Genomic DNA, 288,358 nt, shown 5'->3' with positions numbered 1-288,358 from the left:
GATGCATTACATTGAATGATTTTTACATATTGAAGCACTCTTTCGTTCCTGGTAAAAACAGCACCTGGTAATGTGTAAAATCCTCTTAGTATATTGCCATATTAGCTTAAAATTTTTAAATTAATTAATTAATTAATTTGGCTGCATCAGGTCTTAGTTGTGTCACACGGGATCTTCGTTGTGGTGCGAGGGCTCTTCTTGCGGCTCGTGGGCTTCTTTCTAGTTGTGGCGCATGGGCTCTAAAGTGCGAGGCTCAGTAGTTGTGGTGTGTGGGCTTAGTTGCCCTGCAGCATGTGGGATCTTAGGTCCCTGACCAGGGATTGAACCTGTTTTTCCTGCATTGGAAGGCGGATTCTTAACCACTAGACTTCCAGAGAAGTTCCCATTTTACTAGTATCGAGGAATTTTTCTGTCTATATTCATAAGGGATATTGTTCTGTAGTTTTCTTTCCCATGATGTCTTTGTCTAGCTTTAGCATCAGAGTAATGCTGGCCTTATCAAATGAGTTATAAAGTGATCCCTTCTCTTCTATATTTTGGAAGAACTTGAGAAGAACTGACATAAATTCTTCACATGTTTGGTAGAATTCACCAGTGAAGCCATGTGGGCCTGGGCTTTTCTTTGTGGGTAGCTTTTTGATTCTTAATTCAGTTTCCTTTATTATTTTAGATCTATTCAAATTTTCTGTTTCTTCTTCAGTCAGTTCTTGTACTTTGTGTTTTACTAAGAAATTGTCAATTTCCTCTAAGTTATCCAATTTGTTGGCATACAGTTATAGTATTCTCTTATAATCTTTTAAAAATTATTTTTGTAAGGTTGATAATAATGTCCTTCTTTCATTTCTGACTTTAGTAATTTGGGCCCTCTCTCTTCTCTCTTGTCAGTCTAGCTAAAAGTTTGTCAATTCTGTTGATCTTTTCAAAGAATCCACCCTTGGTTTTGTTGATTTTCTCTATTATTTTTCTATTCCCTATTTTATTTATGTCTGCTCTAGTCTTTATTATTTACTTTCTTTTGTTCGCTTTAGTTCTCTTTCCTTTTTCTAATTTATTAATTAGAAAGAAACTAGAAGTAGAAGTTAGGTTATTTTCAATATTTCTTTTTTAATATATACATTTACAGCTGCAAATTTCCCTTTAATCATCTTTTTCTGTCCTTTAACTTTAATCTATATGTGTGTTTGAATCTAAAGTGGGTCTCTGGTAGATAGTGTGTATGTATATACATACACACAAACGTACATATATATTTAATTTTGGCCTTTTAATTGGATGTTTAATCCACTTACATTTAATGTAATTATCAATAATGTAGGATTTACATCTGCCATTTTGTTATCGTTTTCTATTTGCTTTATGTGTTTTTTACCCTCTGTTCCTACATTAATACCTTCTTCTGTTGGTTAAATAAGTATTTTCTAGTGTATCATTTTAATTCCTTTCCTTTTTCTTTTACTATATATTCTTCATTATTTTTTAGTGCTTTTCCTGGGGATTACAATGAACATGTTAACTTAAAAGAATCTGGTTCAAATTAATACTAACTTTATGTTGGAGAGGATGTGGTGAAAAGGGAACCCTGTACGCTCTTGGTGGTAATGTAAATTGATGCAGCCACTATGGAAAACAGTATAGAAATTCCTCAAAAAATTAAGAATAGAACTACCATATGATCCAGCTATTCCACTTCTGGGTATCTATCTGGTTGAATATGGAAATGCTAATTCAAAAAGATATATGCACCACATGTTCATTGCAGCATTATTTACAATACCCAAGATATGGAAAAAACCTAAGTGCCCATTGATGGAAGAATGGGTAAAGAGATGTTATACACACATACACATACACACACACACACAGCAGAAGACAGAATACTACTTAGCCATAGAAAAGATGAAATCTTGCCTTTTGTGACAACCCAGATAGACCTGGAGGGTATTATGCTAAGTGAAATAAGTCAGACAAAGAAAGACAAATATCTCACTCATATGTGGGGAAAAAAATGAACAACAACAAAAACAACAAAAACAAACACATGGATACAGAAGGCAGATTAGTGGTTACTGGAGGGGAAGGGGGATTGGGGAAGGGCAAAATGTATGAAGGGAGTCAACTGTATGGTTACAGGTAAAAACTAAACGTTTCCTGGTGAGCACACTGTAGTGTATACAGAAGTCAAATTACAGTATTGTATACATGAAACTTATATAATGTTATAAATCAATGTCAGCTCAATAAAAAACTACCAATTTAATTTTAATAATATACAAAACTTAGTATCCACTATTGCTTTTCTCCTTACCCATTCCTTTCTGCTATGATTATCTATGCAAATTATATTGTTATATGTTATATAACATATTTTTATAATTATTGCTTACGTAGTTATCTTCTAAATCAACTAGAAGAAAAGTGTTAAAAACAAAAATATGTTTATACTGTTTTCACATATACTTGTATGGTTACTTTTACCAGTGCTTTTAATTTCTTCATATGGTTTTGAGTTTCTGTCTACAATTCTTTCATTTGAGCCCGAAGTACTCACTTTAGTATTTCTTTCAGAGGAATGTATGCTAGCCAAAAATTCTTTCAGTTTAAAAAATACCTGGTAATATCTTATTTTCTTTCTCATTTTTGAAGGATGTTTTACAGGAGATAGAATTCTTGGTTGGCATTCTTTTGGTTTCAGCACTTTAAATATGTTATCCCACTGCCTTCTGACCTCCATGGTATCTGATGAGGAGTCAGCATTTAATCTTAATTTTGGTCTCTTGTTATGATGAGTCAATTTTCTCTTGATGCTTTCAAGATTCTGTTTTAGTCTTGAGTGTTCAATAGGTTGACTATAATGTATCTAGGTGTAGATCTTTTACATTTATTCTCCTTGGAGTTCATTGATCTTGGATGTGTAGATTAATTTTTGTCATCAAATTTGATATGTTCTTGGGCATTATTTGTTCATATATTCTTCTTGTCCCTTTCTCCCTTGTTTTCTTCCAGGGTTCCCATTATGCATATGTTGGTACATTTGATAGTATCACACAGGTCTATGAGGCTCTGTTCCTTTTTCTTTATTATTTTTCTTTATATTTCTCAGACTGGGTAATCACAATTGATCTCTCCTCAAGTTACTGATTCTCACTTCTACCAGGTCAAATCTGTTGAGCCCCTCTAGTGAATTTTTGATTTCAGTTATTGTACTTTTCAAATCCAAAATTTCTACTTAGTTATTTTTTATAACTTTTATCTCTTTATTTATATTATCTATTTGATGAAACATTGTTCTCATACTTTTAATTCTTTGGGTATAGCTTCCTTTAGTTCTTAGAAAATATTTATAATAGCTGATTTAATGTCTTTGGCTTGTAAGTTCAACATTTGGTCTTCTTCAGGGATAGGTTTTGTTGACTGCTTTTTTTCCTTTGTGGGCCATACTTCCCTGGTTGTGTTCATGTGTCTTTTTTTAACTGGACAATTCAGATATAATAATGTGGCAACCTAGAAATCAGGTTCTCCTCTCTCAGCAGGGCTTGTTGGTTTTTTGTTATTACTATTTGTTTGTTTAGTGACTTTTCTTGACTAATTCTGTAGTCTGTATTCTTTGCATGTGTGGCCACTGGAATCTCTGCTGTATTAACTTAGAGGTCAGTTATTGATTGGACAGAGATTTTCTTGAATGCTTTGAACAAAAAGTCTACCACTCTTTGCTGAGGGCCTCTGTCTTGCACACACCTTCAATACATTGGCCATCAGTTTACAATTCTCCTTAAGTCTTTAGTTCCTACTTGCACAGAGCCTTGATGTTAGTTAGAAGAGAGAGTTTAGGTCTTTCTCAGATCCTTCCTGGGCATGCCTACAGATTTATATATGTGTGTGGCCTTCTAGGAATATTTTGGGACTTTCCAAAGTCCACTATGGACATAACATACCCAGATTTTCCTTTTCAGTTTTTTGACCAGCCTCTTGTTTGCCTCAACTAGTATTGCTGTCTTGCATCACTGCAGTGTTAAACCATTGCCACTGATTGTTTTTTTTTTTTTCATTTTTTTTTGCGATACGCAGGCCTCTCACTGTTGTGGCCTCTCCCGTTGCGGAGCGCAGGCTCAGCGGCCGTGGCTCATGGGCCTAGCCGCTCCACGGCATGTGGGATCTTCCTGGACCAGGGAGCGAACCTGTGTCCCCTGCACCGGCAGGTGGATTCTCAACCACTGCGCCACCAGGGAAGCCCTTTTTTTTCTTTTTTAAAATAAATTTATTTATTTATTTTTGGCTGCGTTGGGTCTTTGTTTCTGTGCGTGGGCTTTCTCTAGTTGCGGCAAGCGGGGGCTACTCTTCATTGTGGTGCGCAGGCTTCTCACTGCAGTGGCTTCTCTTGTTGTGGAGCATGGGCTCTAGGTGCTCGTGCTTCAGTAGTTGTGGCATGTGGGCTCAGCAGTTGTGGCTCGTGGGCTCTAGAGCACAGGCTCAGTAGCTGTGGCTCATGGGCTTAGTTGCTCCATGGCATGTGGGATCTTCCTGGACCAGGGCTCAAACCCATGTCCCCTGCATTAGCAGGCAGATTCTTAACCACTACACCACCAGGGAAGCCCCCACTGATTGTTATTTATTTATTTATTTATTTAACATTTTTATTGGAGTATAATTACTTTACAATAGTGTGTTAGTTTCTGCTTTATAACAAAGTGAATCAGCTATACATATACATATATCCCCACATCTCCTCACTCTTGCGTCTCCCTCCCACCCTCCCTATCCCACCCCTCTAGGTGGTCACAAAGCATGGAGCTGATCTCCCTGTGCTATGCGGCTGCTTCCCACTTGCTATCTATTTTACATTTGGTAGTATATATAAGTCCATGCCACTCCAAAAGTCTTAGGGATAGGGTTTTATTACTGATTGAGATCTGAGTCAGATCAAGCCCTGTGAATGGACCTTTTCCAGAGAGCTATCAGGTAAAATAGTGACAGTTTTCTGGAGATGTTGCTTTTTGGAGAGCTCCAACCTACCTCTGTCCCTTCTAGTGTCTACTAGGGTGCTTTTTTTCACAGATATCATGGTTTTGAGGCTGCTGGGTTTTTTAAGGGTCACCACAAAGCTGGGCAAAAGGGAATGAGAATATAGCAAGTTAAAACTCTACAAAGCTCATTTACCTGGTTTCAGCCATTTTTCTTCAATAAGTACTCCTCAGATTGTTGCAAGCCTATGGTTAATTTCCAGTTTTGAAAAAGGTGATTTGGACAGTTTTTTCAGTGTTTTGTTTCTTTTCTGAAGTAGATTTTTGAAGGTGCTTACTCCACCACTCTGGAAGTGCTTTTCCTTTTCCTAACATTTGCATGCAAACTCAGGTGGAAGAAGGTACAAATGCATGTAAATACATCATCTTGAAATGGCTAAATTGATTTTTTAATAATTGAACCTCTATATTACTATTCCTCCTATAATATACTGGCCTCAACACATCTCACACAGGCAAATTATTTTATAATCATGTCTCAAGGTTTGTGAACATAACCTTAAAATCTGGAGTTCTAGCTTAAAAGAGAACACATATCATGACTAATCTAGTGACTTTGAATTTTGGAGAGAATACAAACTGGTGGATGGCAATGCATCCATATGCCTTTTTTTTTTTTTTTTTTTTTTTTTGCGGTACGCGGGCCTCTCACTGCTGTGGCCTCTCCCGTTGCGGAGCACAGGCTCCGGACGCGCAGGCTCGGCGGCCATGGCTCACGGGACCAGCTGCTCCGCGGCATGTGGGATCCTCCCGGACCAGGGCACGAACCCGTGTCCCCCGCATCGGCAGGCGGACCCCCAACCACTGCTCCACCAGGGAAGCCCCATATGCCTTATTTTTAAAGGATACCAGGTAAAAGATACAAATATTTTACTCTCTTGACAGTTCCCTTAAATATATACAGACATTGTCCTTAATGTTCATTTTTATAAGTGGACAAACTGAAGCATTAAATTTTATGGTTCAGACCAGAATAATTTATAACCTATGGTTAGCTAAGAACCATTAATCTTTGAGCCTTTGTTCATCTTACTTAGTTTAGGTGAATGAACCAAAAAGGATTTAATGAGTAGTAAAGTTGGACCCAGAGCTTTGCTACACCTTTATAGGAATGCAAAAGATGAGACCCAGAGGCCTCTTTCTCTGCTGTCATTAAAAAATCTCCCAACACGTTGCTTTTCTTACTTCCCATACTCTGCAAAAGATTCTCTATAGGAAAAAGCTGTTTAACTCATGGAGGAAAACTCTACCTAGTATTTACAAATAAACCCTTGACTGAAAGCATAATGAAAACATCAATTTTCAGCTGGCAGACAAAATAAAAGTTCTATTTTAGACATTTTTTTCTTATTGTTTTTCAAGTGTGCAGCTGAAATTATGATGGTAGTTTCACATTTCTATAATCTATTTTTTTCTTTTTTTATATTGGGCCTGTTTAGGTCCCCAAACCCAGAACACCAATTTTATTTTCATTTGATTCTTCTTTTCTTTGAAAACTACAAATTAAGTCCCTTTATATTATTCCAAAAACAGGCTTCCTTTCTTTTCTCCATCCTGGTTTCTCAAATAATTGCTCCTTTGTGAAGAACCGAACAATAGCAAACCACTGGTAATCTGTTGTTGGTTTAAGTCCTATATTTAACCAGCAAGTTGTTTAATCAGAAACATAATCTGACCCATTGGGTAACCAAATTTTGTTTAATATATCTGAGAATAATATATCTCCATTTCTAACTGAGACATTCTCATCTAGTTTTCTGTGGACAACAGAGGCTTTTTAATACAAAACAAGATATACCAAAATTATATCATTTGATAAAATTTGAAAGTGGAAAATTAAAAGTTTAACCAATATTTTGTTTTTATTTTTATCATTCCACAGAAGGTTTTTGTGTGGTTGCTTTTGCTACTTTTTTTTTCATTTTCTTTGAGACATTATTCTCAGATGTACATTTTGGGATATGATTATGATTATACAATATTGTGTTTCAGATTTGGATACTTTGTGGGTTGTTTCTAGAGCCACTGTCTTTTAGACTAATTTCAATATAGAAATAAAAATGCTGGAGGATTGAAACTGAGATATAGGAGGCCAGTTCAATGCAGCCGGTCCTCAGTAACCTTCACATCTTAACTTCTCTGAGTCTCCCTCTTATTCTACTAGTAAGTCACTTCAGATCTTGATCAGCTGGTTGGGTCACCTTTACAGCATTTTCTGTGAGATGGTTGCTCTACACTGGATTGGGAATCAAGATCCTTAGGTCCTCATCCTGCCTTGTTATTAACCAGGGTGACCTGGGATCAAGTTATTTATTCTTTCTGAACCTCAGGTTTCTTCATCTATAGAATGAAGCAGAGTGTGTGACAGGGAAAGAGCTGGGTTCAGTGAGCTTTAAGTATATTATTCTATGACTCAAAAGAGAAATATTTCTAGTTATGCAATAAAAGCCTTAATTACCCAGTGCCTTTGACTTTTCCCAATTTCCTTGATAATCATCCTCTGTCTATATATATATGTGTGTGTGTGTGTATGTGTATTTCTGTCTTCTGTATTCTAGCTAGTTAACATTTATTGAGTGGTAACTATGAGGCAGATACTGTTGTAACTGCTTTATATTTATTAGCTCATTATTCCTCACAACAAGAATCCAAGCTCTATATCATGGAAATGGGGCTCAGAGAGATTAAATAAGTTGTTCAAGATCACTCTGATAGCAAGTAGCTTAACTCAAGTTTTAAACTCAAATAGCCAGGTACCAGAATCATGTTCTTAAATGTTGCATTGTATCACTTTTGTGTAAGAATCCTATGCTACATCTTAATACAGCTTCAAACTACTATCTTTTTATTCTTTGCCTTTCACTATAAAATTGTAGAAAATATTATTCCTCATTCAATGTTCTTTCTTTCCTCCAAATACTCATTCCTCAACACCTGGCAAGCTGACTCTTCATTCCCATTTTGAAGAGTTGTAACACCGAATTCAGTATCTCTTTCTCCTCCACATTCTGTTATCTTCTCTAACAGTACCTGGTTTTTACTTTTGCTCTGCCTGTCAACCACAAATGCCTTCCTCTCTTCTCTACTTCAGATACACGCAGGCATATTTGGGACCTTGTCATCGTTTCTTTTTGCCACTAAAATGTGGTCTGCACTTTCTGGCCTTGATATCTCTGTTGGCTTGGTTCTATCTGCCTGGAATTCCAAGTTGTATTTGTTTTCCAAGACCTTGAAAACCGCTATTTTCTCCATGAAGCCTTTGTGATCCATCCAACAGGTTGTTCTCTCTTCTAAAATCATATAACATTTGATATAACCCTCACTAATGGCATTTATTTTCTACCATGCATTATAATTCTGCTGGCATGGATTGAATTCCTACTGAGCTAGAGATACTGGGAATACAAAGATGAATAAGGCACAATATTAATTTTCAAGAGGTTTTGAGGATGGTGGAGGTGACAGTCATTTGAATATTCAACATGGAGATGTGGGAGGGGAGGGAGAAGGGACTATGCTAGGTAGGGGTACTGAAACTGACGCTTCCCTGCAAATATGCCTCTGTGGGAGGGTTTCCTGGAGAGACTAATGGACCCCAGTTAATCATCATGTTCTGTGACTGTGTAGAGGACCCTTCTTTCTTTGGGAAAATTTCTGGCAGAGACACTCAAGGCTTGGTTTAGGTGAATGTAATCATTTAGGAAAGTAACTGTTATATTTTCCAGGTGGGAGGACTTAACACTTGAGAGGGAATTAAGACACTGATGGACTTAGATCTGGGTAGGATTGAAGGAAATGGTATTTGGGAGCCTGGAGTGAGCAGAAAGACCATTAAAGGAATTGGTCAAGCTTGCATTTAAGAATGATAATTATATTATAAAGGTAATATATAATGGTATAATTATAATTGTAATAATGGCTAATACTAACTGCGGAATTCCAGCACCATTATAGATTCTTGAAGTCTTGCAGCACCAACTTATTTATACCTATTAACATTTCCACAGGATAGATACTATTAACATCCCCATTTTACAGGTAAGAAAACTGAGGCCCAGAAAATTTAGGTCATGGGTAGAATGGCTTCCTTTTAAGTTGCACAGAATCCTAGAATGAAAACTTGCCTTGCTCACTGTGAGAATTTTGGTAAAAGTCTTGCCCAAATTCTCATTGTTAATAAGTGGCAGAGAAGATAAAGGGAAATGAGTCAAGGGGAACAAAGTTTTTGTTGTGCAAGAGGTATAAGTTCTGGAGATCTAAGCTACAGTAGTATGAATATAGTTGATAATACTGTATTGTATACTTGAAACTTGCTAAAGGCTATATATCTCAAGTGTTCTTACTACACACACAGAAAATAACTATGTGAGGTGATAGATATGTTAATTAGTTTGATTGTGGTGATGCTTTCACAGTGTATGGGTATATGAAAATATCAAATTGTATACCTTAAATATGTACATTTTTTGTCAATTGTACCTTAATAAAGGTAGGGAAAAATGGTGGAACATGGATTAAAACACTGTAATTCTCAGGGACCAGCTAAGTGACCTGATGGGAGCATGCTCAGGGACTTGGCTGCAGCCACACACAACTGCACCCCTGGTGAAAGGCCTGCCAACTGCAGACTTGACTGCAGATCCAGCAACAGCTATAAGACTTGGGCCCTGCTTGACTGCAATTCTGGAGGCAGTCCCATTAATCCAGGGACCCAGCAGGGAAAGGTCTTTCAAAACCAGTCTGTAAAGACTGGAGGAGGTGTCTGCTCTTATGCATAGACACCAATGCAAGACTACATGGATCATGAAGAATGAGGCAAACAAACATAACACCATCAAAGGAAACTAATAAAGCTCAAGTAACCAACCCTAAAGAAATGAAGAGCCATGAACTGCTAACAAAGAATTCAAAATAATCATCTTAAAATCGCTAATGAGCTACAGGAGAACACGGACAAGGGAACAAAATTAGGAAAACAATACACAGACAAAATAAGAAGTTTAGCAAAGAAATAGAAACTGTTAAAAAGACCAAAAAGAAATCCTGGAGCTGAATAATACAATGACTGAACCAAAAAATTCAATAGAGAACTTCATTAACAAACTTGATCATGCAGAGGAAAGAATCAGCTAACTCAAAGACAAGTAATTTTTTTTTTTACATCTTTATTGGAGTATAATTGCTTTACAGTGGTGTGTTAGTTTCTGCTTTATAACAAAGCGAATCAGTTATACATATATATATGTTTCCATATCTCTTCCCTCTTGCATCTCCGTCCCTCCCACCCTCCCTATCCCACCCTTCCAGGCAGCCACAAAGAACCGAGCTGATATCCCTGTGCTATGCGGCTGCTTCCCACTAGCTATCTACCTTACGTTTGGTAGTGTATATATGTCTATGCCTCGCTCTCACTTTGTCACAGCTTACCCTTCCCCCTCCCCATATCCTCAAGTCCATTCTCTAGTAGGTCTGTGTCTTTATTCCTGTCTTACCCCTAGGTTCTTCATGAGAAGACAAGTAATTTGAAATGATCCAATTAGAGGAATAAAAATAATAAAAAAGAGGGAAGAATGCCTACATGACCTATGAGACAAAAGGAAAAGAACTAGTATATGCATTATGGGAGTCCCAGAAGGGGCAGAGAATAAGGAAGTGGCAGAAAGTGTATTTAAAGAAATAATATCAGAAAACTTTCCAAATCTGCAGAGGGAAATGAACATCCAGATTCATGATGCCCAAAGAACCCCAAATAGACTGGACTTCAAGAGATTTTCACTGAGACGTATTATAATCAAATTTCCAAAAGTCAAAGACAAAGAGAGAATTTTGAAAGCAGCAAGAGAAAAACAACCCATCACATAGAAAGCGGCCCCATAAGACTGACAGCAGATTTCTCAGCAGAAAGTTTGTTTGGTTTCTTGAAAAGATGAAGTTGACAATCCTTTAGCTAGACTAAGAAAAGACTCTAATAAGATAGTAAAAGAAAGAGGATACATTACAACTAATACCACAGAAATACAGAGACTACTAGGAACAATTGTATGCTAATGAATTGGATAACCTAGAAGAAACAGAAAATTTTAACAGACCAATAATGAGTAAGGTGATTGAATCAGTAATTAAAAACTTCCCAACGAAGAAAAACCCAGGACCAGGTGATGTCCCTGGTGAATTCTACCATATATTTAAAGGAGAATTAACACCAACCCTTCTCAAGCTTCCAAAAAAATAGAAAAGGAGGGTTCACTTCTGAACTTATTTTATGAAGCCAGCATTACCCTCATACCAAAGCCAAACAAGGACACTACAGGAAGAGAAAATTACATGACAATATCCCTGAAGAACATAGACACAAAAATCCTCAATAAAATACTAGCAAACCAAGTTCAATAGTACATTAGCATGATCAAGTGGGATTTATCCCTGGGATGCAGGGCTGGTTCACCATCTGCAAATCAGTAAATGTGATACACCACATTAACAGAGTGAAATTTAAAATCATATGATCACCTCAAAGGCGCAGAAAAGCTTTTGCAAAATTCAACATCCTTTCATGATAAAACCTCTCAAAACCTTAGGTATAGAAGGTATGTATCTCAACATGATAAACGTCATTAAGACAAGCCTACAGCTAACATCATATTCAACAGTGAAAAGCTGAAAGCTCTACCTCTAAAATCAGGAGCAAGATAAGAATGCTCATTCTTGCCACTTTTATTCAGTATAATGCTGGAAGTCCTAGCCAGAGAAGTTAGGCAAGAAAAAGAAATGAGGCATCCAAATTGGAAAGGAAGAAGTAAAATTGTCTGTTTGCAGATGACATGATCCTATATATAGAAAACTCCAAAGACTACCAAAAAACTGTTAGAACTAATAAATGAATTCGGTAAATTTACAAGATACACAATCAACATACAAAAATTGTTTGTGTTTCTATACACTATCAGTGAAATATCCAAAAAAGAAACAGAAAACAATCCTAGGGAATTCCCTGGTGGTCCAGTGGTTAGGACTTGGTGCTTTCACTGTGGGGGCCTGGGTTCAGTCCCTGATTGGGGAACTAAGATACCACAAGCCACATTGTGTGGAAAGAAAGAAAGAAAGAAAAGAAAGAAAGAAAGAAAAGAAAAGAAAGAAAAAGAAAAGAAAAGAAAAGAATCCCATTTAAAAGAGTCAAATAGAATAGAATACTTAGAAATGTATTTAACTGAGGAAGTGAAAAATCTGTATACTGAAAACTACAAAACATTGATGAAAGAAATTGAAAAAGACAAAAATAAATGGAAAGATACTCTGTGCTCATGAAGTGGAATAATTAATATTGTTAAAATGTCCATACTACCCAAATCAGTCTACAGGTTCAATGCAATCCATGTCAAAATTCCAATAGCATTTTTCATAGAAATAGGATAAACAATTCTAAAATTTGTATGGAGCCACAAAAGATCCTGAATAGTCAAAGCAATCTTGAGCAAAAAGAACAAAGCTGGAGGCATCACACTTCCTGATTTCAAACTATATTACAAAGCTATAGTAATCAAAACAGTATGATATTGGCAAAAGAACAGATACATAGACCAATGAAAGAGACTAGAGAGCCCAGAAATAAGCACATGCATATATGGTCAATTGATTTTAGACAAAGGTGCCAAGAATATACAGTGGGGGAAGTATAGTCTCTTCAATAAATGGTGCTGGGAAAACTGGACAGCCACATGCAAAATAATGAAACTAGATCCCCATCTTAATACCATATACAAAAATCAACTCAAAATAAAGACTTAAATGTAAGACTTGATACTGTAAAACTAGTAGGAGAAAACATAGGGGAAAAGCTATTTAATATTGGTATGGATGAGGATTTTTCGGATATGATCCCCAAAACACAGGTAATAAAAGCAAAAATAGACAAGTCTGATTGCATCACACTAAAAAGCTTCTGCACAGCAAAGGAAACAACAGAATGAAGAGACAACCTATGAAATGGGAGAAAATATTTGCAAACCATACATCTGATATCTAATTAATTTCCAATATGTATAGGAAACTAAAATACCTCAATAGCCCAAAACCAAATAACCTGATTTAAAAATGGGCAAAGGATCTGAACAGACATTTCTCAAAAGAAGATATATTAATGGCCAATAGTTATATTAAACAGTGCTTAACATCACTAATCATCAGGGAAATTCAAATCAAAACCACAGTGAGATGTCTGCTCATACCTGTTAGGATGGCTTTTATCAAAAAGTCAAGAGATGACAAGTGTTGCCCAGAATGTGAAGAAAAGGAAACCCTTGAATACTGTTGATGGGAATGTAAATTGGTACAGCTATAATGGAAAACAGCATGTAGGTTCATCAAAAAATTAAAAATAGAAGTACCATATGATCCAGCAGTCCCACCTCTGGCTATATATCCAAAGGAAATGCAATATGGAAACAACCTAAGTGTCCACTGACTGATGAATGAATAAAGAAAATGGGATACACACACACAATGGGATATTATTCAGCATTTAAGAAGAAGGAAATCCTGCTATTTGTGACAAAATGGATGAACCTGGAGGACATTATACTAAGTAAAATAAATCAGACAAAGAAACACAAATACTGCATGATCTCACTTATATGTGGACTCTAAAAAAGTTGAACTCATAGAAGCACAGAGCAGAATGGTATTTTCCAGGGACTGGATGGTGGAACAAACAAGATGGTCAAAGGGTATAAAGTTTCAATTATATAGGATAAATGAGTTCTGGGAATCTAATATATAGGATGGTGACTATAGTTAATAACTCTGTATTGTATACCTGAAATTTGCTGAGAGAATAGACCTTAAGTATTTCCATCACACACACACACACACACACACACACACACACAAGGTAACTGTGAGATGATGTAAATGTTAATTAGCTTGATTGTGGTAATCATTTGACAATGTATATGTAAATCAAAGCCTCACATGTAAACCTTAAATAAATACTGTTTTTTATTTGTCAATTATGCTTCAATAAAGCTGTTAAAAATGAGCTCTGTAATTCTGACTCTAGAACCCCTGCTCCTTACTGCTCTGTTTCCTGTACTGTTTTGGATTTTTCCTGCTGCTGGTGAAATGAGGGGACCATTGCTACATAGCCATAAGCTTTTATTCCTCCCTGGTTAGAATGCATTGGCAGGTGAGGGAGAAATGTGAAATTTTGGGATGCAGAGAAACGAGAACAAGGGTTCAGGGATAGCCCCTTTAAGGAAGTATCAGGATCGGGCTGGCCCCTAGTTTGGGTTCCCCCATCTCTATGAGTCTCATAAGGAGTGCATTTCCTAAGAACTGCTGGGATTTCAGGCTCCACTAGCAGCATGTTTTTCTTCAAGTCATTGTGACTCATCCTCCAGTGATGGAGACATAGCAGAGTGAATGATGCCTGGAATTCTTCATTCCTGAGTGAGAAAATCTTATTCTCTCCACTTAGGCAAGCATAACTTGTTTTGAGGATAAGGAACAAAGCTCATAGCTAGCCTGGACCTATACTGGGATTTTCTGAAGGGATGGAAAGACTGCCAAACCCCAAAGTCTCCACCCCATCCACATCCTGATGTCCCACTGCTCCCATACTGCCACATACATGCCCCTGCTTCATCTTTATCTTTTAACAGATTATCTTTCTCCACTATGAGGTTTAGATACCTCATGCAGCACCAGCTCATTTGGCTTATTGGAGTAAGAGCTGCCGAAAGAGCTGGGTACCCTTTTTAAAAATTTTATTTTGTTGAAGTATAGTTGATTTACAATGTTGCGTTAATTTCTGCTGTACAGCAAAGTGATTCAGTTATACATGTATATACATTCTTTTTCATACCTTTTCCGTTATGGTTTATCACAGGATATTGAATATAGTTCCCTGTGCTATACGGTAGGACTCTGTTGTCCATTCTATATATAATAGTTTGCATCTGCTAATCCCAAACTCCCAATCCATCCCTCCCCACTCCCCTTCCCCTTGGCAACCACGGATCTGTTCTTTATGCCTGTGAGTCTGTTTCTCTTTCATAGATAAGTTCATTTGTGTCATATTTTAGATTCCACATATAAGTGATATCATATGATATTTGTGCTTCTCCTGACTTAGTTCACTTTGTATGATAGTCTCTATGTCCATCCATGTTGCTACAAATGGCATTATTTCATTCTTTTTTTATGGCTAGGTATATTCCATTGTATATATGTACCACATATTCTTTATCCATTCCTCTGTTGAAGGACATTTAGGTTGTTTCCATGTCTTGGCTATTGTGAATAGTGCTGCTATGAACATAGGGGTGTATGTATCTGTTTGAATTATAATTTGTTTGGATGTATGCCCAAGAGCTGGGTACTCTTGACCCCTACCTTGTTCATTTTAGTCCTCATTCCAGAATGGCCCTGAATGCTCTAGGAGCTTTGGTGTTTATCTCTCTCCAGGTGACTCCTAGAGGTGACTTCTAGGATGGGCAAAAGATATTCTCTCTGTTTTCTTTCTGTCTTTTTTGTTTAGAACACACACATTTCCAGCTCTCTCAGTTCTTACTGTGGGCATTACTTAATTAAGTCATTCAACATTCAATAAATATTTATGAGTTCCTACTATATGCCGAGAACAATTATAGACATTTGGGAATATGGTAGTAAACAAAATAAATAGTGTTTACATTCTAGTGAATATGAAGAAGTATATAGTGTGTTAATCAGTTCTAAAATGAAAAAAAAAGAAATGGCAGATAGAAAGTATTAGGGTAAAATATTAGAAATGCTGGTCAGATTTCACTGAAAAGTGGCATTTGAGTAAAGTCCTGTAGGAAGTTAGGGAGAAATCCAGGTGACTCGGTGGGGAAGATTATTCCATGTAAAGGGAATAGCAAGTGCAAAGGCCCTGGGGCTGGTTATCTGATCTAAGGAGGCCTACTGGCATATTGGAATAGTTGAAGCAAGTTGGAGCTGCCTTAGAAAGGCCATGGTTTAGGATTAGAAACATTCTGTGGAGAGGAGTGGTGCCTGGCACACTAACCAGGTGTAGCCATTGAAAGAAGGTTCAGGTGGCACAGCAAAGACTGGCATCTAAGTAAGGAGGGCACGCGTGGGTGGCAGTTTGGACAAGACATTGGTAATGGGCGGAGAGTGCGTCCAAGTCGTGGTGATTTTGCCTGTTGTCTCTCAGCTTTAAATCCATTCTTCTATGCTCTGTTCTGTGACGCTGGAACTGGGTCTAGAGATTCCTTTACCAACAGACCTCCTTTTAGATTCTGCCAATAAGAGGCAGGAGATGAGTGCAAGCTGGGAGGAGGAGAGAAGAGAAGAGAGTCATTTCCTGTTTCTTGGTATCAGAGTTGTTACTCCAGTAGTGGCCCTTAGCTCCAGCAGTAGCATTTCATGCCATCAGGGCAGTTTGGTCCAGGTTCCAGCTTCTTTCCACACTCCCATAACCAGCCTCAACATGTCATATCAATGGTACCATAAGAAACCAGATTATGAACCATCTTAGATATGTGAGCTGTAGTTACATGGTGCCCCCTCCTTCCAGCTCCTAAGTTCTCATAGCCCAAACCCCTTTTATTCTCCCAGTGTTAGGGTGGTGGCTGCTTTCTGCACTTATTATTTCTGATTGGTCAGCCCTCCAACACCTTTGTGGCCAATTCCTTATGTAAGATCCCTTCTGTTGAAATAGCTAGTGTGGTGTGTTTTCCTGACTGGATCCTGACTGATACAGGAGAAGAACTCAGAGCACAGAACTCAAGAGGGAGATATTACTCAAGAATCCAGGCATACAAGTAGTTGGTCAACAAGTAGTTAGCCAAAAAGTTACTGGGAATGCCTAGGTGAGACTCTGAGTGGGTTTTCTTGTCAGTTATAATTGGAATAAGGACACCCACCTTCTATTCTTGTTGAGGTGTTAATTTACCAGAAGAGATGCCTGTGCAGAGGCCTAAAGGGAGTGTGATTTCAAGTTAAAGAAGCCCACTTGATGCAGTTTGAGCAACACATGTGAATGTATTATAAGGATACAGAGTGTCTTATGGGATCCAAGAGCAGGAAATGCATCCTGACCTTGGAAGGAGCTTGGGACTGGGAACTAGAAAACTGCCAGGATTCTCAGTTGCCTTTTCATTTTCTGTACATTGACTTCATTCTTTTCTCCCTGTAGACCAGCTTTCTCTGCTTCCGTGGTCCATGTGATGCAGAGACTATTACCACCTAGGGTTTCAGAGTCAAGATCTCCTCTTTCTAAGAAACTAGTTCAGACTGGAGTTGCAATCCCTTGATGCATTTTCAAACTTTATGGAATGATCTCTTGCATTTTATGAAATATAATTCAAAAGACAGCTTGGATCACTAGCTTGGGTCACACACTATTCAGAAAATAGCTTGTATATTCCTGATCCCTTCAATTATGGCCAAGGAAGCGAAGGTTATGTAATACAAGCATGGATTTTGGTAGTCCACCCCTGTAGGAGAGAGGGCAGTACTGAGGTCACTGTGGATTGAGCAGACCTACAAATATTTACTATCCTCGTCCTCAGATAAAACTTGGAATCAGGGCCATGACAAGATGTATGTCTTTAATCAAAGACAGACCAGCCATGACTGCACAGGTCCTCCTATATCAGGCTCAGTGTGATTCTAACAAGGTCGGGGGAGAAGGGGGTACAACCGAGTCTGCAGGTGAGGATCCAGGGGCCTCCATTGTAGGGAGTGGAAGGGATGCAGACTTAGGATCCATCTCTCCATTCACCTCTGCCACATCTCTCTCAAGTGTATTTAGATTTCTCATGACAAAATAATTCGACCTCTATCTAACCTTCATCCTGTTGAAGAAACTGGGGCTGCCCATGGGCAAAGCAAAGAACAAGAGATTGTAGGACTTCATCTGTGTTCTCAGAGACTGCTGACATCTCATGAGGTGATCTTCTCCAGACTCCATTCCCATCTGGCCACTCCCCTGGCCTTCACTTGGTCTACAGATGCTTTACCTATTTTTTCCTATTTATTTTGTTGGCCTTAAATATTTTAACTGTTTAAAGTAAAAAAGTATTCTGTGCAATTGCACGGTGCTTTGGAAAGGGTAATGAATAGGGACTCAAGAGATGTGAGTTCTATGCTGTGCTTTCCCCTCCTGTTTTGTGTGACCTCAGAAAAGCCACTTAACTGTGCTGGGACTCAGCTGTAAAACAAGAGCGCGAGGCTTGTTGACCTCCGAGGCTCCTTCCAGCTTACGCTGAACTGGGGTCAGCGTAGAAGAATTTGCCCTTGCTTTGTGTCGCACGGGTTTTACAACTGAAACTTGTCTTGCTAGTTGTGAGAGCTCTGTCAAAAGGCCACTGGAGAATTCTGATGGAGTCTGGCTTGGTGTAAATGGTTCCTCTCTGGGATGTGAAGGGCCCTGGAGAACGTGGATTCCATCCATAAGGCTAACATCTGAGCTTTCCCAGAAGCACACAAGGATTACATGGAATCAGAATCTGGTCTTTATCTTGAAAGGCAATTTGAGTGCTGCTGGACATTCCAAACTGGAATTGTACATGGAAAAATAACATTGGCCTATAAATTCCTTTCCGCTTTGAAATATGTTGTGTGTTAGAAACAGAAAGGTGGTGTTTACGGTGTAACTCAGGGCAATGGGATGGAGTTATGCATTGAGAGATGAATGATAGGGCGTTAAGCAAACAAAGTCTCTAACGTGAGATATTTTAGAGGATAAAATAATATTTGATAATTCTGTAGAGCCTTCCCCCCACCCCCCACAAGAACTCAGAGATATTAATCTCTCAAGCTTCTCAGTGCCCTCCATAGATACATGAGGAAAGGAGGATGAATCCCTAAAAGCAAGACTCAAATAACTAAAAGTCCTTTGATTTTTCCAAGTTTCTTGGATCCCTAACAGGACAGTCAGTGGGGATTATGTTGTTCCTCTTCCAGACGCCGGAAAAACCCCAGCCTGGACGAGAGGCAGCTGAGGGTCTTCAAATTTCATAAGGAGGGTTATCATTATGTATAAGATGATTGCTCCAAACTGGGCCTGAGCATGGAAAAATAATACTGCTGCTCAGACTCCACTCTGCTCTGAAATATGTGTGTATAAGGAGCTGGGAAATAATTTAGCTGAGGGTTATTTTCACTGAGTGCAGACAAGGAGGAGGTAACATGGTAGCAGGGGAGATTTGGGGTAGATAAAAAGCAGAACTTTTGACCCTGAGTGTTGGTAAACACGAAGGCTGTTGAGAGATCCTCTTCCCTTGGAGATATTAAAAGTAGGTTACTTTCTTATCTGACAGGGACAGTTTAGGTTTACAGACTTTAGCCCGGAGAAGGGTTACATTCCTAGGATGAGGCTGTGAAATGCATTGTTTTAAAAACTCTTTTTGTAACCCTCACTCTCCTTAGGAAATCTAAGGCAGAGCTACACTTCTGAGTTCTCCATGTCTATTTTCTCACCCCTCATCTCAGAATTTCTACCGAGGTGAGGGTTTTGTTATTCTTTCTCCACGGTGAAAAAGGAAATGGAAGAACAGTAAAACAGGGAAACCAGATAACCTAGTTAACTAGAACTGGGTGTAAGTCAAGAGGCTAGAGGCTCTCAGGTTTTTTGTTGATGCTAAATGGGCAGAAAGAGAACTGCGAAGCAGAAGAAATGGATTCAAACTCAGATTCTGCCATTTACCAGCAACAACTTCAAGTAAGTTACTACTTCCCTGAGCTTCATTTTCCTTATTTGTCAAATATCTGCAGAGTACATATTGGGGCTGTCTGAGGATCAGATGAAGTCATGTCTGTGAAAGCACTCCTTTAAACTGTGAAATATTATATGTGGCATTGTTAAAAACACAAGTGAATAAGAACATTATTTTGGCCATTAACCTCAGCTTCCTCTTTACTTGACTTTTCAACTCGTCCATGGAAGAGTCACAGACAGAATGATTTTAATTTTTAAAAAATTTCTCGGGCTTCCCTGGTGGCGCAGTTGTTGAGAGTCTGCCTGCCGATGCAGGGGACACGGGTTCGTGCCCCGGTCTGGGAGGATCCCGCATGCCGCAGAGCGGCTGGGCCCGTGAGCCATGGCCGCTGAGCCTGCGCGTCCCGAGCCTGTGCTCCGCAACGGGAGAGGCTACAACAGTGAGAGGCCCGGGTACCGCAAAAAAAAAAAAAAAAAATTCTCATTTCTTTCTCTGGTGGAAGTGCTAAGAAGCAGTGACACAAAGATGGGCTTCAGGGGAGAAAGAATGGAATGGAAAATAATGTAGATGATTCTCCACATAGATTACCAGACTCAATCCCTGAATAGCTAAGAATTGACTCTTTCCCACGCACTGTACATCTTTCCTGTTCACCCATAAACACACACACATTACTATCAACAAAGCACATATATACATACATGTGGTCTAGCTCACCAGGTATGATCCTGGGCAAGTTAGGATTTTTGTGCATTAATTTCCACATATGGACATTGGGGAAATAATAGTACGTACCCCATAAAGTTCTTTTGAGAAATGAAATGATAAATGTAAATTTCCTAGAGGAATGCCTGCGTACAGTAAGTACTCAGCAAGTGATTCTTTTCTGATCTAATTTTATTCTCACAACCCTGTGAGTTGTGCATTCATATCATCCTTCATTTTATAGATGGGAAAGTTAATGACTTGTTCAAGGTGACTCTGATCACAAGGGGTTTGGACGTGGATCATCTTCCACTAAAGTCCATCAGAGAAGAATAGCATCTAGTAGTATGTAGAGTTAAGACCCAGCCCATTGAGGGAAAGATCTCTTAGGGTTAAGATTATCTTTGAGACCGTCAACTCACTCATAAATGTAGTATTCATGCTTTTGTGGATACAACTCCATAGGATAACTATTAAGCACACTAAGATTCTTGAATCATGAGCTAAACTCAGGAAGAAACCAAATGAAAGTCTATACGCAGCTATCTGGACATTAAGACCACTCTGCTTTTAAGAAAATCAAAGTATATCTATTGCCTACAAGATTTCCTCTGTATTGATTTTTTCAAAAATTAAGCCTTTCTGACTTAATACATGTCAATGGATTTCTCTGTTATGGACAGATTAACCAATAAAAAGACATCTTATTTAAAGGATTAGGTTCTAAAGTTGGTACTTAAGTTAAATATGTACACAATATGACTTCGCTGTATTCTTTGTCCTCTTGTTTTGTTTGGTGAGGTATAATTTCTTTAAAATCCAGGGATTGCTTTTGCGCAGCAAAGGAAACCGTAAACAAGACCAAAAGACAACCCTCAGAATGGGAGAAAATATTTGCAAATGAAGCAACTGACAAAGGATTAATCTCCAAAATTTATAAGCAGCTCATGCAGCTTAATAACAAAAAAACAAACAACCCAATCCAAAAATGGGCAGAAGACCTAAATAAACATTTCTCCAAAGAAGATATACAGACTGCCAACAAACACATGAAAGGATGCTCAACATCACTAATCATTAGAGAAATGCAAATCAAAACTACAATGAGGTATCATCTCACACCAGTCAGAATGGCCATCATCAAAAAATCTAGAAACAATAAATGCTGGAGAGGGTGTGGAGAAAAGGGAACCCTCTTACACTGTTGGTGGGAATGTAAATTGATACAGCCACTATGGAGAACAGTATGGAGGTTCCTTAAAAAACTACAAATAGAACTACCATATGACCCAGCAATCCCACTACTGGGCATATACCCTGAGAAAACCAAAATTCAAAAAGAGTCATGTACCAAAATGTTCATTGCAGCTCTATTTACAATAGCCAGGACATGGAAGCAACCTAAGTGTCCATCAACAGATGAATGGATAAAGAAGATGTGGCACATATATACAATGGAATATTACTCAGCCATAAAAAGAAATGAAATTGAGCTATTTGTAATGAGGTAGATAGACCTAGAGTCTGTCATACAGAGTGAAGTAAGTCAGAAAGAGAGAGACAAATACCGTATGCTAACACATATATATGGAATTTAAGAAAAAAATATGTCATGAAAAACCTAGGGGTGAAACAGGAATAAAGACACAGACTTACTAGAGAATGGACTTGAGGATATGGGGAGGGGGAAGGGTAAACTGTGACAAAGCGAGAGAGAGGCATGGACATATATACACTACCAAACGTAAGGTAGATAGCTAGTGGGAAGCAGCCACATAGCACAGGGAGATCAGCTCGGTGCTTTGTGACCGCCTGGAGGGGTGCATTAGGGAGGGTGGGAGGGAGGGAGATGCAAGCGGGAAGAGATATGGGAACATATGTATATATATAACTGATTCATTTTGTTGTGAAGCTGAAACTAACATACTATTGTAAAGCAATTATACTCCAATAAAGATGTTAAAATGAAAAAAAAAGAAAAATAAAATAAAATCCAGGGATTGTCAGGCTTTGTTAATTATTGATGTAGCAGATACTTTTGGCTTGTCTTTCTTTTTTCTTAAATTTATTTTTTATTGAAGTATAATTGATTTACAATGTTGTGTTAATTTCTGCTGTACAGCAAAGTGACTTAGTTATACGCCTATATACGTTCTTTTTTATATATTATTTTCCATTATGGTTTATCACAGGGTATTGAATATAGTTCTCTGTGCTATACAGTAGGACCTTATTGTTTATCCATTTTATATGTAATAATTTGCATCTACTAACCCCAAACTCCCAGTCCTTTTCTCTTCCACCCGCACCCCCTCCCCCTTGGCAACCACAGATCTGTGCTCTATGTCTGTGAGTCTGTTTCTGTTTCGTAGATAAATTCATTTGTGTCATATTTTAGATTCCACATGTAAGTGATATCATATGGCATTTGTCTTTCTCTTTCTGACTTGACTTAGTATGATAATCTCTAGTTGCATCCATGTTGAAGCAAATGGTATTATTTCGTTCCTTTTTATGGCTGAATAGTATTCCATTGTATATATGTACCACATCTTTATCCATTCATCTGTATGGACATTTAGGTTGTTTCCATGTCTTGGCTATTGTGAATAGTGCTGTTATAAACATAGGGGTGCATGTATCTTTTTGAATTATAGTTTTGTCCAGATATACTGGCTTATCTTTCAATGTATGACACCCTTTTCTGAGAATTGACCCACCTGTGAACGTGATGGAGCAATTTTCATATTACATGACCCATTGCCCTCACAGTTTAGAGATAGAGGATGAATACATGAAACACACCTGACCAATCGAATTCTTCATCTCAGGCTTCCAGAACTGGGCTTCAAAAAACTAGTCATTCTTTCTCATTCACTTGAAGTGAGGAGATATATATATATTTGAGAGATAAGACATCATTTTAGGGTAACCACCTTTAATAATGTGTGAAAAGAAGTCGAAAAGTCTGGTCTGCTGAAAAAGAATAGGTTAAAGCAAGATGTGTAGAGATAAGGAGAGAGAGATGGGAAATGAATGAATGAATGAGACAGAGAGATAGGGAGGGAGGGAAGAAGAGAGGGAGGAGAGGGAGAAAAGAAGAAGGAGGAGAAAGAGAAGGAAAAGAAAGAGAAAACAATTAATTAGGCATTAGGTTACTGGTGGCTAATTTCTGATTTTAATTCCTTGTGAAGCTTAAATGTACCAACTGGGTTTGGTTTCTGTGAATACCCATATAGCCTCTTAAGATTTGTGTGTGTGTGTGTGTGTGTGTGTATTTCTTAAACTGAGTTAGTTACGTTCCTTTTATTTCCATCCTTTATTTGACTTCCTGTGGCACCACAAATGTATCCAACCCTTGTGAATTTGGAGACAGAAATACTATAGTTATTTCAGCTCTTAACACTTGTATTTACCTGAACCTTGATTTGTAGACTAGAAAAGATCTTGAAAAGTAATCTTGCACATTTCTTCCAGTTAATCCTGCATCCTGACCATTCCAGATAGATCTATCTTATTTTTAGTGAAGTCCAGGTAATGGAATTCTATACTGTTTGTCAGTAATTCGTTTCTAGTGTGAAACAGTCCTCATAACTAGGATATGTTACCTCCCATGGAACATAAATAATTCTGATTGCAATGACTCATGTTTCCCAAGCCAGTCCAGGGGGCAAAATCTGTTCACAAAAGAGTAACGAAATCATATTTCTCCACATCTGTTCCCACAATTTTAAGAATTCCAGCCTCACTCAAAACTCTGTCAAATAATTATGAGAATCTCCAGGAAATGTTTTCTGTGTATTCTGCGAATCACTGCTTTCAACTTTTGAAGTGGCATTTGTCATCGTCTTTCTTTTCAGCTGTGGCTTCGTGCAGCCGTGGCTGTTGTCATATCTGAAGGAGCATACCCCTCTCCCCCAACCAGATCTGATGATCCCTCCTGATGCTTTCAGTATCCCTCAAATATTTTAGTAAAATACTGCTTTCAGCTTTTCCTTACTCTATTTTTGGTAGCATCTTCTTCTTAGAGTTCATGATTAGACCCCAGATTTGCATAAGAATAACCTGAGTTATAGACATGGTATTTTTCTTAGAGCTTCTCCTTACTTTTGACACAGCTTGGTTGCACTTGGTGCCTGTCTTTTGTCCCTTGGTTCTTTCTTCACTGAGCGAGTTCTTCCCAAAAGTCTCCTTGGTCTGCATAGCAATAGACTCTTGACAGGGCTACCCATCATTCCTCAGACGGACCCCAGTGTGTCTGAGTTTTGGAGTCAGCATCACTGGCTCAAGCTGGATTCCTAGTTATACACTTACACAGAAAAACAACCAACCCTGACTATGGAGTAGAACCACCTTAAATACTGGTGTTTGAGGATTCATACTTTATCTGTCCTTTATTAGCTTCTGGCTTTATGAAATTATTATACTGTTTTCTGTATCTGACTTATAGTCTCACCAAATCTGTGAAATTATAGGTCAGGCTATCAGTGCGTTCTTCATGGTCATGCCAAAGAGGTAAGCAATTACAGGACTAGATATTTGGGAGGATTCTAGGACTATTTCTATGACAAGATGTCTGTAGTTGGTTCGGGCAAGCACTCAGTAAAGTGCCTGATAAATGCTCAATATATATTTATTGAGTTGAGCTGAGTTGGTCACCCTCAGCTAACTTTGGGCTTTCTAAGTTATTTGAAGTCTTCTTAATAGGTTTATCTCTGCGCTGTTTCTTCTCTTTGTAAAATAACCCTAGTTCTAATGTTTCCTCTTAGGTCTTGTTTTCTACCTTTAATCATCTCTGTGGCTGCCCTCTAAGAACTCTGCGGATTCTCTGTGTCCTCTTCTATCTGGAAAGTACAGATATGAAAGGCCACTTTCTGACTGAGCTTAAGGGCTTTTTTAGGGACTGAACACTGGCAGCTTGTCTCCTCATGGCATCCCAGTTGGAGGTCTTCTTGCCTCCCTGCTCCTCGCCTGAAGTACCTCTCGCTCCAAACTTACCATGGGGACGTCCTTCCATGATCTCTTTCCACTCTCCTCTTCCTGTTTGTCACATCTCTTTTCTTGCTCCTCATGGGGGCATGCAATCCCAGATTGCCTGCCAAAGTACAAGCAGAGAAGAGTTGGGGATAGCTTAAGAGCCCAGAGGCAGTAAGTCTCTTTACGAGGAGGCCAACTCTCAGAGGTGGGTTAGGTCTTTTTTTGTGTGTGTGGTACACGGGCCTCTCACTGCTGTGGCCTCTCCCGTTGTGGAGCACAGGCTCCGGACGCGCAGGCTCAGCGGCCATGGCTCACGGGCCCAGCCGCTCCGCGGCGTGTGGGATCTTCCTGGACCGGGGCACGAACCCGTGTGCCCTGAATCGGCAGGCGGACTCTCAACCACTGCGCCACCAGGGAGGCCACGGTTAGGTCTTCTTAACCTCTCTTTTGCCATCTACCTTTCTCTACAGCTCTCCTGAACTTGAGTCTCTGCTTACCCTGCACTTCCTATACTCACAGAGAATCAAGACCTCTAGGGCAGACCAAGCCTGTGCTTGGTAAAGAATGATCCAGGCTTGGAAGGGTTAATGCCAGGAGCCTTGATGGATGGGAAGAATTATTAGTTACTCTTTTTAAAGAGCCAAGGAAGGGTTCCTCCCTGTCACTTACACTCCCCTTTCACATGATCTCTCTTCATGGCCGTGGATAGGAAAAAAAAAAAAAAGAGGAAAATGAAAAAAGTTTCAAAATAATTTAGAAAGTCCTCACAAACGCTTGTGTTTCCATTTAGCAGCATGGATTCAGGACAGCCACAGACCCTCAGAGGGAGCAACCAACTGGGAATTGAGTGGAAAAAAATAGGAATCCTAGACTCTCAAACTATCCAGTTTTTTTTTTTTTTTTTTTTTTTTGGTGGGAGAGAGAGTTCCGGAGCAGGGAGGATTAAATCAAATCTTTTAGGGGAAGGGCTCAGCTCTGGGCTTTCATGGATAAAACACTAAAGATCAGCTCCATGTGTGTGACCCAACTGTCCTGGAAGCGTCAATTGGAAGAGAATCCAAACCTTAAGTTGTGCTCATAGCTTCAGCTCAAGTAAGAAAAATGAGGTGGGGGTCACAGGGTGGGGACCGAGTCTTAGATGGAAGAAGGGGAGGGCTTGGGGATGGATGCGGTGGGGATAAGGCGGAAGGGAGCTATGTCTTTAAGTCTGTCCTATGGTTATACATATTTTTTCTTCTATGAATGGGTTTTGCTGTAAATTATAGCTTTGCCCGTGGTCCCTTGGGTCAAAAGAAATAGTCTCTAAACAGAAAACAGCTCTGATTGGTGACTTTCCTTCTTCCCTCCCCAACCCCCTTCCTAATTGAAACCAAATGTGCAATATATTGGATGCTGGGATCCCTGGCGCTTTCCCAGGAATCCTCAGAATGTGAGGTTTCTCTCAAAGGCATCTTGCATCAGCCTGTGGATGTATGCCTACCACCGGGCTCCTCCACCGGCAAAGTGGAAAAAGAAGCGTTTCACAACAGATTCTTCTTTTTGGGTTGGGGGAACGCAGTGGATTATAGCTCTGTTTTCTTCTTTCCCAAACTGTGCACTCCTGGATGAACGTAAGTTGTGTGTTTTGGGGCTTTTTTTCCCTTCATTTTTTTTTTTTTTCTTTCTTTTCCGAAAACGAAAGCTCTAAATATCCTTCTCCTGGTGTCTCAGGAAAAGTTTTAAAAAGGAGGCAGAAGGGGGTTTCAAGTCAGGCGAGGAAGGGAAGGGAATGGGGCACCCTAGGCACGAGAAATCCAAGATTTCACGTTTTGGGGGGGCTGGATTTATGTTATGGAGAGAAGAATAAAGCACTGCTAACCAAAGAAGACTGAAGCATAATAAACGAATCCATCGCAGCTGCAAGATACAATAAACAACGTTCGCAGGGTTGAAACTGTTGGCAGGCAAGACAGGCCGATCACAGAGCTGGTTAGGTTTTCGGCATTTAGTAGCGGCGTTTGAGGGTCCTGAGTTTGGGAGAGGACAGCTTTTTGTATTTTTGATTTTTCAGGGGAGTCGTTGACTTAATTGTGAGAAGGACAACTTCGGGTGACGGGTGCCTTCACCTTGAGGTTTGGGGTGGTTGGGGGTCTGGGTGGATGGGGCATTTTCCAGTTGGTGAGGATCCTTATCTTCCCCATTTCGCTGGCCTGGGTGCCTTTCCCTTTGTTACCGAATGACTTGGGACTGTTTGCAGTTGGGACCTCTGAGTCCTGGCTGAGGTTCAAGAGTCCCATCCAAGGGGAAAGAGAATTTTTCCAAGTGGCTGAAACTCTCAGGCCAGCCATTTGAGGCGGGAGTTCGCAGTGTTCAAGCCAGGAGGGGTTCAGCACCATTTTGCTGACTGCTTGCCTTCTGCCTCCTTTCCCTGGAGGAACGACAGAGTCAGAGTCTGTGAAGAGCCTTAGAGATCTCTTCTGACCTCCTCATTTCACAGGCGGTGGAAGTGACAGAAGGGGGGTGGACACATTCAGGGTCAACACAGCACGTTAGTAGTGAAGCTGCAGATGAAATCCAAGTTTTCTTTACTGCTAATCAGTGCTCTTTCCATTCCATACCTCTATGTTCATGTTCGTTTCTCTCGAGACTGAGGTTGCTAGAGGCAGTTTAATTAACAAGTCACCACAAGGACCTTGATTATCAGCAAGAGAGCATGCTAATGGTGGTTCATCAGCAGGTGGTATCTATGGTCATGTTTAGTTTTGTGTCTGTGTGTAAAATAAAAAAAGCTAAGTGCTTGCTCTGCACCAGGCTCCATGCTCAGAGCTCTACGTACATAATTTGATTGAATCCTCAGAGTTCCTGAGGCATTATTCCTATTTTATGAATAAGGGCATTAAAGCTTAGAGAAGAAGAATGATTTGCTTAAGGAAGTACAGCTAGTAAGGTTGAGACTCACGCATGTCTGACTCTAAACTCTGTGCTCTGAATCACTCTGCAATAACACTGCCCTCCCCCACTCCACACACACGTTTGACTACTTTCCGAGTCAAGTTCCACGTTTCCCTCGGAGACTGGTGACTAGCAGGTGAAGGTGTCAGGCTAGGGGAGCAGTGCAGATCCTCTCTTGAAGGCCACTTCCGCACTTGGATGGGTATTTATCTGGGTACCGGAAAGGGGCTGCGGGTGGGCAGCTCTCTGCATTAATTCTGGGTGTTTGGTATATACTTACCTTTGTTCTGCAAAGAGCCTGGGATTTAGATTCCGAAGACCCAAGTTCAAGTTCTGGCTCTACCTTTTATTATTTGGCAAAGTTACTTTACCTTCCTGCACCTAGGCCTCTGTATTTATCACACGGTAAAAATAGCAATACTTTCAGTATTATTGTTGTTGTTGTTGTTTTTAAGAATTTTATTTATTTATTTATTCATTGGCTGCGTTGGGTCTTCGTTGCTGTGCGCGGGCTTTCTCTAGTTGCAGCGAGCAGGGGCTACTCTTTGTTGCAGTGCACGGGCTTCTCGTTGCGGTGGCTTCTCTTGTTGTGGAGCACGGGCTCTAGGCGCGTGGGCTTCAGTAGTTGTGGCACGTGGGCTCAGTAGTTGTGGCTCATGGGCTCTAGAGCGCAGGCTCAGGAGTTGTGGAGCACGGGCTTAGCTGCTCCCCGGCGTGTGGGATCTTCCCGGACCAGGTCTTGAACCCATGTCCCCTGCATTGGCAGGTGGATTCTTAACCACTGTGCCACCAGGGAAGTCCCCAGTATTATTGTTTCAAGAGACATTGGATGTGAACGCGTTCTGAAGGCTGTGAAGGCCTTTCCCATACCAGTTCTTGTGACAGTGACCCCTGAACACTGGAACAAAATGTGAGGCAGCCTCTGCCATGCTGGGTCATGCAGGTGGTGCTGATGCTGGCGTGAGGGTGGCTGTATTGGGCTGTGTGTGAAACCCTGGAATGGGTGGCCTTGGTCTTAGTGCCCATCTCTTTTGAGTGGAAGCAATCCCTCCTCACAGGGAATATTCCCAGGTTTTCTTTTTTAATTATTTATTTATTTATTTTTGGCTGTGTTAGGTCTTCGTTTCTGTGCGAGGGCTTTCTCTAGTTGTGGCAAGCGAGGGCCACTCTTCATTGCAGTGTGCGGGCCTCTCACTATCGCGGCCTCTCTTGTTGCGGAGCACAGGCTCCAGACGCGCAGGCTCAGTAGTTGTGGCTCACAGGCCTAGTTGCTCTGCAGCATGTGGGATCCTCCCAGACCAGGGCTTGAACCCGTGTCCCCTGCATTGGCAGGCAGATTCTCAACGACTGCGCCACCAGGGAAGCCCTATTCCCAGGTTTTCTATCTGAAACTTTCCTCTGGTGCCTGGCTTGGCCATGCTTCCTCACCCAGTGAGCTCAGTGGAAGCTGAAGGACACCATGGTGTTCAAGCTTCCCTTGCCTGGGTCTGTGCGGTCTCTGAACGAGAAAGGTTTAGTTAAGATCAGTCCACAAGTCTCTCCTCAAAGGAGATGGCTTTCGAGGAGCTTCATATCTAGTTGAGGGTAGATCTTTGACCCTGGATCTTCCTCATGTTCCCTCCTCTGTGCCTGTCATCAGAAGGAATGCAGCTGCTCCTGGGGGTGGGGTTGGAGGCCCAGCAGGGGGTGGGGAGGCCCCTGCCTCTGCTTCTGCTTAAGATCTGTTTGCTTTATAAACACTAAAGGTAAGGGAAGTAGGGAAGGCGTTTCCAGATTCTTTTACTTAGAATCCACGAGTTGTGACTCCAACAGTATCTATGTCTGTGACATATGCAAAAAATATATATCGGTCTCTTCCCCTGGCTCCTGGCACAGAGCTCCTGAAACTCTTGTAGTTTCCTAAGTGATAAGAGCACTAGAGCATCTTTTGTTCTAATATTTGGTCTCTGACTCCCATTCCTGACATAGAGCTCTTAAGTTCCTTGGAATTTCCTGGGTGAGAGGAGTGTCTTTTGTTCTAATGAGGTGATTTTGGGTGGGCTCCTGAATGGGGGCTTTGTCCCCAGAAAGACCAAGCCATGCTTAGAAGCTAGGAATTTTCAGCCCCACCTCTTCCTTCCAGGCAGGGAGGCAGGGCTGGAGACTGAGCTGATGATTAATCATGCCTACATGATGGAAATCCCCAAAGTATCAAGTTGGAGGAGCTTCTGGGTTGGTGAACACATCCATGTGTTGGGAAACTAGTGCACCCCAACTTCACAGGGACAGAAGATCCTATTCTGGGGACCCTTCCAGACTTTATATATCTCTTTGTCTGGCTGTTTATCTGTATCCTTTATTATATAATAAACTAGTACACATAAGTGTTTCCCTGAGTTTTGTGAGCGGGTCTAGCAAGTGATTGAATCCAAGGCTGGGAGTAGGGGAGGGGTCATGAGAACCTCTGATTTGTAGCCAAGTTGGAAAGAAGTTGTGGGTAACTTGGGGACCTACTACTCGTAATTGGTGTCTGTGCTGCAGGGACGGTCTTGTGGGTCCGAGCCCTTAGCCTATGGGGTCTGCACTAGCTCCAGGCAGTGAGTGTGTTAGTAGGGGAAAAAAGTGAGTTTTTCCTAGACGATGTCCAAGCACAGAGTGGGAGTGTCATCCAAAGGAGTCTCATCACCTCCTCACTCTCCCCTCGCCTCTCTGTTAACTCACTGTTTTCTTCCCTTCTTATATAGTCACATCCCAGACTTTGTCATATGAACTATCTATCACATGCAACAAATCTAGTTCAGACCTTTCCATATGATTACATTTTTAATAGACACACTAAAAAATTAGAGGTTCCCCCCTTATATTAATGTCACACCATTTTAAATTAGCATTAACTCTCAGGCACTTCCTCCCAAGTTTCTTTGTAAGGTCCACTTTCAGGCGCTTTACATCACCCTCACCTCAAACGCACATCTCACAGGCATTCAGAAAGCTAACGCCCCTCTGAAAACGGACCTCCACAGACCTGCTGATGTCACGCACCAGCTGACATAAATGGTGACCTGCCCACAACTCAGACACACTGGATTCTTTACGCCCCTTGCCCTGTTTGAAGCCACGCAAGGTATGAGTGGACCCTCTCCTAACACTGACTACTCAGTCCAGATATGTGTCCTACATCCCCAGGCCTCCCAGAGCTTCTCTGAAGTCAGCAACCATCCACAATGAGGGCTGCTCACCACTACGTTAGGAAGCTCGGGTAGACCTTAAGGATCAATTAAATTAGAGTATCTGAGGGTATGGGGTTGAAGGGAATACACTTCAGTATTTTGAAGTGTTCCCCATGTGATTCCAGCCTGAACCTCTGCTGATAAATCTCCAAGTTTGTTGCCTCAGCCACTCCTCAGTGGGGAGTAAGGGCGCCCTTTATAGGACAACCCCACCCCTGTTGTCCTGTAAGGAATTTAACGGTCAGTGCCTCCCTCCTCTAGCTGGCTTCTTTGATCTTGGTCAGGACCACCTCATGGTGTCCACAACCTGCCTCTTCCCCATAACACCTGCCTTTTCCCTGGACACTTGCCCAGGCCTCAGCCTCTTTCTGATGTGACGTCAGACCTGATTTCCACTCCCAGCTCTATACGCACTGGCTGTGTGACCTCGGGCAAGCCGCTTCAACTCTCTCAGTTTCCTACTCTGTAAAATAAGGATCGTAATTCCCATCTAATAGGTATTACAGATACCTCTTGTGAGTACATAGCATAATGTTTGGCATGTAGTTAATAAATGAAGTTGATGATGATTGCTTTTATTATTAATTTGGCACAGATGTTCAGCCACATAGCACCAGCCCAGCTATTTTTCCATATCCTTAGTCCAAAAGCATTCTTCCAGGCAGCAATGTTCACCCACCAAAATCCCCTTCTACAAATAATGCTCCTCAAAGTACTTTTGCAGTGGAAAGGATATGGGTTTAAATTCTGGCTTTGCCACCACTTACTAGCCGTGTAACCTTGGACGAGATCTTGAACCTCTCCAAGTCTCATTTTTCTTATCTCATAGGTTTGGTATATGAAATAGGTGCCATTAGATATGCAAAGAGGCCAACACAGAGCCTCATACGTAGCAGATGCTCTGAGTAAGTGAATGCTCACTCAGTGTCACTTCTCTTTCTTCTTCCGGTGGAATCTTCAATGCTTTGTGGTTTAAAAGCCTATCATGTGTGAACCATCGCGATTGTTATCTTGGATTGATCCCTTTCATTTGAACACTTTGGTTTGATCATGGATGCGATCTGTTGGAAATTTGCCCTCTTTGATTTGAAAAGACAGCTGTCCGTTCATCTCCTTGCCTCCACTCCCTCATCCATTCCCACCTCACTTTTATCCAGCCTTTCTCTTAATGCTCAAAACACACTTGTGCATAATGCTGTCTTTACAGGGGAGCTAAACACAAGAGTGGATTACTTGGCTAGGGGTCCGTACAACACCAGAAGAAAAAAAGGAGTTGGCACTTTGGGGCAGGTAGGGAAGAAGGGATACTATATATTATATATTAGACAAGATAATCCTATTACAGTGGAAAGATTTAGAGAGAAGTATAAAACAGTATGGGTCACAATTGCTACTGCTGTTGTAACTAAATGCGAAATGCATTCAGGAAAGGGACAGATGAGTTAACAAAAGAGAAATACAGGTTTTGTGCTTCTGTAGAAGTCATCCAGCAACTAGCTCGTCCCACCAAGGCCTCCAAGTTGGAGGGACCACTGGGGGAAAATTGGTCTTGACTTATGTTCACCATTTTTTTCCTCTCCTACTCCCAATGCCCAAGTCTCTGCCCCTTTTCCCCATCTGGCTACATTTCTCAGTAGTTCCTAACCTGTTTCTCTCCCTGATTGTTCTGGAATCCCTTGGCAATTCAATTTTATTTTACTTGCCTTAATTCTATTTAGCAAGGATTTATTGACTGCTTCCTAGTGTAAGGTACTCTGCTTAACATTTTCTAATAGCAATAGCTTAATAAAGGAACTGAGATGTCCAGATGCCTGCCCGGGGATATTCATCGAAACACCAATCACCTAATGGCTAACGTGACGGTCTCTCTAAACTTTCTCCATCTCTTTAAATTTTATTTGCATGCATTTGGACCTGTTATGATTGAGCCTATGTTATTCAGATATGGTTTGGCTGAAAATAATTCTCTTCTTATTTTGATTTTCTTTCTTATTTTTGCTTTCTGTCCTTCCTGTTGTGCATGGAACTATTTGATGTTTCCAAGTTCTGTAATTCTCCAAGCAATGGAGATCCCAGCCTTTGACAAGTTGTATACTTATTAAATGGAATCTCACTTTGGTCTCTAAGCACCGAGAAAGGTTAGGTTTGAGCCAGCCCAAGTATCACTGAGGCCTGGAAGAGCAGTGAAAAGGCAGAAGGGTTTTAAATGGTGTTTAGACTTACTTTGAAACTCCTGGGTTCAGCTAGGCTTCTCCAGGGGATTGGCATTGTCTATAATGGATTCACTCATTCAGCTGTCTTGTGGCTTGTGTTTTGTGCCTAGCGAGACCCCAAAGAAATGTTTGAGGAGTCCCTTGTCCCTGCAGGTCGGAGGTTAATGCTGTGTGCTACGTGGTGTGGGTTTATAAGAATAGAACCTTGTGTGCAAAAGGCAGTGAGGAGAATATGCAGTAAGTTTTGGTCTCAGCACCATCATTTTCTAGATTTTTTACCTCAAAGAAGTCTTTTACCTTCAGTGGTCCTCAATTTCCTCATCTGTTTCCCTCATGTACTTTTTTTATTTTTTTGCGGTACGTGGGCCTCTCACCATTGCGGCCTCTCCCGTTGCGGAGCACAGGCTCCGGACGCGCAGGCTCAGCGGCCACGGCTCACGGGCCCAGCCGCTCCGTGGCATGTGAGATCTTCCCGGACCGGGGCATGAACCCGCGTCCCCTGCATCGGCAGGTGGACTCTCAACCACTGCGCCACCAGGGAAGCCGCCTCAGGTACTTTTATATCCTTTTTTTATGTTCAGAAAAGGTAATGTGTCAGAAGCTTTGTAAAGGGGAAAGCACTGTGCCTATGAAGATGGTAGGTGGGGATGCCCTTTTGAACGCATTTCATAGATAGCTAATCCAGCAAAATTTACTGTGCGCGAGGTTGCCTTGGAAGTGCTCATGCGAGCTATACCAACAGCATGCCTTGCAGGACTGTAACTTCCCAGAAGCATATAAAACTTAGACGAGTGGTGAAGTTTACAAAGGCTGTTGGGGCTTGTCCTTTAGGATGTACTCTCTTGAGATTCGGGGGAACAAGTTGATCTAGAGGAGAGAGTAGTGGGAGTTAAATTCACTCAAGAGTAGCTAATCGTTCCTCAGACGGATATAGTTCTAATTCTAGAATGTGTACACTATATAGATTTTTAAAATTGAGATAACAATGTTAAAATAATATCAAAGGGAATTAAAAATAAATCCTAATCCCCCCCAAAATCCTAGCAAGTTATCTTGTGAACACTGACAAACTGATTCTAAAGTTTATATGGAGAGGCAAAAGACCCAGAAGAGCCAACACAATATTGGAGGAGAAGAACAAAGTCAGAGGACAGAAATTACTTGATTTTAAGACTACTGTAAAGTTACAGTAATTAGGACAGTGTGGTATTGCTGAAAGAATAGATAAATAGATCAACAGAACAGAATACAGAGCCCAGAAATAGATCTACGTAAATATAGTCAACTGATCTCTGTCAAAGAAGCAAAGGCAATACGATGGAGCAAAGATAGTCTTTTCACCAAATGGTGCTGGAATAACTGGACATCCACATGCAAAAAAACACAAATCTAGACTCAGACCTTACATTCTTCACAAGAATGACCTCAAAATAGATCATGGGCCTAAATGTAAAATGCAAAATCAGGAAACTCCTAGAAGATAACATAGGAGAAAGCCTAGGTGGCCTTGGGTATGGTGATGACTTTTCGACACCAAACGCACAATCCTTGAAAGAAAAAATTGATAAGTGGACTATGTTAAAATTAAAAAGTTTTGCTCTGTGAAAACTAGTGTCAAGACAATGAGACTACAAGCCATAGACTGGGAGAAAATATTTGCAAAAGACACATCCGATAGAGGACTGTCACCCAAAATATATAAGGAACTCTTAAAATTCAACAGTAAGAAGATGAATAGCTTGATTAAAAACTGGGCAAAAGATCTGAACAGACAGCTCACCAAAGAAGATATACGGGTGGCAAGTAAACATGAAACAATGTTCAACATTATATGTCATTTGGGAATTTCAAATTAAAACAACAATGAATTACTACTACCTACCTGTTAGAATGGTCAAAATCCAGAACACTGACTATACCAAATGCTGGTGCTGATGTAGAGCAATAATGACTCTCATTCATTGCTGGTGGAAATGCAAAATTGTACAGCCACTTTGAAAGATAGTTTGGCGTTTTTTTATAGAACTCAGCATATTCTTATGCATGATCAAGAAATCGTGCTTCTTGGTATTTACCCAAACAAATTGACAACTTACGTTCCCACAGAAACCTACATACAGATGTTTATAGCAGTTTTACTCATAACTTTAAGACCTGGAAGCAACGAAGATGTCCTTCAGTAGGTGAATGGATAAATAAACTGTGGTACATCCAGACAATGGAGTATTATTTAGCACTAAAAAGAAATTAGCTATTAAGTCATGAGAAGACAAGAAGGGACCTTAAATGCACATTGCTAAGTGAAAGAAGCCAGTCTGTAAAGGCTACATACTATATGATTCTAACTATATGACATTCTGGAAAAGGCAAAACTATGGAGACAGTAAAAAGATTAGTGGTTGCAAGAGGTTACAGGGGAGGTGGGGATGAATAGGCAGAGCACAGCGGGTTTTTAGGGCAATGAAGCTATTCTGTTGGTGGTGGATATCTGCCATAAAATTTTCCAAATCCATAGAATGTATAATACCAAGAGTGAACCCTCATGTAAACTATGGACGTTGGGTGATAATAATGTGTCAGTGTAAGTTCATCAGTTGTAACACATGTACCACTGTGGCGAGGGATGTTGATATTGGGGGAGGTTGTGAGTGTACGTGTGGAGATATATGTGAACTCTCTACTTTCTGCTCAATTTTTCTGTGAACTGAAAACTGCTCTTAAAAAAGTCCCAAATTCCCAAAACTCTGATTTTATCCTGGCTATTTCTTTCTTATTTGATGTCAGACCTTGTAATATAGTTATATAATAGACTCCTAATTATTAATTTTGTTTTTCAGTTAAGTATTGCCAGTTTATCCTAAACTTTAATAATATTATTTAATCTAATGGAAGCAGAAACTTAAAATTATCGAGAAAGACTAATTCAACAGGTTAATAGCAGATATTTGGGAAATCTCTTTGTCACATCTTTCAAATTAGAATAACTTATCACTTGAAAGAATATTCATTGAAATTGTTTTAACTAATGCCACATACAAACATTCTCACTTAAAATCATGGTATGGTGGAAAGAGTGATGGGCCAGGAGTTAACAGGGTGAGATTTAAATTTTAACTTTGCCACCTACTAGCAGTTGAACTTTGTGCAACTATATTTTTTAACCTAATTACACTTCAATTTTCTCATCTGTAAAGGGCAATATAAAATTTCTACATTTTCCAGTTCAATTATGCTAATCACTGCCTATACCAGCACCCATACCCCCATATTCACTTTCATAGTTAAGTGTTGAACCATTTGTCTCCACTTCAGTTTTCACTACCCCCCCCCCCGCCCCCGCCCCATACTCTAAGTATTCGCCTCTCTCCTCTCATGTTAGCCAAATACCACCGTTCCTTAAAGGTTAGCTTAAGTTTCCGACCCTCTGGCCAACTCAGATCTTACTTCTTGGAATCCCTAGTTCTTTTGGTCAGTATCACCTAGTCTAGTAAAGGTCATGTCTTAGGCGATCTCTATAACTCATCTTAGAACATAACCCATAAATATTTACTGAGTTCTCAAGATATAGTATGTTAGAGACTTATTACATGCCTCGCACAGTAATTACTTGTTGCCAGAAAAATTCTTAGAGGGGAGTAATTGAAGCCTCACATACTATACTTTTTGTGGATTTAACAGGGCTCAAAAATTTTCTATTACTTGGTTATTCTGTAAGATTGGAATCTCAAGAGAGCCAGGTCATGGAGAGATGGTGTAAGCACTAGGTTTGCTATCAGAAGCACTGGGTTCAGATCGTGCTATTTTTAGTTGTGAAAATTGCAGGCAGTCATGTCTTCATGAGTGCAAATGTGGAGGAATAGATAAGCTCACATATGAATACTTGGTGTGTACTGGGTATAAAATGCACACAGGGCTATTTTTCTTTAAGCAGTAAATAGAAAATGGTTATTCCCAGAGGGTGATGATTGTCATTCTAGGTTTTAGGATACAGCTGCAGATTTGGTTTTTCCTGGTTTGACCATGGGCAGAGCTGGTGTCTTTCTCCTCGTCGTGCTTCTTTCCTTATAGGTGTGTCCAGACCTCTGATAATAGAAGTGCTTACCTTTCACTCTTCCCTCTCACACTGAGTGGTCTCTCTTCCCTGAGACCACTTTCATTAAAAAGAAAATTCTCATTTGATCATTTAGTGTTATGTAAAGAGTAAATTAACTGCTATTTAATATCATGTTTGGAGGTAAAGATTTTTCTAAGCCTTTTGTTCAGTCATTCATTAGCAAAGGGGTGTCAAGCTTCGATGTCAAGCTAGGATGTAAATTCTAGACTTACGTGGATCCCTCGAGGGAGTGTGAAAAGTTACTTTCTAATCCTTTTGCTGTATTTTTGGTGTCGGACTTGGCCTTTGCAGGGTAAAAGTTGATTGAAGCTCTTCCCATTATTTCTCCTTCACAACTGTGATGTTTACTTACATCTTTCATTTTCATGACTTAGGGTGCTAACTTCTTGCCCTCTCCTAGATCCACAGGCACCCCACACCCTCTATAAAAAGGGGGCTGTGCCGTGCCTTTTGCTCAGCTGTAGGAAGTTCCCCTTCTAGGCTCCCGGGTGCTCACTTTCATTTTCCAACTGATAAAGTATTGCCAACATTTACAAAACATATTCTGTCAAAGACCTCAGGCTGTCTAATGTTATCCCATATATATATGTAAACTTCAGTGACTCTGCATTTCCTGATGATCCTACAACAAGTACCTTCTTGCCTTGGGCATAAGTAATCTGGAAGAAAAAAAAGGAGCATTGCTTTAAATAGGGCAGAAGTTCTAATTTCCAGCCCTAATTTACTAAGTAGTACGGATATTGAAATGAATTTCCAATTTTTTAGCTCTAAGTCCTTATTTGAGTTGGGTAGATTAGGGCAAAGAGAAGTCTGGTGAAGAAGTTCTTGGGCAGTTAAATAGGAAGAAAAGAGTGCGACACATAAAAAATGGCTGCATATTTGTTATCAGCAGACTGGATGCAACAAATGAGCCTTGGTTTCAAGTGAAATGATGCAAGTAAGGACCCTGAATTCACTTACAATGTTGCTTTACACGAAGGTGTTTAAGGCACTAGCAGGGACACCTCCAATTTCTTTTGGAAATAAATTGAAATTGGGTGTTCCAAAAAAGTTATTGAAACAGTCATAATAAAAAAATAGGAACTTTACTGAATATTCTTATAGTTAATGCTACATTTAGCATTATTTTTTATAACAAAGTACTTGGTGAGGTGGAATGGGGAGGTTGCCATAATATTTTCAGCGCTTGGAGCCTCTGAAGGTCTGAATCCAGCCCTTTGTAGGAACAGAAGCTATTGTCATCCACAACTTGTTCCTAAATGTACTCAGTCAACATTCCTCAGGGCTACTGGGAAAAGTACTATGATGCTCTTCAAAAATACGTTCAAGGGCTTCCCTGGTGGCGCAGTGGTTGAGAGTCTGCCTGCCGATCCAGGAGACACGGGTTTGTGCCCCGGTCCGGGAAGATCCCACATGCCACGGAGCGGCTGGGCCCGTGAGCCATGGCCGCTGAGCTTGCGTGTCTGGAGCCTGTGCTCCACAACGGGAGAGGCCACAACAGTGAGAGGTCCGCGTACCGCAAAAAAAACCAAAAATTGTTCAAGTCCATCCTTACCATGAGGATGTTATTATGGTTACCACTGCATGATTCAGTAATTGGTATTGGGGAAAAATACCCACCCCACTGATCATGGGGTGTTAAAATACTTTCTCGTGAATAAAGGAAGGTTAGGTGAGAGTGGTGACAAAGCATTGGGATATTTAGGCCCATGTCATTTCCTTTCATCACAGCTCAATAATCTCCCCCCCATCACCAACCACACTTCTTAAGGCCAAGTAAATGGCTTCAAGTGTAAGGTAACTGCTGTTCCACATTCAAAGAAGTACTATCTTCCCCACCCCCACTCTCCCCAACATAGTAGCTGTGCTGCTGCTGATGGAGGGTCCCTGGGAAGATAGACAGCTGCTGAGGCTGTAGGAAACTGACATCTTGTAGCGATGGTTTTAGTCATGGGTTTCTAAATGAGCAGGTTCTCTACTGCTTCCCTTGGTGAAAAGGCAGGACAGGCTTTTTCAAGAGAGACAGAATAGACTCAGCGCTCTAAAAAACTTCCCTTAGGATTATCTAATTTGGTATTACTCAAACCTGAACAATATATGGACCAATTTTATAGGGAAATTTTTTTCAGCTCCTTAGGCTGATGGATTGTTTGGACACTATTAAAACATGTACAAACATAAAGCTAGGTATACACTTAAATGAGGTTCCTGGACCCAATTTCCACATGCGTGTTGTGTGCGTGTGTGTGTGTGTGTGTGTGGGGGGGGGGGTTCCCACACAACACCGAACAGTTCTCTGGACACCACCTGGGTGTCCTACAATTCAAATGAATTCTGACACTACCCAGAGATAGCATCAGATTCCCCAGGTTAAGGGTTCAGTCCTACAAGACCGCCCCCACCCCTTTACTACACCTCAGTTCAGAGGCCATTTGCAGGCTCAGGCTGCTATACCTGTGCTTCTGATCGACTGGCTACAAATCAGAGACTCCCAAGACCCCCTCCTTGGGTTTGATTAATTTGCTAGAGCGGCTCACAGAACTCAGAGAAACATTTTATTTGCTAGATGACAGGTTTGTCATAAAAGGATTTAACTCAGGGACAGCCAGATGATGAGATGCATAGGGCAAGGTATGGGGAAAGGGAGAGGAGCTTTTGTGCCCTTACTAGGCACCATTCTCCCCAAATCTCCGTGTATTCTTCAACTTGGAATCTCTCTGAACCCTGTCCTTTTGAGTTTTTATGGAGGCCTCATTACACAGGCATGACTGATTAAATCATTGGCCCTTGGCGATTGATTCAACCTCCAGCCCCTCTTCTCCCTGGAGCTCAGTGGAGTGGGACTGAAAGTTCCAACCCTCTAATCACAAGGTTGGTTTCCCTGGCAACCAGCTCCCATCCTTAGGTGGGGTCCTAGAATCACTTCATTAACCTAACAAAAGGCCTTTATGGCTCTTGTCACTTAGGAAATTCCAAGAGGTTTGGGAGCTCTGTAAGCCTGCATCTGTGGATGAAGTCCAAATATATATGAGAAATATATTTTGGTCCTCTGAATGACCAGATATTTATTTATTTATTTTTAACATCTTTATTGGAGTATAATTGCTTTACAATGGTGTGTTAGTTTCCGCTTTATAACAAAGTGAATCAGTTACACTATATATTTCTTATAAATCACAATATCACAACATCTCTTATGCTTTAGTTCTTGTGCAACTATAAATCCAAAGCAGATTTATAAGTGAAATCAACTATAGTTATAAACGCAACAAAACATTATTTTAATGCGTGAGATGATTTGGTTTGTTGAAACTAACCGCTAGTGTGGAGGTTAAAGATAGAGTGGACACATGTGGCCCCAGGGCCTGGTCTATATTTAATTTGGGTCTGTTGTTTAAGCAATTAATACTCATGCAGAAAATGCCTGTTGGAGTGAGTTAAACAGATAGTTATTAATAGCCTTAAGGGGTTATGCGTTGAGGGGGTGGGAATCAGACCTCATACTTACTTAACCAAAGCTCTGCTGGTAGGCAATAGTCAAATGTTAGTTTTAACTTGGTATCATTAGATAATTTGTTAAATTGTCTATTCACTTGAAGGTTAGCATGGGGGTGATAATGAAGTAGCTACACAATGGGTATCTAATCTAATTACTAATAGAATTAGTGACAGAACCACTGTGCTTTGTGTGTTTATGCCTTATAGGTTTCTGCCTATAAACTGATAGGCTTCGGTATATAGAGTCAGAGCCTGCATGACACAGCTGCTTGCAGCATGAACAGGGCACTGACCACAATGGCTGAGCGGATTAAACTGCCCTGTACCACCCAATGACTCAACTCTCCCACAGCCGTTTCCTCTGTTTCTAGCTTTGACTTGATCCGGCTTTCATTTGGCATTTGGACGATTGTAAACACAAAGAAAAGGCAGGCCCTGAAATCGCAGGGCAGTGCTTGGTTACCATTAGTATGAAAAGTTCCAAATTATAGAATCAAAGGTATAAACTTTAAAAAATTCTAGAAATATTGAGGACTGAAAGAATACATTTACACTTGGAGATACTCTGTTTTAAAACTAAATTCAAGCTACTATTTTTTTCAGGAAAACCTTTCTGATCTGCCCTTGTTTCTTTAAATTTCATTAATAATCAGAAATGTCTAGGGAATTCCCTGGTGGTTCAGTGGTTAGGACTCAGAGCTTTCACTGCTGGGGCCTGGGTTCAATCCCTGGTCAAGGGAACTAAGATCCTGTAAGCCAAAAAAAAGAAAAAACATCCATTTGTAAATTTATATATATAATAAAACCTATCATGACAACGTAGTGATGAGTGCTTATTGTGTACCAAGATTTATGTTAAGCACTTTATATACTTGATCTCATTGAAACCTTATAATAATTATGTGAAGTGGGTATTTTTCTTATGTTATATATGAGAACACATGACACTAAGAGAGGTTCACTTGCACAGTGAATAAGTAGCAGAATAAGAATTGGAACCTAGGTCTTTCTCACTGCAACACCTAACTCTTTACCACTGCTTCGTTACTCTCCTTGAGCCTGTGTCCATACCTTGTGGATATCTTTTTTTGCAAGTAGGCGCCACTGTTGTATAATCTTCTTCTTATATGCCTGTCCTTCCATGGAACCAGTGAGTCTCAAACTTCAGTATACATCAGAATCACCTGGAATTCTTTTTAAAAATGCAGATCCCAGGGCTTCCCTGGTGGCGCGGTGGTTGAGAGTCCGCCTGCTGATGCAGGGGACACGGGTTCGTGCCCTGGTCCAGGAGGATCCCACATGCCACGGAGCGGCTGTGCCCATGGGCCACAGCCACTGGGCCTGTGCGTCGGGAGCCTGTGCTCTGCGACAGGAGAGGGCACAGCAGTGAGGGGCCCATGTACCGCAAAAAACAAACAACCAAACAAAAATGCAGATCCCAGGCTCCATCTCAGACTTGGTTAAATTAGAAATTTTCTGTCCACCAGAGAGCCTGTGTCTTTTTAACAACCTCCCTTGGGTGATTCTGTTGCAGGTGTTCCTCTGCCTGCATTTACAGTAAAACTGCCTTTGACTGTGGGTGCCTCGAGGACCATGATTGGTTTTTATCCACCCTTGTAGCTCAAGGATTCACTCAGTAAATGTTTGTCAAATAGTTCAAAGAATGAATGAAGGAAGGAACAATTGTCAGTAGAGGATATGTTCTTGGAAAAAACATTCTTTTGGCTAGACCCGTGGAGAATTTAGAGATACATGTTTAAATATCACTTAATGTACTCAGTCTAGGCTGTCTCCTGGAGGCCAAGCACTGCAGGGAAACTATGAGAAGGAGCAAGAAAGCACAGCTCTGTCTGTAAAAAAAAAAGAATGAAAACTCGCCAGCTGCCCCAGGATGGGGTAAAATCAATCTTCTTCCCCTTTCCTAAAACTAAGATCAATTGAACTGAAAAGGTAGAAATGCCTTTGAGGCGCAGAAAAGGGTTCGTTTTCCTAGTGTTTTGTAGGCATGAAATTTTCTGCTTAACTCTTTGTTCCGAGGTCAATAAAGGATTTATTCCTTTATGCAGCAAAAGGTTTGTTTTGTTTTGTTTCTTGAGCATTTACTAAGTGCCTTGACTGTCATAAGGCACAGTCATTTCCTGAGTTTGTTATCAGTTAGAAAATTCAGGAAATGGTAAAGGAAACGTGGGGCTAGTTGCTCAGCGTCTGCAAGCACAGGAGTGCAGGGAAGGGGTTGTATTGTCAGGGGACTTGAGCTGGATGCTGGAAGTGGAGTAAGAATTGGATGGAATTAGATAGGCAGGAAGCAAAGAGCAGGAAGAACAGAGGCTTGGTAGTCAGACTGCTTATGACCCGCCGGCTCTGAACAGTGAGGATGTGAGCCTGGGGTGGTGGAAATTTGCACTGGAGAGCATGGAGAAATAGCCTTGTATAGATGTGTTTTATTACATTAAGGAGAGCTGTGGATGTCGTGGAGTTTTGAACATTTTCCTTTATCTTAAAGCAGGTGCGGTGCTGTTTTAGGAAGATTAATGTGACGGCAGCGTGTCAGGGAAGTTGCAGGGGAGAAGGAGTTAAGCCGGGGAGACTCACCCACAGGCTGCTGTCAGTCCTCCAGATGTGAAGTGACAGGGTTTCAACCAGGGTTGTGGAAGGAGCAAGGACAAGCTAGAGCCGCTGTGGATGTAACTTGAAGGACACTGATGAGAGAGTATTGCTACTAATGGTGGGGCTAGAGGCAGGGTGAAACCCGCACGCTAGCTGATGTGGAGTGTTTGAGAACCTGGAAACCCATTTTCCCACAAGAAGTCAAGGTTGGAGATGATTTCCACTTCAACTGCCTTAAGCTTATAGCCAGGATCCTGAGTCAAAACTTCTCAAGTAGCTGTTTCGCCCTTTGATGTTGGCAGGGCAGATGGCTCTGGATGAGACTGGGGCTCTTTGTTGTTTCTCTTTCCTTCTCTGTCTCTCACTGCTACCCCACCCGGTTCACACAGGGAGGACCTCAGTATTGGCACTTCTTCTTGGGACCTAACAAAGGAAATCTTGCTAACTGGGCAAAGGTGGTGCTTCCCAAATTACAATCCTTGGAAACCAGTGGGTTTTTAAATGGAGAACGATAGGGACAGGGCCAGGGCCAGAGTTCTGTGGCCAAATAAGTTTTTGGGAAGTATTCTTAGAGACTTGAGCAGGTTTCTTTACTGCAAGGACTTCCCAAGGTCTTTAATGTGGTAATAAGCATTTTGACCGTCCAAGAGAGGTATAGCTTATAGCACTCCACAAACTTTTTGGACCATGGAGCTCGTTTTTTAAAGAAGCATCTTGAGGGGAGAGGGCTACATAGCATAATTTCAAGAAATTAAAGACACGAAACATTGTCTTAAAAATAAGTCTCTTGCACTAAAGGTTGGTAGTGTAATGGAAAGAAAAAAAAGAGTTTGGAATTTTAGTCTGGGGTCTACTGCTAACTGGTCATCTGGTCATTGAACTTCTCTGGCTCTGTTTGCACAGGGGCTGTACTAATACTAGATGAATTCTTAAGTTCTTTCAACTCCGAAAGTCTGTGGTCATGTGCATATTCAGAAGAGGAAAATAATCTGATTTTTCTACTCTGTAATAACAACGGTAGCGGAGACAGTGGTAAGGAAAGTGAGGGCAGAGGGACAGTGACAACAAGATGAGTAAGATGTGGTTTGAACCCCTGAGCTGATTATATGGTTGGACAGGGTCACAGCGCTGAACTGATGGAGCAGAGGTAAGTGAAGCTTCTGGTTTGCTCTCAGGCTTCTCTGAATCCAAGCATGTCATACGGTGCACATGCAAGTATCCAGTTGCTAAGGCAAGACTAATTCCCAAGTCACTTCATTTGTCTAGTCTCAGTTTTGCTGATAAGCAGCTGTGAGGCCTTGGATAAATCAGTTAACTGTCTGGGCCTGAGTCTTCTTTATCTGTAAACTGAGGGAGCTGGGTTAGATCAGGGGTGCTGATGTTTTGTGAGGAGGAACTGTTTTTAAGTTGTCATGAGTCTCACCCAGAGGGTAGTAGGGGAAGCAGAGACGTTCTTCCACCAGTCCGTGCAGATAGGCCCCAGGGTTCTGTCTTTAGTTTTCTTCTTTTCCTTCTTCCCAGATCATCTCATCTTCTCAGACTTTAATTATTGCTTTTATGGACTTGATGTTCAAATATGAATCCATAACACCAAACTCTCTCCTTTTTATGGCCGAGTAGTATTCCATTGTGTGTGTGTGTGTGTGTGTGTGTGTGTGTGTGTGTGTGTGTATTCTTTATCCATTCATCTATTGATGGAACCAAACTCTCTCTTGAAGGCCAGACTCAGATTTCTACTCCTCTGCTCGATGTATTAATCTGTTTCCATTGAGAGGAAGCCAAATTCTTTATGTTCAAAACCAAACTCACAATCATCCTTTGTGAACCTATGCCTCTTCCAGTTTTCCCAGGTTTTGTTAATACGTAGTGACGTGCTCCTGGTCACTTGCAGGCTGGAAACGCAGGCTTCCTTGACTCCTTCCTTCTTCCCTGCTGTAGCTAGTCGCCGAGCGATCCAGTCCTCTCCACCTGATTATTATCATACCTCCACGTTATTTCTTTTCCCTTCCTGATGTCATTGTTCTAGGTCAGGCTCCCATTGGTCACTCTGCCCCTCTCTCTCCTCTAAAGCATCCCACATGCCAGGTTAAGCCTTATAGAGCCTCCCTCACCCCGTCATTCCTCTTCCAAAGCTTTTCCTGGGTCGCCTGTTCTCACCTCTTGCCGACATCCATAGCCTCAACCATCTTCCAGCTCTAGCTTCAATTACTGAGCTTTTCCTGTCCTCCAGCAACTATTTATTGATATCCTCATTCCATAACTTTCCTATTCAAATTGTTCCCTTTTCTTAGACTTTTATTTTTACTTTTTCTGACAAAATCCCAGTTATATTTCAAGAGTCTGCTTAAATGATGCCTTCTCCCTCCTTCAAGTCTTCCCTGAACATTCCACTGGCTTGATTTCTCCTTCTTTTAGTATCTTATTCTTTTCTATCTTATTATCTCACCAACCCAAATATATATATTATGTGTATATATATATATATATATAACATATATATAGTAGTTATATCTATTATATCTTATAATATCCACTGGATCTTCTTCTTCAAGGACAAGGAACATGTTTTCTTCATCTTTAACACTTATAGTACTTGATGTATACTAGGAGCTAGAAATACTATTGGCTAAATTAAATTATTAATCTATTTTTTAAAATAATAATCTATAAATTGAAACAACCTATTAATCTTAATAATTGATCTAATCAAATGCAAATAAAATAAGATAATCTACAAATCCAAAACTAATAAAATACTGGTTTTGGTGTCCTGCCATTCTACTTTGCATCTAGTTGAGGTATGATTTTCTGAAGAATTTTGATTTTGATTTTTTACACTATTGGGTTAGTAAATCCTTAACTTACAGTTAAGGATAATTTCTCCCTCTGTGAGACCATTTCTATGAAGCTGCCGGCCTTGCTATGTCATGACAGGACTGGTTTCCTTTCTAGTTAGAGCATCATATGATGATGTGGTTAAAAATTTGAGCTTTGGAATAGGACAAACCTGGTTTTGAGTTCCCACCCTGCCCTTGTTAGCTGTGTTACCTTGGGGAATTTACCTAATGTCTCCAGACCTTAGTTTCTTCATCTGTAAATGGAGGTCATAATGATTCTGTCTGTAATTATTGTAAGTGCTGCTTCTACTCCTGGGAATTGTTCAGAAGTAAATCTCTGCTCATCCTCACCTGAGGGGCTCTTCCAAACCTGATGGATTTTCTGTAGATTCTGTGGGCCTAAAAGTGCAAACCACACTGGCCTATATAATTTCAGAGACAAATGGAAAAGTTGAAACAGAAATGCCGGAAATGTTGGTGCCAGTTTTCCTGGCCTAGTGAGGAGGAAAGCAGACCTGTGTCTCTCATTTTGAATCAGACAGATGACAAACATATCACAAGAGGAAAACAAAATCTCCATCATCTTCTCTTGTCCCAGTCTCTTATAGCTCCAGACTTCCTAAAAGACTAGATTATTGGGGTTCCCTGAAAAGCCAGCTCAGTCCATGACGTAAGATCAGTCTCACACATTATTTCTGCTCATAGAACAATAAAGGGAGAGGGCTAGCAGTCACTGAGCATTGAGCACCTACTGTGTGGCAGGCACATTTAATAGAATTTTACAATTCTTCTTCTTCATAACTATGTGAGATAGTTATCATTATCTCCATTTTACAAGTAAGTAGAAGCTAAGTAACTCCCAAGATTATACAGCTAGTAAATCTCAGAGTGAGGAAATGAACGCAGGTAGTCTGCATACATTTTAGCATTTGAAGCCTGCAATGTAATTAGACCAAATTAGCCATATGAGGTGAGGGTTTCCTTTAGATGACAGGTTTTCTATGTCAGGGAAATTGTGATCTAACAGGGCTAACCTTTGTAACCTTAGTACCACGGGGAAATAGTTTTCAGAAATACTGTCTGGGGACCCTTGGACCCTGATCCTGCTTTCTTCCCCCATGATGATGTGGCACTGATGATAGTATGTTTCAAAAGAGGTTGATGTTTGTAAACATTCTGGTACAAACAGGCACAGAGATATTAGTACAGGTCTTTCTGGAACACTGAGGTAAGCCCCAAGTATAAAAAGGACAGTAGTATTGCCAAAGTTGGGATATTTTCTCAAATTTTGAAGACTTCAGCTGCATGCCTTGTTAGGGAACTAGAAGTCAGAGGAAGGCTGTACTAATACATGTGACATTCATTCTTGCTCCATGTGGCCACTTTATTTGCATTAAGCTCTAAATCCTTCACTGAAGAAATTGGCAACTTATGGTAGCCGTTCAGCAACCCACTTGGACCCTGTGGCACTATGTAGAGTTATATATCCTTGTATCCATTGAGTGGAATACTATAGACCTGTGAAAAGGAATGATGTAACTACATATGCTGAAATGCAACTGCCCCCCAACATGTATAACAGAAAACCCAAGGTGAAATATATGGGATGCTAATACTTGATTTTTTTTAATTAAAAAAATCCTATCCATCCATATATTTTTACATATGTTTAGGATAGTTCTAGAAGACTACTCAGGTAACTGATAACTAGCTGCATCTGAGGAAGGGGACTGATAGTCCAAGGTGGAAGCATGATTTCTTTTGACCGTATGGAGCACTGGTTCCTGTGTACTCGGGGGATCCCTGCGAGTTCTTGAGACCCTTTCAGGGGGTCCACAGTATAAAAACTGTTTTCATAATAACACTAGGATGTTTTTGCTTTTTTCACTCTCATTCTCCCACAAGTATATGGTGGAATTTTCCAGAGGTTAAATGACTTGTGCTATTACTGCAACAAATTGAATCCAGAAGCAGATAGAAGCTGTTTGATTCAGCCAGATATCAAAGAGATTTTTAAAAATGTAAAACAATGTCACTCTTCTCACTAAATGTTTTATGAAAAATTTTTATTCAAAATTCTTATTTGTGTTAACATGGAATTATTATTTTAATGAATTAATAAGTAATAAATTAAAAATTCAGTTTTTTTAATTTCTAAATTGATAAATATCAATGGCATAAGCCCCATAAACAAAAACTCTTTGAGGATTTGTCAAATTCCTTCAGTGCCAGGGGCCCTGGGGAGGCTTCTCTTCGATCGTGGTGGGCAGAAATGTCAAACAGGAAAGAAAACGTGAATGAAGAAAACGTCTGTAATAAAACATTGCTGTCTGTTTTTTCCCCCTCTGTAAAGGGAGATCTACAACTAGGCGGGGGTTCAGTGCTCTAGAAAGTGCTGAGACTTGTGACTTGAAGCAAAGAAGCTACGATCACTGAAGCGAAGCAGAGGCCAGCTGTTCCTGAGGATCCTGCCCCTCAGAGGATGTTCTGCACCCGTTGATGTAAGTAGGGCAGTCACTGAAGCTGGGTCACCACAGGAGATTGGGGGTGACAGTGTGGCTCCCCTCGAGCCCCTCACTTACCCTGGCAGGTGTCATGGGGAGAGGTGAGCCTCGGGTTCTGTCCCAGAGCTGATAGCAAATGAAAAGATCATGGATTTGACTGTACAGGGAACCTGCTACTGAATGTCTGTTTCCTCTTTGTACTTCATCGATCCAGTTGTAGCCAGCCCAGATTAGAGGCCCATCCTGGGGTGTCCTGTGTCCCCAGCTCCGAGTGACCCAGGATCTCTAGGTCTTCCCTGTCCCTATAAGACCCACTGGAATCTCTGGAGTTCCTGGATCAATCTGGGCCTCTTCTAATAGAAAAGATCATTTATAAATTTTTAAATAGATTGCCCTCTTCCAGCAATAATTTGAGGTGGTTTAGAGAAAAATAATACTTAACAGAACTACTAAAATCAGGGTAAGAGAACCAGGGCCCTGAAATAAGTTTTGGGAGAGTTAAATGTACAAGAAAACCTAGCCCAGGGATGCTTATTGCAGTTAAGTGTACTACTTAGCTCTGGGACCCAAGGCAGAAAGAGAAACATGATACACTGCAGAGCTTTCATGAGGAAACCAAAAACGTTTGCACAGGTCTAGGTGGTCTGCTGTAGGTGAATTTTGGTCTGAACGGGACTTCTCAGTTCATTCTTTAGGAGACTCAAATCCCATCAACAAAACTAGAACTGTAGCAATTTCATGTGTCTGAGACCTTCTCAGTCTGGAGCTTATTGAAGACAGAAACCATATCTCCTTCATGCCTGCATCCCTAGCATCTAGCATGGGGTCTGGCATGTGGAAGATGCTCATTGAGGACTCAGTGCCTTGATTTAGACTTACATCGCTTACAGCTTCTGTAATGCTTGTTAAGTGAATGTGCAACTGAGTAAATAATGTGGACCATGTTTGGGATGGAGGATGAGGATGGGAGGGTAAAGTAGTATTTCCTCACATTCCCCAGGAGATTTCTTCTCACTGTCAAATGCTCCTGGGGTTATCTACTCCTTTCTGTTTATTATCTAGGTCATCCTACCCACCCTCCCTCCGCATTACTCCTTAGCTTCCTTGTGGTGATAAAATATCTTGGGTCCCTTTATTCCCATAGATTGCCTTGAAACTAATTTCCTCCCTCCCTCCCTCCCTTCCTTCCAATAGACTCTTGATACTGGAGAGCTAAGCAGTCTTAACTTGAGCCTTCATGGTGTACATTTCAGAATGAATAATCCATAGCTACACTTAACCACTAACCAGAGGTTACTGCAGGTTACTGCAGAGTTTCTCTATTCCATTTGACTCCTCAAACATTATTTATCTGTGACCCATTCTGCTTTACCTTTCAGAAGGGTAAAGTTACCTATCATTGTGGTCTTTTCTTCCCCTGCCACCCAACCTTAAATGACTAGTTCTAGAAATTATTATTATTATTATCTAAGCAGAGGTCTTCTTAGAAGCCCATATGATTTAAATTTATTTATTTATTTATTCATGGCTGTGTTGGGTCTTGTTTCTGTGCGAGGGCTTTCTCTAGTTGCGGCAAGCGGGGGCCACTCTTCATCGCGGTGCGCGGACCGCTCACTATCGTGGCCTCTCTTGTTGCGGAGCACAGGCTCCAGATGTGCAGGCTCAGTAGTTGTGGTTCTTGGGCTCTAGAGCGCAGGCTCAGTAGTTGTGGCGCACGGGCCCAGTTGCTCCGCAGCATGTGGGATCCTCCCAGACCAGGGCCCGAACCCACGTCCCCTGCACTGGCAGGCAGACTCTCAACCACTGTGCCACCAGGGAAGCCCTAGAAATTATTATTTCAATATCCAAGGCACGTGCTATAAATAGCCTTGGCTTGAGAAGCCTAATCTGGGTGCCTTCCCCACCCTTACCATCATAGTATTATGCCTAGAATTATCTCAAGTACTTTGGTTCTCCCAGGAAGGAGTCCTGGTTTCTTCTGGTCTCTTCTGGTCACCAATGCAGGCTTCCTCCTTTTCTGAGAATGATGAGACTAAGTATTTCAGTCTGTTTAGAGACTTAATAAGTTTCAGCTTCCTGTGTCTCTTATTAATAGGAAGCGTGAGTAATTTAACATCTAAACCGGAACACTTGTGAGGGAAAGGGGACATTATTAACTGAAACTCTGGAACATGAGGCTTCGTCTGTATGTATGCTCACGGACTTTTCAAAGATCTTGCATCTCTAATGAAGGCTGAATGCAGAAGGTTAACAAGAGCCTTTGGGAACAGACTCCCTGAATTCTATTCAGTTGTCTGTTTTGGGCCCAGGGGACTCTGACATACACTTCAGAGCTCTGAGTGTTTCTAATAAGCCAGTGGAGAGCCTGTTCCCTGGTGAATGACACAGCTCCTGGGGGAGAGCGGCAGGGTTGCCGCAGAACTGGTGGCCCGTGTTCGTGAGACCCAGTGGTGCAGGCCCCTCCTCCTCTGCCTTTTCCACCTCCTCCTCTGCTCCCTTCTCCTCCTTTTGTTTTTGACCCTCATTCTCTTGCTCTGCCACCCACCTCCTTCAGGTTTGTGCCCCTCGCCCCCCCCCCACCCTTATCTGTCTTCCCTCTTCTTTTCTCTTTTGTCTCCCTCTCTTTCACTATTTTCTGCTCTCCATTTGTCACTCACACTTCCTTCCTTTCCCTCTGTCTCCCAAAATGGCTCTTTCAACACTGCTGGAGGGCAGCTGAGAAGAGCACTGCTGCCAACGTTACTTTCTCCTTTAAAGGAAAATCTTGTATTTCCAACTGTTTTCCCTTTGCAAGTGGTCTGTTTCTCACAAGCCACTCTGATGGAAGGTTCTGGTTTCATGTGTCCTGGGGGACATGTGTGCTAGGGCATGAAGACAGCATGGGGGGGCTGTTGGAGGGGGGAGGCCATGGGGGTGGGGGGAAGTTGGGGCCGTGACAGGAGCAAACCTGAGAGGCTTGTCACAGAATGGATTACAGTTGAGACGATTGAGACCCTGTGATCGTGCTGCTGCATAAACCCGAATGTCTGAGATTTTGGAGTTTGGGCTGTGCCAGGATCATTTTAGAGAAGGCAAGGTCTGGGTCAGCATCTAACTAATCAGGGAGCCACAGGTATGGTGGGTGTGCCACAGCAGGACAGGGGAGGGGAGCCCAATAGAAATGGAGGAAGCAAACCTGGCACAGGGAACTGGGGGTTAGATGTGCCAGAGGTTGATTTGGACGTTTCTGGATGAACAGGGCTCTGAAAATGTTCTGAAAAGGAGAAACAGAACGGACCGTGGTGATCTGAAAAAGAACCTATGGGCTAGACAGCATGCTCTTTTTTTGTTGTTGTTCATGGTTATCCAAGGACTTCGCATAGTATTTTTACTTACTAACATAATAACGCTGTTTATGGAGCACCTCTGATGTGTAAGCGACTCTGGAAGTGACCTGAAGGGTTTCAAATATAAACGAGAGAGAACCCAGCCTGAGTTGCTCATGGCTAATACGAGAGGGAAGGAGCACAAAAGAGAAGTACGCTCCAGGGAGGTAAGGATGTGTCAAGAGGGTGATGAAAGGTTGAAGGAAGGAGAGAGCACTTGTGTCCGGGCTGGTCAGAGAACAAATGCCTTGACTATGGAGGGCGTGGAGCTTGGGCCACACCTTGGAGGCCAGGCAGGGATTCGATACTCAGAAAGGTGTGGGTCAGTCATTCTTGGCAGAGCGGACCTAGGCAACAAAGATGCAGTGACCAGTAAACAAGGATCGGATTGGGCACGTGGGTGGAGGGGAAGGAGGAAATAGCAATCTCCTGGGAGAGCAGAGTGTTGGGGTCGAGGAGGGGTGGAAGATAAAGCTGGAAAGGAGGGAGGCTGCCAGCCTGGGGAGGGCTCTGCCTGCTGGCTGGGCTGAGACATCTGGATGCCGTCCTCGGGACTGAGCATCTGTGTGGTACATGCTCTAGGAGAGGGGGATGACGTTGCTTTGGGAGATGCTCGTTTCTGATGCCCCTCTTGCTGAGTGTGGGTGCAGTTCGGAGCCAGATTTAAGGTGTCGTAATAATAAGTCTTCGGGGGAAGTATCTGGAGGCCTAAAAATACATATGCATGAAACACTTTGAGCCTGTTTTCTAAAATCTCAGTCTCTCGTTTTTGCTTTGATCTTTGTAGCTTTTAAGAGTAGATTTAAGGGTCAGCCACAAACTGTATTGCCCTCAGAGTTTACGTAAGTCTGGTAGAATCTTATTTCCATTGTTTTAATATTCAGTGCCTTATAATTTCTCATATTACATCAGCTCTTTTATTCAGAGATTGTGGGCTGAAGGAATCGTGTTGTGTTCCTGGCTGGAAATGTTCACTGAATTTACTCCTGACCCTGAATCTACTCAAAATTCCTGCTTCCTGGCTTACAGAGCCCCTGGTTCCTCCCTTTATGACGGATGGGAGGGATTGAGGGTCTTCCTGCTAGACATTCATAGCATATGTCAGGGTTTTTCACTGATGTCGTATTGTCTTACAAGAGACATTCATACAACCTCTTGTATTGATTACTTTTTTATTTATATGAGGTCCCCTCCTCAAAAGATTGTGAGACCCTCTTAGTCAAGGTCTCAGTCTCTGTCAGATATTTTTGCTTTGGCATAACATTTAGCATAGTATTATGCATGCATTATTCTGTTTGGAGGTAGAGAAGCTGGGTGGGTAGTGGTGGGCTGCTGGTACCCACCAGTTCCCATGTTCTACCCCAGTATTGGGTTTTGTAGAGAATCACCAAAATAGATCTTTGCTAATTAAACATCATCCACTGACAGCATCAGTATCACCTGGTAGCTTGTTGAAAATACAGAACCTCAGGGCTCAGAATCTATCAATATAATTTGATTAGTATTTGAGACACATTGGTTTCCAGATGTACTGTATACAAATTACCTGGAGATCATGTTAAATGTAGGTTCTGATTTTTTTTAGGGGTAATTTAGGTAATGGTAGAACAAGTAGGCCCGTTTTTGTAAATAAAGTATTATTAGAACCCAGCTATGCTCATTTATTTACGTACTGTCTGTGAATTCTTTTGTGCTACATCAACTGAGTTGAATAGTTGCAACAGAATTCTTCTGGCCCACAAAGTCTAAAATATTTGCTATCTGGGCCTTTACAGAAACAAGTTTGCTGACCCCCCCGCCCCCCCAGCATATGAACTGAACCCTGTTTCCTTTTTAAGGAAAGGACGGTAGCTGTGATCTTTTGCCCCAGTGGCAAAATTTGCAAGCCCATTTTAATCCATCATGGAGTAGCTGAATCATTAAATCTTAATTCCCAAGAGGGCAATGAAGGCTCTTGAGCCCCAAACTGATCCAAATAATGGTACCAAAGAGTCTGTGACTTTCCAAGGCCCATTTCATATCTCCCTTCTTAAAGAAATGACTGTGATTTTATTGATATGACTCTCCTCCACAGACTGATTCCATCAATTGTTCAAAATAAGTTAGACTTTCCTCAAGAATTGGAAAGAGCCAAGAGGAAATTCTGAGTAGAAATGTTTGGGACCGAGGAATAAAGACAGCCTTGTATGGGTTTGGTAGAATCTGCCTTTTAACTACTGAACCAGTAGCCTTAGCCCAACCCACCCGTAGGCTGCTCACTGGGCAGCCAGACTCAGACGGCGTGGGCTTGGAGTCCTTCTTTTAATTCCCTGGGAGAATCCTACCACCTGTCTCTTATTTGGGGTTTTTGAATTGTGCAATGATGGCACACACAAGCTCCAAGCTTGCTGCATGTGTATGCCAAGCACACGAAGACAGAAGGCAGAGATTTGGGCCGAGAAGCAGGAAGTGCAGAAGGGGGGTTGCTGGCACGGAGACATCTGCTCCACAAACACAGTGGAACAGGAGGTTGTGGGAGGAGACGGGCAGCCCCATGTAAACACTTGAGGATGTGGGCACATTGCTCTGATCTTCAAGTCTTGGAGATCCTGGCTCTCCTCCTTGCAGAACCAAATTTCAGAGGAGGTAGGCGTAGGAGAATTAGGATCCATTTTCCTTACACAGAGTTATCTGGAGCCAGAGGGGTTTAGTGTGGGATTCTGTGGGAATCTTTGCTGTAGCACTAGGAACTCTGGTCTTACTTAGTTTCTTTTCCCTCTGTCTGCAAAGCCCAGGACACTAAAAAAGGTTTTTTGAGGCAGTGGAGTAGACAAAAGTGGTGAGTCCTCTCCTCAATTCTAGAATCTATCAACCAATTCTGAGAGATTGTAGGAGTGAATTCGGGCTCCATATGTTGAGAACCATCTGCCTTGTTGCCAGGGAGCCCGCCTGGAATTCCCTAAGGTGCATTAGCTGATTAGCTCAGCTGGTCAGAATGTGGGAGTTTTAAAGCCAAAGTTACTGTTTGGGCTGGCATTTCAGCCATTCTCTCCACTGGAAGAAGCATAAAGTATTCATTCATTCATTCATTCATTCATTTCTTCTGTTACTCAGTGAATATCCATTGAAAACCTACCATGTCACAAGATGGTGGGAAAAACATGAATTGGAGAGTCGGACAAACCTGAGTTTAAATTCCAGTTTCCCCATCTGTGAGCCAATGACTCAGTCAAGTTGTAGTTTAGTTGACATGTTTCTTCCCTCCTCACCCACTTTCTCTGAATGTCCCTGAATCTGTGGGTTGGTCTGGATGATGTCTTCTCTCTACTTTTGGTGCAGCTTCTGCCTAATCTGTCCTCACACCGTATTACGTCGAAATTATTCTTTTAGATATCTCTCTCTCTCCCCAGATTGTAAAGTCATTGATGGCAGAGATCTTTGTGAATACTTGTTCACCCTTAATTTCTGACACACATTAGAATTTAAACATATGTCTGTAGCACAGAAAGGAACTGGCTATGTGACATAAGTTCCCTAAAGCATGGTTTTCTCATCTGTAAAATGAAGATGATAAGAACATACCTCGTGATTTTGTTGTGAGGGTTAAATTACAACAAGATATTGTGTGAAGAGTTCGGAATGTTTGAAAGAGTGTTCTGTAAATATAAAGTGTCTGCAGTATTGTGGTTGTTCTAATGTCTGGATTGATTGGGATTTGGTAGAAGACCAGTCCAAGAGAATCATGAGGATACGTGGGGATGCCCTAGTCCATTTTTACTAAACTAGATGATTGAATGGGGGAGGACCTGGAGACTTAGGTTTCTGAGGCATGGTTTGGGTGTATGAGTTGACACTGGACAGGGGACACCCTCCTGCAAACTCGATGTCTCCTCCACTAGATTATCTGCTCTTGCAAGTGGGGCATGCCTTGTTTATTTCGGTACCCTTCTGTGTTCCTAAGCCCTCACTACTAGGAAAGTGATTAAGTAGATAGCTGGATTTTTTAAAAAAAATATTTGTTTGGCTGCACTGGGTCTTAGTTGCGGCACACGGGATCTTCGTCGCAGCACGTGGGATCTAGTTCCCTGACCAGGGATGGAACCCGGGACCCCTGTATTGGGAGCGTGGAGTCTTAGCCACTGGACCACCAGGGAAGTCCCAGATAGCTGGATTTTGATGGGCACTACAAGGCCGAAATCTCCTGACCCCCATATCTCCCTATATTCCTGGCTTGTATCTGTCTTGTCTTGAGAACCTGGATAGTGGGACCATTCTATAGAAAACGTAGATTGCAGGGGAAGAGAGTAAGTTCCGTTTGAAACAAGTTGAGTGTGAGAGCCAGCCGTCAAATATGCAGGGCTGGAGAACTGGAAGTCGGTGGGAGGGGGAGCCTTGTTATTTAACTTTTCACGTGTCTGTTTCAGCTCCCAGAACAGACATAGAGCTCATTGTATAGCTCCCATGGTGCTTAGTGCTCACTCATTAACAAGCACGTGCTAAACATTTATTGATCCACTGCAAACTGTTGGGCCCTGTTTCGCATGTAGGTAACAAAGAACTGCTGCAGATGTTGGAGCAGAGTTGTAACACGATATGACTTCTGCTCCAGGAAGACCTGACCTTGCTGCGGTATATGAGAAAGATTGGAAGGGGAAGGAAGGAGGTGGAGGTGGGGAGCCCAGCAAGAGAGCAGGTGGGCAGCGAGGGAGTCTGAAGCAGAACTCTGCCAGGAGGGACGGAGAGGAGGGGGTCTGACTATACGAGAGGCTGGTGACTCATCTCTCTCCCTACCATTAGCCCTAGAGAAGTCTCCCTGCTCTGGGAGGAGCAATGACCAGCCTCGAGTGGCTTTTGGAACGAAAACCAATGACTGCATCCAAGGGAAGATAATGAGAAACACACAGGCCATGAAGATCAGGAAAGCACCACTAATCTTTTTTTTTTTTTTTTTTTTTTTTTGCAAAACTTTACTTCCCGAAGCCCCGGGCAAGGGTGCAGAAGCCTGTGTGTGTGAACTTGGCCTCTTTACTGAGGTATACAGGATGGAGTGTCCCTTGATAAATCGCAGCACTGATCATATCCAAGAATCTGAGAGGCTGGGAGAGGAGAGGGGTGAGGTAGGTTGTGAGGAAGGGAAGAGGGCTGTAGCCCTAATCAGAAGACAGGAGAAAGCAGCAATACAGAAAATGCCCAAGCGTGAGCAGACATTAAATTTCATGTAACAACCCCCTGCCGCCCCCTGCCCTGCCCTGCCCCAGCAGTCTAATTTTATAGAGATTGTTCTTTTCTTCAAATATGATATATTTTTGTAATTAGAGAAGAGCCATTAAAAAGGAGAAACTGCTTTCATTCCGTTAAAAACTCTAGCCATTCTCTCTATATAAAAAGACCCCCAGAATTATAAATCAATTCAACAAGATGAATGAATGACCTTAAAAATATGTCCATGCTATTTTATGTAGGAATTTAACTTTTATGACTCTGTTCTGAGAAAACATCCTGAAAGGGACAAAATTTACACACAAAGATGAAGCATTAGATACAAAAAAGAAATAATGTAAGTGGCCAGCATTGAGGATATGGTTAAGTATAAAGGTTTTAAGCTTGTGAAATGATAGTTTTGAGGATTTTAGACACCACAGGAAGGCATTTTTGGTTTTATATTAAGAAAAATTAAAAGTCACGAAGTTATATAAAGGTATGGGATCCGTTACATAAAACGTGCACAGGAAAAAAACCTCTAAAGGAAATATACCAGACGATTAACCATCTTTGATTTTAAATGAGGAGATTACAGGATCATTTTTGGCTCTTCATACAACTGAAATTTCATAAATAAGCATGCATTACTTTTATATCAGAAAAAGACAGAAAAGAAGGTCTGTACGTTTTTCCAAAGGAAGATATTATAAAAGAGTATTGGTTCTTTTCAGAGAGAATATATGAAAAAATCTAGGTACCCTCTTTCCTTCCCTGGGATTCAGAGATTATTTTTATTCTCAGGAAGGTCTTTCCTTGCTCTAGTTAAATTCTCCTCACATGTCAGTCTGTTTCTGGGGATGAAAAATAGCGAGTTTACAATCTGAGCTCTGCTCCAATATATGTGGTAGTTCTGTGTTACCTTCTTGGGAAAAATGGTGTAAACACATTGATATGGTATTCAAGGCCTTTCGGAACAAAACCCCACTCGATCTTTCCAACTCCATTTCCCATCAGTTTCCTACATGTATTTTAATTAATCGATTAATTATTTTTATTGAAGTATAATTGACCTACAACATTATGTTAGTTCCAAGTTTACAACATAGTGATTCGATATTTCTATTCATTACAAAATGATCACTATGATAAGTCTAGTTACTATCTGTCACCATACAAAGATATTACAATATTTTTAACCATATTGCCCATGCTGTACATTTCATCCCCATGATTCATTTATTCCTACCTGTATTTTCTGCTCAAACCAAAACCCCTCTCAGACTTGCTGTTTCTTGCCTGTGTCCCCAGCTTCCCGTTTCTGAACCTCTACTTCAGGTTCCTGGGGACATGTTCACAGAACACGTATTAAACAGTCAAGCAGACCAGGGGCCTCTTTCAACATGACCAGGATGATACTGCTGTGTGGTCTTTACAAGCCATTGCACCTCTCTGGACCTTAGATGGTACACCTGTGACATGAGGTAGGGTGATAGATGGTTGCCAAGGTTCCTTGCAGCTCTAGAGCTTGGCGAGCCTTGCTCCCTCATGGTCCTAGGTGTGCTCATTCACCTGCCTGCACCTTGTCTTGGGTTGTGACTGCTGCCGTATGTGCCCATGGCCCTCCTCTGCACCTGTCAGAGTCTACACTTCCTAGCTCATGTGCCTTGTCCTTCACGACGTGTCCCCCGCAGTTCCAATTAACAATGACTGTGTGTACCAGTCCTTTGGCCACTCATATGTACTGTCTCTTATGAAAACCATGTTGCATGCCAAGGATATAAAAGATACTATCATTTGAAAAATATTCAACTCCATGGGGGAAGAAAGACAAATTAAGTGAACTTTGAGATGAAGGTGCACACTTCTCTAAATCCTTTGTTTATGGTCCAGTAGGGCCCAATCTGTGATTCCCATATATATAAGGAGAGAGACTTATTTGCAATATTTAGACTATTTACAACATTCTGAAAATCCTGGGAAAAATCACCCATGAACCCACAGTAAGTCTGTGTTTCTTTATTTCGACTCAGAGGAATTTTTTCCTTTTTCACCAGCATATAAATGTGAACTTCACAGGAGCCATCAGAGAATAGTTCCCTGCTTCTATCAACCATTTGTTTAACCTTCAGTTCATGTATCACTTCTTCCACAACCAGAGCCTTCCACTCCCTTCAAATTTCTACAAATACATTGCTCCCCTCCTTTCTCTCCACTCACCATATGTTCAAACGGGACAAAAATAAGAGGTTGGTTGAGAAAACTGAAGATATGCCCAAATGTCGAGAGCATCTTTGCCATGTTCCAGCACAAAAGGGCACTTTAGAAGGAGCGGGTCAGAGTCATCTTCTGACTCAACTTCACAAGAGTAGCCGGGGCAGATGGACAGTTCCCCACTGTTTACTCTCTCTCTGCCCACGAAGCATTCCTTTTCCTTCCGTTTCTTATAAACAACAAAAGAGACTGTGAACTGCTGAAGGGCAAAAATTTTGCCTTGTTCATCTTTGCAGCTTTTTCTGGAACCAAGTGTGGTGCTAAACACAGGGTAGGCATTAGTAAGTGTTAGTAGAATGAATGAATGAACAAATGAAGGACAGACAGACTCTGATGGTGACAGGAGCAGTGTGAACTATGGAAAGAGGACAGGGTTGTAGTCAGAGTGGTGGATGGGTCATTGCTCTGACTTACTGGTTATGTAACCTTGGGCAAGCCCCTTCATCACTGTGACGTTAGTTCCCCCAGCTGTTGAAAAAGTGTGAGGGGTGTGTGTGTGTGTGTGGTTTGTGATGGAAAATGTGTACCTTAAGGAGAAGATATGCAAAGTCATGTGGCACATGGTTGCAGCTAAAGAGCAGGCACTTATGTAGCACTGTTTTTCCTTAAATATTTTTAAATTAAAAAACCTGAAAATCACTCAGGAAACACAACCCATAATCCCATCATTTAAGAATGATGTGAAATGAGAAGTAAAATTTCCCTTCTCAGCCATCTCTTTTTTTTGTGTGTGGTAAGCGGGCCTCTCACTGTTGTGGCCTCTCCCGTTGCGGAGCACAGGCTCCAGACGCACAGGCTCAGTGGCCATGGCTCACAGGCCCAGCTGCTCTGCAGCATGTGGGATCTTCCCGGACCGGGGCACGAACCCATGTCGCCTGCATCAGCAGGCGGACTCTCAACCACTGCGCCACCAGGGAAGCCCAGCCATCTCTTTTAATTCTCCAGAGATAACTACTTTCCTTAACATTTAAGGTTTGATGCTCATCCTTCCTGATATTTTTGCAAAGTTGCATAGGCATGTCTATATGCACACATACCCACATTTTCAACACAGAACTATTCATATCTATTTGCCTATCAATTATCTATCATCTATCTATCTATCTACCTATCTTTCTTTTACCTACCTATCATTTATCATCTCTAAGCTGATTATTTTTTGAATGATAGCAGAATTATTCATTGTTTGAATATACCATAATGTATCACCATTGCCACAGTTGCACTGTTTTGTGATTACAAACAATGCTGCAATGAACTTCCTTATACGTATACATTTATAAGCTTTTGTTTAGCACTTTATCAACAAGGCACTTAAACTTTTATTATTTTCTTGACTCATAACCACTATGAGAAGGAAGGGTAGATATTGTTACTCCATTTTACAGATAAAAGAGAACAAGTAACAGCTGAATTGTGGCAGAGCCAGGAGTTCCCGGTGCCTTGAATTCTAGCTCAGAACTCCTCTTATCAAACAGTCAGGTGTGACAAAGCACTCAAAGCCCTAGTCAAGAGGGAACAGCCACAACCAGACAGAGAAGAGTGAGTCAGTGAGCAGACAGCTGCATTAAAGTATATTAAACACACACACACACACACACACACACAAAACAGAAAACACAAGAAAACTCAAGGCCGAACATATTTAAAAGACATTATTTGGAAGAAATGCACTAGCAGCGGGTGGGGGACCAGCATATGATGACCTGTTCTTATCTAGTTATCATCTCTTTTGAAATATTCTCCAGGTGACATCGAAAAGGTGAGGGAGGCTTAGGTTGCACAGATGTGGCAGGAGAATTACAAAGGACACCCCAACAGTTCCAACAATGACATTACTCCCACCCCACCCCACCCCAGGGAAGTATCTAGAAAGGACCTGTAGACTTCAGCTTAGGATTGGCCTTAACTGACATCTTCCTCAATTATCTGCAGGAAATATCAAGTATGTTATTAAAATTCACAGATGCAGTCGATTGTCAGAGTCACTGGAGACTAAGCATTGTTTCACAGGCATCAAGACTGTTGCGGAGGCTGGCAGGAAGGAGAACAATTCAGCCTGGAAAAATGCAGACTAATGGATACAGTGGGAAAAGGCTTAGGGGAACAGGGCTGGAGACGGGGTGAGTCAGGGAGGCCCTCACTTCCGGTAGAACTTTAAAGGGGCTCTAGACACCCAGTGATCAAGATAAATAACACCATATTAAAAGTACAGCAGCAAGGGAGATCCAAGCTAATTCTCTGACATGTAAAAGCCTTGGTTAAGCATGTGGAAGACATACCAACCTTAGGCTGTAATTTACAGAAAAAATACTCTGGAAGAAAAAGAATAAGTGGGTTTATTTCTGTTCGTTTCCTAGGGCTGCCTTAACAAGTTATCACAAACTGGTTGGCTTAAGACAACAGAAATTTATTTTTGCATAGTTCTAGAGGCTAGAAGGCCAAAATGAAGGTGTCAGCAGGGTCATGCTCCATCTGAAGGCTCTAGGGAAGCATCCCTCCTTGCCTCTTCTAGCTTCTGGTGACTCCTGCCGTCACTCCAATGCCTGCCTCTGTAGTCGCTTAGCCTTCTTCCCCGTGTGTGTCTCTAGGTCTCGTGCCTGAACCTCCCTCTCCTTTCTCTTCTAAAGATACCAGTCATTGGATGATATCCTAATCTAGTATGACCTCGAATTCAACTTGATAACACCTGTGAAGATTCTGTTTCCAAATAAGGCCCCATTCATAGGTACTAGGGGTTAGGTCTTCTTTGGTGGGGGTGGGGGAACACCATTTGACCTACTACACTATTAAGCACTGTGGGAGCAGTTAACTTAGATGCAGCAGCAACACATTATCTGTTTGTAGGAATCTGGCAGCTGAGGCATGGGCCAATGCCTGCCGTGATTTAAATACCTAAGGAAATATTTAAGGAAATACAGTTTGGTTTCTTTGGGGTACATATGTTATAGCCTCTGCTAATGGACAGGGTGAGAAATAGGTGCAGGATGTTTAAGAGTACTCCTGATTTCAAATAGTCAAATAATAGTGACTGGAAAATCTTTCTGCTCAATTTTATATTTCTTTTGTTGACATTTTATTTTTTTCTATAAAAGCAATTTACTAATTGATTATGAGTATAATATGGATTCATGATATGAATATGATAACTTTTAGAGATTTTTCACATAAGTGCACAAACTACAGGAAAAAAATCCTTTGTCAGACCCAGCATCCTGACTTTTGGTTCATGAAATATGGCTATTATGCCTCTAAGACCTGCTAGAAGGTGGTAAAACAGTGGGGATCTTTGGATGTCGTTTGCATTTTAAAATAGGTTGAGATGTACGTGGGAACCAAATCTGTTTCCTCCCATTTTTCAGACACATCCCAGCCAAGTTCCAAAACATAAATGGGGCATATAGTCCTTTTGTGAACTTTGTTGTTATTAACATGCTATATAAAGTATAGGTACAATTCGTTGTATCAGCAATAATAATAATATTAGTTATTTTGATTATTGTCTCATTAATCCATGATTATTATATAATCAATAAATGTATCATAATTAAGTTAATGATTCAATAATAATAGCTAATATTTGAGCACTTTTTATGTACCAGACACAGGGATAGATCCCTTTATGTGCATTATTTCACTTACTAATGCAGTAATTCTTTCTTAAGAACAGTATTCTGTTTACTTGGGTTTGAAATGGCCTACATATTTTTTCTGCTTTTGGTCAAGGATCACTAGCCCATTTAGAGATAATTCTGTACATAGGCTGTTTTCCATATGACAGCATTTAACCTGAACTTGTAGGAAGCATGGCCAGCAAGGGCTGCTGGCACTGGTGAAGGAGTGAGTCCTGCTGTAATGAACAGAGAGAAGTCAGTTGTCATGAACATGCACATTGTTGATACATTCATTAAACTACTAAAACATTTTTTAAGAGCTTGAAAAGAGTTTACTTTTTCAAAAAGGCTAAACTTCTCTCTGCAGTGTAGTTTGTAGAAGTGATTGATTTGCTTTGTAAACATTTTTTTATAGTACAAAGGTAAAATTGAACTTATTTTATTTTAATTCAGTTTATCCCTCATTATAAACTAAAATCAGTAGAAACTAAGTAACTACATAATTTTGGAAAGTGTCTAAAGAATGAAGTCCCAGAATTTGAATTAAGTGACTAAAGGAGTTTTTTCTTTTTCACACACACACACACACACACACACAGTATTTTATTTTTACAAGAGATAAATCAGCTGACACCAAGCATTGTAAATGGATGCCCACAGCAAAAGCAACAATGATTGCAATTACCAAACAGGAAACACACTCATACTATGTCATAATATTGACATTCAGTCCAGGAATCCTCCACTGTAACAGCTCCTAAAGGAGTTTTTAGACTTTCCATTCCTGATGAAAATTTAAATTTGTTTAAATACCCAACATTTAATTGCTTTAAGTATGCACTTGTCTTGAGGCAGGAGAAGGGACTAAAATAAAGATTTGTAAATCTGAGGTTCACACACGAGGTCTCTGGGTAGAATTTGGAGGGGGGTGTTCTAGCCTTGGATAGGAAAAAAATTCTGTATTTGTTTTTCTAAACTCTGACCAAAATTTAGAATTTCTTCCAATTAGTAGAAATTTATAGTATTTTTATATCACATTATAATTTTAGCAACTATCTCAAAATATTGTATATACTCATCAGCCCTTTGAAACTATAGTGTTATTAGACCCTTGACTAGATCTTGTTATTTAATGGATTAATAAGATCTATTATTCTACTACACATTTTAAAATATTTTGATAACTGTATTTCAAATATTTTATAACCAGTATCATTCGTTTTCTTTGTAATACTATGTTCTTTTTTTTACACATTTAACATTATTCCTGGAAAAGGCTCAGAAGATTTACCAGACTGGAAAAAGGGTCCATGGCACAAAAGTTCCATGGGTTAGGAACTTCTGGGTTGGAGGAGCCCTGCTGGGCCCTTCTCAGTTTTGATTCTATCTGTGAGTTCGTGAGGGCTTGGGTGTGATGCTGTATTAGGATGTGTGTGTGTGTGTGTGTGTGCGCGTGCGCGCGTGTGTGTGATAGCAGGGTGTGGCCTTATAGATGGCTGATGGGTCAATAGGAAAGAAGTGAAATAGCTGTAAAGTTTTCCATTGCATGACTCCTTACTTAAGATGACACTCTGCTGTCCACCTTCACCCAGGGCAGTGTGCAGGCATCAGAATGTACATTGACTTGGAGCAGAGAGGCAGGCATCTGATCTGCACCTGGCTGCTTTGTAAGTGTGTGACCTTAGTCTGATCAACCCCTCTGTGTCTTATCTGTAAAATGAGGTGAATAGCATCTCTCTTGCCTCATGTGATTGATCTCAGTGGTGATCGAGCAAGAGAGAGAGAGAGAGAGAGAGAGAGAAAGTGAAAGAGAGAGGGAATGGAAAACTTGCCTGTAAACTCCAAAGTGCCCTAGAAGCATAAGGGAGTCCTGTGGCAGAGAGCTCATCTGGACGCTCATCTAGTTTGACCCTGCAGCCTAGCACTATGGGACAGGCGCAAGGAGCAGTGGGCAGCTATACCTGGATGCTCTTTGGCCTGGGATGGCTGAGAGCAGAGGTAATCTAGTGGGAGAGGGCAAGGGGCTTTTGGTAGGCTGAATGATGCCCCCTGAAGATGCCCATGTCCTAATCCTTGGAACCTGTGACTGTGTTACCTTACATGGTAAAAGGGACTTTGCAGATGGATTAAGTTTGACCTTGAAATGGAGAGATTATTCTCTATTATCTGGGTGGGCCCGATGTAATCACAAGGGTCCTTAAAAGAGGGAGTCAGGAGATCAAAGTTAAAGAGAGAAGATGTAAAGATGGAAGCAGAGGTCAGAGAGGAGAGAAGATGCTATACTTCTGACTGTGGGCCCAGGATTGTAGGCAGCTTCTAGAAGCTGGAAAAGGCAAGAAAATGGATTCTCCCCTAGAGCCTTCAGAAGGAAGAGAGTCCTGCCAATACATTGATTTTTAGGACTTCTGACCTCAGGAGAATAAATTCGTGTTGTCCTAAGCCACTAAGTTTGTGATAATCTGTTAACAGCAACAGTAGAAACCGAATACAGGGCCACTGGGCCTTTTGTTGTGGCAGAGTGCTACTGGCTTGTACAGGGCCCTTCTGGCCACAGTGCTGATGTTACCTCAATTTTTTGACTGTCATAAGTTTCATATTTTTCTCTTGTTTTACCTTTGTTTCTTTAGGCTGGTGTGGATAAACTTGAGTTACTAAAACAGCGAATAAAGAAAAAAAGTATTTTCTGACTGTCTGCATCCCCAATTAGAGAATCACCAACTCTTTCCCTTTCGTGGCATTCAAATCTCTTCTAATAGCTGCAGGGATCCTTAGGGGACGTCTCTCCGGTGGTTCAGGAACACGGGCCTCTCATCTACCCCGAGGCAGCTCCATTTTTCCCCTCTTCTTTCCCCACTGGCGCATCTGCCCTTGAGGGCTCTGATGCCTGCACAGCAGGAGGGAAGGTGTCAGCTCCCGCCGCTGCCGCCACTGTTTCCTCTACAGCCACACCTCCTGCCCCAACCCAGCCCAGGGAATCACCCATGAATGTCCACCTCTGGCAGCTGTACCAAAGCCGCGCTGAGACAACTCTGCTGGACCCCACCTGCCGAGTCTTGCCAAACTCCAACCCTCTTGATACCACATCTGGGTTTTTCACTGAAAAGGAGGTATCCTTTTCATCGCACTTTAATGCCAGGATCCAGCCTGTCTGGTGTTTTCAATGCCTCACAAAGAATATATATGTATGTGAGTGTGTATATATATATTTAAAATGAAAACAGATTTGTTTCAGCCTTAGGTTGAGGATCCCTCTCCCAGGTGCTCAGACACCAGGTGTGTCAGCGGCGGCTGGCGTGAGTATGACACACTGCACTGAACTCATTGCCATCCTCTCCATCAACACGGAGGCGGGTCACGTGGCCCAAGCTTATAACCCTGATTCTCTCTTCCTTAGGAGGAGCAGGTTCCCTGGTGGAGCCTCGGGCCCTCATCAGACGGACTTCTAGAAAATTCCATCTCAAAATTCCTCCACCCAGGCTAGGACATATCTGAATCCCACACAGAACTCCACACAGGCTCTCTGCTGCACGTGTGCAGTGTGGAATCCCAGCTGGACCTTTGGTTTCAGCTGAAAAATCCGTGGGAGACCCAGAATTGCTGGACGCATATTAAAACGATCGTTCTGTTCTCATTTTGCCTGAGTTTCCAAGTGTCAGGGGTTCAAGTGTATACTCTCGAACTTATAACCTCTAAAATATATGCCTTAGTTGAGGCTAAAAAAAACCATCCACCTTGGCACTATATTCCCCACCCCCAACTGTGAAAAGAACATTTGAAGGTGGGGTGCGTGGCAGGGTCGAGGTTTCAAAGGCCTGACCTAGGCTGGGTGGTGGAAGACAGAGTTTGTGTTGGATGCCCTGTTTTCCCTTTGGGCTCCTTCATCCTTTTGTGACTTAGAATCTACTTCCCTGAGCCCTGTGCCCAGGGCTGCTCGTGGCCACCCCTCCTAACTGCACTGCTTAGAAACCTGCTGTTTTTGTAGAGTTCTCCCTCATCTTAGGAAAAAGTGTTCAAAGGTTTTACGTCTATCAAATGGATCCTATTCCCTTTGGAGTCCACATTTATGAGACAGCTGGGAAAGGGCAGTTCCAGGTACTGTACGTGCATTTAAGAGGGTATGCAGCAACCACCAGCACCAAAGGCGGGGTTTCAGGCTGGTGTGAGAGGCACCTCTGGTGAGGCAGGCATCCTGGCGCTCATACACCACGAGATAACAGGCAGCAGCCCACTTCACCTGTCTTTATTCTGTTCCGTAGCCTCTCTGCCATCTAGAACAGGACGTGGCACCTGGTAAATGCTCAAAAAGTATTTACTGACTGGGTGCATCTGTTCAGAGGTGATTCCAGATTGTGTCATTCAGGGTTCAAACAGAGAAGCAGATCCAGTGGGAGATACATATCACAAGCTTTATTGCAAGGATTTAGCTTGGATGATGGTGGCCACTGCCTAGGGAAGTCCAAAATCCACAGAGCAGACCATTAGGAAGGGCGGGCTGGAGCTGCTGTTTACAGTGGAATTTCTTCTTCAGAGAAATCTCAGCTCTGCTTTTAAGCCTTCCTATTGATCGAATTGGTTCCATCCAGATTATCTAGGGTAATCTCTAGGATTATCTAGGATAATAATTGATTATGGATTTTAATCAATTTACAAAACACCTTCACAATAACACACACAAAGCTTTTTTTTTTTTTGCTTTTGAATCAGTATATTAAGGAGACATTCATACATTTCAAGAATTGCTTAAATTCTGATATCCAGATTTAAGCTTGTGAACATATGACTTTAAACATACAATTAAAGCTCTTCATAATTTGCTATTCTACCAACATTAAATTACAGTTACTTTGGAGCATAAGTTAAATGGTTTAAAGTAATATATGGAATTTAAGAAAAAAAAATGTCATGAAGAACCTAGGGGTGACAGGAATAAAGACACAGACCTACTAGAGAATGGACTTGAGGATATGGGGAGGGGGAAGGGTAAGCTGTGACGGGGCGAGAGAGTGGCATGGACATGTATGCACTACCACACGTAAAATAGATAGCTAGCGGGAATCAGCCGCATAGCACAGGGAGATCAGCTTGGTGCTTTGTGACCGCCTGGAGGGGTGGGATAGGGAGGGTGGGAGGGAGGGAGATGCAAGAGGGAGGGGATATGGGAACATATGTATATGTATAACTGACTCACTTTGTTGTAGGGCAGAAACTGACACACCATTGTGAAGCAACGATGCTCCAATAAAGATGTAAAAAAAAAAATAAAGTAAGCCTGTAACATACCTGCAAAACACCTTCCTAACTCATACATGCAAATTACTTCTCATCACTCTAACCTCTAAGTTACGCTGCTCCAGAAGTGACTACTCTAAGGCTTACTGTGGTCCAAAGAGAAGGAAGAAAAAAAAAAAAGTAACCAGGACCAATAGCTAGATATATTAAAAAATGTTTAGTATTTGAATAGTGTTTAGTATTTGAATAACTGGGCACTAGAGCGCAGCCAAGTTGACAGATCAAAAAACTATGAACTGGTGATTAACGAAACTTCCCTCTAGTTTCTTCTTGGGCACCGACAGCGTAGCTAATATCAACCTGAATACTTCTGATGATGTTGACTGAATTCAGCTTTGTTGCTCTCTCTGACTTCAGTTGCTTTAACCAAAAGTGCAAACCCTGAGCTTCTTCTGTCATCTGTTGATGCTCAAGGGTTCGAGTGGTCTGGAAGGGTAAGTGGCTCCTCTCTGATTTGCCAGAAGCGAGTGGTTATGTTAGCTGAGGAGCCAGCACACTAATTTCAGTGATTTGACTCTGGTACAAGTTCTGCGGGGTCAGAGGGTGGGATGATGCTTTTGCCTTTGGCCTCGGTAAACATTTTATGCTTGTTCTGGTGGTTGAAATGCTGGATTTGATCTTTTATTTATGCTCCAGGAGGTTCACAGTAAATGAGGGGTGTGGTCTGTTAGGGGAAAGTGGCTGTGGCTTGGCCGCTGTGCACCCTGTCAGCACACACGCATATTCTGTAACATGTGAATGCATCGTGCGGGGGCTGCTCCTGAGAAAGTGTGGGCAGTGGTCTGGGGGAGGGGAGGGGAGGCGGTGGAGCATGGTAGAAGCAGCACCGGCCTGGGAAGCAGTTCCTATTGCTCACTAACTCCTACTGCTTCTCATCTGTCAGGTTTCTCCAATCCTCTAATCATTCCTTCATTCCCTAGGACATACTGAGTTAGTGCCAGGCTAAGCCATAGCCTTCTAGAATTCAATAGTGAACAAGACAGACCTACCCCTGTCCTTTTAGAGCTTACTATCGAGCATATACTATGAGTAACAATGATCATATCCTTAGTACTTACTGAGGGTTATCCTGTCCTAAGCATGTTGGTTATGATGGAAGTAGCAGGGAGTTAGTGTACGTTAGGTCAGGGAGACTCTGGAAGATGACTAGTTATTAATGCTTTTCCTACTTTGGACTCATGTCGTTTCTCTGACCTCATTTCCTCTGCTCTGTGTCCTGTCCCTTGGCTGTTTCGGGCCACCCCCTGGCTTGTCTACTCTCTTCAAAGACCTCTCTCTGATCATCCTCTTTATCCTGACCTTTTGCTCAGGCTCTTGTCTTGAATCTCCAGCTGCGTGATGGACACCTCCTCATGGGAACCCTCAGGCATTTCAAAGGCATGACATCTGTGGAAGAACTCAACGTTGTCATTATTTTTTTTTTCTTCCCTTTTCTGTCTCTGAGAATTTTATCACAATTCTTTTTTTTCATTATGTTAAAATCTTAGTCACCTTTGACCTACCCTCTCTATCACGCCTGCCAGTCACTTAGCCCTACCCTTAGTACCTGGGCAAGTTATTAACCACTGTGTTGCAGTTATTTCATCTGTAAACGAGTCGTGTCCATCTCATAAGGTTGTGATAAAGATTAGATGAGTCAATGCGTGTGCAGTGCTTATTAAAGTGCCTGATATAATATCAGCATTCCATCCAGGTACATCCTCTGACCCCTTGTTTCTCCATGTTTTTCCTCTTGTTCCTTAACTTTTTGCTTTTCTAACTCTGATTGTCTATTATATTTCTAAATTATTGTTTGCAAAGTAGTCCACAGACTAGTGGCTGGACCTACATGAACTGCATGATACATGATATACTTGTTTTTCTTCACATTTCCCTGAAAACTCTCTCTCTCACTCTCTCACACACACACACACACACACACACACACACACACACACAGGTATACATATAAATATATACATATATACTAAACTATAACACACGTATACACACATATGCATATATGTACTAAACTGTACAAACACACACACATATATATATAGATTCACATATACTCTCTTCTTTGTTTCTTAATTAATTGACTCAATGTTTTGATAATGCTTCAAAAAGAAAAAGACTTATTGTGTGATGGTGAAAGATTAATTTTTCAAAACTGTCCAGAGAATAGCTTTCCATCCCACTCATCATTTTATATATATATATATATATATATATATATATACACACACATACATGTATACATTTTTTCAATGTCCCAATCTTTCTGATAAGGGTGGATTTGCTGACTGGTCTTAGTGATCATTATCTGGGGTGATGTTCTCAGGGACCCTCTGTCCCTGTGAAATGGATCCACTCAAGAGACACAGAAAACGTTCCTTAGAAAGGCTCATGTAAATGGTTTCTGTGATGAAAATAGCAATGTGAGGTAGTGCCAGGGATTTCAGGTTCACAGAGTATAGTTAGGATTTTTCCCGACTCATTGCACACTGTAATTTCATCATTATGTGCATCTTTTAATTATGGGCTCTAATTGCCTATTTTAGTTCTGTAATTAGATATAAAGATGTTAATTTTGTAGATATTACAATCAGCTCAAATATACTTCCAGATTCTTTCCCCCACCCTACCTTTCAAAGAAAATTAATATATCATTAAAAAGTTTGTGCACAGGGCTTCCCTGGTGGCGCAGTGGTTCGAACACGGGTTCGTGACCCGGTCCGGGAAGATCCCACATGCCGTGGAGCGGCTGGGCCCGTGAGCCATGGCCGCTGAGCCTGCGCGTCCGGAGCCTGTGCTCCGCAGCGGGAGAGGCCACAGCAGTGAGAGGCCCGCGTACCGCAAAAAAAAAAAAAAAAAAGTGCATAGAAGGAGCGTCTCAGAGGGCAGCTTTTGGGAGCCAGTGGGTGTGTTCATGGGAAGGATATGGGAGCATTACCCTGATTATATTCCCTGTAGACTGTGCAGCTTCATGTCAGAGAGACCTTGCTGGGTCTAGGGCAGTGAGAGCTCCTTTTATTTATATAGAACCAATTTCTCTTGACCGGAATATTTAAGGTGACATCAATTCTTAATGAATCTCAGGAGAGGAAGGAACTAATGTTAGAGCAACTCTGGCTTTTCGTTTCTCTTGTGACTTATTATTTTTTTTTAACTTTGTTTTTTAAAACAAATTTTATTAGACTATAGTTGATTTACAATGTTATGTTAGTTTCAGGTGTACAGCAAAGTGAATCTGTATTACATAGACATATAGCCACTCTTTTGAAGATTCTCTTCCTATATAGGCCATTAGAGTAGTGAGTAGAGTTCCCTGTGCTATAGAGTAGGTTCTTGTGACTTATTGAAGATGAAAAAGCATTTTAGATTCATGAAGTTTATAGTTTTTAATTTGTGTATGGGCAGCTGATTATCTATCTATGTTTCTATCTATCAGTCTATCATCTCTGTATCATCAGAGAGAGGGAGAGAGAGAGAGAGAGAGCGAGCAATTGCCTTACATTTTTAACAAGCACAGACCTTAATTAAACTAGAATTTATTTTATAAGAACTCTCAATAATTCAGATCTCTCTTCATTTCTTTCTCTAGCTATAGCACTTTCAAAAAAGACCTAAAAGATAGGGTTTTTCCCTATGGGCCATACTGTATATTCTACATATTTATCAAGTTGCCCCTATTTATAAATTTAAGCAAAAAGAGGAGTTTGGTAGAGTAGAAAGAGCCTTAGTAAGGGTCCTGGCCCTTTCATCTTCTCTTTTTGCATATATAGACTCTCTCTATTTCATCTCACTGGTCTCATACTTTAAATGCTGATTATATGCTTTTGTTCTTCAAATTTATATCTCTAGCCCCAACCTCTCCTCTGAGCTCCAGATTCAGGTAACAGTTAGAACTCTTGATATTCCCACTCGGATGACTCATAGGTATTTTATGCTTCTCGTGTCCAAAACTGAATTTACTTTTCCCCCAAACTCTTTGTTCTTCTATTCTTCCTAGACTCGGTAAATGACAACACCATTCACTCAGCTAGCCAAACCAGAACCCTCAAAGTCATCCTCAGTGGTCCCTCTTTCTACACGTGAGCCATCAGCAAGGCTTGTTTTTTCTCCAGAAAATATCTTAAATCTGTCCAGTTCCCTCTTTCTCTGTTGCCAGCGTCCCAGTTCAGGCTGCCACCGCTGCTCACCTGGCTGACTGCAATAGCTTCTTGTTTTCTCCTCTTTGGTGCCTGTCCCTCTTCATCTTTCCCCCAATGCCAGCAAAAGCAATTGTTATAAAAACAAAACAGATTGGGTCATGTCACTCCCTTGCTTAAAAAATTTTATGGATTTCCTTTGTATACAACTTGAATCTCTTACCATGGTGTATTAATCATTTCGGGCTGCCGTAACAAAATGCCACAGACTGCGTGGCCTAAACAACTGAAATTTATTTCCTCACAGTTCTGGAGGCTGGAAAGACCAAAATCAAGGTCCGGCAGTGTTTAGTTTCTGGTAAGAGCTTCCTTTCTGGCTTGCAGAGGCTGCCTTCTTGCACGTGGCATAGAGAAAGAAAGTGAGTTCTCGGGTTCTCTTCTTATAAGGACACTAATCCTATCAGATCAGGCCCCCACCCTTATGATCTCACTCAACCTTGTTTACCTCCCTATGCGCCCTATCTCCAAATACAGTCATATTAGGGGTTATGGCTTCAACATATGGATTTTGGGGGAGACACAAGTCTGTCTATAGCCCCTGGCTTTGAAGCTTTCTGTGGTGTGGTACTCTCCACTCACCATGGTCATCTTCAATCTAGCCACTCTTAACCCTCCTTCGTTTCTTCAACAGGTTAATTTCTTTTCTGTTTAGGACCTTTATGCAAACTATTTTATTTGCCTGGAACAACTAGCATCACCCCCTGCTTCTGCCCTTTCTCCTGGTGATTCCTGAGCTTTCACCTTCTCAGGGAAGGCCTTCTATCTGCAGATACCCTTATTATTCTCAGTCCCTGTGTGCTGGACGTTTCTGTCACAGGACTCAGCATGCCTTGTAATTATTTCCCCCAACATGTAAATTCCACTAGGGCAGCAATTCATATACTCACTGATGAGGCTATCCAGCATTTAACACAGAACCTGGAACATATTCTATACTTGATAATATATATTGAGGAATGAACGAATGAGTAACAGACACTCTGCCTCCTAGGAATGAATAATTCAGAGCAGGATTAGTGCATTTTCATAGGTAGTCAACGAACAGGGTAAAGTGTGACATTTACTTTTGGTGAGAGCAGACCATGCCTTTTGCTTTACTATTTCACCAACAAATCTCCCTTTTTTCCAGTTTTTTTCTTGTGGTAAACACACATAATATAAAAATACCATTTTTAAGTATACAGTTCAGTGATATTAAATATATTCATAGGGCTTCCCTGGTGGCGCAGTGGTTGAGAGTCTGCCTGCCGATGCAGGGGACGCGGGTTCGTGCCCCGGTCCGGGAAGATCCCACGTGCCGCGGAGCGGCTGGGACCGTGAGCCATGGCCGCTGAGCCTGCGCGTCCGGAGCCTGTGCTCCGCAACGGGAGAGGCCACAGCAGTGAGAGGCCCGCGTACCACAAAAAATAAATAAATAAATAAATAAATAAATTCATAATGTGCAACCACCATCCATCTCCATAGCTCTTTTCATCTTGTAAAACTGAAACTCTATAACCATTAAATGATAATTCCCCATTTTCCCCTCCCCTCAGCCCCTGGCTACCATCATTCTGCTTTCTGTCTCTCTGATCCCCCTTTTGTTTTCACCAGTTCTTCTGAACACATAATTCAGTCAGAAGGCTGAATTTGAGTCCTATTTCTGCCCCCTCCCTCATATTCTGGTGGATAATATTGTACTAAACTTATCATTTGCTAATTACCTTGTAATTATTATTACTAAAGCTAATATCAACGTTGGAAACCCATCTGGATTTTCCTTTCTAGAACCACTTTAACAGTGAGGGATAAATGCTGAAAAACAATTTTTCACAATTGGGAACCGAGGAGAGACACTGCTTCATTCAACAAGCACTTCCTAAGGGCTTCTCGTGGTCCAGAGACGATGCTGGACCCTCTGGATATGGGAATGGATAATACAGGGATCACAGGCTAGTGGGAGGATGGGAATGTAAATGAATGAGTGGAAGAAAGGGATGCTGGTGTTGGCACAGCACTCACCACACAGCAGAGTGGATGGGACCACAGAGGACATGTGGTCAGTTCTGTGAGGGCATGATGGTGAGAGAGGGGAGGCTGGTGATCATGTCACTGTCGGTGGTGAGTTTACCAGTCAAAAGGCACAGATGAGCAAAGGCTTGGAGGCTGGAGATAGGTTGGGGCTTTCAATGAACCGCACTTCAGCCTGCTGAAGCGTGTGTTTCAAAGAGAATGTGCCTGGCCCAAAGACTTGCACATAGTAGTCACTTAGTTTATATTCAGTAAATGAATGAGTGGATAAAAGTGGCAGGGGGAGGCCAGAGACGTTGGGAGAGGCAAGGTCATGGAGGGCCTCGTATGCTGTGCTAGGGCTGGTGATGGGAGTTGAGAGGTGGCCAGTGGAGTCTTCTTTAAGCAGGGAAGAGAATTGCAATTTTTAAAAAATCCCTTTGGCTGAAGAACAGAGGATGTATTGGAGAGAATGAGAGTGAAGCCATAAGCACAGACAGGAAGGGTCATAGCATTAGGTGGAAGCTGAAAGTGTGGACAAGAAGGGTTATAACAAGATGGTTATATAATCCAGGGAGAAGGCCTGGGGCTGGCTGAGCAGTGTGGAGAGGTAGAGACAGGCAGGTGGAAAGCCACAATCTGGGAACTGATTGGAATGTGTGGGCACAATTAAGTTGCATGTGTGCATTAGAAAGAGAAAGTTGGAAAGTGTGTGTGTGTGTGTGTGTGCGTGCACGTGCACATACATGTAGGAATGTGCAAGTGAGCAGTCAGAAATGATTTCTACTATTGCTTATCTATTTGGCCTAAAGGCTCATGAAATACTCCTTATGCCTTACTCCCGATCACATACTCCTGATCACATGCTCCAAGTCACATGCAGAAATGGGCAGAACAGCTCAGCCCAGTAATTCCTCCCTGAATCACACTAAGCTGTTTCCAGCCAACTTAATTAATCACTCCCCCCTTATGCTCACACAGCACTTTCCCCCATTACACTTGTCACACCACTATTTTTACGGGTTTATATAATAAGTTCTCCTTGTTAGCAAAAGGAGAAAATGTGAAATCCTTATGGATGGGAAAACGCGTCATTTATCTTTCTATCCCCAGAGCCTAACTTATTCAGGCACATAGTAGGTTCTCTAATGTTCACTGAGTAAGCTAACGGAAAAGCAGCAGTTTTGTATCTTACTTAGCCAAAACCTACAGTCTCCAAAGCAAAGTCTCATTACTGCCTCCTGTATTTTGGAAACAATACTAATAATGGTTACCAACTTTAAAGAACCTGCTATGTGCTAGTTACGATGCCAGGTACATTATGTGCAATGTTTTTAGAGGTCCTTGGAGTTTAAAAACTCCTAGGAGATGAATAGTATCAACTGCCTTCTACAGATGACAGAGGGAGGCTCATGAAGGTCAAGTCACTTACCAAGTTACACACCTAGAAAGTACAGAGCTACAGCTGGAACCAAAGTCTGGCCCCTAACTCCTGTGTCCTGCAGCCTGCCGTTCCCTGTGGTGCCCCATCCCTGCACTCTGTTTCTTGCATGATGGCAAAAGTCACTGCCCTTCCTGTGAGAAATGAAAGGTTTAATCTGGTCAAAGGAAACAGTGTTTCCTCTGTGCTCAAGGAGGTTTGGCCAGTTGCAGAGAGGGAACCAAAAACAATATTATCCCAGAGATGTGGCCAGTTTGGGTTAACTCCAGTGCTGGAGGCTGGGAGCTGGTTCCCAGGAGCACAGGAGGAATGATAATCGTTCAGTTGAATTCCAAGCTCATGGCGGGTTGAGGATAAAGGTTCCCCTTCTCTCGAATGTTGGCCTTTTTCTTTTCTTCCCCTAGCATTCAGGCAGGATGCTTTCTACTCCGGGGGGGGGGGTCACTTCCAAATTCTGCTGCTACTGGGTTGCAAACTCCAACTTTACTGAGGGTTTGCTATTTCCAACTCTAGTTACTATGGTGGATTCAAACAGAAAGGCAAAGACTCCCCATCTCCAGATCGCCTTGCATGTAGTTAGTATTCTATTAATATTTTATTTGTTGATGGGTCCTAACTGGCTGGTTAGTCTTGGCAAGGCTCCATTCATGGATAAATCACAGTTGGTCTTCCCAGGCTCTTTAGCTCTTTTCCCAGTGGGTTTCTCCTTGTCGTGGGTAACCCAGGGAGAAAGAGGAAGCACCGCGGAGGCTCTCCCACATGGGCAGGTGGGGGTAACAAAGGGAGGTGTTTTAGCTTGTTTTCTTTCTGCCTGACTTTTCAACACTCTCCAGTTTGGATGACTCATCCACACAGTCTTTTTATTTAGCATCTTGGGACTGAATAGCACCTCCCAGGGAGCCCTAAGCCCTGGGAACTGGGCAGAAGTGAACACGGGGAGGTTGTGAATTTTGGGCAGTCAGGGATTTGGGGGTTGCAGGGAGGTATCCTACTTCCAAAACCACTTCCCTCATCTGCTGGATATTAGCTTCATTCCCTTAGGCTTAGATCTCTACTTTAGACACACTGTTAATCACCTCTCTCATTTCATAGTATTTATACCTATGTGTTGGGGTTTGGGCAAGGGTTTAAAAAAAATTATGGAAGGGGATCCATGAAGAGTTTGGGCAACTTGTAGGGAAGGGAGAGGGTGAATTTAGTGAGACCTGAAGTCAGTAAAGGTCACTCATTTGGGAGACCCTGAGTTCTGCAGACAGATCTTCCAACATCTAGTAGTTATGTAAGATATATATAGTTATAACTGTTAAGAACATGGCCTTGCAGCCAAACTGGCTGAGTTCAAGAGTTAACTCTGTTACCTACCAGTTTTCTGGCCTTGGGCAGGTTAGGGAACTTCTCTGAGCCTTATTTACTCGTATGTAACTTAATGATAATAATCATTTTTACCTCATAGTGTTGCCGCAAGAATTGGATAACGCGCTACATGTAGAAAACTCAGAATAGTACATGACATGCAGAAAACACTCATTAAAATGAGCTATTATTAATATTTGGTTTATCTAAATAAAGTCTGTCCCACCTGGTATGTCAGTCTCTCTCAAATAAACCCTCTGGGATTCAGCATTAGAAACCTAGGCTTGCAAAAAGTTAGGGGTGGGAGGAACCTTAGAGACTCTGTTTTGTAGTTGAGGAAATGTAGGCCCAAGGTCGCAGAGTGAGTCACGGAGGCATTAGCAAACAGTGTCCTGTCTGTTGCCCAGAACATGTTTCTTCTCACAGAGCTGCCCATCGTTGGCCTGGAGGGCAGATGGACCAGTCCTCCAGGTGTGACCGCATATCTCCCAGTAAAGCCATCTCTTCTCAAACAGTGGCACAATTTCTATGGGAGTCTGTCAGATAACATGGCATAATAGGTTGTGTTCAAAGACCAGTGAGGGAGAGAAACTGCCCCAGCCACTGATCCCCGGATTGAACTTGGTGAGGGGAGTTCAGTGGAGTCTTGAGTGTCCTGGAGGCCTGTGTGTAAAGAAGTCTTTGGTAGGGAAGGAGGAACACAAAAGTTCTCAAAGATACAGTTGAACATCTTTTTGAGTTGAGGACTTGGGAAATGTTTGTCGTGATGGTTCCTGCAATGCTGAGGCATGTTCTTAACAAAAATGACGCTCCCTAGCTCATTTCTTTCTTGTTAAAGGCCTCAGTTCACTAGTCTTAGACATATTTACAATGACGTTGGGGAAAATGGACTCCTTTAAGAAAAAAAGTATAAAAAGAATACAGCCCAACCTTAGAGAAGATTTTTTTTCTGACGGAGAGGACTTTACTCATCATCCTATCAGCTGAACACATTTGAGTCTTTTTCTATAAACACAGTGTTTTATAAAGTTGAAATTATAGAGCTAAACATTTCTAAGAAAACTCAGGTCCTGCTCTTGCTGACTATTCTCAGGGTAGTCAGTCTGGCTTCTTTTGGGGGAGGAAAATGTTGCATCCTTACAAATGGGAGCATTGGAGTCTATTTCTGTGATGGTTGTGGTGGAAACCAGACTCTAAGCCTGAGCTCTGCTTCTGTGTTTGCTGGATGACCTTGAGAAAGTGTCTTCACCTTTCTGGATTTGCTTTCTAGCTTTTGGAACATAGGCTACTGATGCACGGGTGATAGTTACCAGCTGGTTTACTGTGTACTGTGCTCAGTCTTGACACAGGCAAAACGTTTCCAGGGACTCAGGCTAAATTCTCATCTGTGTGGTCTTTGACTGCAATTTAGTTGATTGATTTATATGATTTGTAATCGTGGATTGATTGAGAGCTTTTACTATTTGTTTTTCTTCTGTGCTCCAGGTCCTCTCCTCTCTGTGGCAACAGGGTTCATTTACCAGATCATTTTGTCCTTCTATTTTCATTAATTAATCCACTTAAGCCAACCCAGATCCCAGGAGACCTTGCGTAGATGATGGGGGTGGTAGGAGAGTGAATGTTCCCAGTGCAGAAATGTTCACAGCTGAAGGGAGCCATGAGCTGTGTGCAGAACTCCACTCCTCTGCCCTGAGTCATCTTATTTGCTGCTTCATTTCAAGAGAGGAAGGTTAATTTTGGGTCCCCTTTGGAACATTCAGGGGACTCTTGCCAAATCCAGGATAGCCTTGAACGGTAACCTCATGAGGCCCCTGGATGTGTCTGTGTGTCTGCTTTGGACCAGACCCAAGGTGCTGCCCTGTGTCCTATCCACAGTGAGGGTGGAGGCTGGGGCTCAATGTTTATCTTGGTAGACCTCACTTGAACTGCACACTGCTGTTTTGTTGGCTCAGGTTGAAGTATACCTCTCTTTTTTTCATTGTTCGGGGACTCTCTCCCCTGAACTTGGTCTGCCGATGATTTTGACCCCTGTTGCTCAGGTCCTCTGGGATCATAAGGAGAGCGCTGTTTCTCCCTGCTTGCCCAAATCTAATAGCAGTCACTTATGACCAGCATGCATGGCCACAAGTACTATCAGGTCAAAGGTCTAGCCAGTGAACTAGAACTTCACTTCTCTCCCTACTGGGGCTGAAGCTCCTGGGCAGGTGGACCTGTTAGAATACACATAGTCTGTGCCGAACTACTCCTGGGGCAAGAACAGGGTAGCCTGCTTGCTGCCTAGCTCAGGTTGTGAAGCACCGTCGGAGGCAAGCTAGCATGCTGGTGCTAGGCTGGGTTCAAATGCCAACTCCACTGCTACCTGGATTTGTTAACTTAGGCAAACGTGTCTCAGTTTGCTAATTTGGTAAAATGGGTGTATTTTGAGGATATTGTATTGAGGATTAAATGAGCTAATACGTTAGATTGAAGCATATGTAATTGCTGATATTTTAACTGTTGTAAACCTATAAACATAACAAAGATTAGCAGAGTGCTGTATTTTTTTTTTAAGATTTTTTTGATGTGGACCACTTTTAAAGTCTTTATTGAATTTGTTACAATATTGCTTCTGTTTTATGTTTTGGTTTTTTTGGTCGCAAGGCATGTAGGGTCTTAGCTCCCTGACCAGGGATTGAACCCACACCCCCTGCATTGGAAGATGAAGTCTTAACCACTGGACCACCAGGGAAGTCCCTAGCAGAGTGCTTTAAAAACATGACTTCTATATGCTGTCTAAGAAACTTACTTCAAATATAATGATATAGGCATGTTGAAAGAAAAAGGATGAAAAAAGTTATATTATGAAAATATTAACCAAAAGAAAGCTGGAGTGGCTATATTAATAGATGTGAAAGTCCTCAACAAAATATTAGCAAATTAAATACAACAATGTATTTATACATTCTTTTTAAAGAATTGTATGCTACAACCAAGTGGGATTTATTCCAGCTATGCAAGGATAGTTCAATATGAAAAATCACATGATTATATTAATTGATATAGAAAAGTCATTTGACAAAACCCAACACCCACTTATGATAAAAACTCTCAGCAAGTTAGGAATAGAGGGGAATTGCCTCACTTGATAAAGAATATCTATAAAAGGTCTATAGCAAACAGCATACTTAATAATGAAAGACTGAATGCTTTCTCCCTAAGACTAGGATCAAGACAAAGATGTCTCCTCTTGACACTCTTATTCAACATAGTCCTGGAAGTTCTAGCCATTGCAAAAAAGAAATAAAGGAATTGGAAAAGAAGAAATACAACTATGTTTAAAGATGACAGGATTGCCTACTTATAAAATCCCAAGAAACCTACCAAAAAACCCCCCTCCTGGAACAAATAAAGCGTTTCAGCAAAGTCACAGGGTACAAACTCAACAAGCTCATAAGATACAAAAATCAGTTGTATTTCCATATATGACCATGTGGACACCAAAATTAAAAATACAATGACATTTATAATCACTCAAAAATACTTACATATCTATTTAATAAAACATGGACAGAACTTGTTTGCTGAAAATTATAAAACCTGAGAAGAGAAATCAAAAGGACTAAATAAATGGAGAAATATACTATGTTCATGGATCAAGACTCAATAGAGTAAAGATGCCAGTTCTCCCCAAATTGATATATAGGTTTAGCACAACTCTTATCAAAATATTAACAATTTTTTTTAATGAATACAGACCAGATTACTCTAAAATTTACATGGAAAGGTCAAGGAACTATAATAACTAGAACCATTTTTAAAAAGAATAATAAAGTGGGAGGAATCAGTCTACCCTGTTTGAAGACTTAAGTAGCTACAGTAGTCAAGACTGTGGGTACGGGCCGAAAGAATAGACACACAGATCAAAGGAGCACAATAGAGAATCCAGAAATAGACCCACACAAACGTGGCTCTGTGTGGCTTTATTTTGCAAAAAAGCTCTAGATCCAGAGGCAGGAGGCCCAAGTTTAGGTCCCAGGACTACTATTCACTTGCTGTGTGGCCTTGGACCAGTGACTTCTTCCAGGTCTAAATGTCTTTGATTCTTTGGATCTAAATCACTTAACTTTTTCTGTCTCAGTTTCCTCTTCTATTTAAAGGGGACATCCTGTCGTCTTTTTTTCCAACCCTCTGTTTACGGCGGGGCGGGGGGACAAAATACCTTTCTCTTTTATGTATCAAGGACTCTACAAGCCAAAAGAATTACTACGTTGATTGAATTCTTTTTTTTTTTAAATGAAACTCTCTTTTTAAAAAAATAAATTTATTTTTGGCTGCATTGGGTCTTTGCTGCTGCATGCAGGCTCTTCTCTAGTTGCAGAGAGTGGGGGCTACTCCTTGTGGTGGTGCGCGGGCTTCTTGCAGTGGCTTCTCTTGTTGTGGAGCACGGGCTTTAGGCACGTGGGCTTCAGTAGTTGTGGCACGCGGGCTCAGTAGCTGTGGCTCGCGGGCTGTAGAGCGAAGGCTCAGTAGTTGTGGCTCACGGGGTTAGTTGCTCCGTGGCATGTGGGATCTTCCCGGACCAGGGCTCAAACCAGTGTCCTGTGCATTGGCAAGCAGATTCTTAACCACTGCACCACCAGGGAAGTCCAACATGGATTGAATTCTTAATAAACCTCAACACCATCAGAACTTGACTCTGTGCCCCCAAAGTCAAATGCCAAGAACTTTAGTGTAATTTGTTAATTTGGTTTCTTTCTTTCTTTCTAACACCATCAATTCCTCATCTGGACTTCTTAAGGAGCATGAGGAATGGGACTCATTTTTGTGGAAAAGATTTTGGAGTTCTCCAAGGCCCAAAGTTCTGGGTTTGGCTACGTAATAAACTCCTGAGAATGTCTGTGAATAAGACATTTATAGTAATTTATGAGAGGTTCAAAGATAGATGCTGTGTTTCGCAGTAGAATACTTCTGCTTGTGTGGGCAGAAAGATCTTGAAATAATTCAACCAACTATCAGCCAATCACCCAAAGAAGATTATATGTAAAGTCATGTTGTGTGGGTACTGGGAGCTTCGAAAGCCACATACATGGAATGCAGATACACAGATAGACACACACACACGTACAGTCTCACACACACATACACACACACACAGCAATAGCAGCACCCTTAGCATCTATGGCACCTTCTGTGTTTAGTACCGTAAATACTCCTGGTTAAAACCAAGTAAGAAAATTTAAAATATATAGATGTCGTTAACACCCAAACTTTAACTGGGCCATGAGAACTTTTCTCTCTTATGCTACTGAGGCAGTACAGTATAGTGGTTAGAAGTATGAATTCTAGAGGCAGACTGCCTGTGTTGAAATCACAATCTCACCATTTATTAGCTATGTTTTAGACATATTATTTAACTACTCTGTGCCTGGTTTGCTCTTCAGTATAACTGGAATAATACCTATCTCATAGGATTGCTTTGAAGATTTGAAGAAATAATTTATGCTGAGCTCCTATGCATAAAACACATTTAGAACAGAGTAAAACAGACATAATTGTGTTCTTTCATATAATGTATGAATGGAGTGGGACAGTTGGAGGCCCACTGCCCTAAAATAATTTCTCCATATATCTTGTCATGGTACTGTTGCCACAATACTCCTACAACATTATTCATTTCTTTGTTTGAGTCACTAAATACGAAGATTTTTTTGAGGCAGGTCGGTGGAGTGATTTGTAAACCAGCTTATTAGACTGAGAGGCAGTTTGAAGACCTGGGTTAGGGGCCTGGGTCTAATCTCTGGGCTCCTGTTAATAAGGTTTATAATTGTGGAGAAATCAGTTGGGAGTCCCTGAACCTCATTCTAACCTGTACACTGAGGAGGCTGAACTGTATGATCACTGAGGTCCTTTCTAGCTCTAACGCAGTGAAGAGACAGGGTGCTCCTTAGATGAAGAGATTGTTTTCCTATGGAAGCTTAATAATAGTTAGATATTCATCGAGCACTGTTTCTGTAGCTGCCACTTTTCTGAGCCTTTTGACCTGTTTAACCCTTGCAGCGATCCTATGAAGAAGGCTTTGTCATTATTCCCATGTTATATATACGGAAACTGAAGCAGAGAGAGGCTAAATGATCTGCCCAAGGTCACGTGGCTATTAAGTGGCAGAACTGGGATTCATATCCAGATAATGGAGAGCACACATGCTAGGCATTTTGTTCAGCAGCAGGCAGTGCTAGGCAAATGATAATTAAAGAAGAGGGTCTGTGTGAGAATACCTGGAGCTTCATATAGATCCTCAGTAAACATTTATCATTCTTGCTGTTGACTATGCTGATACAGATCTGGTGGGGATGGAGGAAATGCTTGAGGCACTAAACCAGAGGTGATATTGCCTGGACCAGACTGGGGTCAGGAAAGAGTTTGAATTCTAAGACCTTGACCTCATCAATTTGGGCCCCAATATAATTACTAACCTGATCCCACGATGAATAATGAGTATTTAGAGTACACATACCAAGCATTAATGGTGTAATTGAGTGGATCATTTTTATTTATTTATTTATTTATTTATTTATTTATTTATTTATTTGCCATACACGGGCCTCTCACTGTTGTGGCCTCTCCCGTTGCGGAGCACAGGCTCCGGACGCGCAGGCTCAGCGGCCATGGCTCACGGGCCCAGCCGCTCTGCTGCATGTGGGATCTTCCCGGACCGGGGCACGAACCCGCATCCCCTGCATCGGCAGGCGGACTCTCAACCACTGCGCCACCAGGGAAGCCCGAGTGGATCATTTTTGTGGGTCCCCTTTTATAAGTTGGTAAAACCAGAGAAACAAGACATGATGTAGGTGGGCATCTGGTGTTTTCACTCGCAGCTTTTAGAAACTGCAACCCAATCTACTAAAAGTTTCCAGGCTGACTCAGTGCAAAGGTGACTGTTGTGGAAAATCTGAATGAGATTGGTTCAGCAACTCGGGTGTTATGCAAGTGAAGGGATGAAGGCAGTTGAAAGAACTTTTGCTCTGGACACATTCTAAGTGACTTTAACCAGGGGGAATACTTGAGCATGGGTTAAGGGTGAAACATGTGAGACTAACATAATTGTCCCATCAAGCACTGGCACACACAAATGAACATAGTCTCTTGTTCTGTACAGTGTGAGACTTCTTCTGTGTTTCCTTTCTCTTCATGTGCACAGATGCCTTTACCACCCAAATGCCTTTACCATTTGTCAGATACTTCCTAAGTGTCTTACATGTTACCTCCTTTAGTCTCATGGAAGTCATATGCCGTAGGTATAATTGTTATGGTTTACTGATAAGGCAGCCGAGGCTCAGAAAGGTTAAGATCTTACCTAAGGTAAGGAAATGGTTCAGCCAAGATTTGAAGTCAGGGGGCACCTGGCTCTAGAGTCTAGACTTTTAACCACAGTGCTATACTGTCTCTATAAAATCTGCAAGGTTATTGAGTTTAAACCCTGTTAATCGCAAAGCATTTATACTCTATTTCCATTAAACATCTGAATTGTGTGCGGGTTATAGATCTGTCTGTAAGGAAGACTCTGCAGGGGGGTGTCAGTAGACAAGATAATCCAAAAGCTGTCCTAGGTTGAACTCACCTGTTACGGCTGCCACAACCCTGGCTGAAGAAGGTCCAGGAAACTACAAATGACGGAAAGGTAACCTGAGAATGCTCAGTTCCCGGGAGCCCCTGGGCACCTGCCAATCCGTGGCTCAGCTGGTTCTGGCTGTGGTGCTGGCTATCCTCAGAGTCTTGTCAATGAGTTGATATTTTGGCAGCTTTGTTTCCCCTGTGATTCCCTTACAGCGTTCTGCCAGGGAATCGCCCACATTTTGTTGTGTGATGCGGTTCCTTAATTCAGTCTGGTCGACTGGACTTTGTTCCAGTAATCAGTGTTGCCATATGTGTTATTCTGTGGAAATGGGCTCTGGAAGGATGGGCTTCTCTAACATACTGCCTTGCACTTCAGGCCAGTGTCAGGGCTGCCCTATGGGTTGGGACCGTGGTTCTGGTGCCAGCTGTAACATGACCAACAGTTGCAAAGACAACCAATGGCAAGACAACAGCACAGTCCGTCATGTAGCTGAATTCATGGCAACACACGTGGATTCACATGAATGTCTGTTGTGGGTGGTGATGGCTATACTTGTAGTGCCATCCAAGTGCCAGTCACTGTTTTGTCCTCACCATGACCCTGTGTGGTAGCTGCAGTTATTAAACTCGTTTTATAATTGTGGAAGCAAAGGCACAGAGAGAGTATGTCACTTGGCCCAGGTCACTCAGTAAACAAATGGAGGAATTAGCATTTAAAGTTAAGCAGTTGAGGCCCATCACCTGTGCTCTTGACCACCAGGCTATCCCAGCTGCCCTCTGCTAGACTTCATAGGGGATGAAGTGACAATTAACACAGGACCTTCCCTCAAAGATTGTCTCATTGGCCTCATTTATTTAGGTTTTTGGTAGTCTTTGGGTTTACATTAAGTTGATGGACTTCTGGAAGAAACATAAAGTGTCATTTATAAGTAATGCTTCAAGGTTTTGTCTCAGGCAAATTTTCCAGAGGGTTTCCCAAGAATACAGAAGGCAATGCTGAGCCATTAGGGCATAAGATCATTTAGTCCCACCTTATTATCTGTGGTTGATAGTAACGGCCATTGTATATTGAGCACATCCTGTGATCTGGGCACTTCCTAAATACTTTATGTGTGTTTTCTCACCTTATGCTCGCAACTGCTTTCTGGGAGTGGATTATGATTATTCCCATCTTATGGAAGATGAAATTGAGGTTCAGGGGTGCTATATAAACAGCTTGCGGTCACACAGCTAGTAAATGGTAGGGCTTGGTCTAGGAACCCAGGCAGTCTGGCTCCAGAGTCCATGCTTTTAATTAACCACCACTTTAGGGTGGAAAGATCACTGGGGTTAGGACAGTCATGCCAACTCTGCCAAAATGTCAACATGGGTAATGCTGGCCATTTCTCCGGTTCTCATTCATTCAGTCAGCGACCGTTTATAGCACACCTACTGTGTGCCAGGCGTGGTTAGTGCTGAACAAATCCTGGTGAATAAGACAGACTTGGTCCATGCTCTTGTAGAGTTTACAGTTGAATTATCAGTTTCCTCATCTGTAAAAGACAAGAATTAAAATATATTAACAACATTTCTCATCCTTTTGAAAACCCATGCCTCTTTTTTTAAATAGAAAATATTACACCTTCCCTAATGGTTTTTGAGATTTCTAAGTAAGTGAATTACCATGCCTAAAAATAAATTAAAGCATTTATTTTAAAGCATAATTAAAGCATAAATTAAAGCATAAATTAAAGCATATAATATTGAGTAATTTTTGTTTTGAATAACACAGACCCTCATCCCTACCCCTAGGGAGATTCTTATATGCTGACCGCCCCCCCCCCCCCCCCCGCCAACCCTTGGCATTCTTTCGGTGAAGAATCATTGGGATGGTATTCTCACTCTAACAACAAAGGATCTACAGTTAAATTTTCAGTTGCTTTGAAATGTTGGCATTGTGTCTAATTTGTGTTCATTCTTTCGCCAAGTTTACGCTCTTGGGTTTGTGTGGCACATAAAACTTTACTCATTCCTTTTACTGAAAACCCCTTTCCCCATCCAGGGCATTGTCGTGAGTCATGAGCTCTCTCACCATCCGACGTTTCATCATCTTGTTTATGGAGGGAACACCAAGGAACACGCCCATGTGTCTGACACAGAGGCCCACAGGCTCCTCCTCTTTCAGTGGCCCTGTTAGGTGAAGCTTTTGGCTCTAGGAAATGTCTGGGCTGTTTGTACTTTGAAATTTGCATGGGAACGATGCTTCACAGACCTCTTAGGAACACCAAGTGGCTTATAAGTGCCTCGTGAGAAGTGGGCTCTGGAAGGATGGGCTTCTCTAACATACTGCCTTGCACTTGCTTATGCGTTACCCATGCTGCCTTCTCATTGCTTCGGGGACTCACACATAAACTCTCAGGTATGGTGTCAGCATGCATAGTAAATGAACACGACAAACATGCTGGTTGTGCTGAAGAAGCAGAGAGCAGGATTCTTCCAAAATTTTTTTTTAAAGATTTTTTTTGATGTGGACTATTTTTAAAGTCTTTATTGAATTTGTTACAATATTGCTTCTGTTTTATGTTTTTCTGGTGTTTTGGCTGTGAGGCATGTGGGATCTTAGCTCCCCTACCAGGGATTGAACCTGCACCCCCTGCATTGGAAGGTGAAGTCTTTAACTGCGGGACCACCAGCGAAGTCCCTTTTCTTTTTTAGTTTTGACCAGAACATGAAATATATCCCCTGAACAAATTTTAAGTGTGTAGGACATTGTTAATGACTGTAGGTACCATGTTGGACAGCAGATCTCCAGAGTATAACCCTCTTACTTAACTGAAACTTTATGCCTTGTTGATTAATAACTCCCCATTTCCCTTCCCCACCTCCTCCAGCCCCTGGCAACCACCATTCCCGTTTTTGATTTTATGATTTTGACTATTTTATATTCTTTGTGTAAATGGAATCATGTAATACTTGTCTTTCTGTGTTTGGCTTATTTCACTTAGCATAATGTCCAATTATAATGAGACTTTATTTACTTGGGGTTCTATAAGGTGTGATAGGTGTTGTGAAAAAATGCAATTTAATTCAATAAATATTGGTGCAGGCACTATGTTCAGTGACTAGCATATAGAGATGAATAATACCAGTGTCTAGTGGTATGCTGGCAAACGATTAACAACGGGCTCTGTGCGGGAGGGAGGAGCCCTAATGTGGAGCATTTGCTGACTTCCACACTGTGAAAATACTCTGGTTGATTTAAAATACCATGGTTGATTTCAAGCTACTGACATAATGTCAACTGGCTTGCAGACTTCTTGAAAATTTAATAGTTAGCTCTCGTGAGCCTGTACAAGCTGGTGTACTCTGTTGCCAATGACTGCTTTCAAGAAGTTGTCAGTTTAGACTGGAACATAGATAAATTGCAATGCAGTATGATAAGGGCAGAGATAGAAGTACATACAAGGTAGAAAGCTGTTGTGGGAGACAGTGATTAAATTCTGTGATGGGCACGTCCCCTGAGCTGCAGGGGCAGGAAAGATTGTGTAAGGAAGGCAGATGGGTAGGTGGAGACAGGACCTTAAAACATCGCCATTGTCTTCAGGTCAAAAGGAAACACCTTGGCCAATTATAAGGCCCCTCTCAGTCTAGCGTCACCTTTCCTGGCTAACCTTTTCTTCTGGTCTTGGGAACACATCCCTGCCTTAGCTCACACTATATCCCTCCTTTGCAAAACACTTTCCCTTTGTCTCCATTTCCCTGCTTTCCTCACCCTCCTTTATGAACTCTTTCAAGTCTCAGAAAGTGTGAACCATAATGGTAAAGATTGATAAGGCAGATTACATCAGAGTTAAGAATTTATGTTCATCAAACCTCAGTGTTAAGAAAGTGAAAGGCAAACAACAGAGTCAGGGTAAATATTTGCAGCAGTTCTAACCAATGAAGAGCTTGTATTTAGAATGTATTAACAGCCCTTACAAGGCAATAAGACAAAGGCAGAAAAAGGGAAAGAGACTTGAACAGGAACTTCACAAGCATTGATCCCCAAATGGCATATATGAAAAGATACTTACCTTCACTAGTCATTGGGGAGGTGAGATACCACCAGCCACCCACCACTAAAATGAAATAGATTTGCACTACCAAGTATTGTTGAGGATATGGAACAATGGAAAATAACATATATTGCAGACGAGAGTTGGAATTGATACAATTATTTTGATAACTTTTAGGTAGTATTTATTAAAACTGAACATATCCATACTCTATGACTCAGCAATTATTTTCCTAGATATAGAGCCCACCCTCCCTACCTTCCCAAATACATATGGTCACCTAAAGGTATGTACTGGAATGTTCATAGCAGTGTCAGTAGTAACGGCTCCAAATTGGAAACAACCAGATGTTCATCAATAGTAGAAAGTAAGCTGTGGGCCCTTCATAAAGTGGAATCCCATACAGCTACAAAAGAGAAGGAAGTATTGCTCTGTATAAAAACATGGATGAATCTCGCAAATCTAACATTAAGCGAAAGGGGCAAGACACAAAGAATACAAATGAAATTATTCCGTTTATACATAGTTCAAGAGCAGGTAAAGCTACTGATGGGGTTAGAAGTCAGTTTCCTGGTTACCTTTGGGGAGGAGCAAGGGGGTGAGTGATTGGGAGGGCCATGTTGGGGGCTCTGATGATGTTCTTTTTCTTGCTCTGCCTGCTGGTCACATGGTATATTCATTTTGTTATAATTCATTGAGCTGTACATGTCTGACTTGTGTACCTTTCTGTATGTCTTAGAGTTTCACTGAAAAACAAAGGAGCTTCTGAACCAAAGTGTTACAAATAGAGGCAAGTGTGTGTTTTCTTAAACTACTTTTGTGTTTTCTCTTTCAGTGTTTCCTACCTTGGTGAATTTAATCATGAAACATTAAAAGATATGTTGAGGGTGACCATATGCCAGGAACTATTTTAGATACTGCGGATATATAGGGAACAAAATAGAAAAAAAATGATGCTATCACGGAGCCCACATTTTCATGGGGACAGAAAGGCGGCTGAACAAATACATAAAATGTCAGGTGGTGATAATTGCTGTGAAGGAATATTAGGGGTTAAGAGTATAGCGAGTAATGGGGCTGGGGGGAGAATGTGGGTACTGATTAAGTTTTGTATAGGGTGAAGAAGACTCTGATAAGGCAGTAGTTGAGCAGGAGCCTGAATGAGGTGACAGAGGAGCCTCGGAGGTATATGGGTGAAGAGTATTCCAGGCAGAGAGAACAGTAAGTGCAAAGGCCCTGTGGTGAGACCCCCAGCTTCCCAAGCCAGAAACTTGGGCCTCACTCTTGGCTTCTTTCTCTCGTATTCAAACCAAACCACAAATCCATTTAATTCCATGTGGAAACATCTCTTAATATTTTCACTTTTTCTCCATCCTTAGTATTCTTGCCTATCCGGGCAACGGTTTCTTAACTCTGCCTTCTCATGTCCCATTTTTTTTGGAGTCCTCTGATGGGGTGCCCCTTGTGCTCAGAGTAAATGCCCTACAAGACCCCTGCTTTCCTCTCTGGTTTCATTTCTTGCTGCTTGTGCCTTGTACCCCATGCTCCAGTCAAAAACGAAAATGAGTCCACTTCCCCAGATTCCCTCTGAGCCTCTGGTCTCTGGGACTTTCCACATGAGGGTGCTTCCTCTTTTGCAACGTTCTTTCCCCTCCCCACCTACTTATTTCAGGCTTTGCACATCCTGCAGATCTTGCCTTGATATTGTTTATTCTGGGAAGTTTCTCCTGCCCCTTAACTATTGGCCAGGTGTCCTCCCCAGGGGCGCTCATAGCACCCTGTGTCTCTCACTCATTGCTCTCTTATGTCATTCTGTAATTGCCTTTTAGTTTTCTGAACCTCTCGATAAACTCTAAGACACAGGTGGGAAGTAACTGTTTCTGTTTTGTGTCCCAGTGCTGAGCGCAGTTCCTGAAGTTTAGAAATTGCACAATAAATACTAAATGAATGAATGTGTGTTGAACTAGATCCCTGTGATATGACAACATTCTAGGAGTGTTTTTATTAGTCACTGATAGAAATATTTTATAGTCAAAACAATCTTCATTAACTCCCAAAGGCCAGACCAGCTTTGTGTTTAAGTTCTTGTTCCTGGTAATGTTGTGTTCCATAATTTCTCAAACACATAAATATTATCTTTCAAATGTTAATATTATCTTATTTCACTCAATCCCATGTAAAACTTCAATTCAGAGAGCTTTGAATCTATTCGCAAAAAAATTCAAGTGTTGGGCTTCCCTGGTGGCGCAGTGGTTGAGAGGCCGCCTGCCGATGCAGGGGACACGGGTTCGAGCCCCGGACCGGGAAGATCCCACATGCCGCGGAGCAGCTGGGCCCGTGAGCCATGGCCGCTGAGCCTGCGCGTCCGGAGCCTGTGCTCCGCAACAGGAGAGGCCACAACAGTGAGAGGCCCGCGTACCGCAAAAAAAAAAAAAAAAAAAATTCAAATGTTGAGACCCAAATGTGTTGCTCTGGCTGCAGAACAGTATCATTATTGTGACTTATTTCTAGAGTTGAGAATTTCTAGAAAAAATTTCCAAATTAAACGGTATTAGTTTTGTCAAGTTTTGGGACTGGTAGGTGGACATTCTTTCCAATTTATCAGGTATGGAAATGAAAGCTTTTAACATGAGAGAGTGGGAGAAGCAAGAGAAAGAAATAATAGAAACAGCAAAAGTAGTTCTTCTTATGCTGATGGTTTGTACTTAGGTGACAGGTGATGTGCTATTGATCCCTGTGGCATGAGAATTAGAAGAGAGTTGAGCTGGGACTTAAAACGGGGATGGGGCACTGTGCTAAAGCCTCTCAAATTGACCTTTAAAAGTTGTTTTAACAGGATTATTTAGAGAATTATAAATATTTGAGCATCAGACACACTCATAGCTGCCATTTATTGAGTGTTTGCTATATGCCAGGCAATATAACTGCTTTAAGCAGACAATCTTATTTAATTCTAATAACACTTGTGTGGAATCAATACCATTATATCCTCATCTTGCAGATGAGAATGTAAGGCTCAGAGAGGTTGAGTGATTTGTCCTAAGGTACACAGCAGGTCAGTAGTCATGCTGAGCTATGAACCCATCCTCTCTGGCTTGAAACGTGCAAGGGTCCTAAACACTAGGCTCTATTGCCTCCCGTATCAAAAGACAAACCATCTACTCCTTCTAAAGCAAAGTGCATCTGACTTTAGGTTATCTATTCCTGTGGATTAACCATGGCATAATCCACCCATTATGCTCCTGTTCTGGTTAAAGCGTAGGCGAGAAGCAATAGCAAACTCCATGCAAATGTGGGCATCCGAACTACAGAAGACACTGAAGCATCATCTTTTTTCACCAAAAAACACTAAAAAAACTTCACCAAGCAAGGATTCGTAAAAGAAGATCTCTAAGTTGTGGGTGGGGCAGGTGAGTATACTCTTTGAGCAAAAATGAGTTCCTCCTCTTTGGGGGAACATTGATCCTGGAGAGAAAGAGAGAGAACGGCTGGCCATCTTTCCCCAAAGGGCCAGCGGCCCCCTCTCTGGCCTCTGGGCTCAGCGCTGGCTGAGGGTGTGTTTGTTTGGCTGTGACTCTTTTCCTGCAGTTCCCCTCTCTAGGTGTCATATTTCGTGAGCTCGAGGGCCAGAGCCTGCCACAGAGCTCCAGGCTCCCGCCTGTTTCAGCCTGAGCCCCTGGCTTTCATCCCTGCCTCCTTGGCCAAAGTAGGGTGAGGGTTTGAAAAATGACACTGATTGGATGCACATTTGATGGGAGTGATTGCTGGACAAGCAACTCACCCATCCCCAGCCCAAAATGAAACTGACAGCTACGCCCTCCTGGTTGGGGCCCAAACCACCACCTTATTAAGAGAGGCCCCTTCCCTCTCCTCCCCACTCACACCCTTGCAGCTTGCCCAGCTCTTCCTGCTGAAATCAGAGGTAGGCCATGTGCTTCGCAGCCTTCTTCCCTGCTCTGTCCTCTGCCCAGCCACTAGTTTTCCTCTGACAGAAAGCCCCTGCTTATTTAACTGGGCTAATCCTCCGCTTCAAGCTCCAGAATTCACTTCTGGATTTCTGGACCTTGCGTCCCTGTACTTAGCTGCCTAGAATCTCCATTTCCCTGCTGAGGTTTCCATCAGAGGCCAGCCCAGAGCCCTCTCCTTGTGCCTCCACTCCTCATCTTGCTGAATCCCCCATCACCCCTCTGGGTGGAGGTGGAGGTGAAGGTAAGATTGGTGGGGACTCAGGCATCTGAGCATCATCGTAGGGCGAAAGCACAGAAGAGAATTAATAACACATTTATAAGCAACTCTTTCTCTGCTAATTTGTTTTTTTGAACTTCATAGAATTTATGGATTAAGTTTATTGGTTGGAGTGTGTGTTTCTTAGACAAGATGAAATTAGAGACTGTTTATTTTTTGTTTTGTTTTTTTGCGGTATGCGGGCCTCTCACTGTTGTGGCCTCTCCCGTTGCGGAGCACAGGCTCCGGACGCGCAGGCTCAGCGGCCGTGGCTCATGGGCCCAGCCGCTCCGCGGCATGTGGGATCCTCCCGGACCGGGGCACGTACCCGTGTCCCCTGCATCGGCAGGCGGACTCTCAACCACTGCGCCACCAGGGAAGCCCGAGACTGTTTTTAAGAAGAACCAAGGACTGTCTTCCAGGAGTGCACAGAGCAGCTCAGCTATCGGAGACAAAGTGGTCTCCTGGGAAGGTCAGAGAACCCAGGTCGTGAGACCCCCTGACAAGAAGAAATTGAAACTGCAAAATCTCACATAATCATTTGCTGAAAGCTGAAGTATCCCAGTTACTTTATAACTAATGTAGCATTAGACATACTTGGAGGAATATATTCCAGGGAGAGAATGAATCTGGCAACTTTGCATGCTAACCTGGACGGCTTTTTGTTAGGGCAAAGGAGGCGGAGCTTTTCGTTTGTTTTTGGTATGTTTGTTTTTGCTGCCAAGGGGTTGTAATGTCATGATTATTTATTATTAGACGGATGAGCCCTAGCCATGTACTAGGGATAGTCAAAATAGATTTACTATGAGATGAGACATGCTCCAGTCGTTTAAACATCTCCAGTTGTAATAATAATAATAGCTACGATTTGAAGCCAAGCACTGTTCTAAGTATTAGATCACGGCGGTCCTTTTAGGAAGTTCTGCTGTTAGTATCCCATGTTTTAGATGAGGAAACTGAGGCCGAAGCATTACATAACTTACTTAAAATCACACAGCTAGTCAAGATCAGAGTAGAGATTTTAAGCCAGGCGATCTGGTTCCAGGGCCTGCGGCTCACCCACGGAGCTGTGCTGCTTGTTATGACTGTTGAAGGAGGGGTTACAGCAGTAGGCGGTCTAGGGTTCTCCATTTCCAGCCCTGAGGGTCTAGACTTACTGACTGGAATGCTAGCAAGTGCCAATTAAACAAATCTTCTCTGAGACCGAGAACAAAATCGAGGAATTTGTTGGTGACGGATGTTTGTCATTTATCTTCTTGTCCACGTGCCTTAGAACTGTCTTCTCAGGACACCTTGTTAAAGGAAACTGAACACTGAGACAGCTGACTGAGGGGAAAACCCAGAAGGTGGGAGAGTTGAGAAGGGGGAGAGGTCAGACAAATGGCAAAGCTCTGTGGGGTACTGTGTCCAAGCAGAGCAGTCCAGGGATTCAGTTCTCAGAAGCTGTCCAAGTAGATGCTCTGCTTACAGAGGGAATCAGCCCCTTGCTGTGTGCACGCTTGAGGCTGTTCAAAGCCCAGGGAACTATGTATATTCAGTATCTTGTAATAACCTATAATGGAAAATAATCTGAAAAAGTACAGGGAACTATATTCAATATCTTCTAATAACCTATAATGGAAAATAATCTGAAAAAAGTATATATTACTGAATCACTTTGTTGTACACCTAAACTAACACAATACTGTAAATCAACTATATTTCAATTAAAAAAAAAAACCCCACCACATCAGGGGAGGCACGGTCTCTGACTCATTTAAGGTGTTTAATCCTGCTGCCCCTTTAGGCCTGCCCAGCACGAGGATGTTTTAATTTACCCTTCCATCTCCTGTATTTTCACTCTGGATGTGCTGTGGTGATTGTTTTTCAGGGGAGAAGGAAGAATAGTACTTATCTCAAGCCGGGTTGAGGTCCAGCCCAATGATTGGGGTCGGATTATTCTCCTCCCAACTCTCCCCTGCCTCCTGCTGTGTGGGTACAGCTTACGCATCTTCAGGGCCGGAGAGGATCATGGTGAGGAACGTGCCCACCAGCAGAGGCTGACCGCTGGGAAGCTCGTAGGCACCTTGCAACACACAGCTCTCCTCTTGAACTATAAGGGCGTCCAAGGAGCCTGTTCAGAGGGCTCCTCCCTAACTGCTCCCATTGCTAGCTTTGGAGGGCTTCTCCCATCAGTCATGGGCTCCTAAAGAAGATGCTTTATTCCTAAAGGCCTGTCCTGGGTTTTCAGAGGAAAAGGAGGAGAGATTAGTAGGTTCTCCCAAGCCTGAAATTGCTCTGTTTGATTCACAGGGCGAGGAGCTTTTAATATGTAATCCTCTGGGGGCTTTGGGGGTGCTGTGAGTATATTTTCTGAGGCTCTCCATATGCTTATTTAACCAGAAGTATCTGCAACAGGATGCTCCCTTGGCAGGGAATGAAGAAGGCCAGCATAGACTGCTAACTTACATCAGTGCACCATGATGCCTGGGAACATGGCCAGAGGGCAAGGAGATTTTGAGAACTAACTAGAGGCATTTGCATTTGTCAATGCCGTGTAAAAAAAATGTTTGCTGAATTGAATTGAAACTTGTCTCATTAGTGTTATAATTCTAAATGCAGGCCTTGCTAGGCCATAACGATTTAATGATTGCCTTCATAAGATCTATGTTGGTTCCACTCACATCCCATCGTTTCAATTCTGCATTAATTTTGGACACTTCCCTGATGTCAGTTGTTTGAAAAATGTTTACCCTGTCCTGCGCTGCAAATGCAATTTCTGTGAACAACTGACTGTCGTAGTTGCTCTAACTTGGGGTTGGTTACTTTTATGGACGTTGGCTTTGAAGAGTATGGGATGTTGTTGGAGAACAGTTGTTGGAGGCTGAATGTGGTTGTGTGATCTGGTTCCTACAAACTGTCAGGCTGGTGGCTGGGTACAGGATGTCATTCTCTATTTTGTGTGTGATTCATTTAGAGCATGAGAAAATAAAAGCCAAATGTAGAGTATCTTCAACGTGTTCAACTTCTCTTAAGTTTGTTTTTACTTCCTTTCTCTAAGAATCGCTCATTATTTCTACAAATGCCATCAATTTTATGCAAGTGAAAACCCAGTTTTAGTTTCATGACACCACGGATATAAGAATAAGAGCAAAAGTTCTATACTAAAATTCTTAAACATCAATACCAAGAGTTTTGGGTTTGCAAAGAGTTTAGATAATACTCAGAAAGATCTCTTCTTCCTGATTAGCTCCCATTCTCACCTTGGCCTGTTATGTTAGTTGGTATGTGATTCAGTTAGTCAGGAAAGTGATGTCCCACACATGCCCTGAGTACAATCATAGGCATTTTCAAACAGGGATTGTTACTCATGAGAGAGCTTCTTTATTTTTTTCTCCTACCTTTTAATAATCTTTTATTTATTATTATTATTTTATTGAGGTATAGTACAATATTATGTAAGTTTCAGGTGTACAACATCACGATTTTTAAAGGTTATATTTCATATCTAGTTATTATAAGATATTGGCTATATTTCCTGTGTTGTATAATATATCCTTGTAGCTTTTTTTTTTAAACTTTTTGTTTTATATTGGAGTATAGTTGATTAACAGTGTTGTGTTAGTTTCAGGTGTACATCAGAGTGATTCAGTTATACATATACATGTATCTATTCTTTTTCAAATTCTTTTCCCATTTAGGTTGTTACATAATATTGAGCAGAGTTCCCTGTGCTACACAGTAGGTCCTTGTTGGTTATCCATTTTAAATAGAGCAGTGTGTACATGTCAACCCAAACTCCCCAACTATATACCTTTCCCCCTTCCCTTCCCCCTGGTAACCATAAGTCAGTTCATGAGAGAGCTCCTTTAAACTGTCATGGACCACACAGAGGGGGCATCCAGCACATTGGCAGTGACCGTAACTTTACTGTGAGCCTATCTCTCACTATGTTTCTTGCTTGCAATAGTGTAGGATCCAAACCTTAGGATTTGCTGTCTTCTTTTCAGCCTTAGCTCACCCTTCACTTGATGTTCATTCAGTAGCAATACCCTGGCTTCCACTGGGAACACTATCTTCTGCCACTTTGGGCAAATGTGCTCCTTCCTCTCAGCCCTGGATCCTCTACCCAGGCTTGGGACTTTGTGAGTGCTCTGCCTATTGGGCTATCGTGGACCCTACAGCCATGACCTAGATCCCTGTGTGTGCTACACCTCTTTTCAGGGAGCTAGGTCAAGGACATCATGAATCTCATTTGAGTGCTAGATTGAAGATTTACACCCAGGTGAATATTTTGTTCTGGGCAGCCTGAGACTCTGAGACTCCAGGATTGTAAGGATGGTATTGAGCTTTCAGAATTTTTATCATATGATTTCAGCATTGGGATCCTTTGGTACATGCAAATCTCTACACAAGAGGAAGTTATTTGCATAGAAGCATGAGCATGCTTGAGTTGGGTCATTCTTTTACTAAACATGTTTAAATGTACATTCTAACCAAAATTTTAGAAGCAATGGCACTCCAGGACTCTAACATTGGGATTTGGGACCATGACAAGCCATTGGAAGAGATATTCTTGAGATGATGCAGCTCTGAGGTGTTACTCAGAGACATTAATTTCTTACAGGGCACTGTGAGGAACAGGACAGAGTCCATGCCCTCAAATGGCTTATAGCTACTGTGTAGAGACAGAAAAGGAAACTATACTCTGTGTAATTAAACCAGTATTTACCTTCCCATATTCTGTCTTCTACATATGTTGTGGTGAAATGAAATAAGAGAAACCCTGAGCAGTGTTGGCTTACATTTCAATGGTATTCAAGACCCTGATAAATAATTCAGGACTTAGGGGGATCAGGACATGAGAGGGGGAACTCAAAAACAAAGATAATTTACCCATGTATACTTACAAATTAAAACACTTGAATAACTAGGATTTTATGACTGACTACAATAAATCTAATTATTCTTTACAACTATTAAGTGGCATGAAATAGGTTGACCATATGTTCTTGGAAGAGTGATCAGTTTTGCCCTCCAGATCCACTTCTGACTGAAGCTCAAAGTTGCTGTAAACAATTTGGCTGTAGTAGAGAGTAGTCTTGTTACGCCACTAAAGTCTTGTTATGCCACTTTTGCCACAGAGTCTGGACCAGATGGTATATGCATAACAAGAAAAGTGACAATGACCAGCTGTGATGTGTGCATGTGTATGTGGTGTGAACATGTGAGAGACTCCATATGTCTACAGGCCATGTGACTCTTGGGCCGGAAGTTATCATTATGTGAGACTTCCAATCTGTATCAGCATAAATAAATTGTTCTTTCAACGCCTGGGTACCTCTCAGAAACAGTCTATATCTGGAAGGGAGGGATTCCATTGTGGCACAGTGGTTAAGAATCTGCCTGCCAATTCAGGGGACATTGGTTCGAGCCCTGGTCTGGGAAGATCCCACATGCCGTGGAGCAACTAAGCCCGTGCGCCACAACTACTGAGTCTGCGCTCTAGAGCCCACGAGCCACAACTCCTGAAGCCTGCACGCACCTAGAGCCCGTGCTCTGCAACAATAGAAGCCACCACAACGAGAAGCCCGCGCACCACAATGAAGAGTAGCCCCCGCTCGCCTCAACTAGAGAAAGCCTGCGCGCAGCAACAAAGACCCAATGCAGCCAAAAATAAATAAATTAATAAAAAAAATTTGGAAGGGTTTTTCAAAGTTAGCTAGCACAGTCGCCTGCACAGAGAAGGACTCTTTCCTACAGTCTCCTAAATAAGATGATTATTCAGCCTTCACTTGAATGAACACTTCCAATAATGAGGAGCTCATATTCTCACAAAGAAATACACCCCAATTTCGGATGATTCTAATTTTTAGGATGTTCCCCTTTAGTTTTGGTCAAAGTCTTCCTCTCTGAAACTTCCTTAGTTATGATTCTGAATGTCTGTTGTATAGCCTGGATCCTTCTACTTCAGGACAGTGTATCATGTGTATGAAGACCATTAACTCCCAATGGAGTCTTCTTTTTTTTCCAGTTGGAACATTCCAAAGTCTCCTTCAGTGAATCCTTTTGTTTGCTTTGTAGAGAAATAACCTCTCCCCTCTTCCCACTCATTGTGTATTAAACTCCTTGAACCCGTGGATCCTGGAAGTTCTGCTTCCTTGGACTTCCACAAAGTCTAATACACCCTGTCTGAGGAAAGTCTCATTCTTCTTATTAGTTCCAGTTGTACAGTTTTGAGTTCTTCTCTTGATCCTCTTTGTCTTATTTTTCTTCTCAGCATTCTTATCACACAGGCATTATTGTACATCGAGTACTGAATCATTTTTCTTATCTTTGCTCCTTTGCAGTTATTGTCACTCTGCCTTCCTTCTTGGATTATTTCCTCCATTGTCCTTTGAAAATTTTTAACTTCTTCATAATCTGCAGAAAAAAGAGATATCTTTAGTGTCTTTTCTTTCTCTTCCAGCTGTAAAACCAGATTATATTTACAGCTCATGAGTTCAGAAAGACCAAGAACAATGTAAAGTCTTATATTCACTCTCATTTTGCTTGGATGTTGTCTACCCAACTAGATTCATGTGTGTGACTCAGTATAGATGATTTGTTGAGTGTCTATCACTACTAAAGTCTCTGGGTATGCAGTTTGTTGATATGGGCTTAACAGTAGTTGCTTCTATGGGTAGTTTAAATTTTACCTCCAAACTATTTCAACCTCATGGCTCTCATTTTCCTCTCAATAGCTATAGCAGTTTTACTTTCTACCACAGAATGTAATCACGTAAACTTTGGTACTGCTCATTGTGAAGAAGGAACAGAATATGAGAGAGGGCATGTCCTTGGCAGTCCTTCCCTTTGTTTTGCGGATTAAGAGACAGAATCTCAGGGAGAATATTTGGTTCATCCAAGGTTACATCATTAGTTGAGCAAATGGTCAGATACTGTTTCTGCTAGACCACTTAGCTAGCTAACTCTTTTGACTTTAGTAGAGAAGGAGGCTTAAACTGTGATATTTCTGACCTCTATTGTGTGCACGTGTATGTGTGTGTGTGTGTGTGTGTGTTCATCTTTTCCCTTTTGCCACCTAGCACATTGCCTGATATACGGTAAGTTCTCAATAAAAGCTGGTTAACAAATGGTTAAAGTCTTTTTTTTCTCCTTTTGAAAGTTGGGAAGATGTTTAAGGGGGAATAGACCATATTGAATAATGAGGAATTAAGTATAACTAGGGAAGTTGTATCTTGGGAGAGAGAGACTGTGAGTTTGTTCAGAGATAGATAAAGCATCAGGCTGGGTGCTATGGTGCCTACAAAGCATGTGTAACTTAGTCCCTGATCTCAGTGAGTTTATAATGAGAGGAATATAGTTGGCACTATACAAATGGGATAAAAATAGAGACAAGACTGCATCGTATGAAAAAAAAATTAACTTCCAGTCCAAGAGAGAATATATCAAGATCAATGAGGAGCTCAGAGAAGGGAAGGTAATAGAGGGCTTACTAGTATGTTGTTCTTGTTGGAAGGGTGGTGAGTATGAGGAAGGAAGGGAGGCCAGATGGAAAGCGAGAAACAGGTGTGCCCCAGAACAGCGTTATCTATTTAGTTCCAGCCATGAGTGGCAAACAGACCACAAACCCACAGTCAGCTTAAGTTCCTGAGCCGGAAGAGATTAAGAATGTAAAAAAGGGAAAAAGAGTTTATTGGGCACCTACTATACATTAATTCCTGAGCACCTGCTCCATGGCAGGCAGTGTGTTAGGTGTTGGGGAGTCAACAATGATCAAGGGAGATGCTCTCTCTGCTTTTGTGGAACATAAATTCAAGTGCCGGTTAGGCCGTGTGCTAGGAACCATCTATTCCAGGTTCTGGTTTCCCTGTTTCATGGATTTTGCAGTAGCTTCTTTCCCTCCACCCAGCACCGGCCTTCTGCCGAGTCTCTGTCTTTCCCAGGCCTAGTTCTATCCTCTGTGGGCATGCTGGGATCCCCACAGATTGGTGACACCACCCGCCGTTGGATGCGTTGCTCGGTGCACATTCCTGTAGTTACTGCTGAGTGAGGTCCTGGCAAAAGGAGCTCAATCCTTCATTTAACTTCAGACCTTCCACTTCCCTTTGAAAATGTCTGACTGACATAGTTATTGAGAAACCTCAGCCTGAAAAGATCCTAAAGCTTAGAAAAGAGGTGCCCACGTGTGTTTGCTGTCAAGCACAAATCACTGGCAGCTCTCCTCTTCACTTCCTTCTCTGGTGGAAGCACCACGTATTAGAGGGTTCAGGGCATGGGGTTGGCGTGGTGTAGAAAGGGCACCTCCCTGGCCCTAAGCCCCATCTGTCCTAAGCGCCATGTTCCCTAACCACCAGGGGCAGCCTTGGAGCAGTGGAGTCACACAGCCTGAGAGCTGTAAGCGGCAGGGGAGCCAGGTTTGCAGAGTATGTGCGTGAGCCTTTTTTCCTGTCTCTGTGGAGGATTGCTTGTGTGCATGTCCTTCACCATAATTTGACACATGCCAACATCAAACAACTAACTGATGGGGCCTCTGATCGGTCACGGACCATTTTATAGAATGTGGGTTGACTAGGGACTCTTTATGGTGAGCTGAACAGCTTAGTTCTTGCTTCAGGGAGTGGGCCTTGTAGGGTCTGCCGGCTTCCCCTGAGTATTTGCCCTTTGGCTTTGGGGAAGCCCCGTGGGAGAAAGTCCTTTCCATGTCGCCACAGCTCCTTCCCTTCTGATGAATGCTTGGTGTTCTGCTCAGCGGATGTCTCCCAGGGCCCTGTGGGGGAGACCAGCCTCCTTTCTGTGGAGACCTTTGGCTGGACTCCTCTGGCTCTCCTAGAGGTGAGAGACCGCGGTTCCTGCAGCCTCAGGCCTGGCACCAGCTCATCTCTGGTGGATCCAGAACCCTGATCTCCACCCTCACTCCAGCCAGGGCCTCTGTGTCCCAGAGTGACCTTGCGGGCTCTCCCTCCCACTGGCTCTTCACAGCCCCTGCCGTCGTTGGTGATTTTCGTTCTAGACATGAGCCAATGGATTCCTGAAAGGGGTGTGTGGGCTCCCCTCACCATCTCTGCTCTGGCCTCGGTCTGGCGGCACTCTCCTCTGTGGTCTGGGCAGGGAATGATGATGAACCCGGGCTGCCCGTTGTTTTTGTTTTGTGATATTTAAAGCAACCTAAGCTCTCATTACTGTAATACAGTATGTGCCTGGGCTGGAGGGAGAAGCAGCATCCCTCCTGGACCAGGGGCGGTTCTGCGATGTTGCGGTGAAGAGCCTGGGAAAGTGCTTGGAGCCATGGCTGCTAGAGTTCAAGCACCAGGGCTGAGAGGGGCCGCAGAGCTCCCCCATTCTCACTCATCCCAGCCCCCTCATTTGAACAGGAGGGAGCTGAGCCCGTTCGGGGAAAGAGATTGCTCAGGCACTAGCGTGGTTAGTGGCAGAGCTGGGACTAGAGCTCGGGTCCTGAGGTGGGTTTGCTGATAGTGGGTGCAGCTTCTGCTTCTGCCCTCCTCATGAGTTCAAGATCCGTTTGAGGCCCTGAACTTAATTTTGTATTTGTAATTTTATATTATATTTCTTAATCAAATGGACCCTTCCAATGGTCTAAGCTTCGAGAGCCACCGAAGCATCTGCCCCTGCCCAGACCTTTCTACTACACTGAACTGCCTGTGTGTGTGAGTGGAAGGGGCAGGTGTGAACACTGAGCTGTCCCAGTGCTATGACGCCAAACGCAGCTCTGAGGTCCGGTACCTGAGAGGCTCCAGGTCAGCCAATGAGAAGCAAGGAGCACAAGTTAGAGGCAGGTGCATTGGATCCTGCAATCCCACTCCTGGGCATATATCTGGAGAAAATTCTGCTTAGAAGAGATGCATGCACCCCAGTGTTCATAGCAGCACTGTTTACAATATCCAAGACGTGGAAGCAACCTAAATGTTCATCTACAGATGCGTGGATAACGAAGATGTGGTACATGTATACAACGGACTATTACTCAGCCATAAAAAGGAATGAAATAATGCCATTTGCAGCTACATGGATGGACCTAGAGGTTATCATCCTAAGTGAAGTCCGTCAGAGAAAGACGAATATCATATGATATCACTTATATGTGGAATCTGAAATATGATACAAATGAACTTATTTACAAAACAGAAACAGACTCACAGACATAGAAAACGAACTTACGGTTACCAAAGGGGAAAGGAGATGGGGGGATAAATTAGGAGTATAGGATTAGCAGATACACACTACTGTATATAAGATAGATAACCAACAAGGTCCTACTGTATAGCACAGGGAACTATATTTAATATCCTGTAATAAACCATAATGGAAAGGAATATGAAAAAGAATATATACATATACATATATGTGTGTGTGTGTGTGTGTGTGTGTGTGTGTGTGTATCTGAACCACTTTGCTGTACACCAGAAACTAACACAAATTGTAAATCAACTCTAATTTAAAAAAGAGGTGGAGGCAGGTAGGGACTGCCTCCTGAAGACAGACTCACTTGCTGGCAATGTGATAGAAATCTCGCAAGTAGAGGAGAGCTGAGCATACCTTTGTGCCCGAAGAGAATGTCCAATTAAACGGGACTAGGTGGGGAGAATGTGGCAGCACCCAGCCCCTAAACCTCATCAACCATCCATAGGTAACCACATATTGAAAGCTGTTTCATTTGCTACTTGTGTGATCTTGGGCAAATTATCAACACTCTGTGTCTCCATCTTCTCATCTGCAAAATGAGGATAAAAATAATAAAAACCTCAGAGAGTTGTTACGAGGGCCAAATGAGAAAATTCATATTGCCTGGTATATAATACGTGCTCCAGAAATATTTATTATTACTCTCATAAGCACTGAGAGATGAGAAATATTCTTGCCCTTCAGGAGCTCACAGTTTCACTGTGGAGACAAGATTTTCACAGACATATACAAGCACAACTAGGAAGCAATGTAAGTCACTGTATGGTGTCTGCTAAGTTACAGAGTATAGATGTGATGGAGTCGAGAGAGGAGACTCCGTTATGACCTGGAAGAAGTGCCAGAGAGGAGGTAAGAGACTAGTTGAAAAAGCCGGCACACGCCATATCTCAGCTGTTAGCAGTGAGATGGATGGGCAACTGCCACTCCTGGATTCTAAGGACCCCTCTGGTCATCCATTCATCTGCCCAACACATTCACTGATTATCTCTAGACTCTGCACCGGGAATTCAAAGAAGGCATGAAAAGGTCCCTCCCTGCAGGAGCTTACACAGTCTAGCTAGGGAGGGAGCATGCAGAGAAATATTGCAACTAACAAATGTTACATTCATATCTAGTTATATCTCCAAGCCAATCATCTGAGCCCAAAGGTGGGATGGGGCAAGTCAGACAGGTGTTCAGAACAAGAGTTTGAAGGAAAGCATGGATGTACTTGGTGAAAAGGGGCAACTCAGAAGCCATGAGGTCTTATTCAAAGAGCTGGTAGGTGTGAGTCTTTCTTCAGGAGAGGTGGAGTTGACTAGAAGAACATTCTGAGACCGAGACTGGGGAAGCTTTGAGGCCAGGATCGGGCAGGCTTTTGGTCTCCCACTTGGCCCTGGCAATGTAGGGTCTTTGAGCTGGGCTACGAATTGGAGAGGGTTAGGCCTGGCAGGTTGGAGAGAGGAGGCTCTTTACACATCAAGAGTAAGTACCAGGCCCTGGTGATGCAAAGGGAAACTTCCTGAAGTCACATGAAGTCTGCAGATGTTTCATAGCCTTAAATAAACTTATATTTTCCGCACCTCTTGGTTCAGAGGCTGCCAGTGAAAGTAACACAGAAGGGAATGTCCAGCTAGCGACGTGAAGGAAGCATGGAATAGAAATGGCTGGAGGCTGAACTTCTCTTCATCAGTGACATTATTATTTGGGCAAGGATTGCAGGAGCTGCAGGTGCAGAGGGAGTGACTTGCTTGAAGAAAACGGTAGCATCCAGGAAAGGAATCCCAGACACTTGGTCCTAACCCAACTGCTGAATGAAGTTTTCAGGCTCTGGGATTCGGGCAGGAGCTCCTGAGCTGTATTTGTCCAAGGTCTTGGGGCCCATGAGCCTTCACTCTTAGTGTCTATATGTCCCCATGCCAATAGTTGCATAATACCCCGTCTTCCACTTTGCTCTGCTACTCCTAAACTCAGAGCAAAGTGAGAAGATTAAATTTATCACTACCGCTCCATGTCCTTGCCCTGCTTGTTTTTCCTAAGACTTTTGAGTCTAAAAAGACCTTCCAAGTCCCTGAGAGGGTCTACAAGGTGTCAGAGCCTGGTAGTGATGGCAAATAAGCTGGTCAGCTCTGAATTCCTCTTTCTCTTTTTCTTTCCCATCCTTGAAGGTCTTCGTGAGCCTTTGCCTCTTTCATTGGCCAGACCATTCAAACGTTGGCACTTTTTCATGATTCCTTATTTTGTATTTTTCCTTCTTGGTCTTTCCTAAAGTCTATTTGTCCAGGTCCACTTGTACATCTCCTCCTCTGTCACACCATCCCTGCAGCCATGGCCTGCCATGAACTTGCGTGCCTGCTATCTTTGTTCTTCCAAATGTTCACGTGTGCCAGCCGTGTAAATCTCCTGATGCTTTTTTGTTGTATTACCTCCAGGTGACCCAACCTATCCTGGGCTCACAATAGATGCCCAATATATACGTGTCACCTTGACTACTGATCGTTTTTTCTTCCTGTGCACGATTCTATTCATAATACCACTACTAATGGCTAAATCTTTATTTTTAACATCTTTGTTGGAGTATAATTGCTTTACAATGTGTGTTAGTTTCTGCTTTATAACAGAGTGAATCAGCTATACATATGCGTATCTCCCCATATCTCTTCCCTCTTGCGTCTCTCTCCCACCCTCCTTATCCCACCCCTCTAGGTGGTCACAAAGCTCCAAGCTGATCTCCCTGTACTATGCGGCTGCTTCCCACTAGCTATCTATTTTACGTTTGGTAGTGTATATAAGTCCATGCCACTCTCTCACTTCGTCCCAGCTTACCCTTCCCCCTGCCCGTGTCCTCAAGTCCATTCTCTATGTCTGTCTGCATCTTTATTCCTATCCTGCCCCTAGGTTCTTCATAACCATTTTTTTTTTTAGATCCCATATGTATATGTGTTAGCATACTAAATCTTAATAAGTACTTACTATCTCCCAGGCACCAGTGCTTTAAGTCCTTTATATACATCATCTCATTTAATTTTAATTGTGACACCATTTTCTACTTTTACCCATATTTCGTACTTTCCAGATCTATAGAAAAGTGTCCTTTTTTTTTTTAAGATTCCACATATAAGCATTATCATACATATTTCTCTTTCTCTGTCTGACTTACTTAACTCGGTATGACAATCTCTAGGTCCATCCATGTTGCTGCGAACTTATGGTTACTGGTGGTGGGGGAAGGTGTGGGGAGGGATGGTTAGGGGGTTTGGGATTGACATGTATACACTGCTATATTTAAAATGGACAACCAACCAGGACCTACTGTATAACACAGGGAACTCTGCTCAATATTCCGTAACAACCTAATTGGGTAAAGAATTTGAAAAAGAATAGATACATGTATATGTATTACTGAATCACTTTGTCATACACCTGAAACTAACACAACATTGTCAATCAACTATACTCCAATATAAAATAAAAAGTTAAAAAGAATTAATATTGTGCCCAGCCAAAAAAGGAAAGCAAAGTGCCTTTCAACCCAGAGGTTTATTCGTTTCTGGCTGTTTTAGAAGTGCTTGACCTGTATCATTGCTGAAAATGTTCACTACAGAATATGGCTGCAAAGGCCTAAAAGGTGAAATCCTTGCTTCCTCGTTCAGCTGATCGTTGCAGAGAAGGTGAGGGGTCTCCCTTCTCTTCGTGGCGAGAGCACTGGTGTTAACCCTCATATACAGGAGTCTCTGAATATGTTAAGGGAAAGACACCTAGGTTTCTTTGCTGAAAGGGTAGATGCTGGCTGGTGTCTGGGATCCAAGTGTCTCCCTGGAGTTCCTCCTGCAGGGAACTGGAAGCAGTGTTCATTGGCATCACACCAGATCTCTTCTGAGGTTCAGGAGGGCTTCCTATGGCTGGATGAGATTGAATTTATTCCTGTCCCAGAGGTGCTTCAAGCCCATGTTGATTGGGCCTGTGCAAATTAGTAAGAAGCCTGATAGAGTCATGTGTTCTTAAGAGGCCGGCACGGCCACGGAGCACAAGAATAGTACAGGCCTGGTGGAAACAGCATGACTGGAACAAGTTCTTGGCCCTCGCGGCTTTGGGCGGCTGGATTGGAAGGTCTTGGGGGCGTGTGTGCTCTCTCACGCGGGAGCAGAACAGCACTCGATCTAGCAATGTGATCACATCACTGTCCCCCAAGACGTGGCCACCGCCCTTCTCTCCTCAGCCCCAGGCTGGTTTCTGCTGTGCTGGCTCATAGTTAAGTGCATGAGTCTTTCGTGACCTCTGAATGACTGTCCATAAAGGGTCAAGTCACTTTCTCCAGAGGCAGCATCACTCAGGATGTACCCAGCAAGGTTTAGTGCGCTTGTCAAAGGCGAGGAGTTTGTACTGTTGTTCTTGCCTGTTTTATTACCATTGAAATGACCTGCCAAGCAACTGGCATCCACTGTGTAGGTGTCAGCTGATACAGATATAAGGAGACGGATGGGGGAGGCATGCTTTTTGCCCCTAACTTGCAAATTTATTGAGGAGACAAGGCCTAGGCACAGTAAAAATAAAATAGAAATACAAATATACGTAAACAATTGTGAGCCGGGCATTGTTCTAAGTACTTCCTGTGTAATAACTCTTTCCATCCTCATGACATTCTACAGGAGCAGGTGCCATTATTGCTCTCATTTTACAGGTGAGGAAACAGAAGAACCAAGGTTCAGGGGTGTGTGTGGCCAGGTCTACATACCTGGTGCAGGAGGAGACAGGATTCAAACCCGGCAAGTCTGGCTTTGGCCATGGTGGCTGAGAAGGGCTACCTGAAGAGCTAGTCCTACCTCTGGGGTAGGGGCCCAGGTGCAATAGGAAGGGGGGATCCAGTGAGTAAGATGCTGCTTCGGGGTTCACTGCCAAGCCCTCAAGGGAAAGGCATCTCGTACGTTAGTCTTTCAACTCACTTCTGGGTTTAATGAGAGAGCTGTGTCTCTTGCTTACCATTGTTTCCATCTGACCCCTTTACTGTGTGGCCTAAGTTTTCATTCTAGGCTTTGAGGCAATGGACAGATTGGTGATAAGTAAAAACTTGGCAGTGTTCAAAACCCAACACTTACATTTGCAAGGAGGCTGTGCCTTACTTACCCAAGGAGGTTTTTCCAGTTAGTTCTTGCCAGGTAATAAATCACCTCACAACTTAGTGGCTTAACACACAACAATCATGTTATTGTTATCATTGCTCATGTTTCTGAGGTGACTGGCCTCAGCTAGGTTGTCTTGCCCGGGGTCTCTCCTGTGGTTGCCACAGATGGTGGCTGGGACCAGAGTCACCAGAGAGCCTTCTTCACTCACAAGTGAGAGAGTTTCTTCTGCTGTCTGCAGGGACCTCAGCAACGGTATTGGCCAGAAGACCTACACATGGCTTCTCCACATGGCCTGGCTTCCCTCGCCACATGGCAGTGGCTTTCCAGGGCAAGTCTAAGAGAGAGGGAGAGAGAGAGAGAGAGAGGGCCCAGTGGATGTGTATCACCTTCTGGGACCTAGCTCTGGAGTTTCACAGCCATCACTTTCACTGTATTCATTTTGTTAGAAGCGAGTCACTCAGTCGAGCTTGTATTCAAGAGAAAGGAAATTAGATCCTAGCTCTCCATGGGAGAGTGTCAGAGAATTTGTGGACAAATTTGAAAACCATCGCAGAGGTTTTCCAAATAACTTCACTCTGGTTTAAAGAAATCAGTTACTGAGATGGACAGGGCCTAAAGAAGGTGTGTGAGCTCAGAGTTTAAGGAAAGAAAAACAGGAGGTTGGGCCAGGGAGAGGCAGTGGCACCAGAGAACCAGTGCTAACCTGGGTGACCAGAGGCCTGGCCCTGCCTCTGACCAGCTGTTGACCTTGTGGAGGCCTGTCTGCTTTGGGGGCTGCCCTACCTTCCTCACCTTTAACCACAGAGGACTGAGAAAGATGGGCACTCAGATACCTTCAAGCTTTCGAGGCGGTGGGCCTATACTTTCGAGGACTAACGTCTTCATATCATAACCTCCAAAACCCTGCAACCGTAGGCCCTCCTGCTGACGTCAGTGTGCTCAGTAGTGGTGCAGGCGGCCCTCTGATCACCAGTACATGCATCAGGGCTCCTGAGGGGCCTGGGGTAGAGGGTGGGATGCAGAAAGAAAATGAGAGGGGCTGGGTGGGACAGATGCCCAAGTGTGGGATAGTGGAAGTCAGGGGTGGGAGTGAAATATCCCCATGAAGAGCCCGGGGCTGCTAGAGCTCAGTGAGGTTAAATGAGCTGCCCAAGGTCTTAGCAGGCCCAGGGATACTGAGCTTCTAACGGACCCTTTTGTGTTTGGAAAATGCCGTGCCTTCACTTTGTATTTACTCTCCTTTCTCCTCCCACTAATCTCATGGCGGCATTAGATTTGACATCACTAGTGCTTATACTATGGAAAGGATAACAGGCAAATGATGCCACGCCGTGGATGTTTTGTGGTCCATCCTGCCCCCGGCAGGGGGAGTGTCTTCTGTGACAGTGATTTCTTTCAGCGTCCTCTGCTGTTTCTGGATGGCGAGTGAGAGGATGAGATAGCTGTCTGGCTGTTCCCCCCCAACCCTCCTCTGCTTTGGCAAACTCTAGTTGCCTCCAAAGAAGGTGAAAAGAGTGAGGAAAGCAAAGTGCTCTTCTAACAAAGGCAGGAGCAGAGCTTGCTGTTGCATCCTCCTCTGATCAGTGAAGGTCACCTTGGGTCATCCTTTGTGCTTAAACACTTACAGATTGGGCCAGTCTGGGCCTTTGGCTCAGCGCTGAGCAGCTACATTTTGAGAAGCAAGAGATTGGGACTCCCAGAGGAAAGCTGGGAATGAGAAAGACATCAACAAGTCCTTGGGAATCAAGATAAAACATGAGGGTGTTTGGTGCAGCGATGGTGTGTGTGTGTGTGTGTGTGTGTGTGTGTGTGTGTGTGTGTGTGTGTGTGTGTGTGTGTGTGTGTGTGTGTGTGTGTGTGGCTCATCTTCTGCCAAAACCAAGCTCATTTCTGCATATTTGTTTGCTGAGTATTAAATACTCCAAAGATTGCTCTTTCTATTTGTTGAATCTGAAATGAAAAATGACTCAGCAGAGAGGAAAACAAGCCTCGAATGCCCTGAATGGCCTCTGAATGAAAATCTACAGCTGTAAATCACGTGGCTTCTCTTCTCCCCACCAGGTCCTTCAACACACACACACGCACAAGTACCACACACAGTTGTGCACACACCGCATCTTGGATCGGCTCCAGTTCGACCCAAGTCCCTTTATCTCATTTCCCTTCCCACTCCAGCCTTTCCAGGGCCCTACCCCTTCCTGTAAGGAAGATGTGTCCGAGTTTAGGTGGAGGCAGCCTGGCTGCAGCCCACGGCTGATTTTCCAGAAGGGCAGACGCTTCCTATTTGGCCCCTTTCACGGGCTCAGCGTGAAGATCCCTCAGGAAGATCGGAGACTTTTTATTCTTCGACCAAGGGGTGGGCACCTCAGATTGTCTCTAGCTTTCGGACCTGGAAAGATGGATTGTCTGGGGAAAATGACCGTCTGCCCAATCAGATGTGCCCTGCTTTGTACAGAAACTGTACTCCTGAAAAGTTGAGTACAAACCGGATTTAGGTATACTGAATCATATTCTGAATTGCTGGAAGGATTTACTGTCAGAGGAACCCAGTCGTGGATCCCTTTGTGAAGTGAATTATTTTGTAATGTGGAGACCCCCTCAGTGATTTATGAGTTTGGTGAGTAGATGGAACATTATACCGAATGTTATTTTAAATGTATTGTGTGGAAACTTGTTATTCAAAGGTACCCAGCACTGAAGGCTTGTTCAAAGAATTATTCTGTAATGTGGATGAACATTTCATGATTTATGAGCTTGGCAAGTTCAGACGTTTCTTAAAGTGGGATATACCTCTAGCACTGCTTCAGAGAAAGAGGTGGTTTTTACTAATAATCAGACCTGGGGGAAAAATGAGAGCTCTACTATCTGTAAGTTACAGTCACTTCAAAGGGGCCTGGGAGAAACAAAGAACTGAAACTTTCCGTTTTGTTAAGGCAAGAAATCCGAAGGGTTGCCTGCTTTGCTTACTTTCCTTATCACTGAGGGGGAATGATGGGGCTGTTTTTCCAAATAAATGCAGTTAACTATTATAGCAACACTTATAAAAGTGTTTCTTTTTATATTTAAGTCTATATCATCTGTCTACCTTTCTATCTATCATGTGTCTATTCTCTCTCTCTCTCTCTCTCTCTCTCTCTCTCCCATCTATCAGTCCTATAGTAAAAAACAGACACTGTAGTAGGGCGTGTGCTTTGGAGCACAGAAAGCTGTTTCTCCACTAGTACAGAGAGCCTCATACCCTGAGATGTCTGCGTGTCTGAGTTAGCTGAGAGACCTTAGCTTCCTGCTCACCCTTTCTCACTCAGCGGTTCAAAAGTCATTTCAGCACTCATCTCCCAGGGTTCGCAGCTCTATCCTCACTCACTCTCCTATTTGGGCACTAGAGTAGAGCTTATTACTAGGGATGTGGTCTGACTCCCCCCCCCCCCCAGCTTTATTGAGATATAATTGACATATAACATTGTGTAAGTTTAAGGTGTACAGCGTGTTGATTTGATACACTTATATATTGCAAAATGATGATCACCATAGCATTAACTAACACTTTCATCCTGTCCCATGATTACCATTTCCTTTCTGTAGTAAGAACATTTAAGATCTACGCTTTGGTACAAAATATAATATCATTAGCCATAATCACTATGCTGTGCATCAGGTCCCCAGAACTTATTCATCTTATAACTGGAAGTTTGTACCCTTTGATCAATACCTCTCCATTCCACCCCACACCCAGCCCCTGGCAACCACCACTCTACTTTCTGATTCTCTGAGTTGGGCTTTCTTAGATTCCACATATAAGTGATAGCATAAAGTAGGAAATGGTCTGACTTTTTAAGGCAGTTGGAGAAGAGGAGTTTGTTACTGCCTCAGCTGTGTGTAACCTGGAGCTGCAGGAGACACAGGACTGACCAGGAGCGAGCCCTATCTGTGTGAACTCTCCACAGAATGGGATGGTATCAGGCAGGATGTGCTGATGCCTTGCTCTTAAACCATGATGTGGCCCTGACTGTGTTTCAGAAAGAGGCCTTTGAAGCTCACTCAAGTACAGAAATAACTTGTAAGAAATTTGATTCTAGGTTCTTTAAAAAAAATTCCTGATAATTCCTGGCTGTGGCTGTCACACTCCCATCTGCCTAACCTTCCATTTACTTCCTGGTTTTTCCGATGGCTTTGACCCATAGCCTGTCTAGATCCTGGTGTGGGCAGCCCTGAGATGGAGAGTCAACCGTCTCCCATCGGATCTGGGAGGTCCTGAGTCGTGGCTCCTTTGGAGTCAGTGTGGAGTGTTCATCCAGCTTGGCTAGGGCAGGCGATTTTGACTGTGAAGCGGAAGTGGGGTTTTCATTACACAGGACATATACTCTCTGAGCTACATAGTCATTGACATTCCTTGGAAACTATTGGGCTGTGGGTGAAGTAACACTGGCCGTGGAGTCAGAGGAACTGGAAGGGTTTTAACTCTGTCTCTAGTTTTGTGACCCAGGCAAGTTAGAATTAATCTGATTTTGATGTAGAGAGAAGCAAGACCCCTAACCTTAAATGACTCACAGTCTGGCTTGAAAGACAGACAGAACTGTAATTCAGCGTGATGAGTGGGAACCAGCAGCCAGACCAGGTAAGTCTGCCTAGGCTGTGGGTGAAGTGACTTAGGGACTCACTTTCCTGCTTTGTAAAGGCAGGTGGTAATCTCTCCTTTCAGGCTTATTGTAAGGCTTGATGATTATGCATTTGTAGGTATGTACTAAGGGGCAGGTGTTCTAAAAAATGAGCAGCTATAAGCAAAAATAAGTAGCAACCCTCAAACTTTTTTTCTTTTGCTTCTCTATTTATCTGCAAGATATACTAATCAATAATACCTCTCAATACTGCGAGTGATTCTCAAAATATAAGACAGGTTCACCCAATACCTTGAACCTGTGGGATATGCATGGTTGGTTGGAAAGCACCCTCGAGATTCTGATAGACTGCCCCCAGGAATTTTTTTTTTGTCAGAGAAACCAATGTGAATGACATTAACAGGGAACATATTTTCTTTGTTAAAATCAAAACATCGCAAACAAGGCTAGAGTTTCCCTTTGATCACCATTTCCAATCTCCCCTGCCAAACACTATGATCTCTGAGGGAACTACTATTATCAGCATTTGCCTTCTAAGGTTCCTTGCTCTATCCTCACATACCACCCTATCCGAGCACTACAGTGTGCACTAGATTAAAGTTTGTTATCAGCATGGTGTTTAACTTTCTAGATCTTTTATGTACATATAGATGTATGTGAATGTGTGTATATATCCATAAAAGTATATAGTGTGCTTCATATAAATCTTGAAACCTGCTTGTTCACCTAAAAACCATGTCATGGACATCTAACCATGCAATTACATGTGGCTCTAACTCATACTTTTAAGCTATTGCATAGTATTTCATAGCAGGAATATGCCACAGTTTATAGTACTCCCTTATTGATAGAAATTTTTCCAAGTTTTGTTATTTAAAAAAATATTGTACCCACAGGGTTCAAGGGTTCCAATTTCTCCACACTCTTGTCTACACTTATTGTCCTTCATTTTTTTTTCTTTTCTGATAATAGCCATCATGACAGATGTGAGGTGATATCTCATTGTGGTTTTGATTTGTATCTCCTGATGATGAGCAGTGTTGAGCATTTTTTCATATATCTGTTGGCCATTTGTATGTCTTCTTTGGAGAAATGTCCATTCAAGTCCTTAGCCCATTTTAAGGAATTTCATTAGGTTTTTTGTTTTTGTTTTTTAGTTTGTGTGGGTGTTTCTTTTTTTTCTTTTTTGCTATTGAGTTATGTGAGTTCCTTATATATTTTGGATATTAATCACTTATTATATTGTTTGCAAACATTTTCTCCTTTTCTGTATGTTGCCTTTTCATGCTGTTGATTGTTTGCTCTGCAAAAGCTTTTTGGTTTGAGGTAGTTTCACTTGTTTATTTTTGTTTGTGCTGCCAGAACTTTTGGAGTCATATCAATGTAGTCATTTCCAAGGCCACCGTTGTGAAGCTTTTCCTCTGTGTTTTCTTCTAGAAGTTTAACGTTTCAGGTCTTACATTTAAGTCTTTAATTCACTTTGAGTTGATTTTTGTGTATGGTGTAAGATAAGGGTTCAATTTCATTCTTTTGCATGTGGGTACCTAGTTTTCTTAATACAATTTATTTAAGAGTCTCATTTTTCCCCATTATATATTTTTGGCATCCTTCTTGAAGATGAGTTGGCCACAACCTCTATGGAAAACAGTATGGAGATTCCTCAAAAATTTAATATAGAACTACCACATGACCCAGCAATCCCACTTCTGGGTATTTATCCAAGATAGTTAAAATCAGGATCTTGAAGAAATATTAGCACTCCCATGTTCACTGTAGCATTATTCACAATAGTCAATATGTGGAAATAAACTAAATGTTGACAAATGAATGGATAAAGAAAATGTGGCTTCTACATACAATGGAATATTATTTAGCCTTAAAAAAGCATACTTTGCAATATGCAACAACAGGGATGAAACTTGAGGACATTATGTTAAGGGAAATAAGTCAGTCACAGAAAGACAAATAGTACATGATACCAATTATGTCAAATTCATAGAATTAATGAGGGGAACAGTGGTTGCCAGGGGCCAAGGGGAGGAGGAAATGGAGAGTTAATCAACAGGCAGAAAGTTTCAGTTAAGCAAGTTGAGTAGGTTCCGGAGATCTGATGTACAACATTATACCTATAGTCAACAATAATGTGTTGCACACAAAAATTTGTTGAGGCATGAATGGATTAAATGCTCCAACCAAGAGACACAGGGTTGCTGAATGGATACAAAAACAGGACCCATATATATGCTGTCTACAAGAGACCCACTTCAGACCTAGGGACACATACAGACTGAAAGTGAGGGGATGGAAAAAGATATTCCATGCAAATGGAAATCAAAAAAAGCTGGAGTAGCAATACTCATATCAGATAAAATAGACTTTAAAATAAAGAATATTACAAGAGACAAGGAAGGACACTACATAATGATCAAGGGATCAATCCAAGAAGAAGATATAACAATTATAAATATATATGCACCCAACATAGGAGCACCTCAATACATAAGGCAACTGCTAACAGCTTTAAAAGAGGAAATTGACAGTAACACAATAATAGTGGGGGACTTTAACACCTCACTTCCACCAATGGACAGATCATCCAGACAGAAAATTAAAACGGATACACAAGCTTTAAATGACACAATAGAGCAGACACATTTAATTGATATTTATAGGACATTCCACCCCAAAGTGGCAGAATACACTTTCTTCTCAAGTGCACATGGAACATTCTCCAGGATAGATCACATCTTGGGTCACAAATCAAGCCTCAGTAAATTTAAGAAAATTGAAATCATATCAAGCATTTTTTCTGACCACAACGCTGTGAGATTAGAAATGAGTTACAGGGAAAAAAACGTAAAAAACACAAACACATGGAGGCTAAACAATGCAATACTAAATAACCAAGAGATCACTGAAGAAATCAAAGAGGAAATCAAAAAATACCTACAGACAAATGACAATGAAAACACGACGATCCAAAACCTATGGGATGCAGCAAAAGCAGTTCTAAGAGGGAAGTTTATAGCTATACAAGCCTACCTCAAGAAACAAGAAAAATCTCACGTAAACAATCTAAACTTACACTTAAAGGAACTAGAGAAAGAAGAACAAACAAAACCCAAAGTTAGCAGAAGGAAAGAAATCATAAAGGTCAGAGCAGAAATAAATGAAATAGAAACAAAGAAAACAATAGCAAAGATCAATACAACTAAAAGCTGGTTCTTTGAGAAGATAAACAAAATGGATAAGCCATTAGCCAGACTCATCAAGAAAAAGAGGGAGAGGACTCAAATCAATAAAATTAGAAATGAACAAGGAGAAGTTACAACAGACACCACAGAAATACAAAACATCCTAAGAGACTACTACAAGCAACTCTATGCCAATAAAATGGGCAACCTGGAAGAAATGGACAAATTCTTAGAAAGGTATAACCTTCCAAGACTGAACCAGGAAGAAATAGAAAACATGAACAGACCAATGACAAGTAATGAAATTGAAACTGTGATTAAAAATCTTCCAACAAACAAAAGTCCAGGACCAGATGGCTTCACAGGTGAATTCTATCAAACATTTAGAGAAGAGCTAACACCCATCCTTCTCAAACTCTTCCAAAAAATTGCAGAGGAAGGAACACTCCTAAACTCATTCTGTGAGGCCACCATCACCCTGATACCAAAACCAGACAAAGATACTACCAAAAACGAAAACTACAGACCAATATCACTGATAAATATAGATGCAAAAATCCTCAACAAAATACTGGCAAACAGAATCCAACAACACATTAAAAGGATCATACACCATGATCAAGTAGGATTTATCCCAGGGATGCAAGGATTCTTCAATATATGCAAATCAATCAATGTGATACACTATATTAACAAATTGAAAAATAAAACCATATGATCATCTCAATAGATGCAGAAAAGGCTTTTGACAAAATTTGACACCAATTTATGATAAAAACTCTGCAGAAAGTGGGCATAGAGGGAACCTCCCTCAACATAATAAAGGCCATATACGATAAACCCACAGCAAACATCATTCTCAATGCTAAAATACTGAAAGCATTTCCTCTAAGATCAGGAAGAAGACAAGGATGTCCACTCTCACCACTATTATTCCACATAGTTTTGGAAGTCCTAGCCATGGAAATCAGAGAAGAAAAAGAAATACAAGGAATACAAATTGGAAAAGAAGAAGTAAAACTGTCACTGTTTGCAGATGACATGATACTATGTAAAGGGAATCCTAAAGATGCCACCAGAAAACTACTAGAGGTAATCAATGAATTTGGTAAAGTCGCAGGATACAAAATTAATGCACAGAAATCTCTTGCATTCCTATACACTAATGATGAAAAATCTGAAAGAGAAATTGAGGAAACACTCCCATTCACCAATGCAACAAAAAGAATAAAATACCTAGGAATAAACCTACCTATGGAAACAAAAGACCTGTATGCAGAAAACTATAAGACACTGATGAAAGAAATTAAAGATGATACAAATAGATGGAGAGATATACCATGTTCTTGGATTGGAAGAGTCAACATTTTGAAAATGACTATACTACCCAATGCAATCTACAGATTCAATGCATTCCCTATCAAATTACCAATGGCATTTTTTACAGAACTAGAACAAAAATCTTAAAATTTGTATGGAGACACAAAAGCCCCCAAATAGCCAAAGCAGTCTTGAGGGAATAAAACAGAGCTGGAGGAATCAGACTCCCTGACTTCAGACTGTACTACAAAGCTACAGTAATGAAGACAATATGGTACTGGAATAAAAACAGAAACATAGATCAATGGAACAGGATAGAAAGCCCAGAGGTAAACCCACACACCTATGGTCAACTAATCTCTGACAAAGGAGGCAAGGATATACAATGGAGAAAAGACAGTCTCTTCAATAAGTGGTGCTGGGAAAACTGGACAGCTACATGTAAAAGAATGAAATTAGAACACTCTGTAACACCATACACAAAAATAAACTCAGAATGGATTAGAGACCTAAATGTAAGACTGGACACTATAAAACTCTTAGAGGAAACATAGGAAGAACACTCTTTGACATAAATCACAGCAAGATCTTTTTTTGATCCACCTCCTAGAGTAATGGAAATAAAAACATAAATAAACAAATGGGACCTAATGAAACTTAAAAGCTTTTGCACAGCAAAGGCAACCATAAACAAGATGAAAAGACAACCCTCAGAATGGGAGAAAATATTTGCAAATGAATCAAAGGACAAAGGATTAATCTCCAAAATATATACACAGCTCATGCAGCTTAATATTAAAAAAACAAACAACCCAATCCAAAAATGGGCAGAAGACCTAAATAAACTTTTCTCTACAGATAGCCAAGAAGCACATGAAAAGCTGCTCAATGTCACTAATTATTAGAGAAATGCAAATCAATACTAAAATGAGGTATCACCTCATACCAGTCAGAATGGGCATCATCAGAAAACCTACAAACAACAAATGCTGGAGAGGGTGTGGAGAAAAGGGAACCCTCTTGCACTGTTGGTGGGAATGTAAATTGATACAGACACTATGGAGAACAGTATGGAGGTTCCTTAAAATACTAAAAATAGAATTACCATATGACCCAGCAATCCCACTACTGGGCATATACCCGGAGAAAACCATAATTCAAAAAGACACATGCACCCCAATATTCATTGCAACACTATTTACAATAGCCAGGTCATGGAAGCATCCTAAATGCCCATCGACAGATGAATGGATAAAGAAAATTTGGTACATATATACAACGGCATATTACTCAGCCATAAAAAGGAATGAAATTGGGTCATTTGTTGAGACGTGGATGGATCTAGAGACTGTCATACAGAGTGAAGTAAGTCAGAAAAAGAAAAACAAATATCATATATTAACGCACATCTGTGGAACCTCGAAAAATGGTACAGATGAACCAGTCTGCAGGGCAGAAATTGAGATACAGATGTAGAGAACAAACATAAGGACACTAAAGGGGGAAAGCGGTGGAGGGGTGAGGGGAGTGGTGTGATGAATTGTGCGATTGGGATTGACATGTATACACTATGTGTATAAAATTGATGACTAATAAGAACCTGCTGTATAAAAAAATAAATAAAATTCAATTAAAAAATTAAAAGAATAAAAAATTTGTTGAGGGAAGGTCATATTAATTGTTCTTACCATAATAAAATAAAATTTTTTAAAATATTGCAAAGTACTTCTTTGTGCCTACCTCATTGTGCACATATGTAAATATTTCCCTATGGCAAATAATAAGTGGAATGTATGGATCAGAATCTATATATATGTTTTAATTTAAATTATCTTTTGTATACCCAGTGGCAGAGTATGAGAGTATCTATTTCTCCACACTACTGCCAAATTTCATAGTTTCACACAAAATTTTTGCCAATCTGATGGATAAAATTGGTATTCAACTACTGCTTTAATGTTTGTCTTTCTGATTCTAGTGAGGTTGAGTGCTTTTAGATTTTTACTGACATTATATTTTTTCCTCTGTTAAATGCTTTTAATTGACTTGGCCCATTTTTCTAGTGTTTTTTAAAAAATGATTTATAGAGGTTATTTATTTATACCAGAAAAATACATACACATTATTTTGTTCTAAAATTTCAAATATTTATCTTAGCCTGTTGCTTCTCTATGAAGTTTATGATGTCATTTACCTCAAAGATGTTTTGAATTTTGATGAAAAAATTTATCATTCTTTTCATTTGTGGATTTTGCTTTCTATGTCTCATTTATGCAGGTTTTCCTTTAGCTCACAGCAGATTCTCAATATTTTCCAGAAATAATTTTATAGTTCTATTTTTACATTTTGGGCTCTTTATTTTTGTGTGAGATACCTTTATTTGTTTTTGAAAATGCTATTGAACCATCTGAAACTTTTCACTGATTCGAAATGCCCCTTTTCTCATATAGAAAGTTCCCACTTATATATGAGTCTTTTCTTGTGTATATGAGTATTGTCTATTCTCTTCATTGTTCTATTTATCTATTTCTTTGTCAATCCTGTATTTAGGGAGGTCTTTCCTGACCACCTTACCTGAAATAGCCCTCATCCATTCTCCATCACATTACAGCATTTTATTGTCTTCATGGCATGTATATCTCTTTAGGTTTCTTATTTATTTACTGGTTTGCTTGTGTATTATAAGCTCCATGATGACAGGGGTCTTCTCTGCCTTTTTTAGCACCTAGAACAGTATCTAACAGACTTTCAGAAAATAGTTGCTGAATGAATGAATGAAGACCAATGACTTTTTATTTTTAAGGTTTGAATAATGTTTTTGTCAAAGGAATTTGCACTGTTAACCAAAGAAGTGGGTAGAGAAGGACCTTTTATCTTCTTGAAATTCTTCCATGTATGTTTATGGATTCTATTCACATGTCACATTGCTTAAATATTGAACCTTTGGAAAAATTCATTCAAAGAGGCAGAAAAGGGTGATGTCTGTTTATTACAAGCTTTGGGGATACTTCCTTTTAGGGTATGGAATTTGGAATAGCCAGATAGAATCACTGAATATGTGGCTCAAGACAATCAGTAATTCATTCTGCAACTATTTATCCAGCACTCTGGTAAGTGCTGGGAATGCAATGGTGAGTAAAATAAACATGAAGCTTATGGTGGTGCAGACACTGATAAGACAACCACAACAATGGATATACAATTATAAACTATGATCATTTCTCTGTAGAAGGATTATAAGATTCTTTCAGTGCCTGTACAATCAAGGGGGTAAGGGAACATTTCACTGAGGAAGTAACCATTGAATGGAGATTTGAACCAGATGAAGAGAGGAATGAAACTTTTTAACAGAGGCCCTAAGGTGGTAGGAAATGAAAGAAAAAAATGTAAGAAGTCTGAAAGTAGCTAAATAGAAAGGTTGAGCAGGAGTGTAGCTCTGGTGACGTAGCAGAGGCCAGATCAAAGGAGAGTGTAGTTTTTTAAGGAACCTCCATACTGTTCTCCATAGTGGCTGTACCATATGACCCAGCAATCCCACTACTGGGCATATACCCTGAGAAAACCATAATTCAAAAAGACACATGCACCCCAATGTTCATTGCAGCACTATTTACAATAGCCAGGACATGGAAGCAACCTAAGTGTCCATCAACAGATGAATGGATAAAGAAGATGTGGCACATATACACAATGGAATATTACTCAGCCATAAAAAGAAATGAAATTGAGTTATTTGTAGTGAGGTGGATGGACCTAAAGTCTGTCATACAGAGTGAAGTAAGTCAGAAAGAGAAAAACAAATACCGTATGCTAACACATATATATGGAATCTAAGGAAAAAAAAGGTTCTGATGAACCTAGGGGCAGAACGGGAATAAAGACACAGACCTACTAGAGAATGGTCTTGAGGATATGGGGAGAGGGAAGGGTAAACTGGGTAAACTGGGACGAAGCGAGAGAGAGGCATGGACATATATACACTACCAAACGTAAAATAGATAGCTAGTGGGAAGCAGCCGCTTAGCACAGAGAGATCAGCTCAGTGCTTTGTGACCACCTAGAGGGGTGGGATAAGGAGGGTGGGAGGGAGACACAAGAGGGAAGAGATATGGGGATATACGTATATGTATAGCTGATTCACTTTGTTATACAGCAGAAACTAACACACCATTGTAAAGCAATTATACTCCAATAAAGATGTTAAAAAAATAAAAGGAGAGTGTAGTATAATGACAAACAAAGACAAAAACAAAATAAACAACAACAAAAGGACCTAAGTGGATTTTAGAGTAATACAAACCCTGGGTTCATGTATGAGTGTTGGTGCCTATCAGCTGTGTCACCAGATCAGTTTTAACCTCTTCCTCCTCAATTACCTTACTGATGAAAACAAACCTCATTGGGTTACTGTGAATATTACATGAGATAGCCCTTGGCACGTGTTAGATATCCATGGTATAGTTATCGTACTCCTAGGTTTGTTCATGGTTCTTTTGTGTTTGTTAGCTGCTGGACACCCTAATTTTAAGCAAACAAACCGAAGTAATCACTGGTATTGGAGATTCACAGCCTGCAACCAAGTAAGAGTTTCCAAAAGGAAATTCAGTCAACACTTTTTGAGCAACTTGTGAATCCTTAGTTCAGTTAAAAACTGTTTTTGAGCACCTCCTTTGTACGAGATATAATGTATTCTTTTGGAGATACAAGAGTGAGTCATTTTGAAGCTAATGATTAAATGGGTAATTTTATAACAATGTTATGGAGGATCTAATAGAAGCAAATTCAGTGTGTGAAGGGAATGAGGTGTAGGAGACAGTCCTTAAAGAAGGAACCACTGGGGAAGGTCACGGAGGGGAGAAAGTAATGGCCAAGAACCCACAAAGAAGGTGTCATGAAAGAGAATTGTAGTGCTCTTCTTCAGAAGGCTGCTAAGAGAGGGTGGTTACCCAAGGCAGTGCTCGCAAGGCTGAATGGCTGCTCACAAGGAGCTCAGATCTTTGTAGAAGGACATCCTGGATCATGGTCATGGGTTAGTGCTAGACTACAGCCAAGATCAATGTCTCCAAGGTCTGCCTGTGTGTTTCTTTTCTGGGCATGTTCGTTTGTGGACTCATTTATAGAAACGCAGTGTTCCTGCTGCTGGCAGTGTGTAGGCACTGAGACATATTTTCTCTCTCCAAATCAATGCCATGAAACTATGGTCATCACCCTTTTGTGGTCTGTGGGTCACTTGCCCCTGCCCCCTACCGTGATGCCACTTTAGTCTTTTGTGTTTGATTAGTTTCTGGCTCTATCCTCTTCAGGCAGAACTATCTGAATACCTATTTATTTTTTCTTACCATTTTGGGTGGGTCAGAGTTCTACTACCTAGAAAACATCATAGAAAGCTCCTGTTTCCTCAAAAAAGTGTCTTAGCTATGTCATCCTATTATTTACTCTATTCCCATTATTGCCCATTAAAATCTTATTCATCCTTCAAGAATCTGATCAGATGCTGATTTCATCATGAAAACTTCTCTGATCACTCAAGCTTAAAGGGATTTTGTCTTCCTTTATAATTTTGTTTTACATATTTTTCCTAACAGTGGATCCAGTGTTTGTTGACTCTTAGTGTTACCTGGAAGAGAGTTTCTTTTTTAAATAAACTTTATTCTTGAACAGTTTTATATTTACAGAATCATTGCAAAGATGGTACATAGATTTCCTATTTACCCACTACCTAAGTTCCCCTATTATTAACATCTTACATTAGTGTAGTACATATGTCATAGTTAGTGAACCAATATTGACACATCATTATTCACTAAAGTCTCTACTTTATTCAGATTTCCTCAGTTTTCCCCAAATGTCCTTTTTCTGTTCCAGGATCCCATCCAGGATGTCACATTACCTTTAGTCGTCCTGTCTTCTTTGGCTCCCTTAGCTGTGTCGGTTTCCCAGACTTTCTAGTCTTGGGTGACCATGACCGTTTTGAGGATTATGTATCAGGAATTTTGTAGAATTTCCCTCAGTTGGGATTTGTCTGATGCGTTTCTCATGATTAGGCTGGAGTAATGGGGTTTTGGGAAAAAGACCACAGAGGCTAAGTGCCATTCACATCACATCATATCCAGGATACGTACTATCAGTGTGACTTAACAAAGTTGATGCTAACCTTGATCACCTGGCTTGAGGTAGTGTTTGTCATGTTTCTCTACTGAAAAATTACCTTCTCCATTTACATACTGTACTCTGAAGAAAGTCACTGTGTGCAGCTCACACATAAGGAGTCGGGGGTGGGGAAGTGAGAGGGGTGGTTATGCACCACCACTTTAAGAGTAGAGAGTATCTACATAATTATTTAGAATTCTTTTGCATGAGAAATTTGTCTATTCTCCTCCATTTGTTTATTCAATCTTTTATTTATATCAACATGGACTTGTAAATATTTATTTTATATCTTGAGTTATAATCCAATACTACTTGACTCATTTTGTTGCTTAAGTTGTTCCAGATTTGGCCACTGGGAACTCTTTCTGTTGGCTCCATGTTCCTTTGCCATATCCCCATCATTTTTTTTTTTTTTTTTTTTTTTTTTTTTGCGGTACGCGGGCCTCTCACTGTTGTGGCCTCTCCCGTTGCGGAGCACAGGCTCCGGACGCGCAGGCTCAGCAGCCATGGCTCACGGGCCCAGCCGCTCCGTGGCATGTGGGATCTTCCCAGACCGGGGCACGAACCTGTGTCCCCTGCATCGGCAGGGGGACTCTCAACCACTGCGCCACCAGGGAAGCCCTCCCCATCATTTTTGTGTATGCTTTCTCAACTTGGGGCACTAAAAGATTCTCCAGGCTCATCTGGCACTAAAATATTCTCCAAGATCATCATATTTCCTGCCCCAGTCCTGGAATTAGCAGTTTCTCCAAGGGAACCCTGGTTCCTTTTATTGGAGAATGGTATTAGAAATCAAGATCTGGGTACTAGGTTTGCTCGTTGCTATTGGGGTATCATTGTTTCTAGGCCCTCTTAGCTTATATAGCAAGGAGATAGATATATGTGTGTGTGTGCTAACCTGTGTGTACACGTATCTATAAATATTTCCATATGTGACCATCTATATCTCTGTTAAGCTAAACGTGAGTTCATGCTGATGTCTCAACTCTAATCCACTAATAACATGGATTATTCTGGGGGAGTTTAAAAATACAGAATTTCAGGTACCATTCTAGAGCTAATAAATTAGGATAAATATTGACCTTACATCTTTTGAAAGGCAAACACATTAACGTCATTGAATGTTTTTCTTGATTTAATACTGGAATCAATATTAAAATTATGAAAAAACATTGTAAATGTAAGTTTTACTTTATCACCATTCACAATTTGGGTAAGTATTTATCTTACTAAAACGTTGTTACCCACCTATAGTTTGGCTAATTTTAATTCCATGAGTATATGATCTAATAGAGTTTGAAAATTCTTATATTACATAACTATTGAATGTCCCAGAGTTTGAAAATTCTTATAGTATGTGACTATTGAATGTCCCATTCAAGTATTAAACTCCATGATTTAAAGTTCTGAATATAGAAATAAACACTGTAAGAACACAAAGATGCAAGTTGTGTTCATTCATGTTGAAAGTATCTGCCTCACTCATTTCCTCTCCTTCTCTTTCTTGTTTTCTTGCATTTTTGGTGGGCTGCAGGCTCCAGTTCCAACACCATCTTCTGAGATGATCCTGATTCCCAGAATGCCCTTGGTGCTGCTCCTGCTGCTGCCTATCTTGAGTTCTGCAAAAGCTCAGGTTAACCCAGGTAACACAGCCATTGCTCAGCCCCATGCTGGAAGACAGCTGAACACTCAAGCCCATCAAAGTTCATCTTGGGAAAGGCACTGCTAAGGGGCCCAAAAGGTCATTCCTCCCTCCCTTTTTTCCCCTCCATGGTGAAACCTGGCCATAGCAGGAACAGAAATTACTATACTCTCTCTATGACATATTGTGAAAGGGCTTCTTATATGGAGTAGGGTAGAATAAAAGGAAAATTTTTAAAAATGGGAGGTGGAAGAAACAAACATTTGCTTCTGCATCTTCTGGGACACCGAAGGAGAGAATTTTTAGATGCCTTGGAGAAATTCTGCAGGTTGGTTTTCTAGTTATGTTTGGCTGTCCGAGGCCTGTATTTTACTTGGATGTCATGTTATGTTTTGGGGACCCTGGTCTTGTAGGATCTCAGGCAGTTTCTCTTTCCTACAGGGTGTGGCCATGCTCAAAAATAGGTATGTTAGTCCCCTTCCCCCAATTTTTTAAATTACGTGTATATTTTAACTTTAAATTGAAGTATACAGTTGTATCACTTGTGTATTACCACAGTAATGCCGCTTAACAACTTATGCAAAACTGGTGATTTAGTCTGGTCTTTGTTGGACTATTCTTCTTGTCTCTCTTGGATTCATGCACATATCTGGGAGTAAGCTGGTTATTGGCTCATTGAGGATGGCCTTGGCTCTGACAACTGGGGCAACTTTGCTGTGCTCTCTCCCAGCAGATTAGTATAGATATGTTTTAATGGAAATTGCACAGCAGTGAGAGCAGAAAGGGAAACATGCAGCATGTTTCAAGCCAGTGCTTGAGTCATGTTCTCTGAGATATCATTGTCCAAAGCAAGTCACGTGGCCAAGCCCAGAGTCAGAGTGGGCGAGCACAAAAAATTACACAGGGAAGGTCTGAATACCTTCAGGGAAGGGAAGGGTGAAGGGTTGAAGTCATTTTTTTCATCTTGCCACAAGTATAAATATAGGAAAGTAGATATAGCATAAGTGCTCAATTTGATGAATTTTACAAACTGAGCACATCGATCTGAGCAGTATCCAGATTAAGAAACAGAACTGTACCAGCACTTCAGAAGCTCTCCTCACACTCTCTTTCAGTCACTTTTCCCCACCCTCACCCCAAGGGTAGTCATTATTTTGTTTTCTAACAACATAAATTCATTCTTCCTGGTTTTGTACTTTGTTTAAGTGGAGTCATCTTTTGTGTCTGGCTTCTTTCACTCAATATTTTGTTCATGACCTTCATCCATATCATTGCATGCAGTTGGTGACTGTCTCCATTGTTGTATATTATTATTTTATTTGAATATTTATTCAGTCTACTGTGGATGGGAATTTGGATCATTTCCAGTTTGAGCTCATTATGAATAAAGCTCCTATAACCCTTCTTGTAAAGGTCTTTTGATAGAGGTATATACTCAAGTCAAAAGACTTGAGTATATACCTAGAAGTGGCTTATACGTTTCATATAATGTTTTTCTACGTGTGGCCAAAGAGTTTTCCAAAGTGATTTTACCAATAGACCACCCCATGGCAGTGTATGAGCGTTCCAGTGGCTTCATTCTATATTTGGATTCCTGAGGGCATTTTCATTTCCTCTTCTTCATATAGCATGAGTGTACATTTGTGAAATGCTCACCTTATTACTTTCTTATAATAAGCTTAGTTGGCGTATCCCAGATCTGAACTTTGACACCATTCTTTCATTTTTCTGCTTTGTATTCCTCTCACCTAGTTGAAGTCTGGTTGCCTCCTACTACATTTACCAAGCCCAGTGTCATTCTCCCTGCTTTGGTCTCCAAGGAAGAGTTGCTGTGAATGCACAGAATGGTAGGATGTTTTGGTGCTTGGCACACTCACAGAGACTGGTGTGACATGAGGCTATTTACATGACTAAACCAAAAGAGCTAGCCATCTGTGTTTGACAACATCGCTGTAGCCCTGGAACAGAAAACAGGCTGTTTGAAGACAGCAAGCAGTTATCTTTAAAACGTTTTCCCCCATTCCTGGCATCAACTATTTCTGCTGGCTCTCTCTGCCAAGGAAAAAGAAATAAAGGTCTTGACTTGCAAAGAACTTTATAGGAACATGGAATATTTGAGGTATGCTGAGGGGATAATACTTCCCTCTACCATTTCTTGTATTTTACCAGGTTAAGCTGGAGACAAGCAATGGGAAGCAGTGAGTCTAGTCACAAAGCTTGGGGCTCATGGAGGCTTAGGGCTCGCACACACTGATGAACTCAGAGTAGGTACATAATAAATGCATGTTGATTTAAGGATGACTTTTCAGAAGTCCTTATTGGACTTCTGAAGGACTGAAAGTAATAGAGTAAATCCTTGGCCAGTTAGATTTTCCCCACAAGATGGCCATTTGGTATAAATAGATGAAATGTTGGAGTTAAGTCAGGAGAATTGGGTAGTAAACAAATCTTATATACAATCTATTGTTATATATTGAAATATGTTTTAATGGATTATTAAGTGTAAATATTGTTTGGCAAATAGTAACTGAGCTAAGTATTAAATTCAATTAATATATAAAGTCTAAAAGAAACACTGATTTAAGCTCATTTTGAAGATTTCACCATGGCCATTGGTCAGTGAGCCTTCTGTCTTAGTATGACTTATTCATAATAAGGGTATTGAATATTTAAAAATATCAATCTAGACAAAGAAGCAGAAGCCAACAGAGGGTGAATAATGTTGCTGTTTAGAGAAATTCTCTACAATTGAGATCACAAGTGTCCTGCAGTTGCCACCCCCATGGAGGCTGCAGAGTAGTGCTAGTGTGATACAGGTCAAGGCATGAGGGCAGTTGGGCTGGTGGCTCACTGCTCTGAAGCACTGGAGTTTTGACAGTGGTAGCAAAGCAGGTAGTGGGTCAGGTGATGTTAGTAGCATTTCCAGTAGTGGCAGTGTTGAAATTGGTATTGTCACTACGGGCTGCTGTGGAAGGTTTGCAAGTCCATATGGGAAATACTGACGTACAGGTGTGTGTACATAGTCTTGAAGTGTGAAAAGTGTGCCTAGCTCTCTTCTAGCTGCAACAGTGCATCAGGGATTGGGACCTACTGACTGTCAGTTCAAGGAGGAAGTCATTGGAAAAGTTTGAGGCAGTTCCCTCTGTCAACATCTTGTCTCAGGAGAATCATTTAGCTATTGGCATCTGCATCAAAGAATCATACCAACAATTTCTGAACAACATTTCTACAAATACTTAAATGATTTGGATATTATTAGAATATTCTAATGAATGATTTGTAGTTCATTTGGAAAATAATATTTAACTCACTTAGAAAATTATTTTGAGAACAATCCTAGTTACAATCCTGGCTTTGTTTTTTTTTTTAATTGAAGTGTAGTTGCTATACAATATTATAGGTGCACAATGTAGTCAGTCACAACTTTTTAAGGTTATACTCCATTTATAGTTATTATAAAATAGTGGCTATATTCCCCATTTTGCACAGTATATCCTTGTAGCTTGTTTTATACCTAATAGTTTGCACCTTTTAATCCCCTAATCTCCCCTCTGGTATTGCCCCTCCCCCCTTCTCTGTCCCCTCTGGTAACCACTAGTTTGTTCTCTATATCTGTGAGTCTGCTTCTTTCTTGTTATATTCACTAGTTTGTTGTATTTTTTAGATTCCACATATAAATGATATCATACAGTATTTGTCTTTGTCTGACTTATTTCACTTAGCATAATGCCCTCCAGTTCCATTCATGTTGGTGAAATGGCAAAATTTCGTTATTTTTTATGGTTGAGTAGTATTCCATTGTATATATACACCACATCTTCTTGATCCATTCATTTGTTGAAAGACATTTAGGTTGCTTCCCTTGGCTTGGTCCTAAATTAGTTGCATAACACTACTAAGTCATTATATTTTTCTTTGTACTTTCTTAATCCTTTCACCAGTAGTAAAATGAAGTTGGATTAGATAATGTATGAGATCCTTTGTCACAAACCTACTATGACTTAGTGGTATGGGAACTTTACTGCCCATATTGGAAGATATTGCTAGGCTTTTGGCTTGGAAACAGGGTCCCTGAACTTGCATGGCTATTCTTTGTAAGAAAGACCATTTGTCCCCAGCTCCCTGCCACTTCCCAGGCTCAAGGATCTAAAGTCTGAACTTCAGAAGAATCTTGCCTTTAAGGCTAAGCACATAGGAGATAGCTGATGAATATTTTTACAATTTAAATCCTAAAGTGCTCCCTAGTGAGAGGTTGAGTCCAGAAACCCCGCCCCAGCCTAGCCTGCAGGAGCTTCATAGTACTAGAAGCCACCTTCTCTAGGGAATCTTTTTCTCTAGAGGTGGGTCCAAGAGGAAGCCTTTTAGACAGAAGAAATAGCACAAGCAATGGCTGGGAGGGAGAGAGAGTACACATGCAGGGTGATGAGCAAAGGACCCAATAGGGCAGTTTTCCATCCTCCGGTAGGGTCCGTGGGTCTAGAACCCTCTTTCTTAACTTGGGCTGGGGCTACTGGACTTAATAGGAGAGCCAAGGCTACCTCCATGGGAAATGGACACCTCTAGACTCCACAATGAAGGACAAGAATACTCCTGGCTATTGAAGTTGTTTGATCAGTCACCAGGGTCAGGCTCCTTCAGAATGTATAAAACCGGTGTTTCAGTGGACATTAAGGGTCCAGAACCTTGTGGAGTTCCAGGTAGGAGGAAGTAATAGAAGTAACCTCGTTATTCTGAAAACCTAGTCCTGAAAACCTGAAGTCCTGAGGACTCACTCAGCCAACTAGATCACTGCTGTATGTGAAGAGCATGGGGGCAATTGTCCCTACAATCCTGACTTGGCTTGTGACAACTACTTGTGGTTGGAAAAGGGAGAAACACCTCTTCTCCCCAACAGGCAACCCAGGCATTTAGGATCCATGGTACAGAGCCAGGGCAGGGCAGTGCTGGGACTTCCCATTTCCATCCTGGATTTTCCCCTCATAGGAAGCAGGCAACTTGCTAGCAGTTCAGAGCTCTGAGGTGGGGCAGTCCTCCTTTGGTATCTAGAATGTTCCCACTTTGAAAGGAGGAACAAAGACATTAAGGGTTTGAGATTCAGAGAGGAGTTCTCCTACTGGCTCCAAATTGGTTTTCGGTTCATCCCTGTGGTTTTATTCTTTCCAGCATCAGTCCTGCATTCAGTGAGTTCTTAGGGTCTAGGGACCTAGAATCCTAGGCTATTCATGCTGCAATGAACCTTAGAGATATTTAAGTCCTTCCTTCTCCTTTTACAGATAAAGGAACTGGGCGTCAAAGGGGGTGAATGATTTTTCCATGACTGCACACATAGCTAATGGCAAAGCAGGGACCCCCAGCTCCTGTCTCCCAGCCCCAGGTTTCTTCCACCAGACTACCCACTCCTCTGGGAGCCATTTGAGGAAATGATCTTTCTCTAATAATCATGTATAGCTGGGCAGCCTCATGGTTTCCTTTCTGTGACTTCTGATGTACATTTATGGGGGTGAGAGGTAATTTGGGTTTGAGGGACAGCCTGAAGCCAAAGGTAAGACAACAGGATCCTATAGAGGTCACACTTGGAACCTCGCTCTTGTTAGCACACTCAGCAAGCAAGGCTAGAGCTAGAAGCCCTTCAGGACCAACTCACCCTTGCAAAGAAACCAAAGTACTGGAGATGCTATGGTGCTTTCCGCACAGAGTTGTCCCCTTCTCCCCACTCCCTCGTCTCCCACCAAGGCTGATACCTGCTACATTACCAACACACGTTTCCATACTGAAAAATCATTTCTGTTTCCCAGGGTTCTCATTATTCATCTTCTCCAGAGATGTGCTGAGAGGGTTTAAGGGGCCTCAGCTGTTAATCAGAATGTGGTGCTAGTTCCAGGTTTCTGAAACCAGGCCTGAGGTGCTAAGGCTGTGTGTTTGTACGTATGTGTACGTGTGTACTTCATATGGCTTGAGCAGGGCCCCGGGAAGGCACCTCCTGGGTTGAATTTCTCGTAAGTGAACAATGCTAGCTGCTGCCCAGATTGGCTCTTTCTTGCTTGTATGTTTGTTTGTCGAGTCTAGCCTCAGGGTGGCCTTTGGTATCCTTCCTGCCAGTAAAAGGATCTCTCTCTGGGGATAACAGGAACTCATTTGCCTCTTAAGCACTCTTAGTTGTGCCAAATGGGGGAAAAGAGAATGCAAATTTTGAAGAAGAATACCAACTAATATTTAATGAGCACTTAATATATTCCTGGTACCATTCTAAGTGGCGTCAACAAATATAATCTTCACAATCATCTTATGAAGTAGGTGGTATTGTTATTCCAGTTTCACCGAGGGGAAATTGAGGCCCAGGAACATTAGGTAACTCAAGATTATAGACCTAGCCAAGTGGCAGAGCTGGGATGTGATCCTCCTCCGGGGAGCACATTCTTGACCTCTGTGCTCTACTGCCTCCTGGAGTGTTAGACTCATTTTATGTTTGTGCTACCCAATCACATCAAGTCTCCAATGTCAGGCTGGCTGAGATGGTGAAGGTATGAGAGTGACCCAGAGATAACGGAATTTGCCAGTCTCAGTGAAAAAAGGAAGGGAGAGCACTGAGCTCAAGTAAAGGCACAGAGCCACAAATAGCAAAAACAAGAGGGTGGAGGTGGTTGTCACCGAGGGGTCATAGGGCAAAGATGAGGTCAAGGTGTTGCCAAAAACAGGAACCACATGATTTTGGGAGCCTCGGTATGTGACAAGTGCTTTCTGATCAAAGGCTTTGCCTTCACCCAGTGATAACAAAATGCTGTGCCAATGTCTTCCCTCCCAGGATGCACGTTCCTTTTGCTGTAAAATTTCAACAAATCTGGGATCAAGACTTTCTAAAATCTAAACAAACAATAAGCTTCTCTGGGCCCTCTTTCTAGATCGTCCCCTAAATTGGTGTTTCTTCTTGACCCTGAGGTCATAGTACAGACAGCGTGGAGAGTATGTGCTGACAGCAGAGTGTGATGACAACAAAGATGGTGAAGAGACCACGGCAACTGAGGGGTCTAGATTCTAGTTCCAGCTCTGTCACTATCTAGCTTAGTGACTTTAGCTAACTCTCTGCACCTCACTTTGCTCCCTTATAAAATGGGAAGAATAAACTCTGCTTTCTGCACTTCACAGGGTTACTATAGGGAGACCAAATGAGATAATGAAGTCAATGGGCTTTGGAAAGTTATATGCAAATATCAAGGGTTGTGATTTGTTACTTTTGGAAGAGAAGGAAATTAAAATAACCCAAACACTATAAAACAATAGTTTCTATCAAGCAGATGATGGAGGAGGAAAGAGAAAAAGCGTTCATTAGTGACTATTATCATCTCTTGTGGTCTCCAAGAGAGACTCAAGTTACCTTTGGAGAATAGGGGTTTCTAACAACCCTGAACTCCGGCCATCCTAATTCCAAGGGATTCAGGGCCGTGTGCCCAGGCTGAGCATATCCATGACGGTGTATTTTTTCTGGGGAGAATAGTGTGATTGTTGACTTAGCTCTTGGTCTTAGCCAACAGGACTCTGAAGAGCATGGATGTGGTAAGATAGCCCTCCCAGAATTTTTCAGTGGTTTGGACACATACACAGTAAAGTAAAGCAAAAGTTAAGACATTCAAAACAATGAGGGTTTTGGAGTGGGGGTGGGCTTAAGTGGGAGGTGATGAGTTGTTAAAAAGTATGCAACTTCTTTTTTTCCTGCTTCACAGATGTTTATGACTTTGGCTATTGTCTTATTTGGTGTGGTCGATCACTTGTGTCCTCATGACAGACACCTATCACAGTGCTTGGCCTATAGAGGCAATCAATAAATATTTGAGGCATAAAAAGAAGGCAGGAAAGAAGGGAAGTTAAGAAGCTCCCAGGCTTCTCTGTTTTTTCCTCCAAAAATGGATCTAAATTATGCCATGTGAGACTTGATCTCACGAAGATGTTCAGAAGCTGAGAAGAGGCCATACGATATCATCCCTTTAAGTGACGGGAGTGCAAAGTAGAAGGATGATAGACTGAAGTTCCCTGAGCTGCAGCTACTAATGTGCAGTAAAGAGGTCCAGCCTCTGATGTCCGAGGGCTGAGAGCCCTTCGCCTTGCAGAGGTAGAGTGCAGCCTCTGCTTATTCCTAAAAGCTTAAGGTCTCCCTCCTTTGGCCTGTGGGCAGAGCATTTTAGTGGATATCAATAAAGAAAAATGTGCTTAAGTTTACCCAAATATGTGTAAAGCTTTTACTCTTGACTTTTCAAGGGAGGGATTCGGATTTAATCTTTTGGGTGCTGTAAGCTGCAGTCAATATATAAGGTCTAACAGTGAAGAGTATCTTCTATGTATAAGCATTGCTAACTTAAGAAATGGTTCATCCTGGCATAAGAGAAGCCCTGGCTATGGGGACAGGCTGAAACCACCTTGAGAAAGCTATAATATTAGTTTGTTTGTTTTTAGTAGGTTAGACCAATGCTTAGGACTTTGTCATAGCTTTTCTTATCGAGGAACTTGCTCAATAGTGATGGATGGCTATCCTCCTCCTCCTCCTCCTCCTCCTATAACACTAGTACTGCTACAACTACTAATTATAACAGCAACAACGACATGGTATATCTATGGCTACTGGTTGTGTTTCTTGATTAAGTAAAATTAATCCTTCATTTCTTTTATGAGGATGAATCTAAAGTCCTCTCTTGAAGTGCCAAGAGTAAGAAATTTACAAATACTGGGGTAAATTCAAACATATTTTGCTTTATTTATAACCACTAAGATGTCCTGAATTGACTTGGCCCACTTCTCTGTGAGGCTGGGGTGGTCTTCTCTTTAGAAACGTGTTTGGATCTTTGATTTTCTTAAGAAGAGGTGAACCCAAAGTCCAGATTGGCCAACAGTGAAAGCAGTTGGATCTACCTTTACTTGGTGGGGTAGAATTTCTTCACTCTGGGCAATTGGTAAGGGTATAAGCTTGGATTCTTGGTTATTCAGTGCTTTGTAAAAACTCCTGTGTTTTCTCTGTGGCCTCTCTTCCTGGTGGGTCCTGAACTCTAACCTTTGTTTTGTCAGACTCAAAAACTCAGTTCAGCCTTTCAGAGGGTTTCTCCTTAGGTTTCTCCACTGCGTCTCTACACAGCCCCATCATTTGGCAAATGTGCTGAGCAAGAAAAAAGCCGCCTGCTAGGAGGATCCCAGGTCTACTTCAAAAGCTCTTAGATTTTATCCTCTAGTGACCCTCTAACCAGTGCAAAGCCCAGAGTCAGCCTCTTGCCCTTGCCTCCAGTTGACAAAGGGCTACACATGACTACAGAAGTTATGTCACCTGTCCGATTCTCCCTTCTCTGAAGCTTCAGTTCCTCTGTTCTCACTACCTCAGCATCAATCAGATGCTTTCAGGTAGATGATTTGTGAATTTTATTCAGTTCTTCCAGTTATCCTCAGGTGGAGGGTTACTGTAAGCTACTCCATGCCACCTGGAAACAGAAATAAAAAGTTAACTTTTATCTCGTTGCCATTGTGATTCATATTAACTGATTATGCTTTGCTTTTCCAATTGGCTAGTAGGAAGCTTAGAGACAAATTTGAGGCCCATCACCGGCAAAAGGTATAGAACCAAATGTAATATTTTCGATATAAACCTTAGCTCCGTCTTATCTTATTGTCCCTGTTCTCTTTCCCCTTACCCACATTTCTCCACTTATTTCTCTGTTTATTTATTTACTTAGTATCTTATACAGCTTTGGAAGCCAATTCCAATCTTTTTTTTTTTTTTAGAATGAATCAGAGTAAAAATAGTTAAGAAAATAACACCTAACCTTTATTAAATATTACTGTTCTAAGCATTACTCTGCTCTAAACATTACTATCTAGGTACTTGACATATGTAACTCATATTTTCTTACAACATTCTTATGAACAAGTACTATTGTTACTGTTAAACTGAGAGGCTTAAAGCTTAATTGATCTTCCTAAGGCCATAAAACCTTTGAATTGCTTAAGAAGACGTGAATATAATATCCCCTCTCCTTCTCCTATATCATTTACTGAGCCCTATTGTCTTCCAGGAAGTGTGCTAAGTTCTTTGCATATATTATATTAAATCTCCACAACAACCCCGCTTGGCAGGCTTATTAAGAGACTAGGAAGTTGAGGTTCGGAGAGGCTTAGTAACTTGTCTTGGGGGTCCCGCAATTTGGAAATGGCAGAGTCAGGTTTTAAGCATAGACCTATTTTGATTCCAGACTATGCCGTGGCTTTCTTCTCAACTCCCGACTCGTGGCTACCCAGCTGTGTCTTCAGCCTACCTCCCTGTTGAGGGAATGAACACACTATTCTACTACGAGTCTTTCGCTGACTTTGTTAACCAGGAAGAAGAACATATCTTGTCTGGCCCTCATCTGAGTACCCGGAAATCCAGTATAGCTTGGGGACCCCTCTTCTGGAGCTCTGCAATAACTGTTTCTGGAAAATATTTTGGGCTTTTAGGAGAACTGCCATTCTAAAGAACTGTTCCTAAGGGGGATTTAGACTTGGGCAAAAGAGGTCTTGGCAAAATAGCTTCATTGTACCTAGAGGAACCCAAATAATTTTCCTTGGCACCTAGCAAAATCCCTTTATGTAGATATTTACCTGCACAGCGAACCAGTCTGAAGTAGCCTGCTAGGTAGAGCTTATGGAGAGAAAGGGCCCAAATAACAGCTTCTTTAACTAGACCACCTTGTCTTCCCTGGAGCTAAAAAAACTAGGTCATGGTAGCCTGAGCTTGAAGAAAGAGGAACCAGGGATCAAGGGATCTGAATTTCAGTCCTGATTACCCTAGTCAGCTGTGCATCCTTGAGTAAGTCAATTCACCTTTCTGGGCCTCAGAGATTCTAATATTTAACATGGAGCCGTTAAAGGGATTGGTTTCCTAAAGTCCTGGCTCTAAAGTTTTATGATTGCAAATGTTCCTTTAGGCCAGAGACTGTCTTGGGTCCCCTGGTTGACCCTAGTAACTGCACCCCGCCCCGTAAGTCTTAACCTTGCCTGTGCCCAGAGAGGCCCAGCTGTCAGCTCTTCGTGCCTCAGGCCTTCTGTGTGTCGTGTGTGTGTTTTCTTGGAAGCTGCATATAGGACACTCATTGATGGGGGCCTGTGGTCTGGAGCTAACAGTGAGATGGTAAACATCATGGAACAAGCAGCCCTTTCAGGCTCTCAACTTTGGCAGCACAGTGTGAAAATAGTTCTTGGAAGCTGGGGCCTGGTGGCCGCTGCTTCTCCTCAGCCTGCCTGCCAGGTTCTACCAGAGCTCAGGATGGACCGAGCTCCCGCCTGGGCATGTAGCAGCCAGTACTGGTAGTTTTCCACTCTGAGAAACTGGAAAAGTGAGTTGGCTTCTCTGTCCAGGAGACTGGTGGATAGTGGAAGCGTCAGGAAACCACCAAGACAACTCAGCAGGCAAAATCAGGTGATACTTCTTTGCTGCAGGGTCTCTTGCTTCCCTTGCTATTTTCTGCCTTTTCCTGCTGCTTTACATTTCATAATGTGGAGCTCAGAGGCAGATGGATGGGCTCTGATAAACGATGAGGTAGGCTTGGGGGAAAGTAAGGGGACCTGACAAGTAGGACTTGGCAATTCTGAGTCTTTGCTATTGGCTGGGATCCCTTCCACAGAAGGAGTTTACCAAAAATAGGCATATTCAATAGGAAAACCACACTGGTACTGCTAAGAAGGGCCACGTTGGCTGCCCTGGGCCAAGGTTCATCCTGGTTCCAAAGACCCACTAGGATGAGAAAGGCCATCCAAGATCATCTTGTCTATTTTCCTGTGTCCTTTCTCGGAGGCCCCTGGCAAGACTGATTCATCAAGACACTTTGCCTAATGGCTGCTTTGCTGGCTCTTGTCTCTGAATTCCCTTTCCTCATCCTTTCCTTGGTCTCAACTTCTAGACTTCCAGCCCCACCCACTCCATTGTCTGAAGAGGGTTTGTAACACTTGTGGCCCAGAGCCTTATCCTAGCTTGAGCTGGGGATCCTCCACTGACTAATATTCAGTTCAGAACTTCTCTTCCTTTCATGCAAATGCCCACAAAGCCCTTGAAAGAGCATCCCTGCCGCTCTCTGTCCTCTGGAGATGGTTGTGAGCTGGGAACAAGATGGCGCTCACTCTGACAAACCTTGACCCTTGTTGGGGAAATGCAACTGAGCAGGGTATTTTTTCAGCAAATGTGGGCTGAGTATCTTTTGTGGCCAGGCACTTTGGGAGGTTCTGGGGCAGAGAAATGAATCAGTTGCAGCACCTGCTCTGAAGAATTCAACTTGTGGTTAAGTTCACAGTCTCCATTCATCCATCCTTGCATTCATCCTTCTGTCCATCTAGCCATCTCTCTACTTCTTTGTCTACTTATTTATTTGCCAAGTGTGTGTTGAGCATCTAATGGTGCTCTGTGTTGGCAGATGGTGAGGGGGAAAAGAAAGAATCTGATGTGATTACTATTCTCAAAATTGCTTACAGTTTCAATAAGCAGGTAAACAAGCACAAGTAAAATGGAAACTCTCTGATGAAGGTTGTTACCTAAAAGAACCCCCCATTTTCCCCACCATCACTTTTATCCTCATACCATGTTTTAGTGTTTTCCATAGTTTTGTCACACTACCTGAAATAGTAATAGCTAATAAGAGCTATAGTCAAATAGACAATTTGATTGCCTATTTTTTAAAAAATTTATTTATTTAATTTATGTATTTTTGGCTGTATTGGGTCTCCATTGCTGCGCACGGGCTTTCTCTAGTTGCAGCGAGTGGGAGCTACTCTTCCTTGCAGTGTGCGGGCTTCTCATTGCTGTGGCTTCTTTTGTTGTGGAGCACAGGCTCTAGGCGCGTGGGCTTCAGTAGTTGTGGCATGCAGGCTCAGTAGTTGTGGCACGTGAGCTCAGTAGTTGTGGCTCTCGGGCACTAGAGCGCAGGCTCAGTAGTTGTGGCACACAAGCTTAGAGGTGCTCCGTGGCACGTGGGATCTTCCCTGAACAGAGCTCGAACCCGTGTCCCCTGCATTGGCAGGCAGATTCTTAACCACTGTGCCACCAGGGAAGCCCTGATTGCCTATTTGATTGTTGAAAATCTATTGCCTTTTGTCTGTCTCCCGTACCAGAAAGTAAGGTCCATGAGATAAATCATTTTCTCTATCTTGTTCACTACTGTATCTTCAGAATGGTACCTTACACATAGCAGAAACTTATTTATTAAATAAATACACAAATAGTCATTAAATAAATATACTTGTTAAATAAATCCATGAACAAATCCATTAATAAATCCATGATAGGTTGCAATAAAATATGTAATGGCCCAGGCTTACGAGGAAGTCTCAGATGTCTGCTGCCTGGTTAAATGTCATTAGTAGGGGCTATCCTTCTCTAACTTCCCAGGCCTTTGTTTTTAAGTTCTGTAATAATAAACAACATAAAACTCTTCTTTTACCACTTTTTCAACAGATATTTATTGAGGACTCAGTTAACGCCAGACACCCTACTAGAAACTAGAGAGACAACAGAGAGAAAGATAGACAGGATCCTGCCCTCAAAACATGTACTGTTTGGTGGGGAGACTGAAATTAAACAATTATTTGTTCTACATGCGTGAAAGGTGCTATAAAGGAAAAGCAGTGTGTTATAAGCATTTAACAGAGATTTCTAATTTAGCTGGGGGCTCAGAGGAATTCTCTAAGGAAGGCGTGGTCTGAGAGCTGGAGGAATAGCAGGAGTTAGTAGGTAAAGGAGGGGAAAGGAAGAACATTTCAGGCAAAGCGTACATCATGTTTAGAGAGACCTCGAGGCTGGAAGGTACTTTGTGTCGTTGTGAAGTTGAAATAAGACCAGTGTGCTGGGATATAGAGAGCAAAGATCTGGGATGTCCCGAGATGAGGCCACATTATCCTGAGAAGAATGAGAAGCTGTTAGAAGGTTTATGCTAGGGTAAGGCTTTAGGAAGCTCACCTGTGCTACTATATGGAGAAGGGACAATAGGGGAACCAGGAAGAAGAACTAGAAGGCATTATAGTTGTCCACAAGTGAGATGGTGGAGATTGGGCCCTGCATAGGAGGTGTGGGGAAGGAGAGAAATAGCTGGACTTAAGAAATTTGCAGGTGATACATTTGTGGGTTTTACTGATGGGCCCAGTGATTCTCAGAGGCCAAGTTTACATCTCACCCCTTGATCGCCTCTTAGCAGAGGTAACATGTCACCTATCATCCTGAATTCCTCCTCTCCAATAACTCTATATCCATCTCCAGGCAGAGGTTCAGAGACCCTGCTCTTGACTCAGGGAGAGCCCTTGTAGTTTTCGTCAGTGTTGTTGCCACTCTGCTGTCTACACACAATGGGCTTAAACCCTTCTGTGTGATGCTTCGGTGTGATGGAAGGGCTGGAGGGGATGAGGACGAGGGGAGCTCTGACACATTTGCATTTTTTTATGTGGAGAGCTGAACCCTCATCTTCTCCCCCAGTTCCTCTAATTATCAAACTTGATTGTGCATCAGAGTCACCTGGAAGGCTGGTGACACCATACTTTGCTGGGCCCCATCCCCAGAGTGTCTGATCCAGTAGGACTGGGATGGGGACTGAGAATTTGCATTTCTACCAAGTTCCTGGGTGATGGTGATGCTGCTGGTCCTGGGAGCATACTTTGAGGCCCATGGCTCTAACACAACGATAGATAAGGAGAACAGAGCCTTCGGGAGGGAGTTGATACTCCTTTACACCCAGGAGAGTATCCTATGTGGGATCTCGGTGTCTCTCTTTCCCTCTTTCTCTGTTAAATAGGGTAAGTTCTTGTGAGACTTTAGTTAGAACACAAAATAGAAAGGATCCCTGAGCCCGGGAAATATAATGGAACTGAAATGTTCCATGAAGCAGTTATAGCAGCAGCATCTCTGTTGAAACTTCTTGGTTGCTGTTCCCAGGATAAGCAGCGCCTTGGTGGGGAAGTTCTTTGCAACAATGTCATGATTCACCCCATGCGACCCTCCTTCCCCATTTCTAGTTTACTTTAGATGTTCCAGGAAGCAGTTCTCATTACATTCATGGCTCAGTGACTAGAGATACATGATAGCCAGGAATGAAAGCCCAGTGGGACTGTGAATGAGGATTTCTCTGGTTGTCTGGCAGAGTCCCAGAGGATCATCCTGGGTCCAGGCTGGGAGGGATCTGGGAGCAGTGTGGCTGCACAGCAGAATCACCCGGGAGACTTTAGAAATATGTGGGTTCCTGGGCTCAGCTTCAGATATGCCAAAAACAAATCTCTAAGACGAGGCTCTTAAATATGTATTCTAGAACCTTCCCAAGAGATCCTAAAGTACTTGGTCCATGGACTGGCTTTTGAGAACCACTGCCTTAGAGAACGTCTCCTCTGACTCCCTTGTTCCCCTCAGGAAGAAACTGAGATCTAAAGAGGGTGTGTGGAGTTTGCTCAGATCCCACATGGTTTAAATCAGGGGTCCCCAACCCCCAGGCCTCGGACCGGCACCGGTCCGTGGCCTGTTAGGAACCGGGCCGCACAGCAGGGGGTGAGCAGGGGGTGAGCAAAGGTTCATCTGCCGCTCCCCATCGCTCCCCGTTGCTCGCATTACTGCCCGAACCATTGGTCGCATTACCGCCTGAACCATTCCCCCATACCCCCCACGCCCCACCCCCTCCCTGCCCCTCATCCATGGAAAAATTGTCTTCCATCAAACCGGTCCCTGGTGCCAAAAATGTTGGGGACCGCTGGTTTAAGTGGTAGAGCCAGGAATGAATTTGAAATCACTTGATTTTCAGAGGTGGTATAGTTTAGTGAGGTCACAGCCTCTAGAGTTAGATTCTAATCTGAGTTAGTAAGGTCTTGGGCAGTTATTTAAACTCTTACCAGTAAAATGGGTAATAAGTGGGAAACTTGAAATAATGAGGGACAAAATGCTTATCTCGTTGCCTGCACTTGATAAATGCTTCTAAATGGATGCTATTCTTACCATATTTCATCGAATTTAAGAAACTTCTGACTCTAAGATGTATCATTACTTTCTGTGCCTCTAAGGAAAAAAACAAAACAAAACTATCTATGACTCACTATTTGCTTGCAAGATACACTCAGATTTGTAGAGATGTTAACATGTGGGGGAAAAAAAAGGGAAATGTGGTATTCCAATTCTCTTTCCTCCACCCTACGAAGGTTATTATGTTATTAAATTAAATACTTCAACAATAAACGCAGATTTCTGAAGAAGCAGCACACAGCGTGCTAAAAGAACAGCAAAGAGGCCAGCGTGGCTGACGGGAAGGGTAGGGTGGAAATGAGGTCCAGGACACTCCGGGCACAGATGATGTGTAAGGTTTTTGAATTTTATTATGAGTGAGATGGGAAGTTAATGGAGTGCTTTGAGCAGAAGAGTTACATGATCTGATTTACATTTTAGTAGATACATGGGACAAAAGCAGGCCGGGAGGAGGTTCTTGTTCTCTTCTTGGTGATAGGGGACAGTGAATTGGCCTAGATTGGTAGCACGATATTTGTAAAAGGTAGGTGGGAGACAGGAATATTTTTAGAGTAGCTAATAGGATTTACTATTACCTGATGGACTGGATATGAAGTATGAAAGGAGTCAAGGATGGGCCTCAAGATCTTTGGCTCAAGTCATTGGAAGAATGGAGTTGGCTGAAATGGAAAAAGCTAGGGAATGAGTTTTGTAGGGAGACTATATTTTACTCAACTTTCTTCTTATTCCTGATCTATATCTATCTCAAAGGTTTACCTTCTGTTTTCGATAATTTTTTTTTTTTTTTTCCCCAGTACGCGGGCCTCTCACTGTTGTGGCCTCTCCCGTTGCGGAGCACAGGCTCCAGACGCACAGGCTCAGCGGCCGTGGCTCACGGGCCCAGCCGCTCCGCGGCATGTGGGATCCTCCCGGACCGGGGCACGAACCCACGTCCCCTGCATCGGCAGGCCGACTCTTAACCAGTGCGCCACCAGGGAAGCCCTCGATAAATGTTTTTTAAGCACCTATTCTCTCCCCTGATGTGCAATGAGAAATAAAAGAAATAAAAACAAACAAGATACAGTCCTTTTATTTTTCCCTCCAAAAGCTTGGCATCTGTAGGGGAGATTGGACTCACAGAAATAATTATATTACATAGCAGTCTGTACCTACTGCTATAACAGAGATGTTGAAAATGTCAGAAATCAGAGGAAGGAGAAATTTATTGGAAGTGGTACTATCCTCCCTCAGAAATGCTTGCTTTAGTTGAGTATGAGTTCATTAGCCTGCAAAGGGAGGGTGCTGGATAGTAACTTAGGTTAGTCTTTCCACTGCAGGTGCACTGACCTTGCTGTACCTCCAGCAGCCAAGAACGCTCTTTCCTTGCATTTCCTGTGCCCTTTACACGAAGCATGTTCCCCTCTGGAGTCACCTGGCTTGCTGTCTTCCTTCACTGAGCTCTCTGCTCAGTCAGCTTATCTCAGAGGCCTTCCTGATCTCTTTAGTTAAAAGAGAACCTATTCCCTTTCTATACTTTATTTTCTTCACAGCATTTACCATCTCCTCCCCTACTAAATTTTTATTTGCCTTTTGTCTTCTCTCCCACCCTAGAATGTAAACTCTGTGACGAAAGGCACTTTGCTTTGTTTGCTGTTGTAACCCCATAAAGATCCCCCCCCCCAATCATTGGGTGAATGAATTAATAACAATAGGATATTTTCAAAACCATGGATTTAGTAAGCAACAAGCAAACAAGTAGATTATCATGCTGTGGGTGATGTTGAGATTGGACCGGATTCGGGAACGACCTTTGGTTTCGGAAGGGACGGAGGGTGCCAGAGAGCAGCTCGCTTACTGATCAGCTGAGCTGCCATCAGCATCCTGTCATCTTGGGAGAGACAGCTTTCCTCAGGTCATTCTTTTGGCTAAACCAGAGCGGGGCAGTCTGGTGCACTGGGACAAACTTTGTGTTAGGACTCAGAGATGTGATCTAAGTCAAACCCCTATCGTTTAATAGCCATGGGACTTCAGCTGGTTTCCTCATATACAATTCGAAAATAATAATACATGCCCTCCCTACCACATCGGGTTACTGGGTGGGTAGAAAACAGGTAGGCGGGCTTCCCTGATGGAGCAGTGGTTAGGAATCCGCCTGCAATGCAGGGGACACGGGTTCGAGCCCTGGTCCGGGAAGATCCCACATGCCACGGAGCAGCTAAGCCCTCGTGCCACAACTACTGCAGCCCGCGCACCTAGAGCCCATGCTCCGCAACAAGAGAAGCCTCCGCAACAAGAAAAGCCGCCACAACAAGAAGCCCGCGCACCGCAATGCAGAGTAGCCCCTGCTCACCGCAGCTAGAGAAAGCTCGCGCATAGCAATGAAGACCCAATGCGGCCAAAAATAAATAAATAAATTTATTTTTTAAAAAGTCATTATAAATATTGGCTATATTCCCTGTGCTGTAAAATTTAGAAAAAGAGGTAGGCAGTTGGACAGCACTTTTCAAATTGTGAAGAATTGTATTTTAGGGGTCAAGATGGCAATTGGGGGCACTATGACATGGCTGATAGCCAAAAGAGCCAGGAATGTCTGCCATGGCGAGCCAGGCCCCCTCCCCAGGATGTCCCTGAGGGAAATATACACACAGGGGACAGTGGCAAAGGGAAAGCAAAGTTCTACTTTATTAGTAGCTGGGCTTGTGTCCTAAATGCCAATGCAGGTGCTCTGGTAAACTGGACTGGGGCAGGTAGCAGGTGGGTTAAAGGCCTCCAGAAGCTTCTCCTTGCCCGTTAAGTCACTGATGCTAATGACTAAAACACTTAGCACATGCAACAACATGGAGGAAAAACTTTGAGGAGGGGACCAGAGCAGACCTTTAGTCAGGGCGTGGCCTTTGCTGCCTGATGGGATGAAGCAGAAGAGAGGACAGTGCCCTGTGTGTGACTTTGAAACATACATTGACCTCACTCATAGGTAATTTTGGCCTCATTGGGATCCTGTATTAGTATTTCCTCATCCTTACTCCTCCCTTCAATTTCATGTTCCAGAGTCTTCAGATTTTGAGAATCTGATGCTTCATTCCTGAACCTCCCAGATTCAAGCATAATGATTATCTGCAGAACCAGTCACCTCTGATGGAGAAATTATATATTTGACAAGAATAGGCAAAATGATACTTTCAAATCTGACTTGGAAAATGCAGTGGACAGTAACATAGAAGAGTTTCAGCTGGGTATATGGCCATGTTTCTTGTCAAAGCTGCCTGTATATGGTTTTGCTTAATCATACTGTTTCTTAAAGTGTCAGCTGGCCCTTGACTCAGAGTCATCCTTCCCTTTCCTAGGGTTGGACAAGAATCCAGGAACTTTTCTGGGTGTGATACGGACGGAAGGGCTTCTTGCCTTCAGCTTGTCATGATTATAGTGGATATCCTTATTCTCCAAGCCCTCCATGTTCTTCAGGGACAGCAGTTTGGCTGTTTCTGTGCCAAGCTTGGGCACGATGCTCACACGAAACCATTTTCCCTTTGATGTTTTGCTACCTCTCCAGGGAACTTCTAGGAAAGGAGCTTGGTTCCTGTTAGCCCTGTAAGTTGCCTACCTTTGTCTCCTTCTAGCCTAGGGAAACCTCACCCATCTTCCTGCCACCTCTACTTCATCCTACGGTCGCTTAATGAGGGCAGGCTTTCCAGGAAGCCATTAGTCTCCAAGCAGTTTCTTATTTCTGCCCAGTAAACATAAATCTCCGATGGGGCAAAGGAACAGGAAGGCTTTGGCTATCAGCTTTGGAAAGGGGCGTGAAAATAGACAAATAAAAATCTCAATATATTATCCTACCCCAGAGGTTACTTTTTGAAAAACAGCTTCACTGACATATAATTGACATACAATAAACTACACACATTAAAAATGCACAATTTGGGCTTCCCTGGTGGCGCAGTGGTTGAGAGTCCGCCTGCCGATGCAGGGGACGTGGGTTCGTGCCCCGGTCCGGGAGGATCCCACATGCCGCGGAGCGGCTGGGCCCGTGAGCCATGGCCGCTGAGCCTGCGTGTCCGGAGCCTGTGCTCCGCAACCGGAGAGGCCACAACAGTGAGAGGCCCGCGTACCGCAAAAAAAAAAAAAAAAAAAAAAAAAAAAGCAGCACAATTTGATCTGTTTTGACATGTGTATAAACCTGTGAAATCATCACCATAATCAAGATTATGACCATATCCGTCACTGTCAAAAGTTTCTTTGTGTCCTCTTGTAATTCCTTCTGCCCACTCCTTCCTTCCCTAGGTAACCACTGGTCTGCTTTCTGTCACTGTAGATTGACTTGTTTTCATTTTCTAGAATTGTATAATATACAATATAAATGGACGCATACGGTATATACTCTTTTTGCCTGGTTCATACTCTTCTATCCCTCAGCACAATTATTTTGAAATTTATCTGTGTTGTAGCATGTATCAATAGAGCATTCTTCTTTATTACTGAGTAGCAGAGATGGGACTAGGGTGAGGCAAGGGAGGTGCGTAGGGTGCAAAGTGCAAGCTGGTGCTCACCCTCGGGATCCTGCAAAGGCAGCACTGGGACTTCCATGACCCTGGGAGTGGGCACCTCCTTGTATTTTGCACCCTAAACACCTCACTTGCTTCGTTCTAATCCCAGTCCTGCTGAGTAGTATTTCACTGCATGGATATATCGCAATTTGTTTATCCATTTACTTGTTGATGACATATGATTGTTTCCCAATTTGCGTTGTCTGTTACAAATAAAGCTGTTAAGGACACTCCTAAGCCTTTGTATGGACTTACACTTTTATTTCTTTTGGACAAATGCCTAGGAGTGAGTGGCTGCAGGACAGAATCAGTGTATAGATATATGGGTCTACTTCTGGACTTTCTCCTGTTTCTTTGGTATGTTTGTTCATCTTATACCACCATCCCACTGTCTTGATTTCTGTAGTTTTATAATGTTTTAAAATCTGATGTTAGTTCTTCCTCTTTGATCTTCTTTTTCAAAGTTGTTTTGACTATTCTGGGATCTTTGCTCTTCCATATGATTTTTAGAATCAATTTGTTCATTTATACAAAAATGCCTGCTGAGACTTTGATTGGGTAGAATGGACATCTTAATAGTATTGATTCTTTTGACCCATGAACTTGTAGTATATTATCTCCACTTATTTAGATCTTTAATTTCTTTTTGCAGTGTTGGGTAGTTTTTAGTACACAGGTCTTTCACATTTTTTGTCTTGTTTATCCTTAAGTATTTTGTAATTTTTGATGCTACTGTAACTTGTAATTGTTCACTGCTAGTTTATAGAAACACAGCTGATTGTTGTATATTGATCTTATGTCCTGAAACCTTATTAAACTCATCTTTTAGTTCTAGTAGTAGCTTTTTTGTAGATTTCATCTGATTTCTTACATAACTGATACTGTTACCTGCAATTAAAGGCAGTTTTATGTCTTCCTTTCCGATATGGGTGCCTTTTACTATTTTTTTTTCCTTGCCTTATTGCTTTATCTGGAAATTCCAATATAATTTTTAAAATTGAGTTATAATTGACATATAACAGTGTACTAGTTTCAGGTATATAACATATTGATCCTATATTTGTATATATTGAGAAATGGTCACCATAATAAGTCTAAGTTAACATCTATCACAATACATAGTTACAAAAATAATTTTTTCTTGTGATGAGAACTTTTAAAATCTACTCTCTTTGTAACCTTCAAATATGCGATACAGATTATTAAGCCCCATGCTGTACATTGCATCCCTGTGACTTATTTATTTTGTAACTGGAAGTTTGTCCCTTTTGATCCCCTATACCCATTTGGCTCAACCAATCTGTTCTCTGTATATATGAGCTTTTTTTTTTTTTTTGGTTGGTTGTTTTTTAGATTCCACATATAAGTGAAATCATATGATACTTGTCTTTCTCTGTCTGACTTATTTCACTTAGCATAATGCCCTCAAGATCCATCCATGTTGTCACAAATGGCAAGATTTCATTCTTTTTTATGGTTAAATAAACCATATATATGGTATGTATGTGTATATATATCACATCTTCTTTATCCATTCATCCATCAATGGACACTTAGGATGTTCCATAACTTAGCTATTGTAAATAATGCTGCAGTAAACATGGGGGTGCATATATCATTTTGAGTAGTGTTTTCATTTTCTTCAGATAAATACCCAGAAGTGGAATTGCTGGATTACATGGTAATTCTATTTTTAATTTTTTGAGGAACCTCCATATCATTTTCCATGGTCACTGCACCAACTTACATTTCCACCAACAGTGCACAAGCATTCCCTTTTCTACACATCCTTGCCAATACTTGTAATTTCTGATCTTTTTGATAATAGCCGTTCTAACAGATGTGTGCTATCTTGCTGTGGTTTTGATATGCATTTCCTTGATGATTAGTGATGGTAAGCTCTTTTCATGTACCTGTTGGCCTTCTATATGTCTTCTTTGGAAAGAAGTTAGTTGAGGAATAATTGAAATCTCCAGCTATAATCGTGGATTTGTTCATTATTTTGTATTTTTTCTTTTGCTTCATTTGTTGTGAAACTCTGTTATTAGATACATAAGTATTTAGGACTGTCATGTATTCTTGATGAACTAGCCCCTGTATCACTGTGAAATCCCATCTTTATTCCTTGTCTTGAAATTTTTTGTGTCTGGTATTAATATAACCACTTCACCTTTCATTTGATTAAGTTTTTGTAGTATATTTTTTCCATATTTTCTTGTGACTTATCTGTGTTTTTATATTTAAAGTGTGTTTTAAAGTGTGTTTTATATTTAAAGTGTGTTTTATATTTAAAGTGTGTTTCTCATACACCATATGTAGTTTAAACTTGCTTTTTTAAAAAAATCCAGTCTGACAATCTCTACTTTCTAATAAGGGTATGTAGACCATTTATATTTAATGGGAGTATTTATATGATTAACTTAAAATCTATATTCTTGCTATTTGTCTTCTATTTGTCCTGTGCTCTTTGTTTCCTTTTCTTCTGCCTTCTTTTCAATTAATTGAATTTTTATGATTCTGTTTTATCTTTTCTTGACTTATTAGCTATAAGTCTTTTAAAAAATATTATTTTTGTGCTTGCTTTAGCGTTTGCAGTATACATCTTTAACTAAAGTCTATCTTCAGATGATATTATACCACTTCACATAGAGTATAAGAACCTTTCAACAAGATAACTTCCATTTTTCCCTTTAAGCCTTTATGCTATCGTTGTCATGCATTTTACTTTTGTGTATGTTGTAAACATCACAATATGTTGTTATTTTTGTTTAAATAGCCAATTACCACTTACAGAGATATAAATAACATTAAAAATCATCTTATATATTTACCATGTAATTGCCATTTTGAGAAATTTGCTGTCGTCTTTATCTTTGGTCCTCGGTGCATAATGTGTCCTTCTCCTCTAGATGCTTTTAAAATTTTCTCTTTATTATCTGCTCTAAGCAATTGGATTATGATATACTGTAGTGTAGTTTTCTTCATGTTTCTTGTGCTTCAGGTTGTTAAGTTTCTTGGGTTTATAATTTTCATCAAATTAAAACAATTTTCCACCATTTTTTATTCAAATAATTTTCTGTCTTTCTCCCTCCTCTTTTTCAAGGTATCCATTTACATGTATATCTAGATGTTGGAAATTGTTTCACATCTTACTAATGTTCTGCTTTTTGTTTATTGATTTATTGACTGATTCTCTTTTCTTTCATTGTTTCATTTTGGATAGTTTCTGTAGTTGTCTTTATGTTCCTATTTTTTTTTCCTCCAATATGTAATCTGCTTTTAATCCCATACAGTGTATTTCATCTCACACATTCAAGTTTTATCTCTAGAAATTTGACTTACCTCTTTTCTCTATCCTCTATAGCTCCCCTTATATTTCTGAACATATGCAACACAGTTATAATTATTTTGGTGTTCTTCTTTTCTAATTTAACTTCTATATTAATTCTGAATCAGTTTCAAGTGATTTATTTATTTTTCTTATTATAGGTTCTATCTCTCTGCTTCTCTTAAAGCCTGGTATTTTTTTTTTTTTTTTTTTTTGGCATGGGACATATCTGTACTAAAAAATTATTCATTGTTTATCTGAAATTTAAATTTAGCCAGGGATCCTGTATTTTATTGGCAATCCTACGTCCTGAGAGCTCTAGTCCCCTTGACCTCTACAGACTCTTACCTTTGTCTTCTGAGCTCAGGGAATTCTCCAGCCTCTGCCGGAGTTTTCACTCACTGTGCTACAGCCTGGACGTTCTCTCATGGAAGTAAGCTTTTGCAGTTGTAGTGTTCATCTTCTTTGTTTCCTGTCTCTCAGGGATTGCTGCCCTTTGTTGTCTGATATTCATTATGTTGAAATCCAATTTTTCATATACTATTCCCGTTTTCTGGTTGTTTCACCCAGGAGAATAAATCTGGTCTTTATTACTCTATCTTGGATGGAGGAGGAAGTCCAATTCCAGAGGTTATTATTTTTAGCCAGAGTCTAAAACATGGTACCAATGGGAGCCAAAGCTGAGTGTTCAGTACCTTTACAGGAGAGTTTTTTTTTAGCTCTGCTCCATAGTTTCATGAAATCAGCTATCTAGGAAAAGAAAATGCTATGGATCATAAAAGGTACCTAGTGATTATGAGGACGGCTCACCACTGTTGGGAAACTGATTAGAAATGCATGTCTGCTAATAAGGAAATGGGGATGGGCCATAGAGTTATTACCAAATAAAAGAATAAATCAGCACATAACAGTATTGTCAGAGTTTGGACCAAAAGATAAAGTTAGCTGAGGTTCAAATGCTTGGAAAATTGAACACCAATAAGTTTGGAGGCAGGGCCAGGAAGAAAAGGCTGAGAGAGTCATAGCGGTCAAACTGGGGTCATAGAGGGGCCTAGTCCCTCTTTCCTGTCTAATAATCAATTGCATTCTAGCTGGGGTCTCTGAAAATAAAATAAAAGGATTTCCTCTCTTTTCTCTTTGGTTTCTCTTGGTTCAGCCATATGCCGCTATCCTCTGGGCATGTCGGGAGGCCACATTCCAGATGAAGACATCACAGCTTCCAGTCAGTGGTCAGAGTCCACAGCTGCCAAATATGGAAGGTGAGAATGGATGCCTCAAGAACACCTGAGTTCTGGGTTGGACAGAATTACTGACTCCAGGTCTAAGGACGAAGCGTGGTACTTGGTGGGAGCTGGTGGGAATGGGGGAAGGACATCAAAGTGGACCTGCTCTGCATGTTTTCAGGTAGAGAATTTGGGGCCCGGCAGCACGTGCTGGTCTAGCAACCTCACCCTAACCACAGGGGCCCTAGAGCCACACCACCCACAGCAGATCGGCTTATTGATAATGCAGTGCACTTTCTTTATCTCACGTTCTCACCATGAGCTACTGCAGGAAGTGGACTACAGTGGTACCTATGAAAAAGTGCAGATTAGGTAGGTCACTGAGAGTTAGGAGACATGGCCCTCTTCTCAGTGGGTGTTTGTGAAACATCAGTCACAGTGCAAGGCATCAAGGCCTTAAATAGACATTGAGGCATCCAACAAATTCTTCCCTCCTCTCAAGGATACCTCACATAGAAGGGCCACCCTCATCCATAAACAAAGTGTGTTGGGTTTCTTGTGGTCTAATATCAGGGGTCCTTTAAAGCAATAAACTATTGCTTGTCAAAAATTATTGTCAAAAACTATTCAGCTTGTTAAGAAGTAACCTTCTTCCTGGAATCTAGTTCTTTTCGTGTAAAGCATAGATTTCTGTTAAAATGGAATCATCCATAGGAAAAGCAACCCTGTAAACCTTCTCCATGATTTCTGTCTTAGTGTATGCAAGATTAGAGTGATGTTTGGTGGGGTTGGAAGGGAGCAACAATGAGCAGGTGCCGTCTGTGAGAGAAGGCACATTCCAGGGAAGAGGGAAAGGGGGAAGAGGGTCCCAAAATAAGCCTTATAATGATTTCACAGTTTTGTTTGCGGGTAGCTCAGCCTGGAGGTAGTAAAATGAAACCAGATTATTTACTATTCCCTGACATACTCTTACCCCTCACTTTCACCATAGGTTTCCATGGCTTTTTGCTGAGCTGCCATGCTCACCCTGCTGGTTAAAATTCCACTACATTACACAACCCACACTGCAGGTCTTATGATTCCTCCCTCTCCACTCTTATAACTTGATATCCAGGCAAGGAGTGGTTAGCCTTGTTATGCTGAGACTGAAAATGGGGGCTGGGGGTGAGGATGGTAAAATAGCTCAGTGGGGAATAGAGGGTAGGAAGGGTTTCACTGCATGGGACCTCCCTTGAGATCACTAAATCAGGATGGGAAATAAAGGCTCCATGTCATCTGAAGGCTTCTAGCTCCCTGGTGGTGACTGTCTTTCTGGGTTTCATGGTGCCCCAGGAAGAGGGAACTGACCACAAGTGGGTACTGTGGTGACAGTCAGACTGGTAGGGAGAGCCCAAAAAGTCCATCTGGACTGGACTCCCAGCCTGCTGTCTCTCTTCAGCACTGGGCAGCTGCTTGCTGGGGACTGGTAAATAACTCTGTGGTTTCGTGGTTCCTTCCTCTACCCCCAACCCTCGTCAACCAAGGCTGGACTCAGAAGAAGGGGACGGAGCCTGGTGTCCTGAGATTCCAGTGGAACCTGATGACCTGAAGGAGTTTCTTCAGATTGACTTGCACACCCTGCACTTTATCACTCTGGTGGGGACCCAGGGGCGCCATGCAGGGGGCCATGGCATTGAGTTTGCCCCCATGTACAAGATCAATTACAGTCGGGATGGCACTCGCTGGATCTCTTGGCGGAACCGGCATGGGAAACAGGTGAGAAGAAGGCACATTCAGACCCTGGGATGTCTGGGACCATATTTTGACTTGGGCTAGAAGAGGAAGTACACAGGTTGTCTATGTAGGTATGTGTGTCTGCAGACCTGGGATGCCCTTGTAAATGTGTGACCCAAGATGAAGGAGGGTGGGGTGAGGGGCACACATAGGGATATGAAGGCTGCTGAGTGGATACATTCTGCTCCTTGAATTAAAAGGAGAGGTTCCATCAAAGAGATTATGACTTAGGGAATGAAGAAGACTCAGCATAACTTCATAGCATCTTCTCACTCTTTCTTTTATCTCTCCTCAGGTGCTGGATGGAAATAGTAACCCCTATGACATTTTCCTAAAGGACTTGGAGCCACCCATTGTGGCCAGATTTGTCCGCTTTATCCCAGTCACTGATCACTCCATGAATGTGTGCATGAGGGTGGAGCTTTATGGCTGTGTCTGGCTAGGTAGGTCTCTAGAGAGAGCGTGTAGACCTTATTAAAACCCCAGCCCCTGGGAAATAAAGGCAATCAAATCAGAAAGAGGAATTACTTTCACCAAGAATTTCACCGGAATTACTAATCACCAAGAAGTGATCCCCTCTTGGTTAGAGTAAAGAAAGGAATATTATTCATCCACCCAGGACTTGGTGCCCCACACCTGGCATACTGCATTCCATGTCACTTTGCTGACTGCTGCTGAGGAGTACTCCCTGTGTGCCCAGATTGAGTCCTAGGTGGACACATTGCTCAAGATTGCAGTCTTGAAGCCTCAGGTAGTTCCCTGGGATAGTTGTTCTGAGCAGGTGCATCTCCTTCCCAAAGGCACTGACACATCTGTGTTTCCTTTGGCAGATGGCTTGGTGTCTTATAATGCTCCAGCTGGACAGCAGTTTGTACTACCAGGAGGCTCCATCATTTATCTGAACGATTCTGTCTATGATGGGGCCGTTGGGTACAGGTAAATTCTGTATTGTTCTGGGAACAATCATCAATGACTCAATCAGTCAACTAGCCAATGTTTATTTAGCCCTTATACTAGGCATTGTGAGATAAATTTAGATGAAGTAAAATATGGAGTCTTTATTTGGAAGGAACTAAGAGCCTAGTTTGGGAAGACAAAGTAATCAGAAGGAAAACAACAAATTATACAAAGTAAGGGCTAAACTTTGTGGTATGGCTCTAAGTACGGTAGCCATAATTTTTGACCCTCAAAACAAGATGTGTGGTCTGACAAAAATAATAGCCTACTTATGGAGACAAAGGGACAGAAGATTTGAAGTTACAAGTATAATAAACTGGACAGGTAAAGAAGTTCAGAAAGAATGAACCCCAGAAATGTAAATGCTTTAGAAATTGTGAAAAGAAGGAGACTATTAAGGCTTACAATAGACAAGAAAAGATTCTAGGATGAGATGATAATTGGAGCAGAGGAGGTAGGTAGAGGGGAGCAGAAGAAGGGAATCAGGGATGAGGACCAGAATGGCCTGACTATAGCAAAAGCTGGAACTGGGAACAGCAGAAGGGCCAATGGATACATGAAATGAACCAAGGGAGGGCCATGGTGAAGTATGTTCAGACACAGAATGAATTTAGGGTTGGATAAGAGATGTTCCCACCTATCCCAATTCACTCCAAGTCTTGCCGTTCTTCTTCTACCCCACTTCAACACTTTTCTCTCTTAGGTTAATCTTTGTCTGCAAAGATTGAGCCTGGCAGAGAAGTTAGACCATAGTGAAGTCCACACCAGATGGTGGAGGTTGCTGGTGGTTGAGAGAGAGATTATTGAGTCTCAGGAAGAGGAGTGTGGAATTACAGCACTTCCATTGTCTTGGGTGTGAAGAATAAACTACTGCCCTCCAGCTTCCATGCCTTGTGTGAAGCTTCCATGCCCCACTCATCCAGTCTTCTATTACTAATCACTTCCTCTCCATCTGCTTAGTCACTGTTCTTCCCCTTTTACATAATCTGTGTGGCATCATTTCACTTAGCCACACCCAACTGCCATCAACTCAAGGCACAGAGGAAATCAGAGATCATTTGAATTCAGTTTAGTTTAGTGAGTGTTTGCTAATCAACTGTTACTATGTGCAAGGAATTTGGTAGGGATTCAAATATAATAAAGTCATTGGTCCTACCTTTAAGAAGCTCACAGTTAGGAATGGGGACTAAACCAGGATATAAATTACTATGGTACAAGCATAAGAGTAAGAGATACACAATGAGTGCTTTGGGATTCAAAGAAACAAGGAAGCTATAGAAGGAAAACAGAGCATTGGGAGTGAAAACACCTGGATTCATGTCATAAAATTATTTCTGTTTGCTATGAGGCTGAAGTGATAAAAAAAAAAGTATATAAGGAAAGCATTTTGTAGAGATAATGTGCTATATACATGTAAGTTATTATCTGATTGGAGGACCAGTTAAAGCATAATAGAATAGAGGAAATCTGAAATGACCCCAAAGGATGGGTAGAACTTTCACAGGCAAAGAATCTTGAAATGGCATTTTAGGCAGAGGGAATACCATGATGACAAAAGAATCATGGTTGTAAAGTTTTAGGGGAATGTCTGAGAACGATCAGCAGTTTAGTTAACCATGGGCCATATTTATGTAGCAAGGCAGTATATTAGAAGCATAGCAAGGCGGATTTTGTCATATTTTGGAGGAACTTGAATGTCAGGGCCAGGAAGAAGAGGGGAGGAGGAGTTGTTCTTTACCAACATCATCAACGCAATGTGTCACTGAAGGTTTTTAAAGCTGGGGAAGAGCATGATGGGAGCTGTGCTTCAGACAGATTAATCAAGCTGCATTCAAAGGTTAGATTTGAATAGGAAGGGAGGAGATGAGGGGGACATTTTCTAATTCCAAATTCTGTCAGATGAAAAGAATTAATGACCCAGGCCATAATGCTGACTGTGGGAATGGGAATGAGAAAGATAATCATTTAGGGAATATTTGTAGTCTGATTGGATACAGGGGGCAAGACAGTAATGTGAGAAAAAGAGTTAGATGAAACAACAGTCTAAAACAATGGAGACAACATTTATTCATTCAACAAACATATTTTGAATGCTTATCATGTGCCAGGGACTCTTAGTGGATATGGAAGAGAAGTATAATTGACAGAATTGGGAAACCTAGGTGAAAGACTTAGTTTAGAAAGGGATGATGATGGATTCAGTTTGGAATATAAGTTCAAGGGACTGACAGGACATTCAAATAGAGAAATAAGGCAGGTAACTGGAAATATGGCTCTGGATGAACCCCAGAGGAAAGATAACAAAATAATCACAGAGATTTAGACACGGCCAGCTTCCACCTAATAATTGAGGTCATGAGCTACCTAGCTGGGGGGTGGCTAAGTGATGAGATACAGAGTTACCTAATTCAAGCTCTCAGGAAATAAATAGTCATAGTAGCAAAAGTTACTTATTTAAATTTTAAAAAAATTCTAAAAGTAATATATACTGTTGTAGAAATTCTAACAATTCTAAAGTATGTGAAGTAAACAGGGAAAGTTTCTTTCCTTATTGATTAAATTTTGATGAAAGAGAAATTGAATAAGCATTCCTTCTAATTTGTACTGCTTTTCTGAAGACTTTCATGGGGATTTATTTTTCTGGGGATAATGGGAAATATATTCATTGCAAGTAAACTTATGTTCTCCTAGCCTTCTGATCTGTAGAGAGAAGAAAAAGATGGCAAAACCTTGGAAGGGAGATCCAGGCTCTGGTCACTGTGGATAAGGCCAGTCAAATTTTATAATTTGCCAAACATTTTTCAATGAACAAATATATTTAAAAATGTACCTGTAAGGCTGGCATAATCACTCTTAATCCTTTTTTTTTTTTTTTTTGGTAATTCACAAATTTTACATAACATTGGTCTGCCTATAACCTCATGGGTCATATGGAGTATTGCTTGAGTGTGAATATCCCAGTCTCTTCATTTGGGAGACTCTTGACATATCTTCCAGAGCTTGAGGAGAGAGAAGTTCCACACGATGGGTTCTTGTTCTGTCCCTCCATAAACAGAAGGAAGGAGGTCTCTTTATGTTCTTCACATAGTCAAATTAACATCAATACACATCCATCCCACCCAGCAGTCAGGCTTCTGGCAAACTCAGCCATTCAAACAGAGCCTTACACTCGGGAGTGAAAAGGGTGCCAAGCTAGAAAATAAAACGAAATCCAGTGCCTGAGACTCTCATGTGGTCCATGCATTTTACTCCATGAGTCTAGTATTCTTCAAATGTAATTAAATTTAAATGTAAATCAGTATTTAAATTTGTTAGAAGTTACTTTTTCCCCCTTCTGTTCGATATCGAATCAAGTTGTTGGAGATGTGGGGTAGAAGAAGGCATGACTGGCTTCCCTGGATTTGATTCACTGAACAATGACAACATGCAGTCAAAGTAGAGTCAGAAAAGTTTCCAACCAGCTCTGGGACCATTTATTTAGTGATGAGCAAGTGCCACCATCTGCTGTAGTATTTGTTCTATGCATTCATTCATTTACTCATTAATGGATGAATTAGTCAAATGCATTTGATAATATTGAATCATTATATAAAGACTTGTTAAGTATATAAGAACAGGTAAGGATACAATAGATCATAGAAAGCTTTTCATAGAAAATGATTTTAAAAAGGTGGTTAAAAGCTTTGCTATTATAGAGTTAAGCATCAAATATTTTGTAAAATTCATTTATATGAAATTCTTAGTTCTCCACTGATGCAGGATAAATGACTCAGTACTACAAAATATATTGGATTTTTCATAATTCTTCAACCTCCGAGATAATCAGCTCTTACAAAACCTGGGGTGAAGAAACTGGGTAAAAGCTCTTCCATGAATATGTAATTAACTCCAGGTTCCTCTCTCCCTTTTCCTTCTCCTCTTTTGGCTTGAGCAGCATGACTGAAGGGCTGGGCCAATTGACCGATGGGGTGTCTGGCCTGGATGATTTCACCCAGACCCATGAGTACCATGTGTGGCCAGGCTATGACTACGTGGGCTGGAGAAATGAGAGTGCCACCAATGGTTACATCGAGATCATGTTTGAGTTTGACCGCATCAGGAATTTTACTACTATGAAGGTCAGTGGAGTTAGGCGTAGAAGCCAAAATCATGGTGTAGGGAAAAAGCATGCTGGAAAGAACCCTAGGGTGGTACCAGCAGAACGGCATTCAAGCACATATTCTGCTGCTAACTAGCTGCACGCATTTCTTGAGTCACTTCATCTGTCTGGGTTGTTTCTTCATTTGTAAATGAGGATGTTAGATCAGGTCACTGTTTCACAATGTATTTGGCTGCTGTTGTTGTCTCAACACCAGAGTGGACATATCCATTATGCAAAGTGGGCACAGTGTCTGGGACCCACGATACTTCTAAGGCCCATGGAAATGGGCCTTTAACTTCTTTTACTGTCAGAATAAAAGAAATGAGCCTTAACGTTGAAAGTTTTTACCTTTTTAACAAAACAGTTGTAAAATATAATTTTAACATATTTTTTGTGGAGGGAGTGGCCCACAAAGGCAGTAGTGATGAGGGCCCTTGGAAGTCATTCCATGGCCCCACCCAGCACTCTGCAGGGAGGGGACACACTCTTACCAGTAAGGGTGTCTCATTGCAGCTCTGATTCTCAATGGAAGAAGAAGGAGCTTTGTATTTTGAACCACTTCCCATCCCTGAGTGTTTCCTCCATGCCCACAGCACTGAGAAATCACGACAGAAGATCCCATACTGTTCTGTTCCCAGAGTTCTTTGTTTCCTATCTATTATCATTTATCTGTCTATGTGTCTGGTTCTCTTACTAGACCTCAAGCTCCTTCTCAGACTCTGCTTTCTGGTCTTTGTACCCAAGCGTCTGACACTTAATATATACAGGCTCAATAAATGTTGGCAAGTGAACAAATGATATACTTTATTGCCTACTCTAGCCATTTATGGTTATAAATATCTCTGCCACCTGGGGTAGAAGGAGGAGGAGATATGATGAACATCAGTAAGACACTGAGAATATAATAGTATTTTCCTAACTATAAACAGAAACTTGAAGAAGGACTGGGGCCAGGCAGGAGGAATCACTGTGACTCCTGGCTGGGCCACCATCCGGATTCTAGACCTCAGGCCCAGGGTTTCAGTTTGTCTTCTCTGTGGGACCTCTGTGACTCTTTGCCCAGTCAGAGGAGTTGGTTATCCAATGAGTGAGATTCAAGGGTGAAATGAGGTGGTTTTTCTAAGGCGTCAAATGTAAATTATTAGGGTTTTGGGTTTGTTTTTTCTGAAACACCATCACCCAGAAGTCTGTATTAAAATGCAAGTATTTTACCTCAGGGAGAGTAAAACAATAAAAAAAAATTAATGTCTTAAATGCAATAGCAGAAGTTATTTTATCAGTTAACTATTACAAAGTAGTTAAGAGTGAATAGGTAAATTTCATTGAGTACTTGGATGGAAGCTGAAAGACCTGGGAGAAGCCCAGACTGGGTGTGCTCTGGAGAGAGGTAAGTGCAGACCATGAGAAGAACTGGAGGGGGGGACTTAAGGCCTGATTTCCATTTTCTCTGGGGTAGGGCCTTTCAGGAGAGCCTACCCTGGATGTAAGGGTTGAGAACCTCTCCATTGGTATGGTGAGTTTCCTGATACTTAGCTCAAATGATAGTTTTTCCTTTTTTCTTACTCAGTCCGAAGTATGTTTCAGAGAGAAAGGAATGGAAGAAAAGTCCATGCAAAAAGTGACCAGATTAGACGTTAAACCTGAATTCTAGGTTCTGGGGGTAAACAGATGAATAAGAAATGGTCCCTACCTTGGGACAATTTGCAGTTCAGTGGGGGAAGACACTATTTGCAAAAGAAGGTATGTAGAATGACATGGGGACACTGAAGAAGGGAAACTATATCATTCCCAATAAATAAAAATTTGTTATTCTTGGCACAAACCTGGAGTCAAAAAGAAAATGCATGTCTACTATATCACTCTCACATGTTAAGATGATAATATCTCCTAGTTGGATTAATAGCTATTAGTTAAATGATGAGAACAGAAGGATCAACACATACCCAATCTGCCAGTGTGTTGCTCAAACTGGCTCTTGGGAAGTTGTAAAATGTGTGTGAAATCGTGTGTTAACACATTATTCTTTACAGGTTTATGGGGGGGTGGAGGGAAATATGCCCAGTAACAAAACTATGTATGCTTCAAGGAAAAATTTATTTGTATTGCTGAATAATGTGTATACCCAATATGTACCTATGAACATGTGTATCAATTCATTATAGATCATTGGGAGAATTTCTAGTCACAAAAATAACAAAATGTATTTTAAAGTCCCCATAAAGTTATAATATTTGCTCAATTGACTTTGATCTTCCTGAGTCCCCAGGAGCTCCTGTTTAACTAGTTTATCACAGATCAAAATTATTCAAAAGCATATGTCTGCATTTAGAAGGTGCCAGAAACCTCTCAGGAGCTGACTCAGAGCTAGTCTTCTCAGGACTAGCAGGCCAAGCAGGTGTCTACCATATTTTAATTTTTCTGAGACAAATGAAAAGTAAAAGACGACTTTCAGGTCACTGAAGTCTTCTAGAGAGTAGTTTTTTAATTCTTAGGCAAAGTACTGCGTATTTCCCTCCCTGCTCTGATTATAGATAAAATACAGCATTTAAAAGAAAATCAACAACCCAATCCAAAAATGGGCAGATCTAAATAGACATTTCTCCAAAGAAGATATACAGACTGCCAACAAACACATGAAAGAATGCTCAACATCATTAATCATTAGAGAGATGCAAATCAAAACTACAGTGCGATATCATCTCACACCAGTCAGAATGGCCATCATCAAAAAATCTACAAACAATAAATGCTGGAGAGGGTGTGGAGAAAAGGGAACCCTCATACACTGTTGGTGGGAATGTAAATTGATACAACCACTGTGGAGAACAGTATGGAGGTTCCTTAAAAAACTAGAAATAGAACTGCCATACGACCCAGCAATCCCACTACTGGGCATATACCCTGAGAAAACCAAAAGTCAAAAAGAGTCATGTACCAAAATGTTCATTGCAGCTCTATTTACAATAGCCTGGAGATGGAAACAACCTAAGTGTCCATCATCGGATGAATGGATAAAGAAGATGTGGCACATATATACAATGGAATATTACTCAGCCGTAAAAAGAAATGAAATTGAGCTATTTGTAATGAGGTGGATAGACCTAGAGTCTGTCATACAGAGTGAAGTAAGTCAGAAAGAGAAAGACGAATACCATGAACTAACACATATGTATGGAATTTCAGAAAAAAAAAACTGTCATGAAGAACCTAGGGGTAAGATGGGAATAAAGACACAGACCTACTAGAGAATGGACTTGAGGGTATGGGGAGGGGGAAGGGTAAGCTGTGACAAAGCGAGAGAGAGGCATGGACATATATACACTACCAAACGTAAGGTAGGTAGCTTGTGGGAAGCAGCCGCATAGCACAGGGAGATCAGCTCAGTGCTTTGTGACCGCCTGGAGAGGTGGGATAGGGAGGGTGGGAGGGAGGGAGACGCAAGAGGGAAGAGATATGGGAACATATGTATATGTATAAGTGATTCACTTTGTTATAAAGCAGAAACTAACACACCATTGTAAAGCAATTATACTCCAATAAAAACAAAACAAAACAAATAAAAAAGAAAAGAAAATCAAATCCACAAAGCATTTAGAAAATGAAAAATTACATATATCAAAACAAATGGGATACATATAAAACCACACTGAATAAAATTCATGGTACTGAATACATTCTTTATTATTTTTTTAAATCTTTATTGGAGTGTAATTGCTTCACAATACTGTGTTAGTTTCTGTTGTACAACAAAGTGAATCAGCCATATGCATACATATATCCCCATATCCCCTCCCTCTTTAGCCTCGCTCCCACCCTCCCTATCCCACCTCTCTAGGTCATTGCAAAGCACTGAGCTGATCTCCCTGTGCTATGCTGCTGCTTCCCACTAGCTGTCTATTTTATATTCGGTAGTGTATATATGTCGATGCTACTCTCACTTTGCCCCAGCTTCCCCCTTACCCCCTACCCCATGTCCTCAAGTCCATTCTCTATGTCTACATCTTTATTCCTGCCCTGCCACTAGGTCCATCCGTCTAACATCAAAGGTAAATGCATAAACCAATTAATTAAAGTCAGAAAACTATAGAAATGATCATAAATCCAAGACCTTATTTTTGGAAAAATAGAAAAAAATTTACTATACAAATCAAGAAAAAATAAATTGAAAGAGATTCTAAAACATATATATTTATATATACATGCATTTTAAAATATATTCTGTTTATTACATAAATATGTTAAGTCCACAGGAGAATGAAATCCTGTGCTATTTACTTGCATTCTAGAAGGATTCCCAAAACATCTGTAGGAAAGATTATTACCTTCCCCACAGGCTACTTATCCAACACTTTGCAGATTTCAAAACATCTGAAAAATGTATTGAAGCTGTAGTTGGTATTTCTTTGATTTTGTTCTTAGCCTTGTTCCATTTACTTGTGTTCAATAAACTAGAACTGTTAATTCATCCCAAGGAAGGTACAACAAAAAAGCTACCTTCCTAAAGGCCTTCTTTTCTCATCTCAGAAAATATCTATGAGGAAGATTTGAGGCTCTCATCAGAATGGCTTTACCTAAGCTGAATTTAATTAAGAGAGATAATTAAGTTTTGTGTCTCTGGCTGACAAATGCTAATACCCGGCAGTGGAAATGAGATTTCTAAAGAGAAAGATGAAATTATATTGGATTGTGTATTATTTCAGGTTTCTCATCGAAACCTGTTGAAAGAAGTGGACTGGCTTTGGAATGTACATAGGAGAAAGTAGTTCAGAATAGCTCCATTCTGGGCAGATAGCAACCGTGGTTGAGAGGACTGGAGTGGTTGGGTTATAGAGCAGAGAGAGTTCAGGGCAAGGAAGGAACTGAGAGGATGCTGGTCCAGCCCTCATTTAACAGATAAGGACGCTACTCCCAGCAGCATGCAGTGAGGTAGCCAGGGGAGCACAATTGCAAAGAGGTGGCTGGGGTAGCAGCCCAGGTTTTATAAGGTATCACTGCCACTGTGAGATTCCTAGAAGGGAAAAACGCAAGACTGCAGAGCACCAATTATTCACCAAGGGTGGTGATCAGAGAAATTTGGCAGGTCTAAGATCTTACTGGGTTAGGTTGCAGTGTGTCCCTAGTGCCACCCAACAGGGTCACCCTGTCACTCACATGCCTCTTTCTCTGCCAGGTCCACTGCAACAACATGTTTGCCAAAGGTGTGAAGATTTTTAAGGAGGTACAGTGCTACTTTCGCTCTGAAGCCAATGAATGGGAACCTAACGCTGTCTCCTTCCCCCTTGTCCTGGATGACGTCAACCCCAGTGCTCGGTTCGTCACGGTGCCCCTCCACCACCGCATGGCCAGTGCCATCAAGTGCCAATACCATTTTGCTGACACCTGGATGATGTTCAGTGAGATCACCTTCCAATCAGGTTGGGAGCTCGGGGGCCCCTTAGGGAACTGGGAGCAGGGTGGTGAAGGAGGAAGGCAGTGTCCAGAGCTTCTCACTGGCGGGTGTCTGAAAGGAGGACGGTTGTACAGGTGGCTTCTTATGGGTAGATAGAGGGACTCTTTTCTGCGACTAGTGTAGTTGTGGAAGGGTAGGGATGAGGATGTAGAAGTGGACAGAATGTTTACTTGGCTCTCACACATATTTGTCTAAAAGAGATGTAAGATAAAGGATTAAAGAAAATGAGTACAATGTGTTAAAACCTTTATGTAAATCAAGCCAGTTAAGGGGAAGGGCACCTAAACATTATTAAAATATTTAAATGAAGATGTCTAAATAAAAGTAAAGAGAACAATGAACCCCCATCCATCACCTAGCTTTACTAACCATTGATTTTTTTTTGTCATGCTTGTTTCCTTTATCCCTCCCTTTTTGGTATAGTATTTTGAAGCAAATCTGAGACATTATTTGATTTCACTACTAAAATTTTAGAATACACCTGAGAAAATAACATTACCTTCATAATAATGCCATTATTACATCCAACAAATTTATTAGTAAATAATTCCTTAATATAATATAATAGCCAGTCCACATTCAAGTATCCCTGATTATCTAATAGTGTCTTACTACAGTTGGCTTGATTGAATTAGGATCCAACTAATTAGCCCCTCTTGGTGTATTTCCTTTATTATATTACTAGGTGGTATCTCTGTTAGCCTAAAACAGTTTTTAAAAAATAATTGCATTCTGGTTTTGCTGATTACTTTCTGTGGTGTAATTTTACTGGAGCTTCTATCCTCTGTCATCCTGTAGACTGGTGGTTATATCTACAGGTGAACTTGATTCAAATTCAGTATTCATTTTTGCCAAGGATTTTTCATGGATAGTGCTGTGTACTCTATGCTGAACCTCATCATGGGGATGTTATGTTAGAATCTCTTACTTTTAGTGATGCTAAGATTGATCTCTGGGCTCAGGTGGTTATCCTTTCATTGAAAAGTTCCCAATGAACTTTCTCCTTAGGTTTTATCCTCCATTGATGACCAGTGCTTAAATTATTTCATTAGGAGTTGCTAAATGGTGATTTTCTAATTCTTTTATTCCTTCTGCATTTATTACCTGAGTTTCTTCTGAATAGGAGAACTATTCCCCATATGCTTGTTAACCCTGAAATACAGTTCATGTTGGAAGGGCAGCATACATAATTAATTTTTTCATCAATTTACAGAGTAATGAGTCAATGCTCTAGCAACCTTCAGTGGTATCTAATAGATTTTATTTTGGTTTACATCCTCACTAACATTAAAGAGGACACATTTTTAGAGGTGTGTTTAAAAAAAGGATTTTTTAAAAATTTACTTATTTGGTTGCGCTGGGTCTTAGTTGCAGCAGGCGGGCTCCTTAGTTGCAGCTTGCAGGCTTCTTAGTGGTGGCTCGCCAGCTCCTTGGTTGCAGTACATGTGTTCCTTAGTTGCGGCATGTGAACTCTTAGTTGCAGCGTGCATGCAGGATCTAGTTCCCTAACCAGGGATCGAACCCAGGCCCCCTGCATTGGGAGTGCGGAGTCTTATCCACTGTGCCCCAGGGAAGTTCCCTCTCTGAGGATTTAAATCTTATGACAGGATTCTTTACCTGCCTTAGAGAAGCATCCATCTCTTAATCAAAATAGAAGTCACTAAGTATCATATATGTACAGTTGACCCGTGAACAACATGGGTTTGAACTGCACGGGTCTATCTATATATGGATTTTTTTCCATAGTAAATATTACAGTACTACACAATCCACAGTTGGTTGAATCCATGGATGCAGAACCTCGGATATGGAAGAACCATGTATATGGAGGGCTGATTTTAAGTTATATGCAGATTTTCCACTGCACAGAGTACTCAGTGCCCCTAACCTGCACGTTGTTCAAGGGTCAATGGTACATCTCAAAGAGGAATATAATTACTTAATTCAGTACAGTTTCTTCCTGAGAATCTCTTCTTTTTTATTCTACTGACCAGAGTCCTTTTAGACACTGTCTTGAATCTCAGTCTTAAGGGTCTGACTTTACAGCACTTATCTGATTGTTCCTTGTATATCTCCTTCACTGTTACTTCCTCTTTATACCATATACTACTTACAATGAACATGTGTGCATTCATGCATAAAACATTATTGAGCATCTACTATATACCATGCACTGTCTTATTTATCAGGTTACAATGACAAACAAGACAATGCCCTTGACCTAAAGGTGCCCAATGTTTCATAGAAGATGGATGAGTAAACTTACAATATGAAACACTGTGGTATGTACTAAATGATATAGGCACTGGGTACTACGGAGCCAAAGAAGAAGTAAATCCAAATCAGACTTAGGCAGAAGTATATTATTTGGGGTAGGGTGGGCTATTGTAACAAATACTCCAATAACTTATTATTGCTGCCTAATTATTATTTATTATTACTGATAGTCTTTGCATATTCTAATTCTTGACCCCCTTGATTAGACAAGTCAGAGGGAAAAATTAGTTACCAACATCAATCTGTCAAATACACTTTTGGGAGCTAGTCCTAGAAGCTTCAACATCACTGTAAAGGGTACTCTATTTCTAAGGAAGAAGGCTTAATTTATAAATTAAAGAGCTAGGACTCTGAGGCATAGTGAAAACTCTTTTGTAAAACACTGTAATTTCCTTGAAGGGAAAGCGCATCTGAACCCTATGTCTGTCCTATGTCTACTTACCCATTGTATTCTCTCTACATTTTGTTGAATTTGGATCTCACTTCCTATGCATGATTTATGATAATATGTGGTCACAGCCCTCTGATAACTCTCTTTAAACTTTTTTGTACCATGACACTTAGTAGGTAATAATTGAAACAAAATTTTTACAAAAGAAAAGTTACCCTTACTATTTAGATGAATGGCAATATTTTTTACTTAATATATTATATGATTTAATTTCTAAGAAAGGCTTGTAGCAACCCAGTAAATCGATTTCACAAAGTGCTAGCTTACAACCTGCCTTCAGAAAAACCACTACCGAGCTGTCTTCTTCCCAGCTCTGACTCACCCTTGTTTTGTGACAGATGCTGCTATGTACAACAACTCTGGAGCCCTTCCCACATCGCCTGTGGCACCCACAACCTATGGTATGTATGCTTCTTGGTTATAAAAGTTAAGTTGAAGGGACCTCCTGGAGGATGAAGAAGGGTGGAGATCTGCAAAGGCTTGACTGTGTAGCAGGCTTGATACCAGGTGGCTTTCAAAGAAGAGTAGCTCTGGAAAGATAGGACAGACCACCTCCAAAGTTAAGGGCCCAACCTCACTCTCTTCCCTGCTGGTCCATGTGATTCTTCTGCTGAGGCAGAGTCTGGAGCTGTTCCAACTGCTTCTTAGAAGTTTGGGAAGCTTGGAGCCAAAACAGGGAAAGGGCTATTTCTAGGTGAGACCCATTGTAGGGCTCTCAATGAATGAATGGAACAAAAAGCTAGTCTCTCCAATTGGAGAGAAATATGGAAAAGTGTATGCATTGCTTCAAACAGTCACTGGCTGTGTAAGTCAGCAATCTGGGAAACACGTGATCAAGTGTCTCCAAAGCGGACTCTCAGCTGCCTTGGCATGTCTCAATGCAGAGTGAAACTGATTCTTCACCTGTTTTTCATGAGGTGTGATTAGGGGCCATGGTATAAAGGGAGCAAAATTTTGGGAGGAATGGAAAACCTCTCCATTATCCAGTCTAATACATGAGGAAGAGGAAGCTACTGTCCCATGGAGGAGGGCTGTAGGATATAAGAGCACAGGAATACAAGAGTAGCAAGACCAAGTGTTAAGTGGCATCGTGTGGAATTATCCTGAAGGAATAGGTTCTGCCTTCTTATCTCTAGTCCAAGCCCTTATGCTCTTCCTTGCCCCTTGAGATGATAATATTCTTCGTCCTTCTTTTCCTGGTTACAGATCCAATGCTTAAAGTTGATGACAGCAACACTCGAATCCTGATTGGCTGCTTAGTGGCCATAATCTTCATCCTCCTGGCTATCATTGTCATCATCCTCTGGAGGCAGTTCTGGCAGAAAATGCTGGAGAAGGTGAGGAAGTGCAGGACAATCACGGTGTAGGAAGCTGCTCCATCCTTTCCTGTGCTGCTTCGTTAATATCCAAGCCAAGTTTCTCACAGTCCTATTCCTACTTCTTTTTGTACTTGAAAGTTATGGTTGGGGAGAACCTGCCAGTCCAGTGGTTAGGACTCTGTGCTTCCACTGCAGGGAGCACATGCTTCCCCCCTGGTTGGGGAGCTAAGATCCTGCATGCCACATGGTACGGCCCCAAAAAAAGAAAGTTATGGTTATGCATCCTTCTGAGTGCCTCCTCAGATTCTTTTAGTCTAGGCCAAATGATCTATATACTTTCTATTACATTTGTCTAACACTTTACAGTCTGCAAAGACTTTTTCCTTGATTTTCCTTGAACCTCACTGAATAATTGTGAGTTGGGCAGAGTAGTTATATTTAACTGTTTTGCTGATGAGAAAATGTGATGTGCTCAAGGTCATACAGTTAATATCCTGCTTTCTATGCTTGTTCTAATTGTCAGTCTTGAAATTTGTTGACTTCTTTTCTTCTAAAATATATACCTTTCACCACGGATGGAATATCTATGACTTTTCTTGGTGTCTTAGACCACATAGCAATTCTGGGCACTGCTGCTAAATGTGTGATACTCTTGGGGTTGGCTGATGATAAAGTGTTTCTACCTTTAGTCATGGACATTGTCCCTGGTCAGTGAGCTCAAATGGATGTGGACTGTGAGAGATCATAGATACTCTGGGCTGTGAGGCTTTGAGGTGCCCATCGAGGGCAGGGAACAGGAGGGAGGGAATAGGCTGATTGTGTTTATAGCCTAAATATTTGGGGATGGGATCTCAGGAGACCAGTGCCTATGTAGAGTACATACCAGACAAAGGGAAAGGGCACTGTGAGAATGGACTGGAACCTTCTGAACTCTTTGTGGGTAGGACAAGAGGAAGGGGATGAAATCAGAAAAGTGAGGGGAATGACCCAGACAAGTAGCATGCAATTCCTTCTGATGTGTTACACATTCAAGTTCTGAGATGATTGAGGTTTATTTTAAGGACTTTAGGCAGGAATATTTCACAGAAGAGAGGGTCTCTTTGCTTCCCACAGAGACTTCTAACATTAGTCTAAAAAATTAAATTAAAAGTTTCAATCCATAAATAGTGACTGAAGGCTGAAAGGCAGAATCCACAGAGAGCTCACCCACTGGCATGATGAGGCAACATCAAAACCTTTTGTCTTTTAGAATGCTAGAACACACGTGGTATCTAAATTCCAGGATGCGGGGTAGCAGAGAGTGGTGGTGGTAGCAGCTGATGGTCTGTGGTTCATCGGACAGCTTGAAGCTGTGTTCTTACTGAACAGTCTGTTATGACTGCATTTTAGTTGATGGGGGAGAGTCTGTGTTCTCTTCTCTGTGAGCTATTTTTCTCTTTATTTGAGCCAGAATTGACCACTCTTTGAGTCTTTCTTCTGAGTCCCACTGGCATATATTCATGGTCTGGGAGAAGAATTTTGGATTGGAGACTCTCCAGGTAAAAGGGAGAACAAAAATTTTGCCCTTGAATATTTAACTTGGTCCTTCAAGAAATTCTTTCTGTCCCTGTACATCCTGAGTAAGATAACTCAAGATGCTCTGGAATGACACAGGATTTCTTCTGGGGGAAATAATTTTTTTGTAGAAGACCCTTAAGCATACCTATGTATTTCAAATACATTGCTCAAAATAGCCTTATGCTGTAGCATTATCTGCAGGATACTTACAGTGGTGTCCTCAGAATTCTCTCTTTGAGAGAGTCAACCGATATTTATTGAGTACCTAGTATGTGCTGGGCTCCATGCTCAGTACTGAGGATATTACTGCAACAAAGGGACTCTCAGTCTAGGGTATGGAGCAGACATCTAAGTTTCTCCACTGAGCACCCAAAGTGTGTTTGTCGGAGTAGAACGTTTCATGTGTTTAAATCCAAATAGTCACCTATACTTAGATTACGAGATTTTCCTTTTGAAGAAGCAGGCAGGTCATATTAAATAGAATGACAGAACAATTAGCTGTTTTATTCTTCTTATTCCTGTGTTAGGTATAATTCATGTTAGTATCCCTAGCACCTAGGGCTTTCCTTTCTTATTTTGTAGCCATTTTATTTTTGGTTAGTGAAAATGCAGGGTCAAGCGGGTATTACCCTAATCTACAATGCCAGAGTGGTCAGGTGAACTACAGATTCATCATGTTACAGCACATTTGTTACGTTAATAAGCATTTTAATTTATGCCTACACAAAATCAATCAGTTGAATGGTGTCAGGAAAACCCATTATTTAACAGAACATTGAAAACTCTAAGACTGAGAAATTCTTTGATTGGCTTCTGATAGGTTCTAATGCTGTCACGTGAATAATGCTTGTAAGTGTTTCAATGGAAGTTAATTAATGTTGGCAGTGCAGAAATTTGGAGGTCAAATTCTGCCTTGAAGAAACGAAAGATGATTCTGAGTTTCTACAACACAGGCATTTGTGGAACCAGACTGAAGCCCTGTCACTTGCATTGCTTCTGGAGTTTGAGTATTAGAGAGTTATTTCATCTGAGTGGAAGAGCTGGGTTTAAGAAGAGGAGGGAGTGATGATCCCTTTTGTGTCAACATGCCTTTCTCCCCTGTCCTTCTCTTTCAGGCTTCTCGGAGGATGCTGGATGATGAAATGACAGTCAGCCTTTCCCTGCCAAGCGAGTCCAGCATGTTCAACAATAACCGCTCCTCATCACCAAGCGAGCAGGAGTCCAACTCCACTTACGATCGCATCTTTCCCCTTCGCCCTGACTACCAGGAGCCGTCCAGGCTGATACGGAAACTCCCAGAATTTGCTCCAGGGGAGGAAGAATCAGGTGAGGATGAAACAGTGAGCAGAAAATTGAGGGACAAGATTTATGAAGGTGTGACACTATTGCTTCTACTCAAACAAGTCTAATTTTAGCCTAGAGAAGTCCACCTTCTCCTGGGAAGTCCACACTGTCTTTCTAGATTTGGTCTACTGCTGCTTCTAATTGAATCTGGACATCTCTCCTTTGCTACTGCACGTAGCAGATGTTTGGAGGGACCCACATGTCAGAAGAAGAAAAATAAATAAAATGCGTTCCTAAGGCATTAACACCGGAAGAACCTAAACAGTCCAACTAGTCCAACCTTCTCATTTTTCATAGGAGGAAAGTGAGAAGGCCCAGATAAGGTACTCACCCAACATCAAACACCAATAGGGGTAAATTCAGGACTAGAATTTCACTTGGAGAAAAAACAACGAAGCTAAAGAGATCCTAGAATCCCCAGGTTTTAGTCACCTAGATAATTGAGTTATTTAACTTTTGTTCATTTCTCTTTGGTGAAAATTTACTTGACTAATACAAGATTTTATTATGAGAGCAAATATTTCTTGTCTTTTCTCAATAAAGCGTTGCTTCGGTAAAATGGTGCCAATTGATTCACATTCCAGTGTCTTTTAAAAAGAGCTGCAGAGTGACATCAGAGGGGATGCTGGGGGTCATCGCTGAGGCTCAGAGCAGCTTTTCTGTCCATAATGTCAGCATCCGAGGAGTGACCCCAGTCAGTGGAAGAGGACTGATGGTGTTCAGGGGAGAGCTGATTGGAGAAGTAGCAGGACAAACCATGAGAGCAGAGGCTTTTCAAGGGAGTCCTTCCAAAGGAAGAGAGGAAACTAATGTGTATTTACCACTCAGTGGATAGCAAACATTGAAGGAGCGTATTGAACTATGGGAATTTTACAGAGACAGCAAGAATAGGGATGTAATTTATTTCCTAGGCTGAACCAAAGTGATCTACCTACTTTCTGAAGTCTAAAACATCCCCCCTCATATTTTAATATTTTTTTAAGTTAGGATGTGTCTTAAGCTAGATCATATAAATTTAATCACAGTTTTTAATCCCTGAAATAGGTTATTAAAATCAGCGACTATATCTTAAAATTAAGGAAATATGCCATTAAATCCTAAAACTTTAATACTCCTACCCTAACTAGTATAGTGAGCCTTCCTGGAGCTTCACCACAATTCCACAAGATTAACCAAGGAGGTTATTAATGATCACGTAGTTATGAGGAGAAAATAAGAGATAAAATGGTGCCTACATTCTGGAGGCCACAAGAAAGAACCTCCAGAGGAACCATTCTCTAAGTAAGAATGTCATGGCATAGGTTAGGCTGTCTTGGGGGCATGTTTTAGCTCTCCTCTCATATTTCCTTTCTTGAAGATATCTCCAAAGAGGCCCCTTGGAACGAGACTCATTGTCCTTGTCTTCGCAGGCTGCAGTGGCATTGTGAAGCCAGTCCAGCCCAGTGGGCCTGAGGGTGTGCCCCACTATGCAGAGGCCGACATTGTGAACCTCCAGGGGGTGACTGGAGGCAACACCTACTCCGTGCCTGCCATTACCATGGACCTGCTCTCGGGGAAAGATGTGGCTGTGGAAGAGTTCCCCAGGAAACTCTTAACTTTCAAGGAGAAGCTGGGAGAAGGCCAGTTTGGGGAGGTGAGCTGATTCTTTGAGTGGGGCCTCCAGTCCTTGGTCGTTCAAAGGAAGTGGTGGAATAAAAATGGTCAGTAGAGCAAACTGTCCCATCCAAAGTGGATTCACACCAAATGTCTCCTCCACTTGTTTCTCCTTGCATTGTTCTCTAGAAGACTAGTATTGGTCAGCCTCATCTTTGTCAAACAGCTGTGGAAATCCTGGGAATTCTGATTTCTATATAAGAGTTTTTAAAGCAGGAAAGTCACTAGACTTAGATATTCTGAAAAACGTTAATATTTTCAAAATTTTTTACAACAGGTTACAAAGGGTGGGGACCCATAAGATGTGATCATCTTTTATAAACTGTCCAAGAACATCCTGCTATTGGATAGCCACTTTGTTTTTTCCCTTTTAATTGGAGTTACATGTAAAATGGTCAGAAAACAACCTCGCCCCTGCCTTTGGTCCCAGAACCAACCACTAGGGAATGAATCACTAACCAAGATAAGGAGGAACACACTTCTCAATTGCCCTCAGAGTGATGCATGTAATATTTGACTTTTCACTCTTACATTAGTCACATGAGCCTTCTGAGAATTCAAAGCAATGATTTAAGTGGCAATAGAAGCTCTTCAACACCACCATCTAAATTCCAAATGTAATTTGGTTTCATAAGAATATGTTATTGGTTTCCAGCATGGGTGGCGTGCTTTAACCTTGGTTAGGTTTGGTGGTGGTGGAGGTAGAAGGGTCCACGGCATCTGTTTGTGGTGTTATAGACACTCATTCTGTCTCCTGGGTTGAAAACACAGGCCTTGTTACACAGTTACTAATGCCTAGAGGTTCCTGATAATGCTAATCCCATACTAAGGGCTTACCTTAGAGAAGAAGTTGCCTTATGTTTTGCACGATCCCGTAACTAAACTTCCTTGGATCAAAGTTCAAGTATTTATACCGAATGACATTTTATAGTGGGCTATGCTTTAATAAAATACCATGTTATAGATTCATTCACATATTTAATGTTCCAATCAATGTATTTCTTTTATAAAGCAGTAACATATCACTTAGCTGGGTACCTTACCATTTTCTTAAATCAGTTATTTGAGTCAAAGATGTGTTGCACGTATCTTCTTACTGGTCTTTTTGATTATTTTGCCTGAGTTGTAAGAGTTAGTTTATCTCCAGGAAATGCCCAGCAAGAGTACTGAGACATCTTCAGGAGAAATGATGATGCTGAGACTAGATGACTTTTGTCTAGGTTCATCTCTGTGAAGTGGAGGGAATGGAAAAATTCAAAGACAAAGATTTTGCCCTAGATGTCAGTGCCCACCAGCCTGTCCTGGTGGCCGTGAAAATGCTCCGAGCAGACGCCAACAAGAATGCCAGGTCTGTGGTCTGCATTTTAAATTTTCCTTTATGTGTTTCATCTTCAGGATCAGGAACCCTCCTGGAAACTTCTGAGCAATTTGTTGCTTTTGAGATGGGAAGGTCTGTGAGCTTCCTCACATTTCCATTGTTGTGCTTTATTTTTCTGATGGCTCAGTAGTCTTCAGCTTCATTCTCATCTCTCTCAAAAACAAATGTACATTTTCTGTTGGATATGCTACACATTCACTTCCTAACCCCCTTTGCACAGCACTGTACACCCCAACACACACTAAAGACTGAATACGTACCTCTTCAATCATTATACACAGACACACGCCTGAATGTCATTACCTCCCCTTGCAGACTTTTCACAATCACACACATCTTTCTTGCTAAGTTTCTCCCATTCTCCTTTTTCCCCCCACATCTCTATTTACTTTCTCATCCTCTTTTTTCTCTTTTATGCTCCTTTTCTTCTATGTCCAGCAACCCCCCAAATGAGAAGCTACCTCTACTTGGAAAAGTATCCATGGACCTCAAAGCAAAAGGATCCACAGTCCTTTAGCAGTTTTCCAAACTGGCTAATAATCTCTTGGATCCTTTACTACATAAATTGCAGTTTCCAGCCACACTGCGTTGTCTGACAGCCTTTCCATTACAGTAATGGTGAGTTAATCCTCACCCAGAGAGGCATGCTGGTTGAAAGCTGGTTGTATGTGTCTCAGAGAAATCTGCACATCTGGGTAACATATGTATTTCCCCATTTGTGTTGGCTTGATGTGTCTCACTGATATTCAAATTTAGAGAAAGTTTATGATCCCTATTCCTTAAATTACCATAAATTCCAAAAATGGTGTTAGGGTTTTATTAAAAGTCTTGCAATTGAAAGGATATGGCATGAAGAAGAAAGAAAGGCAAGGGAACAGAACTGTGGAGGTTTTGGAATTTTAACTGCAAGAATTTCAATTTAAGGATACTAGTATGAGTGAAAAGGGACATCCTCTGGGTCCCATAGAGAGATAGAATATTCCTGTTATTAATCTTAGCACGTGATTGGAGAAGGTGGCAAGATGAAAGAAAAAAACTATGGGATGTGACAAAGCCTTTGCCCATTGTTTTTTTTGGTGACGTTTGGTGTCCCACCTGTGCCCACTCCAATTTAGCAGTGATGGATGGCTTAGGCTCTGAGCTCTCCCAAGCCATGGACCCCCCGCTGGGTTTGAGATTGAAGGGGTAATGAAAGAGGAGAGGTGTTGTATCAGGACCACACTGATTTCAAGGATTTTATATTGACATAGTATGACTTCCAGTCCAGGATTCCTAGGAAACTCACAGGAGACTTATAACAGGTCTGCTTCAATAGTTTTGAGAATGTGGGCTAGTCTCACTAACCCAAATATTGCTACTTGGAAGGTTATAGCCCACTTTGTGACTCAAGGGTGGTTGTCACCATCTATTCAAACAGTTATTAGTTTTGGCCAAGTGAGTACTTCTTTTGAAATGATGCTGCATTACCACTGTGAACTTTAAACAGCTGTTTTGAACAGGCTACTAAATATGTGTTGTGACTGACTGCTGGTGCACCCTGCATTAAAAGAAACCAGTATGAGAAAATAAAAAATTATCAGATTAAACCAGAGGGTGGTTATTCACTTTATAAAAAGTGCCTTCACTTTACTTATAGAGTGACTCCACGGCTTTTTGTTTGTTTTTCTCTTTTGGGGGGTGCTGCATTAGGTCTTTGTTGCTGCACGTGGGCTTTCTCTAGTTGCGGTGAGCAGGGGCTACTCTTTGCTGCAGTGAGCACACTTCTTGTTGTGGTGGCTTCTCTTGTTGTGGAGCACGGGCTCTAGAGTGCAGGCTTCAGTAGTTGTGTCACACAGGCTCAGTAGTTGTGGCTTGTGGGCTCTAGAACGCAGGCTCAGTAGTTGTGGCGCACAGGCTTAGTTGCTCCGCGGCATGCGGGATCTTCCCGGACCAGGGCTCGAACCCGTGCCCTCTGCGTTCGCAGGCAGATTCTTAACCACTGCGCCACCAGGGAAGTCCCTTCATGGCTTTAAAAAAGGTAAAGACCCCAGTGCACTTAAGATATGACTTTCAGTTGAAGGTTTTATTTTTAAGACTAGTTTTTAGCAACATATATTTGATTTAGCAAATATTAATCACTTTCTATGGGGCAGGCCTTCTGTTGGATACTAGGGATGCACATGTGAATGTCATGGTCCACGTTCCCCCCGCCAAATTATAGTTGAATAAGGGCACATCGCATTCCAGGATGAGTAGAATGAGACAGTTTCCAGGTACCAATTTCTCTGTTCTCTCAAAGGTTATCCAAAGGGAAACAAGACTCAGTGTAATGGTTAGGACTAGACTTTGCTGTGTCTTCTTTGCCCTCTTGATCCTAACTCTGGCAACCTCTGGGTTTATCTATGTCTCTGTCCTCCAAAGGAATGATTTTCTTAAGGAGATAAAGATCATGTCCCGGCTCAAGGACCCAAACATCATCCGTCTCTTAGCTGTGTGTATCACTGACGATCCTCTCTGCATGATCACTGAGTACATGGAGAATGGAGATCTCAATCAGTTTCTTTCCCGCCACGAGCCCCCCAGTTCTTCCTTCAGCAACGTACCCACTGTCAGGTAAATACGCCGGGTCTTCTGTCTCTTCCCTGTGTTCATGAGACTAAGCTGGGATCTGAAGTGGGGAGCAGTGAGCCTTAAAGTTCATCATTGTTCTGGAATGATTGGGGAGGTTAGTATGCAGGGAATGATAAAGCAGCTGCCCTTTAGGGGAAAGCAAAGAGATTCATAAAGAATAGAGAAGGGATGTTGAGGTTGGAACCCTAGTTTGTTGGTACCAACTATAGGGTGTGTACCTTTCACAGCTTCTTCTTTCCAGAGGCTACTTTCTCTCTTCCTTTATATTTCCTCAGTTATGCCAACCTGAAGTTTATGGCTACCCAGATTGCATCTGGCATGAAGTACCTTTCCTCGCTTAATTTTGTTCATCGAGATCTGGCCACACGAAACTGTTTAGTGGGTAAGAACTATACCATCAAGATAGCTGACTTTGGAATGAGCAGAAACCTGTACAGCGGTGACTACTACCGAATCCAGGGCCGGGCAGTACTCCCGATCCGCTGGATGTCTTGGGAGAGCATCTTGCTGGTGAGTTTCCTGTGTTTCTGAGCTCTGCCCTAGGAGCTGGCATGTAGGCAGATGCAGACGGTGTGTAGGGGTGCACCTGAGACAGCAGGAGGCAGACAATAAATAGACTTTGATATTTTCTCTGACTTGATATGATTTACTTTGTGTACTAATTATTATTTTTAACACTTGCCTGTTTCTGCTGATAAAATATAACATGCTCACCGTAGAAAGTATGGAGGAAAAGGTTAAAAATATACCCATAATGAGAAGAGATTTAGTACCATTTTTTTCATCTCTACCCTTTCCACCTACTGACTGATCTTAATTAATTTAGAGTATTAAAATCTTGTCATTTGAAGAACTGTTATCCACACAAAATATTTTTCTTCTGTATTAATTTCATAACCATGTTTCTAATTAATTATTTAGATGGATCTCTATATTTGTATTTTAATGATTTTCACCATTTACTTTTTAAGGTCCTCATTCTTTGCTTTATAATTTTTATCCAGCTCTTGGTATTCTGGACCACAAGTGAATACGTTTTTTTCAAATGCCTCTTAGAAATATATCTTCTGACCATGCGTATTCGGGACAATTTACTGTTGATTTTATACCACTTAGCTGATTTATAGAATTATTAGACTTTAAACTTTTACTTCCTACAATGCTGTGTATGTGTAATTTTGTCTTTTGTCATTTAATATTGTGGAGAAAAGCCTGATAGCAATCTAGTTTTGTTAATTTATTATTAATCTGTTTGTTTCTTGTTCATATCTTGTAGGGTTCATAATTAATGTTGAAATAAGAAATGTATAGTTATCCCCTTCCTCTCACCAAGATAACCACTATTAATATTTTAGTGTATTTCCTTTGAGGATTTTTTCTATACATGTATTTCTCTGAATATATGTATTATATATATAATTATTTTACGTATTGGGATGATACTATGCACATACAATTCTCTCTCACTGGCAGTAAATATTCTTCAAAAACATGATTTTAATTGCTGCATAATATTCTATTGTGTGGATATATCCTATAATTTAATAATGTCACTATAATTTGATATTTAAGTACTTTCCAATTTCCTTCGATTATAAATGATGCTGTGATATATACCATTTTATGTAAATCCTTATAAAGATCTTTATCATCTATATAGATGAACCACATATTTTACTCATTTCTAATGTGATTATTAAGCTTTGCTCCCTTTAAAGGTATTGTGTGGTGTTGTAAAAGATTATTAGACCAAGATTCAGAGGGTTTTGGTCCAAATCTCAGTTTTTCCATTATTAATGGTCTCGTTAACCAGGGAATTTTAGTAAACCTCTTGTCTCACTTTTCTGATCTGAAAAATAAGGATAAATAATATCATCTATGTCAGCACTGTATTTATTGAATAGAACATATGCAAGTATTTAATACCTGTTGACTGCATCTGAATCTCATTGCTGTCACTCGTTAGTCTGTCCTTCAAGGCTGTGACGATTATTGAACAAGGACTACTCGGGGCACTTACACTAGATTTCCGTATCTCTCACATAGAAACAATTGCTTCCCATTCTAATTTTGCCTTTCCCCTGGGCATTTCTCCAAGGCTACCCTAGATCCTAGAGTTTGACCTTCTAACATGCACTGGAAGAGTCAGATAGCTTACGGCTGCATCCTTTTCAGCCCTTGGATCTCATCTCCAAGAGAAGTATACCTCAGCAGAGATCCTGAGGGTGAGAAAAGGGCCTGTAGCTTGGCATCAAGACAACTTCCTATTGTTGTTTCCAGATCGCCCATGAGTATCTTGGCAGTCCCAGTATTCCTTGCCCTGGGTTGTAAAAGTGGCAAAACTCCAGATTATGAAAACCTAATCAGCTCTTCTTATGCACAGATTATTCTTTTTCTTATTTAAACAGGGCAAATTCACCACAGCAAGTGATGTGTGGGCCTTCGGAGTGACTCTGTGGGAGACCTTCACCTTTTGCCAGGAACAGCCCTATTCCCAGCTGTCAGATGAACAGGTCATCGAGAATACTGGAGAGTTCTTCCGAGACCAAGGGAGGCAGGTGAGAACTGTTGGGGTTGGAGAGATGTGGCCTTGGGTGCTCTTGAAGGAGAGAGAAAGAAAAGTTCTGACTTAACAGGATAGGTCTGAGCTGGAAAATGGGCTACCTGGATCATAGTTGTTTGTCACTAATTATCCAGCTAATGTAAAAGACCAAGAACTTTTGTCACTAATTATCCAGGTGATGTGAAAGACCAAGGGCCTCCCTAGGCATCCATACACTCTGCTTTATCCATGTGTCAACCCGTTGGTCATTGGAGAACATGAGGGGTCCCCTCAGGCTGCTCCCCAACTCAAAGATACCAGAAAATAAAATCCTATCTCTCATGTTTGATCTATTTCCTGGTCTAGGCTCTATGGTTTGTCTTCCTGGTTGAGAAACATAGGAACAAAAACATAAGCTTAAAAGTGAATAAGGGATTTATTAGCATTCGTTAAAAATTTGGTTTGGACTGTCTAGAAATGTTTCTTGACTTACATGTCCAGAGACCTTCAGGTACATCCTGGCCTTGCTGTTCTTGGAAGGCACCTCTGGGCCCAGCTGCTGTGGCATCTCAGGACTCAGGAAAAGCTGGGCTTCTTAGCTTACAAGGGCCCCAATTCCTAGTTAAGATACTCAAGTTTCCTTTGGATGACTCAGTGTTTAAAGTTCCTGTGAGACGTGGGATTGAAAGCTTGCTGGTTGTGGGAGCACTGAAACCCCAGAGTGGCCTGGCTACAGCACACACTTGGAGTGTGGCATCTCAGGCAGGAAGATGATAACAGTTGAGGAGAGGGAGAAGGCTCTTGCAGAAGATTAAAAGTAGATCCTCTGTGGCTTAAATGGATCAAAGCAAGCAAAAGATAAGGGAATGACTAGAGATTGTACAATATGCAGCTTAAAATTAGGAAGGAGGGGTCCTAGAATTTTATCTTGATACTCTGTAGATATTTTGGTAGCAGGAGATCTAAATTATCTATCTCGGTTATGGAGTAATTGCCTTCTTACCTTGGCAAAGGGCAGATTTACTCCGGTGTGCATGAGATAAGAGAGTAGAACAAGGAAAAATGTTCTTCTCCTGGACTAGTAGCACATCGTGGCCACCTGGTTGACCTACTAGATTCTTGTGGCCAATTAAAGGCGGTGCATTCAATTAGAAAGTGTAATTTTATTATCATAATGATTCTAACTTGAGTACATCCTAGAATTGTAGGCAAAGGGAGGAATATTTTAAACCTTTCAGTTTCCCTCCTCTTATTATTCAGTGACTGAAATCCCACATGGAAAAAAAAAATTTACACGAGGCAAAATTGAACTATCAAACATTCAGGCAAGAAAGGCATGCTTCCCCTCCCCCCACTTCATGTCCACTGTCTGCTTTGCATTTGAATAGTAAAGTCAAATATTTGACTGAAGCCAAGGCCAAAGCCAAATATTACCATTATATGCTAGTAAGCTTCTCATCTATAAGTTTACATTTTTGATAAAAGTTTATTTAATTTAACATATGGACTTACTAAACATAATTTATTAAATTTGTATTTTATTACAATTTACAAAATTTAATTACTTTAAATTTTATTAAAATTTCAGTATTCAAATTTTAAAAGTTTGACATTAGAATTAAGGACGGTAATTTCTCAACACTATCAGCTGCTAGATGGATTTTATGGTCTCTAGACTACACATGTGTGATCTAATTTGTTTTCACATGGCACAATGTCACCAACTTGTTGAACATAGCAGATATAATGCAGAAGAAAACTTTTCAGTAGCACAAATTCTAGAAAGAATCTTATACTTAGGGCTCACAGCTTAAGCAAAGCTTAAATCTTTTGTATTCAATTGGAAGTCTATAACAATAATTTCAATAATTTTAAAATGTATTTGACATTTTTGTTTTCAATTTATTTTTACAAACTGTAAAGAATTCTCAGATAGCACTTTTCTTAAAAGCTCATGGTCTAAATGGAATTAAATAATTAAAAATTGGGACTTCCCTGGTGGTGCAATGGTTAAGAATCCACCTGCCAGTGCAGGGGACACAAGTTCATGCCCTGGTCTGGGAAGATCCCACATGCCGCGGAGCAACTAAGCCCATGCGCCACAACTACTGAGCCTGTGCTCTAGAGCCCGCGAGCTACAACTACTGAAGCCCGCATGCCTAGAGCCCATGCTCCACAACAAGAGAAGCCACCACAATGAGAAGCCCACGCACCACAATGAAGAGTAGACCCCGCTCGCCACTAGAGAAAAGCCCATGCACAGCAACGAAGACCCAATGCAGCCAAAAATAAATAAATGAATGAATGGATAAATAAATGAATAAATAACTAAAGTTTAAATTTAAAAAAATGAATGCTCAAAACCATCATAAGGTATCATCTCACAACTTTAGAGTGGCTGTTATCAAAAAGACAAGAAACAACAAGTGCTAGTGAGGATGTGGAGAAAAGGGAACCCTCATGCCCTGTTGGTGGGAATGTAAATTGGTGCAGCCTCTGTGGAAAACAGTGTGGAGGTTCCTCAAAAAATTAAAGATAGAGCTTCGTTATGATCCTATGATGCATGACATAAGCTGGTGTTGGTGTGGGAGAAGGCAAGATGGAAATAGTTAATGATTTACCAGCTGCAAATGTTGGACCCATGTTTCAAAGAGCTTGAGAAATTTAGGTTTGCTTTAGGAATATGTCAATATACCAAGGTGTTAAAAAACATAGGTAAGGAAATGACAGCAACAAATTACAGGCAAACAGAAGATGACCTGGAGTCAGTAGAGTGGCATCTTGCTGGTGGAAGCAGTCAGTAACTGGTTCTTTGGGAGTAGAGCCAAATACAACTCTAGGCTGGAATTCAGGGCAGGGCTGTAGAGGGGGTAAATGTACAAATATTGGTGAATAATGTAAGGAAGAAGTCCAATCTTCTCTCCCTGGGCCAGTACAGGAGAGAGGGAGCACAGAGAAGGTTATGGTTAGGAGCTACATGGATATATCCCACATCTCAGTGACTAGGGTTTTATTCCAATAAAGGAGCTGAGGCAACTAATATACTTTCTGCCCTTTTGCCACGATTGGCTCAATCAGAATAAATCTCATTGTGGCTAAGCTATAAATAGAGGTTTTGTGTTCTAATCACTTGCTTTCCAGTCTAAGATGTCTTCTTGCTTCAGTTTCATCTTTTGCATGATGGTAGGGGCCACAGGATGGCCCATCAGGAAATTCTGCTCCAGAGAACTGGAAAAGACAAAAGGAATGGAAAAGGGACTGATGGGATTTAGAATCCTCACGAATAGGAAGAATAGACACCCCACTCATTTCACTTTCCAAGTCCAAGAAAATGGGGAGTGGGCAAATCATACTATGATGCAACTGCTCTTCCTTTCTCTGCGCTCTTCTTAATAGTCTCATTTTTTGTTCATTTTTCTTTCCAAAGACTTACCTCCCCCAGCCTGCCATTTGCCCTGACTCTGTGTATAAGCTGATGCTCAGCTGCTGGAGAAGAGACACCAAGCACCGTCCCTCATTCCAGGAAATCCACCTTCTGCTTCTTCAGCAAGGGGACGAGTGATGCTGTCAATGCCTGGCAACAGGTCCTCCTCACAAGACCTACCACTCACCCACGCCTAAGCCACTCCACTTGGACATTGAATGGACCTGAGAGACAGAGGCTTGTTTGCCTTTATCTCTTTCTGTCCCTCGTCTCCCTCCACTCCACTCCCCCACTCTCTACCCCGACACATATATACTTTTTTTACATTAAAGAACTAAAAAAGAAAAAAAAAGCCTAGGGCAGAATAGGGCAGATAAAATCTAGTAAAGAATCTTACTTGATATACTAAAAAAGTTGGATAACAAAGGCTAGATAATTGAGATAATTTATAAAGGTTAAATATGCTTGTGTTTATGAATGTGCAGATTCTACAATATGTTTTCCATGTCATCTTTTTAAAAAAAAATGGTTTCAGAAAGAAAACACTTGAAGAATAGTAATGTCTTAGGAAACATGAGATTAGACTTAGGGAAAATACTTGGTAAGTGTGGAAAATCTGATGAAATGGTATTCAGTAACTAGTCACCAATGGTTTAATTTCCTAATTCAGCCTGTAGACATGTCCTGAACTCTGCATTTTCCTCTCCTGGCAAAGTAGATGTTAACATGCTTGAAAAACCCCACCTTCTTTGAATGGGTGTTTTGTTTGTTCATGGGCAGGGATCAGGGTTGAGATCTACATGCATAGGAAATACAGAGGATGTACATAGGAAAGAATATCTACTGCAAGGCTATATGAACAGGAATCGTCATTTGTAAAACAAAAACAAAAAAAAGCCTCGTGCATGGAAATATTCTTGAATAGAGAATGGACACAGGGAAAGAGACCTGTGGAGGACAGGTAACAGATGTGATATTCATTTCTGTAGAGGGTCCTCCTCTTGTCTTGTTCAGACATTTTCAGGTGTGTGTTTTAGTGAGAGCCTGATTTTGAGTCGGTACAAACTGTTGTTTTTTGATATCTTGATCATAGGCCTTTTGGTTTATCTTCTCCAAATTTTCCAACTCTTTTAATGGATGAATACCAAATGGAACCCAAGGGCTGGTGATTGAATTTCTCAGGCATAAATCTGAAGGCCATGCACAATAGGGAATAGATATGTTCTGAGCGCTCCCAAAGGGTTGACTGAGGACCAATGAGGGGAAGTTACAGGGAGATTGATTTCCACTCCTTACTAGGGAAAACATAACCAGAGGTAGAACATGCAAGGATGAATGGGCTGCCTCCAGAGATGGGGAGTCCTTTGTCACTGTCCTTTTGTCAATAGGGTTTCAAACATAAATGGTTGTGGGAGATGATGTTTAATGTCCTTTTAACCCTAGGAGTCCCTTGAGAGGAGCAGGTTGAGCGTGGAGGAGTCATTCGCTGCTGTTGCTTGGTGTTCACACTCTTGCCTTGGAGATGGTATGACCAGCAGAAAAAGAAAGTTTGAGGTTCTGCCTTCAGAATCCATGGATACTGATAACACTGTCAAATAAGAGTCCCCTCAGAACAGATTCTGAGCTTTCACACGCCACAGATCCTCAGATTCAGTAGGAAACAGGGAAAGAGAACCTCAATTCCCTCTGAGGAGAAACAAGAAAAGATCACAATATAAGCTTCCCAAACTTAGAAGAAATAGACCTGACCCCTTGGGTCTGCTTCTGTTGCCTTCACCCAGCCCACCTTCTACACAGTCTCTCAGGAACTTGAGTGTTTCCCCCTGTCCAGCCTTCAGCGTTGCTCCAGGCCACAGCAGAAGCATAAATCCCCAATCCCCAAGGTTCATTTTGCGGGTCATCTTCCTTCCCCTAGAAAACACCCTTTCCCCATGGTTGTCTTGTGAGTCTGGTCTTCAGTGTCTCCCAGGACTAACTTTGGAGAGAACATCAGTTTGGGAGCTGTGACCCTATTTCTGCCTCAAGCCAAGTGTATCATCATCAACAAGTCACTTTGCTTCTCTGGACTTTTGTTTCTTTATTGGAACAAGTTAGATGAGATGGTCTTGAAGTCTCTTCCAGTTCTGATACGTTCAGTGCTCATTGGATAACTGGATCTACAATTGATGCAGACTCAGTTATCTGATCATCTCCTTCTCTGAAGATCGTGGTCAGCAAAAGAGATCATGTAGGGAAGCCACTACAATAGTAGTAATAGTAACACTTGTCATTTGTTCAGTGCTTTAAAGTTTACCATGTAGTGTACCACATACATTATCTCATTTGATATATGCAGGGCCAGACATGTTCTTTTATACTTGGGGCCTGCCACACTCTCTACATTCCCAAGATCAGTGTTAACTTCATGTATTATTCAGAGTTCTCCAGAGGAACAGAACTAACAGACTATATATGTATATGGAATTGGGGGATTGGTTTACACAATTATGGAGGCTGAGAAGTCCCACAATCTGACATCTGCAATCTGGAGATCCAGGAAAGCTGCTGGTGCTGTAGTTCTGAGAACCAGAAGGCCAATGGTATAAGTCCCAGTTGAGGTCAGGAGAAGACTGATGTGTCAGCTCAAGCAGTCAGGCAGAGAGGGCAAACTCCCCCTTACTTTTTTCTTCTATTCAGGTCTTCATTGGTTTGGATGATGCCCACCCACATTGGAGAGGGCAATCTGCCTTACTCAATTCACCAATTCAAATGCTAATCTCATCCAGAAACACCCTCACAGAAACACCGAGAAATAATGTTTAATCTGAGTGCCACATGTCCCAGTCAAGTTGACACGTTAATCATTCCATTTCAGTAGAATCATAGGGACTTGAAATCAGGGCCTGTAGCTTATTCTCCTTTATCCACGTACTTCTGGCAGGAGTACATCCAGACCAGGCCATGACTTCCTATGTGGCAAGAGGAAAGACATAATTTCCCCTTCCTTCACCTTATATCTCTCCACTTACTTCTTTTTACAATTCTGCGTCAATACACTGCATTTCATGATCCCATAAAAAATCATATTTAAAATGAATTTAGTATGTCTGGATTTTTCTGGCCTTGAGTCATAGAGGTAATCTATTTCAAGCAGCTGGCAAATATGTATTGTCAGGTACAGTTATCTTTTCCTGAGATGAGGAAGGCACGATTTTCTGGTGCTAAGGCTTTGGTACTACAGATACAGTTTTAACTTCTCCCTTAGTCAGACCCATCGAGTTTAGCAGTACAAATCTGAGAGACCCAACAGAGTGCAATGGCGAAGGCTTAGTATGTAGACTTTAAAGGTAGCTGGAATCCAAATTGGAAGAATGAAGCTAGGAATTATGTAGAAAAGGAGATAGGAAAAGGGATGAGAAACTGTGGGGCCTTGTTACCTTTCTAGGAAGTTATCCTCTTCATGATATATGTGAAATATTTTATGTCCAGATTGTGGTTTTGGGGTATTCAGATTTAAATGTATACTTTTGCTGGTGAATGTGCTGATAGCTAAGTCCAAATCTTGATGTGCTGTCCAGACACATACGTGCTCAGAAAAAATCTGGAGTAGAAAGAGGCCCCCGAGGGGGAAAAGTGGTTTTAATGCAATGGAAAGATCACTTGCAAGTGTATAAGACTATATGACAAAGGGCATTGTATGGAAATGAGCAAAGGATGAATAAATGAACGTGCATGTGACTGGACCGGGCACGTGGGAGTTAGAAAGAAGACTACATAATAAAGGATAATGGAGAGTGCGTGCGAAGGATGGGGGAGGTCAGGGCAAGCAAGATAGACATGGGGATGCTGTTGAGAATCCATTCTGAAGCATGAAAGCAGATCTCTCTGAAGAGAGAGCCGAGAGAGGACAGAAAGTAAGTGTGTTGAAGATAAAAGATAGATGTATATGGAGAGAGAAGCAATTCTGGATGATAGAGATTATAAAAGTATTTATTTAAAAAATGAAAAGTCAGGTGCAGAGTGTGACATGGAAGGGAGCTTTTCAGAGATTTAAGAAAAGGGAAGCCCAGCATGAACATAAAAACACACAAGCAACCACCAGGGAATGACCTTTTCATCTCACAGGAAGTGGGAGAGGGAGGCAGTTTGAACACGTGTGTTCTAGACCACCTCAGGTCCTGGGGTTTAATGGTGGTGAGAAGAAATCAACTCTTTGTCTGAACAGGACATGGCTTTCCCAGTGCTGCTTTGGAAATGAAGACCAAGAGATGGGGAATTTATGTTAGCTCATGAGGCTTTGTGTTCCCTTCTTTGCTTCTGTGAATGAAATCCGTTTTAAATAATGCTCATCGCTGTTGTGCCTAGAAAGGCCACAGGGAAACATTGGAACAACAGGCTTAAGTTAAACTAGACTGAATCTTGTTTGGTATCTGCACAAAGAGGTACATGCCATGCTGGAACCATGTGTTTTTCTAGTCTCATCCAGACTTCCTACAAGAAAGCCGTGATGTGGGGCTAAGCCGTATGTTTTGAGTAAAGGAGAACTGAAGAAGGGGAAAGAGACGAAGATGTTCCAAGGAAATAGTCTAAAACAGAATAGCATCTGTTTTGCCCAAATATACCCCCAAAATGAAGAAAATTACAGTTAAGGCTTAAATTACTCCCAGTATAGAGGTAGGAAGGCTTTGATCCTAAATTGAGTTTATAGACCTGGAATTTGCCATCTTAGTCTTTTCAGTAAGACCTCTGACCTCTGGCAGTGCATATGGTAGGTTTCTGGAAGACACAGATCCAGATCTATGCTGGAATTTCCTTCTGAATTAAAATTTAACATTTTTATAGAAACAGATGAATGTCTTTTCCACTTGGTAAATGTCTTGGAATGCTAAATTGAGATGGAAAGAGACTGGAATGGTTAATGTTTATTGGATTTCTGGCATTTTGAGTTCTCTGCTACAATTAGCTACATTGCTTGGCTCAGACCATGGTGGGTAATTTGTTTAGTTGCTGTATCCTTTTTTTCTTTTTTCAATTTGTTATTTTGAAATGCTTTAAGACTCCCAAGAAAATAGTACAGAGTGGCCTTTCCCTAACACCAGGCTTTCCAATTGATAACATTTTACATAACCATAGTCCAGTTTCAAAACCAGAAAATTGACATTGGTATAATACTATTAACTAAAGTACAGACCTTACTCAGAGTTCACCAGTTCTTCACATGTACACATTTCATTTCTGGATAGATTTAACCCTTGCTGATTTGTAACCTGGTCTTCTTGGTTGCATCAGGAAAGACATTGTCTGGATACAATTCAATAAAATCCTAAAGAGAATATAACAAATTAATCTGTTCCTTATCAACAAGCAATATCCTACCTATACTGTTTCCACATTTTCTGACTAGTTTGGCTGTTCAGCATCTGAAACAATCCAAGAACGGCTTAGAAAAGTCAGGCAACACAAAGGACAGTAAGACCCACAGCTCACTAGCTAGGATAGAAGGAAATTAATTATAGGTGGTTTCTGCGGTTCCTACGAGTAGGATTTGTATGATGGCAAGGAGAGGACTTTAGAATAAATCAGAATTTTGGTCAAGAGCTAAGGTGGTACTTCCTTAATGGCACCAGGGAGAGCTTTTGGAAGGAATAGAGTACAATGGTAGAGACCCCTAGTGAGTAGCAAAACACTATTCTCAGAAGAGTAGAGAAGTTTCATCTGCCTGAAAGTCTATTCTTAAATGGAATAGCAACCACATTGGACCAAATGAAATGCAAATACAGCTGCAACCTGTAGGTTGCAGCTGTAGCCCAGAGGTTTGGAGGGGACAGGGGAGTAGAAACTCTGGTTTTGTGGATTACAGCTTTGAGTTTTACGATGACATGTTTAAGCTGCCCTGTTTAAGGGTCACAAGATTCTACGTGAGTTCACCTCTGTATACCCCATGTCCTGTAAAGTTCCTAGCACATAGCGAGCACACCACAAATATTTGCCGAATGTTGTTTTTTGAATGAATAAAAGGTAGAAGCAGACACTTGTCATCCGGCATAACTGGGGTGAATTTAGGGAAAACTGCTTTGCTCTAATGTAGAGGGTTTATTTTCAAAGGAGGAAAGAGGAAAAAGTGCCCAGACTTGTACCTGTAAGTTACATCCTCCATTTCTAGGTTTACTGATGGTGAAATTGATCTATGGAAATGTCTTATCCTTTGAGGTATTTAGACAGAAATGCAAGGTACTTCTCTACATGGCACCCCATCAAGAGCAGGGATCGACCCTGGCCCCAAACCCAGCTCTTTTGGAACAAGATTTTTAGTTTCTCTTGCAAACACCTTGTCAACAACTTCACGGGCCTGCAAAGGAGAAAGATGGGAGTCCCAAGCTAGCCCATGCTTACCCACATTCACAATTGCATGTAAAGGAATTTGCAAAGAGACTCAAGGGAAAGCCCAAAGGGATAGGTAATCACTTGCAGTGAAAAACTGTTTTCTTGAAAAGAGGTTTGGAAATAATTGAAAGTTGAGTGGATTCCTACAAACGCACCAAGAGTTTGTAATCTAGCCTATTCATTTTATGTCCTTTACTATTCATGATATCCTATTCTTCTACCCCGTTGTCTGGGAATTTTTTCTGAGGATTGACTTTCTGAAGCAATGTGGTGCACTCTTCCTATGAGGAGGAAACATCTGGGCTTTATTCTGCAGGCTTTGGAGGATGATGTGTCTTGTCAAGGGGTAAATAGCAAACTGATTTAATTTTTGCTTAAAACTATCTTAGTCATTCCAAAATAGAATGCATACAAATTCTCTGTATTAGAAAAAGAAATGAGATATACCAATTGTATATTGTCTTTTCTTTATTTATTCTCTGTAAGTCTGTCAGATGATAAATTGTAAATAACGATGATTAAAGAAATATGCTACTGACGGATCCTTTTTTCTGTGAAAATAGCACTGTTTCTGGGTTTTATTACCCTTAACTCCTTACTCCCTTACATCCTTTTTGGAGAAGTGATGGGGGGTAGGGACACAGTTGAGGGGTGTATGTGGTGGGGATGCCTGTTTGTTGAGGGTTATCCGACAGAGGGTTATTTACGTAGGCCTCGCATATATTAGTTGATTGTTTATTGGAAGAAAATTACTTTGGTCCCTGGCATATCCAAACATACTAGAGATTGGGATTTTATGTTTTCACATTGGTCCAGTTCCAGGGAATCTAGTCCAGAATTAGGGATCCTTTATTATTGTTGTTACAAAGTTGTCTTGTTTGATACACAGAAATCCCTTCTAAATCCAAATATCGTCTGTCTCAAGACTGCTCACGCATACAAAGAACAACAAAAAACTATGAACAACCAGAATACAGACTCAGTCTTCATAATAGAGAGTAGGATGGAACCACCCAAAACAACATACGTCTTACCTGGTCCCTGAAGAATACATTTATACTTTTAATAATCTCAGTAATATGAACTTATTTTTTTTTCAGTGACAGCCATAGTAGGTAAGGGAATGGATATAAATTCCCAGAGAATAACCAGAGGACTCATGAATGTACACTCTGACCACCAGAGTATCTGGTTTGATTCCAGGACTAAAGGCCAGGTGTTCAAGTACCTGTGTAGTGAGAGTGGGGTATTGGGGGTGAAGGAGAAAAAAAAATAAACAGGAACAGCAGAGATGCTCAAAGAGGTACAATTCTATTCTCAACACCTATTGCCTAAGTTTAAAGGTAGACATGAGTGATACATTTGCGTCCATACGTGATAAGCCATAGATACGTATTATGCATATATCTGAAAATATAATTCGTTACTGAGGACGGAGATTATGTCTGCTCTTTTACATTTGAACTAACAACTTGAAGGGCACTGCATTTTTCAAGTGCTAAGAACTAGAAAACTGATATATCTCCATTTATAACTTTATACTCATTTGTATTTGAAAAAGTAATGTATACACTTATAACATCCTCTGGTCCTTGAGTCCTCCAGAACAATAGCTTCTTATGCATAAGCAACAGATGACCTTTTACTATCTAATGAAATGGGTAAAATCCCACTCTCAAAGTAGTGTTGCACCAGGCTGGTTGTATAGTGATTTGAAGAAAAAAAGAGATGAAAGATATCTACAAGAAAAGTCACATGACCCCACTGGCAGCTGTTCTTTTGCCCCTATTTGCAAACCAGAGGGAAGTTAGTTCTGGAGAGAATTATAAGGGCCCAGAACAGAGCTCTGTTATGGAGGCTAAAGATAACTTTACTCATCTTTATCTACCTAAGAGCTATTTCAGGCACGATAAAAGAAATCAGAGATCAGTTTCAGGGTTTAGGGTAAAGGCAGATTTATTATATGAAGTAGCGAATAGACAGTCAAAGGTAAAGTGGCTACATTTACTCTTCCAATCATGGGGCCAAGGATTGGGATAAATGGGATCACTGTGCACCATGTTTCCTTCTGGTATTTCCAGGAAAATAGTCCATGAACAATACAAACTCAAGGTGACTAGTTTGAGATGATAAAAAAATTACATTTACTTGTAAATAAAAATGCATTATGACTCTTACTGAGCAGTATCCTACATGTGATAAAATATTTTTAAAATACAAAATTAAATATCTGTCATCAGCAGAGTTCTACTCTCCTTGTCTCTCTGGCACCTCTAGCAGTTCAGCCTGTCTTTCAAAGGTTGCAGAACCTTGAAAGTAGCAACTTTATTTGAAAGAAGGAAGAGGAGACCAAGGTCTCCTCACTTGGCTTGGATGGACATCATGATGGAAGGAGAGACTGCTGGTCTTGCTCTGAAGTCTTCAGGCCTTCACTTAAGTCACAGTCAGTCCTACACTGGTTGTCACCCTAAGATTGTGAAGATGCTGCATCTTCACCTTATTTGTAGGAAAGAGTTTTTCATAGGATAGCCACACAACACTTGTGTCCCCTCTCTTATTCGTTTTACAAGTCATCTCAGAGCTCTAAGACACTCTAAAAGGAGACTTTGGGTCTAGATTCTAAAGTTTGGGGTGTACCGTCAGGCCTTATAAGATGGCCTCTCCCTTGCTCTCTGTACAGCCCTGCCCTACCTGGCCCTGCCTCACCCTTACCTTATGCACATGACTGCCTCCTTCTCCTAAGCACAAAGTTTAATTAGTAACTACCTCTATGATCAGCCCAACCCCCAGCTAACTATTGTTCTAGCCCGAGGACCAGAATGACTCCAGTATGTTTGATCATCAACAAGAAAATCTGGCCCTTGCAATGGTTGCTAAACCAAAGAACAAGACCTTCCAGCAGTCCCCCTGGCAACCAAGGAGCTCTTTTGATGTCAAATCCCCTATTACTGATAACCTTCTCCTCTACTGTGTAGCGAAGATTGCTGCCTTGTCCTGCCTGCTGTTGGCCATACACAGTGGGGTGTCACTCCAGGATCATTGCCTCTGACTTGTAAGGTTCCCTGTGCAATAAATCATTGATGTCTCTGTAGCTGACTTCTGGTTCTTTCTTTGGTCTAGCGACTGGGCAGTTGCAAGGATTGCAAGACTGCAGGGTGCAGCCCAACATGGGGTTAATTTTACCCCAAGACTTTGAGAAAATATTATTAAATTGTGGCCTCTTAGAATAATTGAAAGTGGGATTAAGGATAGTAGCTGAGTTTCACCCAAACAATAAAGAAGAATTGATAATTTAGGAATCAAATCTTTAATAATCACATTTATTCTTTCAGTCTAATTTTATTGGTTTAAGATTTATCTCATACTAAACTGATACCAAATTAATCAAAACCTCTAGGGTATTCAAAAGCCAATATAAATGATCTCAGTCATATCTTTCAGAGATCATTGCTGTTTATAAATAACTAAAATTTTGAAAGAGGCTGTGAAATAAAGTGTGTTCCACAGAGTTTGATACATGATGCGCAGTATTCCTTAGTGTGGACCGGGACTGGTGACGGTCACATTGTTACCAGTCCACAATAATCCAGAAACCTAAAGTAAGTTTTTTTTTTTTTTTTTTTTTTTTTTTTACGGTACGCGGGCCTCTCACTGCTGTGGCCTCTCCCGTTGCGGGGCACAGGCTCTGGACGTGCAGGCTCAGCGGCCATGGCTCACAGGCCCAGCCGCTCCACGGCATGTGGGATCCTCCCGGACCAGGGCACGAACCTGTGTCCCCTGTATCGGCAGGTGGACTCCCAGCCACTGAGCCACCAGGGAAGCCCCTAAAGTAAGTTTTTATAGCAGTTTGGCAGAGTATCATCTGTTGAAGCTAATAAAAAAAATTGGGGCTTGTATGCCTTTTGCATTTTATTTCAGTTTTCTAGTAATTTATTTTTATTGTATATTACAAAAGTACCCATCTGGGATGGCTTTGAAAAACAAAGCGGGTCTTTTACCACAAAGAGTTTGAAACATAATGAAATAGGAGGTTACAGTACACGACCCATTGTGTCCTACGGAGTTCTGAGATTCTCTGGTTGCATACCATATTCCAAGTTTTGAAAATTGGTACTTCATGCATGATTCTACGTAAAGTTCTTAATAAAACAAATGTTCATTTTCGCGAAGATGAGTTTTTTAGAGGAGGAGGAGTTCTGGGGCAGCTGGGCTGTTAAGTGGCACAGTGCCTGGATGGAAAACTAAGTAGATGATAGTCCCCAAACTTCAGTTCCTAGATTCAAACCTTTCCTCTAAAATAAGGAGCTCTGGTGCAAATATCCTGAGGTCTTCCTGCAGTGAAGCGCCAATCGGAGGCGCCAGGGGATCGACCCTGTGTGTACCACGAAGCCCGTACCGTATCGCTCTGCTGGGAGCACAGCCCAAGCAAGACAAACGCCTTGCGCCACCGGCGCGCGCAGGGTCTGGGGCGGGACACCTGCTCCGCCGAGGGGCGGGGCGAGCAGGGTCAGGGGCGGGGAGAGCCCGGATTGGCTTGGGCCTTGGGCGACATGCGGCTCCGCCCCTCGGCCTATCTCACTCCATCCCCGCCCCCGCGCCGCGAGCGGAAGGCGGGCTGCGATGGAGGAGGGGCCCAGCGCGAAGTAGATGACGCAAAGGGAGGCGGGGCCCCGCCGGGCCCTGATTGAAGGGCTGGGGGCGCGGCCGGGGCGGGGATACGGGTCAAAGTATAATACTTGCGAGAAGCCTTGCGCGGTACCTGCTTCAGGTTGCGTGGTGATAGGGTGCGCGACCATGCGGAAAGTGGTTTTGATCACCGGGGCTAGCAGGTGAGGGCTCCATCGCGATACTGGCGGCGGCGGCGGGGTGGAGTGGGGGGGCGGTCCGAGGGAGCAGGAAGTACCGGGCCAGGAGGACCTGCCACAGACCGACCCTGGGAGCTCCCGTCGCTGACCCTGCCTCGGTGGGGACTATGGCCGAGACCCTGGCCCGCTCTTCCCTGGGTCCCCCACTGCGCGAGGTACCGGACTTGTTGGCCCAGTGAGGGGCTCAGTAACTGGTGCTTTGAATTAAACATGACAGCGGAAAGAAAACTAGAGCGCCACTAAGAGATGAGTCTCTCAATGACGATACTGTCTGTATCCAGGGAAAGGGCGCTTCCCACGCAGACCTCGCCTCCTTCCCGTCTTTGACTTTCTCATCACTGGTAATTTAATCGTGACCAGGTTGCCATATTTTGTACTCCAGCTGTTTTTTCTGTGTTAGGCTTCTGGCCCTAGGTAAATTTCAGCGTCCATGAGCGTTAGAACACTGGGGGGGAAAATCTCATTCCATGTAACACCGTGCTAGACACCTAGTATATATGCTCTTCAGAAACTCAGAGAAAAGCAACTTTTTCCTGTTAAGGCATGGAAGGAGTGCAAATAACCATACTGCCAATGAGTAATTACTCCAGGGTTGGGCATTTGGATTCAGCCTCTTCTAGTGCCTGTTTTACTTCTCATTTGCTATTAAGTGAACAGTGTGTGGAGGATGAAAGTAACCAAACCATTTTTCTAATTGTTGCATTTAGAGTTTTGGGGGGATTAAGACTGAGGATGTGTTAAATATCATTTAAAATTAGTTCACTTTCAGTTATCTGACCATGTCCTTGTTGACTAAGCCAAACCTGTCAGGTGTCTGTAATGGGCAGAATTTTAGCGTGGCCTCACCTGAGTAACTTTAACAACTGGTTCGGTGCTTCCTATGTGGAAGTTGCTTAAATAAGTCAGACTTGATTTTGTGTGTTTGTTTCTTTTACAAATATTGTGATACGTGCAGTTGTATATTTGTAGTAAAGGCCTATTCTCAAGTGGGGATGAATAAACATAACTATATTTGATGCTCAGGTTACTGATGGTACTAGGCTTTTTGCCTGGAATCAGCTTAAGTCTTGGAAGAAAACCCATTTACCCAGGTTTTCATTGTTATCAGCCAACCTGGTCTGAATGCTGTCCCCATTATGTGGTTTCACAATGCTCTTTCTGAAGGAAGTCATTTATCTTTGACACTTGTACTCATCCCTGCTTCTCTCTCCTGGTACCCATCTTATATGTCCCATTCCTATCTTCTACTTAATCATGTTGAGTTCTTTCTCTTCCTGTTGGTTATTCAATCGTAGCAGTTGAGAGGGACTTGTATCTCTTGCCATGTTACTTATACCTTTTCCTTGAAAGATTCATCCATTCCTTATCAGGAATTTCTGGTGCTCCTGCTACTGGCCATGATACCAACAGATAGTAGAGCCCTTGCCCTCGAGGAACTTAGCGGAGTAAAACATGCACACCGGAAAACACTAATAAGATGTTCTTTTCCACATTTGCTGGTGATATACTGAATCACTTTCATGAGTGTCATAATCAGTGTAAAGTGAAAACCACTGGCAGGATAAACTCTGTCTTGAAAGAAATGCTAAAGGAGAACTCTGATTTGCAGTCGAGTTATTTGGGTCATCGAGCTTTTGCAGAATGAAAGAGACACAAACGGGACAGCGTCCTGAGCCAGTGACTATTAGAGTTGGAGGGTTCCCCCTTCTTTACATAATTTTTTTTCTTTTACATTTTTTTATTGCAACATTATTTTTTTTATTGCTTTACAATGGTGTATTAGTTTCTGCTTTACAACAAAATGAATCAGTTATACATATACATATGTTCCCATATCTCTTCCCTCTTGCGTCTCCCTCCCTCCCACCCTCCCTATCCCACCCCTCCAGGCAGTCACAAAGCACCGAGCTGATCTCCCTGTGCTATGCGGCTGCTTCCCACTAGCTATCTACCATACGTTTGGTAGTGTATATATGTCCCAAAATGTTCATTGCAGCGCTATTTACAATAGCCCGGAGATGGAAACAACCTAAGTGTCCATCATCGGATGAATGGATAAAGAAGATGTGGCACATATATACATAATTTTTGAATTCTTTCTGTCTACCTGGGCTCCTGGTTGGGGCTCAAGCTGACAAAATCAGTTTTCTGAGCCAGGGAGAAATGCTTCTATTTGGCACCATCTCATTGAATGCATATTCTGTATCTGAATTGTCCTTTCAGTGGCGTTGGCCTAGCCCTCTGCAGGCGGTTGCTGGAGGAAGACCATGAGCTTCACCTGTGCTTGGCGTGCAGGAACATGAGCAAAGCGGAAGCTGTCCGCACTGCTCTGCTGGCCTCCCACCCCACCGCCGAGGTCTCCACCGTGCAGGTGGATGTCAGCAGCCTGCCGTCAGTGTTCCAGGCCTCCAAGGAGCTCAAGCAAAGGTATGCCTCTTGTGGATGGCTTTTCTCTCATGTGATTGTGCAACACAACAGAAAATAGAATAAGAAAGGATAGGAAAACCTAAAAAAGAAATAGGTGCAGTATAAAAAGAAGTTACGCTGAGGAAATCTGTATAGAGTGACCCGTTATTGCCTTACCTCAGTACCAAAATTTCATTCTCAGTCAAAATCATGACCATTCCATGAAGATTAATTTATCAGTGTATTTTGACATGTGGTCAGTTGTGAAGCTTTATGTTAGTGTAAGTCCTTTGATGTTTGAATGCATTTTTTGCATCTTTCCTTCACATAAGAACTTCATTAATTGGTAGGGCAGGTACTGACAAGTGAAGAAACTTCCCCAGGCCACTAAAAATTTGTTCATACCTGGACAGTAATTGGCATGTAATAAACATTTGATAAATATTTAGTATATGAAGGGATAGAGTCCTTGGATGTATAAATTCCCAGAAAGTGTGTACAATAAATTGCATATGGGTGCACAATGCATTTTTCTGGCGAGAGAGGGCATGCTTTTTATTAAATTCTAAGAGGAATTTATGATCAAAAAGTCAAGAACCCTGCACTAGTCCATGCTGAGTCCTAGCAATATCTGGAATAATTAAATTTAATCAGTCATTTAATTTAATCAATAAATTATTAATTATATTTTTGTAATTGAGGCCCTTACAAAGCAAGAGCTGCTTTATTTCCTTGGACAATAAAATGAACTTCAGTATACATAAGGGAGACCTTCTTGTTAAAGCGTTGGCTGAAGAATAATAGTTTGCTTTTGTTTTGTTTTTTTTGCGGTACGCGGGCCTCTCACTGTTGTGGCCTCTCCTGTTGCGGAGCACAGGCTCCGGGCGCGCAGGCTCAGCGGCCATGGCTCACGGGCCCAGCCGCTCCGCGGCATGTGGGATCTTCCCGGACCGGGGCACGAACCCGTGTCCCCTGCATCGGCAGGCGGACTCTCAACCACTGCGCCACCAGGGAAGCCCAATAGTTTGCATTTTGTATATGTTTATTGATAGCAATTTGCATTACCCTGTTCCACATGTACAAGTTACAAAGTGAAACTGGTTTTTTTCGGCACAGTTTTCCCTGCAGCCTTAGCCCTTTGTAAATGAGGGTTTGCTCTCCTCTACTGCTGAGCTCCTAGAATTTTCTGTCACACTGTCTTTCTAAAAACTGAGCTTTTCTAGGTTTCACATCTACTTTTCCATAACTTGTCTCCAAGTCTGTGAAACTATACAGGCAGTGTCCTTGCTGATTTAAAAACCCTCAAGTCGGGAGAGCAGTTATGAGTTTCAAGTCGTGTTTGCAGGCTTTCTGTCCCCAAACCTTCTCAGCCAGTTGACTCTCTCATCCTGTTTTGTATAGATTTAGTTATTTCCTTGTTTAGCAGAATAGAACCTTCATCCTCAGTTAGTCGTAGCCCATTTCAGTACAGTTTTGAGATTTCATGTTGCAACATTCATAGTACTGACTATTCTCAACTGCCTTCAAAGGCTCAGGATAGGTTATCACAGTTTTAGTAATTTAGTATTTAGTAACATATTTAGTAATTCGACCCAAACGTAAGGGGGGAGGCTGTGGGGAGGAAGGTAGCACTAAGATGATGAGTTGTCCCAGCTGCCTGTCAGCATTTAAGTGCAGCGTTGATGTATTTATTTAATCCTCAAAACAGCTCTCTTTGAGGTGGGTGGTATTATCCGAATTTAGGAAATGATGGTTGTAGTGATACTGACAAATTTGGGAATACGTGACAGTGTCCAGATAGATCTCTTGCTTATACGAAGGATGTCTTGCACTTCATGGCCCAAATGGATATCTTCGACTGTGGACCTAAATTTAGAGGCTAAGAGAGCTTGAGAAGGGCCCTTTCCAGTTGGCTGAAGCAGCACCGTTCCTGATGCTGGTCTTTCCACCTGTGATACTCTGTTCTATTAGATTTGTGCCGCTGAAAACTGATAAGGAATAGTGGTTCCGTTTTATCCAGAATAGAGCACTTGTGTCAATCATTTAAGCTTTCAAGGGTACTATGCCGTTTAACTGCAGCCAGACCTGAATTTGGAAATTTGCCATTTCCACTCTTTGCTACACATTCCCTCTCCATTCCCAGCGAGATTTGTTAGTATACTTAGATGAAAGTTTGCAAGTTAGATAATGGAACAACTAGCAATAGCTGGACCCATACTGTCTTTGTGGCTCTTACATGGATAACCTGATGGTATCAGTATGAGCAATTTAAACAGTCAGTTTATAATTAGAGCCATGTGGCTGTTGATTACTTATAGGATGATCAGGAAATGTCGTGTGTGGTGTGTATTGGTAACCATGTATGATCCTGAGGTACCAGCTTTAGTAGCTGTGACCCGTGTTGTCCCGGGTTATACAGAGGACAGGGAGACAGTGTGGTGCACAGAATTCTAGGCGACATTTTGAATATTCATAGTGTCTGTAAGTGTAATGAGCACGGGCTCTACTTACCTTGAATCTAGTTCAAAAAGAATACACTTAGATCAAGGTTTATGTTGGTGAAAAAGGCTTCGCAAGTCAGCATTTCACATGTGTCCTGGAGGGAGCCTATCGGAAGCACCTTACCCCCATTCAACTTCTATAATCTCACTGTATTCTTGTGAGCTTTCATCATTTTATGACACAGAGCACCTGGCCATGAACAAGGAGAGGTTTCCACATGGATCTAATGCTCTAGTGGATATCTTGGCGTTCAGATTCCAGCACTGATGGATCAGATTATATAGATTTCACTTGTCAGTGAGGGAAGATGTGAATTAAAAAAAAATGCAAAAAACTTTCTAAGACCAGAAGGAGAGTGGGTTTAATAGAAAGTTGCTTCAGTGCCTTGTTGGGAGGACTAAGCTGGAAGGGGCATTGATCAGAGAAGATTGGACTTCAAAGCCCGTTATAGCTCTCCAAATTCTGTTTGAAGCCACCATCAAAAAAAAGAATACTCAAATATTTGCCATGGCTAAAGAGAAACTGTTGAGAATGTAATACTGATGCTTTAGCTTGCTATGGCCATCTTTTTGGTTCAGAAAGTACTTTCTGTCCTTCATAGGCCTTCTTAATTCTAGTTGCTCAAAGAGATAACTAACGATCTTTTCTTGGTTTTACTTGCAGGTTTCAGAGATTTGACTATGTATATCTAAATGCTGGGATCATGCCTAATCCACAGCTAAATATCAAAGCACTTTTCTGTGGCCTCTTTTCAAGGTAATTTCCGTCTTCTAGGTGAACTGAGTAGAAGGAAGGTGTTTATTACTTTGCCTAGTTTTGCCCTCAGTAGGATAACTTGAGATGAGGGGGTGTTGAGAAGAATGGAGACAGAAAGGGCGTGTTGCAGCCATGTCATGAAAGAAGGTTTCATCTTTGTGAGGAATGTTGCAAGTCATGATTCTTATTGTGTTCTTGGTCCCCAGGACATTCTGAGTGCTTGGACGTTTTGGCAGGTCAATTTTGGTCTGCCTGACTGTGTCTGTTAGCAAGAACATTTCAGAACTAGGCAGAATTGTCAGTGAGACTCTGATACCCAGGAAGGCAACTTGAGAAGCATTTCTCAGCTGTATGCCAGGTGCCCTGACCAGTAGGCTGGGGAAATGTACAGACCTAAATACCTTCCTGGGAGATTCTCTATATGCATTATTAGAGTGGCTTCCAAAAATGTTTAACCACAACTTACAGTAAGAAATAAATCTTATTTTGTGACCCAGGGTACTTATTCATAAACAGATATTACTCTCACTGCATGCTATTTCCTGTACTGCTACTTTTGTTTTATTTCTCTGCCATTAAACAGAGCCCTACACACAAAATTCCATGCTGGTCTTGACCTACGACATAGATCTCACAGCAAATCAATTAGTATATTCGATGCTTCAAGAATTCCTGATAATAAAACAGCCTGTTTAACTTTGTTCAGCAGTTAAAAGTCAGTGTTCAGGGGATGACATTTTCTTCTTGGCGTAGCTATTATTTCCCCAGGGCAGCTGACTTGTAACCTGGTTTGGAAAGAAGTGACGAGAGTTTTTGCAGCAGGTTTTTGAGAGACTCAGGTTCCTATTGGTAGTATGAGCTATAACTATGTAAGTCCTTCTGTGAATTGGGGCAAGAAAGCATTTTTGCATTTGATTTAGTACTCATGATAACCCACTCTGAGAAATAGGTATTTTTGTTCCTGTTATTACAGAATCAAGGAAAATGTAGTTTTAGGGTGGGGGAAGGCAGGAGGGGGTGTCTGTTTAGTATCTTCAGTTAAAAAAGCTTTAAAAAGTCATGCAATTGTCTTCTACTGTTTCAGAAAAGCGATTCATATATTCTCTACAGCTGAAGGAGTGCTGACCCAGAGTGAAAAGATTACTGCCGATGGCCTCCAGGAAGTGTTTGCAACCAATGTCTTTGGCCACTTTATCCTGGTAAAAAGGCTTTGGGCTTAATAAGCCAACACTTAGTTCTGTGATCCTAAACACTTGCACAGATAGATCACAGTGCTGTTTTGTTAAGCTCATTAGTTTATGGCTAGCATTAAATCTTTGCGTGTTTAAATAGGGTGATCACTCTACTCTTTGAAGACATTGCTTAAAGCAGCCTACTGGTATATTTTTTCTTTTGACATCAGCTTTAGAGATCGGAGAGAAAGTAAGGTATAAACACACAAGCACCTTCAGAAACAATGTACAGAACTGAGTTAAGTGCACCAGTACTGTTCTAAATGGTCTTTGAAACTGGGCTTTGCATCAGATAGGATGGGGTGACAGGGAAGCCATTATTAAACACTACTTCATGGTTAATCTTTTACTGTCTTGATTTGTGATTTTTTTTTAAGCATCCAGCCTGGTGTGCCACAATTTCAGGCAACTATAAAGTTAAGCAAGGGATGTGCAACTTGTCTAGGTTGTTCTGTGCTTTTCCCTCAGGTTTAGTCTCATAGGACAGCTTTAATATCTAGATTAAGTAATGGCCAGATATGTTGCCAGTTGCTTTTAATTCCTTGGTGCGAGAAGAACTCCTTCTAATGCTGGGTTTGCTTGCATAGAACTTGTATCTCTGACACTTTTATATTCATGATCACTTTTTTCACCTTAAACCTAATTTCCCTCAAAATTGGACCTCCTTGAGGACTAGCCTGGATATACATAATTTAAGATATACATAAACATTGGAATATTGTGAAACCACTAAAAGAAATCAGATAAATATTTTGCACTTACATGGGATAGCCTCTAGTATTTCATTATTGAGAAGAAATAGCAGGTTGTAATTTGTATAGTGTGATCTCATTTGTATAAACAAATAAAAATATATATCTTTACACATTGTGTATACATGTATATACTATTTCTAGAATGATACAGATGAAATTGGGAACAGTGGCTACCTTTGAACTGGGGTGCCAGAGCATCAGGGATGAGTGGGAGATTCATGTTTCATTCTAGATCCTTTAGAATGAAACATGAATCTTAAAAAAAATATGTGGTATTACCTTTTCAATGACAAAAGTTAAAATATAGTTCAGGATGGGATTGAATTCTTATATGGTCATGTTTTATAACTCTACAGGGATTAATTATCTAATATTTCCTTTATCTTTTCATAATCCTCTCCTCTTTGCTCTCTTTTCAAATTATTAAATTAATTGGCAGTGGTAGAGGGTAAGTTAATTGTTGCTGTTAATAGTCTGTTAATTTTTTGATGAATCTATTGTTTAAAAAATTAAGTTGTTAAGGATATCTAGTATTGGGGTAATCCAGGTTGGGGGAATGGCAGAGGAGAGTTGTGGCCAAAGGCACAGTTATTACAGGTGTCCTTGTGACATGACTTATCTTTGTGTATCCTTATATAGGTAGGCCTATCAGCAGGGGTTTTGGGATTGATTTATCAAATAAAATGATAGGAAGGTTTATGATGCCTTCCACTCTCTCCAAATTAGTTTTAGGAATCTTACAACTTTTTATGGATCACAAACTTGGATTCTATGTCCAGATGTAAATGCATTATATAAATGGATCCATCCCCAGTTTGATTATAAATGACCAAACTTTTAGGGCGGTTAAAAGAGTAGAGAGAATTTCTGTAAAGTTCCAGGCACAGTGCACTATTACAGTTGTGGAACCAGGTAACTGATTTAATCTCATGTTCATGAGTTCTCTTGATTGTGTTTGATGTAAATGTTCATTGCACATCTGGAAGCTTTCCTAGATTTTTCTTTAATAAAACTTTAGTTTTAGGATAATCTTAGATTTATAGAATTATTGCAAAGAGAGTTCCTGCATACACTATGCCCAGTTTCCTCTATTATTGACATCTTACATTAGTATGGTAGATTTGTCACAATTAGTGAACCAATATTGATACATTACTATTAATGGAAGTCCATACCTTATTCAGAACTCTTTAATTTTGTGTGATGTCCCTTTTCAGTTCTAGCACCCCTTCTAGGACACCACATTATGTTTAATAGTCAAATCTCCTTAGGCTCTTCTTGGTTGTGATAGTTTCTCACACTTCCCTTGTTTTTGAAGACCTTGACAGTTTGGGGATTACTGCTCAGGTATTTGTACATGGTCCCTTGATTGGGATTTGTCTGTTTTCCTCATGGTTAGATTTGAGAAAATGTGTTTTTAGGAAGAAGACCACAGAGATGGAGTGCCATTCTCATCACATCCAATCAATATGTTTTATCAGTATTGATGTTCTTTTTTTTTAAATCTTTATTGGAGTATAATTGCTTTACAATGGTGTGTTAGTTTCTACTTTATAACAAAGCGAATCAGTTATACATATGTTCCCATATCTCCTCCCTCTTGCGTCTCCCTCCCTCCCACCCTCCCTATATCACACCCCTCTAGGTGGTCACAAAGCACCGAGCTGATCTCCCTGTGCTATGCGGCTGCTTCCCACTAGCTATCTACCTTACGTTTGGTAGTGTATATATGTCCATGCCTCTTTATCGCTTTGTCACCGTTTACCCTTTCCCCTCCCCATAGCCTCAAGTCCATTCTCTATGTCTGTGTCTTTATTCCTGTCCTGCCCTTAGGTTCATCAGAACTTTTTTTTTTTTTTTAGATTCCATATATATGTGTTAGCATATGGTATTTGTTTTTCTCTTTCTGACTTACTTCACTCTGTATGACAGACTCTAGGTATATTGATGTTCTTTTTGATCCCCTGACTTGAATCAGTGTTTGTCAGGTTTTTCCACTATTAAGTTACTTGTTTCTTTCTCCCTTTACATACTGTACTCTTTGGAAGAGTTACTATGTGTAGCCCACACTTAAGGGGTTGTGCTTGACCTCCTCAAGAGTAGAGTAGTTATTGCAAGTAGCTCTCTGCAAGGGAGATTTGTCTATTTTCCTCCACTTAAATCTTTTTCCAATCACTTATTTATTGGCCTATTATTCCTCAGTAAAACTGAAAAAAATCATTTGTTATATCCATGCAGATTCATGGATATATATTTTTCTCCTTTGTATTATAAATACTACTTTATTTTCTTGCTCAAATTATTTTAGTTTGGGCCATTGGGAGCTCTTTCAGTTGGAACCTCTATATCTTTTTTAAAAATTTATTTATTTATTAAAAATTTTATTGAAGTACAATTGATTTAGAATGTTGTGTTAGTTTCAGGTGTACAGCAAAGTGATTCAGTTATATGTACATGTATGTGTGTGGGTATATATATATACACACACACACACACACACATATCTTTTTTTTTCAGATTCTTTTCCCATATAGATTATTACAAAATATTGAGTATAGTTCCCTGTGTTATACTTGTTGGTTATCTATTTTTTATATGGTAGTGTGTATATGTTATTCCCAAATTCCTAATCTATCCCTCCCCCCCGACCTTTCCTCTTTGGTAACCATAAGTTTGTTTTCTATGTCTGTTTCATAAATAAGTTCATTTGTATCATTTTTTTAGATTTCACATATAAGTGATGTCATATGATATTTGTCTTTCTCTGACTTACTTCACTTAGTATGATAGGTCCATCCATGTTGCTGCAAATGGTATTATTCCATTCTTTTTTATGGCTGAGTAATATTCCATTGTGGCATATATATATATATATATATATATATATCTCACATCTTCTTTATCCATTTATCAGTTGATGGACATGTAGATTGCTTCCATGTCTTGGGTATTATAAGTAGTACTTCAATGAACATTGGGGTGCATGTATCTTTTTGCAGTATGGTTTTCTCCAGATGCCCAAGAGTGGGATTGCAGGATCATATGGTAGCTCTATTTTTAGTAGAGCTCCTCCATATTGTTCTCCATAGTGGCTGTACCAGTTTACATTCCCATCAGCAGTGTAGGAGGGTTCCCTTTTCTCCACACCCTCCCCAGCATTTATTATTTGTAGTCTGGTATGAGGTGACACCTCATCGTAGTTTTGATTTGCATTTCTCTAATAATTAGCGATGTTGAGCATCTTTTCATGTGCCTCTTGGCCATCTGTATGTCTTCTTTGGAGGAATGTCTATGTAGATCTCCTGCCCATTTTTTGACTGGGTTGTTTGTTTTTTCTGATATTGAGCTGTATGAGCTGTTCGTATATTTTGGAAATTAATCCCTTTTTGGTTGCATCATTTGCAAATATTTTCTCCCATTCTGTAGGTTGTATTTTTGTTTTGTTTATGGTTTCCTTTGCTGTGCAAAAGCTTTTAAGTTTAATTAGGTCCCATTTGTTTATTTTTGTTTTCATTTTCATTACTCTAGGAGGTGGATCCAAAAAGATATTGCTGCAATTTATGTCAAAGAATGTTCTGCCTGTGTTTTCCTCTAGGAGTTTTATACTATCTGGTCTCACATTTAGGTCTTTAATCCACTTTGAGTTTATTTTTGTGTATGGTGTTAGAGAATGTTCTAATTTCATTCTTTTACATGTAGCTGTCCAGTTTTCCCTTCACCACTTATTGAAGAGACTGTCTTTTCTCCATTGTATATTCTTGCCTCCTTTGTCTTAGGTTAATTGACCATAGCTGCGTGGGTTTATTTCTAGGCTTTCTGTCCTGTGGAACCTCTATATCTTCGACGTGCCCTCATCATTATGGCTTTCTGGTTTTGTTTTGAGCACATCCTTTCTGGCATCACATGATGTTTAAGACTCATCTTACGTATTTCCTATCCCAGTCTTAGAATCAGCCATTTTCCTAAGGAGATCTGTTTCCTTTTATTAGAGAATGGTATTAGAAACCAAGGTATGGGTGCTTATTGCTGTTGAGATAGCATTTGCTTCTAGGCTCTCTCAGCTAACAGAGCAAGGATGTATCTATGTGCATACTAACCCATTTATGTATAAATATCTGTAAATATTTTGTATGTAACCATCTGAATCTTTATTAAGCTAATCATGAGTTCACACTGATGTCTCTGACTCTAATCCCTTACCACATAGATCAGTCTAGTCTCTTCTCTTGTGTACCTGTGTCCCACTCTACCAATGACATACCTGTTCAATTCTAGTGTACATTTATATTGGTTTCAAAATTGTTATCTTGTACTCCCCCAGTATATTTTGATACATTTTTTGTTTCTTTTATTCCTCATTCAGATTCGGGAACTGGAATCTCTCCTGTGTCAGAGTGACAGTCCATCTCAGCTCATCTGGACATCATCTCGTAATGCAGTGAAATCTAATTTCAACCTTGAGGACATCCAGCACAGCAAAGGCCAGGAGCCCTACAGCTCTTCCAAATATGCTATTGACCTTCTGAGTGTGGCTTTGAACAGGAACTTCAACCAGCGGGTGAGGCCTGGCTCAGTGATATGGAAATAGCAGGGCAGTGATTTCTGAACTACCACTGATTTCCTAGTAAGATGGCTGGCTTTCTAGTAACTATGGTAGTTTAGAAGATGAAATATTGTTTCTTGAGCAGGATTGCTATGAGGACTGATAGTTGGTGTATAGGAAAGTTTTAGGGCCGAGATAATTAGCTCCTGACCTTTTAGATATATGGGGGTTCACTCACCATTCCATAGCTCTTCAAGAGCTATATTTTATATAACAGAATGATACTACTAACAATGTCAGTAGTTACTGTTAAGCATTTGCTATGTTTTAGGTGCCGTCCTTTTTATCTATGTATGTCATTTACTACCTTTCCCATCATAGTAAGGTAGGTCTGAGTATTCCCATTTTCATATGAGGACACGAAAGATTGGAGCCCTTAAGTCGTTTACCCAGAAGTCACGCAGCTAGTAAAGGGTAGAGCTCAGAGTTGAGCCCACGGCTAACTTCATAGCTTGGATTTTTCCCACTAAGCCATGCGGCCACCCAGTGTTTATTATATCTGATGTTATAGGACAGTTGGTACTTAGAAAGCCTTCTGGAGCGTGGTGACCTTTGGTGAGGCTGCAGAGCTCTGTCTCTGTGAGGACCCGGGTTTTGAGAGCAGCTGTTGTCAGTCATGCTGGCTCCTTGTGTCCTCTGTGGTCTGGAACTTAGTGCTTCTTTGTGTGTCTCTCTTGCCCAGGTCTAAAATCTTAACTGGAAATCTCTGGTCTTTCCCATGGGCATTTTCCTTTGTTTGCTTTGACTGTGTTTTTTGAGTGTGGGACTGGGGAGAAATTTAATTCCACTAATATTTACAAAAGACTGACCATTTTTAGGGTACTGGCTCAGGCTCAGAATCGAGGAGGAAGGAAAAATAAAAAGACAGTGCAGAAACTATCTGCCCTTAAGGGACGTTCTTTGATCACACTTTAGGTACAGCAGTCTAAGCCTTACGTAATGGTCTAGACCTGGTTGATTCTGCAATGGAGACCTTCATCAGGTGGAATTCTCACTTCTGAGAACCGGCTCTTAGAATCAAGCCTCTTAGTGAAGAGGGTGGTATAAAAGTAGAAGCTATGAGCATATTCTCTAGAAATGCATTTGAATCCTTGCTTTGTCACCAGCTTTGTAAACTTGGACAAATTATTTAATCTCCTTGTACTTCAGTTTCCTTATCTGAGAAACAGGGATAATAATAGTGCCTGCCTCATAGATTTGTTGGGAGGCTTGAATGATGGGATTGGTACGAAGCAGTCACAGCCATGCTTTGTGCTCAGAATGTGTGTGTGTGTGCTTGTGTGCGTGTGTGCATGTGTCTGCACACATGTGGGCGTGAATGCGTGGGGGGTGGGAGGGTGTGTGCTTGTGTGCATGCATACATGTGTGAGTGTGCCTATCCACATGCACATGTGTGGTTTTTTTGGGTGTGTGCATATGTATATGAATGTGATTGTATATGTGGTATGTGTGCTTGGGTGTCTGTGGTCATGTGGTCTGCACCTGTGTGTGCATGCGCTTATGTGTGTTTGTGGGTTGACTGTTCTTCTTCTTGTTATTATTCGAGCTCAGTGTGTTGGTCCAGTTGTGAGCCTCCTCCTGAGATTTCTTGAGATGTTTAAAAACTTGTCACAACTGCTTGTCCTCTGGAAACTCCCTTTTAGGGGTAAGGTCAGAGTGGATTAGCTTCTCTTTTCATAATAAGCTCTGGGATTTTGCTTGTCTCAATTGTCAAATAAGTTTTGGGATTTCATCTTTTACAGAAAAGGGAGATTTAGCTAATGCTGCCGCCTCCTAAAATCTGTGTGATTATTTTGCAGCCTGTGATTTTTCTCCTTGGCTTTTATGAATAGAGAAGTAGCTAATAAAGAACTACCTCCCTTTGACGGCTTGTATGACTGGAAGTGTTGTTAGGTCTGTACAAGCTACCTGAAAGACTAACCATCCATGAATGGCCCCTCACACAGGCCTTGTGGAAGTACGCAGGGTCGTCACACTCATTCCCTAGGATTAAACGTGTGGGGTGACTGTAGTCTTGGATAAGACGGCCTCCTTGCTTGTTTCTTTTGTTGCTTAATGTCAGAAAGTTGTATGTGTTGGAAGCCCTGGATGTTAGTTCACAGATGTCTTCATTTAGGGCTGAAAAGGCCCTAACTGTTCCTGGCTAGTTCCCAGAATAAGAAATTTTCCTTAGCTATCTTTGGGGCAAAATATTCTTGGGAAGAATTTTTGGTCTCTAAGCCTCCTGACTTTTTTCAGAGGACTGTTGGTAAATCAGGGGGACTCTCGGGGGCTGGATTATCCATGTCAGGCACCTCCAGGCCCTTGCAGCACTGAATAAAGAAGAAGACCTTCCAGCTTTTGATGCTCAGAGTACTTTCTGTCCACTGAACTGACTGTGCTACACTGGCATTTTCTATTTTTGTTTAAAAGAAAAATAATAAGATTAAAAGTAATAAAAATATAAATTAAAATGGTCAACATCAAAATAAGGTAAAATGCAGTGAAAATTAAACCAAATAAACTAGTAAAACAAATCCCAGTGCTCCAAGGATTACTAAAGACCACCCAGGGCCTCTTCTATTACTAATACGTGCCGTATGTTAACTGGGGCTCTCTTTATAGAACAGATCTTTCTAAAATGATGAGTCCTGGGCTAAGAACCTGATTTAGAGATCTTCAGTTGGAGGAGGTCTTTGTGGAACCACACACAGCCCTCATTCCTCTCTGATGCCAGGAGCTCCCAACTCAAGCTGGAGATATGGACCTTATATACCTGCAGGGAAACAGACACAGTTGAGGTTTAGTTGTCTGTATTTACTAGATCAGAAACTTCTTGCAGGCAAAGACTTTACTGTGTATGTCTTTTTTTAATCTTAACTGCTTATTATTTTTATTGGAGTATGATTGCTTTACAGTGGTGTGTTAGTTTCTGCTTTATAACAAAGTGAATCAGTTATACATATACACATGTTCCCATATCTCCTCCCTCTTGCGTCTCCCTCCCTCCCACCCTCCCTATCCCACCCCTCCAGGCGGTCACAAAGCACCGAGCTGATCTCCCTGTGCTATGCGGCTGCTTCCCACTAGCTATCTACCTTACGTTTGGTAGTGTATATATGTCCATGCCACTCTCTCGCTTTGTCACAGCTTATTTTGATTGGTCAGCTGATCTTCAATTAAGCTAATAACATGGAAAACTCAGGTAACCAGGTCCTACTTTTCTCGTCCAGCTTCAAGCTTGGTTATTCTTTGTTCTCTAAGTTTCTTGAGAATAGAGACTTTATCTTACTATTTTTTGCATCCTGAGTGCCTCTCATAGTGAGTTCTCAGTACATGATTCTTAAACTGAAATGGTCTACCCAGCTTCAAGGACAACTTAGAGCATAAATCCTTGATGCCCTGGCTTGCTGGCTCATTTGTGTATCTCCTTTATTAACTAGCACATAGGTGACTCAAAGTATATTGAATTAAAATTAATTGCTACCCCTCTCTGTGTTCCCAGGGTCTGTATTCCAGTGTAGCGTGCCCAGGTACGGTGTTGACCAATTTGACATATGGAATTATGCCTCCCTTTGTGTGGACGTTGATCATGCCAATCATATGGCTGGTAAGTGATGAATACTTCTTGTCTTAGTTTACTTAAGCTGTTCGAGTTGGAACCAAAAAGTTGTGTTTAAGGGTTGGGAAATAAGAAATTGAATCTAAAGGTGGCAGAATTCCATTTAATTCAAGGGTTTTGACGTTACTTAGTATGTAATCTCTGCTTCATACTACCTGATATTCCGACTGTACCACCATCTGAGTGTCCACTTTTCTTTAAGGGAATGTTTCTTTGGTCATGCACCATAGATCCCAAGAGTTCTATGATTATATAATTTTGGGAAACCTGTGTTCACATATTATTGAGACGTATATTATGTCTCAGTAATATGTTATATACGTCTCAGAGACATATTAATACGTCTTTTGTTACCCAAACGTTATTGACTAGAGACGTTTCAATATTCATAACAAATTACCGGCTACAGGCATTAGTTTCTGCAAAAATCCCCTGGTCAATAACGAGTTAAACGATATCAAACTGGATTTCTCTGAGCTTTTAATGTAGTCAGATGCATTAAAAGTTCCCCAGAAGTGTATGATTGTGCATTGTATGATCATAGAATCATGTTTTTGCTTGTTTTGTATTTTGAGCATCTTGCAGGACTAGTGTCCTCCAGCACACATTAGAAGATGTTGCTTTTAGGAAATGTCCCTCCTTGTAGAGCTCAGGAAAAAAATATCCCTCCATTATAGCAGGCAGAGAAAAAAGATGAGAAGGAAATATGCCTTCATGTTAAAAGTGGTTGATTGGAGTAATGGAGATTAAGTGGTATTTCTTATTTAGATTTCTTTATTTTTTGAAACTTAAAAAATGCTCTATAATAAATGCAGGTTGTCTTTTATTAATATTTAAATGAATAATGCTTTTGTGACTCTAAACCACCACGAAATGACTATGGTTTTCTTTTTCTTAGTTCCGCTTTTTCGCAAATGCTTTCACGTTGACACCATACAATGGAACAGAAGCACTGGTATGTTACTAGAGTTTTAATATATTGTATTCACTTCACAGATGTAGACTGTAAGTTCACTGGTTTAGAAACAATCTTAACAGAAAAGATAAGAGAACAAGCTCTGAATAATCAAGGTCCTGTTTAGGACTAAGTTCTGAGCATTAGGAGTGAACTTTGAAAGTTTAGTATGTTTCATGGCACTGGATACCATGGTTGTGGGGACAGCACTTCTGTAGAAGCAAAATACGTGAGCAGCCGGAGGAGAGCACAGCGTGGAATACTGCAGCGGCAGGCAAAGCAAGACGGTGGCTGGGCAGTCAGTGTGAGATTTCCTGTGGAGAAGGTGTGTTTCATGGGTCAAGAGTAGAGGCAACGAAGTCCAGCTCCATTTCCTTATGGGAGGGTTCTCTTTTCTCTGTTAATATTCGAGAAGCGAGTTGTTACTTTATTAGAAAACAAGTTCGTTTCCTTAAACCGCACATGTGTGGATTGCATGTGTTTCCTCATCAATGGCAGACATTAGTAATGGATCATAATACTCTGTTCTGCTTACATAAATGATGTCTCTGAGTGTTTTTCAACTCAAGGCCCAAAGACATCCACTACTAATGGATCAGAATCATCATACAAGATGAAATGTATTTGTCCTCTGTGCTTTACACCATCTGGTTGAAATTCTGTTGTACTAAAGTCAGTTCTGTGTGTGTGTGTGTCTCCCTCACTCCATTTAGCTCCCTCAGGATTTTTGCTAGGCATCTTGAAAACGCGAGAGCCTAGCACTGTAGTGCTCATACTTAACAGATTCTTAAATCGTAGCTGAATTGAAATTAAGGCAAACGTTAAGGGAATTGACTTGGCACTCTTCTTTTGGTAAACACTGCAGAAACATAATGCATTGATTGTAGAGACACACAGTAGAAGCAAGTACTTTTAAACTAATTTTAATTATTTCTTAATGTATATGTCAAACTATTTAAGATAATGAATAGTCCTTTAGGGCACTCATTCCGCACATTTATGTCACTGAAAATCAAGTCTAGAGGTCCAGTATATATTGAGTGTCGGTGGTGTGGAAATAGAAGTCAAAATCTAGTTAGAAGTCAAAATAGTTAGAAATTACTAAGGAGCTTAGAGTCATGTTTAGAAAAAAAGAATGAATAGAGAAAATAGACAAGAAAGGAAGACATTCTGTCATCTGGTGGCAAGTACTGTAGGAATAATCAGAAAGGAGGATCACAGTGGGGCTGGACTAGTTGGAGGACGCTTTGCTTGCTGAGTCGGGCTTAATCCGGGCTCTGAAGGATAGGTTGGATTTGGATGAGATGAGCAGCATGACCCCAGTGTCACAGTTTTAAAAGTTTGTTGTGACCCTGCTGTAATTTCCTTCAGTGTGGATGGGTAGGAGGTAATTACCACTTAGTGATGGTTATATATGCTGGTGGATACTAATGAGGGTTTGAGCACACCACGTGTGTTGCAAGAATCTCTTCAATCTTTGGATAAGTTTTATCTCCTTAGATGGTTTGAACCTGAGTGGCCTAAAGCACAGTGGTTAAGAATGTGCTATATATAATTCTATTACTATAGAATTATAGGAATTCTGTCCATTTCTCCAGTTTCTGGCTGTGAACCCTTGGGCACATGTTTTTCACCCATCTAAGCCTTTTACTATTAACTATAAAATAGGAATTATAGGAGTAAATGAGAGAAGGCTTATTGTAAAGGATTCTGTGTATTTCAGCATTTGAGATTTTAAAGAAGACCATCTTAATGAAACAAGTATAGTTCTGGCATGTGAACTGACAGATCAATGGAACAGAATAGAAAGTTGAGAATAGGCCCATAGCATACAGGGATTTGGTATATGATAATGATGGCCTTCCAAAACAATGGGGAAAAGATGGTTTATTCAGAAAATAATAGAATAGGATCTTTTCTTCTTACCTTACTGTCAAATAAAATTCTAGGTAAGTTAAAAGATCCATAAAAATTAAAATATATAGTTACTAGAAAAAAATACGGGGGGTGGGGCACTAATCCTACAGGCTGCTTGGTGCTGCCAAAAAAAAAACAAAAACGGGGAAGTTATAAAATAATTGAAGAGTGTGGAGGCTTAGCTGCGCCCAGTAACCAACCATAAAAGAAAAGACTGAAAATTTTGATTTAATAAAAGTAAAAAAATTTTACATGACTAAAATTCTCACTACACATATACTCGAAAGAGTAACCACAAAGTGGAAGAACACCTACTACTCATACCATAGATAAAGGGTTACATTTTCTTAATATCTAAGGAGCTTCAACAAATCAAGAAAAACAACCTATTGGAACAATAGGCAAAGGACATGAACAGAGAGTTTTGAAACTGTTTTAATCATATGAAAAGATGCCTAATCTTACTCCTACTAAGAGAAATGCGCATTAAAACTATAATGAAAAACTGTTTTTCAACTCTGATTAGCAAAGATTAGAAAGTTTGATAATGTACTATATTGGCAGTGGTCTAGGGAAATAAGCACTCTTCTACATTGCTGGGGGAGAGTAGACTCATATAGCCTCTATCAAGGACTCTTTGACAAGATCATTCAAAATAATAAACACACATACCCTTAACCCAGCAATTCCATCTTTGATATTTATCTTATAGATGTACTCAAGCTTATATGGAATGATGTATTCATCGTTCATCACAGTGAGGTTTGTAATAGCAAAAACTGGAAAGAACCTCTAGGTCTAGCAGTTGAAAACTGATTCTATAAAGTGTGGCACATCCATGAAATGGAATACTGTGCTACTTTAAAAGAGAATAAAATTTTCATATACTGATTTGAAAGTATCTCCAAGGCCTGTTCAAGTGAAAAATGCAAAGTGTGGAGTAGTGTGTATATTTTGCTTCCATTTGCATGAGAGAAATGGATATATATTTTTTTAAGCAAATAGACTTCCTTAGAAGAATATACAAAACAGTAGCATGAGTGTTTGCTTCCAGAGAGGAGAACTGGGTGGCTAGAAAATTGGGGAGGAAGACTTTTTACCACGTACATCTTTTGAAAGTTGTACGTGTGTGTGCTTATCTATTAATAAAATATCACATCAGTGACCCATACTTTACTGTGGCGTGAGCTGAGTATCCACTCTGAATAAGCTCCAGACCACATGCCATGAACTTTAATCTGGGGATTAAGAGAAGAGACAGCTAAAATATGGTTTTTTGCTTTAAATAAAAATTTCACAGGATGCTATTAAGCAGGCTGGCCTACTGTCTTCCTTCGAATTATAGTAGTGGTTCATGAAGGCATCACAGTGAGCTGATGCTGTTCAGGAGGACTTTTAGAATTTGTCTGGGGCTCTGTAAAGTGCTGATTGTACATCCCCTCCAGCCTCACTCACCTTGGGCAGAAGAGAAGAATCACTGACACCCTCTTCTTTTCCAGGTCTGGCTTTTCCACCAAAAGCCCGAGTCTCTCGATCCTCTGGTGAAATATCTGAGTGCCACCACTGGCTTTGGAAGCAATTACGTAACGTCCAAAAAGGTAAATGTTTCCTTTGTTTCACTGAAGAGGTTGCTGCTGGGTTCCTGACCAGCCCTACCAGCTGCCCGGCTTCTCTCTCCTGGGGCTCCCGTCTCCGCTCGCTGGCATCACGTGGGCCTGTTTTCATTTCTTTCTGCTCTCTCCTGCCTCTCAGCTATGGCACACCTTCTCTCCACCTAAACTGCTCTTGCCCTTCTTTCTACTGATTCATTTCTACTGTTTATCTTTAAGATCACAGCTTTCACGTGACCTTTTACATCAGGTCAGATGCTTTCATGCTAGGCTTTTTTGACCTCTTATGCCAGTTCTGCGTAGTATTCATTCAGTAGCGGGCCCCCTTGTCCAAGGATAAGCTCCATGAGGAGGGGGGGATTGCACTCCCTTTCCTAGCATGTTCCCTTGCACATGGCAGGTGCTCAAGAAATGTGTCACAAGTTGGATGAAATATAAAGCATCTTTCTGAGTGAAGTTAGCTTCCCTTTGAGTGTTCAGTTCCACTTATGACAACTGTTAGCTTTAATAGACTGGTGTTTTGAGGAGGTACGGGATGGAGTTTGGAAAAAAAATGAATGCTGTGTTTTGTAGACTCTGTGTAACCTAAAATGAAATTAAACATAGTTACAGGAGACTTCCCTGGTGGCCCAGTGGGTAAGACTCAGCACTCCCAATGCAGGGGGGCTGGGGTTCGATCCCTGGTCAGGGAACTAGGTCTCACATGCCACAACTAAAAATGATCCCGTATGCTGCACCTAAAGATCCCACACGTGGCAACGAAGATCCTGTCTGCTGCAACCAAGATGCGGCACAGCCAGATAAATAAATAATAAAAATAAACCTAGTTACATATTAGAAAAATGAAAAAAGTTTTATTTTGACCCTGTAAGGATTAATTTTGTTGTTTTTTTTTTTTTTTTTGGCTGCATTGGGTCTTCGTTGCTGCACGTGGGCTTTCTCTAGTTGCGGCGAGCGGGGTCTACTCTTCCTTGCAGTGCACGGGCTTCTCATTGCAGTGGCTTCTCTTGTTGCAGAGCACGGGCTCCAGGTGCGCGGGCCTCAGTAGCTGTGGCTCACGGGCTCTAGAGCACAGGCTCAGTAGTTGTGGCGCACGGGCTTAGTTGCTTTGAGAAATGTGGGATCTTCCTGGACCAGGACTCGAATCCGTGTCCCTCGCATTGGTAGGTGGATTGGTAAGCGGATTCTTAACCACTGCACCACCAGTGAAGTCCTAATTTTGTTGTATTTTTGTCATGAGTAAGGTTTACTTTAGCTTCCCATTTTTCACTGCCTATCTTATTGTGAGGAGGAATTGGCATAAAATAAACTTAGATTGAAGCAAATAAGTTAGCTAAGTCAGAGTCAAAATTGTCAGTGATCTTGTCTATATCAGTAGCTTGAGGTCTAAGGGGAACCAGGCTTTCTGCTTCCCATGGTATATGTTTACTGAAAATGAACCTATGACCCTCCAGTGTTTCCCAAAATACCTTTTGTGGGATAGTTCCTTGAGAAGATTGGCAGAAAGCAGTTTGTCAGCCAAGTAAATTTGAGACATGCTTCATATTATATGTCCCTCTTTCAGAGACATGCACAATGCACATTAGCCCAGTAAAGGCTTTGAGAAGTTGATACAGTTAAGAAATATGCGTGACATGTTTCATCCTGCTGCTTGCAAGCTATTCTTGACTATACAACTTTTTCTTTTCTCTTTAAATTTTACATAATGCTTAACATCATCCCAAAGAACACACTTTGGGAACTCTATTGTAAACTAATGAGCTTACTTTTAGGCCCTCAGAATTTGTTTGGACTTACTATCTATTGATCTTGAAGGAATAATTGGTTTACCAAGGGGAGAAAATGTTTAATTCTATAAACCAAAGTATTTTATTAGCATTTCATAGAAATGCATTGCAGAATTTTTTTTTTAACATCTTTATTGGGGTATAATTGCTTTACAATGGTGTGTTAGTTTCTGCTTTATAACAAAGTGAATCACTTATACATATACCTATGTTCCCATATCTCTTCCCTCTTGTGTCTCCCTCCCTCCCACCCTCCCTATCCCACCCCTCCAGGTGGTCACAAAGCACCGAGCCGATATCCCTCTGCCATACGGCTGCTTCCTACTAGCTATCTACCTTACGTTTGTTAGTGTATATATGTCCATGCCTCTCTCACGCCCTGTCACAGCTCACCCTTCCCCCTCCCCATATCCTCAAGTCCGTTCTCCAGTAGGTCTGTGTCTTTATTCCTGTCTTACCCCTAGGTTCTTCATGACAGTTTTTTTTCTTAAATTCCATATATATGTGTTAGCATACGGTATTTGTCTTTCTCTTTCTGACTTACTTCACTCTGTATGACAGACTCTAGGTCTATCCACCTCATTACAAATAGCTCAATTTCATTTCTTTTTATGGCTGAGTAATATTCCACTGTATATATGTGCCATATCTTCTTTATCCATTCATCTGATGATGGGCACTTAGGTTGTTTCCATCTCCGGGCTATTGTAAATAGAGCTGCAATGAACATTTTGGTACATGACTCTTTTTGAATTTTGGTTTTCTCAGGGTAAATGCCCAGTAGTGGGATTGCTGGGTCATATGGTAGTTCTATTTGTAGTTTTTTAAGGAACCTCCATACTGTTCTCCATAGTGGCTGAACCAAGTCACATTCCCACCAGCAGTGCAAGAGGGTTCCCTTTTCTCCACACCCTCTCCAGCATTTATTGTTTCTAGATTTTTTGATGATGGCCATTCTGACTGGTGTGAGATGATATCTCATTGTAGTTTTGATTTGCATTTCTCTAATGATTAATGATGTTGAGCATTCTTTCATGTGTTTGTTGGCAGTCTGTATATCTTCTTTGGAGAAATATCTATTTAGGTCTTCTGCCCATTTTTTGGATTGGGTTGTTTGTTTTTTTGTTATGGAACTGCATGAGCTGCTTGTAAATTTTGGAAATTAATCCTTTGTCATTTGCTTCATTTGCAAATATTTTCTCCCATTCTGAGGGTTGTCTTTTGGTCTTGTTTATGGTTTCCTTTGCTGTGCAAAAGCTTTGAAGTTCCATTAGGTCCCATTTGTTTATTTTTATTTCCATTTCTCTAGGAGGTGGGTCAAAAAGGATCTTGCTGTGAGTTATGTCATAGAGTGTTCTGCCTATGTTTTCCTCTAAGAGTTTGATACTCCCTGGCCTTACATTTAGGTCTTTAATCCATTTTGAGCTTATTTTTGTGTATGGTCTTAGGGAGGGATCTAATCTCATACTTTTACATGTACCTGTCCAGTTTTCCCAGCACCACTTATTGAAGAGGCTGTCCTTTCTCCACTTTACATTCCTGCCACCTTTATCAAAGATAAGGTGTCCATATGTGCGTGGGTTTATCTCTGGGCTTTCTATCTTGTTCCATTGATCTGTTTTTTGTGCCAGTACCATAGTGTCTTGATTACTGTAGCTTTGTAGTATACTCTGAAGTCGGGGAGACTGATTCCTCCAGCTCCGTTTTTTGTTCTCAAGATTGCTTTGGCTATTCGGGGTCTTTTGTGTTTCCATACAAATTGTGAAATTTTTTGTTCTAGTTCTGTGAAAAATGCCAGTGGTAGTTTGACAGGGATTGCATTGAATCTATAGATTGCTTTGGGTAGTAGAGTCATTTTCACAATGTTGATTCTTCCAATCCAAGAACATGGTATATCTCTCCATCTCTTTGTATCATCTTTAATTTCTTTCATCAGTGTCTTATAATTTTCTGCATACAGGTCTTTTGTCTCCTTAGCTAGGTTTATTCCTAGATATTTTATTCTTTTTGTTGCAATGGTAAATGGGAGTGTTTTCTTGATTTCACTTTCAGATTTTTCATCATTAGTATATAGGAATGCCAGAGATTTCTGTGCATTAATTTTGTATCCTGCTACTTTACCAAATCCAATGATTAGCTCTAGTAGTTTTCTGGTAGCATCTTTAGGATTCTCTACGTATAGTATCATGTCATCTGCAAACAGTGACAGCTTTACTTCTTCTTTTCCGATTTGGATTCCTTTTATTTCCTTTTCTTCTCTGATTGCTGTGGCTAAAACTTCCAAAACTATGTTGAATAAGAGTGGTGAGAGTGGGCAACCTTGTCTTGTTCCTGATCTTAGTGGAAATGCTTTCAGTTTTTCACCATGGAGGATGATGTTGGCTGTGGGCTTTTCATATATGGCCTTTATTATGTTGAGGAAAGTTCCCTCTATGCCTACTTTCTGCAGGGTTTTTATCATAAATGGGTGTTGAATTTTTTCAAAAGCTTTCTCTGCATCTATTGAGATGATCATATGGTTTTTCTGCTTCAATTTATTAATATGGTTTATCACATTGATAGATTTGCGTATATTGAAGAATCCTTGCATTCCTGGAATAAACCCCACTTGATCATGGTGTATGATCCTTTTAATGTGCTGTTGGATTCTGTTTGCTAGTATTTTGTTGAGGATTTTTGCATCTATGTTCATCAGTGATATTGGCCTGTAGTTTTCTTTCTTTGTGACATCCTTGTCTGGTTTTGGTCTCAAGGTGATGGTGGCCTCCTAGAAGAAATTTGGGAGTGTTCCTCCCTCTGCTATATTTTGGAAGAGTTTGAGAAGGATGGGTGTTAGCTCTTCTCTAAATGTTTGATAGAATTCGCCAGTGAAGCCATCTGGTCCTGGGCTTTTGCTTGTTGGAAGATTTTTAATCACAGTTTCAATTTCAGTGCTTGTGATTGGTCTGCTCATATTTTCTATTTCTTCCTGCTTCAGTCTTGGCAGATTGTGCATTTCTAAGAATTTGTCCATTTCTTCCAGATTGTCCATTTTATTGGCATAGAGTTGCTTGTAATCTCTCATGATCTTTTTTATTTCTGCAGTGTCAGTTGTTACTTCTCCTTTTTCATTTCTAATTCTATTGATTTGAGTCTTCTCCCTTTTTTTCTTGATGAGTCTGGCTAATGGTTTATTAATTTTGTTTATCTTCTCAAAGAACCAGCTTTTAGTTTTATTGATCTTTGCTATTGTTTCCTTCATTTCTTTTTCATTTATTTCTGATCTGATTTTTATGATTTCTTTCCTTCTGCTAACTTTGGGGGTTTTTTGTTCTTCTTTCTCTAATTGCTTGAGGTGCAAGGTTAGGTTGTTTATTTGAGGTGTTTCCTGCTTCTTAAGATGGGGTGGATTGCTATAAACTTCCCCCTTAGAACTGCTTTTGCTGCATCCCATAGGTTTTGGGTCATTGTGTCTCCATTGTCATTTGTTTCTAGGTATTTTTTAATTTCTTCTTTGATTTCTTCAGTGATCACTTCGTTATTAAGTAGTGTATTGTTTAGCCTCCATATGTTTGTATTTTATACAGATCTTTTCCTGTAATTGATATCTAGTCTCATGGTGTTGTGGTCGGAAAAGATACTTGATACAATTTCAATTTTCTTAAATTTACCAAGGCTTGATTTGTGACCCAAGATATGATCTATCCTGGAGAATGTTCCATGAGCACTTGAGAAAAATGTGTATTCTTTGTTTTTGGATGGAGTGTCCTATAAATATCAATTAAGTCCATCTTGCTTAATGTATCATTTAAAGCTTGTGTTTCCTTATTTATTTTCATTTTGGATGATCTGTCCATGGGTGAAAGTAGGGTGTTAAAGTCCCCTACTATGATTGTGTTACTGTCGATTTCCCCTCTTATGGCTGTTAGTATTTGCCTTATGTATTGAGGTGCTCTTGTGTTGGGTGCATAAATATTTACAATTGTTATATTTTCTTCTTGGATCAATCCCTTGATCATTATGTAGTGTCCTTCTTTGTCTAATAGTCTTTATTTTAAAGTTTATCTTGTCTGATATGAGAATTGCTACTCCAGCTTTCTTTTGGTTTCCATTTGCATGGAATATCTTTTTCCATCCCCTTCCTTTCAGTCTGTATGTGTCTCTAGGTCTGAAGTGGGTCTCTTGTAGACAGCGTATGTATGGGTCTTGCTTTTGTATCCATTCAGCCAATCTGTGTCTTTTGGTGGGAGCATTTAGTCCATTTACATTTAAGGTAATCATCGATATGTATGTTCCTATTCCCATTTTCTAAATTGTTTTGGGTTCGTTATTATAGGTCTTTTTCTTCTCTTGTGTTTCTTGCCTGCAGAAGTTCCTTTAGCATTTGTTGTAAAGCTGGTTTGGTGATGCTGAACTCTCTCAGCTTTTGCTTGTCTGTAAAGGTTTTAATTTCTCCATCAAATCTGAATGAGATCCTTGCTGGGTAGAGTAATCTTGGTTGCACGTTTTTCTCCTTCATCACTTTCAGTATGTTCTGCCACTCCTTCTGGCTTGCAGAGTTTCTGCTGAGAGATCAGCTGTTAACCTTACGGGGATTCCCTTGTGTGTTAATTGTTGTTTTTCCCTTGCTGCTTTTAATATGCTTTCTTTGTATTTAATCTTTGACAGTTTGATTAATATGTGTCTTGGAGTATTTCTCCTTGGATTTATCCTGTATGGGACTCTCTGTGCTTCCTGGACTTGATTAACTATTTCCTTTCCCATATTAGGGAAGTATTTTTAATTTCATTTATTTTGTTGTTCATCATTGCTTTTTTCATCTTTATTTCTTTTAGGTCCTTGTTAACTGTTTCTTGCATTTTGTCCATTCTATTTCCAAGATTTTGGATCATCTTTACTCTCATTATTCTGAATTCTTGTTCAGGAAGACTGCCTATTTCCTCTTCATTTGTTAGGTCTGGTGCATTTTTATCTTGCGCCTTCATCTGCTGTGTTTTTCTGTCGTCTGATTTTGCTTATCTTACTGTGTTTGGGGTCTCCTTTTTGAAGGCTGCAGGTTCGTAGTTCCCATTGTTTTTGATGTCTGTCTCCAGTGGCTAAGGTTGGTTCAGTGGGTAGTGTAGGCTTCCTGGTGGAGGGGACTAGTGCCTGTGTTGTGGTGGATGAGGCTGGATCTTGTCTCTCTAGTGGGCAGGTCCACGTCTGGTGGTGTGTTTTGGGGTGTCTGTGGCCTTCTTATGATTTTAGGCAGCCTCTCTGCTAATGGGTGGGGATGTGTTCCTGTTTTGCTAGTTGTTTGGCATAGGTTGTCCAGCACTGTAGCTTGCTGGTCGTTGAGTGAAGCTGGGTGTTGCTGTTAAGATGGAGATCTCTGGGAGATTTTTGCTGTTTGATATTATGTGGAGCTGGAAGGTCTCTTGTTGACCAGTGTCCTGAAGTTGGCTCTCCCACCTCAGAGGCAGAGCCCTGACTCCTGGCTGAGCACCAAGAGCCTTTCATCCACATGGCTCAGAATAAAAGGGAGAAAAAGTAGAGAGAATTAGTAGAAGTAGGAAGAAAGAAAGAAAGGAGGGAAGGAAGGAAGAAAGAAAGAAAGAAAGAAGGAAAGAAGAAAAGAAGGAAAGAAGGCAAGAAGGAAAGAAAGGAGGGAGGGAGAGAGGAAGGAAGGAGGGAAGGAAGGAAGGAAAAGGACAAAGAAAGAAGATACAGTAAAATAAAAGTATAATAAATTTATTGAATTAAAAAATAATTATTTAGGAAAAAAAAGGGACGGATAGAACCTTAGGACAAATGGTGGAAGCAAAGCTATACAGACAAAATCTCACACAGAAGCATACACATACACATTCACAAAAAGAGGAAAAGGAAAAAATCATAGATTTTGCTCTTGAAGCCCACCTCCTTAATTTGGGACGATTCGTTGTCTATTCAGGTATTCCACGGATGCAGGGTACATCAAGTTGATTGTGGAGCTTTAATCCGCTGTTTCTGAGGCTGCTGGGAGAGATTTCCCTTTCTCTTCTTTTTTCGCACAGCTCCCAGCGGCTCAGCTTTGGATTTGGCCCCGCCTCTGCATGTAGGTCGCTGCAGGGCGTCTGTTTTTTGCTCAGACAGGACGGGGTTAAAGGAGCCACTGATTCGGGGGCTCTGGCGCACTCAGGCCGGGGGGAGGAAGGGGCACGGAGTGCGGGGTGGGCCTGCAGCGGCAGAGGCTGGCGTGACGTTGCACCAGCTTAAGGCCCTCCGTGCGTTCTCCCGGGGAAGTTGTCCCTGGATCCCCGGAACCTGGCAGTGGCGGGCTGCACAGGCTCCCCAGAAGAGGGGTGTGGATAGTGAGCTGTGCTCACACACAGGCCCCTTGGTGGCGGCAGCAGCAGCCTTAGCGTCTCCCCCGTCTCTGGGGTCCATGCTTTTAGCCGCGGCTCGCGCCCATCTCTGGGGTCCGCACTTTTAGCCACGGCTCGTGCCCATCTCTGGAGTTCCTTTAAGCAGCGCTCTTAAACCCCTCTCCTCACGCACCAGGAAACAAAGAGGGAAGAAAAAGTCTCTTGCCTCTTCGGCAGCTCCAGACCTTTTCCCGGACTCCCTCCCTGCTAGGCGTGGTGCACTAACCCCTTCAGGCTATGTTCAAGCCGCCAACCCCAGTCCTCTCCCTGTGCTCCGACCGAAGCCCGAGCCTCAGCTTGCGGCCCCGCCCACCCCGGCAGGTGAGCAGACAAGCCTCTCGGGCTGGTGAGTGCCGGTCGGCACCGATCCTCTGTGCGGGAATCTCCCCGCTTTGCCCTCCGCACCCCTGTTGCTGCGCTCTCCTCTGCAGCTCTGAAGCTCCCCCCTCCGCCTCCCGCAGTCTCCGCCCGCGAAGGGTCTTCCTAGTGTGTGGCAACCTTTCCTCCACAGCTCCCTCTCACTGGTGCGGGTCCCATTCCCTATTCTTTTGTCTCTGTTTTTTCTTTTTTTTCTTTTGCCCTACCCAGGTACGTGGGGAGTTTCTTGCCTTTTGGGAGGTCTGAGGTCTTCTGCCAGCATTCAGTAGGTGTTCTGTAGGAGTTGCTCCACGTGTAGATGTATTTCTGGTGTATCTGTGGGGAGGAAGGTGATCTCCACGTCTTACTCTTCTGCCGTTTTCCCAGCACTGCAGAATATGTTTTAACCTTTGATTAATTTTGGGAAGTCAGCTCTCTGCTCTGTTTAAAAGTTGGGTTGAACTAAAGAGAGCTATAATGTCTTTTCCAGTTACAACATGAAAAAACACTAATATGATTGAACGAATAGAAATATTTTTTCCAAAATGTTATAAAGTTTTCTTTCATTTTTTAGCCTTTTAGCTTCATGAAGAAAGAGGATTTTTTTTTTAAGTTTAGGCTCTGTGTTGACTTGGAAAGAGATAACAAACACTTTATAGGGGCTGAAAGTTTGCTTTTACGTACAGTGTGTAAGTAAGTTAAAATTAGATTTTCTACATAAAACAGAAGAGTGTAAAATAATAGTGGATTAAACAAGATAAAAACTTAGGTTTCTCGCATGTAAAGCAGTTTGGAGAGGCAACCTTAGGCTGGCCTGGCAGCTCTGCAAATTGTCAGGTGCCCAGGTTCCTTCTGTCATCCCTGAGGTGTGGCCCTCATCCTTATACATCAGGGAAGCAGCATGGAAGAAGGGAGAAAGAAAGGGGTGCCCCATTCCTTTTAAAGAGAGTCCTGGATAGGTACCATACAACACTTCCACTTACATCTCATTGGCCAGAACATGGTCACCTGGTACCACTAACTTCAGTGTAGGCTGGAAATGTAGTCTTGCATCTGCAGGGCAGTGAGCTCAGCTAAGATCAGGGCTCTTTTTACTAAAGAATGTGGATATTAGGAAGTAAGTAGCAGTTGGAATTAAAAAAGAAATTTCTTGATTTTCCTCTCCTGGCCTTCTTTATATCACAGATGTTTGGTGTCTTCTGTTACTAGGTACACAGCAGTTAGGGGAGACAGCAAAGCTCAGATCTTTCAGTCTTGCTATTTAAGGGAAGCATCAGTAGTGAGTGTTGGAGTTTGGATGGAGAGTTAATGTGTCCTCAGGATTCCTAACATTCCCCACATGGCTGCCACCACAGCCCATTCCAACTGGCCCTATTTTGGGTTCTCTTACCTGTGTTATTTAAATGGCTCCGTTTTATTCAAATACTATTCATTTCATTTTTCCTTCGTAGTCATCCCCATCTTTGTTTCTTCTCCAGATAGACCTAGATGAAGACACTGCTGAAAAATTTTACCAAAACTTACTGGAACTGGAAAAGGATATTAGGGTCACCATTCAAAAAAGCAAAAACCAGAGCTGAAAATGGTGCTCTCTGAGCACCATTTTCATGCCTTCTGTGGATTCTGGAGCACCTGGGTTTCTGAGTTGGATGGTGTGCATTTGTGGTAAACTGTGAGTTCTGATTTTCTCTTTGTTTCAGAATTACCTCTATGACTGTGTGTATGTTTGTGCATGTGAGAAAAAGATTGATAAAATATATTCTTAAGAATGGTGTTATATCAAAATTGTCCTAAGTGTCCATCATTGGATGAATGGATAAAGAATATGTGGCACATATATACAATGGAATATTACTCAGCCATAAAAAGAAACGAAATGTAGCTGTTTGTAATGAGGTGGATGGACCTAGAGTCTGTCATACAGAGTGAAGTAAGTCAGAAAGAGAAAGACAAATACCGTATGCTAACACATATATATAGAATTTAAGAAAAAAAAATGTCATGAAGAACCTAGGGGTAAGACGGGAATAAAGACACAGATCTACTAGAGAATGGACTTGAGGGTATGGGGAGGGGGAAGGGTAAGCTGTGACAAAGCAAGAGAGTGGCATGGACATACATACACTACCAAACGTAAAATAGGTAGTGGGAAGCAGCCGCATAGCACAGGGAGATCAGCTCAGTGCTTTGTGACCACCTAGAGGGGTGGGAGGGAGGGAGACGCAAGAGGGAAGAGATATGGGAACATGTGTATATGTATAACTGATGCACTTTTTTATAAAGCAGAAACTAACACACCACTGTAAAGCAATTATACTCCAATAAAGATGTAAAAAAAAAAAAAAATTGTGCTAGTCACAATTTGTTTATTCTGTGAACTGCAGCCCAAGCTACACTTCATGGGATGAGGTGTAGACTTGAATAATCATGACACAGACACACACTGGTTCTCCTTTTCACCTGCCCCAGCAGGAGGAAATACTGCCCATTCTCTGAGTGACCATCTTAACCTTGTTCCTTTCGAGTAGTTTTCCTAGGTCTTGTACCTTATTTCTTCTTCCACATGCTGCTTTTACCAATCCTAATACAGATGCCCATGTAATTAATCATAGTAACAAAGTATATGTATTTGGGCCACTTGAATTATTTTTTTCTTATTTTAAAAATGTCTTTTATTGAGATTGATTTAGTCCATGTTAATAGTGGGCCTGACCTTTAACACAATTTGCAAATTTGTTTATTACTTACCCACTCGTTTTCATGACATTTTAGTGGATGTAATCTTGCAGCAAAAATGATTTATTCAGATTGTTTCAATGAAATTTTCCAATTGAATAATTACTGGTGGAATGTCTCCTGGTATCAGTAGTGGTCGAAAGTGGTTAGGACTTAGTTTGCATGATATGAAGACAAAATGCTAAGATGCTTAGATGTTTCAACCAACACCTGTAATATAACAGTTACAGTTTGAATGAGTTAATGTGAAAAATTATATGTAAATATAATTTCTTTACATTTTAAAGTATGGATTTTTGGTTATACTTTAAGTTTGTTGCTAAAGATATTTTTAATAACAATAAACATGTGAAAATGAGGGCTGAACACTGTCTTCAAGAAAGAAGGGTAAAGTTGGAGAGCTGAAAGCAGAGCTGGTTTTTGATCTTCTGTTCACTCGCTGTTAATTGGGAAGAAGGACTTTGTTATGGATCTCAAACTCTTCATCTGTGAAGGAATTATCTTTCTGCTTCCTCTGTTCATGGGTATGAAGTGAGCATTAAATGCAATAATATGTGAATGAATAAAGAGCATTTTTTGAGAATGATGACTACAAAGTTTTTATTAGAGATTAATAAGCCAGAGTGTCATAGTTGAAATACTACTGTGTAAGGCACTGAGTGACCATGTCCCACCTAACTGAGAGTTGGTTCTGTTTCCTGAATGTTTTGTTTTAAATTGAAGTACAGTTGACTTACAGTGTTTCAGATGTACAGCAAAGTAATTCAGTTATTTATATATATGTATATTTCAGATTCTATTCCATTATAGGTATTACAAGATATTGAATATAGTTCCCTGTGCCATACAGTAGTTCCTTGTTGTTTATTTTACACGTAGTACCATGTATCTGTTAATCCCAAACTCCTAATTTATCTCCCCCAGCCCTGCTATCCCCTTTGGTAACCATAAGCTTGTTTTCTTTGTGAGCCTATTTGTTTTATAAATAAGTTCATTTGTATCATATTTTTAGAATCCATGTATAAGTGATATCATGTGATATTTGTCTTTCTGTCTGACTTACTTCACTTAGTATGATAATCCCTGGGTCCATCCATGTTGGTGCAAATGGCATTATTTCATTCTTTTTTATGGCTGAGTAGTAGTCCATTGTATATTGTATGTGTGTGTGTGTGTCTGTGTATCATGTATTCTTTATCCATTCATCTGTCTATGGACATTTAGGTGGCTTCCATGTCTTGGCTATTGTGAATAGTGCTGCTATGAACATAGGGGCGCTTGTATCTTTTCCAGCCGGAGTTTTCATCTTTTCCAGATATATACCCAGAAGTGGGATTGCTGGATCATATGGTAACTGTTTTTACATTTTTAAGGAACCTCCAGACTGTTCTCCATAGTGGCTCTACCAATTTACATTCCAACCTACAGCATAGGAGGGTTCCCTTTTCTCCACACCCTCTCCAGCATTTACTATTTGTAGACCTTTTTTTTTAATTTGCTTTGGCTGTGTTGGGTCTTCATTGCTGTGTGTGCAGGCTTTCTCTAGTTGCAGTGAGTGGGAGCTACTCTTTGTTGCGGTGCATGGGCTGCTCACTGCGGTGGCTCCTCTTGTTGCAGAGCACGGGCTCCAGTAGTTGTGGCATGCAGGCTCAGTAGTTGTGGCACATGGGCTTAATTTCTCCACGGCATGTGGGATCTTCCCGGACTAGGGATCAAACCCATGTCCCCTGCGTTAGCAGGTGGATTCTTAACCACTGTGCCACCAGGGAAGTCCCTATTTGTAGACTTTTTGATGACGACTATTCTGACCAGTGTGAGGTGATATCTAATTATCTCTAATAATTAGCAATGTTGAGCATCTTTTCATGTGCTTTTTGGCCATCTGTATGTCTTCTGTGGAGAAATGTCTATTTAGGTCTTCTGTTCATTTTTTTAAATTGGGGTATTTGGTTTTGTTTCAACATTGAGTGGTATAAGCTATTTGTATATTTTAGAAATTAACCCCTTGTCAATCACATCATTTGTAAATATTTTCTCCCATTCTGTAGGTTGTCTTTTCATTTTATTGATGGTTCCCTTTGCTTTTAAGCTTTTAAGTTTAATTAGGTCCCATTTGTTTATTTTTGCTTTTATTTATTTCTTTCACTTTACAAGATGGATACAAAAAAGTATTGCTGCAATTTATGTGTTCTGCCTATATTTTCCTCTAGGAGTTTTATAGTATCCACTCTTAGGCATTTAATCCATTTTGAGTTTTTTTTTTTTTTTTTGTATAGGGTATTACAGAATGTTGTAATTTCATTATTTTACATGTATCTGTCCAGTTTTCCCAGCACCACTTATTGAAGAGACTGTCTTTTCTCCATTGTATATCCTTGCCTCCTTTGTCATAGATTAATTGACCATAGCTGCATGGGTTTATTTCTGGGCTTTCTATCCTCTTCCTTGATCTATGTGTCTGTTTTTGTGTCAGTACCATATTGTTTTGATGACTATAGCTTTGTAGTATAGTCTGTAGTCAGTGAGCCTGATTCCTCCAGCTCCGTTTTTCTTTCTCAAGATTCCTTTGGCATTTCAGGGTTTTATGTTTCTACACAAATTTAAAATTTTTTTGTTTTAGTTCTGTGAAAAATACCATTGGTAATTTGCTAGGGATTGTATTGAATCTGTAGACTGCCTTGGGAAGGAAGTATGGTCATTTTTACAATATTGATTCTTCCAATCCTAGAACACATTATATCTTTCCGTTTGTGTCATTCTCAATTTCTTTCATCAGCATATTATAGTTTTTGGAGTACAGGACTTTTGCCTCCTTAGGTAGGTTTATTCCTAGGTATTTTATTCTTTTTCATGCAATAGTAAATGGGATTGTTTCCTTAATTACTCTTTCTGATATTTCATTGTTAATGTATAGAAATGCAACAGATTTCTGTGTATTAATTCTGTATCTTGTAATTTTACCGAATTCATTGATGAACTCTGGTAGTTTTCTGGTAGCATCTTTAGGATTTTCTGTATATAGTATCATGTCATCTGCAAACAGAGACAGTTTTACTTCTTCCTTTCCAATTTGGATTCCTTTTATTCCTTTTTCTTCTCTGATATGGCTAGGACTTCCAAAACTTTTGAATAAAAGTGGCAAGAGTGGGCATCATTGTCTTATTCTTGATCTTAAAGGGAATGTGTTTAGCTCTTCACAGTTGAGTATGTTAGCTGTGGGTTTGTCATATATGTCCTTTATTATTTTAAGGTATATTCCCTCTATGCCCACTTCCTGGAGAGTTTTTATCATAAAAGGATGGTGAATTTTATCAAAAGCTTTTTCTGTGTCTATTGAGATTAACAAATTGAAGGATAAAAACCACATGATAATGTGGTATATCAGGTTGATTGACTTGCAGATATTGAAAAATCCTTGCATCCTGGGGATAAATCCCACCTGATCATGGTGTATGATCCTTTTAATGTATCATTGGATTCAGTTTGCTTATATTTTGTTGAGGATTTTTGCATCTATATTCATCACTGATATTGGCCTGTAATTTTCTTTGTGGCATCTTTGGTTTTGGTATCAGGGTGATGGTGGCCTCAGAGAATGAGTTTGAAAGTGTTTCTTCCTCTGCAGTTTTTTTAGAATAGTTTCAGAAGGACAGGTGGTACCTCTTCTCTAAATGACTGGTAGAATTCACCTATGAAGGTATCTGGTCCTGGACTTTTGTTTGTTAGGAGTTTAATTACTGATTCAATTTCATTACTGGTAATTGGTCTGTTCATATTTTCTATTTCTTCCTAGTTCAGTCTTGGGAGATTGTACATTTCTAAGAATTTTTCCATTTCTTCTAGGTTATCCATTTTATTGGCATATAATTGCTTGAAGTAGTCTCTCATGGCCATTTGTAACTTCTTTTTCATTTCTGATTTTGTTGATTTTGGCCCTCTTTTTTTTTTTTCCTGTTGAGTCTGGATAAAGGTTTAGCAATTTTGTTTCTTTTCAAAGAGACAGTTTTTAATGCCACTGATCTTTACTATTGTTTTTCAGTCTCTATTTTATTTATTTCTGCTCTGATCTTTATAATTTCTTTCCTTGTACTAACTATGGGTTTTGTTTGTTCTTCTTTCTCTAGTTCCTTTAGGTGTAAGGTTAGATTGTTTATTTGAGAGGTAAGTTCATATCGCTATAAACTTCCCTCTTAGAACTGCTTTTGCTGCATCCCATAGGTTTTGGATTTTAGTATTTTCATTTATCTCTAAGTATTTTTTGATTTCCTCTTTGATTTCTTAAGTGATCTATTGGTTGTTTAGTAGCATATTGTTTAGTCTCCATGTGTTCTTAGGTTTTTTTTTGAAGTTTTATTTTTGTAGTTGATTTCTAGTATCATAGTGTTTTGGTCAGAAAAGATGCTTGTTATGATTTCAATTTTCTTAAATTCACTGAGGCTTGCTTTATGTCCTAGCTTGTGATCTATCCTGGAGAATGCTCCACGTGAATTTGAAAAGAATGTGTATTCTGCTGCTTTCTGGTAGAATGCTCTGTAAATATCAATTAACTTCTTTGGCCTAATGTGTCATTTAAGGCCTGCATTTCCTTATTGATTTTCTGGCTGGATGATCTGTCCATTGATGTAAGTGGGTTTTAAAGACCCCTATTATTGTCTTACTGTCAATTTCTCCTTTTATATCTGTAAATATTTGCCTTGTATGTTAAGGTGCACTGCCACTGAACAGAAAAAAAGAATGAAAAGAAATGAGGACACTTTAAGAGACTTCTAGGACAACATCAAGTGTACTAATATTCACATTAGAGAGTCCCAGAAGGACCTATATGTAAATATATATGTTGGGTCCATATATATTTATAATTGCTATGTTTTCTTCTTGGATTGATCCTTTGATCATAATGTAGGGTTCTTCCATGTCTCTTGTAACAGTTTTCATGTTAAAGTCTATTTTGTCTGATATAAGTATTGCTCTTCCAGCTTTCTTTTCATTTCCATTTGTGTGGAATACTTTTTTCTATCCCCTCACTTTCCATCTGTATGTGTCTCTAGATCTGAAGTGAGTCTCTTGTAGGCAGCATATTTACAGGTCTTTTTTTGTATCCATTCAGCCAGTCTATGTCTTTTGGTTGGAACATTTAGTCCGTTTATATTTAAGGTAATTATCGATATGTATGTTTTTATTGCCATTTTGTTAATTGTTTTGGATTTGTTTTTGTAGATCTTTTTTCCCTTTTCTTGTGTTCTTTTTTGTGATTTGTTGACCAACTTTAGTGTTATGTTTGGATTCCTTTTTCTTTGTTTTCTATATATCATATTTTTGGTTTGTAGTTACGATGAGGTTTTTATATAGCAGTCTCTATATATGTGATTGTTTTTAAGTTGGTGGTCTGTTCATTTCAAAGATGTTTTACATACCCTTCATTTGTATTCCCCTGCCCTCACTGTTTTTGATATCATATTTTACATCTAATTGTTTCATGTATCCCATAACTGCTTGTTGATACAGATGATTTTACTACTTTTGTCTTTGAACCTCACTAGTTTTGTGTGTGGATGATTTCATACCTTGACTGTATGTTTGCCTTTACTGGTGAGCTTTGTCCTTCCCTAATTTTCTTGTTTTTATCTGTGACATTGTCTTTTCCACCTAGAGAAGTTCCTTTAGCATTTTTTGTAAAGTGGTTTTGTGGTACTGAATTCTTCTAGCTTTTGCTTGTCTGTAAACCTTTTGATTTCTCCATCAAATCTGAATGAGAGCCTTGCTGGGTAAGTATTCTTGATTGTAGGTTTTTCCCTTTCATCACCTTACGTATATCATGCCACTCCCTTCTGGCCTATAGATTTTGTGCTGGCCTTATGGGAGTTGCCCTGTAATTTGTTGTTCTCCCTTGTGGCTTTTAGTATCCTCTCTTTATCTTTAATCTTTGTTATTTTGATTACAATGTGTCTTTGTGTGTTCCTCTATGGGACTCTGCACTTTTGGGCTTGGGTGACTGTTTCATTTCCCAGGATAGGGAGGTGTTCAGCTGTTATGTCTTCAAATATTTTCTTGGGCCCTTTCTCTCTCTTTTCTCCTTCTGGGACTCTCTAATGTAAATATTAGTGTACTTGATGTTGTCCTAGAGGTCTCTTAAACTGTCCTCATTTCTTTTCTTTTTTTTTTTCTTTTCAGTGGCAGTGATGTCCACTTCTCTGTCTTCCAGGTCACATATTCTTTCTTCTGAATCATTTAGTCTACTATTGATTCCTTCTAGTTTATTTTTCATTTGTTATTGTATTCTTCATCTCTGTTTGGTTGTTCTTTATATTTTCTAACTCTTCATTTAAAACTTCTAACTTCTCGCTCTGTGCATCTGTTCTCCTCCCAAGTTCTTTGATCATCTTTATGATCATTACTGTGAACTCTTTCTCAGGTAGATTGCCCATCTCCACATAGTTCTTCTGGAGTTCTATCTTCATTCCTTCCTCATTTTGTCTAAGTTGCTGTTTGTATTTTTATGTAAGTGGTAAGTTATGTTTCTCGACCTTGGAGATGTGGTCTTCTGTAGGAGGCATACTGTGAGGCCCAGCAGTGCACTCCCCTCTTGTCACCCAAGCTCTATGCTCTGGGGGTTCCCCCTAAGAGGTCTGCATAGGTCCTTCTGTTGTGGCAGCTGACTTTGTGGGCAGCCTGGTAGGCTTGGTTGGCCCCTAGTCTTGTTGGTTGCCAGGACCTGCCTTGTGCAGGTGCTGCTGGCTGTTGTTCAGTGGGGCCTGGTCATGATGTGACTGGCTGTGGAATCTTAGGGGGCCATGGAGCTAGTGCTGGCTCACTGGTGGGCGAGGCAGGGTCCCGAAGACTCTGGTGCTGTTGCCAATCCACTGGCAGGTGAAGCCACATTCTGGGGTTAGTGCCAGACCACTAGCAGGCGGAGTTGGTTTCTGGAGTCTGGCTGCAGGTCCCAGGGACCCCAGAGCTTTTTTCAGCTCGTTGCAGGGAGAGGGTGTTCCTGATGCAGCAGGATGTCTGGAAGTTTGCTTTGGCCTGCTAGTGGGCAGGTCCAGCTGGTCCCAGGGTAGGGTAGGGCCTGCGTTGTGGTATCATAGTTTTGTTTCTGGTGTCTGCCCCCTGGTGGTTGAGGCTGGTCTAGAGGCTTGTGCAGGCTTCCTGGCAGGACAGGCCTGTACCTGTCCACTGGTGGGTGAAGCTGGGTCTTGGCCCTCTGATGGGCTGGGCTATGTCTAGGGGCATTTCCAGAGGTTGCTGTGGACTCTCTAGTCTTAATGCACACTGTCTGCTGATGGCTGGGACTGGGTCCCTGCCCAGTTAGTTGTTTTGCTCTGAGGCGTCCCAGCACTGGAACCTATAGGCTTTTGGGCGGGGTCAGGTCTTGGCACTAATGATCCAAGATGTCAGCATCCAGGAGTGTTAATGTGGCTGAACGTTCCTCAGTATGGCTGCCACCAGTGTCTGTGTCCCCAGGATGAGCCACAGCTGCCCCCTGCCTCTCCAGGACTCTCCAAGACCAGAAAAGAAGGCAGGTCTGACCCAGGCTCCTATCAAATTACTGCTTTTGCCCTGGGTCCCAGTGCATGCTGGATTTTGTGTGTGCCCTTTAAGAGTGACATATCTATTTCCCCCAGTCCTGTGGAGCTCCTGCAATTAAACTCCGCTGGCCTTCAAAGCCAAATGCTCTGGGGGCTCATCTTTGTGGTGCCAGAACCCTGGCCTGGGGAGCTTAATGTGGGGCTCAGAACTATTTCTTCTGTGGGAGAACCTCTGCAATATAATTCCACAGTTTGTGAGTCATCCACCCAGGCATTATGTGATTTGATTATATCGTGAGCTTGTGCTTCTTACCTGTCTCATTGTGGTTCCTTCTTTATGTCTTTAGTTATAGAATACCTTTTCTGGTAGGTGCCTGTCTTTTTCATTGATGGTTATTCTGCATATAGTTGTGATTTTCATGTGCTTGTGAGAGGAAGTGAGCTCAGGGTCTTTCTGTATTCTCCATCATGGCCACTCTCCCCACTCTGTTTTCCGAATATTGAGTCATCACCTAGGAGCAGCATCAGGTCAAGTGTGAGCGTGTGGGGGGGAAGAGTGGGGGCTCTGGAACTGGGCAGACATTGAATCAAATTTTAGCCATTAACTAGCATGAGTTCTGGCAAGTTGCTTCAATTTATACCTCAACTTAATTATAAAAAATACTGATGCTTACCTTGCAGAATTGTGATATTATAGCCTAATGTACTCACAGTTAATATAACATTTCATTCTGTCCCATATGAAGTACACAAAAGGAGATTTTAAACATGAACTAAATCCTGATTTCAAGTCATTTATGATGTGTCAGTAGGTTGGTGCTCTATATATTTTCTGAGTCATTACATCCAATTTCCCTAAAATAGAGAACAAATCATAGACCCTTTAGACATTAACATATCTGATGTACTTTTTACATTTTTAATCATAACATTACTATACAGAAATAAAATATACAATTTCCAAACCAACAGAGATATAAAAAAATACAAGCCATCCAAAAAAATAAAATGGAAAGGAGAAGCAGATGATGATAGAAAAAAACAGATAAATAAAAATTCCCCAATTTGATTTTTAAAATATATTCTAATATTCTCAAAAATCTGAAAATAGAACTGCCATATGACCGAGCATTTCTACTCCAGGGTAAATAAAAAACCCAAAACACTAATTCAAAAAGATACTATACTTCCAATGTTCATAGCAGCATTATTTACAATTGCCAAAATATTGCAGCAACCTAAATGTCCATCAACAGATTAATGGATAAGGAAGATGTGGCTATATATACAATGGAATACTACTCAGTCATAAAAAATAATGAGATTTTGCCATTTTTAACAAGATGGATGGACTTAGAGGGTATTATACTACATGAAATAAGTCATACAGAGAAAAATATAAATACAATATGATATCACTTATATGTGGAATCTAAAAAAAAAGCAGCTATTGATTATAACAAAACAGACTCATGGATATAGAGAACTGCTAGTTTTAGCAGTTAACAGTGAGGAGAAGGAAGGGGGAGGAGGGTCAAGGTAGAGGTAGAGGATTAAGAGATACAAACTACTATGTATAAAATAAACTACAAGGATATATTGTACAACAGAGAATACAGCCAATATTTTATAATAACAATAAATGAAACATAACCTTTGAAAATTATGACTCATTACATTGTATACCAGAAACTTATATAATACTGTACAACAATAGCCTCAACTTTTTAAAAAAGCTACAAGAGGAAGATGGCAGAAGAGTAAGATGCGGAGATCACCTTCCTCCCACAGATACACCAGAAATACATCTACACGTGGAACAACTCCTACAGAACACCTACTGAATGCTGGCAGAAGACCTCAGACCTCCCAAAAGGCAAGAAACTCCCCACGTACCTGGGTAGGGCAAAAGAAAAAAAGAAAAAAACAGAGACAAAAGAATAGGGACAGGACCTGCACCAGTGGGAGGGAGCTGTGAAGGAGGAAAGGTTTCCAAACACTAGGAAGCCCCTTCGCGGGCAGAGACTGCGGGAGGCGGAGGGGGGAGCTTCGGAGCCACGGAGGAGTGCACAGCAACGGGTGCGGAGGGCAAAGCGGGGAGATTCCTGCACAGAGGATCGGTGCCGACCGGCACTCACCAGCCCGAGAGGCTTGTCCGCTCACCCTCCAGGGCAGGCGGGGCTGCGAGCTGAGGCTCGGGTTTCGGTCGGAGCTCAGGGAGAGGACTGGGGTTGGCGGCTTGAACATAGCCTGAAGGGGTTCGTGCACCACGGCTAGCTGGGAGAGAGTCCAGGGAAAAGTCTGCACCTGCCAAAGAGGCAAGAGACTTTTTCTCCCCTCTTTGTTTCCTAGTGTGCGAGGAGAGGGGTTTAAGAGCGCTGCTTAAAGGAACTCCAGAGACGGGCACAAGCCGTGGCTAAAAGCACGATCCCGAGAGACGGGCACACGCCGTGGCTAAAAGCACGATCCCCAGAGATGGGAGCAAGCCGCGGCTAAAAGCGTGGACCCCAGAGATGGGTGCGAGCTGCGGCTAAAAGCGTGGACCCCAGAGACGGGCACGAGCCGTGGCTAAAAGCACAGACCCCAGGGACGGGGGGGAGACGCTAAGGCTGCTGCTGCCACCACCAAGGGGCCTGTGTGCGACCACAGGTCACTATCCACACCCCTCTTCCGCGGAGCCTGTGCAGCCCGCCACTGCTAGGTTCCCGGGATCCAGGGACAACTTCCCCGGGAAAACGCACAGCGGGCCTAGGCTGGTACAACATCATGCCGGCCTCTGCCACCGCAGGCCCACCCCGCACGCAGTGCCCCTCCCTCCCCCCGGCCTGAGTGCGCCAGAGCCCCCGAATCAGTGGCTCCTTTAACCCCGGCCTCTCTGAGCAAATAACAGAGGCCCTCTAGCAACCGACATGCAGAGGCAGGGCCAAATGCAAAGCTGAGCCCCTGTGAGCTGTGAGAACAAAGAAGAGAAAGGGAAATCTCTCCCAGCAGCCTCAGAAACAGCGGATTAAAGCTCCACAATCAACTTGATGTACCCTGCATCTTTGGAATACATGAATAGACAACGAATCATCCCAAATTGAGGAGGTGGGCTTCGAGAGCAAGATCTATGATTTTTTCCCCTTTTCCTCTTTTTGTGAATGTGTATGTGTATGCTTCTGTGTGAGATCTTGTCGGTATAGCTTTGCTTCCACCATTTCTCCTACGGTTCTATCCATCCTTGGTTTTTAATTTTTTTCTTAATAATTAATTTTAATAACTTTATTATACTTTACCGTTCTTTCTTTCCTTCCTTCCTTCCTTCCCTCCTTTCTTTCTTCATACTTCTACTAATTCTCTCTACTTTTTCTCCCTTTTATTCTGAGCCGTGTGGATGAAAGGCTCTTGGTGCTCCACCCAGGAGTCAGAGCTCTGCCTCTGAGGTGCGAGAGCCAACTTCAGGACACTGGTCAACAAGAGACCTCCCAGCTCCACATAATATCAAATGGCGAAAATCTCCCACAGACCTCCATCTTAACACCAGCACCCAGCTTCACTCAACGACCAGCAAGCTACAGTGCTGGACAACCTATGCCAAACAACTAGCAAAACAGGAACACAACCCCACCCATTAGCAGAGAGGCTGCCTAAAATCATAAGAAGGCCACAGACACCCCAAAACACACCACCAGACGTGGACCTGCCCACTAGAGAGACAAGATCCAGCCTCATCCACCACAACACAGGCACTAGTCCCCTCCACCAGGAAGCCTACACAACCCACTGAACCAACCTTAGCCACTGGAGACAGACATCAAAAACAACGGGAACTACGAACCTGCAGCCTGCAAAAAGGAGACCCCAAACACAGTAAGGTAAGCAAAATGAGAAGAGAGAAAAACACAGCAGATGAAGGAGCAAGATAAAAATGCACCAGACCTAACAAATGAAGAGGAAATAGGCAGTCTACCTGAACAAGAATTCAGAATAATGATAGTAAAGATGATCCAAAATCTTGGAAATAGAATGGACAAAATGCAAGAAACAGTTAACAAGGACCTCCAAGAACTAAAGATGAAACAAGCAATGATGAACAACACAATAAATGAAATTAAAAGTACTCTAGATGGGATCAATAGCAGAATAACTGAGGCAGAGGAACGGATAAGTGACCTGGAAGATAGAATAGTGGCAATAACTACTGCAGAGCAGAATAGAGAAAAAAGAATGAAAAGAACCGAGGACAGTCTCAGAGACCTCTGGGACAACATTAAACACACCAACATTCAAATTATAGGGGTTCCAGAAGAAGAAGAGAAAAAGAAAGGGACTGAGAAAATATTTGAAGAGATTAGAGTTGAAAACTTCCCTAATATGGGAAAGGAAATAGTTAATCAAGTCCAGGAAGCACAGAGAGTCCCATACAAGATAAATACAAGGAGAAATACGCCAAGACACATATTAATCAAACTGTCAAAAATTAAATACAAAGAAAGCATATTAAAAGCAGCAAGGGAAAAACAACAAATAACACATAAGGGAATCCCCATAAGGTTAACAGCTGATCTCTCAGCAGAAACCCTACAAGCCAGAAGGGAGTGGCAGGACATACTGAAAGTGATGAAGGAGAAAAACATGCAGCCAAGACTACTCTACCCAGCAAAGATCTCATTCAGATTTGATGGAGAAATTAAAACCTTTACAGACAAGCAAAAGCTGAGAGAGTTCAGCACCACCAAACCAGCTTTACAACAAATGCTAAAGGAACTTCTGTAGGCAAGAAACACAAGAGAAGAAAAAGACCTATAATAACGAACCCAAAACAATTTAGAAAATGGGAATAAGAACATACATATTGATGATTACCTTAAATGTAAATGGACTAAATGCTCCCACCAAAAGACACAGATTGGCTGAATGGATACAAAAACAAGACCCATATATATGGTGTCTACAAGAGACCCACTTCAGACCTAGAGATACATACAGACTGAAAGGAAGGGGATGGAAAAAGATATTCCAGGCAAATGGAAACCAAAAGAAAGCTGGAGTAGCAATTCTCATATCAGACAAGATAGACTTTAAAATAAAGACTATTAGAAGAGACAAAGAAGGACACTACGTAATGATCAAGGGATCGATCCAAGAAGAAGATATAAAAATTGTAAATATTTATGTACCCAACACAGGAGCACCTCAATACATAAGGCAAATACTAACAGCCATAAAAGGGGAAATAGACAGTAACACATTCATAGTAGGGGACTTTAACACCCCACTTTCACCCATGGACAGATCATCCAAAATGAAAATAAATAAGGAAACACAAGCTTTAAATGATACATTAAACAAGATGGACTTAATTGATATTTATAGGACACTCCATCCAAAAACAACAGAATACACATTTTTCTCAAGTGCTCATGGAACATTCTCCAGGATAGATCATATCTTGGGTCACAAATCAAGCCTTGGTAAATTTAAGAAAATTGAAATTGTATCAAGTATCTTTTCCGACCACAACACCATGAGACTAGATATCAATTACAGGAAAAGATCTGTAAAAAATACAAACACGTGGAGGCTAAACAATACACTACTTAGTAATGAAGTGATCACTGAAGAAATCAAAGAAGAAATAAAAAAATACCTAGAAACAAATGACAATGGAGACACAATGACCCAAAACCTATGGGATGCAGCAAAAGCAGTTCTAAGGGGGAAGTTTATAGCAATAAAAGCCCACCTTAAGAAGCAGGAAACATCTCGAATAAACAACCTAACCTTGCACCTAAAGCAATTAGAGAAAGAAGAACAAAATACCCCAAAGTTAGAAGGAAAGAAATCATAAAAATCAGATCAGAAATAAATGAAAAAGAAATGAAGGAAACAATAGCAAAGATCAATAAAACTAAAAGCTGGTTCTTTGAGAAGATAAACAAAATAGATAAACCATTAGCAAGACTCATCAAGAAAAAAAGGGAGAATACTCAAATGAATAGAATTAGTAATGAAAAAGGAGAAGTAACAACTGACACTGCAGAAATAAAAAAGATCATGAGAGATTACTACAAGCAACTCTATGCCAATAAAATAGACAACCTGGAAGAAATGGACAAATTCTTAGAAATGCACAACCTGCCAAGACTGAAGCAGGAAGAAATAGAAAATATGAACAGACCAGTCATAAGCACTGAAATTGAAACTGATTAAAAATCTTCCAACAAGCAAAAGCCCAGGACCAGGTGGCTTCACAGGCGAATTCTATCAAACATTTAGAGAAGAGCTAACACCTATCCTTCTCAAACTCCTCCAAAATATAGCAGAGGGAGGAACACTCCCAAATTCCTTCTAAGAGGCCACCATCACCTTGATACCAAAACCAGACAAGGATGTCACAAAGAAAGAAAACTACAGGCCAATATCACTGATGAACATAGACGCAAAAATCCTCAACAAAATACTAGCAAACAGAATCCAACAGCACATTAAAAGGATCATACACCATGATCAAGTGGGGTTTATTCCAGGAATGCAAGGATTCTTCAATATACGCAAATCTATCAATGTGATAAACCATATTAACAAATTGAAGGTGAAAAACCATATGATCATCTCAATAGATGTAGAGAAAGCTTTTGACAAAATTCAACACCCATTAATGATAAAAGCACTGCAGAAAGTAGGCATAGAGGGAACTTTCCTCAACATAATAAAGGCCATATATGACAAGCCCACAGCCAACATCATCCACAATGGTGAAAACCTGAAAGCATTTCCACTAAGATCAGGAACAAGACAAGGTTGCCCACTCTCACCACTCTTATTCAACATAGTTTTGGAAGTTTTAGCCACAGCAATCAGAGAAGAAAAGGAAATAAAAGGAATCCAGATTGGAAGAGAAGAAGTAAAGCTGTCACTGTTTGCAGATGACATGATACTATACGTAGAGAATCCTAAAGATGCTACCAGAAAACTACTAGAGCTAATCATTGGATTTGGTAAAGTAGCAGGATACAAAATTAATGCACAGAAATCTCTGGCATTCCTATACACTAATGATGAAAAATCTGAAAGTGAAATCAAGAAAACACTCCCATTTACTATTGCAACTAAAAGAGTAAAATATCTAGGAATAAACCTGCCTAAGGAGACAAAAGATCTGTATGCAGAAAATTATAAGACACTGATGAAGAAAATTAAAGATGATACAAATAGATGGAGAGATATACCATGTTCTTGGATTGGAAGAATCAACATTGTGAAAATGACTCTACTACCCAAAGCAATCTATAGATTCAATGCAATCCCTATCAAACTACCAGTGGCATTTTTCACAGAACTAGAACAAAAAATTTCACAATTTGTATGGAAACACAAAAGACCCCGAATAGCCAAAGCAATCTTCAGAACGAAAAACGGAGCTGGAGGAATCAGGCTCCCTGACTTCAGACTATACTACAAAGCTACAGTAATCAAGACAGTATGGTACTAGAACAAAAACAGAAAGATCAATGGAACAGGATAGAAAGCCCATGGATAAACCCACACACATATGGTCACCTTATCTTTGATAAAGGAGGCAGGAATGTACAGTGAAGAAAGGACAGCCTCTTCAATAAGTGGTGTTGGGAAAACTGGACAAGTACATGTACAAGTATGAGATTAGAACACTCCCTAAGACCATACACAAAAATAAGCTCAAAATGGATTAAAGACCTAAATGTAAGGCCAGGGAGTATCAAACTCTTAGAGGAAAACATAGGCAGAACACTCTATGACATAACTCACAGCAAGATCCTTTTTGACCCACCTCCTAGAGAAATGGAAATAAAAACAAAAATAAACAAATGGGACCTAATGAAACTTCAAAGCTTTTGCACAGCAAAGGAAACCATAAACAAGACCAAAAGACAACCCTCAGAATGGGAGAAAATATTTGCAAATGAAGCAACTTACAAAGGATTAATTTCCAAAATTTACAAGCAGCTCCTGCAGCTCAATAACAAAAAAAACAAACAACTCAATCCAAAAATGGGCAGAAGACCTAAATAGACCTTTCTCCAAAGAAGATATACAGACTGCCAACAAACGCATGAAAGAATGCTCAACTTCACTAATCATTAGAGAAATGCAAATCAAAACTACAGTAAGTATCATCTCACACCAGTCAGAATGGCCATCATCAAAAAATCTAGAAACAATAAATTCTGGAGAGAGTGTGGAGTAAAGGGAACACTCTTTCACTGCTGGTGGGAATGTGAATTGGTTCAGCCACTATGGAGAACAGTATGGAGGTTCCTTAAAAACTACAAATAGAGGTACCATATGACCTAGCAATCCCACTACTGGGCATATACCCTGAGAAAACCAAAATTCAAAAAGAGTCACATACCAAAATGTTCATTGCAGCTCTATTTACAATAGCCTGGAGATGGAAACAACCTAAGAGCCCATCATCGGATGAATGGATAAAGAAGATGTGGCACATATATACAATGGAATATTACTCAGCCATAAAAAGAAACGAAACTGAGCTATTTTTAATGAGGTGGATAGACCTAGAGTCTGTCATACAGAGTGAAGTAAGTCAGAACGAGAAAGACAAATACCATATGTGAACATATATATATGGAATTAAAAAAAAAGTCATGAAGAACCTAGGGGTAAGACAGGAATAAAGACACAGACCTACTGGAGAACGGACTTGAGGATATGGGGAGGGGGAAGGGTGAGCTGTGACAAAGCGAGAGAGAGTCATGGACATATATACTCTAACAAACGTAAGGTAGATAGCTAGTGGGAAGTAGCCACATAGCACAGGGATATCAGCTCGGTGCTTTGTGAACACCTGGAGGGGTGGGATAGGGAGGGAGACAATAGGGAAGAGATATGGGAAAATATATATATGTATAACTGAATCACTTTGTTATAAATCAGAAACTGACACACAATTGTAAAGCAATTATACCCCAATAAAGATGTTAAAAAAGGAAAGAAATTTGTAGGCTAAGTTTACTTAATACAAATATCTCATAACTGAATATAGCAATATATTAACAAACACAACTAAACATGACCAAGTTGTATTTGTACTAAAAATGCAAGGATAGCTCAGCACCAGAAGAGCTAATAATATAATTTATTATGTTGAAAGAATAAGGAAGAAAAGTAATGTGATCCTTTTGGTATATGCAGATATACATTTAATAAGATTCTACACTCATGTATAATAAAATCATCTTATCAGTAATAGAAGGAAACTTCTGGAATTGAAATCAAGATGGTAGAGTAGAAGGATGTGGAACTTGTCTCCTCCCACAAATACATGGAAAATACATCTACATATGGAACAATTCTCACAGAATACCTACTGAACACAGGCAGATGTTAAAAACTTGAAAGGACAAGAAAGATCTCCACATAAGTGGGTAGGATGAAAGAAAAAAAAAGGAAGCAGGATGGGAACTGCTCCGCTGTGAGGGAGGTGAGAAAGAGGAAAGTTTCCCAATCACTGAGAAGCCCCCTCATCAGTGGGGAGATCAACCAGGACAGAGGGAGAGCTTCAGAGGCTCAGTGGAGAGCACACCAACCAGTTTGCAGCAGGCAGAACAAGAGAGACCTGCACAGATGATCTGTGCCACTCTCCTGTGCTCCCAACACCAGATGTGCGTCCACCTGGTAAGGGCAGGGGCTGGGTGCTGAAACTCGGGGTTTAGAGGACAGACCCAGGGAGAGGACTGGGGTTGGCTGCAAGGAGACAGCCTGAAGGGGCTGGAGCATGGTATGGCTGCAACCAGGGGTGTACACGGAAGAAGCCAGGGCCTGCCACAGAAGTGAAGCACCACTGTTAAGTGGCACATGAAGGGAGGGGTGGAGCCCATGTCAGCAGCCTCTTTGCACACCAGTCGCCACCTCAGTGGGCTCTGGGAGTGTACGTACCAGCTGCTGCCTCAGCAGGCTCCTGAAGCAGGTGCCAGCAGGTGGCCCACAGAGAGAGGCTGGGCTGAAATCATAGCTGAGTCCCAGGGGCCACACAATTTAGGAAGTAGAACTGAAATCTCTCCCCACAGCTGTGCAAGCCACCACTGGCTTTGTGAACTGGGTGCCTGCGGGGCATCAGAGCAGACAAAAGGTGCTCCTGTGGCTGAGATGGATTTGGCCTTAGCAGGTGTGGACATTGTGGGTGCGTGCACATGGGGGCTGGGCTAGGCTGGGCCAGGGTCTGAACTGCTTCCATAGCTCCCATAGTGGGTCCAGGTGCACGACGACTGCAGTCCAGGGACTTGACATCAGCGGATCTTCACTGGCGGCCTTGTGAAAACAATACCTGAGTGACACAAGGGCCAATTGCTGGCGTTGAGGAGGGGCTGAGGGAAGCACCAACAACAGTGTACTTTGTGACAGGTGGCACAGCAGAGTGCACTCCCCAGTGGACAGCTCCAGTGGAGGAATACTCAGTAGTTTATTTCCCAGTGGGAGCCCTCCGATACCACTTACCTCACACTGCAGATCAGAAACACGGTTCAGAAATAAATCTGGGGGCTTCTACTCCAACAATTAGGGAGCAGACCCTACCTGAGACAGGGCTGTGACAACCACAGAGCAAAGAGGATGACCTGATCAACATCTAGTGTAGGCTCTGGTCACCACAACACCAGTCATACTCCCCTTATCAAGGGGATAATGGCCATGACACACTGAGGAAAGAGTTGGCAGAAAACCATACTAAAAACAGCCCTTGAACCAAAATACTAAACCAACAGAGGATACACAGGGATGCTCCCACATATAAATAGCCCTCTAAGACCACAGTAGATAACCATTTCTCCTAAAATCACAGAGTAAGAAAAATAAGTAAAATGAAGAATTAGAGGAACCACTCCAAGTTAAAAGGTCAAGAGAACTCCCTTGAAAAAAAATGAAACAGACATCTTTAGTTTGGTAGACACCAAGTTTGAAAAGGAGATAATGAAAATACTGAAGGAATTAAGAAAGACTATCAATAGAAATGCAGATTATTATGAAAAGGAACTAGAAACTATAAAGAGCAAAGAAGAATTAGAAAACTCTTTTGCTGAGATGAAATGAAAGCTGAGCTAAAGGCAATGAATAGCAGAATGAATAATGCAGAAGAATGAATAAGTGATATGGAATACAGAATAATGGAAATCACCCAGCAGACAGAAAGCCAAAAAAAAAAAAAAGCAACATAGGAGACTATTGGATAATATAAAGTGGGTCAATCTGTGCGAAATAGGAATTCCAGAAGGAGAAGAAGAGAAAAGGGGATTGAAAATGTATTTGAAGAAATTATGGCTGAAAACCCCCAAACCTAAAGAAGGAAACAGATATCCAGGGACAGGAAGCCCAGAGGGTCCCAAACAAGATGAACTCAAACAGACCTCCACCAAGATGTGCTATAATTAACATGGCAAAAGATATAAAGAGAGGATTCTAAAGTCAGCAAGAGATAAAAGAAGAGTTAATTACAAGGGACCCCCCCCCCCCGCATAAGGTTATCAGCTGATTCCTCTACAGAAATGTTGCAGGCCAGAAGGGAGTGGCAAGATATATTCAAAGGCCTGAAAGGAAAAAATCTGAAACTTAGGATACTTTACCCAGTAAAGATTATCATTTAGAATAGAAGGAGAGATAAAGAATTTATCAGACAAGCAAAAATGAAAAGAATACAGCAATACTAAACCTATCCTAAAAGAAATATTGAAAGGTCTTCTTTAAACAGAAAAGAAGCAAGAAGCTATAGGAAAGAGAAAATCACAATTGGAAAGTAAATCACTTAAATAAGCCAGTATACAGATTTTTGTTAAATAAAATTTTTTTGAAAGCAATGATGATCACAATGAATAGCAAAAGGATAAACATGAAAATGTAAAACAAGACATCAAAATAATATAATCTGGAGGAAGATAGTAAGAAAATGTAGATTTTTTTCTTCTTTCTTTTAGAATGCATTTGAGTCTAAATGACTATAATTTAAAGCAAGTAGAAATAGGAAGTGGTTAGCATACTTGAAAAATAGCATACCCACAAATCAAAAACATATAACAGATTCACAAAAACCAAAAAGAAGAACACACAAACATAATACAAAATAAGTCATTAAAACACAAATGGAAAAACAAAAAGGATAAAAGTAGAAATACAGAATCAACTGGAAAACAACGTATAAAATGACAACAAATACATACCTATTGATAATTACCTCAAATGTCAATGGACTAAATGCTTCAATCAAAAGACAAAGAGTGGCAGACTGGATTTAAAAAAAAAGAGACAGCCTACAATATGCTGCCTAAAAGATACTCACTTTAGGACAAAGGACACACATAGATTGAAAATTTGGGGTTGTAAAAAGATATTTCATAAAAAGGAAATGACAAGAAAGTGAGGGTTGCAATACTCAGACAAAGTAGACTTTAAAAGAAAGGCCATAAAGAAAGATAAAGAAGGACACTGTATAATGATAAAAGGATCAATACAAAAAGAGAATATTACAGTTGTCAACATATATGCACCCAATATAGGAGCACCAAAATAAGTAAAGCAAATACTAACAGACATAAAGGAAAAAATTTATGGGAATACAATGATAATAGGAGACTTTAACACTCTGCTCACATCAATGGAGAGATCTTCTAGACAGAAAATCAGTAAGGCAACAGAGATCCTAAATGACACAATAGAAGTTAGACTTAATTGATACTTTCAGGACATTACATCCACACCCCCACCACACACACACAAAAAATCCAGCATACACTTTCTTTTCAAGTGCACACGGAATATTTTTTAGGATTGACAACAAACTAGGACATAAAACATGCCTCAACATATTTAAGACTATAGAAATTATTTCAATCATCTTTTCTGACCAGAATTGCATGAAACTAGAAATCAACCACAGAAAAAGAAATGAGAAAAAACGATTACATGGAGACTAAACAACATGCTACTAAAAAACAAATGGGTAAATGATGAAATCAAAGAGGAAATTAAAAAATACCTTGAGACAAATGACAATGAAAACAGAACCATACAAACTCTATGTATGGGTTTCAGCAAAGGCAGTTCTTAGAGAGAAGTTCATAGCGACACAGGCCAAATAAATAACCACCTAAAAGAATTGGAAAAAGAAGAATAAACAAAACCTAAAGTCAGTAGAAGGAAGGAAATCAAAATCAGAGAGGAAATAAATAAAATAGAGTTTTAAAAAACAATAGAAAAAATCAATAAAACCAAGAGCTCATTCTTTGAAAGGGTAAACAAAATTGACAAAACTCTGTGCAGGCTCAACAAGAAGAAAAGAGAGAGGACCCAAATAAACAAAAGAAATGAAAAAGGAGAAATAACAACCGATATCACAGAAATACAAAAAACCATAAGAGAATATTATGAGCAATTAATTGCCAACAAATTTGACAACCTAGAAGAAATGGACAAGTTTCTAGAAACATAAGAGCCCACCAAAATTGAATCAAGAAGAAACAGATAATGTGAACAGACCAATCACTAGAAGTGAAATAGGATCTGTAATAAAAAAATAAATAAACTCCCTACAAACAAAAGTACAGGACCAGATATCTTCAAAGGCGAATTCTACCAAACAGATAAAAAAGAACTTATATCGATCTTTCTCAAATTTTTCCAAATGGTTAAAGAGGAGGGAACACTCCAAAAAACATTCTGTGAAGCCACCTTCACCCTGATACCAAAACCAAAGACGCTATCAAAAAAGAAAATTACAGGCCAATATCTTTGATGAATATAGATGCAAAAATCCTCAAAATATTAGCAAACTGAATCCAACAACATATAAAAAAGATCATACACCACAAACAAGTTGGATTCATCCCAGTGTCACAAGGATGGTTCAACATATTGAAATCAATCAATGTGATGAACCACATGAAGACAAGACAAAAACCACACAATAATCTCAGTACAGGCAGAAAAAGCATTTGATAAAATCCAACATCCATTCATGATAAAAATTTAAAAAAAACTCTTACCAAAGTAGATATAGAGAGAACATATCTCAATATAATAAAAGCTATTTATGACAAACCCACAGCCAACATAATACTCAATGGTGAAAAGCTGAAAGCCTTCCTGCTAAAATATGGAACAAGGATACCCACTGTCACCAATTCTATTCAACATAGTAATGGAAGTCTGAGACACAGCAATCAGACAAGAAATAAAATGTATCCAAATAGGAAGGGAAGAGGTAAAATTGTCATTATATGCAGATGACATGATACTATATAAAGAAAACCCTAAAGACTCCAAACTAAAACTACTAGAACTGATAAACAAATTCAAAAAGGTAGCAAGATACAAGATTAACATACAGAAGTTGATTGCATTTCTTTACACTAACAATGAAATATCAGGAAGGGAATGTAAAAGAACAATCCTTTTAAAAATCACATCCAAAAATTAAATACTTAAGAATAAACCTGACCAATGAGGTGAAAGATCTGAGAATGATAAAACATTAATACAGGAAATTGAAGATGATTCAAAGAAATGGAAAGATATTCTACTCTCTTGGATAGGAAGAATTAACATCGTTAACATGGTCGTACTACCCAAAGCAATCTACAGATTTAATACAATCCCTATCAAACTGACCATGACATTTTTCTACAGAACTAGAACAAATAATCCTAACATTTATATGGAACCATAAAAGACCCAGAATTGCCAAATCAATCCTGAGGGTAAAGCACAAAGCAGGAGGCATAGCCCTCCTAGACTTCAGACAATACTGCAAAACTAAAGTAAGTAAAGCAGCATGGTATTGGCACAAAAACAGACATAGGAATCAATGGAACAGATTAGAGAGCCCAGAAATAAACAAACACACATAGGGTCAATTAATACTTGACAGAGGAGGCAAGAATATACTATGGGAAAAACATCTCTTCAGCAAGTGGTGTTGGGAAAGCTGGAGAACCCCACATAAATTAAGGAAGTTAGAACACCCTCACACCATACACACACACACACACACACACACACACACACACACACACACACACAAACTCAAAATGGCTTAAAGACTTAAATATAAGACATGACACCATAAAACTCCTACAAGAGAACATAGGGAAAACATTCTCTGACATAAATCATAGCAATGTTTTCTTAGGTCAGTCTCCCAAGGTAATAGAAACAAAAGCAAAAATAAACAAATGGGACATAATCAAACAACATTTTGCACAGCAAAGGAAAATATAAACAAAATGAAAACATAACTTATAGACAGGGAGAAAATATTTGCAAATGATGCAACTGAAAATGACTTAATTTCCAAAACATGCAAAAGGCTCATACAACTCAACAACAATAGCAAAAAACAAACAACTGAATAAAAAAAAAATGCTCAGGAGACCTAAATAGACATTTCTCCAAAGAAGACATACAGATGGCCAATAGGCACACTAAAAGATGCTCAACATCACTAATTATTAGAGACATGCAAATCAAAACTACAATGAGGTAACACTTCACACCAGTCAGAATGGCCATCATTAAAAAGTCTACAAATAACATGCTGGAGAGGGTGTGGAGAAAAGGGAAACCTCCTACACTGTTGGTGGGTATGTAAGATGGTGCAGCCACTATAAAAAACAGTATGTATGTTCCTTAAAAAACTAAAAATAGAGTTGCCATATGATCCAGCAATCCCACTCCTGGGCATATATCTGGACAAAACTATAATTCAAAAGATACATGCACCACAATGTTCATAGCAGCACTATTTACAATAGGCAAGACATGGAAACAACCCACATGTCCATCAACAGATGAATAAAGAAGATATGGTGCCTATATACAATGGAATACTACCCAGACATAAAAAAGAATGAAATAATACAATTTGCAGCAATGTGGATAGACATAGAGATTATCATACTAAGTGAAATAAGTCAGACAGAGAAAGATAAATACCATATCATATCACTTATATGTGGAACCTAAATATGACACAAATGAAGCTATCTATGAAACAGAAACAAACTCACAGACATGGAGAACAGACCTGAGGTTGTCAAGGGGGTGCTGGGGCAGGGATGAATTGGGAGTTTGGGGTTCACAGATGCAAACTATTATATATAGGATGGATAAAAACAAGGTCCTACTGTATAGCACAGGGAACTATATTTGATATCCTGTGATAAACCATAATGGAAAAAATATATGAAAAATTATATGTATATATGTATATAATCTGAATCACTTTGCTGTACAGCAGAAATTAACACAACATTGTAAACTAACTATACTTCAATTCAAAAAAGAAGAGAACTTCCTAAACCAAACATAACTAGCAAATAACCATAACATCACATGATAAAATATTGAAGCATTTCTTTTAAAGATAGGAACAAAACATGTATGACTGTTATGCCCATTTCTTTTCAACACTGTACCAGAAGTTTTAGCCAGAAGAGTAAAACATGACAGATAAATAAAATGTCTAATGATCAGAAAGGAAGTAACAAAGTATTGTAGATGACATGATTGTCTATACTGAAAATTAAAATGATCAATAAGGTAGAGATACATATTAACTTTTCAAGTAAGTCAACTGCACTCTCTATATCAGAAATAAACAGTTAAATGACCATTAACTAACAAGAGAATAGATGGTCATTCCACAAAAGTCTATAGAGCAGTTTCAAATTAATGACTTAGAAATATTTTTGTCAATAGAGATAACCCTGAAAATATGTAATGTTGAATAAAGACAAGTTACAGAAGGATGCATACAGTTTGATTTCACTCGTGGTTTAGAAATACAATCCTATGTAGAAAAAGTAAAAATTATAGATGTGATAAACACCAAATTAAGAATACTGCTTACTTTTTAATGTGGGATAAAACAGTGGTAGAACATTAATTATATGGGATTTTATATTAGTATCTGTAAGGTTTTATTTCTTAAGTTGGATTGTGCACACATGTGCATAGTTCAAATTAGTATGTTGTGTTATAGTTTTCTTCTCCCTTGTAGTTGTGTCCTTGAAGGTGGGAGAGGGGGTAATTTTGAAGTTAGCTGAAGTGTTTTGATTCTCATTTCATTTTATTGACTTTTCAATGAGGTCCTCTCTGATCACCTAATCTAAAATTTCATCATGGCCCTCAAGTTTTCTCATCTACATTTTTTTTACACTTATTACTATCATGTGTTTTTCACTTATTTACCTCATTTATTGCCTGTCAACCCTTCCAAAGAATGCACTCCAAAAGGGTTGGGACTTGTGTGGGGTTATTTTTCATTGTTCATTATTGTATCCCCACCACTAAATCAATGTTTGGCACATAGAAGTTTCTTGATAAATACTTGTTGCATAAATAAATATCTGAACAATTCATTAAACAGGCTTATTTGAATAAAAATATCTTGCCCTTTGATATGTCTGTTTTATAGCCTTACTTGATTTATTTTTTAAAAAAATAGAAAAAATTGCTGTATGACAATGTCATGCTCTTAATTTAGAATGGTGTTGGGAGTACCAAGCCAGAGTTTATTGAGACTCTGTCTGCTGTTACCATCATTTCAGAAGACTGCCTTGTGCTGATACATACAATTCCTTCTCGGAAAACAGCTAAAAATTACTGAGAACCACCAGAATGTAGAATGAATCTTATTCCTAGTAAAGAAATTAGTCTTTCCTAGTAATACTAGTCTTATTCCTAGTAAAGAAACTCCAGAGAATAACCATGTTTTTTATCTGGCACCTGAAAATCTGAATGATTTTCTTTATCTGATAAATCTCATTTTTTATAACTATGAGAATATAGACAGGTACTGTTAGAAATGGACAGTAAACTACTAGATTAGAGAGGGCCCATCTCACCTTCATTGAGAGTTATTTCTCACTGTCTAATTTGACTCCTTCTTCAAGGACAGGAATTCTAAGAGGTTTTCTGGAGGATTTGTAGTGGAAAAGAAAAATCCCCAAGACTCTTGGTGTTCAAGAAACACACATTTTTTTTTCTTTGGTAGTGACATGTGAATGGGTTCAAATGTGGATAGGTACTATAAATAGAGTTTTAGATATAGGCAATGTTTAGATTTCTTTTCTTTTTTGGGCAAGGAAGTAACTCTATTCCACTTTATTCTATTTAGTAGCTGTAATGGTGCTATATTTTCTCTCTGATTGCAAAATGATTTCCATTTATGGCTATCATTTACATTCTGTATTTAGAAAAAAAGCATAGTCATAAACACTCATTTACTCACTTCTGAAACTTTTAGAAAGAAAAAAATTATGTTTTCTTTGGGGCCTATGAGTAAGAATTCACTACTTATCATGTAAAACAATATTATAAAAAAAAATCCTATCTCACACATTAGTTCTAAGCCAAGATGGATGTATGGGCATTTGAAAAAAATAGATACAAGATGGTAAGAGGGACACAGTTGTGATATAATCAAATCTCACACCCCCTGGGTGGGTGATGCACCAACTGGAGAAAAATTATATCACAGAAATTCTCACACAGGAGTGAGAGTTCTGAGCCCCATTGCAGGCACCCCAGCCTGGGGTTCTGGATTGGAAGGAGAAACCCACAGAGCGTTTGGTTTTGAAGGCCAGTGAGACTGGAGTGCATGAGCTCCACAACACTGGAGGAAACAGAGACTCCACTCTTGGAGGGAGAACACAAGGTCTCATGCACACTGGGACTCAGAGCAACAGCAGTGACTTCATAGGAGCTTAGACCAGACCTACCTTCTGGCCTTCAAGGGTCTCCTGAGGAGGTGGAGGATGGTTGTGGCTCACTGTGAGGACAGGACACTGCTGGCAGAGGTACCAGGGAGTATACACTGGCATGAGGTCTCCTGGAGCCAACATTTTGGCACCAAGACCAGGCCCCACCCAACAGCCTGTAGGCTCCAGTGCTGGGACACCTCAGGCCAGCCAATCAACAGGGCAAGAACACAGCTCCACCCATCAACAGACAGGCTGCCTAAAGACTTCCTGAGCCCACAGCTGCCTCTAGACATCCCCCTTGACATGGCCCTGCTCACCAGAAAGCCAAGACCCAGCTCCACCCACCAGTGGGCAGGCACCAGCCCCTCCCAGAAGGAAGCCTCCACAAGCCTCTAGACCAGCCTCACTCGCCTTGGGGAAGACACAGAAGCAAGAAAACTACAGTCCTGCAGACTGATGAACAAGGCTGCAAATGTAGATCAGAAACTACCCTGGGACCAGCTGGTGCCTGGCCCTTGGGTGATGAGAGGGGAGTGCACTGCTGGGGCAAGTAGGACACCCCATATAGAGGGCCACTTCTTCAAGGTTGAGAAACATCTAACCTTCCACATACATAAAAATACAAATAAGAAATTTAGACAAAATGAGTTGGCAGAGGAATATGTTCCAGATGAAGGAACAAGATAAACCCCCTCTGAGCAAGTAAGTGATGTGTAGATAGGCAATCTACCTGAGAAAGAGTTCAGAGTAATGATCATAAAGATGATCCAAGAACTCAGGAAAAGAATGGATGCACAGAACGAGAAGTTACAAGAAGTTTTAACAAAGAGAAAATATAAAGAACAACCAAACACAGCTCAAGAATACAATAACTAAAATGAAAAACACACTAGAAGGAATCAATAGCAGAAAAAAATGAGTCAGAAGAATGAATAAGTGAGCTAGAAGACAGAGTGGTAGAAATCATTGTCACAGAACAGAATAAAGAAAAAACAATGAAAAGACAGTTTAAGAGACCTCTGGGACAAAGTGAAACACATCAATATTTGCATTATAGGGGTCTCAGAAGGATAAGGGAGAGAGAAAGGGTCTGAGAAAATATGTGAAAAGATAATAGCTGAAAACTTCCCTAACATGGGAAAGGAAACAGTCACCCAAGTCCAAGAAGTGCAGAGAGTTCCATAAAGGATTAACCCAAAGGAGGAACATACAGAGACACATAGTAATCAAATTGACAAAAATTAAAGATAAAGAGAAAATATTAAAAGCAACAATGGAAAAGCAACAGATAACACAAGGGAATCCCCATGAGGTTATAAGATGATTTTTCAGCAGAAATGCTGCAAGCCAGTGGGAATGGCAAGATATGTATCAAGTGATGAAAGGGAAAAACCTACAACTGTGAATATTCTACCCAGTGAGGATTTTATTCAGATTTGATGGAGAAATCAAAAGCTTTACAGACAAGCAAAAGCTAAAAAAATTCAGAATCACCAAACTAGCTTTACAACAAATGCTAAAAGGAACTTCTCTAGGTGGGAAATAAATGGCCACAACTAGAAAAAAAGAAAATTATGAAAGGAAAAAGCTCACTGCTAAAGGCAAATATACAGTAAAGGTAGAAAATCATCCACACACAAATATTATATCTAAATGACTAATTGTGAGAGGATGATAGTACAAATGCAGGCTATTTGAAATGCATTTGAACTTAGGACATCAGCAACTTAAAACAATCGTGTGTGTGTGTGTATATATATATATATATATATAGAGAGAGAGAGAGAGAGAGAGAGAGAGAGCTATATCAAAACCTCATGGTAACCAAATATCTATAATAGATATACAGACAAAAAAGCAATTCAAACACAACACTAAAAATAAACATCAAATAACAAGAGAGGAGAACAAAAGAGAAAAGAAAAAAGACCCATAAAAACAAATCCAAAACAATTAACAAAATGGCAATAAGAACATACATATCAATAATTACATTAAATGTTGATGGATTAAATGTCCCAACCAAAAGACACAGACTGGCTGAATGGATACAAAAATAAGAACAGTATATATGCTGTCTACAAGAGACCCATTTCAGATCTAGAGACACATACAGACTTAAAGTGAGAGGACAGAAAAAGGTATTCCATGCAAAAGGAAATCAGATGAAAGCTGGAGTAGCCATACTCATATCAGACAAAATAGACTTAAAAAAAGAATGTTACGAGAGACAAAGAAGGACACAACATAATGATCAAGGAATAAATCCAAGAAGAAGATATAACAAATTTAAATATATATATATACACCCAACCCAGGAGCAATTCAGTATATAAGGCAAATGTTAACAAGCATAAAAGGAGAAATTAACAGTGACACAGTAATAATAGGGGATTTTAACACTACTTTCATCAATGGACAGATCATCCAGACAGAGAATCAGCAAGGAAACACAGGCCTTAAATGACACTTTAGACCAAAGGACTTAATTGATCTTTACAGAGCTTTCCATCCAAAAACAGCAAAATACACATTCATTTCAAGTGCACATGGAACATCAGGGTGGATCATATGCTGGACCACAAAACAAGCCTTGGTAAATTTAAGAAAACTGAAAACATATAAGCATCTTTTCCTACCCCAGTGCTATGAGACTAGAAATCAATTATGAGAAAAAAACTGCAAAAAACAAAAAACATGTGGAGGCTAAACAATATGCTACTAAACAACCAATGGATCACTGAAGAAATCAAAGAAATTAAAATAATACCTGGAGACAAATGAAAATGAAAACACAATGAACCAAAATGTACGGGATGCAGCAAAACAGTTCTAAAAGGAAAGTTAATAGCAATACAAGCTTAACTCAGGAAACATGAAAAATCTTAAATAAACAACCTAATCTTACACCTAAAGCAACTAGTGAAAGAAGTAAAACCCAATGTTAGTAGAAAGAAAGAAATCATAATGGATGGAGCAGAAAAAAATGAAATAGAGACTAAGAAGACAATAGAAAATATGAAACTATAAGCCGGTTCTTTAAAAAGATAAAGAAAATTTATAAACCCTTAGATTTCTTTTTTTCTGGATAAACCCTTAGATTTATCAAAAAAGGGCGGGGAAGGATGCAAATCAGTAAAATTGTAAATGAAAAAGAAGTTACTACTGACACCACAGAAATAGAACCATAAAAGATTACTATAGGAAACTATAGGCCAATAAAATTGACAACCTAGAAGAAATGGACAAATTCTTAGAAAGGTACAATCTCCCAAGACTGAACCAGGAAAAAATAGAAAATATGAACAGACCAATTACAAATACTCAAATTAAATCTGTGATTAAAAACTCCCAGCAAACTAAAGTCCAGGACCAGATGGCTTCACAGAAGAGTTCTACCAAACATTTAGAGAAGAGTTAACACCTGTCCTTCTGAAACTACTCTAAAAAACGTTCAGAGGAAGGAGCACTTCCAAACTCATTCTATGAGGCCACCATCACCCTGCTGCCAAAACCAGATGAAAATATCACAAAAAAAGGAAAATTATAGGCCAATATCACTGATGAACATAGATGCAAATATTCTCAACAAAACATAAGCAAACTGAATCCAACAATACATGAAAAGGATCATACACCATGATCAAGTGGGTTTTATCCCCAGGATGCAAGGTTTTTTCAATATCCACAAATCAACCTGATACACTGCATTAACAAACTGAAGAATAAAAATCATATGATCATCTTAATAGATGCATAAAAGTCTTTTGATAAAATTCAACATCCACTTATGATAAAAACCCTCCAGGAAGTGGGCATAGTGGAAACATAACAAAAATAAAGGCCATATATGACAAACTCACAGCTAACATCCTACTCAATGGTGAAAAGCTGAATGCATTCTCTCTAAGATCAGGAGTAAGACAAGAATGTCCACTCTTGTCACTTTTATTCAAAATAGTTTTGGAAGCCCTAACCCCATCAATCAGAGAAGAAAAAGAAATAAAACGAATCCAAATTGGAAAGGAAGAAGTAAAACTGTCTCTGCTTGCAGATGACATGATACTATACATAGAAAATCCTCAAGGCACTACCAGAAAATTACTAGAGATCATCAATGAATTTGGTTAGGTTGCAGGTTATAAAATTAAAACACAGAAATCTGTTGCATTTCTGTACACTAATAATTAAAGATAAGAGAAATTAAGGAAATGATCACATTTACCCTCACATCAAAAAGAATGAAATATCAAGGAATAAACCTACTTAAGGAGGCAAAATTCCTGTACTCCAAAAACTATGACACTGATGAAAGAAACTGAAGATGTAACAAACAAATGGAAAGATATACCATGTTCTTGGATTGGAAGAATCAATACTGTCAAAATGATTATACTATCTCAGACAATCTACAGATTCAATGCAATCCCTATCAAATTACCAGTGGTAGTTTTCACAGAACTAGAACAAAAAAAATTTAAACTTGTTTGGAGACACAAAGGACCCCAAATAGCCAAAGCAATCTTGAGAAAGAAGAACAGAACTGGAGGAATCAGGATCCCTGACTTCAGACTATACTACAAAGCTACAGTCATCAAAACAGTATGGTACTGACACAAAAAGAGAAATATAGATCAATGGAAAAGGATACAAAGCCCAGAAATAAACCCATGCACTTATGGGCAATTAATCTATAACAAAAGAGGCAAGACTATATAATGTCATATAATCTATGACAAAAGAGGCAAGACTATATAACAATCTCTTCAATAAATGGTGCTGGGAAAACTGGACAACTACATGTAAAAGAATGAAAGTAGAACATTCTCTAACACCATTCACAAAAATAAACTCAAAATTGATTAAAGACGTAAATGTAAGACCAGGTAGTATAAAACTGCTATTGGAAAGCATATGCAGAACACTTTTTGACATAAATCACAGCAATATCTTTTTCAAAAACAATCTTTAAAAATTGCATCAAAAAATTTCTTAGGAATAAACTTGACCACAAGTTTAAAAGATTTATATCCTGGGAACTATAAAACATTGATAAAGGAAATTTAAAATGATTCAAAGAAATGGAAAGATATCACATGGTCTTTTACTGGAAGAATTGGTATTGTTAAAATGGCCATATTATCCAAAGCAATCTACAGATTTAATATGATCTCTATCAAATTATTATCAAAGTGAATAAAAACAAGATGCTGTGAAGTATGTACACTTTGTTTTCATTTGTATTACACACACACACACACGCACACAATCTCTGGAAGGACCTATAAAAAACCTGGGTTTTGTGAGGGTAACTGACAGTTCTGGGAAGATTAACTAGACAAGAAGAGTGGTCATAGGCTTTTTTTTGCATTCCTCTTGTACTGAATATTTTAGTTTATATATATTTTTTTTATTTTCCAGTGCATATTGCTCCAAAAGAAAAAAATCTCTAGGATATAAAATGATTGGTTTATATTTAGTTCTGTCTCCAGGCCTCCTACAATGAAGTTGTCACTTCCCTTAATGGTGGATATTTAGCAAGATGGTCCAGAGAGGTGGATAAAAAGAGAAACCAATAGAAATATTTTATGGAGGTTCAGTTTTATGCACAGGCAGTTGAAGTGGATGACCTCTTCCACACCATGAAATTATATATATTGTGACAGTACATACAATTCCTTATCAAAATCGACTTTCTGCTTCAGCCTGTAAACAAAGAAATCAAGACAAATGAAGAATTTTCTCTAAGATGTCATGACTAGTAGTGTAATGGCAACAGAGGGAGAGAAGACGAAATGAAGGATTGGAATGTGAACTCAAATGACACAGTGGCTTGATCTTTGCATTCAAAATGAGATAAGAGAACAAGTGGAATAATGATTCAACATTGTAGCTCCTAGGAAAAAGCTTTAGAAATAGTTCAAGCCCGTGGTGGAGGATGCACATGGAAGCAATGGAGGAACTACATGGAACCATGTGGAATCTAGGGTGACAGGTGGCAGGTCCTGGGCCCTGCCCTGCCTCATGGCCAGCCAGGGCCTCTCTCCTGGGGCAGCCACCAGGCCAGGTGTTGAGCAGTGAGCATGGGGCTGAACCGGTTCAGTGGGCAGCAGGAGAGTGGAGGGGGCCCGCAGCCCTTGTTACCTGCCCTGCTAGTTCAGGTGTGGTAAGGATGAAGGGCTGAGCCACAGGCAGGGCCACAGGGTCCGTCAGGGTGCAGAAATAAGTACTATTCAGTAAACTCTGGTCTGTGGTCCTGCTGCTCGGTGCTTGGTTTTCGTACCCACTCCACTGATGAGAAGGTGGTTGTGGTCATCAGGGAGGAGGTGAATGCCTTCTCCTGGACCTCAAATGAAGCACCAACTGAGTCGGGGGACCCTGTGACCAGTGGCTGCATCACCTGGCAGGGCTGAGATCCTGTCACATTCAGCTCCCCTCACTGAATGCATGGGAAATGCACAACCGAATCAAGCCGGACTCCAGGAACTGGAGTCCTGCCATCACACAGATCCAAGTGTGATGGGCAAGAGCAACCAACTGTCCCTGACCCCACTCAGAGCCGGTGGTCCTGACCCACATGGCCATGTAATGGTTCTAGTTGTTTGATGTGTGTAGAGCCTTTCCCCCAACCAGATATAATTACCAAGCGGAATAGGAACTGGGCATCCTCCCCTCAGAGCTTGTGGTGACCGCGTGGTAGCATCTGTCAATTCTTATTTGATGACTAACCCATTGGAAGGAAGAATCATTTACCTTCTGAATATGGAAAGGATCAAATACAACCGGAACTCTCAGTGTCTCAGCATGCTGACTCTTTTTCTGGATGTTTCACTTTATTTGCCTTTCTAGTGCAGGGGCATGGAAAGAAATGTCTGTAGACATTAACAAATCCCTTTTGCTACTTTTGGAATCTGCATTTATAGTCTATGCTGGCACTAGATTTAAAGGTCTCAATTAAAATTACATAGCATTGATGGTATTTACCTACACTCTCTATTAACTGAAATAGATTTTTAGGTGCTTGAGTGAAGCTTTGCCATGCCCAGTGAATCCTCACCATTTCCCTTTTCATTGATCTCCTTAATAATTCCTGCAATAGATCTTTCCATCCAGCAGTGCCTAGATAATGCACACAAGATAGAATCTTGTTATTAAGCTACGTTAAAAAATTAAATAGCACTAATCGGGTGGCAAGCACTGATCTAAGTGTATTATATTTTTCATGTAATCTTCATGCTATGGGCAGGCACAATTATTATCCTCATTTTACATATGAGGCAAAAAGGTTAAGTAACTTGCCTAAGGCTCAGAGCTAGCAAGCAATAGTCAGGACTCAAACTTAACCATCTATTTCTAGATTCTGTACTCATAACTGCTACACTAAAATTGTCTCACAAGGTCACAGAATGTGCATTCTCAATCTCTCTCCCTCCCATTTTCACCCCAACCTCTCTCTGTGTGTGTGAATGTATGTAAAAATAAGGCAAGACAATCTTTCTCAGTGAAGGAAGAATGCACAATGAAGGTGTTCAGTTCTGTGCTTATAGGACAGCTGCTTAAGGTTATACTTCAGAACATATTGTAGAACATGTTTGAGACATTTTGTCAGCATGTGGGAGGGAGACAGCAAAGATATTCAATAAGAGGTCAGGGTTGTTGTTTTTTAAATACACAGTCCTGTTTTCTTCCTCTGAAGATCTGGCTTCCTTTGAACACCTGTATCCTTGCATATCCTACTCTTCCTAGTTTCTCCTTCCTGGTCTCTATTTTGTATTTCCTCCATTCTTCCTTCTAAACTTCTAATTTGTTCAAGGAAAGACAGTGTCACAAAACCAAACACATACTTTGTTACACCAGACTCCATTTTTCTGTTAGGTATTTTCTCATACTGAATAGTAAAAATGAATTCAATCAGTAATTCATGCAGAAAATATTTGCTGTTTGCTCCTAACTGCATTGATTACACTGAATCATGATACTGTATTTGCCCCAAAGAACTTAAAAACTGGTTAATGAGCCTGCTGTCTTTAACACCTGCCATTGGTGGTTTAAATCAAATGCAGGTATCAGTTGCATAGTATGTGCAGGATAATTTACCTCAAGATAAACTTGATAGAGAAAAGGAAAAGAGCAACTCTCATTTGATGACAGTATGGGCTCCCTCCTCCCTTTAATGAAATAATTTTTAAAATAAAGACAATATCTCCTTGGGCTACTGATTAGAGCCAAAGTGGTCATTTATTTGAACTGGAGAGAAATGCCCCTACCTGACACCATCCTAAAGTGAGGGTGTTAAGTGAGGGGGAGAGTGAGCAGTCAAATGGGAAAGGTTATGATAAATCATGGAATCTCACCTGGGTAAGGGAGGCAGTGAGGACATGCGGAGTGTGAGCCATGGCAAGGTGGTAACAAATACGTTGATTAGAAGTTCTGGAAGGGTCTTCCCTTCTGGGGAGATCCCTTCAACCAAATATTGTAAATTTATCTGGACAAAAGGCAAACAGAAAACCTTGTTACTGAGTCCAAGCTCATATTGCTCATTGTACAACAGGCCAATAAATCGAGACATGTGGTTGGGACAAGGAATAATGACCTTATTTGGAAAGTGAGCAGAATGAGAAGATGGTGGACTAGTGTCCCAAAGAACCATCTTCCCCAAGTTAGGGTTCAGGCTTCCTTTATACTATTTAAAAGAGGAAGGGGTAAAGTCCTGGTTCTGGCCAGACTCTGGAGGAGATGTGTTAATTCTGTCCTTCCTGCAGCCATTCACAGGTGGGCTTGTTCAGGTGGTTTCCAGTGAGCTAAACAAAGGTATTTCCGTTAATGCTCATTGCCTGGGAGGCAGGGTAACTAGATATGGGCCATTATGTATAATTTAAGCTTATAGGTAACATTCCTTGAGTGATTAACTTGTAATAGAATACAAAGGTTCTTCCCTATTATAATTTCGCACTGTCAATGATCCATTCCACTATCCTGTGGGAAAAGAGATGAAGATTGCTCTGAGTACTTCCTGCAGAACAATGATGGAATGGAGTGATGAAGAGGTGATTTTAGACTGGAATCAATCAGCCTTATACAGGGAATATTCCTCAGAATCTTTTAATAGTACAGTCCTCTTTCCCTTTTTATCTACAACTATTTAAACCTGATGAAACCCCTTGGCACTTTGTTGTCTAATTTGTAGCTGAACTTGGGGTTTTGTTCTAGTTCCCAATACAGATAATAAATTCCTGTGCTGTTTACTTGAACAAATCAAACAGAGGAAAGCAGCCACCACAGCTGAGTAGAAATACCCTGAGCTCACCTCCTCTCATGAGCACACCCAAATCACAACTATCTGCAGAACAGCAATCAATGAAAAAGACTGGAACCTACCAGAAAAGATCTTCTTTGGGTAAAGACATAAAGAAGGAACTACAATGAGATGGTTAGGAGGGGTGGACTTACAATATAATCAAATCTCAAACCCCCGGGTCAGGTGACCCACAAACTAGAGAATAATTATATTGCAGAGGTTCTGTCACAGGAGTAAGAGTGCTGAGCCCCACGTCAGTGTCCCCATCCCAGGCTTCCAGCACCAGGAAGATGAGCCTTGAAAGCATTTAGATTTGAAAGCCAGTGGAGCTTAATTGCAGGAGCCCCATAGGACTGGAAGAAATAGAGACTTCACTCTTAAAGGGCACACACAAAATCTCATGTGCACTGGGACCCAGGGAAAATGTAGTGATTTGATAGGAGCCTTGGCCAGACCTACCTACTAGTCTTGTAGTCTCCTGGAGAGGTGGTAGGCAGCTGCAGCTCACCATAAGGACATAAACATCGGTGGCATGTATACTGGGGAAGATTCAGCTGTGTTAATACTCCTGGCAGCTGACATCTTGGATCATTAGTACCAAGACCTGGTCCCACCCAACAGACTGTAGGCTCCAGCAATGGGAAGTTTGAGACCAAATAACTGACTGAGCAGGGACACAGCCCCACCCATCAACAGACAGGCTGCTTAAAGACTAAAGAGCCTGCAGCCACATTTATGCTCATTACCTGGGAGGCAGGGTAACTAGAGATGGGCCATTATAGATACAGTCCCTAGACACAGTCCAGCCCACCAGAAGGGCAAGACCCAGCTCCACCCACCAGTGGACAGGCACTGGCCCCTCCCACCAGGAAGTCTGAACAAGCCTCTAAACCAGCCTCACCAACCAGGGGCAGACACCAGAAGCAAGAAAACTATGATCCTGTGATGCAGGCCAGACACTACCCTGGGACAAGTTGGGCCCTGACCCTGCCTACTAGCAGGCAAACACAACCTTCTGGATACCCTGGATCCCATTCCCAACTCTATCAGGAATCACACCCCCACCACCAACAACTATTAGAAACAAGCTCTGGGGTCCCTGGGCCCTGCAGACAGACTCCAGGAACCAGCTGTGCCTGCCAGTAGTCTGTCAGTAACCCCAGGATCTGGTTCACCTGCCAGCTGGTGGGCAACAGCCCCAGAGTCTTTGGGATCCTGACTCTGACCACTATTGCACCAGCACTAGCCCTGGGGCCCACTAAGTTTCTGCAACCAGCCACCTGGTGACCAGGCTCCAATGAACAGCAGCCAGCAACACCCACACAAGGCAGGGCCTGGAAACAAACCAGACTAAGGGCCAACCAAACTTACCAGACTGTCCACATATCCCACCATAACAGACAGATGCATGCAGCTCTCTTAGAAGGAACCCTTAGAGCATATAGCTTGGGTGACAAGAGGGGAGTACCCTGCTGGGATGCATAGGACACCTCCTACAGAGGGCCACATCTCCAAGGTCAAGAAATGTAACTAAATTACCACATACATAAAAATACAAATAGCAACTGAGACAAAATTAGGTGGCAGAGGAATATGTTCCAGACTAGGGAGCAAGATAAAACACGAGAAGAAGAACTAGGTGATGTGGAGATCAACAATCTACCTGAGAAAGGGTTTAGAGTAGTGATTGTAAAGATGATCAAAGAACTTGGAAGGAGAATGGATGCACAGAATGAGAACTTAGAAGTTTTTAACAAAGACTTAGAAAATATAAAGAACAACCAAAGAGATGAAGATTACAAAAAGTGAAATGAAAAAAAATACACTGGAAGGAATCAATAGTAGACTATACAAGAATGCATCAGTGAGCTGGAAGACAGTAATGGAAATTACTGCCACTGAGCAGAAAGAAGAAAAGAGAATGAAAAGAAAAGAGTACTGTTTAAGAGATCTCTGGGACAACATCAGGCACACTAATATTCAAATTATAGGGGTCCAATAAGGAGAAGAAAGAAAGGGTGTGGGGAAATATTTGAAGAGATAATAGCTGAAAACCTCCATAATCTGGGAAAGGAAACAGTCACCCAAGTCCAGGAAGTGCAGAGAGTTCCATAAAAGGATTAAACCAAAGAGGAACACACCAAGACATATTGTGATCAAAATGACAAAAATTAGAGAATACTAAAAGCAGCAAGGGAAAAGCAACAAACAACATATAAAGAACTCCCATAAGGTTATCAGCTGATTTTTCACAAACTCTGCAGGCCAGAAGGGAGTCACATGATATTTTTAAAGTGAACAATGGCAAAAGCCTACAACCCAGCATACTCTACCCAGCAAGGCTCTTATTCAGATTTGATAAAGAAATTAAAAGCCTTACAGAAAAACAAAAGCTGAAAGGATTCAGCACCATTGCTTTACTAAAATGTTATATGAACTTCTCTAGGTGGGAAAAAAAAAGGTCACAACTAGAAACAAGAAAATTACGAAATGGGAAACCTCACCAGTAAAGGAAAACAGACAGGCAAGGTAAGAAATCACCCAAACCCAAAGCTATTAGGGAGGTTAAAAGACAAAAGTAGTAAAATTGTCTGTATCCTCAATAAGCAGATAAGGGATACACAAGACAATAAGATGTAAAATATGATATCAAAAAGAGTAATTATGAAGGGAGGAGAGTACAAATGCAGGGTATTTAAACTGCACTCACAATTAAAATATCACCAACTTAAAACTATCACGTATATACATAGACTGCTTTACAAAACCCTCATGGTAACAACAAAACAAAAACCTATAATAGATATACACAAAAAAAAGGAAAAGGAAACCTAACATAACACTAAAGATAGTTGTCAAATCACAAGAGAAGAGAACACAAGGGTAAAAAAAGACCTACAAAAACAAATCCAAAACAATTAACAAAATAGCAAAAGGAATATACGTACTGATAATTACCTTAAATGTAAGCAGAGTAAATGTTCCAACCAAAGGACACAGACTGGCTGAATGGATACAAAAACAAGAGCTGTATATATGTTGTCTACAAGAGACCCACTTCAGACTTAGGGACACATACTGACTGAAAGTGAGGGGATAGAAAAAGATATTCCATGCAAATGGAAATCAAAAGAAAGCTGGAGTAACCATACTCATATCAGAGAAAATAGACTTTAAAATAAAGACTGTTACAAGAGACAAAGAAGGACACTACATAATGATTAAGGGATCAATCCAAGAAGATATAACAACTGTAAATATTTATGCACCCAACACAGGAGCACCTCAATACATAAGGCAAATGCTAACAGCCATAAAAGGGGAAATCAACAATAATACAATCATAGTAGGGGACTTTAACACCCCACTTTCACCCATGGACAGATCATCCAAAATGAAAATAAATAAGGAAACACAAGCTTTAAATGACACATTAGACCAAATGGACTTAATTGATATTTATAGGAAATTCCATCTAAAAACAACAGAATACACTTTCTTTTCAAGTGCTCATGGAACATTCTCCAGGATAGATCATATCTTGGGTCACAAATCAAGTGTTGGTAAATTTAAGAAAACTGAAATTGTATCAAGTATCTTTTCCAACCACAAGGCTATGAGACTAGACATCAATTACAGGAAAAAAAACTGTAAAAAACAAAAACACGGGGCTTCCCTGGTGGCGCAGTGGTTGAGAATCTGCCTGCCAATGCAGGGGACACGGGTTCGAGCTCTGGTCTGGGAGGATCCCACATGCCGCGGAGCAACTGGGCCCGTGAGCCACAATTACTGAGCCTGCGCATCTGGAGCCTGTGCTCCGCAACAAGAGAGGCCGCGATAGTGAGAGGCCGCGCACCGCAATGAAGAGTGGCCCCCGCTTGCCACAACTAGAGAAAGCCCTTGCACAGAAACGAAGACCCAACACAGCCATAAATAAATTAAAAAAAAAAAAAAACACATGGAGGTTAAGCAATACGTTACTAAATAACCCAGAGATCAATGAAGAAATCGAAGAGGAAATCAAAAAACACCTAGAAACAAATGACAATGAAAACACGACGACCCAATACCTATGGGATACAGCAAAAGCAGTTATAAGAGGGAAGTTTATGGCAATACAATCCTACCTCAAGAAACAAGAAAAATCTCAAACAACCTAAATTTACACCTAAAGCAGTCAGGGAAAGAAGAACAAACAAAACCCAAAGTTAGCATAAAGAAAGAAAACATAAAGATCAGATCAGAAATAAATGAAAAAGAAATGAAGGAAACAATAGCAAAGATCAATAAAACTAAAAGCTGGTTCTTTGAGAAGATAAACAAAATTGATAAACCGTTAGCCAGACTCATCAAAAAAAGAGGGAAAAGACTCAAATCAACATAATTAGAAATGAAAAAGGAGAAGTAACAACTGATACTGCAGAAATACAAAGAATCATGAGAGACTACTACAAGCAACTATATGCCAATAAAATGGACAACCTGGAAGAAATGGACGAATTCTTAGAAAAGCACAACTTCCAAGACTGAACCAGGAAGAAATAGAAAATATAAACAGACCAATCACAAGCACTGAAATTGAAACTGATATTAAAAATCTTCCAACAAACAAAAGCTCAGGACGATATGGCTTCACAGGTGAATTCTATCAAACATTTAGAGAAGAGCTAACACCTATCCTTCTCAAACTCTTCCAAAATATAGCAGAGGGAGGCACACTCTGAAACTGATTCTATGAGACCACCTTCAGCCTTGATACCAAAACCAAACAAACATGTAACACGCACAAAAAAAACCTACAGGGCAACATCACTGATGAACATAGATTCAATAATCCTCAACAAAATACTAGCAAGCAGAATCCAGCAGCACATTAAAAGGATCATACACCATGATCAAGTGGGGTTTATCCCAGGAATGCAATGATTCTTCAATATACACAAATCAGTATGATATACCATATTAACAAACTGAAGGATAAAAACCATATGATACTCTCAATAGATGCAGAAAAAGATTTTAAAAAGTTTTAAACCCATTTATGATAAAAAAAAACTCTCCAGAAATTAGGCAGAGAGGGAAGCTACCTCAATATAATAAAGGCCATATATGACAAACCCACAGCCAACACTGTTCCCAATGGTAAAAAACTGAAGCCATTTCTTCTTAGATCAGGAACCATTTCCTCTAAGACAAGGTTGGCCACTCTCACCACTATTATTTAACATAGTTTTGGAAGTTTTAGCCACGAGAATCAGAGTAGAAAAAGAAATAAAATGAATCCAAATCAGAAAAGAAGTAAAACTGTCACTGTTTGCAGATGACATGATATTGTACATAGAGAAGCCTAAATATGCTACCAGAAAACTACTAGAGCTAATCAATGAATCTGGTAGAGTAGCAAGATACAAAATTAATGCACAGAAATCTCTTGCATTCTTATACACTAATAATGAAATATCTGAAAGAGAAATTAAGGAAACAATCCCAATTGCCACTGCAATAAAAAAATAAAATACCTAGGAAAAAACCTACCTTAGGAGACAAAAGACCTGCATACAGAAAACTATAAGACACTGATGAAAGAAATTAAAGATGATACAAACAGATGGAGAGATATACCAAGTTCTTGGGTTGGAAAAATGAGCATTGTGAAAATGACTATACTACCCAAAGCAATCTACAGATTGAATGCAATCCCTATCAAACTACCAACTGCATTTTTCACAGAACTAAACAAAAAACTTCACAATTTGTATGGAAACACAAAAGATCCTGAATAATCAAAGGAATCATCAGAAAGAAAAATAGAGCTTGACGAACCAGGCTCCCTGATTTCAGACTACACTATAAAGCTACAGTAATCAAGACAGTATGGTACTGGCACAAACTCAGAAAGATAAATCAATGGAACAGGATAGAAAGCCCAGAGATAACCCACATACATATGGTAATCTTACCTTTGACAAAGGAGGCAAGAATATACATTGGAGAAAAGACAGTCTCTTCAATAAGTGGTGCTGAGAAAACTGGACAACTACATGTAAAAGAATGAAATTAGAACACTTCCTAACACCATACACAAAAATAAACAAAAAATGGATTAAAGACCTAAATGTAAGGCCTGACACTATAAAACTCTTAAAGGAAACTGTAGGCAGAAGACTCTAAGACATAAATCACAGCAAGTTCCTTTTTGAACAACCTCTTAGAGAAATGGACATAAAAAAGAAAATTAACAAATGTGACAATGAAACTTAAAAGCTTTTGCACAGCAAAGGAAACCATAAACAAGATGAAAAGACAACCTTCAGAATGGGAGAAAATATTTGCAAATGGGAGAAAATATTTGCAAATGAAGCAACTGACAAAGGATTAATCTCCAAGCAGCTCAGGCAGCTCAATATCAAAAAAACAAACAACCCAATCCAAACATAGGCAGAACACCTAAGTAGGCATTACTCCAAAGAAGATATACAGATTGTCAACAAACACAGGCAAGAATGTTCAACATCACTAATGATTAGAGAAATGCAAATAAAAACTACAATGAGGGGCTTCCCTGGGGACGCAGTGGTTGAGAGTGCGCCTGGCACTACAGGGGACGAGAATTAGAGGCCCGGTCCGGGAGGATTCCACATGCCACGGAGCGGCTGGGTCCGTGAGCCATGGCTGCTGAACCTGCACGTCCGAAGGCTGTGCCCCGCAACGGGAGAGGCCACAACACTAAGAGCCCCACGTACCGCAATATAACCCCACAAAAAACCAAAAAACTACAATGAGGTATCACCTCATACTGGTCAGAATGGACATCATCAAAAAATCTACAAACAATAAATGCTGGAGAGGGTGGAGAGAAAAGGGAGCCCTCTTGCACTGTTCGTAGTAATGTAAATTGATACAGTCACTATGGAGGAAAGCATGGAGGTTCCCTAAAAAGCTAAATGGAGAACTATCATATGTCCGAGCAATCCCATTACAAGGCATATCCCTGAAAAAACCATAATTCAAAAAGAGACATGTACCACAATGTTCATTGCAGCACTATTTACAATAGCCAGGGTATGGAAGCAACCTAAGTGTCCATTGACAGATGAATGGATAAAGATGTGGCATATATACACAATGGAATATTACTCAGCCATAAAAAGAAACGAAATTGATTTATTTGTAGTGAGGTGGATGGACCTAGATTCTGTCGTACAGAGTGAAGTAATTCAGGAAAAGCAAAACAAATACCGTATGCTAACACATATATATAGAATCTAAAGTAATGGTTCTGATGAACATAGGAGCAGGACAGATACAGACGTAGACAGTGGACTTGAGGACACAGGGAGGGGGAAGGGTAAGTTGGGACAAAGTGAGAGAGTAGCTGACATTTATATACTACCAAATGTAAAATAGACAGCTATTGGGAAGCAGCTGCATAACACAGGGAGATCAGCTGGGTGCTTTGTGACCACCTAGAGAGCTGGGATAGGGAGGGTGGGCGGGAGATGCAAGAGGGAGTGGATATGGGCATATATGTATACATAGAGTTGATTGACTTTGTTATACAGCAGAAACTAACAACAATGTAAAGCAATTATACTCCAAAAAAGATGTAAAAAAAAATAAAGATCATACGGCATGACCAAGTATTTATCCCAAGGACGCAAGGATTTTTCAATACCTGCAAATTCAATGTGATACACCACATTAACAATTGAATAAAAAACATATGATCATGTTAATAGGTACAGAAAAACTTGTGATAAAATTCAACACCCATGGATGATAAATACTCTCCAGAGAGTGGGCATAGAAGGAACATACCTCAACATAAGAAAGGCCATATATGACAAACCCACAGCTGACATCATACTACATGGTGAAAAGCTGAAAGCATTCCCTCTAAGATATGGAACAAGACAAGAATGCTCACTCTTGCCACTTTTACTCAAAATAGTTTGGATAGACATTTCTCCAGAAAAGACATACAGACGGCCAAAAGTCACACAAAACGATGCTGGCTATCAGTAGTATTTAGAGGAATATAAATCAAAACTAGTGCTCACACCAGTCAGACTGACCATCTTCAAAAAGTCTACGAACAATAAATGCTGTAGTAGGTGTGGAGAAAAGGGAGCCCTCCTATTCCATTGGTGGGAAAGTAATTTGGTGCAGTCAGTATGGAAGACAGGATGGAGGTTCCTTACAGAACTAAAACTAGAGCTACCGTATGATCCACCAATCCCACTCCTGGGAATAAGTCCAGAAAAGATGAAAAATTGAATTCAAAAAGATACATGCATCCCATGTTCATAGCAGCACTGTTTACAACACCCAAGACACGGAAGCAACCTAAACGTCCATCAACAGATGAATGGATAAAGAAGATGTGGTATATATATGCAATATTACTCAGTCATAAAAAAGAATGAAATAATGCTGTTTGCAGCAAAAAGGATGGACCTAGAGATTATCATACTAAGTGAAGTAAGTCAGATACAGAAAGACAAATATCATATGATATCATTCATCCGTGAAACCTCAAATACGATATAAATGAACTTATTTATAAAACAGGAAGACTCCCAGACATAGAAATCAAACTTATGGTGGCCGAAAGGGAAAGGGTTGGGAAGGAACTAATGAGTTTGAGCTTAACAGATCCATACTACTATATATAAAATAGATAAAAAACAAGGATATGCTATACAGCACAGGGAGGCATACTCAATATCTTCTAATACATTATAATGGAAAATATATATAACTGAAACACTTTGCTGTATACCAGATCTAACACAGCATTGTGAGTCAATTATACGTCAATAAAAGAAGGAGGGCTTCCCTGGTGGCGCAGTGGTTGAGAGTCCGCCTGCCGATGCTGGGGACGCGGGTTCGTGCCCCGGTCCGGGAGGATCCCACATGCCGCGGAGTGGCTGGGCCGCTGGGCCTGCGCGTCCGGAGCCTGTGCTCCACGGCGGGAGAGGCCGCAGCAGTGAGAGGCCTGCGTACCGCAAAAAAAAAAAAAAAAAAAAAAAAGGAGGGCTTCCCTGGTGTCACAGTGGTTGAGAGTCCACCTGCTAATGCAGGGGACACGGGTTCGTGCCCTGGTCTGGGAGTATCCCACATGCTGCGGAGCGGCTGGGCCCGTGAGCCATGGCCGCTGAGCCTGCGCGTCCGGAGCCTGTGCTCCGCAACGGGAGAGGCCACAACACTGAGAGCCCCACGTACCGCAATATAACCCCACAAAAAACCAAAAACCTACAATGAGGTATCACCTCATACTGGTCAGAATGGACATCATCAAAAAATCTACAAACAATAAATGCTGGAGAGGGTGGGCAGAAATGGGAACCCTCTTGCACTGTTGGGAGGAATGTAAATTGATACAGTCACTATGGAGACCAGCATGGAGGTTCCTAAAAAAACTAAATGCAAAACTAGCATATGACCCAGCAATCCCACTACTGGGCATATACCCTGAGAAACCATAATTCAAAAAGAGACATGTACCACAATGTTCATTGCAGCTCTATTTACAATAGCCAGGGTATGGAAGCAACCTAAGCATCCATCGACAGATGAATGGATAAAGATGTGGCATATATACACAATGGAATATTACTCAGCCATAAAAAGAAATAAAATTGAGTTATTTGTAGTGAGGTGGATTGACCTAGATTCTGTCGTACAGAGTGAAGTAATTCAGAAAAAGCAAAACAAATACTGTATGCTAACACATATATATAGAATCTAAAATAATGGTTCTGATGAACATAGGAGCAAGACAGACGCAGACGTAGACAGTGGACTTGAGGACACAGGGAGGGCGAAGGGTAAGTTGGGACAAAGTGAGAGAGTAGCTGACATTTATATACTACCAAATGTAAAATAGACAGCTATTGGGAAGCAGCTGCATAACACACAGAGATCAGCTGGGTGCTTTGTGGCCACCTAGAGAGCTGGGATAGGGAGGGTGGGCGGGATATGCAAGAGGGAGTGGATATGGGGATATATGTATACATAGAGTTGATTGACTTTGTTATACAGCAGAAACTAACAACACTGTAAAGCAATTATACTCCAATAAAGATGTAAAAAAAAGTAAAGATCATACGGCATGACCAAGTATTTATCCCAAGGACGCAAGGATTTTTCAATACCTGCAAATTCAATGTGATACACCACATTAACAATTGAATAAAAAACATATGATCATGTTAATAGGTACAGAAAAACTTGTGATAAAATTCAACACCCATGTATGATAAATACTCTCCAGAGAATGGGCATAGAAGGAACATACCTCAACATAAGAAAGGCCATATATGAGAAACCCACAGCTGACATCATACTACATGGTGAAAAGCTGAAAGCATTCCCTCTAAGATATGGAACAAGACAAGAATGCTCACTCTTGCCACTTTTACTCAAAAGAGTTCGGATAGACATTTCTCCAGAAAAGACATACAGACGGCCAAAAGTCACACGAAACGATGCTGGCCATCAGTAGTATTTAGAGGAATATAAATCAAAACTAGTCCTCACACCAGTCAGACTGACTATCTTCAAAAAGTCTACGAACAATAAATGCTGTAGTGGGTGTGGAGAAAAGGGAGCCCTCCTATTCCATTGGTGGGAAAGTAATTTGGTGCAGTCAGTATGGAAGACGGGATGGAGGTTCCTTACAGAACTAAAACTAGAGCTACCGTATGATCCACCAATCCCACTCCTGGGAATAAGTCCAGAAAAGATGAAAAATTGAATTCAAAAAGATACATGCATCCCATGTTCATAGCAGCACTGTTTACAACACCCAAGACACGGAAGCAACCTAAACGTCCATCAACAGATGAATGGATAAAGAAGATGTGGTATATATACGCAATATTACTCAGTCATAAAAAAGAATGAAATAATGCTGTTTGCAGCAAAAAGGATGGACCTAGAGATTATCATACTAAGTGAAGTAAGTCAGATACAGAAAGACAAATATCATATGATATCATTCATCCGTGAAACCTCAAATAGGATATAAATGAACATATTTATAAAACAGGAAGACTCCCAGACATAGAAATCAAACTTATGGTGGCCGAAAGGGAAAGGGTTGGGAAGGAACTAATGAGTTTGAGCTTAACAGATCCATACTACTATATATAAAATAGATAAAAAACAAGGATATGCTATACAGCACAGGGGGGCATACTCAATATCTTCTAATACATTATAATGGAAAATATATATAACTGAAACACTTTGCTGTATACCAGATCTAACACAGCATTTTGAGTCAACTATACGTCAATAAAAGAAGGAGGGCTTCCCTGGTGTCGCAGTGGTTGAGAGTCCACCTGCTGATGCAGGGGACACGGGTTCGTGCCCTGGTCTGGGAGTATCCCACATGCTGCGGAGCGGCTGGGCCCGTGAGCCATGGCCGCTGAGCCTGCGCGTCCGGAGCCTGTGCTCCACAACGGGAGAGGCCACAACACTGAGAGGCCCGCATACCGCAATATAACCCCACGAAAAACAAAAAACTACAATGAGGTATCACCTCATACTGGTCAGAATGAACATCATCAAAAAATTTACAAACAATAAATTCTGGAGAGGGTGGGGAGAAATGGGAACACTCTTGCACTGTTGGGAGGAATGTAAATTGACACAGTCACTATGGAGAACAGCATGGAGGTTCCTTAAAATACTAAATGCAGAACTAGCATATGACCCAGCAATCCCACTACTGCGCATATACCCTGAGAAACCATAATTCAAAAAGAGACATGTACCACAAAGTTCATTGCAGCACTATTTACAATAGCCAGGATATGGAAGCAACCTAAGCGTCCATCGACAGATGAATGGATAAAGATGTGGCATATATACACAATGGAATATTACTCAGCCATAAAAAGAAACGAAATTGATTTATTTGTAGTGAGGTGAATGGACCTAGATTCTGTCGTACAGAGAGAAGTAATTCAGAAAAAGCAAAACAAATGCCGTACGCTAACACATATATATAGAATCTAAAATAATGGTTCTGATGAACGTAGGAGCAGGACAGACGCAGACGTAGACAGTGGAATTGAGGACACAGGGAGGGGGAAGGGTAAGTTGGGACAAAGTGAGAGAGTAGCTGACATTTATATACTACCAAATGTAAAATAGACAGCTATTGGGAAGCAGCTGCATAACACACGGAGATCAGCTGGGTGCTTTGTGACCACCTAGAGAGCTGGGATAGGGAGGGTGGGCGGGAGATGCAAGAGGGAGTGGATATGGGGATATATGTATACATAGAGTTGATTGACTTTGTTATACAGCAGAAACTAACAACACTGTAAAGCAATTATACTCCAATAAAGATGTAAAAAAAAATAAAGATCATACGGCATGACCAAGTATTTATCCCAAGGACGCAAGGATTTTTCAATACCTGCAAATTCAATGTGATACACCACATTAACAATTGAATAAAAAACATATGATCATGTTAATAGGTACAGAAAAACTTGTGATAAAATTCAACACCCATGGATGATAAATACTCTCCAGAGAGTGGGCATAGAAGGAACATACCTCAACATAAGAAAGGCCATATATGACAAACCCACAGCTAACATCATACTACATGGTGAAAAGCTGAAAGCATTCCCTCTAAGATATGGAACAAGACAAGAATGCTCACTCTTGCCACTTTTACTCAAAATAGTTTGGATAGACATTTCTCCAGAAGAGACATACAGACGGCCAAAAGTCACACGAAACGATGCTGGCCATCACTACTATTTAGAGGAATATAAATCAAAACTAGTCCTCACACCAGTCAGACTGACCATCCTCAAAAAGTCTATGAAAAATAAATGCTGTAATGGGTGTGGAGAAAAGGGAGCCCTCCTATTCCATTGGTGGGAAAGTAATTTGGTGCAGTCAGTATGGAAGACAGGATGGAGGTTCCTTACAGAACTAAAAATAGAGCTACCGTATGATCCACCAATCCCACTCCTGGGAATAAGTCCAGAAAAGATGAAAAATTGAATTCAAAAGATACATGCAACCCATGCTCATAGCAGCACTGTTTACAACACCCAAGACACGGAAGCAACCTAAACGTCCATCAACAGATGAATGGATAAAGAAGATGTGGTATATATACGCAATATTACTCAGTCATAAAAAAGAATGAAATAATGCTGTTTGCAGCAACAAGGATGGACCTAGAGATTATCATACTAAGTGAAGTAAGTCAGATACAGAAAGACAAATATCATATGACATCACTCATCCATGAAACCTCAAATACGATATAAATGAACATATTTATAAAACAGGAAGACTCCCAGACATAGAAATCAAACTTATGGTTGCCAAAAGGGAAAGGGTTCGGAAGGAACTAGTGAGTTTGAGCTTAACAGATCCATACTACTATATATAAAATAGATAAAAAACAAGGATATGCTATACAGCACAGGGAGGCATACTCAATATCTTCTAATAAATTATAATGGAAAATATATATAACTGAAACACTTTGCTGTATACCACATCTAACACAGCATTTTGAGTCAACTATACGTCAATAAAAGAAAGAGGGCTTCCCTGGTGTCACATTGGTTGAGAGTCCACCTGCTGATGCCGGGGACACGGGTTCGTGCCCTGGTCTGGGAGTATCCCACATGCTGCGGAGCGGCTGGGCCCGTGAGCCATGGCCGCTGAGCCTGCGCGTCCGGAGCCTGTGCTCCGCAACGGGAGAGGCCACAACACTGAGAGGCCCGCGTACCGCAATATAACCCCAGAAAAAACCAAAAACCTACAATGAGGTATCACCTCATACTGGTCAGAATGGACATCATCAAAAAATCTACAAACAATAAATGCTGGACAGGGTGGGGAGAAATGGGAACCCTCTTGAACTGTTGGGAGGAATGTAAATTGATACAGTCACTATGCAGAACAGCATGGAGGTTCCTAAAAAAACTAAATGCAAAACTAGGATGTGACCCAGCAATCCCACTACTGCGCATATACCCTGAGAAAACCATAATTCAAAAAGAGACATGTACCACAATGTTCATTGCAGCACTATTTACAATAGCCAGGGTATGGAAGCAACCTAAGCATCCATCGACAGATGAATGGATAAAGATGTGGCATATATACACAATGGAATATTACTCAGCCATAAAATGAAACGAAATTGAGTTATCTGTAGTGAGGTGGAGGGACCTAGATTCTGTCGTACAGAGTGAAGTAATTCAGAAAAAGAAAAACAAATACTGTATGCTAACACATATATATAGAATCTAAAATAATGGTTCTGATGAACATAGGAGCAAGACAGACGCAGACGTAGACAGTGGACTTGAGGACACAGGGAGGGGGAAGGGTAAGTTGGGACAAAGTGAGAGAGTAGCTGACATTTATATACTACCAAATGTAAAATAGACAGCTATTGGGAAGCAGCTGCATAACACAGGGAGATCAGCTGGGTGCTTTGTGACCACCTAGAGAGCTGGGATAGGGAGGGTGGGCGGGAGATGCAAGAGGGAGTGGATATGGGGATATATGTATACATAGAGTTGATTGACTTTGTTATACAGCAGAAACTAACAACACTGTAAAGCAATTATACTCCAATAAAGATGTAAAAAAAAGTAAAGATCATACGGCATGACCAAGTATTTATCCCAAGGACGCAAGGATTTTTCAATACCTGCAAATTCAATGTGATACACCACATTAACAATTGAATAAAAAACATATGATCATGTTAATAGGTACAGAAAAACTTGTGATAAAATTCAACACCCATGTATGATAAATACTCTCCAGAAAATGGGCATAGAAGGAACATACCTCAACATAAGAAAGGCCATATATGAGAAACCCACAGCTGACATCATACTACATGGTGAAAAGCTGAAAGCATTCCCTCTAAGATATGGAACAAGACAAGAATGCTCACTCTTGCCACTTTTACTCAAAAGAGTTTGGATAGACATTTCTCCAGAAAAGACATACAGACGGCCAAAAGTCACACAAAACGATGCTGGCTATCAGTAGTATTTAGAGGAATATAAATCAAAACTAGTGCTCACACCAGTCAGACTGACCATCTTCAAAAAGTCTACGAACAATAAATGCTGTAGTAGGTGTGGAGAAAAGGGAGCCCTCCTATTCCATTGGTGGGAAAGTAATTTGGTGCAGTCAGTATGGAAGACAGGATGGAGGTTCCTTACAGAACTAAAACTAGAGCTACCGTATGATCCACCAATCCCACTCCTGGGAATAAGTCCAGAAAAGATGAAAAATTGAATTCAAAAAGATACATGCATCCCATGTTCATAGCAGCACTGTTTACAACACCCAAGACACGGAAGCAACCTAAACGTCCATCAACAGATGAATGGATAAAGAAGATGTGGTATATATATGCAATATTACTCAGTCATAAAAAAGAATGAAATAATGCTGTTTGCAGCAAAAAGGATGGACCTAGAGATTATCATACTAAGTGAAGTAAGTCAGATACAGAAAGACAAATATCATATGATATCATTCATCCGTGAAACCTCAAATACGATATAAATGAACTTATTTATAAAACAGGAAGACTCCCAGACATAGAAATCAAACTTATGGTGGCCGAAAGGGAAAGGGTTGGGAAGGAACTAATGAGTTTGAGCTTAACAGATCCATACTACTATATATAAAATAGATAAAAAACAAGGATATGCTATACAGCACAGGGAGGCATACTCAATATCTTCTAATACATTATAATGGAAAATATATATAACTGAAACACTTTGCTGTATACCAGATCTAACACAGCATTGTGAGTCAATTATACGTCAATAAAAGAAGGAGGGCTTCCCTGGTGGCGCAGTGGTTGAGAGTCCGCCTGCCGATGCTGGGGACGCGGGTTCGTGCCCCGGTCCGGGAGGATCCCACATGCCGCGGAGTGGCTGGGCCGCTGGGCCTGCGCGTCCGGAGCCTGTGCTCCACGGCGGGAGAGGCCGCAGCAGTGAGAGGCCTGCGTACCGCAAAAAAAAAAAAAAAAAAAAAAAAGGAGGGCTTCCCTGGTGTCGCAGTGGTTGAGAGTCCACCTGCTAATGCAGGGGACACGGGTTCGTGCCCTGGTCTGGGAGTATCCCACATGCTGCGGAGCGGCTGGGCCCGTGAGCCATGGCCGCTGAGCCTGCGCGTCCGGAGCCTGTGCTCCGCAACGGGAGAGGCCACAACACTGAGAGCCCCACGTACCGCAATATAACCCCACAAAAAACCAAAAACCTACAATGAGGTATCACCTCATACTGGTCAGAATGGACATCATCAAAAAATCTACAAACAATAAATGCTGGAGAGGGTGGGCAGAAATGGGAACCCTCTTGCACTGTTGGGAGGAATGTAAATTGATACAGTCACTATGGAGACCAGCATGGAGGTTCCTAAAAAAACTAAATGCAAAACTAGCATATGACCCAGCAATCCCACTACTGGGCATATACCCTGAGAAACCATAATTCAAAAAGAGACATGTACCACAATGTTCATTGCAGCTCTATTTACAATAGCCAGGGTATGGAAGCAACCTAAGCATCCATCGACAGATGAATGGATAAAGATGTGGCATATATACACAATGGAATATTACTCAGCCATAAAAAGAAATAAAATTGAGTTATTTGTAGTGAGGTGGATTGACCTAGATTCTGTCGTACAGAGTGAAGTAATTCAGAAAAAGCAAAACAAATACTGTATGCTAACACATATATATAGAATCTAAAATAATGGTTCTGATGAACATAGGAGCAAGACAGACGCAGACGTAGACAGTGGACTTGAGGACACAGGGAGGGCGAAGGGTAAGTTGGGACAAAGTGAGAGAGTAGCTGACATTTATATACTACCAAATGTAAAATAGACAGCTATTGGGAAGCAGCTGCATAACACACAGAGATCAGCTGGGTGCTTTGTGGCCACCTAGAGAGCTGGGATAGGGAGGGTGGGCGGGATATGCAAGAGGGAGTGGATATGGGGATATATGTATACATAGAGTTGATTGACTTTGTTATACAGCAGAAACTAACAACACTGTAAAGCAATTATACTCCAATAAAGATGTAAAAAAAAGTAAAGATCATACGGCATGACCAAGTATTTATCCCAAGGACGCAAGGATTTTTCAATACCTGCAAATTCAATGTGATACACCACATTAACAATTGAATAAAAAACATATGATCATGTTAATAGGTACAGAAAAACTTGTGATAAAATTCAACACCCATGTATGATAAATACTCTCCAGAGAATGGGCATAGAAGGAACATACCTCAACATAAGAAAGGCCATATATGAGAAACCCACAGCTGACATCATACTACATGGTGAAAAGCTGAAAGCATTCCCTCTAAGATATGGAACAAGACAAGAATGCTCACTCTTGCCACTTTTACTCAAAAGAGTTCGGATAGACATTTCTCCAGAAAAGACATACAGACGGCCAAAAGTCACACGAAACGATGCTGGCCATCAGTAGTATTTAGAGGAATATAAATCAAAACTAGTCCTCACACCAGTCAGACTGACTATCTTCAAAAAGTCTACGAACAATAAATGCTGTAGTGGGTGTGGAGAAAAGGGAGCCCTCCTATTCCATTGGTGGGAAAGTAATTTGGTGCAGTCAGTATGGAAGACGGGATGGAGGTTCCTTACAGAACTAAAACTAGAGCTACCGTATGATCCACCAATCCCACTCCTGGGAATAAGTCCAGAAAAGATGAAAAATTGAATTCAAAAAGATACATGCATCCCATGTTCATAGCAGCACTGTTTACAACACCCAAGACACGGAAGCAACCTAAACGTCCATCAACAGATGAATGGATAAAGAAGATGTGGTATATATACGCAATATTACTCAGTCATAAAAAAGAATGAAATAATGCTGTTTGCAGCAAAAAGGATGGACCTAGAGATTATCATACTAAGTGAAGTAAGTCAGATACAGAAAGACAAATATCATATGATATCATTCATCCGTGAAACCTCAAATAGGATATAAATGAACATATTTATAAAACAGGAAGACTCCCAGACATAGAAATCAAACTTATGGTGGCCGAAAGGGAAAGGGTTGGGAAGGAACTAATGAGTTTGAGCTTAACAGATCCATACTACTATATATAAAATAGATAAAAAACAAGGATATGCTATACAGCACAGGGGGGCATACTCAATATCTTCTAATACATTATAATGGAAAATATATATAACTGAAACACTTTGCTGTATACCAGATCTAACACAGCATTTTGAGTCAACTATACGTCAATAAAAGAAGGAGGGCTTCCCTGGTGTCGCAGTGGTTGAGAGTCCACCTGCTGATGCAGGGGACACGGGTTCGTGCCCTGGTCTGGGAGTATCCCACATGCTGCGGAGCGGCTGGGCCCGTGAGCCATGGCCGCTGAGCCTGCGCGTCCGGAGCCTGTGCTCCACAACGGGAGAGGCCACAACACTGAGAGGCCCGCATACCGCAATATAACCCCACGAAAAACAAAAAACTACAATGAGGTATCACCTCATACTGGTCAGAATGAACATCATCAAAAAATTTACAAACAATAAATTCTGGAGAGGGTGGGGAGAAATGGGAACACTCTTGCACTGTTGGGAGGAATGTAAATTGACACAGTCACTATGGAGAACAGCATGGAGGTTCCTTAAAATACTAAATGCAGAACTAGCATATGACCCAGCAATCCCACTACTGCGCATATACCCTGAGAAACCATAATTCAAAAAGAGACATGTACCACAAAGTTCATTGCAGCACTATTTACAATAGCCAGGATATGGAAGCAACCTAAGCGTCCATCGACAGATGAATGGATAAAGATGTGGCATATATACACAATGGAATATTACTCAGCCATAAAAAGAAACGAAATTGATTTATTTGTAGTGAGGTGAATGGACCTAGATTCTGTCGTACAGAGAGAAGTAATTCAGAAAAAGCAAAACAAATGCCGTACGCTAACACATATATATAGAATCTAAAATAATGGTTCTGATGAACGTAGGAGCAGGACAGACGCAGACGTAGACAGTGGAATTGAGGACACAGGGAGGGGGAAGGGTAAGTTGGGACAAAGTGAGAGAGTAGCTGACATTTATATACTACCAAATGTAAAATAGACAGCTATTGGGAAGCAGCTGCATAACACACGGAGATCAGCTGGGTGCTTTGTGACCACCTAGAGAGCTGGGATAGGGAGGGTGGGCGGGAGATGCAAGAGGGAGTGGATATGGGGATATATGTATACATAGAGTTGATTGACTTTGTTATACAGCAGAAACTAACAACACTGTAAAGCAATTATACTCCAATAAAGATGTAAAAAAAAATAAAGATCATACGGCATGACCAAGTATTTATCCCAAGGACGCAAGGATTTTTCAATACCTGCAAATTCAATGTGATACACCACATTAACAATTGAATAAAAAACATATGATCATGTTAATAGGTACAGAAAAACTTGTGATAAAATTCAACACCCATGGATGATAAATACTCTCCAGAGAGTGGGCATAGAAGGAACATACCTCAACATAAGAAAGGCCATATATGACAAACCCACAGCTAACATCATACTACATGGTGAAAAGCTGAAAGCATTCCCTCTAAGATATGGAACAAGACAAGAATGCTCACTCTTGCCACTTTTACTCAAAATAGTTTGGATAGACATTTCTCCAGAAGAGACATACAGACGGCCAAAAGTCACACGAAACGATGCTGGCCATCACTACTATTTAGAGGAATATAAATCAAAACTAGTCCTCACACCAGTCAGACTGACCATCCTCAAAAAGTCTATGAAAAATAAATGCTGTAATGGGTGTGGAGAAAAGGGAGCCCTCCTATTCCATTGGTGGGAAAGTAATTTGGTGCAGTCAGTATGGAAGACAGGATGGAGGTTCCTTACAGAACTAAAAATAGAGCTACCGTATGATCCACCAATCCCACTCCTGGGAATAAGTCCAGAAAAGATGAAAAATTGAATTCAAAAGATACATGCAACCCATGCTCATAGCAGCACTGTTTACAACACCCAAGACACGGAAGCAACCTAAACGTCCATCAACAGATGAATGGATAAAGAAGATGTGGTATATATACGCAATATTACTCAGTCATAAAAAAGAATGAAATAATGCTGTTTGCAGCAACAAGGATGGACCTAGAGATTATCATACTAAGTGAAGTAAGTCAGATACAGAAAGACAAATATCATATGACATCACTCATCCATGAAACCTCAAATACGATATAAATGAACATATTTATAAAACAGGAAGACTCCCAGACATAGAAATCAAACTTATGGTTGCCAAAAGGGAAAGGGTTCGGAAGGAACTAGTGAGTTTGAGCTTAACAGATCCATACTACTATATATAAAATAGATAAAAAACAAGGATATGCTATACAGCACAGGGAGGCATACTCAATATCTTCTAATAAATTATAATGGAAAATATATATAACTGAAACACTTTGCTGTATACCACATCTAACACAGCACTGTGAGTCAACTATACGTCAATAAAAGAAAGAGGGCTTCCCTGGTGTCACATTGGTTGAGAGTCCACCTGCTGATGCCGGGGACACGGGTTCGTGCCCTGGTCTGGGAGTATCCCACATGCTGCGGAGCGGCTGGGCCCGTGAGCCATGGCCGCTGAGCCTGCGCGTCCGGAGCCTGTGCTCCGCAACGGGAGAGGCCACAACACTGAGAGGCCCGCGTACCGCAATATAACCCCAGAAAAAACCAAAAACCTACAATGAGGTATCACCTCATACTGGTCAGAATGGACATCATCAAAAAATCTACAAACAATAAATGCTGGACAGGGTGGGGAGAAATGGGAACCCTCTTGAACTGTTGGGAGGAATGTAAATTGATACAGTCACTATGCAGAACAGCATGGAGGTTCCTAAAAAAACTAAATGCAAAACTAGGATGTGACCCAGCAATCCCACTACTGCGCATATACCCTGAGAAAACCATAATTCAAAAAGAGACATGTACCACAATGTTCATTGCAGCACTATTTACAATAGCCAGGGTATGGAAGCAACCTAAGCATCCATCGACAGATGAATGGATAAAGATGTGGCATATATACACAATGGAATATTACTCAGCCATAAAATGAAACGAAATTGAGTTATCTGTAGTGAGGTGGAGGGACCTAGATTCTGTCGTACAGAGTGAAGTAATTCAGAAAAAGAAAAACAAATACTGTATGCTAACACATATATATAGAATCTAAAATAATGGTTCTGATGAACATAGGAGCAAGACAGACGCAGACGTAGACAGTGGACTTGAGGACACAGGGAGGGGGAAGGGTAAGTTGGGACAAAGTGAGAGAGTAGCTGACATTTATATACTACCAAATGTAAAATAGACAGCTATTGGGAAGCAGCTGCATAACACAGGGAGATCAGCTGGGTGCTTTGTGACCACCTAGAGAGCTGGGATAGGGAGGGTGGGCGGGAGATGCAAGAGGGAGTGGATATGGGGATATATGTATACATAGAGTTGATTGACTTTGTTATACAGCAGAAACTAACAACACTGTAAAGCAATTATACTCCAATAAAGATGTAAAAAAAAGTAAAGATCATACGGCATGACCAAGTATTTATCCCAAGGACGCAAGGATTTTTCAATACCTGCAAATTCAATGTGATACACCACATTAACAATTGAATAAAAAACATATGATCATGTTAATAGGTACAGAAAAACTTGTGATAAAATTCAACACCCATGTATGATAAATACTCTCCAGAAAATGGGCATAGAAGGAACATACCTCAACATAAGAAAGGCCATATATGAGAAACCCACAGCTGACATCATACTACATGGTGAAAAGCTGAAAGCATTCCCTCTAAGATATGGAACAAGACAAGAATGCTCACTCTTGCCACTTTTACTCAAAAGAGTTTGGATAGACATTTCTCCAGAAAAGACATACAGACGGCCAAAAGTCACACGAAACGATGCTGGCCATCAGTAGTATTTAGAGGAATATAAATCAAAACTAGTCCTCACACCAGTCAGACTGACCATCTTCAAAAAGTCTACGAACAATAAATGCTGTAGTGGGTGTGGAGAAAAGGGAGCCCTCCTATTCCATTGGTGGGAAAGTAATTTGGTGCAGTCAGTATGGAAGACGGGATGGAGGTTCCTTACAGAACTAAAACTAGAGCTACCGTATGATCCACCAATCCCACTCCTGGGAATAAGTCCAGAAAAGATGAAAAATTGAATTCAAAAAGATACATGCATCCCATGTTCATAGCAGCACTGTTTACAACACCCAAGACACGGAAGCAACCTAAACGTCCATCAACAGATGAATGGATAAAGAAGATGTGGTATATATACGCAATATTACTCAGTCATAAAAAAGAATGAAATAATGCTGTTTGCAGCAAAAAGGATGGACCTAGAGATTATCATACTAAGTGAAGTAAGTCAGATACAGAAAGACAAATATCATATGATATCATTCATCCGTGAAACCTCAAATAGGATATAAAGGAACATATTTATAAAACAGGAAGACTCCCAGACATAGAAATCAAACTTATGGTGGCCAAAAGGGAAAGGGTTGGGAAGGAACTAATGAGTTTAACAGATCCATACTACTATATATAAAATAGATAAAAAACAAGGATATGCTATACAGCACAGGGAGGCATATTCAATATCTTCTAATAAATTATAATGGAAAATATATATAACTGAAACACTTTGCTGTATACCAGATCTAACACAGCATTGTGAGTCAACTATACGTCAATAAAAGAAGGAGGGCTTCCCTGGTGTCGCAGTGGTTGAGAGTGCACCTGCTGATGCAGGGGACACAGGTTCGGGCCCTCATTTGGGAGTATCCCACATGCTGCGGAGCGGCTGGGCCCGTGACCCATGGCCGCTGAGCCTGCGCGTCCGGAGCCTGTGCTCCGCAATGGGAGAGGCCACAACACTGAGAGGCCCGCGTACCGCAATATAAGCCCACGAAAAACAAAAAACTACAATGAGGTATCACCTCATACTGGTCAGAATGAACATCATCAAAAAATTTACAAACAATAAATTCTGGAGAGGGTGGGGAGAAATGGGAACCCTCTTGCACTGTTGGGAGGAATGTAAATTGATACAGTCACTATGGAGAACAGCATGGAGGTTCCTTAAAATACTAAATGCAGAACTAGCATATGACCCAGCAATCCCACTACTGGGCATATACCCTGAGAAAACCACAATTCAAAAAGAGACATGTACCACAATGTTCATTGCAGCTCTATTTACAATAGCCAGGGTATGGAAGCAACCTAAGCGTCCATCGACAGATGAATGGATAAAGATGTGGCATATATACACAATGGAATATTACTCAGCCATAAAAAGAAACGAAATTGAGTTATTTGTAGTGAGGTGGATGGACCTAGATTCTGTCGTACAGAGTGAAGTAATTCAGAAAATGCAAAACAAATACCGTATGCTAACACATATATATAGAATCTAAAATAATGGTTCTGATGAACATAGGAGCAAGACAGACGCAGACGTAGACAGTGGACTTGAGGACACAGGGAGGGGGAAGGGTAAGTTGGGACAAAGAGAGAGTAGCTGACATTTATATACTACCAAATGTAAAATAGACAGCTATTGGGAAGCAGCTGCATAACACAGGGAGATCAGCTGGGTGCTTTGTGACCACCTAGAGAGCTGGGATAGGGAGGGTGGGCGGGAGATGCAAGAGGGAGTGGATATGGGCATATATGTATACATAGAGTTGATTGACTTTGTTATACAGCAGAAACTAACAACACTGTAAAGCAATTATACTCCAATAAAGATGTAAAAAAAAGTAAAGATCATACGGCATGACCAAGTATTTATCCCAAGGACGCAAGGATTTTTCAATACCTGCAAATTCAATGTGATACACCACATTAACAATTGAATAAAAAACATATGATCATGTTAATAGGTACAGAAAAACTTGTGATAAAATTCAACACCCATGTATGATAAATACTCTCCAGAAAATGGGCATAGAAGGAACATACCTCAACATAAGAAAGGCCATATATGAGAAACCCACAGCTGACATCATACTACATGGTGAAAAGCTGAAAGCATTCCCTCTAAGATATGGAACAAGACAAGAATGCTCACTCTTGCCACTTTTACTCAAAAGAGTTCGGATAGACATTTCTCCAGAAAAGACATACAGACGGCCAAAAGTCACACGAAACGATGCTGGCCATCACTACTATTTAGAGGAATATAAATCAAAACTAGTCCTCACACCAGTCAGACTGACCATCTTCAAAAAGTCTACGAACAATAAATGCTGTAGTGGGTGTGGAGAAAAGGGAGCCCTCCTATTCCATTGGTGGGAAAGTAATTTGGTGCAGTCAGTATGGAAGACGGGATGGAGGTTCCTTACAGAACTAAAAATAGAGCTACCGTATGATCCACCAATCCCACTCCTGGGAATAAGTCCAGAAAAGATGAAAAATTGAATTCAAAAAGACACATGCATCCCATGTTCATAGCAGCACTGTTTACAACACCCAAGACACGGAAGCAACCTAAACGTCCATCAACAGATGAATGGATAAAGAAGATGTGGTATATATACGCAATATTACTCAGTCATAAAAAAGAATGAAATAATGCTGTTTGCAGCAAAAAGGATGGACCTAGAGATTATCATACTAAGTGAAGTAAGTCAGATACAGAAAGACAAATATCATATGATATCATTCATCTGTGAAACCTCAAACAGGATATAAATGAACATATTTATAAAACAGGAAGACTCCCAGACATAGAAATCAAACTTATGGTTGCCAAAAGGGAAAGGGTTCTGAAGGAACTAGTGAGTTTGAGCTTAACAGATCCATACTACTATATATAAAATAGATAAAAAACAAGGATATGCTATACAGCACAGGGAGGCATACTCAATATCTTCTAATAAATTATAATGGAAAATATATATAACTGAAACACTTTGCTGTATACCAGATCTAACACAGCATTTTGAGTCAACTATACGTCAATAAAAGAAGGAGGGCTTCCCTGGTGTCGCAGTGGTTGAGAGTCCACCTGCTGATGCAGGGGACACGGGTTCGGGTCCTGATTTGGGAGTATCCCACATGCTGCGGAGCGGCTGGGCCCGTGACCCATGGCTGCTGAGCCTGCGCGTCCGGAGCCTGTGCTCCGCAACGGGAGAGGCCACAACACTGAGAGGCCCGCGTACCGCAATATAACTCCACAAAAAACCAAAAACCTACAATGAGGTATCACCTCATACCGGTCAGAATGGACATCATCAAAAAATCTACAAACAATAAATGCTGGAGAGGGTGGGCAGAAATGGGAACCCTCTTGCACTGTTGGGAGGAATGTAAATTGATACAGTCACTATGGAGAACAGCATGGAGGTTCCTAAAAAAACTAAATGCAAAACTAGGATGTGACCCAGCAATCCCACTACTGCGCATATACCCTGAGAAAACCACAATTCAAAAAGAGACATGTACCACAATGTTCATTGCAGCACTATTTACAATAGCCAGGATATGGAAGCAACCTAAGCGTCCATCGACAGATGAATGGATAAAGATGTGGCATATATACACAATGGAATATTACTCAGCCATAAAAAGAAACGAAATTGATTTATTTGTAGTGAGGTGAATGGACCTAGATTCTGTCGTACAGAAAGAGGTAATTCAGAAAAAGCAAAACAAATACCGTACGCTAACACATATATATAGAATCAAAAATAATGGTTCTGATGAACGTAGGAGCAGGACAGACGCAGACATAGACAGTGGACTTGAGGACACAGGGAGGGGGAAGGGTAAGTTGGGACAAAGTGAGAGAGTAGCTGACATTTATATACTACCAAATGTAAAATAGACAGCTATTGGGAAGCAGCTGCATAACACAGGGAGATCAGCTGGGTGCTTTGTGACCACCTAGAGAGCTGGGATAGGGAGGGTGGGCGGGAGATGCAAGAAGGAGTGGATATGGGGATATATGTATACATAGAGTTGATTGACTTTGTTATACAGCAGAAACTAACAACACTGTAAAGCAATTATACTCCAATAAAGATGTAAAAAAAAAATAAAGATCATACGGCATGACCAAGTATTTATCCCAAGGACGCAAGGATTTTTCAATACCTGCAAATTCAATGTGATACACCACATTAACAATTGAATAAAAAACACATGATTATGTTAATAGGTGCAGAAAAACTTGTGATAAAATTCAACACCCATGTATGATAAATACTCTCCAGAGAATGGGCATAGAAGGAACATACCTCAACATAAGAAAGGCCATATATGACAAACCCACAGCTAACATCATACTACATGGTGAAAAGCTGAAAGCATTCCCTCTAGGATATGGAACAAGACAAGAATGCTCACTCTTGCCACTTTTACTCAAAAGAGTTTGGATAGACATTTCTCCAGAAAAGACATACAGACGGCCAAAAGTCACACGAAACGATGCTGGCCATCAGTAGTATTTAGAGGAATATAAATCAAAACTAGTCCTCACACCAGTCAGACTGACCATCTTCAAAAAGTCTACGAACAATAAATGCTGTAGTGGGTGTGGAGAAAAGGGAGCCCTCCTATTCCATTGGTGGGAAAGTAATTTGGTGCAGTCAGTATGGAAGACGGGATGGAGGTTCCTTACAGAACTAAAAATAGAGCTACCGTATGATCCACCAATCCCACTCCTGGGAATAAGTCCAGAAAAGATGAAAAATTGAATTCAAAAAGATACATGCAACCCATGCTCATAGCAGCACTGTTTACAACACCCAAGACACGGAAGGAACCTAAACGTCCATTAACAGATGAATGGATAAAGAAGATGTGGTATATATACGCAATATTACTCAGTCATAAAAAAGAATGAAATAATGCTGTTTGCAGCAACAAGGATGGACCTAGAGATTATCATACTAAGTGAAGTAAGTCAGATACAGAAAGACAAATATCATACGATATCATTCATCCATGAAACCTCAAATAGGATATAAATGAACTTATGTATAAAACAGGAAGACTCCCAGACATAGAAATCAAAATTATGGTTGCCAAAAGGGAAAGAGCTGGGAAGGAACAAATGAGTTTGAGCTTAACAGATACATACTACTCTATATAAAGTAGATAAAAAACAAGGATATGCTATACAGCACAGGGAGGCATATTCAATATCTTCTAATAAATTATAATGGAAAATATATATAACTGAAACACTTTGCTGTATACCAGATCTAACACAGCATTGTGAGTCAACTATACGTCAATAAAAAAAGGAAGGCTTCCCTGGTGTCGCAGTGGTTGAGAGTCCACCTGCTGATGCAGGGGACACGGGTTCGTGCCCTGGTCTGGGAGTATCCCACATGCCGTGGAGCGGCTGGGCCCGTGAGCCATGGACGCTGAGCCTGCGCGTCCGGAGCCTGTGCTCCACAACTGGAGAGGCTACAACAATGAGAGGCCCACGTACCGCAAAAAAAACCAGAAGTGTCTTGTGTCTTCGGCAGGTCCAGACTTTTAAAAAAAAAAAGGAATGAAATTGTGATTCTTGCTGTAACATGGATGAACATTGACAACATGCTAAGTGAAATTAACCAGATACAAAAGGCCACATTTATGATACCATTTACATGGAATGCTCAAATCCCATAAATCCACTGAAACAGAAAGTACAATACTGGTTTCCAGGGCTTGTTGGAATGGAGGAATAGGAAATGACTTCTAATGGATGTAGGGTTTTTTGTCGGGTGATACAAATATTCTAAATTTAAATAGTGAATTTTGTGAATACACTAAACATCCTTGATTTGTACA

At 40.9% G+C, this 288,358-nt stretch overlaps 2 protein-coding genes across 2 annotated transcripts; both read left to right on the top strand.

Annotated features, from left to right (window-relative positions):
• Positions 1-49,241: 49,241 nt before the first annotated feature.
• DDR2 (discoidin domain receptor tyrosine kinase 2) lies at positions 49,242-182,159 on the top strand. Its single transcript, XM_082834401.1, has 17 exons — positions 49,242-49,315; positions 125,967-126,075; positions 151,070-151,172; positions 152,660-152,891; positions 153,205-153,352; positions 153,740-153,845; positions 157,801-157,984; positions 163,178-163,421; positions 166,523-166,585; positions 167,391-167,521; positions 170,176-170,386; positions 171,814-172,037; positions 173,278-173,405; positions 175,836-176,027; positions 176,321-176,555; positions 178,454-178,603; positions 182,015-182,159. Exons 2-17 carry the CDS (start codon positions 125,994-125,996, stop codon positions 182,147-182,149), a joined length of 2,568 nt encoding a protein of 855 aa, XP_082690527.1. The 5' UTR covers positions 49,242-49,315; positions 125,967-125,993; the 3' UTR covers positions 182,150-182,159.
• Positions 182,160-193,105: 10,946 nt separating this feature from the next.
• Positions 193,106-224,028, top strand: HSD17B7 (hydroxysteroid 17-beta dehydrogenase 7). The gene is made up of 9 exons (XM_082861718.1): positions 193,106-193,203; positions 195,463-195,666; positions 198,811-198,903; positions 199,988-200,102; positions 205,254-205,448; positions 208,978-209,082; positions 209,993-210,049; positions 213,466-213,564; positions 223,564-224,028. Exons 1-9 carry the CDS (start codon positions 193,169-193,171, stop codon positions 223,663-223,665), a joined length of 1,005 nt encoding a protein of 334 aa, XP_082717844.1. The 5' UTR covers positions 193,106-193,168; the 3' UTR covers positions 223,666-224,028.
• The last annotated feature ends 64,330 nt before the right edge of the window (positions 224,029-288,358 follow it).

Source organism: Leucopleurus acutus, assembly GCF_964270905.1.
Source record: "Leucopleurus acutus genome assembly, chromosome: 2".
In the NCBI taxonomy this organism is placed as follows: Eukaryota; Metazoa; Chordata; class Mammalia; order Artiodactyla; family Delphinidae; genus Leucopleurus; species Leucopleurus acutus.
The sequence above is the reverse complement of the archived record's forward strand: the minus strand, read 5'-3'. Positions and strand labels throughout refer to the sequence as shown.

What these genes read in the sequence shown, in the direction of transcription:
- HSD17B7 (XM_082861718.1), top strand. Translation starts at nt 193,169, where the DNA reads ATGCGGAAAGTGGTTTTGATCACCGGGGCTAGCAG. An exon ending in TCTTTGGCCACTTTATCCTG is followed by an intron (nt 200,103 to 205,253) that starts GTAAAAAGGCTT and finishes TTCCTCATTCAG; the next exon opens with ATTCGGGAACTGGAATCTCT. An exon ending in ATTACGTAACGTCCAAAAAG is followed by an intron (nt 213,565 to 223,563) that starts GTAAATGTTTCC and finishes TTTCTTCTCCAG; the next exon opens with ATAGACCTAGATGAAGACAC.
- DDR2 (XM_082834401.1), top strand. Translation starts at nt 125,994, where the DNA reads ATGATCCTGATTCCCAGAATGCCCTTGGTGCTGCTCCTGCTGCTGCCT. An exon ending in GGCAGAAAATGCTGGAGAAG is followed by an intron (nt 167,522 to 170,175) that starts GTGAGGAAGTGC and finishes CTTCTCTTTCAG; the next exon opens with GCTTCTCGGAGGATGCTGGA. An exon ending in GAGAAGGCCAGTTTGGGGAG is followed by an intron (nt 172,038 to 173,277) that starts GTGAGCTGATTC and finishes ACTTTTGTCTAG; the next exon opens with GTTCATCTCTGTGAAGTGGA.